This window comes from Solea senegalensis, linkage group LG21 (genome assembly GCF_019176455.1).
Source record: "Solea senegalensis isolate Sse05_10M linkage group LG21, IFAPA_SoseM_1, whole genome shotgun sequence".
Classification (NCBI taxonomy): Eukaryota; Metazoa; Chordata; class Actinopteri; order Pleuronectiformes; family Soleidae; genus Solea; species Solea senegalensis.
This window is the reverse complement of record NC_058040.1, coordinates 7,452,229-7,696,926: the sequence shown is the minus strand read 5'-3', so window position 1 is coordinate 7,696,926 and position 244,698 is coordinate 7,452,229. Positions and strand designations below refer to the sequence as shown.

General features: G+C 41.1%; 11 protein-coding genes across 17 annotated transcripts; 8 read left to right on the top strand and 3 right to left on the bottom strand.

Annotated features, from left to right (window-relative positions):
• The first annotated feature begins 4,878 nt into the window (after nucleotides 1-4,878).
• On the top strand, nucleotides 4,879-50,469 carry itga1 (integrin, alpha 1). Its single transcript, XM_044012660.1, has 30 exons — nucleotides 4,879-5,186; nucleotides 24,969-25,089; nucleotides 26,888-26,997; nucleotides 30,218-30,306; nucleotides 31,553-31,667; nucleotides 32,876-33,003; nucleotides 33,572-33,720; nucleotides 34,752-34,902; nucleotides 35,140-35,314; nucleotides 36,063-36,136; nucleotides 37,365-37,512; nucleotides 38,592-38,737; nucleotides 39,417-39,557; nucleotides 39,656-39,907; nucleotides 40,009-40,139; nucleotides 40,920-41,095; nucleotides 41,219-41,370; nucleotides 43,805-43,915; nucleotides 45,381-45,457; nucleotides 45,712-45,838; nucleotides 45,916-45,993; nucleotides 46,080-46,156; nucleotides 46,238-46,327; nucleotides 46,419-46,521; nucleotides 47,069-47,185; nucleotides 47,346-47,444; nucleotides 47,692-47,799; nucleotides 47,882-47,977; nucleotides 48,079-48,192; nucleotides 48,489-50,469. Exons 1-30 carry the CDS (start codon nucleotides 5,138-5,140, stop codon nucleotides 48,546-48,548), a joined length of 3,564 nt encoding a protein of 1,187 aa, XP_043868595.1. The 5' UTR covers nucleotides 4,879-5,137; the 3' UTR covers nucleotides 48,549-50,469.
• Nucleotides 50,470-51,456: 987 nt separating this feature from the next.
• On the top strand, nucleotides 51,457-60,411 carry kcmf1 (potassium channel modulatory factor 1). Its single transcript, XM_044011760.1, has 7 exons — nucleotides 51,457-51,661; nucleotides 53,326-53,493; nucleotides 53,705-53,844; nucleotides 55,580-55,681; nucleotides 55,789-55,972; nucleotides 57,561-57,855; nucleotides 58,624-60,411. The coding sequence occupies exons 1-7, from the start codon at nucleotides 51,646-51,648 to the stop codon at nucleotides 58,886-58,888; spliced, it is 1,170 nt and encodes a 389-aa protein (XP_043867695.1). The 5' UTR covers nucleotides 51,457-51,645; the 3' UTR covers nucleotides 58,889-60,411.
• A 2,838-nt stretch (nucleotides 60,412-63,249) lies between these two features.
• Nucleotides 63,250-79,020, bottom strand: ntrk2b (neurotrophic tyrosine kinase, receptor, type 2b). Of its 2 annotated transcripts, none has more exons than XM_044011754.1 (18): nucleotides 78,350-79,020; nucleotides 76,873-76,947; nucleotides 76,714-76,785; nucleotides 76,531-76,599; nucleotides 76,275-76,426; nucleotides 75,975-76,111; nucleotides 73,619-73,751; nucleotides 72,836-73,144; nucleotides 72,698-72,718; nucleotides 72,566-72,574; nucleotides 72,445-72,479; nucleotides 72,027-72,126; nucleotides 71,253-71,441; nucleotides 70,618-70,748; nucleotides 70,358-70,530; nucleotides 68,838-69,078; nucleotides 67,523-67,681; nucleotides 63,250-66,569 (listed from the first exon to the last, which is right to left on the bottom strand). In XM_044011754.1, exons 1-18 carry the CDS (start codon nucleotides 78,547-78,549, stop codon nucleotides 66,384-66,386), a joined length of 2,391 nt encoding a protein of 796 aa, XP_043867689.1. In that variant the 5' UTR covers nucleotides 78,550-79,020; the 3' UTR covers nucleotides 63,250-66,383. The 2 variants fall into 2 exon arrangements, with proteins under 2 accessions (XP_043867689.1, XP_043867690.1); XM_044011755.1 differs by having other exon boundaries at nucleotides 72,845-73,144.
• A 2,810-nt stretch (nucleotides 79,021-81,830) lies between these two features.
• Nucleotides 81,831-95,631, top strand: hnrpkl (heterogeneous nuclear ribonucleoprotein K, like). Of its 4 annotated transcripts, none has more exons than XM_044011757.1 (16): nucleotides 81,831-81,988; nucleotides 83,040-83,146; nucleotides 83,783-83,880; nucleotides 83,985-84,041; nucleotides 84,880-84,923; nucleotides 86,215-86,287; nucleotides 86,856-86,969; nucleotides 87,735-87,863; nucleotides 88,054-88,361; nucleotides 88,646-88,699; nucleotides 89,603-89,642; nucleotides 91,060-91,075; nucleotides 92,155-92,187; nucleotides 92,306-92,388; nucleotides 92,476-92,645; nucleotides 93,300-95,631. In XM_044011757.1, the coding sequence occupies exons 2-16, from the start codon at nucleotides 83,086-83,088 to the stop codon at nucleotides 93,328-93,330; spliced, it is 1,311 nt and encodes a 436-aa protein (XP_043867692.1). In that variant the 5' UTR covers nucleotides 81,831-81,988; nucleotides 83,040-83,085; the 3' UTR covers nucleotides 93,331-95,631. The 4 variants fall into 4 exon arrangements, with proteins under 4 accessions (XP_043867692.1, XP_043867691.1, XP_043867694.1 ...); XM_044011756.1 differs by having other exon boundaries at nucleotides 83,037-83,146; XM_044011758.1 differs by having other exon boundaries at nucleotides 81,837-81,988; nucleotides 83,037-83,146; nucleotides 92,306-92,373.
• Nucleotides 95,632-95,801: 170 nt separating this feature from the next.
• LOC122757985 (guanine nucleotide-binding protein G(q) subunit alpha-like) lies at nucleotides 95,802-107,958 on the top strand. The gene is made up of 8 exons (XM_044011761.1): nucleotides 95,802-96,111; nucleotides 96,406-96,568; nucleotides 100,045-100,229; nucleotides 103,719-103,873; nucleotides 104,724-104,852; nucleotides 105,753-105,882; nucleotides 106,291-106,444; nucleotides 106,540-107,958. The coding sequence occupies exons 2-8, from the start codon at nucleotides 96,433-96,435 to the stop codon at nucleotides 106,728-106,730; spliced, it is 1,080 nt and encodes a 359-aa protein (XP_043867696.1). The 5' UTR covers nucleotides 95,802-96,111; nucleotides 96,406-96,432; the 3' UTR covers nucleotides 106,731-107,958.
• A 2,228-nt stretch (nucleotides 107,959-110,186) lies between these two features.
• LOC122757986 (guanine nucleotide-binding protein subunit alpha-14-like) lies at nucleotides 110,187-115,243 on the top strand. Its single transcript, XM_044011762.1, has 7 exons — nucleotides 110,187-110,376; nucleotides 112,459-112,643; nucleotides 113,404-113,558; nucleotides 113,644-113,772; nucleotides 113,861-113,990; nucleotides 114,064-114,217; nucleotides 114,494-115,243. The coding sequence occupies exons 1-7, from the start codon at nucleotides 110,259-110,261 to the stop codon at nucleotides 114,682-114,684; spliced, it is 1,062 nt and encodes a 353-aa protein (XP_043867697.1). The 5' UTR covers nucleotides 110,187-110,258; the 3' UTR covers nucleotides 114,685-115,243.
• A 162-nt stretch (nucleotides 115,244-115,405) lies between these two features.
• Nucleotides 115,406-127,153, top strand: LOC122757987 (protein prune homolog 2-like). The gene is given in 13 exon segments (XM_044011763.1): nucleotides 115,406-115,493; nucleotides 115,903-116,112; nucleotides 118,533-118,599; nucleotides 118,709-118,869; nucleotides 118,872-118,902; nucleotides 120,118-120,288; nucleotides 121,809-121,911; nucleotides 124,375-124,506; nucleotides 124,657-124,743; nucleotides 125,326-125,424; nucleotides 125,512-125,550; nucleotides 125,975-126,058; nucleotides 126,179-127,153. Coding segments are annotated over 11 exon segments (996 nt in total). The 5' UTR covers nucleotides 115,406-115,493; nucleotides 115,903-116,112; nucleotides 118,533-118,544; the 3' UTR covers nucleotides 126,213-127,153.
• Nucleotides 127,154-127,244: 91 nt separating this feature from the next.
• On the bottom strand, nucleotides 127,245-158,516 carry pcsk5a (proprotein convertase subtilisin/kexin type 5a). The gene is made up of 38 exons (XM_044012906.1): nucleotides 158,279-158,516; nucleotides 156,513-156,617; nucleotides 155,274-155,324; nucleotides 155,166-155,225; nucleotides 154,874-155,017; nucleotides 154,494-154,570; nucleotides 154,120-154,208; nucleotides 153,851-154,023; nucleotides 153,547-153,753; nucleotides 153,183-153,283; nucleotides 152,961-153,064; nucleotides 151,953-152,073; nucleotides 151,137-151,325; nucleotides 149,392-149,528; nucleotides 149,128-149,250; nucleotides 146,829-146,931; nucleotides 146,407-146,597; nucleotides 145,760-145,844; nucleotides 145,183-145,286; nucleotides 144,892-145,030; nucleotides 144,549-144,664; nucleotides 144,123-144,225; nucleotides 143,135-143,271; nucleotides 141,949-142,149; nucleotides 141,695-141,763; nucleotides 141,493-141,535; nucleotides 141,150-141,292; nucleotides 140,216-140,416; nucleotides 138,870-138,953; nucleotides 138,192-138,390; nucleotides 136,864-137,078; nucleotides 135,948-136,190; nucleotides 133,635-133,871; nucleotides 132,819-132,996; nucleotides 131,983-132,200; nucleotides 129,705-129,805; nucleotides 129,041-129,242; nucleotides 127,245-128,226 (listed from the first exon to the last, which is right to left on the bottom strand). Exons 1-38 carry the CDS (start codon nucleotides 158,468-158,470, stop codon nucleotides 127,739-127,741), a joined length of 5,673 nt encoding a protein of 1,890 aa, XP_043868841.1. The 5' UTR covers nucleotides 158,471-158,516; the 3' UTR covers nucleotides 127,245-127,738.
• A 9,411-nt stretch (nucleotides 158,517-167,927) lies between these two features.
• Nucleotides 167,928-192,617, bottom strand: LOC122758529 (mucin-2). Of its 3 annotated transcripts, none has more exons than XM_044012761.1 (3): nucleotides 189,211-192,617; nucleotides 186,947-187,021; nucleotides 167,928-168,909 (listed from the first exon to the last, which is right to left on the bottom strand). In XM_044012761.1, the coding sequence occupies exons 1-3, from the start codon at nucleotides 192,156-192,158 to the stop codon at nucleotides 168,717-168,719; spliced, it is 3,216 nt and encodes a 1,071-aa protein (XP_043868696.1). In that variant the 5' UTR covers nucleotides 192,159-192,617; the 3' UTR covers nucleotides 167,928-168,716. The 3 variants fall into 3 exon arrangements, with proteins under 3 accessions (XP_043868696.1, XP_043868697.1, XP_043868698.1); XM_044012762.1 differs by having other exon boundaries at nucleotides 186,947-187,018; XM_044012763.1 differs by lacking the exon at nucleotides 167,928-168,909 and having other exon boundaries at nucleotides 186,953-188,423.
• Nucleotides 192,618-210,376: 17,759 nt separating this feature from the next.
• zgc:73226 (uncharacterized protein LOC402792 homolog) lies at nucleotides 210,377-218,339 on the top strand. The gene is made up of 6 exons (XM_044012769.1): nucleotides 210,377-210,642; nucleotides 213,842-213,992; nucleotides 214,126-214,207; nucleotides 215,933-216,006; nucleotides 216,492-216,638; nucleotides 217,598-218,339. The coding sequence occupies exons 1-6, from the start codon at nucleotides 210,600-210,602 to the stop codon at nucleotides 217,644-217,646; spliced, it is 546 nt and encodes a 181-aa protein (XP_043868704.1). The 5' UTR covers nucleotides 210,377-210,599; the 3' UTR covers nucleotides 217,647-218,339.
• A 6,820-nt stretch (nucleotides 218,340-225,159) lies between these two features.
• thbs4b (thrombospondin 4b) lies at nucleotides 225,160-243,147 on the top strand. The gene is made up of 22 exons (XM_044012764.1): nucleotides 225,160-225,447; nucleotides 229,225-229,422; nucleotides 230,596-230,846; nucleotides 231,463-231,565; nucleotides 231,685-231,767; nucleotides 231,882-231,933; nucleotides 232,029-232,180; nucleotides 233,028-233,165; nucleotides 234,134-234,211; nucleotides 234,303-234,455; nucleotides 234,545-234,649; nucleotides 234,732-234,839; nucleotides 236,317-236,476; nucleotides 237,649-237,767; nucleotides 237,837-237,889; nucleotides 238,481-238,674; nucleotides 239,584-239,762; nucleotides 240,758-240,806; nucleotides 240,912-241,108; nucleotides 241,235-241,407; nucleotides 241,955-242,094; nucleotides 242,463-243,147. The coding sequence occupies exons 1-22, from the start codon at nucleotides 225,375-225,377 to the stop codon at nucleotides 242,519-242,521; spliced, it is 2,817 nt and encodes a 938-aa protein (XP_043868699.1). The 5' UTR covers nucleotides 225,160-225,374; the 3' UTR covers nucleotides 242,522-243,147.
• The last annotated feature ends 1,551 nt before the right edge of the window (nucleotides 243,148-244,698 follow it).

Genomic DNA, 244,698 nt, shown 5'->3' with positions numbered 1-244,698 from the left:
GACCTGTTTACACATCCTTAAAAGCCGAATTCTCTGTTCTGTGATAATATACAGTATGTGCTGCTACAGATGGACCTTAGCACACAACGTAATGTCCATTTGATGTGTTGTTAATTTAATAATATTGAGTCTCTTGTGAGTCCAACACAGTATAAATACATTTCTAGGTACCACATGACCATACATTGCAGTATTGGGGAATACCATACATAGTGTATGTTTACTGTGAGCTGTCACCTACCTTTACACACAACCACTCTCCACTTGTATACATTAGAGATTCCTCAGTTTCTCTCTGTAAATAGATTTCACTGGAGGAGAAAGGTTGTAATTTACTCCCTGGCTTTCATACATGACCTGACTGATTCAGTCTGCACATCTTTATTGTCCGTCATACATTTTCTTCACTTAAAGGGATTTGCTGTCTTTGGGACGTACAGTGTGGCGCCCTGTACGGCAGAAAGCACCATCAGACAAGGTACACTGATTGAACAAAAGTGTCCTTATTCAAAGAAAGCACTTGCAAAATTGAATGAGGGTACCGCTGATTCTTTAGGGACGCTGAGAGTCTTGTATCTTGTACACGCCTAATGGTCTCTTCCTGTCTGCATGTAGTGTATACAGACAGTCATGGGTTGCGGGGGTGGGGGAGAAAAACACATTAGAATAGACTTTCAGAATAAAGGAATATTGTATGTCAGGATGAAAGACAACAGGGCTGAGGAAGGAGAGGAAACCCTGCTGGGTTCAAAAAATGAAAACATGGAGTGGTGTTACTACATTTTTATAACAAGGAGTGGGAGTGGGCCGATGAGGAAAGGGGGGGAGATGGGTGGGGAAGGGTCTGTGTCGTGAGGAAATGCATGGAAACTAATCAGAGTCTTCCTGAGTCTCAGCTGAGAGATATCTGCAGGGCTGAAGACAGGATGGACCCCTGTAAAGTGTCTCGTTCACTGGGAGTTTCTGAGATCCTGTGTCTCATGCACATGTGCGTCTGTGAGCGCATTTGCAGTATGCACATGTTGTTGTAGCGTCACACACTTTGTGTAGAATTCAGGACCGCCGATACAATGAGGTGGGCTCGTAAATGACTCACTGTGTCCTTCAGGTGAAGCAATGATCCTCATGTTTGTACGCCTTTGTTTACATGGAGGTTCGTAATATTTACTCACAGAAATGGAGAAGGATAACAGGGGTTCTGTGACACAGGGACTGAAACGGAGACTGAGGTTGAGATGTGTTCATGACGCGGGCCTCGAAAGTCCAGCGATGATTGTTTGGCATTGTATGTACACGCTCAGAGGGAGGAATTTTAGTTCTGAAGGACACAAGACAAAAAGTAACACTACTGAAAAGGCATTTGTAGGTACAGCGCGCAGGATTGTTTCAGTATCAACAAGAAAATGTTTTAATAACCTGCAGATGAAACTCAACAATCAACTTTTCTATAATGAAACAGCTCTACAATTTTTTTTTAGTCACTCCATACATGCAATGGCAAACATCACATTACTGACAACGTGGTAACAGGTAATATCAATTAAAATCTGATGGATACAGTTGAAAAACAATGATGTAACCAATGGTTACAACAACTCTGTATTCAAATAAAATGATTATTTGCATATGATAAAAGACAGAAAAGGGAAAAAGACTTAATGGACTCCGATCAACCAAAATCGCAACACAGCCTACTGCAATGTCCAATTTTGTTAAAGCCAAATGTGTTTCAAAATGTAATTTTTGATGAATTATTGTCTTGATCTATACACATCTTATTCTACAGACTGAATAGAACATATTTTGTTTCTCACAGTCATCATTTTAAATATATTTGTTTTTCGAATGAAAATGATAATAATGATGTACAGATTACCATTCCCTCTGATATCGCGATTCCTGTCAAAATGATCACAATTAGATATTTATTGAAAATTGTTAAGCCCTGATCATCTGGTGACACTTTAGACACAGCACATATTTTCTTTGGAAAATACACATGAACTGGTAAAAAAACTGTCAGGCAACTATTTCTGGACAACTTAAGTAAAGTATTGTACAATACTACAACTACAATTACAGCCCCACTTGAGCAAAGAGATCATTTATACCTAGATATGTTCTACCTGTCAACCATTTCAAGATGATTACAATAACATATACAACTGTGTGAAAGCTTTACAGATCGGAGGTAGGCTGGCTTTATTACAGGATTATGGACAGGACTGGAAAAAAATTGCCCACAGTATCAGATTACCGTGGACCTCCCGCTTTCAGAAACTGTGTTGAACAGAAAAAGAAATGTTCTAGAATTAGAGGTAACATTGCACTTGTGTAGTGTTCTGAAATCACTGGTATATCTCTGGGCCTCCACCACTCTTCCTATAATAATCCCATGATAATCTCCATGTGAGTTTGCTGAGTTCTCCCCAGCTGTCAATCTTGATTCTGCACCACAATTTGGAGTATTTGAACCTGCACCTTTTGTAACCGTATCAGTCCTCAGGGATGGATTTTTCAGGGACACAAGCAGCCGAACACATGCAACACTCAGCTTTTGTTTCTTTCATCCAAAACAAGTATTTCCCAGTTTGTGCCTTTTATTTTCTTAAAAGGCAAAGTTGCAGATGATGAATTAAGGACATTTTCTTTGAATGTATGAGCTTGTCAAGTCTACAACCCACTGATTAATTCACTGCAGTGTAGTATAGTCACAGTCTTATGAATTGAGTGTCTGTGGTGACATTTTCAGATATTTATCTGCTGCTAATGCAAACCACACATTTTCTACTCCTGCTGCTTGCTTCTTATTGAAAACATTTCACTGGTGAAACACCAGTGGACCTTAATTAGGATTATTTATTGTCAGTGTGTTTAGCAATATGGCTCATTAGAGTCCCTCTGCAAAACAAGTTAATTTCATTTTTGAAATATTGCAGGGGGCAGTGGCACAGCCGTCTTTTCATTATTGATGGCTCATATGTAAAACCTCTTTCAGGAGCCACAGAAGAAACTGTAAATGGTTGGTGACCTCTTTATACAGCAGTGACCATATAACTTTCATCACAATCCCACAGCTGCTAAATGAGTGTGGGACTCTGGCAAATAGCTTCACACTGAGGCATGAAGGCAATTTTATGAACGGCAAAATCAACAATGCTGATGTAGCTGCTTTATATCTGCTGTTCATCATTTCCCTATTTTTAGTCTAATACTGGTTTTTACTCAAACATGCATTTCTCTTAAAGTTGATACAATCCAGCTATAAAGGTCCGGTGCGTAAGAATTAGCTTTCCCATAGTCTGTCAGGAAACTATGGTGGTCTTTACATACCAGAAAGGAACGTCGCTGTTATTTGTTTGTGTAGTAAGCTTCAGTTTCACGATGTGAAATGTGTTTGTTGGCGGCCATAGACTGTATAAATAAACACGTGACGTAGTCCATTACAGTTGTAAAGTGAACTCCGATTATGAGGCCTTGAGACATTGGCATTTGCAACCTGGCTGCTTCTGGACAATGCAAGCTGTCAATCACACTGCTGTCCACTCATATGTGCCGAGCTATCGTCTATTTTCTATCTATCTTCTACCGCTTTGACCTCCACATGAGGGGGCACTGTGCCAGTCTCAGCTGACAGGGCGATAGGCAGGGTCACATCCTGGACAGTTCCCAGTCAATCACAGAGACACATATAGAGACAAACAACCATTCACTCTCATATGTACCGTCAATTTAGAGTGGCCAATTTACCTAATCCCCAAATCTGCAGGTCTCTGGACTGTGGGAGGAAATTGGAGAGCCCAGAGAAAACCCACGGGGAGAACCAGCAAACTCCATGCAGAAAGACCAGGCCTTGTTCAGACTGGGTTGCAAACCCAAGTCTTCTTGCTGCAAGAGAGTGCTAACCACTACAGCAACCGTGTGGCCTCTTAAATGGGAACATCATCTAGGAAACCAGTGATCGAGACGGTTAAATCCACAGGAAAATGTTAATTGAAGTTTGATGCAGACTCATTTTCCCATAGACTTCCATTCAAAAAGAGGGTTTTTTTTGTTTGTTTTATGTAGCTAGTGGAGTCCCTAACCCTACTTTCATACTACTTCCTGAACTTCCTTGAGTGGCTACTTTAACGATGCAGAGACATCAGCATGAAATGATGGTGGCCTCCATCACACAAAAAGTCTTCTTTATTATCCAAGTACAGTCACACAGACATCGGGGCCAGAATGGCTCATACACGGAAAAGGAGACTGGTTATCTCACCAGTCTGCAAATTAAATTATTATTAGACTTATTACAATAATCATTTGTAAAACGTTTTATAATATAACCTATTTAAGTTCAATAGGCGTAAACATTTGCTGCACGATGACGCCCTCGGGGCCTATTCTATGAAAACCTAACGATTTATATTTTATAGTTATTATACACTTGAACACATTTATGGGTCTAATATTGCATTTCTGCCAATATACACTCCTAAATATTACCCACGGGAACTTTAACTTTTCTACAGATTAAAAAAACAACAACGTCAGTGTGATTAAATCATTTTTGAGCAGTAACATTCTGTTTGGGCCCCTTCCTTGTGTTCTCAGTCAGAATGTGAGGGACATGTGTTGATAAATAAAAGGCATGCGTCACTACAGTTTTAATAACAGCTGATGTGAAGGCTCCAGTGTCACAGAGAGAAACTCTATCTGTTCACTGTGCTGCTGTTATTTGACTGGTATTTTCCCATGCACTGGCGCGGACCTTGCCCCCGCAAAACTTTGCTCGTGAGCTCCTTTAACTGAGTGAACTTCGTACAACACTCCCACCCTCCTTCCTCCTCCTCCTCCTCCTCCTGCTTCTCCTCCTTCTCCTCCCTGTTTCTCTCTCACTGTCTGTCCAGCACTGCTCACGCTGCAGACACGACACGCAATGGAACAGAGCTCATCCTCATCGGTGTGAGACTGGGGGGGTGGGGGACTTGTGATTATAAACTGTCGATGCCGCTGCAGCGCATCAAATGCTCTGTGGACTCTTGTTAGTCACTTAGCGATCTGAACTCTGTGAAGGTTTGTGTTTCTCTGAGCACCGGACGTTAAAAAAGGAAAAATAACTGGAGCTGCGGGATTCGATTTGTGCGCCAAGATGCTCGGGATAACCCAGCGTTTCACTTTGACAGCTGTGGCATTTGTTGGTGAGTAATAAGTCATTACATAAAAGGAAAAGTCAACATTTTGTGCCGATTCTCACATGAAGTCGTGAGTGACAGGCGCAGAGCGCGCGCTCTCTGTGCCGCGCTGAGGTCTCCACTCTCCGGCGCGTCTTTGCGCACACGCCGGGCGTCCACCAGCTTCCCTCTCTGCATAATTGCCGACTAAAAGCATGCATTAACTGTGTCACTCACGCTGTGCCTGCGCCACAGTGTGTCCCCGCACATTCACCCTAAGTACTCCTCTAACCCTGATTACCGAGGGAAGCCGCAGAGTGGAGCTCCTTAATTGCGCAGCAGCATGGCACTGCCTCATATAATGAACACATTACAGTCAGTCAAATGATTGTATTGCTGCCTCACTGATTGTTGCCCAAGCAGTGTTTACGCACCAGTGTCAAGGAAAAGTTGCTAAATCGCGTTTTCCTCTGTGCCAACATTTTCTGCAGTGTCGTGCGGTTTCTTATTATTTACCCTGTGCCTGCAGTTTGCAGAGGATCGTGTATGTGTCATGTCCAAATGTGACTCGATCCTGCAGGAACTGGATTTTCCTCACGTCACCAGTGATGTAATTAGATTTCACTCATTGACAATTGGAACTTTGCCTTTGTGTTAGTAACTGATCTGTGTGTTGGAGCAGGGGAATCCCTCTGGTCGTGTTCAGCACCACAGCAGCACTACGGTGCAGTGGATTAACTCCTGCAGGTCAAGTCCAAGTGGTTCAAACGTGATGGAGGGTACAAAGGCAAAGTTGAGTTATAGAGAAGAAGATGATAAAGAAGGCAGAGAGGGAATGTGAAAAGTGTAAACAGTGATCTCTCTTTAACTCTTTAACTATTAACTATTCCTCCGCTTACATGTGATGCTGGCTTGTGATGGTCATTAGAGAATTGAGTTAGGGACGGAGATTAGTGTGTGTATATTTGTAACCACTTTGGGATCTTTTCTGGCAGAAACATTGTCCTTAGCCCCTTTTCCACCACAGGAACCTTTCTCATTTACCCAGGAAAAAAGATTCTTGGCCAGTATTCCCCTAAATTACTTGGGAAAAACTTTCCCTCGACCCCAAACTTTCATTGAAAGAAGTAAACTTTTCAGATTAACAAGAACTTTAGAGGGGCGGGGCTGTGTGAAGTGTGAGAAACACTGATTGACGGAACATGTTGTGCAGCTTTTTAAGCCACCCACCTTTAAACTAGACTATCAGTCATTAAATATGGTGCAAATGTGAAGCACATGCGACAAGTGGACGGACGACGAGGTCCAGCCTCTTTTGAGGAGGAGGTTTAGCTGGACTTTGAGTCGGCGACATGAAACGACCAAGTGTCTTTTTCTGGAACTTTGAGGTGCAGTGGAAATGCCTGGGAATGAATTCTTTTCCTCAGGTAAATAAGTTCCTGGTCATAAAAGTTCCTAAAACCGGACCAAAACTTGGTCCCAATGAGGCAGAACCTAGTTTCTGAGGAACTGGTTACGTTTAGGGCCAAAATATGTACAGTATAGTGGTTAGGTTAAGGTTAGGGTCAGGTTTTAAATAGTTATGGTTTGGTCCAAATGAATGGAAGTCAGTGTAGTGTCTTGAGAAAGGAAAGCTGTGCAGAATTGTGTGTGTGTGTGTGTGTGAAATGTGATCAGCAGAAGCTCAAAACCCAAAATCAAAATTGACTGTTGTGACTGAATGAGGCCGACTTAAAAGAAAAAAACCCCAGATCTGTTATTGCCTCACGTCTGTTCCTCTTGATGCTTAGTCCAGCACTGCTGCCCTCTGCGCTCCTGGACTGTGACCTCGTGGGGGTTACACCGGGTTCTGAAGACCGTACACAGGCAGATCCAGTGTTGCTGCTATCAGATTGACAGTACCTCTGCCTACCTCAGAGGCCCACATGTGGTTATTATAGTGGCAGCATTTAATCTCTGTAAATTCCTAACGGAGATGGGGCTACAGGTGGTTTGAGTTTTGGGCTGCGCAGGAGAGAGGGGCATCTGGCTTCAATCAGTGATGTGTCGGACTGCAGTGACTGAGCTCGCTAAGGATGTGAGCAGCATGAACGCCGATGCTTCAGCCTGAGATTACAAATAATTATTGTTTTCCTTTTTCATTGACTAGATGTGCGTTCTGGAGCCTAAATGCGATCGCACATGATTGAGCAGTTAAACAGAAAGATGACAGAAAGTCAGAAAGTGAGATTAATCAATTGATTGAAATAACAAATTATCCCATCAATCTCAATAAATCACAGATTACGGTATAAAGTTGTGGATTTATTGAAGCTCCAGTTGAAAACTCATTGTACTTCAGTCTACTAAGACATAAAACCCAAACCCCAGTGACAAGAGAATCTGCTTGAGAACTTAGTAGTAATTTAACAACATAGTTAGTTGTGACTGAAGCAAATCATCATTTATATCCGACTCGAGATCCTCTGCCCAATTCCGTCTCCCTTTATTGTACTTTTGGATGAGCTGAAGTCTCTTTTGTGATAAGATAATAAATAAGAGAAATAACCCTGGGACATAACGGTCTAATGATTCATAAAAAAATGTTTCTTGTCATCTGCTTCGTCACGCAGCGAGAATGATACCAAGATAGAAAGAGGGGGTGAAAGGTTGGTTGAACATAGATTCCTCAACATTCCCAGAGGATTTTCTTCTTTGCTGCACTTTCTCACATCTCACATTTGGGAAATTCCTTTTTTTTTTTTTTTTGCAATTTTTGTGATCACACAGAAAGCTGCAGTAGGAGATGAATTCACTGAAAGCTGTGAGGTCAAGAGATAAACAGTAAGTCTTTAGACATTAAGGCTCTGAAGTGACTGAGTGGTGAACTCGGCCTCACCATCGTTAGCAGCATGTCTCCTTCTCCTCTTCCTCCTTCTCCTCCTCTTCTATCTGGATCAGACTGCACACTTTATCACAAGAATTAGCAGAAATGTGACATCATGGTCTGATTATGTATATTTAATCCCATGCTTGTCTCATGCATTATTGCTAAAGTGCTCATTTAGCGCCAGTTTTCTTCCGATTCTGAGAAATGAAGGTGTGAAACAAAGTGGTTTTGTCTTGACTTCTGACCTACAGAGAAAAACCTTTGTCTTGTCTTTCAAAATGAATTGACATGCCGTTGTTCTGGCCTGGCAGCGCAGTGCAAGTCACACTTACCTCATGGTTTACATTCGGCTGTGACTGTGTGGCAGTCTGTGATAAACTGTTGCAGTGACTTCACACTTGATTTAACATCAGTTCACTTTTTTATTTTGGGAATGATGTGGTTGATGTTTCTACGTCTGCGACGTCTCAGTCGGTTACTCTGACCCTTGTGGCGTTTTGTTGTGTTCCTCAAAGCCTCATAGTTGCTTTCAGACGTGCACTGAACTCAAATGATTCTCCCGGAGATTGTGCTGAAGGCGCCGGCCCATCATTCATTCATTCATTCTCCTTGTCCAAACATTGGCAGCATCTGTTCATCTCAAACGTCGATGTTCATACACACTTTCCACTGAAAAGACAAAAAGAAGAAGAAGAGAGACAACAACTACACTTTGACACCACGTCCCACAGTCGATGCTTAAAGTGAATACAGATGTTTTTATATCAACATTTGTCTGATATTTAATGAGGAGCTGTTTTCATCTTCCTAATGTTGTTGACTTCAGTGTGTGACAGTGTGTACCTGGCAGTGTCTGTCGTGAAAGAACTGTGTAGAAAGAGTTGCTAATGTTGCAAAAGTAAAGTCAAATAAAATAAAGATATGTCCACCATTGTGGAGAACGACCTTGCCAACCCTCTTGTGAACTTATAGCATCTGTTCCACTCTTTTACCTCCTGGGCTCAGTTCCAGGCACAGTTATTTTTATTAATTGTAAAAAAATGACACGAGAGTGCTTGATATCGAGGTATTTGCTGAAACGATTGAATGAATAAAACGCTTAAATCCTAACCCATAATAATGGACATCAAACTTTAAGGCAGCTTCATCCTCCACATGCTTGCAGGAGACATGACAGTCGTCCCTTTCATTTGATGGAGTCGCTGCAGCTGTGATACAGCTGCCATGATGAGATACTCTACGTGTGTGTATTGTTTGCAGACTTTGAAAGTCAAACAGGAAATCCACAACTGGCACATGGAGCTGCATTCAAAATCGAAATTGAGTAGCTTGTTTTCATGTTGTCGTTGGGGTGCTGGATTTGTTGATTAGTCGACCAACAGACAACGAAATGGCACTTGTTTAACACGTTTGAATCTCCAGAAAAAAATAAAAGGTGGCTAAAACCAGCACAATGCGACTATACGTAACACATTAAAAGTGGAAAACAGATAAAGTCACCCTATATATACCATTTTTTTTCAAAATAATGGGCTCGGATATTAACCATTAACATTTATAAAGACATAAAGATTTATGAACACCCCCCACCCACAATCAAACACTCAGGGGAAGCAAAAACACATACACACATTTTCTAATCAAAGTGTTTTTTGTCTCACTTGTAGGCTGATGCGCAGTAGCACACGTGTCTTTTTTGCCAGCTTTTATTTTCAAGCGTTCTCTGTGGATACACGTAAAACACACGAGCATATAAGAGAGAGTGTGTGTGTGTGTAAGAGTCAAAGGAAGATTTAGACCGAAGGCTATGGAAAACCACAAATGCCACCCACATGACTTGGTTTCACACTCTGCTGCATCAGCCTCAGATGCAGCAGATGTCTAACCCTCTGCATGTTGCTGCTGTCTGTGCACCATGTGACAGTGATGAAAGTGGCGTTTGCTGCAGAGTGGAAGGGGTTTGAGTTCAGGTGCAGATGGTGTGAATTCTGATCCTGGCACTCGGCACGCGGATGATAGTCGCATCCTTACGTCTTGTTTATTTAGCTTACGGCGAGTTTTCACTGGAGACGATTCATTTTTCAAAGATTTCATTTGGCATTTTGTGCCTTTATTGAGCAGTTTGGTATAACCCATGAACTGGAAGAGATGCAATACAAGAAAAGTTCAAACCAGGGCTTCTGTGGTTGTGTGGTATTGGTATGGTCACAGGATGTCCCCGTCATTACAGACTTATCACCATTACCTACATTTTCACACAGTTAAACAGAATTGTACGAATAACGGAACAGTAGCAGCCGTCTGAAATTAGTGAAGTAAGTTAAAAATAAAAATAAAAATAAAAATAGAAGAGAAGCCCTCAGCCATCTATATGACCTAAAGATCAAGACTTTATTTTGAATCTGTGTTCAACTTCAACAGCTCTAAGTGAACTGTCTTGGGTCTCTCAAGCCTCTTTCACACTAATATTAGAGAGCATATCCAGAATTTATGAACCTCTGTGAATGGGCTAAGTTGCTATTTTCATCTACACCGTTTAATTGGACGACTGTCCTTCTCCCAATGTACAACTTTATGTCTTCAAACTTTAGAAAATTGATTTGTTTGAGTTGGCAGAGCATACAATTGGTCCTTGTCAGTCCAAATTATAAACCAGTCTGGATTTGACCATATCATTTCAACTCCTAACTGCATTTCAGATCAAATCAGATCAGACTCTGATCTGATTTGATACAATTTCAGTTGAACTAAATATCTGTATGTATTTTAAACGTCTGGTTTAGTCAGACTAACACAGTCAATTCGTTATTTGTACTGTAATATAAAAAGTAGCGTGTTTGCCAACAGCTTTAAACCATTATCAAGTCAAAAGTTATTTCTGAAATGTTTAATAAAACAAACTTTCTCCACCCAATATGAATTTAGACAAGAGCAAATGTGTGCATAATCAAACATTTCTGACTATGCTTTACTGCCATTTCTCCAAACACCGATTATTATAAACCAGTCATTCCTTAGCGACATGTTTAAGAAACGAATCACAACTCAGTTTTTTGCACATTATTAAAATCATATACACATTAATCTTAAGTAAAAGGCTGGGGAAAATTAAGGAAATGTATTTGGCATCCTCTCCTGCGACCGATATGTGGTTAGCAACGCTGTCTCTGTGAATCATTGTTACAAGTTAAATTGTAAATAAATCAAATTGACTAACGTCTCTCCTGTGTATTAATGAGTGATTGCTGTGAGTGACACACACACACACACACACACGCTGTAGGGCTGGGTTTCTTACCACACAAGTGAGTCACCAGTGAGTGTGTGTTAGGCAGCAGACGAGGAAGTGAGACAGAAATAAAGGAAATTCAGGGTTGCCAGGGTAATGGTTTGGCCAAACGGTTGCTGCTCAATTTGAAGTCTACTTCCAGGAGTCTTCTGGTTTTAGTGGGAATGTGCACAACTTTCCCTCTCATGTTTCTAAAGCGGCTTCACATTCGCTGTCTGTGTTGATTTTGTGTTTTTTTGCTGGTTGTCAATGTAAACAGTTTTGGATTCTCACTGTGCCGTTTGTCCAAATGTGGGTTTCAATCCACCACTTTTTTTTTTTGTTCATGTTAAATATGCAAAATAAGAAACATAGTTTGGAAATAAAAAAATGTTTTGTGTAGTGGAGTAAAAAGTGACAAACAAGAGCAGTGGATGAAAACAGCATCAGAGGGAAATATCAAATCTGTGTGGAGCAAAAGAAAACAGTTTGTACATGGAACAGATGTAAATGAAATGTTCCATTGTGTTTTCTACAGTGGTTTTTACTGTTTGGGGTTTGACTGGCACATGTTGCGTCATACGTGTATATTATTTTTCTTCTCTGCAATGGTTTCTTTGGCAACCGTGACGAGAATTTCAGCTAATATTTGTTCCACATTTGGTTGGAAAGCAATTTTTTTTTTGCATCAAATAATCAATTATCTATCAATTACGTGGGACCCTAATGACGCTTTTCCACCGTAATGGTCTAGCACTACTTGGTTCGGCATGTTTTTGCACGTTTTGACTCATCGTTTTCCATTACCCCAGTGGTTCAGACATTTGACCTCCACGCATGTACCCCTTACTCTCACCCATTTATAGCAGCTGGAAAAAAAAAGAAATGTGAATAAATAAAATCTCTTAAAGTGAATTATTTCTCACAAAATAGATTTATATACCATCATTTTCAGTGAGCAAAAATGACTACATTTCTAGAACATGTTTAGTTATGAATCCACTGGAAACTGTGATGTACAAACTGACCACAGCTTTAATGAGAAGGGTGTCGCCACAGCGCGGCTGTACGAGACTGTCTTGATGAGCAAAGCAGTTCTTTTTGGTGTTCTGAATCATTAGAATCCGTTCATTAAAAAGAGCAGAACTGATGAACTGGAATACGGCTGAACGGGTTGTGATTCGGCCTCGCGATCGCCACTTTCTGCAGTGCTGTCGCTAAATACACCAGACTCCTCTGTTAAATATTGAGATTCTGGAAATGCCCTTGCTAAATGTTGGCGATTAACGCGCGTTTTCAGGATTTTTAAGTCTTGGATTCCTGTGTCAGACTTCCAGTGATGACACTCTTTGATCAGTGGTGTCGGCGTCACATTTCAGCATCGACTCAGCTCGCTTGGAACCTCGTCCGATCAGGTACTAAAAAAACTACCAGGTACCAGATACTATCGCTAATGGAAAAGCAAAATAAACCGCGTAGAGTTAAGTCGCGATGCATCGTTCTCGAACTTCATAGTGGAAAAGTACCATAAGTTCACGTGAAAGCACACAAGTGTCGATGTGAGGTACGTGCAGGCTAATCCTCAGACCTCATTCAACACCAAACACACACTTCAGAGAGCAACTGAGTCGCCTTTAAAGGTCTACAAAATAAACAAGACACCCGTGAAGGTGCAACATCACATGTCGTGTCAGCTTACACAGGTCTTAACCTCCACACAGGGTCGCGCCACACACAGACACACGCTGGACACATGAAAGCCTTCACGCATGTGTTTCACACTTCATCGCTTGTCACCACGTTTCTTCAGGCTGCTTTCGTTCGAGCGTTTTCAGGAGCGTCCTCTTCAACAGGGGAGTAATGGTTTCCATATTGAGCAAATGTTGTCAGATATGCATTTAAAGGGAAAATTGGCAGACTCACCTATTGGCCTTCATTTGGTCAATACTGATTATACACTTTGATTATAAAAATATAACATTAGGCATGTTTGAACTGCTCCACTGTGACTAAACATTTAACTCAGCTGCAGGTTTTTGTTTGTCTCTTCAGTTCAACCAGTCATGCATAAGAATCTGAACGTACTGAAGCCTCCACAATAGAGATTTGCATCATCTGCAACAATCACACTGGTGTCCACTCATCATGTGCCATACTTTATTGTCTTATTATTTCTCAAACTGGGAACACAATTTACAAATTGACATAATAATCAATTGTTGAGGTACTTTTTGGTCATAGAATAGAATAGACTATAACAATGCAGTTACGAGAGTGGAACTGATGTGCTGTGCAGAGAGTTCATAGCTATTGCTAGTTTTCAACTCTTGACATGACTCTCAACTGCACTATAACACGCTATAACTACATGCTAAATCTACGTAACACACACACACAGTTATTGAATGAGAAATATGAAACATAATCAGTACAATAAAAGATGATGGCACTGTGTTCCAGAGTCGACGGCCCTTAACGGAGAATGCGGATTGTCCAAATGTAGTCTTACGATAAGGTATTTTACCGTTACCAGTCATTTCACTCCTGACCTCTGTCTCTGCAGCTGGTTACAGACAGACAGACAGTCAGTCAGACAGACAGACAGACAGACAAGCAAGGAGTCAGCTGGGAGAGCCCTGGCAGCCATGCTGGCGTGGTGACAGGGAGTTTGTAGAGAATGCGAGGTGGGAGGAGATTGCATTCTCGCCAGTCTGAGCGAAAACAAGGAGAAGAGTGGAAAGTTCAGAGGTGAAAGAAGAAAATGGACCACCACTGATTCTGTTTTACAAACGGGGAAGAAGATTAGTCACAGCTTCTTAATGTGTTTGTTTAAAACAGAAGAGGTTGATAGTGAGTGGGCCACAAAATGAACTATTTTCTGAACTCTCTGATTAAAAAAAGATCAATACTTTTATTTTTTATCTCTCAGTAAAGAGAAAAAAAACAAGCGTCATATTTAAAGGCTGGATATGAATGTGGTATTGATTTTCTTGTCAAACTTTTAGTCAGAAAGTTTTTGTATTTCCCAAACCAATAAACTCTTCACTGAATCTCTGATTAAATGTAGACAACCAGAAAGATCCGATAAACATGTCCATCATAAAGATAAAGACAAGAAATCAACATTGATATTTGATGCACGTGTTTTACCCTGATCTTTAATCTCACACCCTCAAAGCCTTTCCCTGCAGCTCTGCTGGTTATAATGATGCTTTGTCTCCCATTGACTGAACCGGGAGCGCGAGCGTGTGATTGTGGTTAGAACACAGTGTTGCATTGAATCACTTCCTAGTATTGACTTTAATTTGAAAAGCGCCCATTTTTGTTTCGGGTGGAGTCTGTGATAAGGTTAGAGGTTTTTCTTATGAAACAGGATTTAGGCCTGATCTTAACTTTCACTGAGTCAGACAGAAAAAGAAGATGGACAAACTTTGTCAGATGAAAATCATGTGCAGTGTGATTTTGTTCAGGGGGATATTGCAGAGGGTATAAAGGACTTTTTATAAATGGGTTTACGAGCCAGTGGGACTTTATAGCGTCTGCAAGTCAGTATGAACCTTTTAGGATATAGGCCTAACTTCAAACGACGTCTCGTCCATAGATCGTACATAACAATGTGAGGTCGCCTGTAGTCAGGCGCTTATTGGACAACACCAGCTGTCAATCACACTGGTGTCCACTCACACGTGCTGCGGGAGCATAGTTTATAAAAGTGACATTGTGTTTATTTTGAAGAAGACCTGAATCTAGAAAATGTGACCATTATCCACCTCTTTCAAAGACGTCCATTATGAATTGATTTATTTTTGCAACTTCTGTCACACTTCCTGTGGATTCACTTTTCAAACCATATGACAACATTTATTTTTGAATTAAGTCTGACAATACGCTCGCACTCTCTGGGTCTTTCCCGCCTTGCTAAGTGGATCCTGGTTGTACGTGATTGTGTGTAATGTGTTTTTGTTTGTTTTTTCCCCTGTCTGTGAATTGAATGCATCTGCATGTGTGCACCAGGCCCCCGTCCAGCCCTCCACCCCCCCTCTGTTTCTCTCTCTCTCTCCTCGGCCAACAACAGGCCACAGCTATCCATCAAACTGGCATCATACAGGGAACAGTGGAGCTGTGGCGTCTGCCTGGGGGCAACATGTTCACATTAACCTCTTGGACGGGAGGCCAAGATGGACGGCCATGCTAGTCTTGATGCTCTTCCTTCAGACAAAGGGTTCATGGGAAAGAAACGTCGCTGCATTTCTTCAGTTTTTCTTTTACTGTGCTGAAAGTTCAAATAGGTCACAATGTGGTCAGAGAGAAACTGAATATTTAGGGCGCAGTTGATGTAGTTGTTGATGTACTTAAATCCATGCACTGGATTTCAAACGGACATGTTTGAACTCACTGATGGAAGGCAGCATTTTTATTCAGATTATTTTGAAAATTGGGACTGTGCACAATAGTGAACATTACAGCTACTGGCTAATTTTAATCTGTAGTACCTAGATGGTGCATGATCGATGGGATAGTAGAGGATAGTAACTGATACAAACCTATAGTTTCCTGACAAAAAAAGATTGTCTGTAAGTGGCAAAAGCTCTTCTAAATAAATTGTATAGCTATTTTACTTTGTGAGCCTGTTGATAAGTGGCTGAAATCTGCAAGGGAGGGTCTGTTTGTCTCATGTTAGATCTTAGCTACATGTCTGTACTCTATACAGTGACAATTGAAAAAAAACAAAAACAAAACAACTATAACTTTGCAACAAGTGGTTTATTTGGTGTCTTTTATGAGAGAAAAGTTTGATATTAACATTTGGGGAGAGCGCTGAAATGGTCAGAAGCCTTTTCTGTTATCGCATCCTTACAGACTCCATGGTAGAGAGTCTGTTGTTTGACTTTTTGTCTTGGTTGTCTTTCGCCTGTGTACAGTAGCAGTTTATGTATTTCCTGTTTGTCCTGCTCATTTACAGGAGTGAGCTTGTGCGCCCTTGTGTGTGGTGTTTTTCTCTACCGTACTCGAGTTGAGAAAAAGGGGCAGCTGTGACCTTTTCTGAGACACATCTGTGTGTCGGACAGAGAGGGGTGGGATTCACCCCCACTGTGGCCATGTCCACACTAATGTGGATACTTTTGTAAAAATTTACCTAATTGTTTCGCCCCTTTTGAGCGTCAGTTTTCACCTTTCAAACATTTTTGAAAAACGCTGCTGGTGTTCTCGCCACCCCGTATCGCTGTCTGTCAATCAAAGTGTAAGAAAAGCCACCACTAAATCATGAAACTGTTGTAAAACATTCAGGTTCTATAGGTCCAATGAGACAAACCACAAAGTTATTGGCTTTGGCAGCAGATGCAGCTGGATTATAAGTTTGCAACGGCGCAATAAAAAGTTTACTCAAAGGAAAATAAATCTCCACTCCATAATTTACAAGCAGAGAAAAAATGACATTTATTGAGTGTGTACCTGCTGAAGGAAATTATCAGCTCCATCACTTTTACATTTCCAATTCCTTTTTAATTACATTTCTAACAGGCAGTCACTTTTTTATCAGTTGCATATATAAATAAGTCAATCCCGGAAACAGGGTCGTATTCCACAGAGATCATTTGGGGGGTTGCCAAGTCATTTGCGGAATGTTTTTCAAAATGATATTAGGTGTTACAGAAATGGCAGTTTGCATTGTGATCTGGGTCACAGTGGTTTATCGTCTTTAAAAAGCTGAAAGTATTCCAACTATTATTAAAATGATGTATAGAACCTCTAAGATATATTCTCCACTTTAAGTCAAGGCGACATGCAGACTCAGCATATAGTTATCTCACTCATGCTCATGCTTACGTCTCAATCCCATAAATGATGCTTTCATACGTTTACAGAACAGTCTGTAATCCAAACAAAACTCCTAAAAGCATTTCCCTGAAAGGTTTACGAAAATAAATAACGCGGAACGTGTCAGTTTGTGTGCAGAGTAGACAAACATGGCAGTATAATATGTTAATGCATCCACTGGTGAGCTTCAGCTGCGCGTTTGAACCTTCGAGAGAGCCGACCTCGGTCCGACGTCGACGCTGTCTCAATGTCATTAATCTACCGAAATAGACAGTGAGCACTCTGTCCAGTCATTCCTGTAAAACTAATTAAAATTTAAGCCACATAAGTGGAAAGTGCAGATCGATATGTTTTGCTTAGTCTCACTAAAAGCCTCACAGTGTCACTTGGTTATTAAAAAGACACCAAGAATAGCACCATTAATGACACGCTCCACGCTCAACTATAATTAGAGCATTAAGGAATTACTGTTGTTGAGTGCTGTTGTTGCTTTTCCCCGCAAACGGCGCAGTGTGTTATTTAAAATGAGACGTACAGGTATCATTATGTCAGAACTGCTGCCGAGGAGCTTTTTGTGTTGCAATATTAAACAACCATTACTCGTCTTCTTCCACTCACGCTCATCTGCTTTTCTGTATTTCTGTCCAGTTTAAACCTGTGCTTGTCCATCATGTAAGAATTTGGGATTGAGTGACTATAGAGTTAACTCTGTCCCTTTCCTTCATAGCATGTGATTATTATTGCATGTTGCTTATTGATTCTGGAGGAAGGTCATTGTTAGACCCCTGGGTTTGTGTGTGTGTGTGTATTTTTAGTTGCTCCAGAGACATCTGATGTATCCCAGAAGCCCCGCCCTCCTCCTCCTCCTCTGCCTCCACTAATGTTCAAACTGTTGTGATCAGCAGATTTAGCAGACACACCGTGAGCTATGTGACTGTGGGATGGATCTGGTTAGGAGGGTGTCGACCTCCCCTGTATTATAGTGGGCGGGTCGGGGGCTGAGGGGGGGCGCGGAAGCTTTGACAAGCGTCCAGGGGGATGATGTCATGCGTGGGTCTCAGCTTGCATGTTTTCTGTGCCGGGCGAACAGAACAGAACAGAACAGGGCTCCAGAGGACACATCTGGAAGTTCCACCAAGTGCAACCCGACACCGTCACCAGGAGACCCACAATGTTCAGTCAATGGATGAGGGGACGCACGGACAAGCATTGTTGGAAACAGTGGTGCAGGGGATGATAACAAGATGAATGGAGGGAGGAAATAGTAGAGAGACGGGTGATGCTCTTGTGGGACACGAGGGATGGAGATGAATTAATGAACGGGTGGAGAACAGGAAGCAGCGTGAACAGGGCTGAGGGAGTTGATTTCTTTTTTTCCACGCCAGCCGAGTGTCCCTGTAGAGAAGTCTGTGCCTGTCAGCGTGTGTTCACCACTTTAGTTCACGTTTGAATAGCTCAGAAGCTGGTGGATGTGTTATCGGGAAAGTCTGTGGAAATATTACGAACAAATTTGATAATGTGACTTTTTCTAGGTGAAGTCTAATGAAAAATATGAATAATAATAAAATAATCACCTGTACTTCATCTCAAACACCTAAGAAGTCACCTTCTTTCATTCTCAGGCTTTTCTGATCATGTATCTATAAATTTGCATTTCCATTAAGCGGTACAATGCCGTTTAGACACGTTATTGTTTGGAACCATCAACCCTTATCTGACTTGCATTTCCATTGCTGGTTATTTGAGCTGCATGTTGATAGATATTGATAAGCTCTGTAAATAGCTCTACGTCATAAAATGACAATGGTTGACACACAAATTAACTATTTGGCAACACCCAATTGAATTAAGTTCATTTAAGATAAAATAAGCAAGTTGTTGACATGTGACTAGATAACTTATGTTTGAATTAACTTAATTTCACTAAAAAATACACAATGTAGAGTATATTTAAAAAAATTGCACATTTTGGCTTTTTTCTTTCCAATCCTGTTGGAAGGGATAATTCCGTACTGACCAAAACATGGACCAGTGTGTCATACGGACCCCGGTGAGGTTCATGGTTGGGAAATATCTTTAGAAACCAACTTTTGTGTTCCCTTGCAATAGTTTTCCCTCAAAAGTGTTCCTTGGAGCTCTGGCTGGAGGATGAATGCTGGCCTGGGGCACGGGGGCTCAGAGCTTGGGGAGTTATCGAAGGGAGCAAGTGCTAATGCACCGAGGGGCAGGGCTGCCTGAGGCACGGGGGAGAGCTGGGGAACGAACATAGTTCCCAGGCCCAGACACATAGCTCCGTAGGGTCTGGGCCTGACCCTTCAGGTGCTCGACCGCTGGACCTGTTAATAAATGTGTGGCATGGATTCGTCAAACTGAAGTGGATTTTGCCATTATGGACATGCAGTAAATACGGAAAATAAATATCTCTAACATGCTCAAAGGAATCCAGACATGAAGACACAGACATGCATTCATTGCACAGTCACATAGTACATTTGCCAAGAGTAAAGCAGCGGCTCAGCAGACAGCCAAATGAGAAAATTAAGTTTGAGTCAGCAGAGCTAAAAACCTGTCAGACTTTTAGCTCGTGATAGCCATTCGTAGAGTGATTAGGGAGGAAATGAAGCATGAAATAAAAAGATACGCCTGAGAAATGTATGCGGTTACATCAGGGTAATAAGAGATCAGGAGTGAGGAATAAAAACAGATAAAGATAGATGAACAAGGGAGTGGCTCCAGACTTCTCACAACCGTGCCAAAATATGAAGATTCTTTTGCCAGTCAAAAGGTCCAGGTTGCACCCAACGTTTAAACACCAGTCCCTCATCAGAAAAACATGGATGATTCATTAATATTTGACCCCAGCAATTTATCATTAAGATTAGCCAGTTTCTCAGCTGCTGCTGCTGCAGATGTCTTGTTTTGGATTAGCTAGGTGTGTGTTTTTACTGAAGCTGGACAAGGCTTTGAAGTCCACAGGTGTTGACTCGGGGTCACGTCTGTCACAGGTTTGATGTCTCACAGGCCAACAGGTGCCGACAGTGCTGCCGTCTGCCCCGGCTCTATTTGACTCTCGCCACTCACAGTCTGATGTGTTGCAGAGTTGTTAGACGGAGTTGTTTTGGTTTGGATAGCAGAAGGCCGTGTGGTTTTATGGTGGGTTAGCGTGGCTCGACATACTGTCAGGATCAATCAAGACGACATGGAGCTTGGTTAAAGACACCCATTATGGTATGAAAGGTCACGATATCTGATATGATGAGGAATAATAGATTTGTTTTACTGTAAATAATGACACACATGGGTTTTATTGAATTGTACTTGGCAGTGCAACAGTGTTTGGAGGTTGGCAGCATCCATCTGTGTCAAATGATCAGGTGCAGTGTTGAGTGTAGGACTCCTGTGTTTTGCTTTGGCAGCATACACTAACAAGTGCTAAAACATCAGCATTTACAAGCATAAAGCACAAGTGAAACATCTGTTTCTCTCGATGCAAGTGAAAAACATAAGACATTTGACATTTATGCTGTCAAGCTACTGAACTTCCAGGCTTTTTTGAATTGACTTCTTTTTTCGTGGGCAATTCTTTTGTGTCTTCAGTCGTACTCCAAACTGTTCGCAGCATCGCTTTATTAGCACAATGTTGCAGTTGCCTCCGTCAGTCAGTCTTGACATAAAAGCAAATCACTTCCTGCGTGCAGTGCGGGAATGTTGCCGGGCAACACGAGACATCATTCACAACACTGAGAGAAATAGTGTGGAGTCGTGTGGAGCTTCATCATCTGATAATGATTTGGATGCAACAAGCATTTGTTGATATTTAAAAGTGATGCACTGCAGTTTTAACAGATAAGGATGACATTTTCTGGAGTTATAGCTTATAACCCATTCTATTTAAGACTATTTTAGCCTTTTTAGACAGTGGCATATATTGCTTTCTTTAGGTTGTGAAACGAGTTCATGTTAACCTTTAATGAGGCTTTCCTCGGACACAGTGGTCCAATAGTGTTTGTGATTAATTTCTCACTGTGTCCGAATCCTTCAGACAGTGATGGACAGCTTTATTTGCCAATTTCTCACAGGCTTATGTGCCTATTTCCATCAACAAGAGACAAGCCCTCATCCTAGCTTTCCAGCACAGATGTTGACTCAGTTCGTGAAAGTAGCTGATTTTATAATCGACTGGTTTTGATTCAAGCAGGCGCATGAGATGCCGAAATATAACCAAATGAGATGGGCACACACACACACACGGAGGAGGACGCCCCTGTATGACTTCCAGCTCAGGCCAGTGTGACTGTGAACTGCACTTGCGGTCTGTCAGTGATAAATGAAAAGGACTCCGCTGGCCTGAAGCCATTTAAATCAGCTAAATTAGCTGTGTGTGTGTCTGTATTTGTATTTGTTTCCTCTTCAGGACCTTTTCTGGCATAAACACTGACCTTGTCAGGACCAGTAGTCTCCATGGGGCCTAAATCCTCGTCCTAATGAGGCAGAACCTCACTTCTGTGGAAGGGTTTAGTGTAGGGCTAAGATTTGATATGTTAAGGTTAGGGTTAGGCATCAAATGGTTATGGTTAAGGTCAGGCTGGGAGCCTGTGTGTGTGTGTGTGTGTATACCTACAGCTTTTAAGGGGATGTCTGCAGTATAATTGGGTTAATAAGAACAGGATATGGAGCTTGTCTGAGAGGTGGAGGGAGTGTGACAGAGGAAGTAGAGAAATGAATGAGGGAGAAACAGAGGGGATAATATTTCTTGGCTGGGATTCCAGCGTATGACTTTGCTATCTTGCTTTCTCTCTTCTTCTCTCACCCTCTCTTTCTTTTTACTAGAGGGACATTTTAAAAGAGTCATCTGGTTTGAAATCTATTGGACCAACATGTAAACATGACAGGATGATGACTGGCAGCAGTGTGTTATGATAACTCCTCTGGTTTATAAGAAAGTTGTGAGTGGCGTCATAACATGTGTCATTTATGCATCTGAGCGCCTGTGAGCGGAGAACCAGGTTCACATACATACATTTGTTTTCTCTGTCGTTCCTCTGCCCTGTGTGTCCTTTAACATACACAAATGGGTTACATACACACTGTCACACTGTCACTCTGCCGTTGGTTCTGGTAATTATGAGTTTTAAATTTAATATTTTGCAAATTCTATCAAAAGATGCATATATTTAAACAGGGAAATGATTAAAATAATAGTTAAAAAAATAAGACAGACCCTTGTTCCGACCATGTTGCAAACCCGGGTCTTCTTGCTGCAAAGGCAAGAGTGCTAACCACTGCAATAAAAATAATAGCAACAACATATGCACCAATTAATCCTACATCTGTCATATTGCACCTTATTTTAATTGTCAAGGTTTATCATTTAATTTCTATGGTTGAAGGTTGCAGGAACTATTAATAAAAGAAATGGACAAGAAGAAAATATTGATTATGTTATACCGAAACAGATTTCTGCTGAAGGCAGATGATGTATTGCACAGAAATAATGTGGTCATCATCAATGCAAACAAACAAACAAACAAAATGAATTCAAAAGGAAAACTCAAGTTGAACATCATATTAAATATGCAAAGAATAGACCACAACAGTCTCTGCTTCACCTAATATTTTATGAGAAAGCTGAGGCTGATGTCGTTAGTTTTGCGTATGCAGATGAAATACTGAGGTTTCACCAAAGTTATGGCAGCAGGTCATCCAGCTGTGAAAACTCGATGGGGACTTTAGAGGAAAAAACAGAGGATCACTAAATTAAAGCAGCTTTAACCACATTAATGTCTCAGTAATCCTTCTGTTAGTTATAGTTCTATCTTTTATTCTGGATGGACCACATTATAGCTACAAAGCCTCATCATCAAACAAACAAATGGCTGCTTTTTATTTGCAGCTTGATGAGGTCTGTGTCTGCATGGTCTTTGTCGTGAGCCCACAGTTCTCCTACTCCTCTGCTCTCGCTCACACGTCCGGGAATTGAATGAATTATACTGGAGGAATCTGCATGGCACAGTAGATATAAAGAGTGTCATTGTGGTGCGGGCATAATGAGACATGGCTGGATTTATATAGAGGCTCTGTGATATACTCAGCTCAGTGACAGGCGGGCGCAGACTGTGCACAGAGCAGATAAGAAACCATTGTCCTGCAGGTCAGACTGGACTCTGGCCAGTGCTTCACATTAATGTTTGAAATTCCTCGAGTGTCCTCCAGAATGACTCTCTTATGTGTGTGTGTGTGTGTGTGAGGGAGAGAGAGAGAGAGAGAGAGAGAGAGCGATATGGCTCACCCTTATTTTATGATCCATCGCTCTAGGTCTCAAACTTCTTACAATTAGTTATTTCCATATGGTTTTATTTAGTAAATACTTCATTGGGCAACTCATGGCTAAGAGGAAAGGATTTGGGCATGTAACCAGAAGGTCACTGGTTTAATCCCAGGACAGGCCAAGGGCTGGGGTGCCCCTGAGCATGATAGCATGATGAGTTAAATGCAGAAGACAAAGACGACCTCTTCCCAAAAAAAACACCATCAACAAACTAAACAAACCATTTTAAAGGTTTATTAAAAACAAGCACACAACTGTCTGCTGGCAGTCTGGCTGTGAGTGGTCCGAGGAGGTCCACTGCAGCTGGGACAATCAGGCCTTTTATACCGGAACCAGGACCAATCAGCTCCCAGCATCCACGAGACTCTCACACACATGTCATTCACTCAAACATGCACACCTGCAACCTTTCTCACACTCACATACACACAGGGAGAAGAAACGCGACCCTGGGGTCGCAACAGTGACTAATTGGTGCGTGTGCAAAAATGATTAAGTCTATATCAAAACAAACACTTTTATTTTGAAATTCTGTTAACTATTGTTATATTGTGATATTATTATGGCTTGTCATGATATCATTTTAAGCTCATATCTCCCACCCCCACTGAACACTCTCTTTTCCCCATAAAAGTGTGACTTTTTTTCATTTGACTTTCCCCCTACTGACCAGACTAGATGCTCAGTGGCCCCCAGGTCATTTGAGTTTGAGACTCCTGCCCTGTGTAGTAAATTTTACAATATTTATACACTGAAGCCATTTGACCGCTTTGTCTATGTTGTATTCTGTTGCTCTATGATTATGAGTTACTTTTGAGCTGTAGTGCATAACGTTTGACAGATAAACAAATATCAGCTTCTGTGGTGAGTGATTCATTTTTAGCAGGCGAAGTGGAGGAAGCACACGGCGTGAGTAAAGTCACGCGGCTTCATACAGCAGCACTATATAGGGCTGAAAGCACCAATGAGTCTTGTAAATGTGATTGTCTGACATTGAAAATGTTTGCCAACAGCAATCAAGTGTTTCTTGACCAGCTGCCAATCTGCAGCTTTTTCTTTCAGCATGCAGCTCCAATCAAGTTTCCTAGATGCAGTGTATACGCGTAATAGATATGAGACAGATCAAGATAGATATACAACACATACAGTAACTTAACAAAGGGCTATAGAGGACATCAGAAGACAGCATTGCTTTGTCCTCTTCTCTTTCTTTCTAACTGGGTGCGTGTGTCTGAGAGTGAGTGGGATGGGGGAGAGAAAACAAGGTCATAACTTAGACTGTAAGGTTGCAGAGACAAAACTATATTGGTAATTACTCAGAGGTTCCGCACAGGAAGTTTTACTTAGGATTTGATTTATTTTTAATATAAAAAATGTTTGTTTATGCCTATACCTTCCTGTTATTTACATGGCAAATACACACTTTTCTTATTTGAGGACATGGAGCAGCAGAAGAGTAGAATACAAAGATTTAACAATAGTGTTGGTCACTGTGTAACCTTTTCTTCCGCTTCTTCTCCCCAGTGCTGGTTGTGCGCACATGGTCCTTCAACGTGGACCAGAAGAACGGCCTGTCATTCAGCGGTCCACTGGAGGACATGTTTGGCTACACCGTGCAGCAGTTCGAGAACAGCGAGGGAAAATGGTGAGTGTCATTAGCTGGATGTTTTGAGGAAATGAGCGAGTGTGTCCAGAGACGAAACATTCATCATTCTTCTCCACTGCAGCGTTTCCTACTCAAATCACAGCTGCCGGTTTAAACCTTGTATAGCTTCCAGCACATCAGACATTAATGAGGTCGGGTTATTGTAATGGCAGCAACAAAAGGGAAAAAAATGATAGTAATATAAAAGTTTTTAAATGTGTTAAGAATCCCTATATTTCTTCATTCAAGGAGGTGGATAAAAAGCTCATATCCAACTGGTTCATCTACTAAATTGGCTGAAAATACCCTTTATTTTTACATTTAATTTGGATTAAAACTTGGAGATAAACTTAACAGCAGTGTCTTTGATCTGGTGATCAGGTACACATCCCCAACTAGTTTTAAAGCCTTTTATCATATTTTATTGTACAAAAACTTAAATCGGTTTCATTTAACTTCACACCCTAAAGGGGGAAAAATAATTTACCTGTAAAAGTGAGTGAAGGGGAGCATGCCAGATGCTGCTGTAATGAGGATCCTTTATTACTCCAGCTGTTAAACATAAACTGCCCACCAGGGTATTCACAGTCTCCACCTTAAAATACACTGAAACCAAGCATCCATGGCTCCTTGTTAAATCAGTCTTGGGAACTCATTTTTTAAAACCTTGTTAAATGCTGTTACACCGTGTTTAACAGCTCTCTGTGTGTGTGCATCTCTCCTCCAGTTACTTATCCAGTTATTTCTTCGTTTTTGCTTTCGCAACACGGCCGTCTGTACCTGGCGCTGTTCTCCGGGAACGATCGTATCGCGTTAATCGGCTCTCGGCACTGTTCATACTGAAAAACACCCCCAGGTAGCAACATGTTGTTGTTCCAGGTCAAAGAAAAGTGTTTCCCAGTGAGAGGTGTGTGTGCGTAAGAACAGGGCGGGGTGGGGGGGTGGATTGGGTGACGTCAGAGATCACAAGGAGTGAAAGAGAACAGATGAAAAAAACCAAACAAAGAGATAAAACTCTATCTGGGGAAAAATAAATAAATGAAATGGAGCCATCGGAGTGTGCCATAGTGGGAGAAAAAGATAGTTGTGTGGTGATGTAACGGGCCGGCTTTGCGTCTGACAGTTGACCGCGCTGAGAGTGTGTTGTTGCACTCTGTGTCTCCTTTTAGATGTCCAGGGCCCATTAGCGTCGAGGAATGTTAATAAGCCCGAATGTTTAAAGGAGGGCAGATTGCAGACTCTCTTTCGCATCAGTGTACTGACAGAGTGACACGAGGTTATGGAACGAATGAACACAGACAGTCAAGCATTTGTAGGCACAGAAAATGTTGCACAGCTCTACAGCGTACAGACATCACACATCCATCCATCCTCTACCGCTTTATCCTCCACATGAGGGTCGCGGGGGAGGGGGCGACCTGTGCCAATCTCAGCTGACATAGGGCGAAAGAAGCACACTCACACCTAAGGTCAATTACATTATGCAAAATAACATGCAGTAATGGAAACAAATCTTTTTTTTTATAAGGAACTGTTAGAATAATAAGAAAATGACAGCCACAGATGTAATTATGGTCGGTTACAATAAGTGGCAACGCTTTATCGGCCAATCTGAACTGTGGTTCCTGTTTAATTTAACTTAGTGAGAAATCTTGTGTGTGTGTGTGTGTCTAAGTGGTCATACCCACTGCTTCAAACCTGCCAGCTCTTAATTTCTGCAATAATATTTGGGTAGCGCTCGTTGTCATACTTTGCCAAACTGTGACCAACCCCAACTGCTTTTTGTTTATTTTTCCAGGGTTCTGATTGGTTCACCGCTATCTGGCCAACCAGCGAAACGAACCGGAGATGTCTACAAATGTCCTGTGGGGAGGGGGGACAACACGTGTGTCAAACTGGAGCTGCCTAGTAAGAATACTTTAGTTTGTTTACGTGTGTGTGTGTGTGTGTGTGTGTGTGTGTGTAGACATTCTTTACCTGGTTATTACATCAATTATACGGTTATTATTACTGTGTGTTATTACATTTAACACCTATTTTTAGAGTCTTCAAAAGACTCAACTGATGCAAGAGAGAGAAAATGTCTTTTGTTAAGTTCGTGGCACTTTAGAACGACGATCCAAACGCCAAAGTCGCAAAACAACACGTTTGAACATAAAGACGGAGGCAGCTGTGGACCAGCAACTCCTGTGTGCCCGTGATGTAAAAACTGTCAATCAAATCAAACATTATGATTTCGCGATGTCAGAGGGAATGGTTATTATTATATGAAAAGCATGTCTAAAAAAGGTTACTATGTGATATTTGTGCAGATCTGTGAGACATCAGTGCTGACTCTTCCACTCATCCAAAAAACCCGAACTATCCCTTTAATTACTCAGCGTGCTGAATGAGTACACTTGCCTCTTGTACGTGAATTTTAATGCCGATTGGTTGTGTGTGATTGTGCCACTGTGTGTTTAAATCTAGTGTATATTTGACTTTGTCTCCTGGGGAGGAAATGAAACCCATCAGTACAGGAAGACAGTGAATAAACAAGGTTTTAATGTTTTCATCCTTCCAATTATATCTTAATTAAACCGATAAACATAATTTAGCTCCCGGTCAGTGGCCTGGAAATGCTCTACGAATGTTTGTCTGTGCAGTGATGCAGGAAGACTGAGTTAGTGCCTTTATCCGCACACTATCAGCTCAGGGATGTTGTATTTTTTGTTTTTTTTACAAAGCTGTTTACACCTCGCGGTTATCAAGTAACAGAAGTTACAATTCTCATGCTGTTGAGTAAATGATTGGCTTGAAGTGACGATAATGTATAGGAACCTCTGGAGATGTCGCCTCCACACACCAGTGTTTGTTTTATCTTGGAGGAGTTTGTTGGACAAAAGCCTAAATCTCACATTTCGTCTGGAATAACCTCCACTGGGAGTTGGGAGTTGAGACTGTCAGTCGGAGGCAGACGCCTCAGCCAACAACTGGGAGTGGTTTACATGACGACAACAGCGTCACTGCTGCGTTTGGAATGTAAAGTGGAACGACGCATGAGCAGAACTTTTTTTATCCACTCAAATTGATCCAGAACCTCATTTTCTTTGGATGTTTCAAGTGATGTTTCATGAGTGCCCTTGAGGAGCAGGACCCAGTGCAGCAGCAGAGCAGGATGTTGATGTCTCATCGAAGGAACCAACGTATCAGTCAACTGTTCGAGTAATTTGAATCTTTGCACGCTGACAACGCCCCTGTAGCCTGACATTAACCTAAATACATTTCCTCATGTGTTTCTTACTGTTGCAGCACAGGAGAGAGAGAGAGAGAGAGAGAGAGAGAGATGCCAAAGCCATAATGAGCAAACATAACTGTGTGTGTCGTTATTGTGTTGTAGTTTTTAATCACGGTTCCGTTCAACCCATAAAACGGAATGGTGGTTATGCCAGGAAGGCTATCACTGATGAAATCCTGGCAAGGAGTTTACTCCCGAGACCTTCACTAAAACGTCATTGTGTTTGGAAAATGAAAGTGAAACTTAACTGGAAACTGGAAGAGACAATAGACTTAAACTTTTGGCTTAAACATGTAATGGTGATAGAAAAATGACAGTTCCACTTCCCAAACCAATCCCACAGAAATGATTTGAAACCTGAAAAGTTGTTTCTCGGCTGGACCAAAAAAAAAAAGTTGGCTCTTCCTCGTGTCATCATCAGTCGACGTGTCATATCCTGGGTTGTGACAATGAGCGGGAAGTAGAGGAAGTATGGAGGAAAAGTGCCAGTGTTGGTTTATTTTTTACTTCCGCCTGAGTAACGTGGACTAATGTTCTCAAAGTTCTTGAACTGGTGTGAATGTGGGCTGGTTCACCAGAAAGCACCATTTCTCAGAGCCAGAACCAGCATCAGGTCTGTCTTAAATCACTGTGTTATTCTCTTGGGAACTGGGTCTAACTGTAAAAACAAAAAAAAAAAGACTTTATTATTATTTTAATTGAACATTTGTGACTGCGGAATCATGATATTTCTCCTAGCCTGGTAAACAAAAACAACTAAAAGTATAGCAGTTGTCAATTTAGCTCATGAAGTATTGGAAGTTCATGTTACCAGTGTTATCTGTAACCCTGAATTCCATTACATGTGGAATTGCAATAAAGAATCAGATACAGCTGAATTATTATGACAGAAAGCATGTTGTCCCAGTCCTATTTAAAACACTGGTATGTCTGGTATACAAAGTGCCCTTTGACCTGGTCATGCCACACAGAGAGGAAATGTGTGTGAGAGTTGTTCTGATAGTTATCTGCAGTCAAGGTTCAAACAAAGACAACGACTCTATATTCTCCCCTGCAGCCCCACGAAGCTGCTGTCACTTCCTCGTGGATGCGTCATGAGGTGCTAAAATCCTGGTTCATCTCATGTATGATCTGAGATGTGCTTGTATGAACTTGAGGTCAGCAGAATGTCATCAACAGCCCAAATGAATGCTCTCTTTTACATTCATAGTGAGCACGAGATTGGAGGAAAGATGAAGCGAGGAAGCATAAACCTGTGCGTTCACAGAGATGAAGAAAGGGTTACATTTAGTTCATTAAAGGACATCATGCCACACAAGTTACTTCTTCTGCAGGAGAGCACAGACCAAAACCTATAATCCACTGCAGAGGAAAATCAGAAATGTTCTTTTAATCACAAATGTGCCCGCAAAAAAAAAAAATAAAGAGCTGATTCAACGCTTTTAAGTCATGTGGATGTATTTGTGACAACATGTGGAGTCAGATCCAGATCCAAGGCACTCCCCAACTGAAGAAATAGTTTGTAATAGCATGCTAATTTTAGCCACATGTTGCGGTTGCTTAATGATTTGATTCCTCCGTTTGTCTTTCATCACCGCGACGGGGAGTTTTATCCACACAACACTTTGTATTTAATAGTCTATGTGAGATTGTGGGAGGGGCCAGCGAAGTAACAAATTTAAACTATATTTAACCACTTGTCAGTATTCATTACATTCTCTAGAAGTTAAGATGTTTGAGTTTGCCTTCCTGTGAGAAAAGAGAAGGAGAGGAATCCGCCCAGCTGTTCAGTCTATTCCCTGTTTGTCTCACTCTGTTTATTCATCCACTATTTATTTTTTTCTTCCTTAGGAAACACAACAGTTCCCAACTTACACGAAGTGAAGGAGAACATGACCATGGGAACCACACTTGTGACCAATCCCAGTGGAGGATTTCTGGTAAGGCGGACGTTGCACTTCATACTATATGAAAGGACATTCTTCCATACCAAATATACAGCAAGGGCACGACTGAACTCTGCAAGAAACTGGGCTGCAGCTCCCTGTTCACTTGGCCTTTTGACTGTGTAGAGACAGCGGGTTTCAGCCGGAGTGTTTCCCAGCTCTGGGAAATGTAACAGGATACTGTAAATCAAGTGTGTAATGTATTGGTACGCGATTATGAGATTAGCAGGGTGTGCAAATTACAGAAACAATGGACGGCATTTAATGCAATTAACAGTGAGTGTTGTTATAACTCTTCGCTCTGTTTATATTGTAATTCCAGAGCCTTCGGAGTTAATAAAAAAACATCTGAAAAAACTGCGATTTCAACAAGATGTTTAACAAGACTTGTCACAATATAATTAGCAATTACTATAATGTTATTGCCGCGCAATTTATGTGCATTAAGTACCTTTAAGCCTCGTTAAACGGCTCTAGGAATAGAAGTGTGCCTGTTGTTCATTTAGTTCAATTTTGGACTGAAATAGCTCAAGATGGATTGGATTTAAATTATGTAAAGACATGAACACGATCCCCAGAGGGGCGAGTCCCTTCGGAATATTGAAATCTTAAGCAACAACGAAAGCCACATTTTGTGGTTTTTAGTGAAATACTCCAATAACTATTTTTGATTGATTGATTGCAATGGAATTCAGGTCACAAATCCCAGAGGATGAGGACACACTCGTCACACTAACATTTTAGATTAGATGGTAAACATTTTCACAAAGCATGTAGCTTTAGTTGGTGAACTTGTTCGTGTGCAACCAGAACACCATCGACGTCCTTGCCAAAGTAAGGAAAGCACCAGGTTTGTGGAGCATGCAGGAAATGAGGCTGAAAGATTAAATGATATTGTTCAATTTTCCAGTTATTGAAGGTCATTTTAAAGCCTTATTTCCTCGCGGACTGGCCTTTTCTCCTTGCTTCTCCCCTTTGGTTTCGTTCTCTTTAGCAGAGTCAAGTTTGAAGTTTGATCCAGTGTGGTTTTTTTTTAATCGTCTGTGTGTTGTACAGTATCCTCAGCTTGAGTAGTTCTTTCCTCTCGGTTTCTGTCTTCAGCGGCCCTGCAGCCTCTTCTCACCCATGACCTCATACTGGTGGAAACCTAACCAGTCACATCCTGTAAATACTGTCTCATGCAACCAGAGTTTCAGTTTGTGTGTGTGTGTGTGTGTGTGTGTGTGTCCTGTCTCCACAGGCGTGTGGTCCTCAGTATGGCTACATGTGCGGGCAGCAGCAGTACATCTCAGGAGTTTGTGCCAATGTCAGCTCTTCCTTCCAGATCCTCAACTCCGTGGCGCCGGGTGTCCAAGGTACGCAGCCCGACACAAAAATAAGACGCTGCAGAGCCCGCACAGGAAGTGACAGTATCTGCACAAATTCCCTGTCCGGGATAAGCGATAATAATCTACTCTTTGCTGTAGTACCACCCAACCACCAAGTGAAGAGGGAGATTAGAGCATTCTTCTTAATGTAAACTTGTCTCTGTCTCACCCCCAGCCTGTCTTCTATGTCGTATGCCCAAGTTAGGACACAGTTCACTGGGCCTGCACTCTGTTTCCTGCCAAGGGAACAATGTGGACAGTAAACTGTCAATTTCTCTCTCTGATTCTCCTGTTCTTTCACTTTTATTAAGCAAAAAACAAACACACACACACAAAATGTGACCACGCATTGCTGCCAAAACGTGTTGAAATTAAAAGGCCAGAGTCATTGAATTATTGTTTTTTTTGTTTGTTTTTTTGTATCCATAACTAAATGAAAGTGAAAGAACTGAGGTTGCACTTCCTTTTTTTTGCTTTCTTGAGTCAAATGAGATGTCACGGATGCCTGGCATGAAGGTTTGAAATCAAATTTAAAACCACTGATGTCCAGGAGTTAAATAATGAACTGCATGACATGACCTGCACATGGACGTAAACAACGTATTGTTTTTGAGAATGTTACTGTCTCATCATGTTAGCTGATTTTAAACTTATTTAAAACATTTGAAGTGATGGCAATTTGTCTTGTCTGCTCTTCATAGGCCTCTATGAATCACCCTCCACCTAGATTACCTGATTATAGGTTAATCATAGAGTTTATTCATTCATTACTAAATGAATCATCAACTATCGTTAGTAATTAAAACAAGCTCTCTGATTTGCCAGCTTCAGATTCTTTGCTCCATATAACAGAGGAGTCATTAAAGAACTGAATTTTGCTTTGTGGACAAAACAAGACATTTGAGAACATCATCATTTTGAGGTTTTGGGAACACCAATCAGCATTTCTGGGTTTTTTTTTATGTTTCTGACATTTTATGAACCAAACAACAAATTGATTAATCAAGACAACAATCAGCAAATGAATCCTTCAATCTGGACGATGTGCATGTCTTAACTTTACATCATCTATAGCCATGGTTGTCAAACTTCACACCAGTAATTCACAATTAAACCAAACAAAGAAAGAAAGAAATCAAAGACGCGTTTCTAACGTGAAACTTTTATGAACTACAGTTGTTGCTGTTGTCTTCCAGAGTGTGCAAAGGAGCTGGATATCGTGATGGTTCTGGACGGATCGAACAGTATCTACCCCTGGGAGAGCATCATCAAGTTTTTGGATGGCTTCATCAAGAATATTGTGATTGGCCCTAAACTCTCTCAGGTCAGTCACGTGAATGAATTAAACATGAAAGAATGGGCTGGTTATTAAACACTGGACTCTGTTAGAAAACTTATGAATGAAGGAATATATTATTTGCTGCCAGCTCCATTTTTTTATTTCATCTTAGGTTAAATACCCTCGATTGTTCAATGTTCCACATGCTGTTCTTTATAATGCAGACTTAATGACCTCCATTTTAACCTATCTGTTATACCTTGACTGTATTTCTTGTCCACCGTTGCTCTGCAAAGAGGCAGTTAGTTTTTTTTATTAAGGGTTCAGTGATCTGTCCTGCAGCTAGTGTAGTTTTTCCAGAGGGAAACACTGGAAAACTCTTCTGCCTGTGCCATCAAGTGGTTGCAAGTCACATCTTCCATGGCTGCTATAGTCCTCTGCCTGCTGTATAAAGAAAATCATGTCATCAAACAAATCCCACAGACCCAACCACAGCCTCAGCAGACTTTCAGGGAGGGGACGGAGAGAAGACAGGGACACAGAAAGAGAGGAAAAAATACATACTGTAAGTTAGATGAGGGTAAAACTGTACGTGTGTTTCTGTGTGTTTCAGGTGGGTATAGTGTCCTACGGTGAGACCGTGACTCACAACGTCAATCTGAGTCAGTTTACCAACACACCTGATCTGCTGGCGTTTGTCAAAGATCTGCCTCAGCAGACCGGCTTCAAGACCATGACCTTCCTGGGCATTGATACGGCCAGGTACTCAACACTAGCCCCTCCCACTCATTTGGTTTGGCGTTTGGAGGTTGTAACAGATCTTTGTGGCCTTCAGCTCACCTCTGCTTAATGTTAAAGCTGAGGTCATTTTCCACAGTTTTCCCATAAGACCATCAGTGTTGTGGGGAATGCAACGTTATATCATCTGATCTTTTCGGTAGATTTGGGCCACACGTTGGTTAAAACCAATACCAATTAAATTAGATGAGGTTAAATGATCCAAGTATTCCCTCACAGTTTGGAGGTGAGGACTCAATCAGGCAATCAAGAACAATGTTGGATAAAGGCTTAAACAGGCAGTTTAACACATAGTTGCATGTTTTGGGAAAGCTCCAGTGCCTTCAGACTGTGAACACGACCAGGATCTGATCAGACCTTGGACCTTAGGGAATCTTAAATGTATCCACTGCTCAACAAATTACTTTTCAGCTCAATCAGGTCATTTGGTCATTGTAATTTGATGAAATTGCAAGTTAGCCGAGCGAAAATACAATAACAAAATCATCTGACATCATAGGAACCTTTGTGAAAACACATCCTCATCCATTGTAACGCGTAAAAAAAAACCAAATCATTCGGAGCTGTATTCTGTGCGACGCATGTAAGCACATCTATTATTTTAAGGATCAAAAAACAAAGTGCTTCATGGGAAGAAACAGATGGAGTCAGGCATGATAACCAGGTGCTCAGCTCTTTTTCTTAAAAAAAGAAAAAGAGCAGAAATGCTTGGTACGTCGCCATGGTGAAAGCACACATCGACTGCACGCAGGTTCAAAAAAATATTATCAACCAGCAAATAAATCACAAAAAACACACCTGGTGCGCAAAGGCCTTTAAATACTGACACATACTGTTTGATCTCTGCGATTAAAAAGGAGGTGGAGCACCAAGGTGTTGCTCCAAGTATTATGTACATTTCTTGTTTCTATTATTTTCTCCTTGGTGTATATCCAGGAAGTGCTCCTGAAGTCCTTGAACCTTTGATTCAAATGTGAACGTTTTCCACCAATCAGGAAAGAGGCCTTCATGCCAGAGCGAGGCGCGCGACCTGGCGTGAAGAAAGTCATGGTGATTGTCACCGATGGAGAGTCACATGACTTCCATAACCTTCAGACGGTCATCAAAGACTGCGACGACGATGGCATTGAGCGCTTTGGCATCGCTGTGAGTGGCATCAACTGGACTTGTGTGAATTGTTATTCTGAATGGATTGTGTGGTAACCGTAGTGATATAAAGCCATTTTAGTAGCAAATCATCTAAATTTGATGTTCTTCTGAATCCTTGCAACAGATGGAGTGTGGCGCACCCACTATTTCGTCGTACCCTAATGTGCAACGACAATAAAGCCTATTCTACTCTATTCTATTTAACAGCAGCCACTGGTGTCATTGTGTTCCCAGGTTTTGGGAGACTATAATCGGCAGAACAAGAGTGCAGAGCAGATGCAGAAGTTCATCAACGAGATCGAGTCCATCTCCAGTCAGCCACTGAAAGACCACTTCTTCAACGTGTCTGATGAGTGGGCTCTGTTGACCATCGTCGACGCTCTGGGCAGCAAGATCTTTGCCTTGGAAGGTGTGACCTACTTTCGCCCGCCGTACATACACTCAGTTTACGCAGTGTCAAATAACTTGTAAGTGCAGTCCAAAACTTAACAAACCAGACACACACACTCACCAGGACAAAGACACCTGGTCTAGTCTTGTGCAGCTGTCGTCCATCTGCTGCAAGGTTCCACGTGTTGTACATTCGGAGACGGCTCTCTGCAAACCTTGATTGTAACATGTGGGGTTTTTTAGTAACAGTTTCCTTTCTATCATCTCGAGTCAGTCTCCTCTGATCTCTGAAGTCATTTTCTCCCGGAGAGCTGCTGCTCACCAGCTATCATTCTCTCTAAACTCTGGAGATGGTTGTGTGTGAAAATCCCACCAGATCAGCAGTTTCTGAAATACTCAGTCTAGCCCATCTGGCACCAGATCACTCTGATGCTCAGATTCAACTTCAGCACGGCGTCTTGTCCATATCTACCTGTCTAAATGTTTTCAGTTATTGTCAAAAAAAATGTGACATTTGACAGCTTGGTTTGGTCAATATTCTCTCAGGCTCGGGTTCAAACCGCACCCTGCTGTGAATGAGTAAATGGTCAAAGATGCTTTATATATATCATATATAACTAAATGTGTAGGAATATGTTTATTTCCAACAATGTTGCACTGTTTTCATCCTCTCTTTCTTTCCACACTGAAATACTAGTCATTTTCCCTCATAAATATATATATATATGTACATATTTAATTCATTTAATTCACTTTTCCTTCCTCAGCCACAAAGGGAAACTTTACTACCTCGTTTGAGATGGAGATGTCCCAAACTGGGTTCAGTGCACATACATCCAAAGTAAGTCTCATCCAGATTGTTTATGCTTTGGAGCAAGTGTGTCAAACGCAGGATGAATTTGTGAAAATGTTCACATTATGATCAGAATTGAATCATAATGTGAAAATACTATATTATTCCAGTTCCAGATACTTGCGACTAAATGTGTTTTTAGATCCACTGTGATCTGTAAGTTGTAATCCACATGTGCACGTGGGCACAATATTGTTGAAATAGCACTTGTTTTTTCCCAAGAAATTTCAGGTTCATAATATCTTTTGTAAAAAGACACTTAAACTGTCATGTTAAAATGTGATGTCATCTGTGAATTCACTGAAATGAGTGAATCATAATCTGTAGGTCAGGGGGAGGTTTACACGTATGCAGATGTTTAGTTTAGAGGGAACTTCATTTTATGTCCTTGCGTGCGGGTGGATGTGCACTGGCATGGACGTCTGCTCAGCTAATGAAATAATCCAGACACAATTCACCAGGGTTATCTGTGCTGCATCTTCAGCCCTTTAGTGAGTCAGTAGCAGCTCCCACACACACACATCGCGCTCGGTCTGCTGCTGACCTCAGACTGGTGCTGTTGTGTCTGATTGCACGAGTGTGGGAGATGGAAATAAAGAAAGGAAGGCATAACAAATGTAAACACAAAGCAAGGACAGCGCGAGAGAGAGAGAGACAGTGAATCAGACGCTTTGTCACTCCTGTAAAAAACAATATGTTTACTTTTAGGCCTTTTACACGTGTCGTTATTCATTCATTAGGTATTTCCTGTGTCTATTTAAAGGCAAACATGCCGTCTTCCTGCTCCTGACTCATGTTTATCACCTCTCAGGTCAGTGCGTGCGTAGCGTCTGTGTCTGCATTGCCTCACCCAGCTCAACAAACGCAGACAAACTTCATTAAGCGTCAGCGCGTGAAGCCGAGTGTCATCTTTGACTAACGATCCATGTTACGTCCACTGTGACCCCTCCCCTTCCTTTCGATAACGCTAAAAAAAACCAGCCTGATTGACATTTTTATGACTCTGTGCTGATGAAAGTAGTAGTAGGAAATGTGTGCTCGCGTTTTTTTTTTTACTTTTAGTGCAAATGATCACTTCGACTTGAGAATTAACAGAATTTTTTTATTTTTTATTCTATTTTCTTCTCCCATCACAATGAGACAAATCATGTTGCTCACCAAAAATGCTCCAAATGCTTTACTCTCCCTGATAATCACCTTCTGTTGCCTTCTGCAGGACAGCGTGTTACTGGGAGCGGTGGGTGCGTACGATTGGAACGGGAATGTGGTGATGATAAATGCAGGAGAATCCATCAATCCAGGGAAGAACCAGTTTTACGACTCCAAGACTGAGGCTGGATACGAACGGCTGGCTGGATACCTTGGTGAGTTGACCACTAAATTCAATTTCCATAAAGTCAGCTTTTGCAGTTGATGTCACCGTTCTTTCGCCATTAAGATTTGACCCTGACCCTGTTGGTTTATTATTTGAAAAGCCAACAGTTCAGAAGAACGAAAGGAAGAAAAACATATCTAACAGTATAACACTGCACTGCAATCAAATGAGCTTTTTACATGTTTCCATGTACACACACAAAACCAATACATGCAATACACAAACACTATTCAAACTCCTAAAAACACCTAAATCTAGAAAGCAAAATATTTATATTTACATGTAAAATTTTGTCTTTTCATGTTTTCTATTTTAGCTTTTTTCCTACCCACCCGCATTCAAAAATCCTTTACTTAATTTTGGAAGCTTCTCCTCTCTGTCATCCCTTAAATCATCGTCAAATTAAGAAACTAAATGGCAGCTATAAAAGTTACGGTCATTAATGGAGATCCATGATTCAACTTTATTCCAAACAAATGTAAAACAGAGAGCAAGATAAAACAACATCATCCGGGAGATTAACTAACATTTTACAGCTGCTGGATAAATATCATCCGGGAGATTAACTAACATTTTACAGCTGCTGGATAAATATACAGTCTCTCTCTCTCTCTCTCTCTCTCTCTCTCTCTCTCTCTCCCTCTCTCTCTCCCTCTCTCTCTCTCTCTTGCATGGAGGATTGAGATACGCACTGTAATTTGTCCAACACTCTGCAGCAGATGGCTCTCGCTGCGTCTCATAAATAATAAACTTCAGGCTCTCTTCTCTTTGTCTTGCTGCCTTTTATGGCTCGCAGAACAACCACAGCATCTGAATGTCGACTTATTTAATCAACATGTCATCTGCAGCAGCACTGGTAGTTCCAGGCTTACGTACTGTAAACTCAGCTGTTGGCATACGCACGTATCATCGCGTCTAATGGGCTGACTGCCCTTTGCGCACATAGCTCTCATGTGCTTGTCTGCTCTGTGAGTGTCTGTACATTTCCTACCAGCTTCCTGCCACACATTCAAACCACTGCAGTATTTATTGAATTGAATATTTGCTTTTCTTTGCCTTTCCCTGCAGGTTATGATGTTCAGATTGCATCCACCCCAGGCGGAGTGCTGTACGTCGCTGGTGCACCACGGTACAACCACACGGGCCGAGTTGTTATCTATCGTCTGAGTGAGACCAACGACATTGTCGTCACGCAGATTTTAAAGGGAGAGCAAGTGAGTTTTGGTGCCCACGCTGTCATCCTCAATCATACTCGGATATTTGAAGGTGTGGAAGTTGCTAGTATTCACAACCGCACTGAAAAAGACTTGCATTACTGTAATTACACATCAGTTTGTGCTATCGGGGGAAAAAAAAAGTTGAAGTTGCAAGTCAAAGCCAACATGTGGTTATTATGGTCATTTCACTCAGCTGTTGCAGGAAGCCAGTGAATCAGCATCTTTGTTTCCGTTTTTTGCTTTAAATATGTTTTATACTGTATACTATAACGTTTTGTTTTGCCTTCATTTTAAATTGCTAATATACTATTTTTACATGCAGTAAATTGTAAATAACTGCCAGATATTGAAAGTTATCATGGAAAAGTCACAGGACATTTTTTGGCACCTTTATTAAAATAAGCAAAAAAAAATTAAAGCTTAGCCAAAGCTAAAGTATTGGCAAGAATCCCGATACAGGGGTGATGATGTAATGTATTATTAATCTCATGGATTAAATAACTATGCTATAGACCTTAACAATGCCCAGTTTTCTTTATCTTGTGCGAGTCTCTGTTACAAAACAACTATCAAGTGAGTATTTCCACACGGAGGAAACAGTATCATGCTATGAAACAGTGCAGTATTTTGTTGTATCGAACTCTTCTCACACCTTGTGTCTGCCTCCGCTGTGCAGATTGGCTCCTACTTCGGCAGTGTCCTGCAGACTGTCGACGTGGACGGTGACTCCTACACAGATCTCCTCTTGGTCGGCGCTCCAATGTACATGGGCTCAGAGCGGGACGAGCAGGGACAAGTCTATGTTTATAAAGCTGAGGTACTGCGAGACGTGGCTGCGTCGGACGTCTTGGGCATGTTACGCTCAGATCATGAGATTGATTGCCCCTGTGTTTTTCTTGCTTGCTTCATTACCAGGGCGACAACTTTAAGCATGAGTTCACTTTAAAGCCGGTCAACCAGTCCTGCTGCACTGCCCAGTCAGACAGCTGCACTCATAAAAATGAACCATGCGGCGCCCGGTTTGGTACGGCCATTGCAGCAGTGTCAGACCTCAACCTGGACGGATATAACGACGTGGCCGTCGGGGCACCATTTGAGAACGACCACAGAGGAGCCGTCTACATCTATCACGGAGATAAGACGTCCCTGAAGGAAAAGTTTGTGCAGGTGAGACCAGTTCCTGTGCCTCTCCGGATCCTGCGTGGTGATTTTGAACTTTATGTTTAGCTTCTCTCTCTCTCTCTGCTTCTGTGGTGTCTCCTCCTCAGCGGATCCCTGCAGGTGGGGACGGTGAAAAGGTGAAATTCTTCGGTCAGTCCATACATGGAGTCATGGATCTGAATGGAGATGGAATCACCGATGTTACCATCGGAGGCCTGGGCGGGGCTTCTCTGTTCTGGTGAGCCGTGACCCGCCCTCAGATATAAACAGTCGCTCCTTAAACAACACATTCCTCTCCCATCGTAACCGGCAGCAGTGCTCGTATCCTGGAGTCGCCGTCTTGCATGTCTGCTTTGCATTGTCTTATTCGGGGTTTAGACAGCTGCGCGCGTCCCACCGGGCATGTAGGCTGGAGACTAACAACTTCCTAATGATCTCTGTGTTAAAACCCCTGGCGACACAGCTCACTGTTGGAGACCGGCCTACAGACTTTAACCCCCCAAAACTTTTGAAACATCAGCCCACACCATGGTTCAACTTCCCAGGCAGACCCTCTCCCACAGTTTCTACTGGCAGGGGCTCAACGAAGCTGTGTGAAAACTTCATTTCCCAAGTGACCGAGAGTTTAAATAGGATTTGGCAGCAGGCCGCGGTTCCTCTTGGACTGAAGCACAACGGTTGGGCGGAGAGAGAGAGAGAGCAGGGGCCAAGTTTCATGCTCAGTATGCATCCGTGTTCCCTCCTTAAAGAGATTGGAAGGATGCAGCAATCTCTCCCTCTCTCGCTCCTTGACATTCAAGTATACTCATTACACCAAAAGTAAAACTTCTCCTCACGCGTGAAAAGGTCCCCGACTCAAATGACATCTTGAATATGTTGTTAAAAGGTGGAATTGATTATACTTGGATAATAGATGGATAATGTTGTAAAGAAGTGGGAACAAACAATTTAAAAGTTCTTTACTTATGTGCAGCATTTCGTTAAAAGGTTGCTGTGTTTATTCCTGTGTCGGTACCAGGTCCAGAGATGTCGCGGAGCTCCGTGCCAACATGACGTTTGATCCCGTTAAAATAAACCTGCAGAAGTCTCAGTACCACTGTGAACATGGTGGACGCAAATCTGTGTGCGTCAAAGCCGAGGTCTGCTTCGTCTACAGCGTCAAATCGGACAACAAGCACTTGAGCTCTGCTGCAGGTGAGCCATGACATAACATCCTATGAGCTATATTCGTACTGGTGGCGTTGAACGTATTTCTGTTCCTCCTAAATCCTCAAAATCGTTCACTTGTTTTTTTTTTTTATGTGACGTGTTGTGCAGAGATCCGTTACATTCTCACTCTGGATGCCCTGCGTGCCAAAGCCAGGGCGGCATTCATCGCCGTGGACGATAAAAATGATCGCAGGATTACCAGAAGCTTTGCCATCAACGACCGAGAAAGAAAGTGCATCCAGGAGACCTTCATGATGTCGGCAAGTACATCTCAGCCACGTGTCGCTCCACGAAACAGTAGTGAAAGCAGCTCGAAGCTTTGGAGTTTTGTTGCCGTTCATTCATGGAAGTCTTGTAGTTTCACTGGAGATGTGCACGGTGTTTGGAGCCAGAAATGAGGCTGTGAGGAGTCTTGTGTAGAGTCAGGAAGACACTGGTCCTAACATAAAACAGACCCGTTTTGATCAAAGCATACCAAATACAGCCCACTGCTGTACTCTGAGTGATAAATTATCTGCAGGCATGAAGAGGTGGGGCGATGAGAGAATGAGAAAATGCGTTCAAATGAAAGATGGAATGAGAGAGAGTGAGAGAGAGAGAGGAGGAAGAAGAAAGTGAAATGACGTGATGGAGGATGTGACATTGCGACATTGCGGGTCAAAGAGGGATTTCTACAGTCGGTCCAGCAAGCTCATCACAGGCTGTGAAGCCTTTGAGAACAATCTTTAAGTACAAACAAATGTCTGTCAAAGTCTGTCTGTATTTCTCAGCGTAGCAGTGGGTTTTTTTTACGTGTGTCATCTGGTGACATTCCCACGCTGCACACAGGAAGTGATTTTTTTTTTCATGTCAAGACATATCGCTAAGAAAGTTAAGACAGGTTGGCGTTTGACTGAAAACACAAAGAAGAAACCTGTTCATTCAGCACTTTGAAGAGGGGGAAAAAAAACATTTTTCCCTGCTGCTGTAAACACACAAATGCTCCAAAGGTTTTTCAGATGAAGGACACAGCATACAAATATTTACAGGAACATTGTTTCTGTTCACTAAGACCAAAGAAAGGCAGAGTAATAACATCATCAACGAGCAGTTGCAGCTTTATCCTCTCACCTCTGATCCTAAGCAGTCAATGTGACACTTAGAGGCATGCGGAGGAAATTTCTCATTCCACTCCGTTCAATGGATTTTTCTGATTAGCTCCCCTCGGGCGAGAGAAAGAGGAACTAATCAGTAGAAGCAGCTGTTGTTCTGTGTGCTGAGCATGAAGACCTGCTCTGTTCCACTGTGCCACTTTGTGCACTAACACGGTCATGACATAGTCCGGGGTGGAGGTCGCCAGGGGTCAAACAACTTGTGACGGACACAAGCAGCACCGCAACGATCGAAAGCAGATCCAGACAAGATCACGAGTGTCTCATACTCAAGCAGTGAGTCCAGCTTGTTTTAAGTCCACACCGCACAGTGACCAGCAACCCAAACCAGTTAGGAAAATCACAGATTTAAAAATAAACTGTGTGTCAACTGCAACATTCAAAACTTCCATTGCCTGGTCCACGTCAGCTTTTTTAAAGCACGGGCATTGAGTCACTGCTGTCAGTGCACACTATTACAGCATGTAATGTACCAACACATGTAAATAGAGCTAATGAAATTCACTGGGGTCGGTGAAATGGAAGTAGCAAATCAATAGCCTTCATACGGTAAGCAGCACTCTGCAAGCGGTTGATGTACGGTATGGTCACGCGTTGACTTGTAAGCAACAGGCCCAAAGCTGCACTAAAGTCCGCCGCTAAAGTGCAACCTCATGTTTGACTCTCTCCCTCCCTCCCACTCAGGATCCTTTTGGGTTTAATCAAATTTTGGCACCGGCTCAGAAGGATCCATATTTATGACTTACACTGTCCAGCGTACAAGACAGAAATGTGAAGCAGCTTTTTCAAAGCGGTGTTTTCATGTTTGAAAAGTAAGAGGGGCTGTGCACACGCACAGGTTTTTTCACTTGATGGGACCTGCATTTATGGAGCCACGTTAGCAGCATTTCTCCCAGGGATCAAAACACCCAATAGGCAATCCAACACTTTGTTATAGTTTGGAATATCTTAGCAATTGTAGATTCACTTTTTAAGTAAAGACATTTGTGGTGCATAGTGGATGAATCTTTTGATGATCTCTGGCCCAGTTACCGCACCCTCAGCCCTAACTTTGCTTTAATGACTGTATTTCTATCAAATACAATCAAGCAGTGTATAAGTTTGTTATGATGAGTGGATGCATTTGTTGTAGTGTTGAAACTAGGTTTTATTTTAGTGCAACGGCCAGTGATGAAGACATGTTCATATGTTCATATTTAGAAGGCGGCAGCAACATTTCTAACACCTCAGTTGCTCATAACTACGGTATGAATTTTATGTCATTAACCAGACTTGGGGAACACAATTTAAATCTTCGTTGTATAATATTTAGGACGGTTTATTAGCACACAAACCAGCCACATCATGCCGGTATACACGCTCTTATACAGTGGAACTGTAACAAGAGTTGTGTTCCAAGTCTGACGTAGTCTGTGCACACTCCTACTGCAGTTATAGTAGTAGTATCATGTCGGATATTTGAAGTAGTAGATTTGTTTTTATTTCTTCATCCTCCTTCATCTTTTATTTCCCTCTCTCGTTCTCTGTTCTCCTCAACAAACAGGCTCGCCTGGATTTCCGCGACCCGCTCATGGTGTCTCTGGAGTTTGGACTTGCCGATGAAGACGAAGGCCCCGTCCTGGATGAAAGCCTTCCAAGATCCATTAATAAGACCGTAAGACCATGCGCTTCATGCCGCCTATGTGCGCGCCATTAACTGCCAATAACAATAAGCAGAAGGAGTTTTTTTTTTTCCCGTAGCAGACAGGAAGCATTTGAAACGCATCACAAAAGCCTTCTCCGTCCGTCTGTTTTTATAATCCAAGAGTGAAAAGTGTGCTGTTCTTGTCTGGCTCAGGACTCACTGTTGTTACAGAACATTAGCATCTGCAGCAGCTGACTGCCATCCTTCAGGGTTTTCCTCGAGTCTGCGTCAGTGTTTTAACAACAGACTTCCCACACTATCGCATGCATATTTTGTTCCAGCGAGAGGGTTTCCACGTAATTGTTGCAATGAGTGACGTGTCCAGATAAAGAGGACAGATATCACACGAGAGCCTGGCTTGTGCGGAACACACACACACACACACACATGTTCAATAGCCTCGACACATCCTGACGCCCTCAGTGTTAGAACATGTCAAAGTAGCTGTGCATGCAGTGTCGTGGAGTGCAGGACACACACACACAGAGAAAAAGGGGAAGTCATCAAACGGAAGCAGCAGTTTTTCTTTTGATATGGTGCTGCAGCTGATAGTGCTTTGGTTTCTCATCCTTTCTTGGCTGAGTAGACAGTGTTGACGTTAACACCCCCACACACTCAGGCAGCTGGTCAGGCAAAGGAAACCAAGGTCACCTGAAGTCCCCCTTCTCGTCAGGGACACAAACTAATACACAAAACAACAATAGGAGATTCAGAAGCCCAATCTTAGTATAATCCTAGACCAAATGTTGCACATTTTTAAGGTTAATTAAATGCTTTCATTTGTGTCTGATGTTAAATGGACATGTTTTTAATTCTTAAAAACTTCTACTGCTTTTCTTGTTATGAAAAATCCATAATCTATCTAAAACAATAAAGACAGAACTTCAATATCACCATCAATGCTGTATGTTATTATGCTTTAATGAGCTATAAACAGTTCTAGGTGTTATGCTTAGACCCTAAATTACGCAATTACGCTCCTCTCAGTCAATGTTGCCGAGTAATTATTCACAAGGGATTTTTAAGCACATTCTGCAATGAGATATTAAATCTGACAAACTTTACACCTCTAATAAAATCATATCTGTGTCGTATACGGTACATAATACATTTAATTAAAATGTTTAAATGCATGTTTCCTTCCAGTAACTCTTGACAGGAGGTCAGAGGTTCTTTAACTGAAAAGGTTTTTTTCTTCCAACATTTCTTTTTTTTTGTCTGTTCACATCCAATACACCATTTTATACAAGGATTCAAATGAAGCAGTTTACTGTAAATGACATTTGGAAGCCATCCCTCACAAAATAGACAGTCTCCAAGATGACCAGATGACCAGCATCTCTACAAAAAAAACTTAAAACACTTAACAGTTTATTGTGACGTTGATGAATGAGGGTCACTGCTGCTGATAACACGTCTGTCTCTTGTCTCGTAGATTCCCTTAGTGGACTGTGGGAGTGATCAGAGGTGCATCGCCGACCTCTCCCTCAAAGCAGAGCCCAGTGTAAAAAGGTAACTCTAAATTAGCATCATGTCAAATTTAAAAGAATAACAGTTCCTCAGTGAGTACAGAGTATTGTGTTGTGCGCTGTAAATCTGTCGCTCTTATCCACACAGGCAGTGTGACAACACAGTAGTCAGGCTTTAATAGCTTAAAAAAAACAAACTAATGCGTGACTACCCCCTTGTGGAGGGATGTGCGCATCACAACCAAGTGTGCTGGCAGTTTTCTTATTTTTCCCTTTTTTCTTGATTTACTCCTCCAGCATGGTGATCAGAGCAAACATTGACAAGTTCGATGTCAACGTCAACATCGGAAACAGCAAAGACAACGCGTACAACACCAAGATCGTCCTCAGCTTCACATCGAACATCAACTACGTTAAAGTCGAGGTGAGGCGTCGTTGCAAAGTGTCATCTCCATGTCGTTCACGGCTCAGATGAGCTGATGTTTTCTGTTTATCTTTCAGCCGGAGAGAGAATGCACTCTGAATCACACTAAAGTGGAGTGTGCTGTCGGTTACCCGTTCCTGGGCAGCAATGTCGAGGTTTGTTTCAGCATGTATTCATCTTTGCTGCGTGGGAACGCTGTAACACCGTTAATGAAATGCTCCACGTGTTCTGACATCCACAGGAAATGTTCAAAGTGAAATTTGAAGTGAATCCCGCACATGTTCAGGAACTCATTCAGATCAACGTCACAGCCACAAGGTGAGAGAGAGAGAGAGTCGGTCGATTGTGTGTGTCTGTAGAAAAACAATGTCTGATTTGTTTGTTTTGCATCCTCCACAGTGACAGCGAGGAGCTGCCTTCTACGCTGAGTGACAACTCAGTACAAATCTTCATCCCTGTCAAGTATGAAGCTGGGTTCATATTCTCAGTGTGAGTAGTTCCTGAAGAGACCCATTCAGCATTTGTCTGTATAATGAGTTCATGTATATTAATATTATTTATTTTTATTTCATTCATCTAGACGGCCTGTGGATGAGCACATTGTGGTAAAAGAGGGCGAACAGTATTCTAGAGTGTTCAATGACACCAAGATGATCGGAGAGGAGGTCAACATCAGCTACACGGTTAGATAACCTGTGTGATGATTTATTCACATCCATTTAAACCATAGTGCTCACACAACTCCTTATATGGACATCCTGTGTGTGTGTGTGTGTGTGTTCATAGGTCACATCTTCAGGCTTTACAAAGTGTGTCTTTTTCTTCTCTGTGTGTCTTTGTTGTGGTGATAATGTTGCACAAGTCACAAAATAGCACGTTTTTCATTCATTGTTGTTATTTAAAAACTAGCCAAGCGGACTTTGAACTGTGACGTATTTCCACGTTTTTGCTCATGTGTGTTCACATATATTTGGTGAAAATGAAAGAAAAAAAACAAAAAAAAGAATCCAGATGAAATTTACAAGCACATTAGGAGAAGCAAGTGCAAGAGAACTCCCAGTTTGGATTTGTGAGACACTCAATGTTGCAAATAACCTCTGTATAGACGTTTTAGCATAGTAATGGGAAAAAACATCCTAAATGCTCTGTGTTCTAAGGATTGAAGGGGAAATACAGCTGCATGCAAGTATTTCACGATAGGTTCTGTCTCGCTGTCTCACCTCTGTCCAGGTGGAGAGGGCAGGTGATGTCGTGGCTCCACCCCTTGACCTTACGGTGACATACCCTCACCTGTCTCCCCGACAAAACAACTTACTCTACCTCACACATGTCGCCACCAGCCCAGAGGTATAAATATCCTGTATATATACGTATATATGTATGTAAATATATATATATATGTGTGTATATATGTACACACACACATGCAAGTGCGATTAAAGAGACCCACCGTCACGTCGGTTTGTCCTCTCTCTCTCTCTCTCTCTCTCTCTCTCTCTCTCTGCAGGTGAAATGTGATGCAGCGCGCTGGATTAACCCTGAAAAAATTAACCCAAACATTGTAAAGCCTGATCCAAAGAAAGAATCGCTCAGTGTCTTCCTGTTGGTGAGTAACACACAGTCGGCATCATTGACCAGAGGCTGCTTGCATTTCGTAAACCCAGATTACCAGTAAACCCGGGATTATTTCTGTCCATTCAGTCAGTCTGACCTGAGGTTATAGAAAGAATCTGGTCCATCGGGTCTAACCTGTTCCTAGCTCAGCACTGACTCTGTATGAGACACATGATGATGGTGAATGTGGATGTGCATGCTCGTGTCTTACTGTGAGTGCTGCGTGTGTTGTTCTGCAGACCTGTTCCGAGGAGCTTTACTGTGCGTCGTTTACCTGCTCCATCCCCGAGGTAAAGATCAGTCAGGTCAACGTCACGTTCAGAGTGTGGAAACCTACATTTATCAAGGTGGGTCGCGAGTGATGTTGCAGAGTGAAATGGAGTGAGAAGCCCGGAAAGGAAGCATTTAAAAGGAGATTTATTTTTACAGGGTGAGTTTTCCAGTCTGCACATGTTGGTGAATGGTACTCTGGAGATCAAAGACACAAAGCTGTTTCAACTGAACACCAATGACAAGACCAGAACTGTAAGTCATTCTGTGTTTGTGTTGTATGCTATTGTCATTAAATTCTTGTTTGTGTTTGAATGTATGGTCACATTTACTATGTAAATATGTGTCCTACTCAGGTAAAGATCCAGGTATCAAAGGAAACTTTAGGAGGGATTCCTATATGGGTCATCATTATCAGCATCCTGATAGGACTTCTGATCTTAGCGCTCGTCATCTTCGCTCTTTGGAAGGTAAAGTTGCCTGAGCTTGTGAAGGCTTGTCACTTCCTGGATTTCCTTTTTTTTTAATGGTCCAATGTGCAACATTTAGGGTGTTTCATTTGCAGAAACTGAATATACTACCCATATGTTTGTTTGTATAAGTGTATAATCACTTTAGAATAAAATAACTTTGGTTTCGTAGCCTTAAAGCAATCCTCACTTTTTAAACCTTGGGCCTTAAGAATATTGTTAATGGTCTTTTCTTTAGCAGCTTCACCCAGGTTTAAAAATCCAAGCTTGTAACTACGTTTCTCCTCCTCCTCCAGATGGGCTTCTTCAAGAGAAAATCCAGGGACGACTACACAAAGGACGAAGTAATGGACTGAGGTATCCAGACATCTGTGTGAGCAACTGCTCCCAGAGCCATCAGCTTGCACGACAAAGTGAGAGAAGAGGCGTTAAAAAACCCACAGTATCCTCAGTAATGCAACACAGTGACAGCCTGGGAAACACAAGCAGCATCCGCTGTGTCCTGTCCTTCATATGGTTTAATAATGTTTGCAAATACTTCCAAACTCAAGCACTCGGTTACAACTTTGGGGCATTTCAGATGGTCAAAGAAAATCCTCAACCATGCAATACAGTTGCTCAGAGGTATTTGCAAACATTCTTCTTGGTCAGCTTCTTGCTTCAAACCTCCATGCAGAAGGAAGACATCACTTACCGGGCACAATTTGGCAACATGGCAAATATCAAGACTGCAGCTTTACAAAAGACTCAGAGCTAAAACAGCTGTGCTCCAGCTTTAGAGGGAAAAAAAAACTACTCAGGTTTTTCAGTGTGAAGATCCAAAGTGGCCTAAAGTCACCTCACCTCAGTCCATATCACGATAGAGAAGACTTTTATGTGAAGTTTGTATGTGTTGCTGTTGTCTGGGGCACGGACACTCCTGTGTTGAAGCTTATGTGTTTGATGAACACTGTACCTTTTAACGTTTAATAGCATTTTTTTATATGTTGGTTTTAGCGATATCACACGGCACATTCTTGAGCATTGATTTCCAAAGAACACTGACCTGAACAAAAGCGATCACCAAACGAAGCTGGATGCTTTTCTTTGTTATACTTTCGGTCTTTCGGTTAACCAGTTAAAAATTTTGTAATTAGTTGAGAATACATGAAGCTGTGCCTTCAGCATCCAAAACCCTTGATTGTACTGTAAATATGGCTAAGTGCTCCAAAATGTAAACTTAATATGTACATAATTGTGTTTGCTTTAAGTCATGTAATTTAAGATATGTTATCCACACGGCTTCTCGCATCGGCGTGTGACCAGTGGTCAGAACATGATTTTGCTCAGGTGCTACAAGTATCATGGAAGATGGCGTACAAGTATTTTGACGTATAGGAAAAAAGAAAAAAGAAAAAGATCAGACCTACGGTATATTTCACAATTTCAAAGCTGATGCAAATATGTAAATATTGTTCTATTTTGATGAGAAAGTGAAAGAGTAATTATTATGTTCATGGAAATTCACATGAAGATGAGGGTTTGTATCCACTACTTTGGCTTTAGGTCTGTTGAATGACTGTTTCTTGAAGGCAGAGGCTTTATCATTTCTTTTTGTTTTTTTGATGGAAGCATTCTTTTCACCAGCAGGTTTCTATCAAGTGGGATTTGCTGCTAAATTGTTTGCATTGTAGAGAAGCTACAGCAGGACACATAAAAACATTAGTTTGTTGTCATCCCAAAATGCAGTACACCGTACCTTACAAAGTTATGCCTTAAGATCTTGTTTTGTTGTTGTTGTTTCAGAAGTTGCAGATGCAGCAGTTGAAGGAGATTGTATGGTATGTTTGTTGAGACTGAGATTCTGCTGTTTTCTTTACTTTTCCCCCCCTCACTGTCATTCAATAAAGCTGGCAGTGGGGGGGGGCTAGAAAAAAAAGTGCTCACTCTTCACTGTTGACACAAAGCACATGTAATTGTCTGTACAGAATGTGTAACATTTTAAGACTATACATCAGGCTTATGCATGAGGGTGGAGTCCTGAGTCTTTCTTTGTCCACTTGCGTAGACAGAACGTAGTCGGGGGTAACCGTGTCTATTGGCATTATCCTCGGTTATATTAGGAGAAAATACTCAAAGTGAGAGCAAGGCACAAAGTAAGAGTTGCGAGTACCTCCCCGGCCTTCTACACTGCTGTGAAGTCGTCATTTTAATGCACTGGTTTGTCAGACTGATTGCATCCCCATCAGCACAAATGAAATGAATATTATGTACGAAAATAAAGACTTTTTTATGATAGATTTCTTTGGTGATGAGTTCTTTCACTTTGCTTTACAGTCACTGGCCACTTCTTTGGGGTTTACGTGTGTCTTCTGCCGCTGTAACCCATCTACATCAAGTTTTGATGTGTTACTGTTGCCTTTTTATCTCAAATGGGTTTAGCTGTTCTCCTGATTTCTGGCATCCATGAGGCATTTTCGTCCAGAGAACTCAGTATACATATTCTATTTTTCAGACCATTCATTCAGACAAGGAAACAGAGAGATGGTTGTGTGAAAATTCCAGGGGATTGGCACTCAGACCAGCCTGTCTGGCACCAGCAGCCATGCCACGTTCAAAGTCGCTTCACTTCTGGATTAGGTTACCTAATAAAGTGGTTGTATATTAAGTAACACAATGATTTTTATATTATTATTATTATTATTATTATTATTAGAAAGACTGATGATTTTTTTGACAGAAAATTGAAGTATGTAAAACCCTTTTAGCTTGCAGGACCTGGTACATGCAAGTTTTGACTGTGTCACTTTGGTAAATTCAGAATGGAAGCATTTGCACTTGACGATGAAAGCAGTAGTGAATTAAGAATTATAATAAAATGTATTAGATTTATTAATATTTTTATCACAGTTTCATCTTAAAACTAAAATATCACTCACTTACTAAATCATCAACATCAGACATTACAGGACATCCATTGAGTCTACCTTTGCATATTAAAGTGCCAACTTCATTCCTTTTTCTAAAAAAAAATAATAATAAAAAAAGAAATAAGGCAGTAATACAAGATTATGGACCACCACTGCCAACAATCTATTTATGCACCTTAAGTCCTCCTGTGACTGTGTCCAATCGCATTCTCTTCATATTAGAGATTATGTCATTGTACGCGTCCCATTGCGGGGAGAGGGGCATATCCCTGCGAGACAGAAGTGAGGGAATGACAATCGCAGTGGGTTGATTGTACGGTAGAGCTGTACGAGAGCGCCGCCTGCTGTTCACCCGGAGCTATCAGCGACAAGTGACACTCAGGGAGGGGAAGCAGAGCAAACTGCAATCTGCTGGGGGAATCCATCTTGCTCGAAAAAGCAACGAGGGTGTAGCATTCCCCACCTTAGCATCTCAGAAACGGTATCGGTGCCCCTGTTGAGCGCACTGGGGAGCCCGAGGAGGGGCTGTGTCGCTGCCTGTAGGATGTCCCGACATGAGGGTGAGTCGGTAAACGGCTCCACGGCGCCGGGGTTGCAGCTAAATTACCCAGGGCAGCTAGCTACTCAGCTAGCTATGCTAAGTGCTAATTCAAGTCAGGGGGAGGGTGTTGTTGCGCTTTTCCAGTCTTATTTTCACATTTGTTCCGGGACACACATATTCGTCTTCGGCGGCTGTGGTGTATATACGTGCACAGAGTTTTATAATGTGCTGCAAACGATATCACTGTGTCGGCAACATTGACGAGAATAGCAGTTAGCCGTTGCTATGCGCTGCGTTACCTTTCGTTAGCTGGGCTAGCGAGCAGGCTAATGTATGCTACTTTTATGATTCGTTTCTATTGCTTTTGCCGGTTGTCACAGACGTACACTTTAATATTGATAGTGCCATATTTTTCGTGTGGTTCTGTTAATTGTATATTAGTTTGCTCTTGTGGTAATACGTGGCCCAATTGTGCACATTTACTGCTGTTGTTAGTGAATGCACTGTCATCAAGAAGTATACAGTCTGAGGCCTCTCTTCATGTAACAAGCACTAAGTTAGCCAGGTGGCAAGCTATAAGCAAACTACGGTGTGTTAAAATAAACTAACTAACCACAGACCAAATGGCAAATGTGGCTCTTATTTTGGCACCACTGCCAGACAAACCTGTTTTTTTCCATAGTTTCTGTGTTTTTGTAATGTGTTCATAAGCATGGTACATATAGTTCGTTAGACCCAGTGCTGCCAAGATGTGAAACCTTAGTAACTTGCTTGTTTGAAGTAACAACAGACAACTAAGCTACTTGTCGGCCTGTTTGGTTGATTGTCCAAGGAGGCCAGGCTAGTTATTCCTGGTTTCCTCTTGAAAATGTAAGTGTAGGTTGACCTAAGGAAGGCACACAGGTTACACTAGTGTGACCAAGCCTTTAATCAACATGCAGAGCTGATAAAACTACACATTTCCAAACAATGTGTTTATTCATGTCAGGATTTTGTTTGTTAATGTTTCATGTGTCATGAGTTTTTGTATTTTTAAACTGCCTCTGTTCAGGAGATCAGTGTAGCCAGAGGAAAATCCCTTAAAACTAGCTACAGTAATATATTTATCCTTTAAAATAATTGTCAGCGTAGCAGTAGTTGTGTTTAACTGTACTCAAACTTGATAACTTTATTACAGTCCTATCAGTAAAGTTATTTTTATGAGCTATTCACTTTGGCAAAATATAACCTAGCAATAAGATTAGATATGATAATGACTAAATAATAATTGAATAGATGACCCAGCCATGACTGTGCTAGGTACCACATTACCTTGTGTTTGTCTTGAGCAGTTCATTCACTCAGTCAAGCGTTCATATTAAATACAAATTGCAGTGTACTCACTGAAAATGTGTGACCATGCTATAAATGAGTAACAAACACTGCACTGAAAGGATCTTTTGGATGCTGTATGCATCTGTGTCATGGCGCTGAGTTGCTGGTATAGTTCACTGGAATGCCAGAGTTCTTCATTGCTGGCACTTATGGGTTGGTGCCACTCCAAAACACATTCTCATGGTGGTGAGACTGGCCTACAGACAGAAATTACTTTCTTGTGGCGAATCTCATAGTGTGCAGTTATAATAAGGAACTTCATTGTCATGTCCACATATTTGACTTGACTCCTTCTTGTCTCATTTGCAGGTGTGAGCTGTGATGCATGTTTAAAAGGGAACTTTAGAGGAAGACGGTTCAAGTGTTTAATTTGCTACGACTACGACCTGTGCGCATCGTGCTACGAGAGTGGAGCCACAACGACAAGACACACCACAGAGCACCCCATGCAGTGTATATTAACCAGGGTAGACTATGGTAAGGTCCAGGCCGACAGATAATACAGAAACTGGTGTGGCTTACTGATATACACAAACGATTCAACCTGTGTCATTGTCTGCTATATACTTACAAATCATTCAACATGATTAAGTTAATTGATGATTTATTGGGCAGTGTTGTGATACTTCATTAGTATTAATCACATGTGAAAATCAGTCATGGTTGCCGTGTTTCTGTCTTCTTGCAGACTTGTATTATGGAGGAGACACTTTTTCAGTAGAGCAACCACAGTCATTCACATGTCCTTATTGTGGCAAGATGGGCTTCACAGAGACGTCCCTACAGGAGCATGTCACTTCAGAACATGCTGAGACATCCACAGAGGTGGTGAGTATACTGCACTCATGAACGGCTCATTGCATGCATACATGCGCAGATTTTATGTTGGTTTTGGTGCTAAAAACAGCTCCAGCAGCCTAGTTTAATTCTGCAATCCACAGACATAATGTTTATTGAAATCATTAGGTGGATAATGTCTTTCTTTTTTCCCCCTTACCTCTACCCTACTAGATTTCAGTCAGCTGAAACGATGTACCAGAATGCACAGAGGGCTTTTATAGAATACTTTTTAGACAATGTTTTTTAAAAGTGTTGTCCACTGCTGAATAAAATCAGCATAGTGAAGCAAAGGGTGAGGCTGCTGCTGACAGTGCTCACACCTGCCTGGCTGCTAGCAGAATAACTACTAAGGGTCAAATGAGACCCTTGGAGCCTGTAGGTAGAGACAGTTGGATTTGTACTCTGGTTTTCCACAGGTGCTGCACTAAACCAAGATTTTAAAGAGTTTACTCTGTGGAATATGTTTTTAATTTTCTGAGTGTGTCAGCAAATCTATTAGCATTAATATAACAGTCCAACTAACATTTCCCAGCCCACCTTTCAGTATTGCCGGCTTACTAAGGGTGTACATTTTAAAAGAATTTTCACAAGCAAATCACTTCTTTATAAAATAGGAAAGGGAACAATTGCATGTCTTTATTGTTATTGAACAGCTGTACGATGAAATGTAAGTGTAAATCTCAGTGGTTTAAAAGAAATTATAAGTACAGGAAACAATACAGGGGTAGAATTAACAGTTTCAGCTGGGTGCTGTTGGTGTTTTCAAATTTTACTCAAACATGAGTAAGTTCTATGTTTGTTTTGGACTCATCTAGTGCAGTAATCTAGAGTAACCATATACATAGAAATAAAGGTAATGAATATGTCATCCAGTGTAGAGGTTGTCCAATATGAGTATATGGGTATAATAATAATAATAACAGAAAACTAAAAATGCTTAATTTCTGTGTTCTGGTTGTTTATGTCCCAGACTGCCTTGTGTCATTGTGGTTCCACTAGAGTGGCTTTGTTGTGTAACTGGTGTTTGATTCATTGCTGTCTATTGGTGCCAGTGCTGTTCATGTGCCGTGTTGGCTTCATGGGTTTGTGTGTTACAGTGAGGATTTCTCTTGGGTTTTGTGGTGATTGAAGTGTTGTTTGGTTTGGGTCACTTCCTTGATCGGTGTGGTCAGACTTTTGGGCACAGTGTGCCGTGGTTCATGTTTTTTTATGCGTCCATTCAGGCAGACCGACAGTGCTGGCTTGTTTTTGGCTGCTGTAGGATACATGGCCACTGTCACAGGGGGTCAACTGCCATTACTGCTTAGTAGAATTCCAGTATTTTACAAGCTGTGTCCAATGCTTAGAAGTTTGGGTGTGTAAATGAATGGTTCTTGCAAAAAAAAAAGGTCAATAGGTCCTCCCATGCTGCTAAAACACAGCATCCATTAATTGTCCACTTAAAGTGCCTTATAACCAATATAAAAACTCTTTAGCCTTTAGTAAGAGTGGGTTGGGCAGTATCCACTTAATTGGCAGTGTGATGTTTGTACAGTAAATCATAGTGATGAAGGATAGAATCGCCACATGACCGTGACTCCACACTATCGGCGATGGATGATGCCATTGTTCATCAGTTTAATCCTGTCCCCTTTTCATTTCTATGTAATGTATTTTGTTGTGGGGTAATCAGCTCAGTTGGAGATTGTTTATCTCAAATAGAAACCTCTCTCTCTTTCTTCAGATTTGTCCCATATGTGCTGCTTTGCCAGGAGGGGACCCAAACCACGTCACAGACGACTTTACAGCTCACCTCACACTTGAACACAGAGCGCCAAGAGATTTAATATCCTTCCTGGGTCTATTCATACTATAGAGATGTGTTTGTACATATACTTTGTTTATAAGTTGTGTGTCACTTCACTGCATTTATCCTTAACCGTCCCTGTTTACGACGAGTCCAGCAGTGTTCGACATGTACGTAGGATGTTCCACCCTGGACGAGGACTGGGTGGTCCCAGAGCACGACGCACAAATATGCACTTTACTAGTGGCTCCACAGGAGGACTCTCATCATCCTCATCACAGAGCTCAACCTACACCCCCAGTAATAGAGAAGCAATGGACCCAATTGCAGGTGAGAATGAGATGCACTTTCTTCACATAATAATAATACTCTTTACATTGGTGGTTTGGAAACATTTGTCAGAACCAGACGAGAGGGGATGCTAGTAATCATCTGCTGGTAAAGGTAACATCAATTCATAAACCTGCTTTATGCATCCACCTATTTTAAGTAACACAGAAAACAAATGTATTTATGGTGAATGAATATAGAAGTATATAATACAATAAAATAAGAAAGAGCGCAACAGATAAAGGCAAGTGGTCTAGCGCATCCTGAATTTAATGCCAAGGAGAAGATGTGTGTTTTCAGGAGGGACTTAAAGGTTTCAAGAGTCTGGACTGCTCTTACATGATAAGGTCAACTACTCCAAAGACTTGGGGCAACCACCGAGAGGTTCAATCACCTCTGGTTTTACACCTTGTTCTAGGAACGTCCAGGAGCAACTGGTTTGAGGTTGAGACGACGAAGAGTTGGCTGTTCTGTGCCCACATATAAAGATTTACAACAATCCAATCTTGACGTAATAAAAACATGAATAACGCTCTCAAAGTCTTTGTGGGGAGGGAGGGGTTTAACTTTCTATGAGGCTTAGCTGGAAAAATCACAAGAAGAATTTTGGCAGAAGAACGGGCAAACAAAGTTAAAGGGCAGGGATGTTAATGGGTACGTGTTAAAATCTAAAAGGACCCATCAAACTTGTTGTCCATGCGTCCCACAGATGTACCAAATTTTTCCTTGACAGCAATATAATGTGAAGAGTGTCCTCAACATGTGTAGTGTGGCGGTCTCTTGAACAAAGTGGATTAACTGAGGAAGTAAACTTGCTACAGTTGACGCTACACTACACCACTTATACACCTGTGCTCGATCACATCTGTCCAATATTATGACTGACTCAGAAAAGTTTTTTGTTTGTAAGGGTGGGTGAAATTAGATTAGAGCGTGTTGCTCCACAACAACCTCATCTTCTGTAGGCCGTAACAGTGACTCTGTTTTTTTAGGATCGCCCTATTTGTGTTGGGACAGTCGTGAAGATGGTACAACACAAATAGTAACAAGTTTATCTTTGCTATAATCACAAATCTTTGTGTGCTGTATTAAAGTAGTATTAACATACCGTATATTAGGATTATTGATACTAAAAGAACAAATACATACAAACAGAGCTCAGTTTGTAAACACGATGCTGCTGTTTATGTCTCTTATACACGGTAAATAAGTAGTTCCCAGGATGCACACTCGTTTTCTTTTGATAAAATACTCTCAAGAAACGTAAACATGTATTTTGGAATCACATGAATTAAGTTTTTCTCAGGGAAAAGCTACAAAGTACAAAGTGTGTTATTAATCTAGTGTTACATTTCAAAACGTATCTCAAGTTTTATTGCCTTTTTATTCTCTGAAATGAAGTTATAAACTGATCATTGACCTGGGAGGTTCTCATGGAGAAATGTTGTACTTTCATATCCAAACAAATCCCTGTACTCCGCAGTCCTTTAATCCTACTGCACACTATATATCTCCTATTGCCTTTTGAAACCATGACTTATTTAGAAACGGTCAACAGTGAAGCCTGTTTTTGTTGTGCCTCCTGCAGAGTTGTTGTCTCAGCTGTCAGGTGTGCGGCGTGCAGCAGGGGGGCAAATAAACTCATCAGGGCCTTCAGCCTCGCAGCTCCAGCAGCTCCAGATGCAACTGCAGTTGGAGCGGCAGCAGGCTCAGGCGGCGCGGCAGCAAGTGGAGACGGGGCGCCATGCGACGCGACGCGGCAACAACCCGGGCAACACTGGCACCACCATCCCTCCACCCAGCACTGCAACTGCTAACAGTGCCACTGTGGGTGAAAGCAATCCCACGTCCTCGTCCCACAGCTCCCAGTTCCTATTAGCACGGTGAGTGTGACCAGCCACTGGTTTCAGTTCATTGTATCAGTTACAGAAGGAAACATGCATAAAATTCAGGAGAAATACCCTTTTATGGTTAGTTCCTCATGCACATTCAAATACTGAAACTTGATTGTGACTCACTTCTAATTGAATTTACCTATGATGATAATGACTTCTAGCTCATATGTTAGTTGTAAATAACCTTTTAATGCATTTGGTAATTTTGAATAAATATCAAATTGGGGTTATTTTGGCTGAAATTTTGGTTGTGATATGATTTGTGATATCAGAGGTAATGGTACATTTTACATTATTATTCTCATTTTCATTTGAAAAACATATTTTAAATGATTACTGTTTTGTTTTCCTCAGTCTGTATAATATGATTTGACACACATGGCTTTAAGAAAATTTAAGTTCATTGTTTAGCCCTAGGTGATGTCAATATATTATCTATTATCTGTATTATCTGTCTGTTAATCTGTTTATCTGTTTACTATTTGAAGGAACACAGTTGTAGTAAAAATAACACTGTACACTTTAACAATGTACAATTTTCCTTATCTACTGAAAGGGAATGGAGGGATAGGGTCAAATGGCTTAAGGCCTGTTGCCAACTAGTGGCTGGAGGCTTAAAAAACCCAAAAAGAATGTGAGGAAGTATTGCAATATTTTAGTCTATCAGTATTTTTGTATGCCCTGTAATTCCGTGAGATCAGTTTCTGTTGAACTAGAACAGCTTGAATTCAAAATAACCGTGAATCGTTTCCTCAGGTTGAATGAACCTAAGATGTCCGAAGCAGAGCGGCAATTCCTAGAAGGAGAGCGCGCCGACCGCAGCCTGTTTGTCCAGGAGCTGCTTTTGTCGACGCTGATGCGCGAGGAGAGCTCCTCTTCCGACGAGGAGGAGCGCCGAGACTTCGCCGACTTCGGAGCCATGGGCTGTGTGGAGATCATGCCTTTAGATGTGGCACTGGAGAACCTCCAGCTTAGAGAGAGCAGCTTCACAGGGAAGGAGCCTCCGCCGCCTCCTCTTTGATGTCCAAGCATCAAGCAGACTGTGTCCACTGTGCTGCAACTGTCAGTGATGGGCAGCAAACGGCAGCAGCCCCCACAGCCCTCCATCCCTCCCTCTCCCCCTCTCTATCTCTCCCTCCCTCCCTCCCCCTCTTCTCTCCCTCTCTTTTCTGAGTTTGTTTTCGGTGATTGTAATTTCAGGCCTGTCACCATTTTTGTTACATTGTAAACGAGAATAAATGAGAGCAAGTGGGATAAATGTATGAGTGAGCAATTGCAACTGAGTGAGAGAGCGAGAGGAGAGAAATATATAAATATATATATATATAAAAATATATATGAAGTTGATAATCAAACCACCTAACTTTTCTTTTCTTTATCAGGTAAATGTTACAGGCAGCTGTGGCAGACCTTTTGCTTCCTGTGACATGCAAACAGCTCTCCATCTTAAAAAAAAAAAAAAAAGAGAAATACTCCACATTCAAAAGTCAAGAGAGCGTAGGCTCCTCTGATGAAGCTGCTGTGTGTGTTAATGACTATTAATAAATAAAAAGTGCTTGGATGGGTTACCATAACTACTGCATGCAGTTATTTGCAGCGTGCATGACGTTTAATGACCTTGTCATTAAAACCTTTATTTTTAAAGTATCCCAAAGGTTTCAACTGTTTTTAAATGGTTATCACAAAACACGGTTAAGTACTGAGAATTGATAAGTTTGCCAAAACTGATGGCAGAAATTGAATTCAAAACAATGTTGGTTCAGTGGTTTTCTTTGAATGACTTAATATATAATGAAGAGGACATGGGTTTGAATTAGGTTCTGCAGTAGCTTTTGAAGAAATGCTGCAGTGTGTGTGTGTGTGAGAGAGACTGTGTGTGTGTGTGTGTGTCATCTCCAGATTTGCCTTTTCTCTGTGAGGAATGTTTGAACATGTCGACGGCTGATGAGCGACGACCACGTGCATCAGAAGGAACACAGACCGTTGCCTCTAAAATCTTTCTTAGGTGTTAAAATTTAGTAAGGAGACGTTTGGACACGGTTTGCTTTTTAATTTATAGACGAGTACGGATGCGCTGCCCATTCTTCTTCTTCCTTCACACACTTTTCTGATTTTCACTCTGCTTATGTTCAGTGCTCACCCTCAGCCACATGCTTTAGATGCTTTAATCATTTTTCTTTGGTGGGTAACCGGAGCTTTAGACTCTTCCACGTTGTTTTTTTGTTGTTTGTTTTTGGGTTGTTTTTTTTTGTTTAAGGATAAATCGTTCTTTTTTTTCTGCTAGGTTTAGCACTTTCTATTTATTCATGTTTATCTTCTGCCTCTTTTTGAGCCTTGGAATGATTCATGCCACCTTCATGCCTATACTATTACCCTCTTTGTAAAATACAACGAGATGTATATTGAACTTGTGCGTTCACTTTCATAATAATGGCTCCAAGACATGGGCGGACAGTTTTTTTTTGTTTGTTTTTGTTTTGTTTTTTAAGAAAAATGTAAATTTAGATTACAATAAATATAAACTGCACACAGCTTTTGATGAAACTCGAGACATCATCACAGTTTTTGCACAATAAGAGATTGTTGTGGTTCTACAAATGTCTGTCTGGCATGATCACAGTCGCAATATGGTGCCACATTAAGATATTTCTGTCTTCGAGGAACATTTATGTCTCACTAGCATCCAACACTTTATGTTGTTCTTTATAAGCACTAATGTAGTATAATATAACCTCTTGTGTGGACACCCACAGGAGAAAGTATCCATCCATGCCTTTGTAAAGCTTATTATAAACATAAACTGAATTTTTATGACTTTAAAATATGGTTAATTAAAGGCTATGTTCTGAAAATACATTGTACATCATGTTAAAGGTAAATACTAAATTACTTAACAGTTTGCATGGACGAACAAAATGTATTCATGAGTAGATAAGTATTTATCTATTTATAAACAAAAATGGTACATTGTTGTATTGTTGTATGTATCTCTTCCCTCACAGAGCAGCAGATAGTCCAGCACTAACACACGAGTAATGTCAGTCAGTCAGACCTCGGATCAACCCAGCAACTGTCGTCACCTGTGGACAACCAGAACTGCACTACACTAAAAGGTATGTTACACAGAATAGACTTCCCTAACAATTCATTGGTGCAGCATTGTTATTATTATTATTATTATTATTAATAATAATAATAATATTATTATTATTATTATTATTAGAATAGTAGAAAAAAAAGATACTTAAAATTTGCTCAACCTCTCAGGTCAGAGAAATAGTTTTGACCATTGCTCAGTTGTCCTTGTGTGTGTAAGAGCAGCTGTCCTTGTCACGCCCCACAAGTTATTGTTAGAAACAAATGAGGCCCATGTGGGATTCCTCTCATGATACATGTTGGGCTGATGCCCTTTTTTTTAAAGTAGCACACCACCCAGAACAATAGTGAGCTGTCACTCACACCTCACGATCCTGTCAAATGTGATGAATGTGTTCAGATTAAGATGAGAGTGTTGAGTGTCAGATTATTAATTGGGTCAGTATTTGAAGTTGGGGGTGTTACAGATATGTCGAGGTGGAACTAAAGTGTGATAAGAAGTACAAATGCTTAACGAATACTCCAGATGAAAGGTTTATTTTCACAGTTAGAAACCCACTGGACAGTGAAATGGGTTTTACAAATAATTAGTTTGAAACATTACTGATTACCACTGATTACCAATTATCTTGGTTCGATTTTTTTGTTAATTCCCCATATGGAAATTCCTAAGTTTACTAGAAATCTTCCTAGAATTAGAATAGAGCAGTGGGCAGCCACTGAGCAGCAATGGGGGTTGGGTACCTTTGCCCTTTGACCTGGTGGTACTCAAACCAGCAAAACCGTCCAGTTACAAGCCAAGTTCCCTTTCCACTTGGCCATGGGCTGCCCCATTTCAAGACACTTATATACTTTATTGTACAAGAGGGGAAAGCCATAGAGACATGACTATTATAGTTCTGCAAAAAGAACATATTGAGTCTTAAGTTTTATTACCATGACATGAATTGCTGAACGCAGTGTGTGTCTCTGAGGCACAGCTGCCAGTGAGGTGATGGAATACAGACAGAATATAATACTAAATACATTTGCTCGTAATATTTTTTGTAAAAATATTAATGGGATGTTAAGAGGTTTATTTAGCATCATAAATATGTGGTTAGTATGAAGTATGCATCATTTAGCTATATATTTAAAAACAAGCATTTTACTTTGAAATTCTGTGAAATATCATCATGGAATATTGTGTTGTAATTTTAAGATCATAGACACTCATCGGCCCTCAGGTCATTAGAGTTAGACACACGTGATTTCATTTGCCTAATCCCTAAATCTGCATGTTTTTGGACAGTGGGAGGGAATCAGAGAACCCGGAGAAAACCCACGCACACAGGAAGAGCATGCAAACTCCATGCAGGAAAGGCCCTTGTTGCTTCGAGACATGACTGAGGTATTTAAAAAAAAACAAAAAAACCCTAATCTAAGTAACTTTTATGCTGAGCAGGTTCTCGCTGTAATTGAACACCAGACTGGTATCCACCTGATCAACCCGTGTCCCCAAAATAACTAAATCTAAACTCGAGTGAGGGCACGAGATGTATTGTAAGACATACCACCTTTATTAAATGCACAGTATCACAAGGAACATTTCCATTAATTGTGGATAAGCTACTCACATGATGCACAAAGCATTGAATTGATTGATAGAACTGGCTGATTAAAGCAGGATTAAAATCGGCCAGAGGAGCGCACACACAGACACACACTCGTACACACATCCACACTTGCATACAGGCGCGTGTGCAAATGCACACACACACACACACAGCATTTCCTCACACACATAAACACACACTCTCTTTGTATTCACATAGTAAGTAAAATTTTCGTTATCTGCACAAGAATGAAAACTTGTCATATTTTTTTTTCTTTTACCAGATATTTACAAAAAAAGTTCTCAATCCTTCCCAACCTCCCCTATTCTCCACCCACAACCCCGCCCTCCCACCCCCAGATTACATTCAAAAAAAAGGTCCCGACCCTTCTAGATTACATTCAAAATAATATACTAATCATGATGCAAAGTCACAGTTATTCATCTGAAAGAGGATCAAAATAGGCTACAGTCAGTCAAAGGTGGAGTGCTGGGGTTGGACAGGAGGCGACTGCTGACCTCCGTGCCGTCGGCCACACACCTGCTCAGATGCTTGTCAGCTAGGAGGCGTCCTGATGTTGGATCAGAACCAGAGTCTATGCTCCTCCTACAGACAGGCAGTGTCTCACACAGCCTCTGCGTAAGCTCCCCATCACAGTGGAGAGGAAAAAAAGGAGATCATGTTTTTTTTGTTTGTTTCTTTTTCTCCAGAGAAAAAAAAAACCCACATTGCTCAAAGAAAGTCCTCCGCAGATCAAAAAAGTTGCCAAAAAAGGATTGTATTCTCACCGCAATCATGAACGAGCACAAAGAAATTATTACAATGTAGCACAAATAAAATCCTATTTACATAGAGTTTTTGTATTGCCAGTGGCCCATAACACATTGTCTTCAATAGATGTCACACAGTTTTGTTTTCTTTTGACATGATACCTGCTTAAAACAGATTCTACTATTAAACATATCCTACTATTCATATAGACAAATATCAGAACTGTACAGAATGCACAGCAGTTTATATACAGCACACACATGTTGTCGTACAGCACTGTTCCTATGAGAACATGGAAACGGTGTCTGAGTTACTTGCGTCAGTCATGGCTGGATGAAAAAAAAAGCAGCTGAGGTCGAGGAGAGTGGTCAGGTTGTGCGTTTGGGCTCAAGTTACGCTACAAAGTGCACTCCACCAAACATATTATAATGTCTGTACTGCTTTATGCATCTATATGATTGTTATACACTCTTATGTGGTATCGGCTAAGTATCGAACTTCCTCTGAATCGCCCAGTATCGAAGAAATGTTATCATTCAATATCCAGTTTTTGGTAGGATTTCTCAGCAGCGTCAGTGAGCCAATAAGCATGCAGCATGTTGTTTGACCAGGCTCTAACAACACTGTGGCGGGATCAAACTAATGTGTAAAGTCGATTTTTGTTAAAATGATTATGTTATAATGGGAAGATGTATTTTTCAAAGATTAAAGATTAATTTTTCAGGCCACAAACTCTGTTTTAATTCAACATCGCAACACGTTCAACGCCAAGCTTCAACACCCGAACACAGCGAGCTACAGCTGTGGAGGTCTGATGCTGAAAGCCTTGGTGCTTCTCTCAAAAATGTCTCGACCAGTGGAGAAGTGAAATGAGGGACTGCAGTGGAGAGGGAATCAAAATGTTCAGAATGCTCTCACTCTTGGTGGCTATTTAAAGTGTGTAATGTGTTACTGCCCCATATTGTAACCTCTCATCGTGTGATAATTCTCTTTTGCTTTCAGTCTCTGCCTGTTGCTGACTCACAAATGAAAACGGATGGAGGGACAGTTACATGTGAGTATGTTTTTGTATGAAAACACAGTGTAACCTAAGTGCATATGTCTTATTAGTGTATTTAGAAACATCTGGCAAACTGCTTGCTTCAATTTATTTCGACTTTTTAACACTAAAGTTCTCTGGTGCATATATTTTACAATGCTGATAGTGTAATAATCTTTAGAAATCAGTGAAGCTATTTTTTTAGGCTAACATTTTTGGTCACATTTCTTCATTTTTTACCCCTCCAGTAATGGAGGGGTAAACTGTTATCATGAGTGATAACAGTTTAACAAATCGTATACAACATTTGCATAACTTAAATAAACTCCCTCTTCAATCTGCAGTTTGTGACTACGCTTCAGTGCAGTTTTATATTTTAAATAGAAATAATAATAAAGGGCGGATATTGGCCTGATAAATCACCTTTAATACAGGGTTATGGCCGTAGCACAATGATTACTTTTGTAAAATGTTTACCAGATTGTAGTTTAAAAAACAGTTTCTAAATGTTAAAGTCTTCCTGGAAATGTCTGCTGATGTGTTTCACTGCTGCCCAGAGTGAGGATCTTTATCACATACGTACCACCCTGGCCGCTGACTGGGGCTGCTGAGAGAGAGATGGAAGCTCCCGTGGGACACTTCAAGAGCAATCAGACTCTTAATTAACCCTTTTTACGACGGCCTCTTAGACTACTATGTCGAGTAAAGATTAGAAATAAAGATGAATTAAACAGGTCGTGACTCCAACACGTGCACAACCGCACAAACCCGCCTCAGAAACCTCGGACCTCAGTACACGGTGCATCAAATTAGACACGGAACATGAATATGACACTCCTGAAGCCCATCTTCATCGTCACACCTGTCGTCAAACCATAAACACACAATCTCACCAACAAGCACACGCACGACATCAGAAAACCCGCCTCTGAAGAAACACACACACACACACGACCACATCACTTACAGATATGGGCCACCGAACAACAGAGATCTGCTAATGGCATTGCTGGTGAATGAAAAAAAAAATTAATAATAACAATAGTAATAATAATAATAATAATAATAATAATAATAAAAAACAAACAACCTGTGCTCATCTCCAAGATAGGCACAGCTTCACACCATCGAGTCCTCATTCTCTGTGCTTTAGATACAACAAATGAACACTTCATGACGTTCAACACTCCACATCGTAATAAATACTGATGACCTTGTGTAATTCGTGTAATGTATGAAAATGATTACAGCATTATTTAAAAAGAAAAAAAGAAATAAACGCTGTATGCCCTTAGGTTTTACTACCTTAACACTGGTCTTACATTAAAAGATTGTTCAGTGGACTTGAGCAAGATTATATGTAACAGGAATCTTTGAGAACGTTTGCATATTTGTGTGGAATAACACAAATACAGAAATGTTTCAAATTCAAACAAACGGCCGTATGTCATACGATTTCATAGAGTATAAAAGGAAAAAGCTTCAGCTGTAACTTTATGAATAATTGGATCTTCTGGCAGGACACGCTCAATTCACAATTACGTTGTGTCCAAACACGGAGGGACACGTTGGTTTCATTCACAGCATTAATTGTATGGATGTAAACAGAACAGCCAGTGTCTGATTATCGAGTTTCTTTTTGTTTGTTTTTTTTCTCTTCATCTGTGTGTGTGTGTGTGTGTGAACGTGTTAGTGATTTAGATAAAGTGACAGAATCCTTTTCCGCGTTTTGGTTTCCACTTGTGAAACATGCATCGGTAACATCGGCAAATACTGTGGATGGGTGCAGAAAAAAGAAAAAAAAGAAAAGAAAAAGAATTTAAGGCTTTTGTCGATGTAATGAGGACACGGAGAGCATTTACAGGAACATTTACAGCCAGGTACTGTACACACACGCACCCACACAGTCACGCAAGCTTCTTCTCCTCCTCCTCTCCGTCCAACACACAAACACATAGTATGAAGCCCCAGCACGCACACATGCACGCAAAGTACATACAGGAACACCCGGCACATCAGCCCAGTATGTCCAAGTACACGGGTGAGGCCTTGGCGAGGCTCTGGAGCATGCTGTGGATCTCCTTGATGTTCAGCCTCATGTAGGGCTCCCTCTGCCAGCAACCCAGCATCAGATCATAGACCTCTTTCGGGCAGGTGCGGGGTCGCTGCAGCACGCGACCCTGGGTGATGCACTCAATCACCTGCAAGACATAGGGGGGGACAGTATTATCATTTTATTTTATTATTAATGAAAAAAACACAGTGAATGTGAGAGTGAATGGTTGTTTGTCTCTAAGTGTGGCCCTGCAATGGTCTGGCGATCTGTCCAGGGTGTGCTGTCAGCTGAGCGTGGCACGGCTCCCCCCGGCAACCCTCATGTGGAGGATAAAGCGGTAGAAGACGGATGCACTGCACTTGAGTATCAAAAGTAATTTTCTAATGTGAATGTACTTAAGTTTTTGAAGTAAAAAGTAAAAGTATTAAAAAAGCGAGGAGTTAGGGTCGAGCCATGGTAGCTCAGTGGTAGGCGGGAGTTGTCTTTCAACTGGAAGGTTGTGGGTTCAATTCCTGGCTCTGCTAGTCTATATGCGTCCTTGAGCAAGACACTTAACCCCATGTTGCAGGGTTTGAATGGTTCAATGGCAAAACTATAGTTTAAAGGAGCTCATCAAGACTAGAAAAGCTCTATATAAACACAGACCATTGCCAACTCTTCTTCTTCTCCTGATTTTATTTGGTAGTAACGAGTAACAAAGATAGTTACAGGAAATGTCGTGGAGTAAAAGTTCAAGGAAAGAGGGTAAAGCTGATGGCAGCAACAGATAGGTAAGGAATCAAATGAATACAATTACAACAACTGACTTCCTGTTGTTTTTCAAAAGGTGTTCATGCGTCATCTTCATCCCCACACCCCCAACCCTGCCATACCTTCTTGGTAATGGTGTCTCACAGTTTAAGTCACACAGTCACACAGTTTGACCAGATTGAGCCACTATCCATACTTAGAGATACAGATACTTATTGTAAGTCGCTTTGGATAAAAGCGTCTGCTAAATGACATGTAATGTAATCCATCATCATATGAGTCTGTCCTTGTGTTTGAGTGAAGGTGACTGAGCTGGGGGTGAATGTGTGTCTCAGGACAGACTCTGACCTCATTGTTGGAGAGCTGGTACCAGGGCTGTTTGCCGTAGGTGAAGATCTCCCACAGCACCACTCCCAGACTCCACACGTCACTCTCCGTGGTGAACCGCCTGTACATGATGCTCTCCGGGGGCATCCAGCGGATCGGCAGCATCGTGTGACCGCCCACCTGCAGACGGAGAGAACAGTCACTCAGGTCAGAAACCAACACACGAGAGGCAGAGAGGGTTATTTTGTTATTTATTCTGGATATGAACACTATATTGAAATGGTGTGATCCTAAATATTTGAATTGCAACAACATGATAAATAAAACAAACCAAACCAAAAAGTGTTCATTAAATTTCTATAACAGATTCAACAAAAACGTTTTAAAATCTGATTATACATTTGATGGAGGTCATATTTATCACCTCACCTACATGATTTCGCCATCTCCAACTGAGCATCTGTCAGGGTTTATACCAAATAGAGTTATGTAATCATGATATCTCTAATCATAACAACTCTTCTGAACACAGACACGGAATATCTGATGTTTTCTACACAACTTTTCAGTGTGAGGAAGTCTTATTGACAGCCTATACTGTAGACTATTTAGCCTCCCAGCATAATTGTTAACATACATGTTATTGTAATTGTAGCAAACCATAATGCTTAACCTAAAATCTGCTATAGCCAAGTATAAGAGTATAAAAACTGCTAAAACTGACTTTTGTCCTTTTATGTCATTATATTAGTGGCATTTACAACATCATTGTAAAGCATTTCTACGGAACGCTCCTTCTATTCGTCGCTAATCCTCTGTAATGTAATGCCACTGCACTGGTTTTCTCAGCTGATCTAATTTATCACTATGATTTCCTTTGATTTGCAGCAGCACAGCCGATGAGACAGCATTCATGTTCATGCCTCTGCTGATTGATATCAGGAGACGGTGACAGGCCCTTTTCATGTCGATCGTATCTCGCGCAGGCGAATGTGCTCACATTCATTTCCTGACCCACGTTGGGCAGCAGAGGGCACTGTGTAATTCAGACTGGGATCTGAGACACTCGGGAGGAGGAGGAGGAAGCGCTGAAGAATAAATCCATCTGTTTCCCAGCATGACACATTTTTATTCAAACAGCTACTGTATCAACAGCCACTTATAAGAGAGTGTAATTTTCTCTCAGTGGATAATGACACGCACCGCCATGTACCTCCGGTTTTTATATGACGCTGTTTATGTTGTGTATGTTTATGAAATATGAAAGCTTGAACGTACGCGCATGTGCGAGGACAAGAGACCAAGTGTGACGTGAGAAAAAACATAAAATACTCACTCTGTAATAGTCTGAGCTGTAAACATCTCTGGACATGCCAAAGTCTCCGATCTTGACCATCAGGTTTTCCCCCACCAGACAGTTCCTGGTTGCCAAGTCTCTGTGGACAAAGTGCTGGGAGGCCAGGTAAACCATGCCAGCAGCAATCTGTTGTGCAATGTGCAGCATCTGGGACTGGGTCAGCTCCACCAGGATGCTGTGTTGCCCGTCTGCCATTAACACAGCATCAGGACCATGGGACCTACAGGGAGAAACTCTTCATCAGTGTCTCTGTCATCATCACACCACATCCATAGTTACACTCCAAACAAACATTAATTATAATTTAGCCCTGACAGTATTATCCCCCCCCGCTCCTGGAGCCGCCACCTTATCGTGATGGAGGGGTTTGCATGTCCCAATGATCCTAGTAGCCCAGGTGGGTAGGGTTACCCAAGACAGACACGTCCTAGGTGATCGACCACAGAGTCCTTATATATAAATTGCAACCCCTCTAACAGGTTTTATTCTAAATGAAAAAAAAATATATTCAGAGATCATTGTCTTGGACAGAACTGTCTTTATTCTAAGCAAAGCCAATAATACTGATTGTGACTTCATCATCTAACAGTGAAAAATAAATGCAAACCAACATTTACTTTTCTAAAAATATCTTAAAATATCTATTTCAATTTCCAATCATAGCCATATAATGTGGTTGTATTGTATGACCTCTGGTATTTTTAAATATTATTAGTAGTAGTATTCATCCAAGTGGCCAATGGTCACTTCAGACCATTTGAACAGTAACATTTACATACAAATGCACTGTTTTATAAAAAAATGTAATTTTCATTGTCACAATTATCATCGTCAAATAACATAATATAAGTCACAGGTGCGCTTCAAACCCAGAATTTATTGGGGGTGACACGTGTCCAAGGCCGAAGTCCCTCCCTGTCCATAAATAATACATTATAAAACCAAAGCTGCGGGCTGTACAAAAACTCACAGAGGACTGTGATTGGCTCACGGGCCGGACTTTGGACGTGCCTGATTTAATTTAATAATCTAATCTTTCTGCATGGAGTTGGCATGTTCTCCCTGTGTGTGTGTGTGTGTGGGGTTCTTGGTTCTCTGGTTTCCTGCCACAGTCTAAAAACATGCAGATTTGGGGATAGATTTGGAGTAAATTGGACACACTAAATTGACCCTATATGTGAGTGTGAGAGTGAATGGCTGTTTGTCTCTATGTGTCCCTGTGATGGACTGGCAACCTGTTGTGACCCTGCCTTTCGCCCTATGTCAGCTGGGATTGGCACCAACGCCCCCCGTGACCCTCATGTGGAGAATAAAGCGGCAGAAGATGAGTGAGAGTAAGTGAGTCAGTCTGATTACTACACAGTGTGGAGTTAGGTGAAGCCTATATAGGAGACAATGTATTGTGGACGTGGACACTGTGGGCTGAAAGGACTAAGGACTAAACATGATCTGAAATGAAAAGACAAATCTTTCTGCAGTTTTCGGCAGATGCCTCTTACCTGAGAAACTTGTTGAGGTCACCATGCTTCATGTATTCAAACACCATGATGAGTGGGTCACTCTCTACGCACACTCCGTAGAAGGTGACGATGTGTTCGTGCTGCAGGTTGGTGAGGAGCTCGGCCTCCCTGTAGAAGTCCGCTCGGCCGCTCTCGCTGGCCTCTTTCAGAGTCTGCGCACAAGCGAGAAGACACGCGGTGAGGAGCATGATCTACATGCAGCCAGGAGAATTCGCAAGTGCATTGATTATTTTTGGTACCTTGACTGCCACGTGAATCTTCTCCTGGTCTGGCGTCAGGTTGTAGCATTCGGCGAGAAAGACCTTCCCGAAGGCTCCCTCTCCCAGCTCCCGCTTCAGCACGATGTTGTGTCTCTTGATGTGCTGCACGACTTTCAACGCACAAGCAGACAAATCACTCTCAAGGTCACATGTGCATTATTGATTGTTACAGGCAATTAATATATGAGTGAAGACTTTTCAGAATATATCTTTGTTAACCTTCATATAATGTCTTACTGTATCAACCACCTAATTGATGTTTGTATGCTGCTAATGAATAAGTGAATTTCTTTGATTTGAGGTGAAAAGTACAACGAAAGTGGACGTTTCTGAAGAGCAAACCTAAATAAATTATTCAAACGATCAAAAACACTGGCGATAGTGTTTCAATGAATCGAAAACCTAAAAGAAAACACATTTAGGTTCAGTCTGCCGCACTGCGCCTCTTCTAAACAAGCTTGTGTTTCTGAACATTATCTGTATGTTCTCTGTCCTGTTCACGTCAAGGAGGAGTCACTCTGACAATAAATCTGGCGTCCAGCGGTGATCCCTGCATGGATTTATCAGAAAAGGTCCAGGTTACCAGGCATTTGTTGAGCGGGGCGGTAACTCACACGTGTCAGATTTCAGCATGCTGCCGGTGTTACGGAAGTACTGTGGGTTCTCAATGACAGGAATCTTTGTCATCCCAATGATCACTGCGTCTGGACCCATCTCCGAGGACGATGGGGTGTTGTTGCCATTGGAGACGTGATGAAGAGGGCTGGCAGAGTCATCGTCATTACTGATGACTGAGGAGGAGCCTAGGGAGCCAAATAGGAGGAGGAGGAGGAGATGGAGAGGAAACAGAACGAGGAAGGAGGTAAAGGTGCACAGTTGGAGGGAGAAATGGGACAAAAATTGTGTGATTGTTTAATGATAAAAAGATATCAGACAATCACACACGTCATCATTAATCATCATGAGAGCCTGAGCTCTCACACATTCCTGTACTAGTTTTTACACTGACACAGCAGAGGCTGCAGTTCAGCTTTAAATCAATGCTTCAACTTTAATTTAACTCTTTTTTAACTCCATTTTAAAAATGTGCCAGTGTACAATACACTTATTTCCTGTCTAGTAAGGAACTAGATGAGATTAATACTACTTTTAGATCTATCCTAACTGACATAGAGCTACACTGGCTCTATTTGATGGTAACAAAATCAGTTTACGAACACCTTCTTTAAGATTTTATATCAAATTTGTTTCGATATGAACACATTTTGAGGAATAACATTGACTGTAGCTGTGGTAATGAGCTGAGCTTAGCAGAGAGAGAGAGAGAAAAACATAGGAAGACAATATTGGTATGCAAAATTGGATATCATTTTAGCAAATCTGTTCACCTTTAATACCAAACTTGGAGTTTCTTCCATATTTCAGGATGATCACCATCAGGACACAGCCGGTCAAGGCAACTCCTGCGATTCCCACAACCACATACACCTGGAATGAAACAAAAACAACAATAAAACATCTTACCTATGTTTTAGACCAGTGGATCCAAGATTTCGACCAGGGGCCAAGAGCCTATATACTACCAAGTTAGATCTTGGAGATGTTTAATAATTTAGTTTGATTTAATTTATCCATTTCAGACCATGCAAAATGTAATAAATAACTAGAGAAAGCACTCAGACAGCACACATAGATCCACTCTATTGAGAGTCAATACAGAGTGTTATGTGTTGAACATTTATTTTATAGGAGCGGCACCACCATGACACACAACAAAGACGGTAAACGCGGCCGATGATCACTTACAGCGACACTGTCGTCCAACGGAGGGAGTGGAGAAGCTGGAAAAAAAAGAAGAGAGAAAACAGTTGTCAACAAAAGCTCATACGACTGTAACTGCTGACTGGAGTTGAGTCCATGTACTTACTGGTCGTATCTGGGCAGAGGAAAGATACAGTCACAGGCCATAGGAGGAAGAAGAGATTATAAATATTAATTATTCATAATTATTTAAATTTTATTTATTTATTTTTTTAAATAATTGATAAATGTTACTTACAGGTTGGAGGTTCATCTGTTTCTGTTAGACCGAAAAACAAATCTGTATTAGTTGTCACCCTCATAAACACAAACTAGCTTGAAAAATGGACTGAATCATACTCGTAAGTAAATAAACAGCTGTATAATAGAAACAGACCGTTCCAACCTATTTCAGGTGGGTCAATGAATTGGGCAAAGACTTTCTTTTCGTCCCAGCCATACTCATTCTTTGCCACCAGCCTGTACACGCCGTTGTGGATGTGCGTGGGGTTGACCAGCTGCAAGCAGCCGTGGTCCTCGTTCTCAGTGGAGAGGTGGATCTGGGTGTGGATGTAGTCCTGCTCCTGGAGAGTCACGTTCCTGTGATACCACTGCAGCTCGGGCTTAGGGTTCCCCGTCACGCTGAAGGGGATGCACCAGTGGTGGTTCTGCTCCGGCTCCAGCAGCTGCTGGATGGTCGGGGCAACTGACACAGAGGCAACAGTAGAGGAAGAGTAAACACGGGATGATAGGAAATCAACACCAGGAGGAAGCAGGAAAAGAGACATATATGGGATTGAAGAGGAGACGCGGTCAGGGGGCAGCTGAGGAAAGACGGATCACACAACGTTTGAACACTGACAGGAAAACATGAGAGACGGGAATGAGGAGAAATGTCGTACCAAACAAGCAGAGGAGTGAGGCAAGGCACGGCGAGGAAGAGTTATGAACAGGAAACATGGAGAGTCAATAAGATTTGCAGAGAGACAGAAATTATAACAAACTGAGGAGCCTCCTGCTTCTACTGGAAAAACACACACACACACAGAGTCTAATAGATGGCACTTATAAGATTATCTGAGAGGAAATGAGACAGACCGCCATAGAAAATATCATTTTTAAAGATGTATGCCATGATGCTAAATCATTAACAGTTAAGTTATAACAGAAAAGGCCTTACAGAGAATGTTAAGGTGAATGGTGGCCTCCATCTGACCGACCATGTTCTCGGCACTGCATATGATCACCCTGCCGTTGTCGTCGGGAGACAGGCCTGACAAGGTGAGGGTGCTCTCTGTTTCCTTTGGTTCAATCTGTAAGCACAGAGGACATCGTGTGCATCATACAGTGTGTTCTAGTCATGTCAGAAGAATATAAACAAATCTCCACCATATACTGGATTATGACTGAGAGTGAGATTTTGGTTTATATATACTCTTATTTCTGTTTGTTAATGTCTTTCATTCTGTTTTATTCTTATGCAATTTCTTTTTTACTTTATTAATCCCTTAGGGGAATTCTTTCTCTGCATTTAACCCTTTATCCCCTACTAGAATTAGGACGCAGTGAGCAGCCACTGAGCAGCGCCGGGGCACCCGGGGAGCCGTGGGAGTTGGGTACCTTGCTCAGGGACACCCCAGCCCTTTGACCTGGTGGGGACTCGAACTGGCAACCCCTCCGGTTACAAGCTAAGTTCCCTTTTCCACTTTCCAATCGATCACATAGCCCAATTAAACTAAATTAACTCAAATAAAGCACTCAGAGTCTGCTCCTTGTTTCTCACAGATCAAGATGACAATAAAGTTTTCTGATTCTGATTCTGAAGATCTGGATTACAAACAAAATGCACAGTAACATAGACCTTCTGTAGGTAATATTACATGAGTTTATTCATGTATTTTATTGCAAGGTAAACAATTGTTTCAAATGAAAATCCCAAATCTGTATACCAACCAAACCTCATCAGACCAGTGGGGGGAAAAAACAAAACGTGAACTTAAATAGTATGATTAAAATATTACTGTATTTTATAGACAATATTTGTTTGTTAATGAATGAAAATGGTGTTATTTCAACCAGTCAAATACATTTAAACGTCGAGTGTGTAATATTTAGGAGGGTTGATCGGAGGAAACTGAATATGCTCCTACCCATCAGTGTGTTTAGATAAGTGTGTTATCATTTTGAATTGAAAAGGGTTTGGTTTTTATAGCCTTAGAATAATCCTGTTATATCATCATCGTTGTCGTCACCAGTTTGATTTAAAGCGGGGGAAAGACCATCTCTTTTTCAAGGTCACTTTGCAAAACGACATCTAACATAAAGACGTTACGCAGTGAACGGTCAAATTATTAAGAAAAGCCTAACGAAATCGCATACGGTCACGCAGACATTAACCATCAACGAGAGCACATTCATCCACTCATACGTTCACACGCACTCTGCCACGGGGCAGATAAAATGTGTTTGGATGGAGAAAAAGGGGGCGAGCTGTTTTTGTACATATTTATATGTATTTTAAGCAAGGTTCCTGGCCTCAAGTCCAGTCAGGTCTCTAGCGAGGTACACTCTCAGGTCTGGACCAACAGAGTTTCAAGTGCTTAGACAAGAGCCTAAAATTATAATTGCATTTGTTTGAGGTTTTTACAATACTATTTTAATGTCATGACCTTGGAAATTAGACACTCTAAATTGACTGTAGGTGTGAGTGTGAGAGTGGTTGTTTGTCTCCGTGTCCCTGTGATGGACTGGCGATCTGTCCAGGGTGTACCCTGCCTTTCGCCCTATATGCCAGCTGGGATTGGTACCAGCGGGCCCTCCCCCCCTGCGGTCGAAGATGGATGGATGTATATATTCAAGATGACATACAATCAGACAGCACTGGGATTAAAAACAAGATCGCAGGGATGAGACTTAAAGTTGGATTTAAAAACGTCAGTAGTAGTGAGAGACGTCCCGGTGTGGAATTGGGCGACTGTTCCACAGTTTTTTTTTTGGGGGGTAGCAACAGAAGAGGAAACTCTGAGAGACGGGGACTCATATGAGCTCTTCTGAGGAGGAGCTAAGTGACCTAGGAGTTGAATGAGGGGTTACGAGGTCTGGCATATTTTGATGAGCTAAACTGTTTGTCTTCAAAGACCTTTGAAGACAAACAGTAAGGCTTTAAAGTGGATTCTGTAAGGGACTGTTAATCAGTGAAACAGTTTATTTACAGGAATGATTTACACCTAGGAAAGTTTCAAGCATGTCTGACAACAGTCAAGTCCAACCACCAAGATTCAAATGATTTTTTTGTGTGTTTAAGGCTAAGGCCGGTCATATTGTTATTATTATCAATAGACCCCAGTATCATGGTCCATCTCTTGATAAGACTCATCCTCTTTGTCCCTCTGTGGCACTCAGCCTTGAATCTTTTAATTTCTTGTGAAGATGTAAATCTTTAGGGGAAGATTAGAGCCTTCATTTTAAAAACGGGCTGAGTCACTTCCCTTAAAAGAGCTGGACGCTGTAGAAGACACAACTCAGAGTGGGCTCACCTCGTGGTGGGTGGAGAGAATATCGAGGTTCCACAGGATCTCGGGAGGAGGGGAGCCTGTGGCGGTGCACACGGCCTTCACGTTACTCCCCTGCATCTTGGTCACCATCTTTGGCGTGACATCCACGATGGGAACCACTGTGAGACACAAGCAAACGGACGGTCTGTGTCACAAACACTTGAGTGTTTCCTCCTTTACGTCTTTGACCTCTCCTTTCTGATCCCCCGAGAGATGATCACCTCGCGAGACATGCACTATCAGATGCACATCGCTGCTTATTTTAACTCGGTTTCACATTACCACAATCTGGCGGCGTGAGTGTGGCAAAGGGCGTCGTCTCTCCTCTGTCGTCCGTGCATCTCAGCTCCTGACCGTCGCCTTCTTCTTGGAGCCTCAGTTTGATCCACAGGTTCTCACAAATACAATCCAGAGGGTTTCCAAACAGCAGGAGCCTGAAAAAAAGTCAAAGTCATTGTCTGGCTTTGTCTTAGAGAGAGAGAGAGAGAGAGAGCTGTATTGACTGAATATTATAGCCACTACTGCATGTGATACTTACGGCAATGTTGTGTTGAAGTTCTGAAATGTTCTCCAAGACAATATTGATAGATTATTGTGTCTGAGATTTCTAAAAGCAAGAGAGATAATAAAATAAAAATAAATGAATAATTCAAACAAGGCAACTCCTGTGTTCATCAAAACATTCAAGTAATAAAAAAAAGAAAGAAAAGAAGCTTCTTACACATATTGAAGTCTTGTATTATTAAAAAATGCATCTGGTGATATTGACGTCAGTCTCGTCCTCGTCACTGTTCTGTTATAAGTAAAAGTGAAAAGTTATAACTATTGTTTTTACGGAAACGTGCATGTAAAACACTGGAAAACACAGGATGGTACTCACAGGTTTCTGAGGTTTATGTAGTGCCTCAGACTGTTGTCGTTAATGTCAAACAGTCTGTTCTGATTAGCAATGAATCTGTGGAGACAATGCAGAAGAAACAGCAGTCAGATGCACTGATGGTCAGTTAAATCACTGTCTTTAAACAAGCTTAAACAAGCCCACAGAGCAAAGGGGCCAATTTTGTTTATAACTTTCATAAAAACTAGAAGTAAATGTCTGTCTTTTTTATTATATAGTAGACAGCGTCATTTCCTATGTCAACATATATATGAGGATTTGTTTTTTCGAGTTTGTATTGTCATTAATGTCCGTAATATTTATATTATATATATAATATAATATATATAAACATATATAGTGAGTGAGTTATCTAGACTTTTGCTAAAGATGATATATTTCTTTCTGTTTAATAAGACAATATTCAAGACACCTTCATATACTTTTAAAACACAAACACTGTAAATGTATGAAAGCATCTCCAGCAGTCTGAAGGCTCTGTGTTGCTTCAGAAGTTCTGGCCTTATTCCAAAAGTTTCCTATGTCAAATGTCAAATGTGATATTTGCTGGATGCATTATAGTCTAAAACCTGCTCCTTAAAGGATGTCCCTTCAGACAAAGTGAGTAAAGAGTCACACTCTCTTGTGTGTTAAAAATGCAGCATAATCATGTGGACGCACAGTAAACATCCATGACAAGTTGCTGTGCCAACTATAGAGTCTGTCTCCCTCAGTCAACTCACCCACTCTCGCCTCCACAGTGGGCAGAGGCGATGGAGATGTGTGGCTGCTGTGTGTGTGTGTGTGTGTGTGTGTGCAGGGTTGTACCAGGTGTACTCCGGCACATCAGGCCTCCCTCCACACACACACACACACACACACTGACGCAGATAAGGCTATGGGTACAGCCTATCACCGGCTTGATACAAACCGATGTGTAATCTGGCAGCAATTTGGTCATCGTGAAATATCAGCGAGTGTCTTTCACATCACGCCGCCCCAAAAAGCCGAATCAACACCTCAGAGTCTGCGCTGGGCCTGAACAGTGACTCCATGCTCACTACCTCTGGAGTTGTTTTTCTAAAGGAAACACCGACTAATCCAAATGAGCCTGACGCACACTCTCGCCACCATTACGCGCACACACACACACGGACGTCGGTAGTGGCACAAGCAATCCCCGCCACATACACACACATACTTGGCTGCGTGATCTGACAAACCCAAACCTTGCATGTAAATATCATTTTTGTTGGTGTTTGACATTAAGAGCCGCAGACATGTTGACCATGAAGGACAATTAAACCAGTCCTGCTGTTATTCGTACGTTATTATTACTAGTTTGATTGGTAGTAGCTCACGATACTAACAATAATAACAGCCTTCGTGTATTATTGCGAGCCGTCGCAGGTGCTCCTTTTTACGCACTGCATCCTAATAAGTCCATGGGCTGTCTGCACGATCGTGTTCGCACACTTACATCTCGGTGATGTTTTCCATGTCATCTAACGTGAGCATGGGGAAATCCTCGATCCCTGGTTCAGAATCAATACAAACAATCCTTGAGATGCTGCAAGTGCACGATGCGGGGCACGCATCGCTAAATCTCCACAGCCCCGTGAAAAAAACCAAAAACAATCCAAGACGAGCCATGCCATATTCCCCCGCGCTGGAGTCCATCGCAGGTCCAGTGATATCCCACCAAACCTCCCAACACAGAATCTGGTCAAATGTAATTTAGTGGTAAGATGTGTTGTGTGTGTGTGTGTGTGTGTGTGTGTGTGTGTCCCTCCTCTCCTCGTTTGCCGCCGTTTATCTGACCAAGGTAATAATCCTTTCGACGCCGTCGGTGAGGAATGCGCACAGCCCACGGTTTTAATATCAAGATGCCATGGACTGGCCTTCCCGTCTCCGCAGAGCTGCTATCACACTACTGCATATCGATGCCGTGAAGCAAAGGTGTCAAGTGCTCCGTGCTGCTGCTGCTGCTGTCTCACTCTCTGTGTCTCAGCCCCAGACTGTCCGCCTCTGCCTTGTAAAACAAATATGAGGTGTTCCAGATGTTTAGAGATCAATAGTCAAGGCCGCCACTCCAGCGTTTTCTCTTTTTTTTGTTTTTTTTTCTGTGTGTGTGTGTCTCTCTCTCTCTCTCATGAGTGTGGTGGTGGTGATGGAGAGGAGGAGAAGAAGAGAGACGGCACAGTGGAGTAAGGATGCGTGGTGATGCTGCTGCGTGTGTAGGGAGGAAGGAAAGGCTATACCTGCATCCGTCTATCGATTATCGATGAGGACGAGCGCATCTCCCCACATCACTGGGACTGAGAGGGGGGGTTTAAATGGGAGAGAATCTCTATGGCACCTTTGGACATTCATTTATAACATTTGATATGTTTAATGTTTGCTTCATGTGCAACAAAAAACCCATATAAACACCAGCTGCAGCTGCTTGGATGAGGCTGCACATGTGTCCAGCTGTGAGGGTCAAGTGTCCTGTTTGTTGTCGACAACAACAACAACAACAACAACAACAACAATAATGGATGTAAACTCTCCTGTGTTGTAGTTAAACCCTGGAGCCATGCATGTGATGAAAGCACCAGCACTGTTGCACGGTTGTGGCCATTATGGCCTATAGTGTGACGTACGGTTGACGCACAAGACGAGTGCATCTATGAAAAATAATTACCGATATACTATGTCTGCAAGCTTCAAATGGGTCTCACTCCAGTCACCGATCAGAGCATGATAGCCTGTAGGAGCACAGACTCTGTTCAGCCTTTTTATTTTTTTAAATTTCTTTTTTTTGCATTTGACCAAATTGTTTTTACATTTATATATTATTTAACACACACACAAACACACTTTATCTGCCTCACAAACCACTGTGACCCTGTAATAATGTGTAAAATTGACTCAGTGGAACAGAGGGTCACATCAATAATACTAATAATAATACATATAATATGGATATATTATATTATTATGTTACTATATTGTATTTGTTGATATTATGGTGATTTCTTGCTCTGTTCTTGTCCTATAGATGGCCATAATGTGGTATATTTACACATTACTACTCAAAGAAATAAACACATTTCTTTCAGAAAAATCCAGATAAATTAAAAGCAATAAATAAATGTACATTTTAATGATAATCAATAATTGAATGAAAAATCTGTGGATTCCTAAAAAAAAATCCATAATGAGGAGGAGAAATATTAGTGAGGACACATGATCTATGACACAGCCTGGATGGTTAGTGTCGCTATGGTGACTTGCCTTTTACAAATAGCGGGGACAATGTCAAGTGTCGCTATGGTTGCAGATGAAAATATGTACGCAGGCTTCTTTTTTTTATGAGAAACATCAAGAACTGAATTATATCTGTCTCCATGGTAACATCACAGTGGAGGAGAGGGAAAGCAAGCTCTTTATTTTGCAATAGATCCTTGCCTATATCTGAAGGAGCATGACAAAACTACAAGAGAGGGGATGTTTAAAACTGATAAACGTATGGACAAAATTCTGGCTTGTTGCTTTTTATAAAAAAAAAATGGGGCAGCAGTGAGATTGAGGCTCTGGATTAGCAAATGATTTTATGGCTTTATCATTTTTCACCCACATCTACAGGGTCCACAAGTACTTTAAAGATGGGGATAATTTGTGAATTCAAAGCATATGTTGTTCATTAAACTGAATTGTAAATCAGTTCTTAAAATGTATCTCCTGATAATTTCAGCTTGAAGTCTACGTGATGTCTTTTCTGAACTATACTTTGGGGTGGAATGAAAAGCTTATGGCACATTGAGCATTAAGTTCATGCCACATCAACAGATCTTCCTCCTCTCTTGCATTGAGTTGGGTGCCTCATCTGCATCATCGAAACTCTGAAACTGCTCCTCTGTTCCCAGCACTCCAGGAAACCAGTTGGTGGCAGACTTGTCTTGAACCTTGCCTGGAGTGAGGCAGCTGTGACTCAGCCCACCGATCCACCTCCAACCCATACTATCCACTGCCTCTCAGTGAGTTTAGGTTTACTTACTCTGATCAAACAATAACTCTGGTTCAAACAAAACTGTGTTTATTTCAGAGGAAACACTTAAATCACTGGCAGATAAAACAGATACTTGTACAATAATAAGAGTAAATGTATAATATAATCATTTTAAATGACATCTAAGCAGATAATAACAATGTATATTGACATATTGTGCAAGCCCTTTGCACTGTGAACATTACTATTATTGTTATTATTGTTAACCAATAAGTCAGGTAAATTATTACTTATGAATTGATGGGTGGTGCATGATGTGTATTGTTACATACAGTATATGCAGAAAATGTTGTGTATCTCTCAGCGTTGTCATCTCAGCTGTGTGTATATTTTTATCTGTGCACATTAGATCATTTCATTTGAGGACATGACTGGACTTGCACTTCATCAAGAGCCACAGATAAATATGGATTATTTCTTTATTTTTACTCATGTCTCCTGTGACCTTCGAAAATCTTTGAACAAGGTTGTTTTGACTTAGTGGGTTTGCTTTTATGGGCACATACAGAATAGATTAAAAAAAGTGATTTGAACTTACCTGTGAAGAGCAATTTACTTTATAGCAACCTAACCCCACATTATCAGGAGGCACACATTTACCATAATTCCAATATGAGTACAACCTGCAGATAGTCCCTCGTCATCTGCCACAACAGATTAAAACTGTTAATACGTGTAACTGGGGGAACAGCTCAGGAATGCATACAACTTTTTTTTGTTCCTTAATGGCTGTTGGAGGCAGATGAAGGAGTCTGCCGGAGGAGGCGGGGCAGCTGCCTGTGAGCCTTCACCCGGGACAACAACTCCCCAAACACAGGGAGCGTTTGTCAAATTGTTCTGCTTTAGCCTTGCAGTCACGTCAACCCGCTCCGGTGACTTGCACTTGTCTTAGCCCCGCCCGCGTGTGCCGACTTGACAGACAAAAGAAGCGAACCCCTGCGCGAGCGTAGAGCGAATCGAGCTCACCCAAGCAGTGGTTGGTGTCTGCTCTTCATGCTGAAACGTGCACATATTTGAGGGCGAGAAAAACCGTGGTGGAGCGCAGTGACTGCGGCTGAACTGCAGGTCTGTCTTCATCATGTCTCTGTTGTCGAGCACCGTGTCATGTGGCCTGTATTTGCTAGCTACGGTATGATAGACGCAGCTGCCGTCGCTGTCACGAAGAAGCATAGCTGCCTCGTTCGTGTCCATGTTATTGCTCGACAGTCGCAACGTGTACACTGAGGCTGATAGACACGCCTCGCGTGGAGCAGACAGTTGCTAACCAAGCAGAGCTCTTAGCATAGCAGTAGTATATCTTATGTCAACTTAGCAGCCCTAGCTAACCTCGCTGACAAACACGTTTCCTGTAACGTGGAGGGCATTGCGCACTTTGCTTTCTCTACTCTGACCCCTAATTCTTAATTTCGCTGCGCAGTAGCCTACGAGAATACAGGCTTGGATATAACCTGTTAGAGTGCGCAATGAACTTCATTAACGCGTTCAACAGTGCGTGTTATCCGGGCAATCTCATTAAAAGGAGAATGTAGCTGCTCATAGTGGTTAAAATGGGGGCTGCTATTTCCCAGGCTATGCAAGAGAATCCCCGTTAAAGTTGAGCGAGGCCTGAGTGCAGGAGTGATGTTTGCACAGGTACAGATTGTTTTTGCACAAGCACTGAGCTGCATGTGGGTGGTACGATATACGATTTTATCGCGATTAAAAAGGCACTATGTTGATTGAGGACAGTTTCTATCATTAGGATAACTGTATAGGGGGGAAATTGTTAATATTTCAATTAAGTGACTTGAAAATGCTTTCAAGCTCATAGGGATGTGTAATATTGTTGGTCTGATTGGATTTAAAATGTATTATTAGATATAGGGACAACTGTGACATGAAATGTGTGTATGTCATTCTATGTCTGCATGTGCAGGTACCTAAAGTGACCTTATTTTGGTATTTTATCATATAAAAAATGTAGCTTTTCACGTTCACCTGGATCGTATAGGTATTCCTTATTAACTTAATTTGGTTTGTGCTATTCAAAGAGTTGGTACCCAACCCTAATTGTGTGGTGGTAGACAGCAAGTTTAATCACCCCGGTCGATTGTCTTATTGCCCCCTCTTTCAGCAGATCCAGGGAGAGAAGCCTGTTTGCATTGCCCTGCAGGTGCAAGACAATGGATGTGAAAATAGATCAGCAGGACGACGACATCACATTCAGCAGCAGTGACACTAACAGTAAGATCTTACATATCTTCCATTGTGACAAAGAAACAAAAACGGGCATTCATAACTATAATGTAAAACACAGGAATGAGCTCATGCACAACCTGGAAAATTATATTATCCTGTTTGTACCTCCAACTTGAAATGAAGGGTGTAAAAATAAATCGGCTTTTAAGGGAGGGAAAAAGAATTTGAAAAGACCTGGCTTCCTCTTCATAGCACATGGACATGTCAGATGGTTGAGGGATTCTCCTATCCAAGATACTGCTGTTCTGTGGGCCCTGAGCAGATCTGCCAGTGTTTTAATCCAGGAAGAGTACATGGTGCTGGAAATACTCCAGGAAACAGTTGGCTTCTAAATGAAAATCATTCTTAGGATGGAACATTCTGTAGACCTTGCACTCAATGCGTGTTTGTATTTTTTCTGGTTCATTTAACCGTTTAGTGGCTGCAGTTATATACAGTAGCCAACTATGTTACCTTTACCATTTTATAGTCTCGTGCCATAGTTCCATTTTTATATGCAGCCATGCTAGGGTGCCAAATTTGGAAAATGTTCATCTCTGCCCAGGTGGTCTTAAAGGTCTCTTAGGATTTTGGTTGTACACAATGAATTCCTTGTATTGAAAGAATTGTTTTCTCTCTCAGGTAAACGCCCAGCTGAGGACATGGATGAGGAGCAGGCCTTCAAACGCTCACGCAATGCAGATGAGATGGTGGAGCTCCGTGTGCTGCTTCAGAGCAAAGTAAAGGCATTTTACCTGTAAATGGGGACAAATTAGTTATCTGACTATTATCGCTTTTTTTATTGATCAAAGAGATTTTATAAAGAAATTCTCTCTCGGAACAGAATGCTGGTGCTGTTATTGGAAAGGGTGGGAAGAACATAAAAGCCCTGCGCACAGACGTGAGTAACGGATGAAATGCTGCTAACATTTCTTCTGCTGCGGAGAAAATTTCTTTGGCTAATGCCTCTTATGTTGCAGAGTCATGTTGAACATAAGAGGCAGCTGTGTTATAAAAATGCTGTGTGTAGATATTAAATAAAATAATCAAAATTCAAAATCATTCCAACCCCTTATTCATCAGATTTCCACAGATTCAGTTCCAGATTTCTTTCAAGCAGGTTTTTAATAAATTTATAAATAAACAAGTCCTCAGACAGATATGTTGGATTTTGGTTTCCAGTCTTCTTTTGAGTTGCCTGATTTCAGCCTGATTCCACTTCCCTTCCCGGTGCTGCTTTTGACCTTGAAGTGAAATACAGAGTGGTCATTGTCATGGACATGAATCTCGGTAGTGCTCCAGACTGTTTATAAAATTTTTCTATGTCCAGGTCACACCTCCTGTTGTTCTTTACTCACCACAGTTTCAAATCTTTCACTTTCTCTTTTGGGAAAAAGTTTAGCGTGTATTCAATTAAAATGTATTCCTTCTCCCCCTCTTCCCTTCTCCTTTACTTTTTTTTGTTTTTATTTTTGGCCACCTTCCTCTGTTGCCCATGTACTGGATCGACATGCCCCTCCTGCGTTGCCCACCTTGACGCTGGCCCAACCTCCGCCCGCCCCTGAACGCCATGCCCGCCCACCTGACACTCCCGGTTGGCCCCGCCCATAAACCGTGCCCCTCCTTTAACGGGCGCCTTACTTGACATCTTGTGATTGAATGCCCCCGCCCAATGCCAACCTCCTCCACCACAACCACCACCACAACCATCACCACCACCACCACCTCGGCCCATGCAGTACAATGCCAGTGTATCAGTCCCAGACAGCAGTGGCCCAGAGCGGTATGTCCCACCAGTTATTGCCTCACTGCCTGATTAGAACAGTGAAACACATGTCTTTGATAACCTGCCTTCTGTTTCATTTTAACATCTCTATATACATGACAGTATACTCCCCACCCCCAAACACCCCCTCCTCCACTTGTAAGAGACATGTATTGTTCCTTTTGATTTTTCTGTCCATTTTAAGCATCTCCATTGAGTTGGACTCTATGTCATGACACTTGATTGTCCATGCTGAGAATCACTGACAACCCACTACCAAATAATTGGCATTTTATGGTTAGCAGCACAGCTATTGGATGTTTATTTTCCTTGCTGTGACGTTTAATTTTACCATTGAACTTGTGGAAAGCAGACATGTTTTTCTTGCTCTGTCCTCTGTGGCTCACCTGGCCCCCTTTTCTCCTGACCCCCACTCCCCACCTTCTCCTCCTACCCCTACCCCACTTTTTCTCAGCATCACTGTCCATACTCTCTGAGAGAGCACTGACTCATGTCTGGAGGCTCCGTGCCCCCACCTGTCAGTCATTAATGTTGTCTCTTTATTTCATTGTGCTGCATCCCTTCTGTTAAACTTCTCTCAGGCCACATCAGCCCAAAGCTGCCTGCCAAACCTTTCATAACCCCCCACCCCCCACTCCCACCTTGCTCTTGTCCTGTGCCAGAGATTAGTGGGTGATCACTTACATTTCCTTCCCCACGTCAACCCCTCTGCTCTGTTTTCTACTGCCCACCTCGTCTTTTCCTCACCTCAGCCCCAAGCCCTCTCCTCCCCACCTCTCCCTTCTCCCCGAAACCCACCTGGTTACAATGAAGGTGTGCTGGTTGTGCAGTGGTCATGGAATGTTTTTATAAGTTTATATTCCTTTTCTTCAACTTGCTGGTGACGAGATGGTTTTAGATATCTCCCAAATCTGTGTGGCCAGTTTCACATTAATTTGAGCCGTTCTGAAACTGACCTTCCTCAAAAAGACTTCTGTTCAGACCTGGTTGTAACATCTGTCCTGAGTGATCTGATCACTTCATTTTTGACACATGTTATTACAAGTACTGAACAGTGCTGTATTTAAAGTTAATGTTGAATTGAGAGCCTGTCGGCATTGGGGAAATGTTTTACTTGTTGTACAGTATTAACATTTTGATTTATAAATGTTTTGTAAGTCTCTCTTTAACTGTTCACAGGACTGTTTCACATGTATTCTTTTTTTTTATCAGGTTTTGTTTTGTGCTCTACTCTTTATCCCTCTTATGATGTCTTGCTTGCTTTTGGGGCCAAAATGGTTCCTGATAGGATTTTGAGTGTGAATGCCAGCATCGACATTATTGGAGAGATTCTGTTGAAAATCATACCAACTCTAGAGGAGGTGAGCCACGGTGATGAATTGTGACTTTGTATTTTTAAACGTGCAACTTGTTAAAAGAAAAAAGTGCAATATCATAAATGTGCGAAACATGAACCTCACTATGTAATGCAGTCTTACTCATGCCTTTAAGTAACCCTGTGGAGGTTTATCTTTTGGAAGTGGGTTAGTTCACACTGGTGTAAAGGGGGCCATTGTTTGTGTGTCCTCCACAAACAAAAGTACATGCAACCTTATCGGCAGCACAGTTCATGTCATACTTTTTGTCTCATAGTGTTTCCCCTGATTACTATCTTGTGGCAGTAGTGCAGTAAGAAACATAGCAGTGACGACTACACTTTGTAAATATAAATGCGAACAAAACCGAATTTAAGGAAAAAATGTTTTGGCAAATATCTTATTTAGTATTTGTTGGACCTAGGATGAAAGTAGGATAAATGTGTGCTTTGGTCAAAATAAAGTACACAGAAATATCCAATTGTTAACCAGAAACCTGCAATTGTCATCAACACAATGAGAAATACTGCATGTATGTGTTATTTACTCTTGTACTGTGTTGCATTTTCTCCAGTACCAGCATTATAGTGGGATTGATTTTGACTGTGAACTTCGCCTGCTAATCCATCAAAGCTTGGCAGGGGGCATCATTGGGGTGAAAGGTGCCAAGATAAAGGAGCTGAGAGAGGTAAGACAGAGACCAGATGAGCTCAAGCTCCTACACGATGCTCTGCACTGATAGTTAGTTTCTAGACAACTGATTGTGTTTTGTAAAATATATTATTGACTGTTTGTGAACCACAATCAGTCACTGATAAGATGTAATTATGTGGGATACACTGAAAACTATATCTAACAAACAATAGCAGTAATGACTAAGTATTTAAGGTCCCCATGGCATCAAAATCAACTTTAATCACATGTATGTTGCTTTATTTATCACGTACATGCCTAATACCTAGTGTCCTATTGGATTTAAGAGGATGCAATGTCCTCAAATCTTTTTGAGCTGTTTGATGACTCATCTTATCCTTGGGGCAGTGTAATAATTTGCATCCAAGCAAACACTATGATTCTTTTGATCTTGACATACTGCCCAAACTCCATTGTGGGGATGAGCCTGCATTTCTCAGGTCTCTTCCTCCTGAGCAGCTTTGTGGCATTGTGTTTTTGTTCAAAAACATATGGCCTCACCCAACAGCTATCTTCATCAATCTTGACTTTTTCTTGTGTTGTAGCTGTAACATCCATTCAGTTTTATTTAGCTACTCGAAATGCCAATCAACATGATGACAAGACCCACCATAACAGCTTATTTTCAGTGGAAACGCATTCATATGTGGATGTGAGTGGCGCCCCTTGAGTCATATGATAAAGACATGAAGAGAAGTTTGCATTTTTGATGGCTCAAAAACAAAAAAAATATTGTAACATATTCATGTTTCTGTGCCAGAACACCCAGACCACCATCAAGTTATTCCAGGAGTGCTGTCCACACTCCACCGACAGAGTCGTCTTGGTGGGAGGAAAGCCGGAACGTGTCATTGAATGTATCAAAGTTATCCTGGAGCTGGTGTCTGAGGTGAGTTAACATCCCTGAGATCTGCTAAAACCATGAACATTGTTTATGCAGTCATGGGATTTTTCTCAGTGAAGCTTGTATCCGTCACTGAGAAGTGAAAAATGAAGAAGTTTTTTTATTTCCTGCATAACAGAATATGTGATCTTTTAAAGTTCTTTCTCCCTCATGTCATTTCTCTTAATTTTTTTAGGCACCAATCAAAGGTCGCGCTCAGCCGTATGACCCCAACTTCTATGATGAGACGTACGACTATGGAGGGTTTACCATGTTATTTGAGGAGCGAGGCAGACGACCCATTGGTGGGTTCCCCATCCGAGTGCGTGGGGGCTTTGAGCGAATGCCCCCTGTTCGTGGAAACAGACCCTTGCCTCCTTCCAGAAGGGACTATGATGACATAAGCCCTCGCCGCGGTCCTCCGCCACCGCTGAGCAGAGGTGGACGAGGTGGCAGCCGCGCACGTAATCTGCCTCTTCCCCCGCCTCCACCGCCAAGAGGAGGGTGAGGAGGGGCCCACTTACAGGGGTTGCTTTGTCATCTTATTGGTTTTAATTTGATGTACATGGTGTGGTTGGTTTGCTTTGGGGAGTGCTATGAGCAGTTGTTGATGTTGTAGATGTATACCTTAACTAATGATCGTGATCATAAGTAGAAGTTCCTACTGGTCATTGGTCTGATTGCAGTCAAAGCAAATAATGTGTTAATTTTCCTTTGTTTAGAAAGATATGAACCATACTGTAGGTTTTAACAGCCACTACAGTTTCGTTATCTGTCTTTCTTTGCAGGGGTGACAGGTATTCACATGGCAGTTACCACAGCAGCATGGACGACAGACCAAGGTCAGTGTGTTGCTCTGTACTGTCAGTTATTATATGAAGCTGGTTTTAAAATAATCTTCAATGACAAATCAGGGTTGATTAGGTCAGGTAAAGAAACTTTGAGGGGATTACCTATCTATGGCATGAGCTTAAATGGTAAATTCAGTATAGGAATAGGATGGCCAGCCAATCAGGAGAGAGAGTCGGTGCCTGTCCCTCAATTTATTGACTGGTTTGTGAATGTGACACCGCCAGGCCACATCATATCTCTATGAGTAAACAAGTTTACAGTAGCTGTGTGTTATTAAAAACAGCACTCTTAATTGCATTGGAAATGTAGAGCAGGATAAAAGGAATCCAACCATTGTAGAAGATGAGCAACCAAAAGATAAACGTTGTTGAACTAATAACATTCCTTACTAGAGATTGAATAAAAACAGCAGATTACAAAATAATATTTAAAATAAATAACCTGCAATGTTGTATGGCAGGTTAATGTCGGCAATGCTGAGTGTGGGTTATGTGTATATGTCCATGGATTGAGTGTTTTAATATCTTCATGTGTCTATGCATACTCAGTTTATCTCCGAAGGCAGATGAATTGCACTTAGTAAAGTGAGAATTTGGGCTGTGCAAAACTGTTGTGGATTTAATTAGGCAACTACTTTCAAGTGCAAGAACTTGTGAAAGGGAACAAAGGGATAAATACTTAAAAAATAATGTAAATTTAATTTCTCTCAACTCAGAACAACTAAATTCTGCTCAGACTGTCAACCCACTAGCCCTGATTCAGAGTCTGATCACAGTTCATCTGTGGACTGTGCATGTCCTTTCACACTCACTGCTTTCTAAATGCCAATAATCAGTGTGGTGTTAAGTGTCATCTAGAGATTAAGATAAATGACATATTTTTTTGTTTTGTAGTGACAGAAGAAGCAGAGGAGGAGACCGATATGACAGCATGGTGAGTGTTTACAGGTGCCGCTGTAATGCTTAGCTGTGCTGTGTGTGGCTGTACCCTCTTAGTTTTGTAGTAGATGTTTGTGAATTATGTTTCAGAGGACATGGTTAGAATTCCTTCTTCTACGTGAAGTACTAGCACAGAGGCACAGACACTGTGCTGCCTTTTTTTTCATTTTTTTTTCACTGTGTATAGACACTGATCGAGGCCTGATGTTGCCTGGCAACACTTGTCTCCTTGGTTACCGCAGAGCAGCTGAGTACGTAGTCCAGAGATCCACCAGGCTAGCAAATGAACTTGAGCTTAAACCAAAGCAGTTCCTGAACAAGCACTTCCAATCGGAAGATGAAGAATACATTTAGTTAGATAAACACCAAGGGGTGTCATTGATTTCCTGAGATTTAAGGACAAACATGGCGTGTGCATAAATAGAGCAAAAACATCAAAGTAGCTCATTCAGTAATCTTGTGTAAAGCACACACTCATGGTTGCGAATGGTTGCCAAGTTTTGACATGCTTGGTTAACTCAAAACAATTCTCAAAAATGGGATTTTTTAAAAATGATGGTCTATTTATTTAGAATTGCTGGGGCCTTGACCTTGTTCTAATACATTCCAATTACCCTTAATTAGAAGATGACTTTATGGGTTCACACAAATTATTACTGTGCATAAGGATGTCCTAAATCTGAGCAATTACTTTGTTAAAATTAGCTCTGTGAGGAGCCATGTATCAAAAAGGAGTCATATCCCAGATTGTTAAAAGTTCTAAATAACCCTAAATTACTGGCACTAAATAGGTTTAATATTTTGACCCAGTTATGAAGTTGTATTGTCTGCCTTTGGCTGTTTTGGTGTAAAATAGTGCGACTATGGACAGCGTGGTCCAAAAGGCTGAGAAAGTGGTCTCTGTAATCTTCCTTCACAACATTTATCTTTTACATTGAACTTTACATTATCTTCGTCCTCTCATGGCAATCTGAAATCTCCCTCATGCTGTTTTTAATCTCCACGTGGCCCCTAACATTACTTCAGGTTGTTTGAGTGGCATGCAGGCTTCAGATTAAACCCAACAATGCACATTTTAGATAAAGTGGAATGTGATATGTGAAGCATGAACCTCACTGAAAAATGTGCATGAATTGCCTAATGCTGTGGAATTAGTACTGACTCACATTCTTATGGAGCACTTCCAGCACCTCACGAGTGTGTGTGTGTGTGTCTGTCACATAATTCAGGATGTTGTGGATACAAGAATGATTTCTCCTATCTAGTATAAGCCAGGTTGTTTGTAATCTCATAGAATATATAGAGAGTTTGTGGCTTATTATTGTGTGTAGTTATCACAACATATTTTTATTATTGTGATATAACAGTTTTGTATTTTATCTGTTCTCCCCCCCAACAATCTTGAAATGCAGAGTGGAGGCGGATATGGTGAGTGTTATTTATATTAAGCCAACACAGATCTACATTTTATTAAATGAAAAGGAACCCTGTCATGTTTTTTCTTAATTTAGGTATTTTTTTTTCATTGTATTTTTTTGGGCCATCATCCTTTTTTAACTCTGGTCTTATCAAGAGGATGAATTTGGTGAAATGAATTTGGTTAAATCAAACCAAATTGTAGAAGCATGTTAGGGTACAGTACTCATGAGAACGAGTTCAGGAGAATTCTGAAAATGTTTTGTTGGCGTTTTATCCAGATGGAACCAGCTTTTTGGCAGCCCTAAAATGTTATTTTTGAAAATGGGTCCCAGAGTGAAAAAAATCTCACCAAAAAGCCACCCTTGTGTTTTCGTGTATACAGCTGATTCAGAACTTTGGGGAAAACAATGATATCATAGCCCCGCCTCTCTCTTGCTGTTGCGCCTGCATTTTCTTTTGCCGCCTTTATTGTCGCTGTGTTTGGGGTTTGAACACAGAACACAAGTTTTATGCACGGTGTATTTCTGTGGCAGCATTACAGTGCCAAGTATAGGCCTGGCATATATACTACAGATATTAGGATCATTTAGGGGCGGGGTTTCTGTGAGTATGAAGACATTTATTCAAAGGACATCATAAAAAGATTGTATAGGGAATGCTGTGTTTCCATGTGGATAAGGCCTTTAATTACATTATATTTGATTTCTCCTGTACTTGGAGCAATGGGTCACAACAACTGAAATGTCTTTGAATGTTATCCTTATTTTCTACATGTTCTGGACAATTTGTTTTTTATATATATATATTATATGTGTGTGTATGTGTATATGTATATATGTGTGTATATATATATATACATATATATGTATATGTGTATATATGTATATATGTGTATATATATGTATATGTATGTGTGTATATATATATATATATATATATATATATATATATATATATATATATATATATATACATAAAAGCAAGAATTACAATAATAATTTTTTGTTGCCCAATCACTTGTGTTTCTTGTTTACTATCATACTATCTCCTGTCTTTGTCCCACTGGTGCATTTTCATTGTCTTCAAAGACAACAATTCTTCCTGGGAGCGCTTTCAGTCTGGTGAGTGGGGATAGATGGTCACTGTCCCGCTGTCTTGTTTCCTAACCTAACGGGATTGTGAATGATGTCGTTGTAGTTTAAGACCAAATCACCTTACATGTTCTCTCTCACCTCCAAGGGGGTAGAGGGTCATACAGCGATATCGGAGGCCCAGTCATCACAACGCAAGTCACCATACCTAAAGATGTAAGAAGGGCATCTGTGAGCAGGAAAACCCCCCCCACACGACTTTGACAGATTAGAAGGACAAAGGAGACATTTTCACCTCTGGAACCATTTGTTTTGCAGTTGGCTGGCTCCATCATTGGGAAGGGTGGCCAGAGGATCAAGCAGATCCGCCACGAATCTGGGGCATCTATCAAGATTGATGAGCCACTAGAGGGCTCTGAGGACCGCATCATCACCATCACAGGAACACAGGACCAGATCCAGAATGCCCAGTACCTGCTGCAGAACAGGCAAGTGCTTCTCTCACCAACTCATCAACTCCTCCCACTGCAGCAGTGTGCTCTCTGCTGATGGCTTGTTGGGTTACAAGTAAAGTAAATTCAGTAGCTGGTTAACTTGTAACACTACTTTCCAAAAGAAATGTAGTCATACAGCCACTATAATATGAATGCCAATATAAGCTCAGTGAAAACATAAAATAAGTTTACCCTTTCCTATTTTGTGCATGGATTTGATAATGATGGTACAACAAGAGGACACAATATCACTTTTAATTAAAATGCGAGGGTTTCCCATGAAACAAATTAAAATGTCTTCTAATTTGTTTCTAAATTTCTTATTCTTATTTTCTTATAAATTTGGTCGATAAATGTTGAAGGGTTGTTTTATTATGCCAGATTCTCTCAGCACTATATCACTTTGAAGACTTTCACACTGTCACGTTTCTGAGCTCGTCTCAGCAGTCATTGCCTCTTTTGAGGCAGAATTCATTTCTTTGACCTTGACATAGTTTTTTTTTTTTTTACCTACAGTTGTACCCCACATGAAAAATGTCTTACAGTTTGCAGCATCTGATGTTAACAGCTCGTGTCATGTTTTCCTGGGAAAATAAATCTCTGAAATGTATCACAAACCCTTACCGTTTTATTTGTCTGTCATTTCAGTGTGAGGCAGTACTCTGGACGGTTCTTCTAAAGAGAAGGAAGCAAAGAAGAGGAGTGAAGCCATGCTGCCAAACGGTTTGCTCCTTCTATTCAGAGCCTACATTCCTCTGCTTTGGGTAGATGTGCGTGCCTCCTCCCCTCACTATCACACACTACACCACCTGTCTGTTGGTTTGGAATTTTATTAAGAGGAGTTTTGGAAAATCTTAAGCTGTCAAACAGCAAAAAAACAAACAAAAAACATATTCGACAACATATTTTTGTGCTGGTGTAATTATTTTCTGGGACATTTCTTGTGCCATCATTGGAGTAAACTCATAAATGTGATAACTCTGTGTTGTGAGCCGCCCCTGGCCCTTATCGCCCTCATTTTAGTACAGCATGCAGAATGTAATCTTTTTTTCTTAATTTTTTTTTTCTTTTCTTAAGGAACATTGTGTGATTTTTATTTGTTCTTGTTTTATTGTTCCTCAAATGTAGATGCACCCTCTCCCAATAGAGATGCATGGTCTCAAAAAATGGTTAAAGAGCCATTTAAATAAAATATACTTTTTACACAACATCCAACACAATTTTACACTTTAAAATGAAGTGGCTTTTTTGTAAAAAAAAATGGGCTTTAAAGGAGATGTTTGACATTTTAGGAAATATGCTTGTTCACTTATTCTCTTGGGCGACGTTTGCAAAGATAAACCTCAGACTCTGAATTACTATTACAGTGAGACTCTGAATTCATACCCATACTATATGTTTTCTACATAGTCTTGTGTAGTAGTCTAGTAAAATATCGGTTACAATGAGTCCTTCCAGGTTTCATCTCCATGCCCTGACTTGTAGAAGGATTCCATCATAACCCATTTAAAGACCTGATCAGCAACATTTAGCTCGGTATTAAGTGGTATCTTATCTGTGCTTCCATTTTTATTTTTTTTTGTCAACACACAAATCTAAATCTGGGTCATGTTATGAAGTCGTGGATGAGCTGTGCGGCTGCAGCCAACCGTTAATTGCATACAACTGGGTGATAAATGAAAGGAGAAAAATCAATGTCGGGTGTCTTAAGTAAAGTGTTGGTGCGTGACATGCTGCCAGAGCAGCTTCAGTCTCTACACCATTCTTTCCAAAGATATTCCTTCATTTGGTGTTGTGAGAATGAAGATGGAGAGCACTTCCATAGATGTGGAACCACATGTGAAGGTCACAGCAGATGATTCATGTCATGTTCACACTCATCAAAACAGTCAGTGACCCCTGTTGCATTATGGGGAAGTGATTGTCATCCTGTTTCACTAGTCATACTCCAGACTGTACATCTTTGTTTTTGTTTTTAAAAAATCAATTCATGGATCATTGTTTACTTTTTATTTTATTTTATTTTAAATCAATTACCCCAAGTATTGATAAACTATGTGCCTTTTGCCCCTTCATTGGCTTCATTGTTTATGTTTTTAGGAGTTTTTAAGGGAATAATGAATCTGCAGTTGAAAAAAACAACTTTAGTTTAGCACATCTAATCTTCATTCTGGAGACAAATATTGGTTCAAATGCTTTCTGAGTCAGGTACTTTTCTTTAATGTCATTCAACAATGCTTAAAAATAATCTCATACATACACATACAGTATATGAGCTTGGACAAAAGCCCCTCTCAAATAAAACACCTCATGTCCACAGTCTCCCTGTTCAGTCTCAATGAGACCTAGGCCTTGTCAACAGTAGTATCTTTAAAATAATAAAAAAAAGTTAATTCTCTGCCTCAAAATGAATAAACAGCTTTCCCAAAATGTCTAACTTTAGCTTTAAGTTTGGCTTAATGTGCCAATGTGTTATAGTAGAAATAATTGTATTAAGAATGTTTGCTTTTCACCGAAAGTAGCTGTATAAAGTGTGTCCGTGTGTGTGTAGATATAGATATACTGTAACTATCTTCCCACACACACACAGATGATATTTACCCAGACAAAGGTAAAGTCACGAGTGCTTAGAATGGTCCAGACTACTTTCTACTTTCTTGGAAGGATGTGGAGCCAAAGGACAGGTTTGTTTGTCTTTTTTTTCCTGACTGGTTTATTTTCTACCACTCACCTGGCTGGACTCGCTGTAATACAACCTTTATATCGCTCCTGTCAGAGCCTGTTTCTCTTGCATACGTGTTTTTTTTGTTTAATTTGTACGCTTTTTTTTCTTTTTAAATGTGTCCTCCTGGGATACAGTAGAATGTGAGCAGCTCTTTGAGTCCATGAGTGGTGTTTTAGGTCTGGTCTATTATATCTATCTCCGTGTCTGATATCTGTATCTACAGGTGTTTACTAAATAAAAGTCTGTTACGGTTCACGACGCAGATGTGCTCTTTTATTCCACAGTATCAGAGTAATAGTACCTGTGTGTGGTGTACGTGCTGCGGTGGTAAATGCGTTCAGGAGATGGTGGTGTGTCAGCCTGTCACATGCATCCGTAGTTTACTAGTTAAACACCGGATATTAGTTCCCATAATGTAATAGTGAAAGCCCACACGGTTTCCCAGCAGAGCACAGCCCTCTGTCACATGGTCCACACTCACTCACTGGAGCTTTTCACCAGGACACAAGAGGGAGGACAGGAGGACGCACGGCAGGAGCTGCACGCCGAGACGAACATTTTACAGAGAGGATACACTGTCGTACAAGAGGCCGCTTCGTTCTCCTGGGGAAATGCGTTTTTTGGTATCATTTTGTTGCAGCACCATGTAAAACTCCGCCATATTCAACCCAACACCACGACACTAGCAGCAGCAGCAGCACCACCACCACCACGCCCGGAGCTCAGCCACCAGAGGTAAACACTCGCTTCTTCTTGAAGTTGTTGCACAAAAAGTGAAGTTAGAGGAGGACGGCCATGGTAACACAAACAGCCGCTTGGAAAAGCACTTAACTTCCTCAAACTCAACAGTGTATGCGTTGAACCTGGAGGGGGGCAGCGCGCGCACACACACACACACACACACTTACATAGTGGGTGATTGAGGAGGGTTTAATCAAAATGTAGTGACTTCAGCACGCTGACGCCTTTTACTGTGTGGCAGCAACGCTATGTAAGCTAATGTAATGTAATGTGTGTGTGCCTCGGAAGGTGAAGAAGCGTTATTATCCAGGAGGAATGATCCTGAGCTCAGTGGGAGCCTGCTGCCTCAGCCCGGAGGCCAAAGAGGCTCGCAGGATCAACGACGAGATAGAGAGGAGGCTCCGCCGGGACAAGAAGGACGCCCGCCGGGAATTCAAACTCCTGTTGCTCGGTAAGTCTCTTACACTTTTTTAAATCCACGTCGGAGCTTCTGAGTGTGTTCTCTATCTCTACCAAGAAGCAAATGTGCATATCACTTGCATTATATATGACTTATGGGCTTACACATTGTGTTTATTATGGTACAACAGCGGCTCCTGTGGAAATTCAACAACACAGGGGCTGCAACTTTTCGTGATGGAAGAATCCATAAAATGATGACATTTGCTTGCTGTTTGTTTCCCCAGACCTCACCCTCCAATGCTGGTTTTGTCCACAAACCTAATGAGGGTGCGTTTATTGTCGTAAAAAGTTAAATGTGAACGGTTTCTCGACATAAAATGATCCTTTCCCAAACCACCATTTGAGAACCATAGTTTTATGGTGTGTGCACAAGAAAGAAAAACAGTAGTCACACTGTGTACTTAAGTAACAACAGCAGTATCCCACTGTACATTACTCTTTGACGAGGGCAAAACATGTATGCAAAATGTTTATTTTCACATCCAAACTCTGTGTAATCCTTGTAGTGGATTTACACATATTTGGCTTGTAATGTAGAAGTATAAGGTAGGAGAACCCCCCCACCACCACCACCTAAAATGTACCCCAGTGCACACCTTGAGTAAATATATAACAAGTTACTTTGATTCTAGTCAAACAGTTAAAAGATGTAAATATATGTAAATGATTTGACTCATAGGCCTCAGAAAAGGGTGTGTGGTTAAATATCGCTATACATGCAGTACGTCGTCGCTATGTTTACATAATCTCAAGATTTTAATACCATTTTTATGATCTGACCTGGATTGTGTTGAAACTGTCCATGGGGAAAAAACCCCAAAACAGATTTAATGTTGTATGAGTATAAATGAGATAAATACTGTATTACTTATTCACACTGGTTCTTAGTTTGATCTGTTTTAGGTGCAGTTTGAGGGAATATATTAATGTCTTGATGTATAGATGACACAAAAATACCGAAACATAGGTGAACATAGACAACAACAGTGTAAGGATACTCTAATTAATATTAAGTTATAGTCTGTTGTTATTAGGACTTATATATATACAACCCGTCTTCACTTAAAAGTATGAAAACAGTCAGTGTTAGATGTGAATTACTGAATTATGTTGTTATTAAAGTTAATTATGTCTATGGAAAAACAAGAAAGCTACATGCTAATTTATCTCAAAAACTGTAAACTGCAGTACATGTACTTTCACCACTGATTTGTATTTTTATATTTCTGGTGTTTTGCAAAGGGTGCATCAGCAGTGTCTTAAGATTACTGTATGGAAGTCACGGTTGTGGCTACTCAGTTTTGTTTTCTAAATAAATTAATGTATAACTAACCATTCATGTCCAACGGAGAGTTCAAAAATGTGCATCCACAGTGTTGACATAACACTTATTACATATTCATAAGAAATCTTAATAACTCACTAAACTAAGTATCATGCTATGTAATTCTGTCAAGGGAAAACATTTTCATGAATTAGTATACAAATTATAGTATGAGCGTTTATCAGAAAAGCATGCACACACACGCACTACTAATACTACAATTAATTAATAATAACTTATTGTAAAGTGCTATGCTTTTATTTTCACTTCAGTTGAAGTGGCTGTAATGGATGCCCTCAATTCATTTCGTCACCTTCAGGGGGAAATGCTGCAACTTCTCCTTGTTCGGCTTTTTCAAACGTACACAGTCGGTTGTGAAATGACAAAATATTCCAAGTTAAAGGTGCTGAAAACTCTTGAAAATGAACGTTAGACCTTTCAGCCCAAGAACAAGGTACAACCCAGGCTAATGTAATTTCCGCATGAGACATCAAAGTGTCTCAAACACAACACAGACAAAACCTGCTGCTGGTGATGTCATCTTGTATTACTCATTGGTAATACTTTCAAAATATGGTATACGGTTTGCATAGTTTGATGTAACTTATTCATATGACCCATGACCATATAACACTAACCCAAGGATCTCTGTTTTTTCGTTTATGGCCGCTGTGAGAAAATGCACAAATGTATTGTAAACTAATTTTAGCTCAAGGTAACAGGTATGTCTTTTGGATGGTAATTGTTCACAAAAGTAAATATGGTTGAGCCGATTTGATACTCAGTATCGGTATTGGTCGAATGCTGGTCAAAATAACCGATACAATCCAAAGGTCCTGTGCTTTACTATGCACAGACTGTAAAAATGTAAATTAAAAGTCATGTTGTGGGCTTTTTATTTCTTCTTCCTTCTTTATGGAAGAACAATATTTGTGTTAAATGTGTTATTAGCAGCTTCATAGTTTTAAATGTCTAAAATGACCATATATGACCGATATCGGTGTTGGTACATATTCTAGTTTGTGATATTGGTATCGGACACAAAAAAGTGGTATCATTTGAGGAATTACTCCGTCAGTTTCCACGTCTACAGCAGTGGTTCCCAACCTGTTTTCCTTGAAGCCCCCCTTGCTTGTGTCCAGGACAAACCAGGCCCCCCTGACCGAACCCCTGTCCACGGCACGCACACGAAGAATAAAGTAAAAAAGTTCCTACTTGTAGTGTTCAGACTTATAGTGTCTGATTGGGATGCACAAATATAATTTTATTAACCTCCCCCCATGTGATCTCTGGCGCTCTCCTAAGGGGGGGCTTGGACTCCACGTTGGTAGCCGTAGACTCTCTGGTTTTATCCACATGAGGGTCATCACCTACTGTCATTTTAGAATGTCCAATTAACCGCTGCATGTTTTTGGATTGTGGGAGGAAACTGGAGTCCCCAGAGAGAACACACTCACACACGGGGAAAATGTGCAAACTCTCTCAGTCGAACGGGGTCGCAATTCAGGGTACTTTTGCTGCAAGGCAACATTGCTAGCCAGTACTCTGGTACTCAGTACTGCCGCGTGGCCCGACATTTGTTACAATGAGTTATAAGGGTCAGAGTTGTCTTTTTATCGTTTTTATCAAACCAGTCTGGCCTTTCTCCTCTGACCTCCGCAATCAACAAGACATTTTCAGCCAGAGAACTGCCACTCACTGGATGTTTTCTCTTTTTCAGACCTTTCTCTTTAAACCACCAATATGGATGTGAGACAAAAACCCATCAGCTTTTTATGAAATACCTCAGACCAGCCTGTCTGGCACCAACAACCAAAATCAAAATCACTTAAATCATATTTTTTCCCTCATTCTAATGCTTGGTTTGAACCTCAGCAGGTTTATTTTCACCATGCCTACGTGTCTGAATGCACTGAGTTGCTGCCATGTGATGGGCTGAGCAGATATGGCCATGATAAAGCAATTGAAAGGTACAAATGTACCTAATAAAGTGTTGGCTGGCGGGTGTGTAGTTATGAGCTGTTTTATGTCATATGAGGCTGACAACCACTGACAAGTAATGACACACATGCTAACAAATAGCTGATTTTGGTTTGTTAACACCAGCCTTATTATCTGTTGTTGTATTTTGTGATGGTCAGGAACTGGTGAAAGTGGGAAGAGCACATTCATTAAGCAGATGAGGATCATCCATGGACGTGGATACTCTGAGGAGGACAGGAGAAGCTTCACCAGGCTGGTCTTTCAGAACATCTTCACAGCCATGCAGGCCATGATCCAGGCCATGACTGCACTGAAAATCCCCTACAAGTATGAACACAACAAGGTAGACCAGACTGTTGTTTCTTCTTCCTCTTATTAAGCCATGATTACATCATGGTACAGTTCAGTTTGGTACAATACATTATGGTTTGGAACGGTGAAGCCCTCGGTCAGGCTTGCGTTTTGACTGAGAACAGTACCTTTACTTGATAGGCGGGGTGTGCGCTGTGCCTGATGACTGCGTCAGCGAGATATGTAGCGTGACATTGTACCGGTGCAGCGTCAACAAAGAATGACACAACAGACGAACAATTGACCAGGTTGTTTTTTTCTGCTCAGTTTGTAGCTGTTTCAACGACAAGCGTCGTATGAGAATAGACTGCAGGCATTAATGAAACACTGGTCGTAAGGGAGTGACACTTTTATTTCACGCAATCAGCTGAACAGTTCTAGCTCCACCCATACTGTACCATAAGTCTGGTACCCCAAGGCAAAGGTAATGGAAAATGGAACAGTTGGGGTGTACGCAAAAAAATATTAACGTACCGAAGTGAACACACCATTTGCTGCTTCACAGACGGGTTGAGGAAGATGTTTTACCACTTACTCTTCCACAGAGGCAAACGCATGTTTATTCCACTGCTGATAGTCTGCAGTTTGTATTACTGTGAATGCAGGGGGAAGCATTTCTGGTAACTTATAACTGTGTTTAGATTTGCAGTCCCGCTGCCAGATTTTTGCTTTCTGACAGAGCAGGGTGTCGTTTGGAAAGTACACATGATTTTATATGGCAGGCGTGTTGAGACAGGTACTCCTGAGCCAAAAGCCAGTAGAAGACACGAGAGGAAGGGAGACACGGAATTCCCCATCGATCTTTCAGGAATCTGTCCCTGTTATACCAACAACAGGAGCTTGTTAATCATCAAAGTTGCAGACTCATGCTAGTAATGGTGTCAGTTAAGTCTGTGATGCAGCTGATAAGAGTCCACTCACTGCTGGTTTCTGTGACAGCACAAGGAAGGGGAAGGATTATGTGGGCGTTGTGGACCTTTGGCAGCATTAGCGCAGTCTGAGTCAGCATGTGGCTTACAGTTTGTTTTTTTGTCGTCAGTGAGGATGGAGTTGTGTGGAGGAAGCACACAGAGTAACAACATGTCACTTACCATTCAGATATTTGTACTGAAGGGCAGAGCATCGAGAGATCATGGGACAATTCAGGGAGGAGTGTAAACGGGCCTTGCACCGGGATGACGTGACTGAGTGAGCTTTTAAAAATGATGTGAGGTCATTTTTTCATAATGTGAAATGAAATGAGTAAAGATAGAATAGCTCCAGAAATTATAAATAACCATTGACAGCTGTTTCAAAGTACATATTAAATACATATTCATTATAGCACAGAGCAGACAAAAGTAAAAATGTAAAATATTGTTTGCAATTGTGAAAGATTCTTCTTCAAAAACTACAAGGAAATGTGCATGAACACGGATGTGTGTGGCTCACATGTCTGTTCTTTCTCACTCTCATTCACAACCACCAAACTGTACAGTTAAGGGGCAAAACCCCCTTAAATGTCCAGTGTGGAACCTGTATCGCCCCATGTGGATTTCTGAGTATTTACCAAAACAGTCTGTGGGATCTTAGTCCTTGCAGTCTGTTCTCTCCCCCACTCTTACCCACTCACAACCACAGTGAGAGAGAAAAGGGAATTTTATGTATTTATTTAAGGAAAGAGACAAGATACATTTAAATGTAAATATGCCAGGTTGTAGCCTGAGGCTATTTTCTTCCTGTAGTCCCTAGAGGTGTTGTTGTCTCTGATGTGTGTCAGTTAAGTTACTGTTAATTGTTCATTTGAGCTGCATGGTGAAGGAAACAGCAGCAACTGTGACTGGCACATGCAGGTACATAGTCAGGCAGCTGTTCAGGAAGCGCTTGATTGCTGTTGACATCCGCATGAAGCCAAATCAACACATCGCAGCTTCTCATACAGTCACATGCATGTGTTTGTTTACATCTGTTTGAACAGTATCTTATCAAGATATCTTTATATACAGTAACTGAATCCAATGACCCAGTGTTTTCAAAACCTGTATAACCTGATTATTAATCGATTAAACGATTATTAATCGATTACTAAATGAATCGACAGCTATTTTGATGATCGATTCATCAGTTTGAAGCTTTTTTCATGATTAAAACAAGATTTCCAATTGTTTAACTGTCTTAAAATTGAGTATTTTCTTAATTTCCTTGCTTGGGATAACGAAGAAATCATCAAAAGTTAATCATTATGGTTTGTGGACAAAACACATTTCCAGGTTTGATGAAAACCGATCAACATTATTTTAAGGGGTTTTTTTTATGGACCAAAATGATTAATCGATTAATTGAGAAAATAATCGTCAGATGAATCAATTATGAAAATAATTGTTAGCCGCAGCTCTAGGTCAGTTAATATGTTTGTGATTGTTGTGAGCAGAGAACAGAATGAAGGGAAGGTGGATTTAAAAAAAACAAAAGAAGGATAGATGCATTGCTGTCTCCTTATGTCCCATCATGTCTCCAAAGAGAAAAAGAATGAACGCACAGGAGCAGGCTGTAAAAAAATGCAAGAAAATGACAAAGGCATCAAAGAGTTTGGTTGCTCAAATGTTTGTTCATCACAGTCTCACCTGCTCGCTTTGGTTGTATGAGAAACCCTCACAACATCAAACACAGCTCTGCTATCCCCAAAAGAGGTTAAGGGTGTATATTGATTCAAAGTTACTTTAATATAAAAGTCCCAGGCAGCAGGAAAATGAGAAAAACAGACTAGGAGTTTAGCCATAAAGGATCACTCAATCTCTCTATCTTTTTCCAGTTGTTCTCTGGCTGAACTGTTGCTCTGTGTGTCCACAAGTGATGTGAGGGAAATGTCTGTCATCAATCAAATGCAAAAAAGGGAAGTGAAATGGTAGAATGGAGAAAAGTAACACGACAAGACATCGAACCACAAACCAGAATCCAGGATGACCTGGAGCACATGGAAGCTTTTGTTCTTTTTGTCAATTAATGAACATTAAAAGAGAAAAATAGATTCACTGTGCATGAACAGCAAGTGATAGATGAACATTTGGGAACTGTAGGACACAAAGGCAGCATGAATAGACACAGGAGGTCCTCGTGCAGCACATGAGAAAGAAGTTTGGGACCCTAGTCATAAAACCTCTTTCTTTCTGATCATTGTTTTTGTTGGAGAGTGTGTAGTCTCACATCATCCTCAGCTTACGAGTGGTGTAATCATATCTCGAGTAAATATTTTAGCCAGTAAAACTTTAAGATCATGCGCCTAGTAACGTTTTTTTACGCAATGGATCTGTCAAATAGTTTTCAAGTCAGTTTTTTCCCCCGTTCTTCTAGCCACCACAATGTTAATCTTTCTCCTAAGGATTAATAGAAAACCAGTGCAACAGCAGCACCAACATTAGAACATGATGAAATCTGTACTTTTGCTTCACAAAGTGTTGGATTATGTCATTCACTTTCGGTGTGTCATCCTGTTGTGGTTCAGGCCAACGCCAATATTGTCAGCGGGGTTGATGTGGAGAAGGTGACGACGTTGACAAATCCCTTCGTGGACGCCATCAAGAGCCTGTGGAGTGACCCGGGGATTCAGGAATGTTACAATCGGAAGAGGGAATACCAGCTCTCGGACTCGGCCAAATAGTGAGTAGAAACAGATTCTAATAACTCCTCAGACATTGCCCTGCATTTTTCCATTGTTTCATCTGCCAGTCGCCTGTATGATACTCTCAAGGCAGTGTCGGTTCCATAGTTATTCCATTTAAGGCTGTTGACAAATGCAACACACCCTCAAATGAAGAAAGAAGGACATAGGGCTCCACTTTTATGGAAACAATAATAATCGCGATTATTTGGGTCAAAATTGAAATTACGATTATTTCAAAACGATTGCTCGTTGACTCATTTACCTTAAAATAACTATATATATGTATATATCTTAACTCATGCTGCATGTTTAACCCAGGATTCCACTGAATGCCTGTGTTCTATTTTTGCCAGATGACGAGCGATGGGGAGTCAAACACCATTACAACATTAAAAGCCTTATTTTCAGAATAAAAGCCCCCGTTTTGTAATCGTTTGGGGCCATAATCGTAATTGGAACACAAGTTTCGATTAATTGCGCAGCCCTACAAGGACACGCACCTTGAATCTGACAACAAAGTCATCTATACACCCTATAATCTGCTGTATATCTGTATATATTTTTTTATTTTATTTTATTTTTCCACATCTTCTACTACATTGTCTACATCGTCTACTTTTATACGTTTATATTTATATTTATACTTAAGTGTGTTTCTGTCTCCTACAACTGACTCGTAGAACCCGCACAAGATTTCCAATGTGCCTGGACTGTCTGTTTAAGCACAAATGGCAAATAAAAACCTTGAACCTTGAACCTTGAACCTTATCTTGTCGTTGTTCCTCTGTTGGTTCCATTATCTGTGGGTCTTGTCATTAACTTTGCGTTTTCATCCTGTGACACCAGCTATCTAAATGACTTGGTCCGAATTGCTGATGCTGCTTATCTGCCAACCCAGCAGGACATCCTGAGAGTCAGGGTGCCCACAACAGGTATCATAGAATACCCATTTGACCTGGAGAACGTGGTGTTCAGGTGAGTGACTTAAACACATGAACTAATGTATTGCCGTTAAATTATTCACAGTCATTCATGTGCTCCAAATGATGCAAGCTTTTCTTGAGGCTGACAAAAATGAATCTCACTGTTGGTCGGATTCTCATGCAGTTTGTATACACAGCTACGCCTGCCTCCCAGTAAACTGTAAAACATTTAGTGATTTTCCATCAAGCACAGCCATCGGGTCAATATTTCAAGTTGTCCAATATTTTTTGGTTTTTAGCCTGAATTCTTTTGAAAATGTTAGTATGGAAACATACAAAAGTGAGACTCCTGGGAAGTGCTGTGTCACAGTGGCCATAAACAGACTTGAGGAGTCACTTCCCTGTCTGTGGACTCAGACGTGTTTCTTTCTGTGTCCACTGACTAGAGTAAACAGCTTTATTTTGGAACGGAGACACAAGAGACACAAGTCCTAAGACATTTTGTCTTTTTCCGAGCACAGCTGGACCTCATTGAACAGCTAAATAACAAAGGCTCATGGTCTTACTCATTCATAACTTCCATTAACTTTGTCAAATCAGGCAGGCTTTCATAGTGAAATGTCACTTTATGAAACCAGCAAATACTTTGTGGAAGTTAAGTTTCTGTTCCCAGAATTGAAGCGACTTGTCACTAATACAAAAGTTACAGTCTCCTGGTTGTCACAGGAATTAAATAATCTAGTAAGTATAAAATCAGCACTTAGCAGACATAGATTTTTAGAAAAAAAAGGTTGATTTAGATCTGATATTGTAAAAATGTTTTAATGTTAAATGTGTGATTAAGTACAATAATAAGGATTAAACTTGTCATATTGTCATTTTAACTCAGAATTTGAGTTATAAATGAGTTATACACTCAGTTTGTAATGACGACATAAACTCCTGGCTGTAGGATGGTGGATGTGGGGGGCCAGCGTTCAGAGAGGAGGAAGTGGATTCACTGTTTCGAGAAAGTCACATCTATCATGTTCCTTGTGGCACTCAGCGAGTACGATCAGGCTCTCATCGAGTCTGACAACGAGGTAAAAACGCTAATTTCTCACTGTGAACATGGAAAAGGAATGAGCATGAAAGGAATATAGTTTTTTTTAAAGCTAAACCTCTAAACCTAGATTTCTAGAGTCCCCATCTCTCTCCCCCCCTCCTCCCTCTGTGTGTTGGAGTGTGTTTGTGTGTATGTGTGTATGAGTGTGTGCTTGTGTGTCACAATGTAAGGCAATACATTTAGTGCATCTGCAGGGGGAGCTCTTGAGTTGCTCTGGTCAGCTAAGTGCACCTGAAAGTGGGGCTTGTTCACTTGATGAGTTAACAATCAACTGAATTTGCTCACACACGCAATGTTTAGTGCAGTGCTGCTTTCTGACACCACCGCTGGTCCGCTTTTATATTCATGCTCACGCTGTGATGTCTTTGCCGTGTGAATTTCAAAGAATCGGATGGAGGAGAGCATGGCCTTGTTCCAGACGATCATCACCTACAAGTGGTTCAAAGACTCCTCCATCATCTTGTTTCTCAACAAGATTGATTTACTGGAGGAGAAAATCATGCATTCACATTTGGCTGACTACTTCCCCGAATATGACGGTAAGAGGAAACCGTAGTGCTGTGCTAATCTGTCTTTTTGAAATGAAATGAGACTTTTATGAGTTGTTTTTTATCCTCCTGTCTCTTCTTGCCAGGTCCAAAGCAGAATATCAAAGCAGGAAAGGAATTCATCTTGAATATGTTCGTCACTCTCAATCCCAGCGAGAAAAAAATCATATACTCCCACTTCACCTGTGCCACAGACACAGACAACATTCGATTTGTCTTCCGAGCGGTGAAAGACCACATCTTGCATGAAAACCTAGAAGTGTACAACTTGGTTTAAAATGGTGGGGCTCATACAAACTGGCATTGAGGAAGTAAGTAAGTAAGGAAGAAAGGAAGGCTCTGCAGTGACTCAGTTTGCCTCACACTGTTCCTGAACACCATCATCCCAAACAGGAAATCGAGAAGCTGTAGAGCTTGTCGCCAAATGATTGTACTACTGATGTCTTTCAGATTTTCCTGTTTGCATTCTTTTGAAAATGGATGTCTCCAGCCATATTGAAGTGTGTCCTGACTTTTAGTGCCTCCTTAGTGAAGAGTCTGTTCTAGCACATGCTCTGAAATTTATGGAGCTCTTTGTGAACATTGTGGAGCAGTAACGATACAAATCCACAGTGATGGATTTAGAGGGGAAACAAGTATTTCAGTGGCCTCTGACAACTCTAAGGACTAGTAATGCACTTGGTCTCTGCTTCAGGGAATCACCTCACATTATTAACCCACGTTTGGTCATAGACTTTTCTTTTTTTTTCAAGTTACAAATACTCTAAATGCTGTCTGCATTTTGACTTAATGAGTCCAACACTAATGACAATTTATTTTATCAGAGACATTGATTTGCACACTGTTTGTAGCATTGGTTGTAGCATTAGCATCACAGCGTTAGCTGATCTCCAGTATGTGTGAACCTCACTGAGTTGATCATTTCAACAACCTCGAGTCAAGTGTCAGTGTTAAACCACTTTTTGCGAGTGCAGCATTGTTTTTTTTAAAAAAGTATAATTTAACACATTTCAAAGGGACGTTTTCATTCTTCTCTTTTTTTTAGTCTCGTATCAAAGCTACAGAATGAAGTGTTTTGAGTTCAGGGACCATTTGTTGAGGTTTTCAATAGTTTTTCTTTCTTTTGACATTATTTACTAAAAGGGCTTTAGATCTTGTTCCACTGTTTATATGAATGCATAGTGTAAATATTTCATGGTACATCATTTTTTATAGTCCCTCACTCCCCGTTTTTTTTTTTGGAAGTCAGTATTTTGAAATGCTTAGTGCAGGAGAGAGAACTCGTGTTTGGCATTAAACCTTCCTGACATGAATTTACATACATACATTTGGAGAAGGTATGAACGGCATTAACAAAGCATCAAAGTGTATCCACGGCAGGTTTATATGAGCATTCTCTTATTGTTAAAAAAATAATTAGTCAAAATTTGCACATTCTCTCTGTCACTGAGGTATTTTAGTGTGTGTTTTTGTAATCTGGATAAATAAACACATTTTGCTGCTCATTTTGCTTAATACTTTTCTATCCTTTTTTTGATTGCCAGTTTAACGTTTATTGTTTTGGCTGCTCTGGAGGTCTACTCCAGGTGTCGGTCCTCCGTTGTAAGAGGTCTGTATTTTTACTGTTGTACATATATAGTGTGACCGAGCACAATTATTTTGGAGGACAAGCACTGTCCGTTATGTGGCAGCAGTAAATGACATAAGCTGTGTGTTGATTGTTTGAGAGAGATGAGAGGCTGCTGCTTCATACCTGGTCCTTTGTGACCCTGTTCCAATTTAAACAATTCATACTAAAATCTGCCCATATTCAATGTATCCTCTAATCCAGCTGTAATCCATAATAAAATGACAAATACTCATAACATAAATACTTAAAACTTATAACAAAAAAATGTATACTTCACTCTACCTTTGCCTAACCAAAGCCTTTAACCCATCCAAACCTATTCCCATATTAGATCCATTCTTGCCCTTTTAAGGAATTAGTGATAAAGCTGCAATGGTTGACACATCCCCAGGCCCTCTCTGATGACATGTTTAAATCACCCAATAAAGACTTATGTACATACAGACACACACACACACACAGGTTTGGACAGCAAACTAAGCACCTAACCCTTACCTAAACTCAACTGTAAAAACCAGGCCTTAAACCAAAACCAAAACTCTTTTAAGGGGTGACAGAACACGAGGACCAACCAAAATGTCCTCACTCCCTTAGGTTTATATGTTTTTTGGTCCTCACAAAGATACCCATACAAGAACACACACACACACACAGGTTTACACAGATATTCTTTGGACGAAACGAAACAAAGTGTTATCTCTAACCTTAAAACCATGTCTTAACCCTCCAAAAGCCATTTAAAGGAATGACAGAATGTGAGGCCCAAACAAAATGTTCCCACTTTCCCAAAATGTCCTCACTCCCTTAGGTTAAGTTTTATGGTCCTCACAAAGATACCAATTCAAGAACACACACACACACACACACACACAGGTTTGCACAGCTCATGGATCTGCTTCATAAGAACCACGTTTTGGACTCCATGATGACTATAGGTCCTGACAAAATTCATGTTTATTCCAGAAAATGCCCTAAAGATGTAACACACACTGGTTTGCACATCTATTCTCGTGACAACACTGCATTGACTTTCATTCATTTGGACAGCCTAAAGAAAACTGTATTCCTTATCTTAATCATGCCTTAACTTAACCGAAAAACTAATCCCATCACTAACCCTAAAACCAAAATATCCTCATTCCCTTACGATAATAAGTTTTTTGGTCCTCACAAAGATACCCATACAAGAACACACACTCACACATACAGGTTTGCTCAGTTTTACCCTGAACCAGAAATTAGGTCTCATTAGAACTAGGTTTTGATCCCCATGAGGATTATTGTTCCTGCCAAGGTTAATATTTATCAAAAGAAATGTCCTAAAGATGTAACACACACTGGTTTGTGCAACTATTCTTGTGAGGACACTGCATTGATTTTCATTAGTTTAGACTGCTGTATTCTTATCTTAATCATGCCGAAACTTAACCTAAAACTAATCCCATCCCTAAACCTATAACCAAGTCTCAACCCTCAAAAAGCCCTTTCGAGTGGTGACAGAACATGAGGACCAACCAAAATGTCTTCACTTTCCCAGAATGTCCTCACTCTTTAGGTTAATACATTTTTTTTGGTCCTCACAAAGATAACAATACTAACACAGTCATACACACATACACTGGTTTGCACAGCTGTTCTTGTGAAGACACTGCATTGACTTTCATTCATTTGGACAGCCTACGGAAAATTTTACTCCTTATCTTAATCATGCCTTAACTTAACCTAAAACAAATCCTATCTTTAACCCTAAAACCAAGTCTTAACCCACAAAAAGCCTCTTAAAGTTGAAAAAACGTCCTTTAAAGTTGTGTGGAGCTGCTGAAATATCCTTAGACAATGATGGGGTTGAACCAAATGTGTCCTCACAGCCTAAGAAAAGACACACACACAGAGACCAGAGTCTGCATAGGCTCTTTCATAAGAGTCTGGCCATGCAGCGCCGCCTCCTGTGAGTCTGCACAGCAGGAATGTGAAATGCACCTGAACTCGTTCCCGCATGAGGAAGAATGACTGCAGAGAGTCTCCAGCTCACCTGTTCCGGGACAGAAGTTTCCCTGGCAGGACTGAGAAAAACCATTATCCATTTATTTCACTAAACCCCCTCACCCATTCATCTTTGGCGTTGTTTGCTTAACATAAAAAAAAGAAGAAGAAGAAAAAGAAACTTTGTCAATAATGGAGTGCTGTTTGTCTGCCGAGGAAGAGGAGAGACTCAGGATACACAAAGAAATAGAGAGGCAACTGATTCGTGATAAAAGAGATTCACACCGGGAGCTGAAGCTGCTGCTTCTAGGTGAGTGTCAGCACAGACGTTCATTTATAAATGTCACTTTACACAGAGTGAACTTCCACGTGTTCACCCTCTGAGCCTCAATTAACTGACACTTCAAATGTGTCGGTTATAAGTGGACGTGAGATAGATGTCATAAAATGATTCAATTAAATGCCATTTAAAGGAAAATCAAGTTAAAACTTTTTTTTTAATTTAGTGCTCGCAACAGATGTCTTCTTCTCAAAATGATCTGAGCCCTAATAATGTTCTAACACACTTATTTTTTGGTTTCTTATCATATTTTTAAAACAAAAATACGACATTGACATAAATTAGGTAACTATATTGAGTTTAGTGGCTTACATGTTATTTAAGAGCTAAAAATACATTTAGTACATTTGTTAATACAAAATCTTCACAACAAAAAGTTGATTTTGTCCGTTAAACTGTGACTACATACAATATTTGCTTCCTGAAAACATATTTAACAGGAATTTTTCTTTTGTGATATATAATAAAAATATCTTTGGACGCTTTACTTTCATCCTCTGCAAACTCTAAAACTCTTCTTGATCCTTCACGGACAAAGGAACACGTTAAAATAATCAGCAAATAATGAAATATGTCGTAAAATACACAGTGAACAGGTTAGGCATGTGTAATGTTCACATCTTTGAATTTTGTCAGCTGGCACTGAATTCAAATTGTTTTGTTAATAACTGTATTGCAGCTATTACAGTCTAATGATGACACGAAACAATCTTTCAAATTACATTCAGTCATTAACTGACAAGCTCGTGTAGGGGACATGTCAATGAATTTAGGATTCATCAAGTGAGCACCATGAAGATCTGTGGTACATTTCAGCAAACGTGATCAAATCATTGTTGAGACATTTCAATGAAACCAAATCATGTCCTTCTCTGGAGACGTACAGTAAAGCCAAAGTAATAGATATTATCCCACAAAGGGAGCGTCTGTGTGTCTGTGCACACGCTCCACACGGTGACAATGTGTTATGTGAGAATGTGACCTGAAAGTATGGATTCAACATGAGGAGAAGATGAATCTGGCAAATACAAAAAATAAGAGCGTATGGATCAATAGTGTTTCAGCTGCACCGTTTCTTTTAACTCGTCACCTGTAAGCCTCTGCATTCCTTAAATAGTTGTTGAAAGCCCGGTGAGTCAGCGGCTTGATGTCCTTCATAGTGTTTGCCTGAGTCTAATCAAAATAGACGAGTGGCGACCTTTCATTTCACTCGTGGTTCTCACAGCACACAAAGGCTTCTTGTAATCTTGTAAACCAGTGTGAAAGTCTTGTTAGGTCAGACTTTTTCTTTGTTGTTGATTCACTTTAGTCTGAACGTCAGGTATGTCATGAGCGCATACCATAAAAAAAAAAAAGAGAACAAAACAGGTATAGAGCAACATTAATAAATGCGTCATGAAAAGGTATTGCATGGCTGAACAGTGTCAGCTATCAAAACACGCCACTTGTAAACGCTTTACAGTCGGCTCTTCTGGAAACAATACATTACACGTGAGGGACTTTGTTTAAAGGTCAGCTCTACTTTAAACTTCAACTTGAGTTAGCCTGTTTGGAGAACAATATCCTCCACTAAAGGTCAGTCTAATGGTTAACATTTAAGGTGTTTTAGGTGGTTAGCTGACACGCTCTTATCGGGAGTAATTTACAACCAGTGGGCAGGAAAGAGTTCACTGTTCCACTCAAGGACACGCGGCTGTTGACAGACTGCTGACGTGCAGGGGCCAATTTGTAAACCCTCATTTTCAAGAATGCAACACCTTGCAGAAAAAGCAATTGAGATTGCTTACTTTTCTTTATACATTATATATTTTTTTTTAGAAAAATGTAGAAAGAAAATGTATACAATACAAATAAATAAAACCAACACAGTTGCAAAGCATGAGGCGGATCTGTTAAACAATAACTTTTGAGAATATTGTAGAAAGCAGCAGTTACTTTTGTTTTTCATAAGGCTGCACCTGGTAGATGTTGAGTTGATATAGTTTACGTCACAGGTCGGTGTTCTGTTTCTTGCCTTGCTGTAGTTTAATCCTTATTTGTACTTATTTGTAGGGACTGGTGAAAGTGGAAAGAGCACCTTCATCAAACAGATGAGGATCATCCATGGCAGCGGGTACACTGAGGCTGAAAGGAAGAATTTCACACGACTCGTGTTTCAGAACATCATCACTGCCGTCCAGGCCCTGGTCCAGGCCATGGGCAGTCTCGGGATCAACTACATCGACGACAAGAACATTGTGAGAGACTGTATATGCTTTTTTTAAATTACTATAATAATGTGTTTTGGACTATTTCAAAAATGTCACGTGAGACTCTGTGAGTTCTGTGTTAAAGGTTAAGAAAAACAGAGCTGTACCCATGAATTGTTTTAGGTTTATTAGGTTTATTTGACTTGTAAGTCTAGTTTTAGAAAGTTTGATCATATTTTATTGTTCTGATCGTGTTTTATATTTATCATTTGATAATTGTTATTGTGTGTGATGTAGTTTAGCTTGTAGTTAGTAAGTATATGCATGTCATTTTTTAACTTTTGTTTTAGTGTAGTTTCATGTGTTTAATCATGTATATTTTATACTGTTCACGTAAAAGCCCAACTAGTGACAAGAGTTGCAAACTAGCAATAGCTATAAACTCTATGTACAACGCATCAGTTGCATTATTTGTCTTGGAATTCTATTATATTCTGTGAGACAATATCAACAATCTAACAATCAAGATTTTTACCTGATAATGGTGCTTTTTAAAAATTAGTGGTTGTACAGTTTCATGGTGTCACTACAGGAAAAAATGTCATTTTGGCTCATCATCATCTGGGGAAAGTGAAATCATGATTCATTTTGGAATCTGAATAAACGCTCATCTCCAAAGACGACATCTTCTGTAGGTCCTTTGCTGGGCTCATCCTCTTAAAGGTATCGTTTCAGTTCAAAGATGCAAAAAGTTTCACTCAGGAAAAATAAGAGTGTATGTGTGTGTATGTGTGTGTGCGTGTGACAGAGCCACGCGGAGAAGCTGAAAAAATTGGAAGCAACCCAAGTGTCCAGTCTGGAGACGTGGCAGGTGGACGCCATCAGGAGTGTGTGGAACGACCACGGGATTCAAAGGTGCTACGAACGCAGGAGGGAGTTCCAGTTATCAGACTCGGCCAAATAGTAAGACTTTCATATGATTCAAATCACATAAAGCTCATCTTATCTCTGTGATTATGTTGCATATTAAAGACGCTCGTTGTTTCAGTTACCTGAGCGACTTGGACAGAATCTCAGCCACGTTTTACATCCCAACCCTGCAGGACATCTTGAGGGTCAGGGTCCCCACCACAGGGATCATTGAGTATCCCTTTGTACTTTCCAAAGTTACCTTCAGGTTGAGTATTGTACTTTACACACATCAAAAAGAAAATGCGATTGGGATTGTTCATATTTAGCTTTGCTCGATTGCAATGTGTCTCTAGGATGGTGGACGTGGGCGGTCAGCGCTCAGAGAGGAAGAAATGGATCCACTGTTTTGAGAACGTCACCTCCATCGTTTTCCTGGTGGCTCTCAGCGAGTACGACCAAGTCCTTTATGAGAGCGCAAATGAGGTCAGTTCAGTAACTTACCTCCGCAGGTAAGTGTTTTCTTTCCTAACAAATTTGTGTCCCCCGTGTTCTTTAGAATCGACTAAGAGAGAGCGTCGCCCTGTTCAAGACCATCCTCTCGTACTGTTGGTTCCAGGATTCCTCCACCATCCTGTTCCTGAACAAAACAGACCTGCTGCAGGAGAAAATCACACAGTCTCATATGGCAACCTACTTCCCAGCCTACAAAGGTATAAAAGCAAAAAAAAAACGTTGAAGAAGTTTATTTATAAAGCACCTGACACTGATATAAAAGTGTTTTCCAATAAAATAAATACAATTAATATTAAAAGAGAAATAAAAAATACAATGGATAAAAACATAGACACAAAAACACAAACTTAAAGCCATAGAGACTCTAAATTGACTGTCGATGTGTCTCGACAGTCTCCTTCTGTCCTTCTTCCTGGGCTTCACTTAACTATGTTCATTTTAATATACAGTCTCCATCTCTTTTGCCCCCACAGGGCCTCAGGGTGACGCTGAAGCTGTAAAAAAGTTCATCTTGCAAATGTACGTGGAGCAGCACAGTGGGCACCAGAAACCTCTGTACACACACTACACCTGTGCCACGGACACGGAGAACATCCGAGTGGTCTTCAAAGCCGTCAGGGACACGCTGTTCCGAGATAACCTCGAAAAGTTCAATCTGGTGTGAGGGAGGCCGTAAGACAAGTTGAGGATTTGGCCGTTTAGGAGCAAGAAAGAGCCGGTTACAGTCACACGTCGTAACACTTTTATGGACACTTTATCTCGTCTTGTGCTGTTTGACCCTCAGATGGTGCCGACGGGTGAGACGCGTTTATCTCAGTACTGTAAAACTCAGTGTGTGTCTGAGTCCTTTTTTTTTTTCTAAACAACACAGTTCATTACGCAATAAATGTCTCTTTTTTTTTTTAAAGGCACAAAAAACCGGACACCTTCAATGTCAACTCATGCTCTAAACTCTACTAAACTGTTACAGATTCTTTCCTTTGCAAACATTTCTGTTGCACAATCAGCCACTGGTGTCAAACTGACTCGACAGACTCTTATCTTGCAAGAATTCAAACCACCTTGTCTTACAGCTCTGAAAGGAGGAAGCACAGAGAAAATACACTGCCTTAGAATTTATTTATACTAATTATTTCATGTGTGTAACAACCATATAGCCTGTGAAGTTATTCTTTCTTTTTTGACCAGTTAGAGATATTAAACCACATGGACGTGTTTTTAAACAAACTGAATTGTGTGTTCCTCATTATCTTTCTCTGCACTGCACAAGCAACCTACAGAGACGTATAAATAATTCATCTCGTGGCAGTTTTTTCAGACACCTCTTGTCTGCTCTCATGCTACAGGCGTGGCCACACTGATAACAACACGCCATGGTAACAACCTTTGTACCAAACAATGGTCAACAGTGAGCAAAGGTCTGACAGGCTGCTCTCTGCTTTCCTGGTCTAACTCTTGGGACTGTGAGCAGTGGTAAGTGAAAAGAGAAACTCAGGCAGATACTTCTATAAGTGCTATTGATTTTTACCTGCTTTGTGGCCGTATAGTTGGATTGTCTAAGAGTTGAAAAGTTCAGTGGCTAAGGCAGAATATGAAGGACATTATTGATCTTGTCTTAAAGAGAGTGGAAGGGTAAGCATGATATATTTACTTTGGATCAGTCTGTACTTTCTAACCAGCATGCGATACTGAAGCTCTTGTTACTCAAATTGGGTAATGAAATCCCATATAGCTGCATAGTCAGGCTCAAAAAGAAACCTAATGCCAGGCTATTACAGCAGCTCCACACTCCACGTGTGTTTACACGTACACAGTTTATCCAGGAAGATGACACACAAACACACACACACACACACACACACCCTCCTGTATTCCCATTCAGAGGCTCTGCCTGAGGAAGCTGCTGTAGCAGGTGATCGTCCTTATTTGGTCATGGCCCAGATCATGTGACCACAAAATGGTGGAAGCTGTGAGCTGTTTGTAAGCTGAGCATCTCCATCGAGGGGCTGGGAGCAGGAGACAGGCAGGGAACTTGGCCGTGCATCCATGCTCTGAGACGCAGGAGGACACACATTCCTGAGCCCCAGCAGTGGTGAGTCGATGGCTTTCATTTTGTGGAGATGAAGAGAGAGAGAGAGAGAGATATGTTCTCTTTTTTTCCCTTTCACGGCTAGCAGACAGGAAGAGAGAGGCAGAGAGAGAGGGGGAGAGGGAGGGGCTGCTGTCATCAGTAGCACTGTGGTCCTGTGCTGTGGAAGTGGATGTGAGGCAGTAACGTCCTCCATGGAGGATGCTCATAACAGACGATGCTGAGTGTGTTATTCTGCATCGTGTGAGCGCGTGTCAGTGTATGCTGACGATTCTTTGTGCGTTTCTATGAACTGTCAGCATGATAGTCATTCCCACCACACAGAGCTCAGCCACTCAGCATTTTTTCTCTCCCTTGCATCTGAAAATGCAAACACATTTTCCTCGCCCCAGGCTGAGGTGGTTTCTCTTTTTTGTTGTTGTATGTGAATGAGAACCCGTGACTCACTGTGAATTTGCATCTCTGTCCAGTCTGAGCTCAGGACAGTGTGCAGTCATTCTATTTGAATCAGCACTAGGGGAAAAAAAAGCAGCGAGGAGGAGGAGGAGGAGGAGGAGGGATGAGTCGTGATGTAACATCCCCCCACTGCCCTCCCCCTTTCCGGCATCCTCCCCCATCCTTCATTTCAAATGGATGATTACTCAGAGGGGAGGATGAACTTTAACCTCAAAATCTTTTTCATTTCCCTCTTCCCTCCCCCGTGTCTCCCTCTAATACATCACTTCTCTTGTCTTTACTTCCTGTTCTTTGATGACTGTGGACGGATGGATGAGGGCATTCTGTAGTTAAACCTGAGCGATTGATGACAAGTGAAAGTGAAACAATAACAAAACAATCAAGTTCTCATTGTTCCTTTAAAGATAGAAGATAGAATACAGGAAATACTTGAGATAAAACATTTAAAATGATGTCAAAAGTAATGTGAAACATTGAATCGGAGTTTAATTGTGTCCTTTATTGTTATTGAATTGTTGCTTGTCTCTCTCTCTCTCTTGGACAAAGTACATGTATGTAACGGCAACTCCTCTTCATCAAGCTCATCCCTTTGTCTTCGGCAGTGTGTTAATAGGAAGCGAGTGTTGGAGAAGTGCTATATATAGCAGCGCTGTATGAACGTGTGTGTGAATGGATGATCTTATAGATTTAAAGTGTGCAGCTGCACAGAGAATACAAACAGATTATATCAAATGGGAGAACTATCCGGTATCTTTTTATATTTTATATGTTAAGACAGTGATATTACCAAGCGTGGAGCGTATATAGCGACACAGCTATAAATAGGGCAAGAGCGTGAATTAACAGTTCCATATTTTTCACAAAATAAACATAAACAAACAATACAAAAAAAGCAAATATGGACATAACCAAGGAAGTTGGCACTGGCACAGGCACACATTTAACAAACTAACAGTAGAGAGGAGTTTTATGTTTGCCTGTATACAGTATGTCAAAACTCAGTCCCAGAAGAGAATATTTAATTCTCTCCAACTGCATAAACTGCATTAAATCCCTCAACTATACAGACACTGTAGGTGGTTTCCAGTGCAATAATTTCCTCCCATCTGGTTGATGACATCGTCCTCCTTTATTCGGCAAAAACAGACCCAATATTATGTCTTTTATTCCACAAGCTGTAAAGTATTTGCCTGAATAAAGGTCAGATGTAAATGTTAAGTTGCTTTACCCAGAAGGACAAATGAGGTTTCTATCTATGGAAGTAGTGAAGTAAATATATAAAGGTGACATGGAAACACTCACGCTCATGTTCAATGAATCAAAGGTACATGATCTGTGTAAATGTACTATTAACCCTTAATGCAGGTCAAACCATGGTGAATTGAATAATGCACAACTCCTTATATGGACATCCGGGGGGGTGTGTGTTTATAGGTCACATATTCAGGCTTTAAAAAATGCGGGGGTATTATCGTCTTCTTATGTGTTGTTGAGTCAAAGTTATGATTCATTTGATATTGCATTTTTAGTTGTGATATAAATTAGCAATAGTTGTGCAGAAGTCGCACAATAGAGCGTTTTTCTTTTCTTTTGGTTCAGAAAAATGAGCCAAATGAACATTGAACTGTGCACCTTATTTCCAAATTTCACAAATTCAATCCAATTTTACACATTCTTAGTACATTTTGCTCAGGTGTGTTTATATAGTTGATGAAAATGAAAGAAATGTTTCATTAGGTTGTGCTGGAAAAAAAGGATATAAGACACTCTGCGCTGTAAGTTTTTCAGGTTGAATTAGAATTTTGATCTAATGCGTCTACCTCACTCTAAAATCAGACCGCTGCTCTTTGTTCACAAATCACTAAATGTAAATAAAGCCTGAGTGGCGGATTATATAACTGCTTACTCTCCAGGTTTGTTGTTGTATCACAAGAGCCCATTTAATAACTGTAATTATCTCCTCATAGGTCCCTCTGGGGATGGACCTGGCATCAGAGACTGAAATGAACTCTGAAGTGGGTGAAGGCAGACCAGGTGAATGAGTCCACTAATGCTCACAGTCAAACCAACGCCAGCAGTTATTCAAAACAAAGGTTTTTGTTATTTTATAGTGATCAACTTTTAATGTTCTCTCTTTTTCTAGTCCCTCCTTCATCTCTTCCTCTGCAAGGAGGCCCCGCTCAGAGGAAGAAGCTATCTGCCCCACGTATCAGCCTGTCACTGGACCAGAGCGAGGACGACTTAGGCGAAACCCCCGATGATCTGGACATTAACGTCGATGACCTCGACACTCCAGATGAGGGCTCGACTACACTGACCATGAGACAGACTGGGAAGGTGACAGACAACACTGTTACACATAATCAAAGAGTTTTTCTTTGGTCCATACCTCACCAGTAAACAAATCAACGGATGGTCACAAGGGAAAACATAACTGCCCCAGTGGAGGTAGTCAGTGGGAACCTGCCACAACAATCACAGTCCTAAATCATCCTGATTGTGGAGCGGAGCCATAGTGTTTCCAGAATGTTTCACAACTTTAATTTTGCAGCTTTCGTTTTACGTTTAAATCTGCAGTGTCAAGGATCTGTCAGTCAGTCATCATCTAACCGCTTTATCCTCCACCAGAGGGTCGCGGGGGGTGCCGTGCCAATCTCAGCTACATCGGGCGATAGGCGGGGTACACCCTGGACAGTTCGCCAGTCCATCGCAGGGCCACACACAGATAGAGACAAACAACCATTCACTCTCACACTCACTCCTACGGTCAATTTAGAGTGTCCAATTTACCTAATCCCCACATTGCATGTTTTTGGACTGTGGGAGGAAGCCGGAGAACCCGGAGAGAACCCACGCACACACGGGGAGAACATGCAAACTCCATGCAGAAAGGCCCTTGTTCCAACCGGGGCTCGAACCCGGGTCTTCTCGCTGCAAGGCGAGAGTGCTAACCACTACACCACCGTGTGGCCCGTGTCAAGGTTCTGGATAAATATAAATAAAGAAAATAAAGGTCCATTTCATTCCAACCATTTCACACGACGCCGATTAAGCTCATCAGATCCACACAACGCTCTCTCTCTTTCTCTGTGTGTCTCTCAGTGTAGCAATGTTTGGATCTCATCTCTGAAGTGATTTGTTTTTCTGTCAAGACAGAGGCGACTGCAACATTGCAAGATGGCTGCAAACAGGTTTGAGTACAACTGAAATGACAAAAAAGCTCAGGGCTTCTTTTTTTGTTGTTGTTGCTGCTCAAAGCACTTTGTTGGATAAATGCATCTTGTCCCTGCCTGAACCTGCGCTGCTGGTCTATACACACAGATGAGAGTTTTACTTCACAGAACCTGTTTTCAGATGCAGCAAACAAATCAAGTTACACTTTTTCTGTTCACGGGTCACAAAACCAATCATTGAAAGTTGACCACTGTATAACCTAAGTCTAATTTTCATAGAAATCAAAGGTTCGGTTGATTCTTCTCATGATTTCCCTCGTGAATGAAACTAATGTAGGCCTGTAACAAGCTGTATTTGCTCTCTTTTCTGTCATATTAGATCCAGCCAGTAGGACTGCGACAAGTGAACCTTACGACTCAATCGCGACGTACAGCGCGGAGGAAGAGCGCCAGGACGGCAAACTGTGGAGAACAGTCGTCATCGGGGAGCAGGAGCACCGCATCAACATGAAGATCATCGAGCCTTTCATGAGAGTCATCTCTCACGGAGGTGAACAATGAAGCATTCATTGTTACTGTATGTCCATCCCAATGCTGCAGCTGTCCATTTAAAGTCCAAAAACATTCCAATTAATAATTTAAAAAGATCTGTTTTATATACAGATAAAATGAAGAGACACATTATACATATATGATACATAATGCATTATTTCATGAGAACATGACATTTCAATGAATTGATGTCACATACGAGTTGTTTAAAATGTTTAAAGCTAACAGTTGAAGCATTTTTAAGTGTAAGTTTGCAGCAGGCCTTTATATTGTGTAACAGAATATTATAAAAGTCGTAATCTCCAGCGCACTGACTGTACCGTCAACTGAAAATTGAGTTGGCAGAATTATGCTGATCATTTTGGAATTGCCTCATCTTAACCTCGGGCTGGAGCCAACAGAAAAAAAAAACGAGGTGCTGAATTTCACATCACTCAGTTCAGTGGCCATCAGAGTGGAATCGCTCCATAAACTAAACACAGTGGACATTTTTTTTTTGTGCATGTCCACTGCACGTTAGAACAAGAGGATCCAGGTCGAAACCTGGTTAAGTGGCCACTCGACAATGAATTTGATGGAGCGCGTTGATCGCCGACCACAAACACTCACTGCAGGCAAACAGACGGAAAACTGAACACACAAGGGCACGAGGGTTCACTCAACAGTGTGTGTTCGACAATGATTTCTGCCTCTCAACTCGTCTACAAACACTACCGTCATCTAAATGCCAGAGCTACAATTTACAGTTATTTTCTGCATTGATTCATCTTTCTATAACTTCCATGATTAATGAACAAATCCATGAAATGTCAGAAATGAGTGACAAAAATGACGTCTTCCAGTCCCCTCCCCAGCCGCCCCTGCACCGTTTTCCAATGTCGCTTGTAAAATAACTGAAATATTGTGACTTTAATATCATGTAATCATCATCTATAGCTGCTGCATTAAGACTGCTGGGGGACCGCGGTTTCAAAATAAGTCACACCATATTAATTTCACAGGAAGGGGCCCCAGCTTTCTCTCTTTTCCCTCTCAGTGGGGTTGACTAAAACCCAAAGGGCCAATGGTTTGCACCCTGAAAAGACCAAGCCTTAAGTAATCCTCGGTCGCACCATTACTGATGGAAATCAGAGCCCATGATCATAGCGTGTAGTGCATTTTTCCTCCCACTGTGCTCTGCTCTCTGCTGTGGGCTTAAGTGAAACGTAGCTGTCCCACGGAAACAGGAGACGTCAGTCGACATCGCCGGCTCTGTCGCTCAGATAAAAGACCCTCTGTTTGACTGACACCAAATCTGCTGATGAATGGAGCCAGGGAATAAAAAGGAAATTACATTAATCCAAAAAGTAGTGAGAGGAAACGTCAGACAAGCGACACAGATCAACAGATAAATATGACAAAGAAAAGGAAATAAGGCACAAATCAAATTGTGGAAGCCCTCACCTTTGAACTACCAGTGGAGCAATGTCAACGTGACTCTTATATCTTCTTCTTCTTCTCTTTAAATTTTTTATTAAGGCTACTATAGCAGTGGAGTGAATGCCATCATCGTGTTTGCTGCCTGTTTCCTGCCAGACAGTGACAGAGAGGACTACCACGAAATCATGGAGAATCTCTTCCTGTGAGTATTACGCCATGATGACTAACAAACAGCAGGTGTTTACACGTAGTTGAAATGTTAAAGGGTCACCACCTTTATTGCAAAACTGGAACAGGAACGTCTAAACCAAATTCTCAGTTGGTTGTGAAAAGACGTCCATTTGAATGGAAGTAAATAGTAAATAAAATTAGCATATTTCTCATTTGAGTCAGTAAACACACATTTACAGCAAGAAGACCCCGGTCAGAACAAGGGCCTTTCTCCATGGAGTTTGCATGTCCTCTGTCCAAAAGCGTGCGGATTTGGGGATTAGACACTCGAAATAGACCGTAGGTGTGAGTGTGAGAGTGGATGGTTGTTTGGACTGGCGACCTTTTGCCCTATATCAGCTGGGATTGGCACCAGCAACCTTCACATGGAGATTAAAGCAGTAGAAGATGAGTGAGTGAGTAAGTCAGTAAACATTGGTAAACAGAGGTAATAGCAGAAGTGGGGACTTGAGTCATTGCAACTTGGAGTCATGAAAAGATTCCAGATTCATTCTTATACTGTGTTTCATGCATCAAGGTTTCTTCCTGGTTTGGTCATAATTAGGCCAGCGCCCCTCAGTAAAAAGCTGCAGAAATCAAGCGATAATGGAGCTTGTTTGCTGAGACCTCCCGTGCTGAAGTCTTCACTGTCGTGCTGGAGCAGATGGATTTCATGCTTGGACAGTGTGCTGGAGATTCTACAGGCTGAGACACTGAGTATATGCTGGCATAATCCAAGAGTTTTTTTGGAAAGAAATGAAGGGAGGTTAAACCGTAGTGTTTGCTGTTCCGGCTGCCAGATGGCTCGAGGTCTGAGTAACCTTCCAAGGTGTTGAACAGTGTGCGGCTTTGTGTCAGTGGGAGATAATTACAATAGTCATGAAACAGAATGAGAATGGAGAATGAATGATTTTGGATCAAGCGGAGAGGAGAGTCAGACAGAGCCTACAACTCACGGAAGATGGACAGATTATTTAGACGGCCATACCGCAGGATATTGTCTGGACGTTTCCTGCTGATTGGGAAGAAGGAGAGAAAGATGGAACTGGGGCGAGGAGAAAACGGTGAATGAGATAATGGTTTTCTTTTTGAAAAGGTGTAGACGTCTGACTGAGCTGCTGAAATTGATGTAGAGGGGGAAGAAAAAAAAAAGAGATGAAAGCCCACATTTATACCCTGACGTCAGAATAAAGAAATCTTGCAAGGGACGAGACTGGCCTCCCCTGGCCTTATATTTTATACTTTGTTTGATTTTGTTTTTCTCATGTAGTTGATGAAAGCAGTGTAGTGACATTGCTTTGTCTTCTTTTTCTTCTTGATATCGATCCAATAATGGTCAAAATCACTGGATATGAACTTAAAAAGCACATAAATGTTGCTGCTGTAAGGGCAGCTGATCAGCCAAGGGAAGGTTTCTTATTAACAATAAACTACATTTTTTTATTTTGTCTTAATGGGAGCAGAATATTTGTAACACAGTTGGAGCATAATGTTTTTAAAATGGCTGTTAGTTGGTAGTTAGGTGGTAAACACATTGGCACAAACGTGTTGTCAACAGCTTATTGGCTTTAGAGGATGTAAAAATGACTGATACCGGTATCTGCAGTGATATCAGTATTGGTATCAAGCTGTCACACCCAGAGCTGCTGTTTAGGTTAAATATGCAATCTAATGGTTTTGTCAAACATTTAGTGTAGAGCAATTTGTGTCTTAGTAAAACACCAGAATGTGGCGCTCACGTTCATCTTTGCCAGGCAAGTTTACACAGATGCAAGTTTCAGTGGAGAGAGAGAAAAAACTGAAAGAACCAGACTCAGGGTGTACGACCATCTGCCTCGACCGGTTGGGGTAGGAAGAGAGGAGAGAACGGAGGGGGAGGGGAAGTGGTTAAGTGAGGGAGAGGTGTGTGAAAAGAAGAATGGGAAGGAGGAATGAAGATAGAGGAGAGATAGAGACCAGAGAGCATTTCAAGAATGAATAGCATTAATAACAATTATCATCCTCATAATCTCGTCCAGGGTGTGACATCTTGCGCCAATGCCGTGTTGGACTGACCCAAAAAACCTAAATAAAGGTTAAAGAGATTATATATCGTTTAGTGAGATGGGGATTTAGGAAATACAGCACATACAGTTCAGGATAACACAATAGCTCATTAGAAGGTTGGAACGTTATCTATAATTATATTGCGAATACTGTGAATAATAATTGCTGTTCCTCCAAAGAGATTTGAATTGCCGTCGGAATTGACAAAGACGCTCAAGCTCCCCTTTAAGATGAAGTTGTAACTTTTGTAAAAAAAAATAAATAAAATAGTTGTAACTTTCTGTGACGTCATCACGTGGTCAAAATTATAATTTGTGACAGTCTCAGTGTTATTTTGCACATGTCAGCATCCCTGCTCAGCTGAGGAGTAAAGGTGTGTGTGTGTGTGTGTGTGTTTGTGTGTCTTCAGCTACGTGATCAGCACACTGGAGCTGATGGTGGCGGAAGACTACATGATCGTGTACCTGAACGGTGCCACACCTCACAGAAGAATGCCTGGTCTCGGCTGGCTGAAGAAATGCTATCAGATGATTGATAGAAGGTTGGTCCTCATCATACTATGACTTGGTGAGAAATAGCAGCAGTGCATAATCTGTGCCAATCTCAGAGAATATTTGCAGCTCCACAGAATGAAATTAAAAACAAAGGGAACATACCGCACCGAATATGTGACCCATTGTTTTGTTCTCAGGCTCAGGAAGAATTTGAAATCTTTCATTATCGTCCATCCATCATGGTTTATCAGGACCGTTCTCGCCATTACCAAGCCCTTCATCAGGTAAAAACATGCCATGTGATATTTTTTGTGAAATGCCCGTACTGCAACTATTCAGAAACCTGCTTCAGGGATACATTAAAAACTGCAGCGTGACACTTTTAAACATAAACAAATGCCAGATACATTTAAACTCTTGTCAAATGAGGGTGACATCCCCGTTCTGCACACAGGTAAAAAAGACAGACGGACGCCACGAGACGCCCGTTGTTGGGCTAGTAAAGCAAGACAACGAGAAACAGGGTGGACTGAAAATTAAGACGTTGTAAAAAAAACAGTCTTTCTGAAGTTTAACAGGATAAATGCTTCTTACGTCCACCCGTCCGGGCTGCAGCTGTATACACACAAATGCACCCACAGTCAGGTCTGAAAGTATTGCTTGACATGCCCTAGCAGAATAATAAGTTATGCACTGCAGCTTTAACCCAGATAGTCCCTTAACTTTTGATTTAGTGCTATGAAATCTTAAAGATAAAGAAATAAGGTTTGTTCCTCTGATTTCAAGCAACTTCATTTGTACTTTTCCTCTGTGTGTGTGTGTGTGTGTGTGTGTGTGTGTGTGTGTGTGCCTTGCCATTGTACCAGTGCCAAGTTCAGCAGTAAGATAAAGTATGTGAGCAGTTTGGACGAGCTTCAGGAACTCATCCCCATGGAGTACGTCCAGATCCCTGAGTGCATCATTAGGTGAGCCTGAGCCGCCTCCTCCAAGCCGGAGTTGTCTTTTTTTGAACGACTTTATATTCATCTTGTCATTTGAACTCTCACCTCTAGACTCGACAAGGAACTGAAAGAAGCAGCAGAGAACTCAAAGTAAGCGGACGCTGTCCTGTCTTTCATTACCGTTCCTCTGTGGAGTCACTGGCACCTGTCGCAGTTTCATCCTCAGCTGCAGTGCTCACGGGGACTCTTCTGCTGCATGACTTGAATTGGATTTGGCTTATGGTTGCATTTAGGGGAAAAAAAAACAGACAGCAAAAAAAAAAAAAGTTGCTAGAGACACTAAATGCATTGCTTTCATCTCATAAATCATTACATAAAATAAATGAGCCTGTCCTCATTACCCTAATGAATGAATGAACAAAGCTGTGGCATTACACACTAACCTCTTGCTGACTAATTGTGCTCTGAACCATAAACTGCACGTGTCTTCAGAATCACAGCATTCCAAATGCATTACGGCGATAAATCCTCCTCTAACAACCTCTCCTTTTTTTTTTTCTTTCTTTCATTCAAGGGTGAATAGTTTCCTGCAGGGAACGGAGCCAGCAGCAGCAGCAGCAGCAGCAGCAGCGGCATCAGCAGCAGCAGGCAGAGCAGAGTAAGTCCTCTGAGATGTTGAAGTTTGTACATGGAAGAGAAGCGGCTTTGTGTCAGTCGTCTGTCACTCGTACATAAACATACTCGTCTTTAATGTCTGTTTGTTCTTTCATCTTTGCAGCAAAGCGGACGCAGCCGGCGCCAGTAGCTCTTAAACCCAAAAATCCCCAAAGGGTTTTATCACCTCAACTGTTCAGAGGTCACTGTCATATGGCTGAAGCTGGAAAGCAGAAGGTTGTTAAGCTAGAATATGTATGTGTGTGTGTGTGTGTTTTGTGCCTGTGTGTGTGGGTGTGGGTGTGTGTGCGTGTGCGTGCATCTTTGTGTCAGTATTTGGCAGTCACACACACCAAGAATGCTCGGATCTCCTTCAGTAAGCGCTGCTGTAGCATCTACTGTTCCATACACCTTCAATCCATCCCACTATATTGTCAAGCGAGATGCTTGGCAGCCTACAGAGTAGCACTGATGTGCACAGTAGGGTAGGAAATGCAATTTACAGGCAGACGGAGCACTGCACAAAAACCCATTTGTAGAGTCTATAGTGTTGTAGTTCTAGCCGCAAACCAACTCATGTTGTTTGCATCTTCACCTGTTTGCATGGGAGGAATAATGCGATAATATTAATGATAATAGTGAAGCAATAATATCACCCTTTACCGGTTACACCACCTCGAAACCTGTGCATCAGCAACCAACAATAAAAGCACAAGGTGAGGCCAAAACAAAACCCTGTGCCATTAAAGACCAACAACATATTTTATCTTTAGAGTCACACTGAAACTAAGGCGGAGCAAATCAGTTATAAAGAGAGGGTATGTGCAATGTAAGAGCAGGTCCTTTTAGCCATGTTTTCCGTGTGTGTGTGTGTTTGCAGTTGGCTTCTGTGTGATGCATAAACTGAAATTACAGATGAAAAATAAAGATGGGATCTCTCCAAAGCACAATACCGTCATTGTGTGTGTGTATCCACATGTATGTGTGCATTATGTGCATGTTTCCACATAGACAAATGATGTTCTTATGTGAAGGAGTATTGAGGATGTGCAGAGAAATGATGGATCACTCTTAATAAAATGGACTTTAACTCTTAAAAGTGTTTTCATTGTTTTAAATGAGTCTTGAATGAATCTTCCAGCCAAGTTTATTTGTGATGTACGACCATATTCACACAAGAGGTCCAGTCATCGTCTTCACAAGACTTTATTTAAACACCTTCAATCAAACACAGGCAAATATAGAAGGGCTCGGGAGGTGCAATGATAAATCAAATTTGAAATGCTAATCCAACAATACAACGACTTGAAGAAGTGAATAAAGCAATTAATGAAACTGTCAAATCTAGTAAATGCCCATGATAAATTGTATTACACACGGGAGGTAATCATAATCCAAACAAAGTCTCGAAAAATCAACCTTAATTATGTTAGAGGTACTTAAGGATGTTAAATGACATGGAATGCTCTGCAGCTCATTTGATGTTTGTGAGTGATAACAATCATAAAGTATGAGTCATTATAAATAACTTCCCATGTCTCATTTGGTTCAACTCATACTCAGTGAAGGATAAATGGGCCTGTTCCTCCAGGCAGGAAATAAACAGCACAATAAAACAGAGCAATGAATTAAAGTCTAGAAAATAAATGAGAAATATTTCTTCACAGAGTGAACTTCTGCTGCTTCACCGGAACGTGTAGCTCTCATCATCGTACTCCAGCTCGTCCTCATTGTCTTCGAGTTGACCGTACCGGAACTTCCTGTACACGGTGCCATCCTGACCCATGTAGACAATGTCCTCGTCATCGTCGTCGTCATCATCGTCCTCCTTTCTCCGGGAGCGATGTCCACTCATGTCCACTAACTGAGCCTCCTGGAAACGACCACCAGAGGAGCCGGCTCTGCCGCTGTAAGACGCAGAGCTGTAGCCTCCATGTCTGCTGTCGCCACCGCCGCCGCCTCCGTATCCCCCGCTCGAGCCCAGCTTCTCATAGCCACGGGGGGGCATGTCGGGGGGTGCGTGTTTGGAGCGCGAGTGTTTGACGAGGAAGACAACAGCCACCAGTCCCACCACCAGCAGGATGCAGGTGATGACGAAGATGGTCAGGCTGCCTCTGGCCTCCCAGTCCTCATCATCAGTGAACGCCAAGTTGGTTCTGAGGACACACTCGCCTGGAAATATGCAAGAGGGACAAAGTTTAGACGTCACTGCTCGTCCCTTGAAATCAAAGTGTGCTGTAGGCCTTAGACCCTCACATTGAGTGAGGACAAACTCCCCAAAAACCCCTCTGTGACAGACGTGCAGGAGATGTCAGAGAGAAATTCAGCAGATCACAAACAAAACATCACATTTAAAAAGAGAGGAAAAATATAAAATACAGAAATGTGAAATGTAGAAAAGGTGTGTTCCAAAGCGGCAGCAGGAGACACGTCGTCCTCACAGCAGCGTCGCTGTCTCAAATGTCTGCTTTTACTTCCAGCAGCTTGTTTTTAAGCTTGAGATTGTAGAAACTAAAATAAAAATACCTCTTTGATTTATTGCTCTGCTCCTTCCACACGCTCCTCATCTCAGAGAGGGAGGGTGGGTGGAACTAGCAGGCGGTGGCAGAAGTTGTGTACTACAGTAGAGCTATAAGTAATAATCAAAACAAAGCCAAAAGAAAAACTAAAGAAAAACACTGGTTCCATTTTCCCCACTCTAATGTTTTCTTTTTTTTCTGTCGCTGTGAGTATTTTGCACCCTAAAGCGCTGCTGGAAACTATGTTTAACATTTTTCCTGACATTTTGCATGAAGTGAACTCTTGATATTTCTCACTTGACCTCGACAATTTTAATATACAGATCACCTCTGGGTACAAACTAAAGGGTGGTACATGTGATCTGAATGTCAGCGTTGACCTAAGAGTCTTCACCATCAGCTCCAGGAGAAAAAAGAGAGTCCAACTCCTCCAACTGTCTTCCGTCCTCCTGCAGACAAATGCCCACCTCGAGTCTCCGTGCAGTTACAACAGTCCTGCTGCTGCTGCTGCGTCGTGTCCTCCTCGTCGTCCTCATGGCGGCAACAAAGCAGACAGCGTCCTCCCGCTTCTAAAATGGCCTGAGCAGGACACATGGTACAGTCGGTTGCACCGGGCCCACGACACTCCAGACAGGAATAATCACAGTCCTCACAAGCATGAAGTGAACCCTGGTGACAGTCAGGGGAAAGGACAAGTTTCAAGACTTTTTTGTTGTTGTCTGTACTCTGCCTGTCGCTTCAGCTGTAATAAAGTTATATAAAAGAAAGTACAAAATAGAATAAGATAGTATATATTGAAATGAAATCGACACAGGCTCTCTGCTTCCAGAAATATGACTATGAATATGAATGATGAACTGCCTCTCATTTATTTAATTAATACGTCAGACAGTTTCAGTATAGGTTGCCTCGCAGCCACAACCTGGAGATTTATTTTGAAATAATTTCACAGTCATAATTTTCACTCTGCTGTTTGCGATTCCTCCTGGTGGAGTAATAAGTCAGTCTGAATTACATTATATGACACCTGGGGCCAAAACATTAGTAGTAATTATTTTTGGTGCGGCAAGGGCAGGGAAGTTTTTTTTTTTAAATAAAAAGTTAACATTTGTGAAATTAAAATGTTGTCACCTTCACAACGGGATACTGGCCGATATCACACATGGACTCACACGTTCCCTCTGAGAGCAGGTATCCAGTGTAGCACGAGTCACAGGACTGGGAATCTTTTCCTGCACATGCACGATGAGACATGAATCGACAATATTATAGTCAACAATCAGTATTTGCTTTCTGCCATTAACAAATAAAAATGTCACTGAACTTTTGCTGTGTAAAATAACAATGAGCACACAAAGCAAACCAACAATTACTAAAAATAGACACAAAAAAAGATTTTGCATAGGCACTGCACTAGTACTATGACTGTTGTACTAGTGTTATGATGTTTTTGGATGACATACTATACTATGACTTTTTTGTCACATTTTGGACGTCATACTATACTATGATGTTTTTTCATGATTTTGGACGACATACTATACTATGACGTTTTTGACCGATTTTGGACGACATATTATACAATGACTTTTTTGACCAATTTTGAACGACATACTATAGTATGACTTTTTTGTCACATTTTGGACGACATACTATACTATGATGTTTTTTCATGATTTTGGACAACATACTATAGTATGACTTTTTTGTCAGATTTTGGACGACATACTATACTATGACTTTTTTGTCACATTTTGGACGACATACTATAGTGTGACTTTTTTATCACATTTTGGAGGACATACTATAGTATGACGTTTTTGACCGATTTTGGACGACATATTATACAATGACATTTTTGACCAATTTTGAACGACATACTATAGAATGACTTTTTTGTCACATTTTGGACGTCATACTATAGTATGACTTTTTTGTCACATTTTGGATGTCATACTATACTATGATGTTTTTTCATGATTTTGGACGACATACTATACTATGACTTTTTTGACTGAATTTGGACGACATACTTTTTGTCACATTTTGGACGACATACTAACCTATGACATTTTGTCATTTTTGAATGACATACTATACTGAAGCTTTTTCACATTTGGAAGCTGACATACTATAGTATGACTTTTTTTTCACATTTTGGACGACATACTATAGTATGACTTTTTTTTGGCACATTTTAGATGACATACTATAGTATGACTTTTTTTGTCACATTTTGGACGACATACTATACTATGATGTTTTTTCATGATTTTGAAAGACGTACTAGAGTATGGCGTTTTTGATCGATTTTGGACGACATACTATACTATGATGTTTTTTCATGAGTTTGGACGACGTACTATACTATGACTTTTCGACCGATTTTGGACGACATACTATATTATGACTTTTTTGACCGATTTTGGACGACATACTATTCTATGACTTTTTTTGTATTTTTGGACGACACACTTCTCACTTCTACATGATTTTTTTGACCGATTTAGGACGACATACTATACTATGACTTTTTTGTTACATTTTGGACAACACACTATACTATGACTTTTTTGTCACATTTTGGATAATATACTATAGTATGACGTTTTTGACTGATTTTGGACGACATACCAAACTATGACTTTTTTGACCGATTTTGGAAGACATACTATTCTATTACTTTTTTGACCGATTTTGAACGACATACTATAGTATGACTTTTTGGTGATTTTGGACGACATACTATAGTATGACGTTTTTGTCACATTTTGAACGTAATACTAAACTATGCCTTTTTTGTCACATTTTGGACGACATACTATATTATTATGTTTTTTCATGATTTTGGACAACATACTAAAAAGTATGACTTTTTTGACCGATTTTGGACGACATACTATACTATGACTTTTTTGTCACATTTTGGACAACATATTATAGTATGACTTTTTGGGCTGATTTTGGACGACATACTATAGTATGACTTTTTTGGGTGATTCTGGACAACATACTTGTCTTAACTTTGTTTAATGAGGGCCAGATTTGATAATGTGAAGATTTCTGGGAGGCAGTGGCCTCTTTTTTAAAGAGTAAAGGTTACATTTGATTTTTGATTTGATCAATCACAGGTGGTTTTAGAATCCAGGACTCTGGTTTCAAAGCACAACTCCTTACTTGCAAATGAGTTACGCTTGATTGAGGCTGATTTTATGTCTAAGTCCTATAATGAATAATATATTATAAAACTGGAGCTGCGTGCCTTACAAAATAATAAGGGCTGTGGACATGCCTGCTTTACAGATATACAGTGGGCTAAGCTCTCCCCCTCTCTTATATCAGTGTCTCATCACCTACACATGTCCTTGTTTCTGTGTGTGACTGCAGCTGCTGAGCAGGGTGCTTGTACCTGAGCATGTCCTGCAGCTGGCGTGGCAGGGTTCGCAGGATTTGTGCGTCGCGTCGTGGTAGAATCCCTGAGGGCACGAGGGGAGGCAGCGGCCTTCCTTGCGCATGTACACGAGTCCCACGGCACAGCTCAGGCAGCTGTCGTCCCTGCCCCCAACGCACTCACCACAACTCGGGTCACACTTCTCACACATCCCCGAGCCCACGTTTCCATAGTGACTGTCGAGATAGATGGCGAGGAAGTTATGATAGATTATATTCAATTAAATGAGATTAGATTTGAGCTTTTGTTTGTCCTATCTATCCCCACCAGGTCACATATATAGCAATAACATCTCAGCATCACACTATACTACAGGTATACTGTATAATAACACACTCCAAAGCATTATTGAAGAAAGTGAGACACAGGTACTGCATGATAACCTTTAAGGCCCGTCTTCTTTTTCTTGTTCTTTGCTGCATTGCTCCCATGCAGGTCAGAGACTATGAGGGTGGCACATCACAGGATAAAATAGCCTTTTATGTTTTCTCTTGAGTATTTAACTGTGCATCAATTTAACGGCACGTTAATTTAACTATACCAATCACCAGGTCCCAAATAAAATCAAGTCTAATTAGCATTTTACGGGCCACATGAAGGACTATTTAAATCTCTGGCTAAATTAGCTTGTATCTCCAAACTGCCCCCGTCCAGATAGCTGAGGAAAAGCAGCGGTTTATTGTCCACAGTGACATTATGGGACGAGGCTGATCTTTTATTAATGGCCACACTGTGTGGCTGCACTTAATGTGATGGATGAGCTGCACAGCTGGATGGTGAGCAGGTTAAACTACCTCTGCCGGCAGGTCTTCACACACTCTTTGCCCTCTCGAAACAGGTGGACTTTGCAAGTGAGACACTCGTGGCTGTGCTTCCCCACACAGGTGTCACAGGAAGGGTGGCAAGGCTCGCACTTCTGCCCTGTCTCGTCCTCATAGTAGCCTGCTGGGCATTTATCCACACAGGTGGAATCTGCATCAGCAAAAACAAACAGTAATGCAGCTACATGAACAAGTCACAGATACAATGTTTTATAATTCATTGTATATAACAGATGTGTCTTTCTATTGCATTCCCAGGTACATTGCCCTTATTGTGTGTTATTTCATTACTTTAACTATCTATTTCTTTGACTTTTAACTCTGCATTTGTGTGGACAGAAAGAGAGAACTGATTCATTCATATATGATTCATGATATGAGAACAATTATTGTAATTTCCCTTCAGAATTTAATTTCTTCATATTCAAAATTATTACTACTATACTATTACTATATACTATTGGATATTTGTGCACGTCTGTGAGAAACCAAGATTTTTTTTCAGTCTGGAGAATATGAACATGTGTAACGTTAAAGATAATATTTAATCTAAAATGATAATTTGACACACATTTTGGCTTTAAGAAATATTGCAGTAGGCCATATTGTGATTTTTCTTGAATTGACGTGATACGTGGTATGCGATCGTATATTTGAGTCATTATTATCATTACTGTAGGTACATTTGTGTGGCCCTAAGCCAGGAAATATTCTGTTTTGCTATAATGAAAAACAAAAATAGTAAATAGTCAATAAATCTACTTTTTTAAACCATAAAAGTGGACTCACTCAGCAGCAGATGTCTCAGGTTGCAGCTCAGGCACTGGGTTTTACTGGGACCTGAGCACCTGTGGCAGTATTTGTGACATGGGTGGCATTCACCATCCCACTCTGCATACTGTTGGGGAAAGCACTTGTTGGAAGACGGCACACAGTGGCCACGGTCCTCCAGCCTTTGACCCGCTCTGCAGCTGGTGCAGGAGCCAGCGTGGGGCCCGGCGCAGGTCAGGCAAGATTCATCACAGTCTGGAAATACAAATAGGTCAAGTCATGTCCCGTTTATTTAAGAAGCACAGTTAACACAACGGCGGTTGAGCCAAATAAGACAAAGTAACACACACACACACACAAGTTAGGACAACGTATAATCAGAAAGCATCAAGATCAGCATCAGTAAGACTTAAGTTAGATTGAAATTAGTAAGAGACGACCTGGTGGAGACAGAAGCAGCAACAGAGAAATGAGGACAAATAAGAGGTGTTGAGAGAAGTGGCCTAAAAAAAGACACTAATATATGCCATGAATAAATATGATTCTCCTCAATATTTATCTGATTTCTCTTTCTGCAGTATTAGACCTTATCTTGGGTTTTTTTTTACCGTGTGAACAAATGTTCTGCAACTAATTTCCCCGTCAGATGAAATCACCCACTGTCTATTTGGTGGTGCTTCCTCTTCAGTGTCTTGCTGCTGGCAGCTACCAAAAGTAGCACAATAGTGGGCATCGCCTACAACATTTTCACAGGGAGAAACATGCCGTCCTCTGTGTTTTTAAATAACAAAAAGCATCGCACTGTGTATGTGTGTGTGTGTGTGTGTGTGTGTTTTCCTCCAGGGAATCGTCTTTTGGCATCATTGTTATGTTTTCAGGGTTTGACAGCTGCTTGTCTGAGGAGCTTTGCTATTTCAGTCTGAGCCAGAAACACACCCAGTCATTGTTGACGCTATATGAAAGGATGGATATTGGAAAGTAGACATACCGGAATTAAAATGACAAGGTTTTCTGATGTGGAAATAAATGAAAGATTCACAATTTAATGTCCAACCACGTTTAAAATTGAAGTGAAAAACAAACTTTTGTTCATTCCCAGGCCTTCTATGGTGCACAGCTCTCTTTAACCCCTGACCCCACACATTTTCAACCGGACTCAGGACTGAGCTCTGTCTGGGCCATTCTGAAACTTTTATCCATTTTTATGTAAAGCCATTCTTTTGTTGATGTGCACATGTGCTCATGCTGAAAGGTGAAATCCCTCTTTCTTCCTCGAGGTTTTTGAGCTGTTCCTGATTCCTTGCACCTTGGGTGAAGGTAGCAGAAGCCCCACTTCTAGCTAAAGGATAATGGCCATAAGTGGGATGAAGCTGCCACCCTCATGCTTCTCTGTCTTTATATGAAGTTTAGCTGAGCTCAGTTGCCTTTTAATATTCCTGAGAAAAAGCTTCCATCTTGCCTTCCTAACCCAGAACAGTGCAGGAGATCAGTGTCACGTGTAGGCAGCAAACAGCGCTTGTCAGGAATCCTTCCTTTCACGTTGCCTTAGGCTTCTGGCAATCTCCCTAAACTGGTTTTCTCTGTTGACTTTACATGTCTTTTGGGAGGACATGTAAATACTGTGCCATGTTTTCTCCACATGTAAAAAATAAATCATTTGTACCCACTCTTCTTCTGATCGTTACCATTCAACAACAAGATTGTGGTCATATACATCGGCTCTGAGTAGATGGATGAAACCAAAGGAGCCTGCAGTCTGTGAATGACTAATCATTGTACTGCATGCCACAAGGTGTGATATGAATTCAATTAACTCGCTGTATTAACTAGCTTTCGAACGTGAATGTGATTAGTGGTAAGTTTATTTATGAGGGCGTGCACACTTATGTAACCAGGTCATAGTAATGTTTCCCAGCAGCTACTGTGACATAAAATAATAGGAAATATTTATCTAGTATTTCCAGTCACAGTGGCAATCAGTCAAAAACAGTCACCTGGTTTCACTTTTGTCTTCTAACGTTATACTTTTAGGTCTTGCACTTTTTATCTGTAGAGTTTTATAATCTACTGGAATTCAGAACGTATGAAATCGAAAAAACTAATTAATAACTAAAGTAACTAATTGAGAAATGATCAAATTGATCTACAAGCACAGAAGTATATAATTAAAATAAATAAATAAATAAAAAAAATAATAAAAAATAGTGTTTTGATCAGGGGAATCCAGAATTCTCTGCTTGTGTGATCCAGTCAGTAATCAATCCTCCAAACACAATGACACCAAAGGTCTGAAACAAGTCGCAAAACTCGTTCTTGTCTTTTCTATTGTACCTTTGCATTCTCCTGTCACTGAGTCTCTGTAGGTGTGAGAGGAGCAGGCTGGCAGACATGCCCCGTCGTGCAGGGTGTTCTCAGAATCCGCGCAGGCGTCACAGTCATTGCCGCTTGGCCCGTCACACAAGGCACAGTCAGGGTGGCAAGGCAAACACTCTGCCCGCTCTCTGTCCTCGTAGAAGCTCTCAGGACAGTCTGCCACGCACAGGCCCTCGTGGAGGAAGTGATACTCTTCACATTCTGCAAGTATAGTGAATGTAAACACAATTGGAGGTATACTTAAAGTTAACAGAGCCATGTTAGAAACACATGCGCAGGTGACGCAGGTGTATTTTTAGGTGCACCAGCAAATATTTAAAGGCCCAGTGTGTAAGAATAGTGACATCTAATGGTGAGATTACAGATGCAGATTATAAGAAATTGAAGACTACTCTGTTCATCCCTAATCCCTCCTTTTCTCAAGTGTGTCAAGGGAGTGCGGAACAGTGCTACAGCTAGAGCTGGGTGAAATGGACACACACACAAACATCTCATCCCAGTATATTTAGCCTTTCTTTACCTTTGGCAAACATTCCCATGCTACTTAAGTTTGTATTGGATCGCCAGCTGAAGCACTTTTAACAAGTCTATAGATTATCAGTGTGAGACTGTATGTGTGTGTCTGCAAGAGTGACAGGGAGAGCGAGACAACAAATAGTCAGAGATCCAAACAAAAAAAAAACCCTGGATCAACATCAGACTCACTGTAGTTTTTATATTTATAGATTTATAGGCACATTATTCCAGGGTTAATACATAAGAGAGGGCCCCAAGAATATATTTGTTTAACCTTGTAGAACGTCCTTCACTGATGTGGACAGTCTTCTATGAATCAAGTGGAATAGACAGAATAACAGAGACTTGGTTTTAGTACCTGTGCACTGTCCAAGTGGGTCACACTCCTGACAGGCTGAGGGACAACGTTGGCACTCCCCGTCTCGGACAGCGTGGGCTGGAGGACAGTCCAGCACACACTGGTGCATGTGCAGGATGAGGGGTTCTTCACAGCTGAGACAGTGAGTGGCGTTTCTCCCACAGGACACACAGCCCGCTGCACAGCTACGACACACCTGGCCTGCAGGAAAACCCCTGTTGAAAGGCAAACAGGCATCAGCTGAGCACACACGCACAAACAGACGACAGAAAACAACAACACATCCGTGTTCTCGCGACGATTACATGCATAATGTGTTTATTATAGTGATATATACTGAGCATTTGTTACATTGCAACTGAGAAAAATGATACTGTTACGGAATGATTGTGCAAAAATAACATTTAACCAATTATGTGATTAATGCATTGGTTTCATTTTCACACAAATCAAGCTGCAGATTTTTTTGCTACGTGAAAAAAGTGAGCAGGCAGAAATGAATGCGCTTGCCGCTGAGAGGGTAAACAAGAGGACTGACATTTTGCTTGGCGCCGCAGTGCTCTCCGTGACACTCTGCGACAACTAATTATTCATCCAGACAGACAATCGTGTTGTACTCCAGCATTGCTAAAGAGCTGCTTGGTAGTGAGAATAAAATACAAATACAAGCCCTCATGGCCAAAAAGTTCATCTTGGTGCCAACGGGGCTTCAAGGACCTCTTCAACAAGGATGAGATATTAATAAGGATTTATATAAGGATTTCACAGTTAGAACACGGTAGAATATCAAACTGGAGACAGTCAACACGACCTCTGTTGTTAAACTTTACACTCAACACCGTTTGGTCTCACACTTCTGACATGATTGAAATTTGTTTTTGCATATGTTTTGTGGAAATAATACACAACTCCTTATATGGACATGGTGAGTTTTAAGTCACATATTCATCTTCTCGTGTGCTGTTGAGTCAAAGTTATGATTCATTTTATATCAGCATTTTTAGTCGTGATATAAAGTAGCAATAATTGTGCAGAAGTCACAAAATGGACCCTTTTTTCTTTTCTTTTTGTTCATAAAAAATGAGCCAAGTGAACTTTGAACTGTGACGTATTCTCCAAATTTCATAAATTCAATCCGATTTTAAACAGTTTAAGTACTTTTTGCTTACGTGTTTTTATATAGTTGGTGAAAATGAAATGTTGTTTTTATCAGATTGCCTAGGTTGTTCTAAGGGTTAAATCCCCACCTGCAAAGTCTCTGTACGTAAAAAGCATGTAAATATAAGCCAAAAAAAGCACAGAGTGAAGTGAGAGGACTGACTCCTGACCTGTCACACTGCTGGACACACTGCCCGTCCTGCAGGAACAACTGAGCTTTGCGAGAGTTCTGACAGCGGCTGCAGTGCTGAGTGTCCACACACTGCACGCAGCCCGGGGAGCACGCCTCACATGCACCGATCCGCCGATTGGCAAAGAAAGCTGCTGGACACTTGGACACACATGTTTGCTGTGTGGTCAGAAACTGCCCTGCAGAGGAAGAAGGAGGAGGAGGAGGAGGAGGAGGAGGAAGAGAGTCAACACCATCACTGCACAGGAACTGCAAAACCTTTTACAGGGTGATTTAAAGGGATGTACTCAAGAAGTTACGACATAAACACTTGAAATATGTGTTTATAAATGCATTATTATTTGAATATATATAAAAAAACCATAGCAACAAAAAAAAAGGCTAATTAAATCCACATAAACCTTGACTGCATACAATTGACTTTCAAACCGGGATGTGTGGCTATTAGCTTTTGTTTACATGTGGTTGCATCTGGAGGTGAAGTTTAATTTATGTATGATTTGTGTTTATTTAGCTATAACATGTTTCATTTTAGAGATTTTAAAGCTTGTTTGTATGCTGTATGTGTGGTTTGGTTTTTGTAATTACAATTGTGGGTTATTGATTTGTGTAGCTGCTGCAGATTTAAAGGCACAGCTCACACGTGACTTATACAGACCTTTTGCACATTCCGTGCACTGGTTCCTCTCCTCCCCAGAGCAGGACTCACAGGCCGGGTGACAGTCCTCGCACTCTCCATCATCTGAAGGTAGAACACGGTGAATTTTAATCAGTCACTATGGTAATGAAGGGGGCGTCGCCTCACACTACTACACAAAGCGAGCTGTTTCCAGCCTTTCCAGTGCTAAAAACGAGCCGACTGACTCAGCAAACTGACATGAAGAGTGGTATTGATCGTCTCATCTAACGCTGGATCACAAATCATCTTCCACTGCCAGCAATTTTTTTTTTTCTTTTTTAAAAAGGCACAACAACATCTAACATGAGTATTTTTTCAACTGGAATGGCACTCAGTGGAGTGTAATACCTCTGCCAAACAATTCTACACGTCAGTGTAGGTCTTTCATTCGGAAAATAAAAGAGAAAAAAGGGGAATTGCTCTAATGTTCTGTGATTAACTCACATCTCAACACAATGAGTATCACATTTTTACATGAAGAGGAAAGAGTTTTGGTGGGATACATGTTTTTGTAGGTGCACGTGTGTGAGGCGCTGACAAAAAGTCAGTGCTGTCTTCTGTCATCCGTGCTGCTGTTGCTGAGAACCAGTCACAGAAACAGATACTTTCCCTCATTAAAAACAGTGAGGAAAGTGGGGAAAAACAGGGAAAGCAAGCCTCATGTTTCAGGTGAAGGTGGCACGCTGGTAGCACACATGGCAAAGTTTTCAAAAAAAGCTGAACTATGACTTTCATTATCACTATCATTTCCCCCTAACCTCTCCACCGAATGTTTCTGCTAATTGCTTTATTTCTTCTCGCGTAAAAGTATTCTTCCACTTCCACTGACTAAATCTATTATGCTGGTAACACTGACAGCTGATAATTGCCACTCACATAAACTGCCAAAAGCAAACAAATCCAAAGTGTTGTTCCAGGTTTTGTGTGAAGGTTTGAGGCTTTGAAAGTTGAAGAATAACATTTCATTCTGCAAGTTCAATTCCAAACTTCCACTTAACCTATGTACTATTCTCAAAGTTATTTTAGTTCCTAATTACGATGCCCTGCCTCTCACTAATTACCATATGCTGTTTTATGGTCTGTCCAACTTATTCCTCTGGGCAACTAAATGTTCGGCTTGTAGTCAATTATTTCAAAGTCCATATCTGGCCAACATTCCGTCGTTCTGTCTGTCTGTCAACTTTGTTCGGCGCAGGGTTCAGGGACGGCAGCGCACAGACCAATTACCCTCCAAGATTTCTTTTCGGCCCCTGTGAAAGAGCCCAAATCCCCGATTCATTATGGGCAGACAGTTGATTAGTGGAATATGTAAGCATTACTCTCACCGGTGCGAAAGGTCTTAATGGGACAGACCTCATGGTCAGACACACACAATCCGTTTTCCAGTGTCAGTCCATCTTCACAGGACAGACACTCAGAGGCCTCTGGGCCTGCGCACGTCTCACAGTCTGAGTGGCACTCCTCACAGTCGTAGGTGTCTTTGTCGCCGTAGAAACCATCGGGACACTCTGAGACACACTTCCCCTCTGGGAATAAATGGAGACATGACCGAGGTTAACAGTGTTTGTCACCCACTTTGCTGTGCATGTTCACAATTTCAGGCACCGGTTTTACGCATTAGAGTCTATTTATAGATCCTGAGCAATATGAGTGTATGTGATTGAGAAGTATTTTTATCTTATGCTACAGTAATCGATATGTATATTAAGTGAAGTTAGTATAATAATGGCCATTAAATAGATAAATGGCAATCAATTAGATCAATAAAACAATTAAAGGCTGAAATACAATGAAGTGCATTTGCTCAACAACAAATATGAGTTATTAAGTATTAACACCTTTTGTTAATATTATATATTCATAGATTTGGGGTCCCCATATATAAAGTTAGGGAAACACTGATATACTTTATAACAACAGCCAGTTTTTGAAGATTTTTTATTATTCTTTTACTGGATTATTTCCAAAATACACTAAGGGCCACTGTGAAATACTGAGCCAGAGTAGACTGATGCTTTGTGTTTGTGAAGGGAATGTTGATGAGTCTGTCTTATTTAGTCTTTTTAGAGCAACACTCAGAGAAGAGCAACACTCCTGTCTGGAGTATGAAAGCCACCATACTTCCTTGTTGAGCTTGGGAAAGGGAAGGAAGTTAGATGTCAGTAATTATTACACACTGGACCTTCAAGAAACTTTATTTCACCTGAATTCTTGGAAAAAAAATACTTTGAAGTCCTGGTCCAGTCGGGCGGTCATTACCTGATAAGAAGAGGTCGGTCTCACACCAGTAGCACTCGTGTTCGTCACAGCTCACACAGTTGTCATCACACGGGACGCAGGTCATCTCCTCCTCCACGCCGTACGTCTTAGCCGGGCAGTTTCTGTAGCAGCCATCCTGGAAACTGATAACAAAAAAAAAAACAGCACTTATACTTTTGTCTCACTCAAACGCACACACACACACACACACACACACACACACAGAATTTTATTTCACTTCCACAGCAAAACGGGTCTTTTCATTCTAGAACTGCAGGGAAGTGAAAGTGAGAGCGGAGAGAAGCGAGATCACACATGGCGTCAGCGAGGCACACAGCCTTACTTGTAAAAGCCCTCAGTGCAGGACAGACAATGCCTGGGGTTATCTGTTGAGAGCAGACAAAGAAACTCAGCTCTCCATTTAAAGAGGAACTGCCAGGAAAAGCCCTTGAACATGGTTGGCAACATGATGGGGAGAAAGTTCATTCTAAGAACAGAGTTCATTTTGGGAAAGAATGTGCGACGGCTGCTGCACACGGACTTACACAGCACACACTTGCTGCAGCCCTCCTCACACGCCATGCAGTCGTCGTAATCTGGATCCTCCACCTCCCCTGAGACAAAAGGAAAGCATTTAGAGTGCAGAGGAAAGACACAGTGACAGGAACAAGAAGAGAGAGAGTGGAAGGTGGACAGGTGTGAGACAATATTTCCCAAGGTCACCTGTGACTCTGCGTCTCTGCGGAACATAAAAGATACAAGGAAAATGACTTAGAAATAACACAATGACCTTGTTTACCTTCTCCACACTCCAGCTTCACACATGCCCCATCAGAGACGTAGTAGGAGGAGTTACACTTGAGGCAGCGGTTCGGGCTCGTGCAGAGCCGGCAGTGGTCCGAGCAGGACTCGCATCTCCTGTCCTTGGTGTGATAGAAAGTCTCAGGACAGACGTCCAGACACTGACCTTTGTGGAGGTAACGCTCTATCCCAAACTTATCTGCAGGAAAAAGCAGCAAATCGTGGCGTGAGGAAGTGTTTGATCTTTGGTCGAACCTTAGATTGTACCACTCTCCTTATGTTTGTGACGCATGCTTCATTTTTGGCTGTTATTCTTTTGTCTTTAAATGCTTCGTACATATTCTCTGCTGCCTGGTTGTGCGTCTATGCTTTATGAGAAGAGCTTCAGCAGCAGAGCGCGTAGCAAATGAGTGGTCACAATACAATGGGGAAAAAAAAGTAATATTGAATATTTCCTTCCTTTCTCTGGGGTCTGAGGTTTGCACCAAGAATAATGGCAGAGAAGGTAAAGTGGATCACGTCATTAAAAGGTGACTAGAATGAAATGTTCCATCAACTTGAATAGAAATACAGATTTCTATTGACTTAGAGAGTGTTAGAAAAGTACACGAAGTACATGACTCAACAAAACGTAACAATAGTCTTTCATCAATTTCAAGATGATTTCATGCAGAAGGTTACATTATTTTTTATCTTTAAGCTACATAAATGACAATAAAGTCACTCTTTTAAGCTATAAAACTCATGAACAAGAGCTTTGTTATTAGTTTAGTCTATTTTATTAAAAACTAAGTGACTTGAGTAGATACAATATGTGGAATTCTAGGCTGATTATGATTAACCCTTCAACACCGAGCGTATCACTGACGACCACATTAGCCTAGTTTGTGCTACTGGAAAAATTCCAACGGTTTCTGAAAGCTGAGAAGTTGCACGTCAAAGCCAATGTAGATATTACAGTCATTTCACTTGTGCTGTTTTAGGAAGGTGGTGAATCAGTGTCTTTGTCGAGGAGAGAGTGGGAAGAACACCTGTACATAGTTTCCATTTTTTGGCCTGTAGAAATCTATGAACTGTGCCCTTAAAGTAAATTCTATGCTATCATTTTATGCTGTTATTTTTTTTCTGGTCTTTCTCTGTCTCGCTCTCTCTCACACACACACACACAGATTTACTACCCTCACCCATGTCACAGCTGGTGCAGCTGGTCAGCCCTGCATCCACACAGGTGGCACAGGTGTGGTCACACAGGTGACAACGGCTGCCTGACTGGAACTTGCCCTTGGGGCACTCCTCCACGCACACGCCCTCATCCATGACCCTGCAACAAAAGAAATAAGCTCAGTATGAATTCTATCTGTGCATATCAGTTGAACTATAGTGGCATCTCAGCATGTCACTATAACCTAACCCTCGACAGTTATGTTTTATTTATGCATTGTTAATTGTTTTCATTTTTTGTGACGAGTTTATGACTTATTCATACACTCAGCTCTAAGTAGGAAGCTTTTCTATATATTCATTTATTTATTTATTTTTTTAACATAAATAATTGAGGAGAATGTCAGGCTTCTTTAAGAGGCGTGTACATTTTTATTTTTACTATCAACAATCTGTAAATAATTTACCATTGTAACTTCTGTCATATATATGTATATATATATCAACTGTATGTATAAATATTTTTTTGTTTTTGTTTTGTTAAAAACGTAAAAAAAAAAGAGAGTTTCTCAATATGTTCTTAGCCAAGGATAAAAACTAAATATTACAAGGACCCTCCTCATGTATTTCCCTCACTGTAGTTTTAGGTCATCTATAAATTATTTTAGATCAAAACAATTAAAACTCATCTCTGTCCAGAGCATGCAGTTTGCGTTTTTAAATAAAAAGCTTACTAATCACTTTTGGGTCATCATATTCCTTGATCCACTTGGGAAGGGGCGAAATAAAGGGAGGAGTTCTCTGTTGGTCAAAATCTGGAGTCTCACCATTAGATGCCATTATTCTTACACACTGGACCTTTAAGTAGTTTAGCAAGTGAACCTGCCTGAATAAGTGGCTGTGGAGTGTTTATATAGATCAGGATTATTTCAATGGATGAATCTTCAAACTTTGGGTGTTTTTTTTTGTTCCTTTTTCCTTAGAGAAAATGTAGGCTATGATCCAACTCACCATGAAGACACGCAGCTGATGCAGTCCTCGCTCTGTGGCCCTGTGCACTTCAGACATGTTGCATCACACGCATGGCACTTCCCGTCAGTGTCCTGGTACTCTCCTGACACACAAACACTGACTCTGAACAACATGGCTGAGGCACCGAAGTGGTCTTAATGTCAGATGCCACAGCATGGAAGCCACATACACACCATGCTATTTGTTTTTTTCTTTAAATGAACACTACTGATGTACAGTTGAATCACATTATTTACAACATATACACTCACACTACAAACATATAAATACACACAAAAAAGTCTTTGTACTCCTCCTGTACTTTTCCCTTGTATATAATTAGTATTTCCCAGTTTAAAAAGCAAAGATTTAATGTCATAAACATAATTTTTTGTAGGACGAGGATGATTAGGATGGATGACTGACCATCTGTGCACACAGTGTTAACAACACACACTCCTTCCTGCAGGCTGTGACCACTGGAGCAACTGCTGCAGTTCCTGTGGCTCGGCCCCACACAGGTCAGACAGCTGGCATCACACCTGAGGAGAGCAGCAGAGAGAGAGAGTAAAAACATGCTCACACACACACACATACTGACAACAAACAAAAACTACATCTATACAGACACATGACAACAAACAGCAGAATGAAAACAAGTGCACACACACACGCACACACACACACACACAAGCCAACGACCAGAATAAGGCCTGCCATCAGCAGATAAACAAACCACCCACAACTGAATACACACCAGTGAACTCACCTCCTACATATCCTGTGCCCATCAGCTATATCTGGGTTTGGCTCTGTGGCGTAGAAGCTAGCACTGCAGGAGGACACACACCTCCACTCCTCCAGTAAGTAGCCTTCAGCACAATCGCTGCAAGACTCAGCACCTGCACCTGATGCCACATGAGCCAGAAACAAACAAAAAAAAGGTCTCAAATGGAGAAAGGACACACAATTATAGCTGGGGGGAAAAAAAGAGTCATATCCTGTGTATTTTAATGACATGAATAGATGTTTTAATAGAGTTCATAAGCTCAGCTCTCACCTGCACAGGTAGCGCAGGCCTTATGACAGGGCTTGCATGCACCTTCCAGCTTGTCATGGTAGAATCCAGCCGCGCAGCTCTGCTGGCACCGATTACCCTGCAGACTGGAGAGGGCGGGGAGAGTACGTGCCAGCCATGACACACACACACACACACGCACACACACACACACACACAAACACATACAATCATGTGACACCATACTAATGACTCATTGCTTTCAGACTGCAGGCCCAGTTTTCCAACCCACAGCACATCACTACCAGTTCTTGGTGGACTGAGTCAGTGAACACTGTATCCAAGAAACCTCCAATTCAACAATACGGCAAATTTGTTACGGACATTTTGTTCTTTTCCTTTGATGATACGACAAAAATGGAAATCAGGGCAGTGTGTAGAAAGGAAAGAATGACACACACAGTTTTGAATAGGGCTTAAAAAAACAACAGCAGCAACTGTAAGCTATTCTTATTGTTATGATGCTGCAGAGGGAGTGTGTTAAGAGTGAACGGGTATTGGCAGTGGTTGCGAGGGAAGGAGCATCTCATTCAAACTTCCCTCAGAGGGTTGGCTTCACCTTGTGTCTGGGCTGCATTCTGTGCAGATGCTGTAGGAGGAACACTTCAGGCACTTTTCACTGCACTTCCTGCACATGTTTGCATCTGTGGGGAAATTAAAACAGTACACACATCAGCGTGATGAATCAATCTTGTTTACACAGCCCCACACTCCTCTATCCAAACAGCTGAAACCTTTGCCGAAAGGATTCACTCGAGGATAGTCCTTGTGTCATGTTAAACACACAGTGTGTAATTTCTGCCTCTGGTGGTCTATAATTCAAAAACAATAACAAAAGAGCTAGTTTAATGACACTGGAAAGCAGATTGAGATCATGGGAACTGTCGTCTTGTTGCCTCCTTTGGTCCCACCGTGTGTTTGTGTCTCACAGAGAGAACTTAAGCATCAGAACGTGCAGGAAAGGGCAATAAATAGTTGTGATCCATTAGAGACAAATAAACACAATAAATGACAAAACAAAAGACAACACACTAGCTAACAGGTACTGAATAGTTATTTCCTCACTTGCCCCAGGAGTTATAGCAGAGATGGTTAAGCAGAAAAGAAATGGTCCATTTCCTTGAATAGAAACACATAATTTCTACGGATTTAAATGGTGTTGGAAATGCTTTGCTAAAGTAAGTTCACTGCGAAACAAACACCAACCATGGTCAAGGTAGTAGTTATCTCCACAGAGGGCTGTGCAGGTGTTGGCCTCCTCAGTCATGTGGTGGCCAGGTTGACAGGAAGTGCACTGATCGCTGCGGCTGCCAGTGCAGCTCTCGCAAGACGAGTAGCACCTCTTACAGCGCCGGCGGTCACCCCAGAATCCCCTGGGACACTCCGGTACGCATACTCTGTTGGACAGAAATGGACCAAAGCAGACAAAGGACAAAAACAATGAGTGCATAAATAATTGTGAGCAAAGAAAAGTTAGTTAGAATCATAACGGGAAAATATGCTAATTTATGCAAAGTTTTTGCAGTATACTGTAAAAATCCAGATGCTTTTGCATTAACAGCAAAAGGGCACGCGGTATACGCTGCTTTCTGGATCAACGAGCTGTGAGTGTGGACACGCCAACCAACCTTGTGCTGTTCTTGAACTTGAGAAAAAAGTGTGAGCATGTGACACACTGCTGCGGGCCGGGCCCCTCACAACCATCGTCACTGCATTCTGGGTCGCAGGGTCCTGTCAGGACACAATACTCACAAAGTCAATGTGTCATCATGGCAACAACAGAGTGGATATTCAGACTACTCATTCTGATCTATATTCACGTCTAAAGTTCTCTGTCAATGAAAAAAATGACCTGATTAAGACATAGGGTTGTACATTTTGACTCTTAACACAAGTATGTTACATTTAAATGCGTCCTACTCCCTGCGTCCAGGGTTATACCGCCACCTGATGGTGAAGTGGGATACTACAGGACCCTGACGCACGAGTATACCAGGGTCCGCGATATGCGAGGTGTGCTTCGGCTTATTATTCTTTGACAAACAATGTTACATCATTTCTGTTTATAAAGACCAAACAGAAACAGAATAATATTAACAACGACAACAGAAATCACCAGAAGTTACACACTACAGCTTTAAAGCTTTTGTCCGAGAAGGAAAACTGTAGTAGGAGTCAGGAAAAGGTGAGTAGTTTGCAACACTTGAACCCTTGAAGTCATCAAAGCTCTGCCCTAAACCCACAAGAGTACACATTGCATGAGGTGATGAACTGCACAGGTCGGCAAGTCAGGGAGTAAGTGACAGGTGTGTCAGTCAATCATTCTGTTTCCTTTTCACTTTTATGTCCCAGACAACTTTATTTATTGTCGGCTATAAAAACCAGTGACGTGCGGTGAGGTTCATGGCTGGTGTCGCACTGACTCATTCAGAGTCACATTTACAAATGTATGAACCCAAAAAAGCTTATTCACCATTCTGCACGGTGACTCCTGGTTATGTTTCATATCTCATCAGCATTCTTTGCACACACACGGGTAAGGTACATATTTGGATAAGAAAGAATGTTACATTTATAGCAGCAAGAGAGGGAGAGAGAGAGAGAGAGAGAGAGAGGGGGGACATTTAATCTGCACCCTCCAAGAACAGCAGCACCTGTTGGGCTCACATGCGCCCCCTTCAGTGCAATAAGGTACTGCCTGCCTCACCTTGTGCCTTTTCACTGCAGGTTTATGTCCGATCAGCAAGACTAAATATGTCAGACACGTTCATTAAAGATAATAGCCGGACAGTGTATAATAACTGTGTCTGCAAACATTACATGTTGCATGTGTCCCTTGTATTTAGACAGGAAATGTGCAAATTCAGGGATTTTCACTATAAAAATGACAAAGAAAATTTGGAATGATCCAAAAAAATGTATTGCATCAAAAGGTGACTAATTTATTTTACGTTATCATTATTTTATGTTATTATTATTATATTAGAACTACAAGGCATACTTTCTCTGGAATAAGATCTGGGCTGCAAAAGGAGGACTTTTGTAGTGGATTTAATTTAAATTTTAGTATTATGAAAGGTCAAACATGCCCTCTTAATCAACAGCAGACATGTAGTGCTGTTGCTGCAGCGGTTTGCTGTTATTTCGTGCATCATGATTTGCGTGGTCTATCAAACTCTCATGAACTCAAACGCTAGGAGTCAACGCTGGAGTTTCTGCCTTTGCCTCATTGAGCATTCTGCATTTTGTCTTCGGAGCAAACTTTAAATTTGTCCGACCGTGGACTGATGAGCATCCACACTCTTTGCGTTTACTTTATAACCCTTTAGCTTTATGCAAATCAACAATTCTTGATTATCTTCTGAGACCTCTCTCTTGCCGTGTTTTACATCAGCAGAGGCTCCTTGTGAATAACAATATGTTTTCAAGTCAAAGTTGCAGTACCGCACACCTCCAATCAGGTTTCTTTGATTGAGCTGCAGATTTGCTTTTGTCGATGTCATTAGTCATGGGACTCACATATAAATATATATATAATATTTATTTTTTATCAACGCTGTTAATATTTGAATTTCCATGTCATTCTTTTTCCAAATTGAACACATCTTTCAGTCGGTTTCAGTTTAGTGCAGATTGTGTTTCTTCCATTTTACAACTTAGATGGAGATGAAACGATTATATAAACAGTACATTGTTGCATTTGTAACCATTTATCAGGCTGCAACCTCAAATTACTTTTATTGTACATGTAATTACTATTTAATACAGTTGTGTCTATCAATGCATGTGCTTAATAATTTATAGTCTGCATCACTCATAATTAAAATTCAAGAAAGCGTTTTTTTATGAATGCAAATCATTGCCTGACTATAGACATACTGTATATTTGCATTAAAGTGGTCACTGTGTGACACGTCTGTGACTCACCGCTGTATTCTTCAGTGAGGTCACTTTTCGACAGCTTCTCAGCTGATCGGGCTCGCTGACGATGCACAGAGTACGGCTGCTCTGCGGTGCCATAAATCACCAAGGACCACTCCTTTAGCCTCCCTGAGAAAAGGCAGAGAAACACAGAGAGAGAGAGAGAGCGATAAGAGGTCAGTCCCGTGAGGCCTGGACTGTATTTTAGCTGCTGTTCTAGTTGAAATTCAGTGTTTGTTTCACACTGAGGTGTAACAAAGAGGACCAGACCTAGTTCAGCGTTGTCTCTTTGCTGAGAGGGAGTGTCCTTGATTTTCAGAACCCACTTCCCCGCTGACCGCTCCCCCCAGCAATGGGTCGTCATCAGCTCCCAGTTCTGAAATCCCTCTGTGGAGTCGTCGAGGGGCCTGAAGCGGCAACACATTACATATAATCATGACGCTCCAACCATCAATGTTACAACTGCATGTACCACCGCTGCTACATCCAAGACTACTAGTAGCTGATGAAAGAATACAGCAATGGACCACAAGAGCAGTGGGGTGTTTTATTTATTTATTTTTCGAATAAAAAGTCCTGCACTTTTAGCTCATCATGTACAGCACTGCGATCTGGATTGACTGTGCTTAACATGTACGTCACTGTGTGTACATTATACCGTGTTGTGTTTATATGTTAATCGTGTTACATCAGCCTCCCTCGGGACTACAGATGGAAATTAGCAAATGGCCACAATCTGGCACATTTACGTGTGATTTCTTTCACTAATGTGTAGTGCTATTATTTTGAAATAAAATAAAAAATAACATTCTTTATAGCAGATGGATGGTTGTGAATTCCACACTGACATTATGACTGTAAAAATGTCTTGTTTTTTCGATGATATTTGCAGCATTTACTCATCCGGCAGATATAGAGAAACATGGAGCCATGTTCACGCTGACTCTCTCCTCCAAATTAAGAGGGAAATTTCCGACTCTGTCACTGCTTAACACTTCTTTTTTTTCCATCTGTTTGTTGCTAACTGTTATTGTTTGATGTTTCATGCAGAACAGTATCAGGCACAGTGGGTTTTAATAGATTTTTTGCAAAAACAAAAGCCTGTTGTTGCAGGAAATATGGGTAGTGATGGCAGTGAGTTTCAGGTTAAAAGACCAAAACAATGGTAACAATGGTAACAATAACATGATCCTGAGCAATTAAGAGAAATTACACAGTCAAGCTTAATCTCCATCATTTATTTAGGAGCCAGATATTTGCTGTGGTGGTACGGTATGTGGACATTGTCGAGTTGCAGGTTTTGACTCTCCTTCCTCTTTGATAAACCTTTGATTTACCCTCTGATTAAAGCCGGCTTTTGACCACAGCTTTGCTGTGATACAGTTATAATCTGTTGAAAACTGCTTTTTTATTTTTACATTTTCTATAGCCAAGGTGAAGCACCCTCCGCTCTAGTAAAAGTGATGTCTAATGTTTTGTGTGTGCACCATTGCCTTGCATTACCTATCAATGTATATCCTTAGCTTGAACTCAACAGAGGGCAATGACAGCAACTAATAAAGAATTGCCTTTATCATGAATTAAAAAAAGAACTATACTAAGTGGACTACTTGACCATATGCACGTAGCTACTTTGCACCACTGGGCTTCAGATGTACTTTAATTAACTCTCCACATTTTTGTTGCACTTATAACGAATTGTGCTGCACACTTTTGCGTTGTGGGCTTTGCTGAAAGTAAGACACTTCTACATGTAGCAGAAAATTGCCTAAAATCAATTACACTGACACAGATACCAGTTCCGCTGAAACACAATGTGAGCACAGCTCGTGCAATTTTCCAATAGTGTGTGCCAAAATCCACACTTTATCCTCCGTATGCAACAAGGTGCCTAAGTGGAGGATTTTTCACTGTGCAGTGGCTCTAAATGGAAATGACACTCATCGATCACTAAACATAGAAAATGTGTGGCGGGGTAAATATTTGAGTCTGGATGAAGCATTGCTCTTAGTTACCTGTTAGCAAGCAGCTGGGACACAGTGCCCGAAGGTGACGTGAGTGTAATAGAAAGGTCGCCACGGCGACTGTGAGTGATGGTAACACGCACGACAACATGCTCCACATAAACAACACGCTGCTGGGGTTTGGCCGAGCAGCCTGTCGTCCCATAAACAGACGTCAGCACTGAGCCCGGATGAATAGATCTGTCATGAGATGGAGAAAACATACAAAGAGATGAAAACATTGTGAGCAACGGAGATAAAAGGGGGGGCGGGAAAACAAGAGACACAAGGAGAGGTTGAGTAAATGAAATGACACCCCCATTAAAGGGTGTGAGGATAGAATGTGAGCGACAGACAGAAGCATGTGTGTGATAACAGTGGAGGATTGGAGGGAAGCAGCTCTACTCACACACAACGTTCAGAGAACGTTCCCTTAAGGTTCTCCTAAGGTTAATCACAACCAAACCAAGAACTAACTTTGAGAGAATGTTCCCTGAGGGTTAGGTAAGAGCCCAACGTTCGCTAAATGTTGAGGGACCCAAAAACTGAAAGGTTCCCCTGCGGTTGCCCCGTGGTATCCACACAACGTTCCTGTTTGGTTGTTTGTTTATTTTATTTTTCATTATCATTATTACTGTTATTAATATTTAAATTGTTATTTATCTTACTTTTTGCTGAAAAGAATTTTATATCAAGGAGTATTTATTTAGGTTGTGACAAAAACAACCACAGGAGAACCTGGGACCACTTTAGGGAACGTTCCCTCAACTAAAAGGTTAAAATTGTTAGCTGAAGCAGAGATCGCTTGAAGAGCAGCTGGTGAGATACCTGCTCTGTTGGACGGGAGCCTCCTTCACACACTCGTGCTGTGGAGGAACTTGTTTCCATCGCTCGGCCTCCCTCACCATGCTCTCAGCGTCCAGCAGACCAAAGCCATACAAGTGGCTCACTGACCCCCACACACACACATAGACACACATGTGGCAGATTAGCTGGGGCATAAAAGGCACTGTAGCTTTAAAAGACTCCACACACTCCTGAGACTTTGTAGGCGTTTATCACTGTTCTGCTCACAGTATCTCATTAGTTTGGTGCTCACTGTTTTATAGTCTCTCCCTAAAAAATATGCTTATTAAGCTACCTCTGCTCATCGCTTCCATTATACAGTAGGTTTTGAGATGATTGCAACAATTCACGATATAATGCATGAGCAAGAGCAAGATTGTACACAATATAACGTATAGTGTGAAGTATACGTCCCATTTCTGTAAAACCTTTTTTTTTTTTTTGACTGGATAAACCAGACATTCCCAAGTGATACGTGAAAATGAATCACGACACAGTTTATTTCATCTTTGAGCACTTTGGGGTGACTGGTGCCAATCCCAGCTGGCATAGGGCGAACAACACGGTTTATGTTGTATAAAAATATACAGATAAATTAGAGCTGCAGTGTATCGTGCGTTTGTCGCTGTTATTTTGTCTCTGTTTGGTCTTTGTGAACAGAAATGATGTGACATTATTTGTATGCCGTGTCTTTCATCTGAAAACAGGCTCTGTCAAACCAAACCAGAACTGATAGTTCTGATGGTTTCGTGAATGTGTGTCTTTCTCCCATCAAACTACTGAATGATCTGTTTTTTTGAGCAGCAGGATTTACTTTGCATGGCAGCTTCTTTGTGTTTGCAGTCGCACAACAAGCTGTTTGCAGCCGTCTCACTGTACTAGCGCAGAGAGAAACACGTTTGACCCTATTTCAATGTAATGGACATTTGTTTGTATTTGAAAGTTACAGTTTTAAAAAAAACAATTCGGTGAAAGATCTGACTGGAATACCTGTGAATCCAGCGCCATTCATGTGCCAGTCGGGAGCAACGAGATGATAAGCTTTGGATGTTCTCACAATAATGTGCTGCACATCCCTCCAGGTTAGCAGGGGGCTGAGAAAAGGTCAGACAAAAGAAAAAACCACAACATTATACTGTCGTCACTCCACCAATACATATTCCGATTGAAGTGCCTGCACGTATGGATCTTAGGTGTGAATGAGCTGCTTACTTGGCTTCCAAAGTGAGAGCGATGACACCTGCAGCCATGGAGGAGGAAAATGAAGTCCCTTGTGGAGCCCAGCGACAGCTCTGCCGTGGACCAAGCGTTACCTGTCGAGCACACCGCACCACGTCTGTTTGATATTTCATAACGTTTACCTGCTGATACACAGAGCTGGGCTTCTCACGTTTGTCTATTCTCTGTATGAGCAAAGGTGTTTTTAATGCATTATATCAGTTTGGGACTGAGATGCATTTGGGTTCATGGCAGGATACTAAAAGCTTCCCCTGTGCAATATTTACAAAGGTCTTACGTATACTTAATGACTAAATACGAAAGATTTTCCCTCTGATTTGAAGCAGCTTCTCCTCACCATCCCCTCTCCTTCTCCGCCAGTGTAAGCCGTGGCCAGTATGGAGGTGCACTGCTCCAGGTGACCTGGCTGCCGTCCACGCCAAGTGCTGCTGCTGATGGAGATGGTGTAGATGCTGTTGCTGTAGCCGTCACAGGAGCAGTGGTCACCTTTTCGCCCTCCGTTCCCTGAAGCCCAGACAAAAACAGAGCCCCTTCCATGTCGGCCCTGAGATTCATTCAGGGAGCAGAGAGAGGACACAGGTAAGGACACAGATATACACTAACACACACAGCCAACAAGTCTTTCTCTTTTTCTCGCTCACTGATTTAATGCCGTTCTGTAAAGCAATTTGAGACAGAGGCCCGGGTCCCTCTAACGTGACACCATCATCTACTGGACCCCAGCTAGCTAAGTATATATGAATATACTCAGGTTTGAAGCTCAGTGACTGGGCCTCGGTGATGTCCGTCACGTCTCCATCCAGCATACGGACGCCTACAGGTTAACGAGGGCAGAAGAGCAAAGAGGTTTGAAACCAAAACTCTGTCCTCAAAATGTCCTTCAGCATTCAAATGCCATGCATGGACTCACCGCCTATCCGTGCATGGAAAGAGACTCCCACCGTGCACTGAGAGTTATTTGAAGCGGCAACAACTATCCCCGCACACTGAGTCCCATGGCTTCAGAGAGAGGAGGAGAACATCAGAACATGAGGTTAGATGCATATGCATGAGGTGAAGACGAGGCTATTTCCGTTACATCAAACCAGTGAGAAGACAGAATTCAGACTGTGGTATTTGCATATTCATATGTGCAAGTAATTACTGGTGGTGGTGGTGGGGTGTGTGCAATAATTAGAATTGTGACTGGAAAAGGAAACAAGGTAGCAGGTGCAAAGATAATAAAATAAAAGATAAGATAAAATGTATTATCTAGATAATAAAAAAAAAGAGAGAAGTGCTCACTAGTTATCAGCAGTGCGTGAATAATGTGGCGACGGATCTCGGTCTTGTCCGTTCACATCATAGCTGGCAAGAGGATCCTGAATTAGATGGATAGTTAGCAGCGGCACATAACAAGATGCCAACGGCTATCAGTCTCCGTTATATCAGGCAAATCACAAAGAGCATTATTCACCAGTCCATTGCAGAGTTAAGTGGATCAGACGTTTAATGTCTATTCCAATTCCTTTTAGCTGGCCTTTCCAAACCTTTGGCCCAAAAGCTCTGCCTCAGCTGCCTGCAATATCTGTCTCAGCTCTGCCCTCTTAGTCTAAGAGCTCTGCCAAATTACTTATGATTAATGTCTCCTTACCGAGAAGGGCGTCCCATCCCGGGGCACTTACGTAATTTGGCTTCAGCTCTGGATGCTCTCTCTCAATGCCATCGTCTAGGACAGACACCACCACACCCTTCCCTGTGTACCCTCTGTCCCAGGCCGCGGCGATGTTCATGTGAGACAGGCAGCCTTTGGACTCATCACTGCAGTGCTGTGGAGCAAACAGTGGGACATCAGACTAAGCCCATGGAAATAAAAGAATAAATCAGGATCTATTTTAGACTCTGTCTGTCTGGGTTAACGTGTCTGTGATTCAGGCTTATGTTGGGAAAATAAAAGAAAAAAGAAATCTGACTCACTATGTACCACAGGCTGCTCCACACTGGGTCATTGAAGTGCAGAGAGTGGCTGCTGATGGACTGAGCATGGGCAGCAGGAAGACCTTTCGGTTTCATGTCTGCCAAGACAGAGTTCCGCTTTGCTCTTTTCTGCACTACCTGCTGTTGGAGCCATTCCACCTTAAAAAGAAACATACAGCCTATTTAACAGTCAAGATTGTCAGTCACTGAGGTCATGGTTATCAAAGAAGCATTGAATTAAAGGTTACTGAACTTGTAAGTGTTCAAAGCTCTTTCCCCTCTCACCCAAGATGCTTCTCTGCATCTGTATGAAGTATTTAATCTCCACCACGCACAGGTTAAACGTCAAGTGTCGACAACCAAGGCCAGTTGCCGCTGATTCAACCTTTTTCATGGGCATAGAATACTTTATAGTTATGGATCACAGAGAATTTCTGTATTGGAAATACCCAGATGATGACTTCCTTGACTGACCTTTCATTTTTTTTGCCAGCAGCAGAGTTAAAAACCATTGTGATAAATGTAGGCGTAATGGAAATGTGGTACAAAGAGGAAAACTAATTTACTAGAGTAATCATTAAGATCAAATGTTGTTTTTTTTTGTATCTGTAGTGTCAGCCTGTTATGTGTTTTTTATGGAAAGGCTTTATCCAACTATTATGATCCTTACATAATAGTTGGATAAAGCCATAGTTCCACAGATGATTGGCGAGTTAATGCGCACCATCCGCTCAGGGAGAACAATTTTACCTTGGCAAACCCTTTGGTCATTTACCACCGGCTCTGCTGTTCCTTTGCGTTTTGGAAACATCATTTCTTTTGCGATGTAAGGAGGTGAAATATAGCTGATATTTGTTGCTTCCAATTGGTCTGACTATAAAGCTGACTACATTATAAATACACGTTTTATTAGACAGTTTAACAACAGCGCTGCCTCGGTGCACTCTGGGGTTTTAATACTGTATGTGTGCCTATATCTCTACATTTCATTTATAATATGTAAAAATAAATCACGCTGTAACGTTGCTGCTTCGTCAAACCAAGCATCCTGAAACATTTCCAGTGTAGCACACACATTCCTCCTGAAATTCAAGTTCATGTCACTCTCTCTATCTCACACTCTCTCCTGTTTGAACTTTGTCCGATGAGCAATTACCATCTAAATGGAGGTGTGTGATAATGGACATTTTAATCCATCATGTGACAGGACTGTGTGTTTTTGTGTAGGAGGGGCCAACACATGAACATGCATGTGTTCACGTGTCTGTGTCTGGACAAAGGGTGGGGGACATGCAGCTGATTAATAATCCAGCAGAGTCTTCCAATCCTCATATCCCGTTACTATACCTTAGTCTCCCTGGCAACGCTGGCAGTCACCTCTTTGTTGGACACAGTGGACCGATTGGCTGTCTCGCGGTGGCGAAAACTGTAATACGTCTTCAGGTTGCCAATCTGGTGAAACAGACATGAAATCCTCTAAATGAATTTGTGGTTGTGTGAAGGACAGCTGCTCTCCCTGCTCTGTCACTGGGCTAAATGTTGTTTCAATTATTCACCTGCCTTTGGTGTCTTTCACTGAGGTGGCTACCTAACACCTGTGATAGATTTTCAGGCAAAGGCAACCTGAGCCACATGACTTAAGCCACACTGCTGCTTATCTACCATATGTTTGTGTGTCTTAAACAGTTTGTGCTTTTTATTTGTATTTTTTTAATAGACCAATATAAAGTACATTCAATGTACATGCAGTATATACAATGTCCTTCACTCACTTTATGTCCCTTCCAATACCTACCGTATTAGTTTATCAATTGTAGGCTATAGTAAAAACATGCTGGTTCAAAATAAGGGCCTCTGTAAAGCAGACCAGGTGTAACCCTCAATCCAGAATAAACCCGGGGTTAAAGGCCCATGATAGATTATCCCCCGGGTATATTATGGCCTATAGGCCACTTTAACCCCGGAGTATAAATTAGCCTAAGCCAGACTATACCCCTTCTTAGTGGTCATGAAAAACAACAATTCAAGCAATCAGGTGATTATTTTATCTTCAATCTCTGCCAAATTAAAATAATTTCACCTTGGGTTTTACTCACTTTAAAATGTTTTTTGTCTTTTTCAAAGTGGCTCTATGGTTCAAGTCAGCCACAGTGACACACACACACCCAAAGCCTGCAACTTTCATTACGGCACCTCTCCCGAGGGAATACGTGAGCTGAATTTTGTAGGCCTCGGCTCTATTACTTGCTCCATTTTATTTATTTGCTTTATCATTTATTGATTTTTGGTTTTATTTGGTCATTCTGTCGGTGTGAGAGCACTGGGCCCGATTGATTTCTCTTTTTTTATTTCTGCCGCGTACATGAGCGCCAATAAGTGCTCTGAAAAACTTAATTGAAATGGCAGTGATGTTGGTTCTCCAGGCTTTAACAGTTTGGATAATTAATATTATATTGTCGAGGTTGGGGTGATGAAAGGAAGGTTAAGAGATGTGAGGACGAAATGGCATTTCTGGCAGCTTAATAGACTTGTAATGTAGATGAGCAGCTGCTGACTTCTGACATCAAAAGTTCTTCAGGACTCAATTAAAGTAAATCTTCACCATTGGTGGAGAAAACATTCACATAGTTTAACCAAATTTTGCAGTATTTTAGCGATGGTTTCACTTAACCCATACGGTTTGTTTGCTTTATACAATCTTTTAAACAATTTTTATTGTTTTACCACCAAATTATTTAGTGGAAAAGAACAAAATGTAACACATTGTGTAGATATTATGTTTAACACCAAAGAGAAGACAGAGAACTATGACTATACATGCAGCTAACTGACAGAGACGTACATTCAAATGTTATACATAGCACTTAAGTGAGTAAAACATGGTTTACAGTATCTCTCCAGTAGATTATCTGCAGTGGTTATTGTCTTATTTTTGACATTGTCTTCTTGCCTTTGAGTGTCCTGTGTCTCTTATAAATGTGTGTGTAATGAAAAGGGACCACGCATTACAGTGACAGACTGAGAAATTAAGAGCCTTGACAACAATGGGGATCAATAATGCAAATGCTGGCTGTGTCCATGTCTGCTGCTTGTTTGTGTTGCATTACACGTACCTGACCCATATTGATGAATCCATATCTCTCTGCTATGGCGTTCACAGACCCGAGGTCGCCTCTCATCCTTATTGCCCAGTCGTTGGTGAAAATCGTTGCATGACCAAAGTGAAGGAGAAATGCCAAACATAGCGTGAGTGAACGCACCATGTCTGCAGAGGTGAAGAGGCTTCCTGTGTGCAGGTGAGTCATGCGGCGCTCACTCTCTGCTCGTCCTCATGTTTGTCATGGTGCTCCTCTAAAAATGTTTTTTTTTAATTTTTTTTTTTTTTTTTAAATCCTCTGTTGTGGCAGGAGAAGCAGGTGTCGTCAGGTGTTTCCACACAGAAACGGAAGGATCTGTGTCGGCTGAAGTTGTGAAGACGAGACTCTTCTTCACTGGGAACAGGCAGGTGTCCAGTTACTGCTTCAAAATGGGAGCCAGGGATCAGCTGGTGTCCTTTATAAGGCTCCGACCTGTGGGCCGCAAGCCAAAACTACATGTCATTATCAGGAGGTGCAGCCTTAGCTCATATAGTCACTGTACTACACAGACCTACCATAGAAGAAGAGATGGGATACTTATAATACATTATTATCAACAAGAACCTACTAATGTTTGTTTTTATAGGACCACATACTTGTTTAATCCTCTATGCACAAATACATATGTTTATTTAACATTAGAACCAGTGCTGGAAACTAACTTTCTTCAAAAAGTACTGCTCTTAAATACAGTTTGAAGTAAACCACAGTATTTAAAAAGCTGTGGTTACTTTTCAGAAAGGTATTTTACATAAAACACACGATGTGTGACACACAAGGGGAAATTTGTTCTTTTACTACATAATTAAAGTTAGGTAGGGCTGATTCATTAATCATTTGCAAATTTAAATTACATGGTTTTACTTTACTTTAAATTAGATTTTCAATTGGCAAAATTAGTATTTATCTCTATGACACAATGGATATTGAACTTAAAGTTGACTTTAAAACAATTATATCACAATCATGTTTAACAAATCAACTCAACATGACTATTCTAGAAATATATTACATGATGGATTTCAAGTGATTAAATTGCAAAATTATTAATTACATTACATGCCTTTTCTCGCTTCATTTCGACCAACTAACACTTCTTTTTACCTGTGATTCTGTGATAAAGTTCTTTACAGTACTTTTTTAATCAACTCTCACAGAAAGCAGTAGTTGAATTTTTTATGCTGCATTGTTATTTTTTTTCTGGAACAAATAATGTGTGCACACTTGTGTGCATGGAAATTAAAAAAAGAGTCTAAGGATCACTTTATCTTGATTTAATGTCGGAATTTCTTTTCTTTGGTTGTTTGTTTTGTTTAATTGTTTAAATCAGGGAGGAAAACTCTGCACGGAAAGATTTTACATGACTGAGAACAACTTTCTCAGTCATGTAATTGGGTGAACTGACGATGGCAGTGAATGTTCATTTAGTATATTGGCCTTGTGCATGCATAAAGCAGCTTCTTTTTTATTTATTGTGTACCTTTTTTTGGCTGAAAGCCTTTCTTTCTTTCTTTCTTTCTTTCTTTCTTTCTTTCTTTCTTTCTTTCTTTCTTTCTTTCTCTCTTCTTGGCACCACAGTAGCTAGTCAACGTATTGTAAAGCGATGTCCCTACATATAAACATTTACTGCTTTAACTGGGTCAGTCTGGAGTGATCAGGAAAAAAAGCGTATCGTGTTAAATTTTAATGTTCTAATCTCAGATTCTACAACCAGCAGTAGCTTGGATATAAATATATCTGACAGAAAGGTTCTAAATAAAGCTTCATTTACATCGTGGTTAAGAAAGACCGAATTAAACCCATGAGCAAAGTCCGCAAACATATCCAAAGGGTAGTAAACTGCTGGGGGAAAAGTTTGAAAAGTCCTGAGCGTAGGCTAAAAGAGTGACTCAGATGACTATTTGAACTTTGTTTTTGAAATCTAATCAGTGAGTTTGTAAAAAGGACTCATTGGTTTAGTAGCCTTTTAGTGGAGAAATCAATCCTGAGCTGTAAGAGCGAGTGGTACAAACGTAGCCTTCTTAAAAGCAAAGGCAGTCGTACTGTTGAGTTGAGTAAACGAGTGGTGGAACTTTTCTTTCTTTTTTTTTTTACACGACACAGCTATTAGCGCAGAGCAACTTGAGGGGGAAAGTGGCTAATAAGATGAACAAAGTGAAAACTATTGTATGATCTACAAAGCTGGAGGAGCTCCATTCATCTTCTCACATTGTGTCATAACACAGAGGAAGCCGATCTTAACTCAACACCCAGTGCCAGCGTAGCTTATCAAAGCACGTCTCATACGCCGCAGTATCGCGTTACGAGATATGAGGGGAAACGGAGGAGGCTTAGAATACGTGACGCAACATTTCCATTCGATCTTTATTCAGTACTGCAGAGAAATCCTGGCCTGTTTGCATTATACATTATAAATGACTGCATGTAATGTTATTGAAAATAGCATTAATTGATTTCCCAAGAAGGGCTCAGAACATGATGTCCCTGCTTTATGGACCTGGTTAATACAGTAAATTACATACGGTCACTTAACTTTTCCTGCATCTGATGAATCATAAAGATATAAAGATGTAGTGTAAATTTCAGCTATATGAGATGTGAAAATTAAAGAACTATAGGTACATGTTATTCCAGCCCATACATTATGGCATTAGTGGCTGACACTGATCTTCAACTAATGCCACATCAGTAATAACATAAATAATCAGAGATGATTGCTATTATATATGTGGCACTTACAGGGGTTTTTATACTGTATATTGCGCGCACTGTTGGAGGAGCTGCTTCTAATTAAGTGCAGTTTCCGACGTCGGCCTCTTGTCGCTGATTTATTGCTGTGGGAAATAAAAGTCAGCACAACAGCTGATCATGTCTGATAAAGCAGCAGCTGCTCCATTTTGTCAGAGTTATTGCACCGAAACTGCTGAAAAACTGCTTTGGTCTTAACGCTTATACCTGACGTGTTTCCTCAAATGTGAGCAAATTTTGAGAATACTTTATTTCACACTTAACAACACAGGTCCTAATAATAGGCTGTAATTAACCATTAATAAGCCACGTGAGACCTTACAGGATGCTTATGTACATAAAATAAGTTATATTAGTGTTAATAAAAGCGTGATTAAGACTATGATTGCTTTTAAGGCACATCTGAGTCATGTAAGAGCTTAGTACACAACTTATTTACTGGTGCTCCATGGGGAAGAAGCACCCGCTGCAGTGACCGGAGTTGGAGTTTTCCCATGGTCCTTTGCTGCATGTCTACGCCCTTTTATTATGCGCTTATTAAAAGTTAACAATGCTCCATTGCAGCTACACACACACACAATATGTTGTTAGTGTGGTCGTCTGTAAGTGCTGAAAACAAAGGCTACTGTTTAGCACTTAATGTTCTTATAGTGTTTTTATGAACACTAATATAGACTTATTTATATAAGCATCTTATAAGTGGCTTATTAATTGTGAATTACAACTTATTATAAGGACGTTAAAGCTTAACATGAATGGTTCAGTGGATAACAGCTTTTATTAGAAGGATTTATGAACAATGCACTCATCCAGTTTTGTCTTTGCATTAATTCATTGCAAAGCGCTTCAGGAAATCAGAAATCCACTTCAAACAGGGTCCCTCCAAGCTTCACCCTTTGAATCCACCCCCCCGTCTGAATATTTCAGTATTTAAAGTCAAGTTCAATTGTCCATTGTTACCTTTAAATTGTACATTAAAAAGAGCAGGTCATGATGAAATATGTACTCACACTCTTTATCAGCTAATCCTCAACGGGGTAGAAAACAAAACAGCAGAGAAAAAAACAAAACAAAGAAAAAGCACCTCTCGGCAAGGCAGTCACAGGTCTTTGAAGTTATCTAACGTTTCTTCAGAGAAACTGACTTTGATGTTGAGAAAGCTCCTCTCAAACAGTGACACAATCCCCTGAAAATGACTGTCAAGCGTGTTCCCAAGCACACTGACTGCCCTGCAGGCAGCAAAGGCTTGAACTTTTATTTATTCTTAGCTCAATAGGCCTTTCTGTAAACTCACGGTGTTCACTTCAGCACCTTGAATTCTACTGGATGGCATGTCAGGGAAACTTAGTTTGATTCTTTGCCTGACACTTTTTGACCTTGTGAATGGCTGTTTCCTCATTCAGTAACGTCTACATGCACACTTTCAGGGCGCTAAGGCCCGTAGACAGGCGATCGGACAACTTGCTGAGTCAGAGTATACATACGCGTGACTCTGCCTTCGATGGTGGCGCTGTATTTCTCTATAAGCTAGTGTGTATCGAATCAGTTTCCTGTTGACCTTTACGTCACAGAAAAACAAATGGCAACAACGAGATAGACGTCGAGATGGATCGAGCTGTGGTTCAGTATGTTTCGTACCTTAATTAGATTAGAACGATAAAGGCTGTGCTGTGTTGTCCGAGGAAACACTCCTTCTACTTCCGGATCAAAGATTGTGGGGGAAATTTTGGTGCATGCACCAAACGCCAAGTCCGACTCCAGTCTGACTAAGCGTACACATGCAGGAGTAATCGGACTATGAATCGCATTATCCAGGTTTAAGACAAGCCCAAATTTGGTCAGACTGATGTGTTTACATGACATTAAGAAAACCAAATTATTGTCTTATTACTGACTATTATTATTAATTATTGACTATTACATGCATGTTAATAGTCTGACTAAAATCAGACTATTAACATGCATGTAAACAAACCCACTGTTGCACAACCAGGTCATTCTGTAGCTTGGTACTCATACTGTATGGTATGGTTGGATTTGGTGCTTAGCTTAATACTGGAGTCTGGCTTTGGTGCAAGCGTCTGTGGTGGTACAGTATAACTCACAGCACCAGTCAGGGTGTCATTTATTGCTGCAGAATCTGAGATCCCCGGGTGCAGTGGGGACGTCCACAACATGGGTGATTTGGCAGCTGGGGACAGCAAGGGTTGAATATTGTGAGATAATTATCAGGCAAAGGAGGAGAAATAGTCTGTCCTTCCATCACTGCTTGGAGCAGAATTTGAAACGGGATTGATAGAGACTGCTGACAGGAGAGTGGTGGCATCATTACAGCAGGTGATGGAACAAAGGTCTTCCACTGGTGGCATATGTGGAATGGTGGAAAAAAAACAACTTTATTTATAGCACTGTACGATTAGATCTCTAACCTTAATCCTAGCCCTAAATCAAATAAAAGAAACAACAATTAATAAAACAAACTGTTTCATCGAAATAAAACCAGGTAGGTAGACAAAATCAGAAAATGCACTTTGATAAAGCTGTGCCTTTAAACAACACTGAAATGGAGACGCCTTATTTGAAATAGTCTTACCGAAATATACTTTGACCGGGCAGCAGCCTCGGAGACAAAGTCGTGAAGCAGCTCATCATTTTGCAGCTCTCACAGCCACAATAATGGCTGGCTGTTTCACACAGCGGATAAACTGGGAATCTTAAACAGATAAGCGATAAAAGGAACCCAACAGTTGGCAGAGGGAGGCATTTAAAAGACTGAAAGGTAAAAAAGTTTATTGAGAGGTCAAACAAAACCACTACTAGGGATCAAACGGAGCAGATTTCAGGTACACACTCGGAGCTGGCAGTGTGTCAGGCGTAGCTGAGGGTGGCGACAGTTTGATTGTGACAGTAAAAAGCTAAAGGAGTCCTAAATACAGGAATCCCAAAGCTTTTTGATGCCACAATCTTTATCTGTGCCTTGAACATGTTGTCTTTATGTTGCACCTAGACCTACAACTGAAATCTCATTTTGCCTGCGTAGGTAGGAATGTGTTGTTTCAACTGCAAATGAGGAAATTAAATAAAGGCCAGTCTGAGAAATGCATTAGATAAGATAACCAAAACACTGACAAGACTCTCTGAGTGTGTGACTTTGGAACGTTTCAACAACAATAGCAATTATTGGAAATACACATTTCAATTTGAAAGGGAATGTACCAGCATTATGTGTCTTTCACTGGGCAGGCGCCACAGCCACTTTGCAGCATTCTGTTGCAGTAAAAGGGTGACAAGTGCAGATGAACTTTTTTCCCTTGACAAACACTTTTTTCTGCTGGTGTCCTCTGCCTCAGCACATTTGCTGTGTCAAAGAAGAGGCTGAAAAAAAAACTTTTAAACCCACGTCTTCGGTCAGGGGTCGCAAACTCAAATGACCTGGGGGCCAACGAGCATCTCGCCTGGTCATGAGGGGGCCGGTCAGAGTTTGTTAAAAAAAAAACAACAACAGCTGTTCAGTTGGGAGCTGTGGGAGCTTAAAATCACTACACAATATTCATGATAAGCAATAACGATATCCATTAAGTGTTTGTTATGACATGGCACATAGTTCACAATAATAAAAAGAAACAACATTTAACTAAATGTATGATGTAAAAGTAAATGGATTCATAAATGAACTAAATAATATATGGAAAACTGTAAGTAAAACACCAAACAAACTCATTTGCACTACTAGTCAAAGGATTGGACTTGAATGAGGAAGTGTGTCCAATCATTTGACTGGTAGTGTATATAATTCTACGTGAAATGAAATGTAATACATTTATTTTGTGATACATACATTTATATAAATAGCTGTTCTCATTATAACTTGATATAAAGTGCATAATAGTGAGCCTAAAACCCTAACCCTAACTCTTGAGACCTCTTGCTTAGGTGGTTCTGTACAGGACTAGTTCCAAAAGTGAGCTATATGCATTTAGGGCACAAAGGTGGGTGGCTCACATATCCTGAATCATACATATGAGGACTGAAACGCTCATTAAAAACTGATCTCACTTTCTACATCTTGTGTTGATGTCCCTCTAAGCTCCAATTATGTACATTTGGGAAGTTCCTCTGATTTTTTGGGGTTTTTTTTGTCTGAACCTCCTCCAGCATGGATTTGGTCTGGGCCCCTGTTGCACACCATCCCACTCTTTCTTAAAGTCTTCGCTGCGTCTGCCCACTCTGAAGTTTCCTGGAAAGACAGAATGTCCGAAACTAGTTTTCTGTTGACGAATTCAGCACGCTCTTCCTTCCTCGCCGTTGTGTTGAAAGCCGCGGTCTCTTCCAGGTTTTTCAGCGCGTCTTTGTTCCTCTCAGCCTGGTCACAGTGTATCAGTAACAGCAGAGAATTTATTTTCTATTATTTATATATTTATCCATATTTTTAATAGCCCAATCTGCTGCTAGATCACAGCTGACTCAGACGCTTGGCAGGCCGTCTTGACGATGGGTCGCTTTTAATTTATTATTCACTACGCACGTGCACACACGAAAACCAACGGGGTCTCAGTAAAGTGCTGGTGCCTGCCAGCAGAAATGATTCAGCGATGCTTTGGCATCAGGGACACGTATCTCTGGGACTCAACTGGAGGGATAGACACTGTTTTTCCAAAGAGCTTGTGTTGATCATATGACAATGACGTGCATGTGTGCACACATGTGAGAGTATTTTTAATTTAAATCCCTTGGTCAGCATTCAGATCCTTTTTTTTATCTGGCCACTAATGAGATCCCTATCTCAGATCAAAGAAAATACTTATTTTTGAAGTATAATTGCAACTTTGGGGCTTGTTTATCAGCACCAGTACAAAGAAAAGACAGTTTATGTTGCATCATTTATTGTGCTAGCTTTCAAATATTACTTTCTGGACGGTGAAGAGCTTCCGTCTCTCCAGCACCTCTGTGTTCTCGCTCTGACTGAGTGTGAAATGACCTCTTTAGTTGTAATGTGGCAAAGTGAAACATAATATCTCTATAGCAGCCTAAGCCCAATGACTCATGCAGTATTAGCTTTGCTGCTTCCGTTCTCAGCATACGGGGCAGTCGCGCTTGTTTTCAAACACCCATTACACATGCTTGTTGATGCCTCGGGACACGGTTATTATTTTTCTTTCCTCCTTCATTTGTGTGCACCAACTTTGACCCTTGATGTTTCTTTTTTGAAGAGGCCTCAAAAAGAATCCTGCTCCCTCTCCTTCTCTGCACGCCTCTATATTCCTCTGGAGCTCCATAATGAACAGTCTGGACCGGAGCCCATTTACCTGATGTGTCAGTGTGACACACTACTAGGCCAGGTTGCTTTCTGTGTTAAATCTTTCCTCCCCTTTGTGTGCGCCAGCATTCTTTCATGAATAGCACGGCAGCATTGCTGACAGAATTGTTACCTACCTCACCCCAGAATCCTCACACACACACACACACACACACACACTTCCTTTCTCTTTATGGATTCAAAGCCAGTCTTCTCTGGCTCCTTTGTTCCCCACTCCAGGCTGGGCTCAGATCCTCTCTGCTCTCTGTAAGCCCGCTCCGCTCTGTCATCAGGATTACAGGCTGTGCTGTAGCAGATTAATGACTGACAACTCTACACTCCTCTCAGCACTGCACGGCACACGCAGAGCTACAAGGAGGGGAGCGTGCGGCTGGTTGTGCGAGAGGAACAACTGCGGGGGAGATAATGCATTATGTTGTTCGGAGAACAATGTGTTTGCCGTGCGATTGTGTGTGTGTGTGTGCGTGTGTGAAGTGGAGTTGTGTGGTTTTTCAAGGTGGTGAGTGTCGGAGTTCTGCGCGTGTGAGTGTGTTGCTTACTTTGAAGCAGCGGTAAAAAGCAGCAAAGGCTTTTTCAACTTCTACACCTCAGTGCTGCACAGCAGGAACCCACAGTGGAGTCAGTGAACACGGGGCCTGTGTGTGTGTGTGTGTGTCAGCTCATGTGTACATTGGCATGATTGTGTACTCCAGAGAGCCATGCAAGAGGAAAAAAGAGGCAGTTTTAACACCAGGCCTTAAGACTCCCGATTCCATCCAATAATGGTACCCAGCTAAAACAATACAGTTTCCATCTGGCTGTTGTTTGAAGCGGAGTGGAAGCTGGCAGTGCAAATGCAAACAAGCAGGCAAACAAACGGAGTGGGTACAACCTTCTCAAGTTTGGAATAAATTGGGCCACAATCTCATGCCACCTCAGAGCCTCACAGAAGCAGCTTATGTGTGACATGAATTACTAATAAGTCATATTTGGGTCTTCTTGAAGCCATCAAACAGCTGAGGCTTCATTTCCTGAGACTTGCTCTGGAGTGTCCAGGAAAGTGGGCCCCATCTGAGGCTTCTCTTGCTTTGCATTCACTCGTGATCTGATTTTTGTTTCGTAAGAAGCTAACAGTCATTTAGTTTCTACTAATGTCTAATGATGGTGGTCAGTGATGGAACGTGCTTCCATTTTGTGACTTTATACAACATTTGACATTTATATTATATTATGTTATATTATAAAAAGCAAATGATAAACTTGTAAAACACACAACATTGTTTAATATTTGATGCTAATGAGTTTTTAGCAGTTCCAAACTCTGCATAAACGAGCTCCTCGAGCGCCAGTGAACGGCTCATTTTGTAATAATCTAATAATGTTCATTTCCCTGCAGAACACATACTTATCGTTTAAATATTTAAAGAGCACTTTGCTGATAATTCTTGTTCCGCTGTAAAAAATGAAAAAAAATATATATGTTATCTAATGTAAAGAATGTGAGGGTGGGATTCTTTAAATCCTTTCCAATGACACGACGCGCGGTGAATCTAGAATGACGACACACACACACCAGGCAGCTGTGGTAAAATACTTTTATAGAGCAGTTATCCATATTTGAAATAAAGCATCCAAGCAGAACAGCTCTGATATGTACAGAGCTCAGTTCACCCATTTTCATTTTATACTTGCTTTGTATGTAAATGTATCAGTTCAGTTGTTTATGTGTGTGTGTGTGTGTGTGTGTGTGTGCTGTACGTGCGCGTAGACGTGTGTTACAGGATTTCATCAATTACAGTATAATAAAAGTTTTAAATACACTTCATAATAATTCTTTTTAAATGTCTCTGGATATAAAAGCTGGTGTTCTGACCGATTAATGAAGTCCATTAATGGAGATAAACCCTTCATCTCTGTCTTTTCCTCTCTCTCCGACGATAAACATTGTTCATTTAAGTTTTTTTATTTTATAGAAATATGCTCTTCCCTCTCCGCTGTATTGCCTGCTGTACTGTGCACCTTTCCCTGATTCCACCCTCAATATATTCTCTTTATATCCCCTAATTGCTTCCTAACTGTGATTCACATTGTGAACTGAACTCTCGCTTTTATTTGACTTCAGCACTTTTACTACTCTGCACCAGTATCAAACCTCTAAGTGCTGAAGAGGCATTTCTAAGAGTGGTTACAACATGTGCGGCCCAGTCAAACCTTTTCATCAACTCCGACAGTTTTATGTGAATTTAAATTCCGCCGATCACTCCGCAATCAAACCGTCGTAGCCAGATATTCGCTGTTTTCGTTTACAAAGTGTATGCAGTGCATTACAGTTGCCGTTCAAACTCCTTCTCCTGTCCCGTCCTCCATAACTCAGAGGAACCAGAAGCACTTCTTCCTGTTCTTCTTGGTGGCGGCGGCAGGGGGTCGCACAGGCTGGGGTGAGTCTTGTTGGTGGGGTGTGGTGGGCTGGGGAGTTGAGGGTCGCGATGAGGCCTCCGGAGGGTCGCCCACCTTCCATGTGCGTACGACCTGCCCTTCCTGCAGGCGAAAGTCGTGCTCTACACTGGAGAGATCGAAAAAGAAAAGGGAGAAACAACGTGGTTACCGTACGCGTTTCTCAATGACATGGATCTCCTTAGCTGCTCAACGCTCCACTACGTTAACCACATTGACTCTGAACAAGTGTTGTGCTTCCTCAAGACAGCTACAACATCACAAAAATGATGACAGCGAACAGAAGCAGTAATGTTGCAGGTCGTGAACGCTGAGGAGGAAAATACAGGAGATAAATCTCTATAAAAATCATTATAATAGCCACCGAACCATTGCAGAAACATTGACAAATTACAAGAGTCCTTGACAGTGCGAGAGGCAACGGAGAACGAGAGTGAAAATCACCCGAGAAAAGACATAAAGACTCCAGCATGCGTCACTTCCTAGCACACAATAACGATGCTGTTGATAAAGTGAATCAAGAGTAGAAATGCTGAGTACTGCAGAAATTCTGCAGTACCAAGAGGGATCCATGCAGGACCGCAGTCGACACCAAACGGAAAGTCAGCAAGGTGCATCGTCAGTCACATGACAGTAAATAGCTGAGGGGCTTCGCCGCTGAAATGAGATGTGAACTCTGATGCACCCCTGCAGACTCCATATAGGTAAAGGCAAGCAATAATAAACAGTCACATCTGCAAAAAAAAAAAAAAAAAGGGGGAATAAGGACAATATTTGCCTGGTGATTTACTGTCGTCAGCAGTTGGATGTAGGATAATCTCTAAACCTTCTGCAGCAGCTGTTCAAAGCAGCATCAATAACAAGCTAATACTATATAAGAATATAATATATATATGGTCCCTTTTCGCAGGAGAAATACTTTAACTTGCATTACTTTCAGAACAATGTGCTGACAATACAAAGGTGAGATTATGTTAATATTGTGTTGCATTTACAAGTGGAATAGAACATATATGAATCAACTAAATAAACCAATTTTGCATTTTCTTTTCGTGTAAATGTAGTGGTAAATGTATCGCCTGTAGTCGTGTAACATGTTTTCATCTATTACAGTAAATTAAACGCTCCTAAATGTAATTCTCTGTCATGTTGACATCTGGCCCGTCCCATCCATTTTTACAAAACCTCTTCCAGTAACACATAGTTACTAGAAAGTACTCACAGAGCGGAACTATAGTTTCCTATAGTGTCCATATCAAACTATCTCATTTAGAATAGATTTTTTTATGATCTCAGAAAATTCAATCAAAAGCTTTGTTGTTGTTTTTTCTAACTTTGTGAATTGTCTTTTTCCTTCCTGGTGCATCATTAGTCACATGGCAACTTCACAACTTAAGGTAAAGATGATAATGACAATATTCACTTGTTCAATTACCTTTGTCAGCAGCTGCATGTTGGATAAGCTTTTCTCTGCGTGTGAACTGATTCTTTTCTCCCCTTTTTTTTCCCCCTGTTTTATTCATTTTTTCCTGCCATTCTTGCTTATTATGCAGTGGCCTACTTAGCTGGTGTTTCTCATCACAGCACAGATGCTGGAAGTAAAGATATGATATGAGGAGGGAAGTGCTGCAGAGGAAGCAAGGAGGACTGAGCTCAGCAGCAGCAGCAGCAGCAGCAGCAGTGTGTGCAAGAACAACAAGGACTCACATTCATATCCATCTGCCTCATAACTCCCACTCCCTCGGTCACTCAACCACTTCACTCTGGATGCCCACAGGTATTCTAATGTACAAAAAAACAAATGAAACATCAAACTCCAGACAGGAGCACAGTTCAGGCAAAGGGTGCGGACAGAGTAAACAGTAAAAAAAAAAAAATGAGTGGGTACACAGAGCAGTGGAGTGGATTGCTTCTTTCTGCAGTATTTACAGCAGGTAAGAAAAAAAAAACTGCCACTTCAACTAAACCTGTTTGTGGCAGCTGGGACTGCTTCACAGCTTGAAATAAACCTCCAGAGCTGCGCAAAATGAGGCACAGGGCAGTATGAAAGTAATTTGACGGAGTCCGTCTCTGCCGTTCGACTGCCCCAAACATGAGGGGAGTAAAATAAAGTGCTCCATTCCCTGGTTTTCACCATACAGCTCAGTTTCCTATGGAGCTCCCCACTGACTCTTGTCGTGTGTCGGCTGTGTTTTCCGTTTGAGGAAATGTATTGCCCTGGTCTGCAGCTCTGTGTGGTGAAGGCACAGCACTGTAGGGAGCTGTCCACTCTCAACCTTAATTATCTGCACACTGAGCCCACAAACTGTGGCAGGCAAGAAGCTGTGAAGCTAACACGGTTTTTCACGCTGCTCCTCCTCTGTCCTCTGCTCACTTTTTCTTCTTTTTTTTTTTCTTTTCCACGTTTTGGCTATAGACTACATCTATGGGCCAGCATTGGCTATTGGCAATGTGTTTTATAGATGATGCAGACCATCATTTCAGAAGGAGTGTGTCGGAGCTGTGCTGCAATGTAAAGATTTCAAAATTGGAAGATGGAATTGCTATGTTGGTGTTGTACAGTCCTCCTAAAATAAAGTGTTTTTACAATATTTGTACTGCAGTAACTGCTGTGTGTTTAAATCATGGTCTGTACCAACACTAAAAGCAAATCTCTATTTATGTGTTTTGTTTGGCGACCCTTAGAGTCAGGGTGGGATATTATACAGAGCAAACTTTTACTTATATGTTCAATAATTTATCCGTTACGCAGTTGCAGAGGTGAAACGAGTACTGAAATATTCTACTCAAGTAAAAGTACCACCATTTTTGATAAACTTTTACTAGGTAAGTAAAAGTACTGGTCTAAAATGTAAGTTAAAGTAAAAAAAGTAGCTTGGGTTCTTTCTTGTGTCGTGGACACAAATCTCACATGATTTTTTTTTTAATTAAAAGCAAACCTTTACAAATTAAAGTGCTGACAAAATAAAATATGTAAACACACAATATATGTCAACATGGGTAAAAAGTCACAAATGCTTTAACTTTCACTCACTCTGGGACCTTAATTAACGCAAATTCACCTGTCAATCATTCACCTGTCCTCACCATTCATTGCCAGTTTTTTTTCAAAAGAAAATTCAAAAACGACTTTAAAAAGCACAAGTACACAAAAAACAAGTCATTACTTTCCACCTCTGCACACATGACATACAATAAAACACTTCAGAATTGACAGTTTTATCCTAAGATAGCTCTGACACAACATAAAAAACTATAGCGGATGGATTCATTCATTCATCTTATGAAGGCACAAAGAAACAAAGTGTTTTACAAATTTAACATAAATAAGGACAGAGACAAGTATATGCACATTAAACCGTTTACTTATGTGACCACAAGGTGTTGGATATTTCTATCTAACAAAATAAAATACTTTAATGTTTAATACTTATAAAGAGAGAGAAAGTTCTATAATAAAATCACTGGACCTTGGTGTGCAGTAATGTTCTTGCCTGTATACAGAGGTGTGATATGATAACTTATGATAACAACCTCCACTACACAGACTCTAAAGTGGGAGACGTCTTGCATGAAGCAAATGGGACAATATTTGCACAGATCCTACAGTTTTCTATTTTCCGCTGTATGGTATATACGTAGGTGTTGACTGGTTCTTATATTTTTGCCCCAACACAAATCCACTTGCACGATCCATTTAAGTGTGTGTAATCACAAGTTAGTGTGTAATCTCAGAGTTTCAGTTGGAAGATTAAAAGTGACTCCAAAGTCGGCGACATGTCAAGTCAGAAAAGTTCCCTTCTCTTGCTGTTGAAGATGTCAGCGCACTCTCTGTTCCCACTGTGTGACCTTACTTTGCACACGTTATTCCATCCTCAGAGATTTTGCTGTGAATCTCTTTTTTAATCATTCAGTTTGGGACACGTTGACCTCACCTAAGAGCGCCCCCCTGAGTATAACTCTGGAGGGGACTGACTCAGCGATCTGTAGCTGTACCACATGCCTGGAATTTAAGATCATTTACAGCTGCCATGTGAAACCATAAGATGACGTTAAAAATGTGACAAACAATATTTACTTGCACTAGAAAATCCCCAGTATTACAGCAGTTTCACACGACGGTGTGCCGCTGAGCAGGCAAAACAGCTTCTGCTTCACAAATGAGGATATGCAGTCAAATTGGACATGATTTTAAAATAACATAAGTGCAGAGGTGGAGCAGATTGTTGTCTCTTTTTTCTTCCTTCCACCTATAAAACATTCATACCACCATAGGATTGTGATTTCTTCTCCATCTCTCCACCTCTGTGTTTTTGCTGCGAGAGACTTTCAGCAGAAATATAGCAGAGTAAAGGCAATCAAGTCGAAGTATCTTTGCAATTTTCCCCTCCTATACGATGAATATCTTAAAAAGGGGCATCTCATTTCAGCAGGCATTGGAAGAGCAGTCAGTCTCTCTGCAGAGAGCGGTGTTCATCCGTGATGAGGTTTCACACCTTGCATTTGCCAGCACGCTATACAAGAGATGAATGTGCATGTTTGCACACACCTACAGACACTTCCCCATTAAAAGTAACCCCCAGCCCCGCAACATCCACACAAATACACACACACACACACAAAACAACCTCTATTACTACTGTGGAGAACAAGCTGTACCTTTAGGTGTTACACTCTCCACGGACTATTATTCTAAGACCATCCTGCCGGCTGTTCAGCTGTCACAGTGCATCCCGTACTGTCGTCTCGCTTCACAAGTCTGTATTGACATTCGAATTGCACTGATTTTGGGATGTAATGTGTGGCAGTGTGACACTGAGTGTTTTATAATGTAGAAAAAAAAAAGAAATGAACCTCCCAAAAGACACATTTGCACACTCCACACCTCAGTGTTACTTTATATGTATTGGATTTTCACTGCATGTGTCATTTCCATCATTTCTACCGCTATTCTAAGCGCAGGTGTTGCCAGTGATCTAATATTGATCACTACTTGACAATTTAGGGCAGGTGGTATTTAAAGCTGTATTTGGTAACGTTTAAATTCAACCCTTAGAACACAGAGCATTTCGGCTGCTTTTTTAAACGTACAGTATATACAGAGGCTATGAGAATGTGCGATATAGTGTGTCTTATATCCTTTTTTTCAAGCACAACCTAGGCAAATTTTCACCAAATATATAAACACACCTGAGCAAAAAGTACTCCTAATGTTTAAAATTGGATTGAATTTCTGAAATTTGGAAATACAGTTCAAAGGTCACAAAGTTCTGTTGACTCGTTTTTATCTTCTATTTTTGTGACTTCTGTTTAATTATCGCTACTTTACATCACGACTAAAAATGCGATACAAAATGAATGAATTTTTAAAGCCTGAATATGTGACCTATAAACACACACACACACCCAGGATGTCCATATAAGGAGTTGTGTATTATTCCATGGGTGCACCTGTGGTACAGATCCATGCTCAGGTGGCATGGTTAAACAAATGTCTGTTACATTCATCTGAGTTCACACAATGATGATTTTAGATCATCATGTTGCCCAGCGACGTTGTACCCAGGAATGATCATGGAGACCAAACAGCATCATCAACAACAACAACATACATCACCTCCGATTATGCACCGCTGCTTTAGAACCAGCAGTGTGAGAAACAACTCACATCTGTGATAACCTCACAGTGACAGAACCACATGCTGAGTTTAAAGCACATATAATGTTTATAATGTTTACTATTATCACCGCCTTTGTTTAACATATAAGGATCCAGAAATGAGCACTAATGGCACCAGTTTTTAGGTGTTTGGTCGTAAAGCTGGAGTGCATAAACGTTTGATGGTAGATGAAGGTTAAATTAAGGGAATTATTTATATTCAACCCGAGGGCGACATTAATGTATTTCATGACACGCTGCCATAGATTTGGAAGGACAGTTTCCAGATATTTAAAGCTGTAGTCGACATTAACACTAGAAAAGTAGTTGATTGTTTAGCCTCATCCCCAGGATGTTAAATACGAGCGTCTCTGTTCTTAGCCCCTCCCACCAGATTAACACAGACAGACACATGCACCCCTCAACCAATCTGCCAATCTCTGAATTAGAATTAGTCATTTTTGCACACACATGAATTAGTGATGGAGAATTCGTCCTCTGTGTGATGTCACCCCTATGAATCTGTACTCACGTTGTACAGTCTTGCAACCAGACGTTAAGAAGCATTACCTGTAACCTGGATCCTACTACAACACCTGCTGTCAATCATACTGGTGTCCACTCATGTGTGGAACATCATTTACAAATGTGGCATTAAGTGATATTGAAGAAGTCCTGAAACTAGTGACTGACACCAGTAAGTCCTCAGGAAAATCTGAAAAAATAGTGCTAAAGTGAGAAGTAGGCTAATTTTCCCATAGACCTCCATCCAAACAAAGTTCTTTTTGCAACCAGCGTTGTCGCCCCTAGTGGCTAGCCTATTCGATATATATTTTTAATTTCCTTTTTCCTTTTTTCCTTTTGGCCGCAGAGCAGACCAAGATGACTATATCCATTATTTTTTATACACAGTCTATGTATCATCTCTTTGCTTTTTTAGCTTGCTTTGCAGCAGCTGATACCAACGCCGGAATAGCAGCCTTTCCTCTAAAAGGCTGCATAAGCACAGCTGCTTTGTGGAACAACCGAACGGAAGCACCTTCTGTCCTAAGATTGGTCAAAGTCACATCACGGGAAAGGTTTCCCCTATAGGCTGGAAACAGAGCAGGTGCACACGTGTAGTTCTCGCTCACATTACTTAATTTACATTATGCTGAAAGGTGATTTTGGAATTGTTGCTCAAATTGAAGCAGATTGAGCTCACACTTGACAGTCTGTCTACAATCACGTTTCAGGTTCACTCTATTGACGGATGACTGAGGCACTTTTTTTTTCCACTTCCTCTGACAGCTCAAACTGAGTCTGAGTGACAGAGGGTGGTTCCCAGTGTAGCCACAGAGCTGCCAGAGGAAGTTTTATTGTGTGGAGAAAAACACTGAATAATCCTGCGCATCCAGACCCCCAATTCATCAAGCTCACAAACGTCTGGAGGAAATCTCATCACAAACCTGAAGATGTACCGAAGCCTTCTCTAACAAGATAGTGGACTCAGGCTACTGCCAGTTGAAATTGATGTCTGCAACAAGCCCTTGGAGGGTGAAGGTGAGGCAAAGTATTATATCAGTTTGTATCAGTGTGAGGAGACAATGACAATGTAAACAAGACTTGTACCTCAGGGACTCATCAACTTATTATTAATGCTACTCATGGTTTACTGCACATTATCATTCATAATCATGATAGAAAGCTCTAAGCTTTAATGCGCATCATTAGCAGCGAGATCACATGATACCATAATACCATAAGTCAACAATATATCGTCCTGAAACAATGAGTGCTGAAACTAATTTTCAAGGTCAGTACATTTGGTTTCACCACAATGAGCTCAAGATCTTGGCAGCAATTCAGAATAAACAAAGGGACACCTGTTGTGCATGATTTAAACCTTGTGCAGCCCTGATATTACACCCTTTCCCTCTATCTCTATCCTCTGCCTTGCATGTTGTATCATCTGTGGCATAATGAATGCCAAATATTTACATTTATACAGCGATTACCCACATAGATCTTACAAATGTGACCTCATTAGGAACCTTTAGCACTTTCGGGGAAACACTTTCTTCGCAAAAAGCAACAGCGCATCGCATACTCAGTGACAGAAAAAAATGAGACTATCGTCTGTTTGTCTTTTGCTCCATGTGGATGAATAAATAACACACAATGCTCTTTACTGAAGAGACCAGATGGGGAACCTGGACGGTTTAAGACCAGAGAAAATCCTCTGCATCAAATTGTGTTGTAAATTGAGAGCAAGGGAGGTAAAGATTGACGACCGAGGAGGCGGACGTTAGGGAGGAAGAAATAAAGCAGAAAGTAGACGAGAAGCATACGTACAGCCCCATCAGCGTTCCCTCGTAACATCTTAAGACGCGACACTCTATTGTGGTGTAACTCTCGGTGCCTTGTTTGCTCCGTCAAGCGTAGCGTATCATGGGAAGTGCTTGCACAATGTGTGTAAATGAGACAAGGCTCCATACACCATCATACACGCAAGCAGCCAGGAGCAACGCAGGCAGTCATGAGCATCCAGGGTCTGCTCTGTGGGGAAAAAGCTGTTCACTGTGAATTCACACCCATTACTGAATTTACTTTGAGAGTTCACTGTGTGTGCACGCTGCTATCGAATAGCCGCCTCTGTCAGAAGCTGCTTTTAGCAAACAGATTAGCAAATGTAGCACAAAAGAGGCCTCGTTATCCTCGATAAATACGTCAAATATGGCTGAATGAGAATTTTTATTGCCAATTGTGTGCAACGGTAACAAGTTTACATTTTTATATGGTATAAAAATGGATATTGATTGGTTACACAAGTAGCAGTGACAGAGCAACTTTATTATTCTATTCAAGTACTATTACTATTTAGTACTATACTAGTAAAGTTGACTTGACTTGACTCGACTTTATTTTAAGTCGTGTCACGATCTGTTCATTCATTGGCATTAAACAAAGAAGTTCAGTGCGTAACTTCTGTTGCCAAATCACTCCTAGCGTGACTAACTCCCACCCAGCGAGCATCCTTCACTCCGATCGATACATGTTACATACACGCACATCCACTGTTAAAATAGCAATATTGATTACGTGAACTATAAATAAATTGTTGTTGCTTAAAGACGGATGAATCACACAAGAGTGTATTCAGCCTTAGATTTCAAAGTGGTAACTCTTTTACGGTCAGTCTTAAAACCTTTATTTCTTCCTATTCAGTATGTCTGAAGTTCACCTGTATGAGGCAAGGCTCATTGTGGGGGCACTTTTCAAACACAAAGAATGATTCATATAAAAAAAATAAGATACAAGACAAATAAATAGAAAGAGTAAGGTCTTGAACAAATACAAGAAGTAAAAATATGTAAGAACAATTAAACATGTAATTCCATCAAAGTCAGCGCATGAGCACAACTCTATAATATTGAATAAAACTGGCCTCAAATTTCATGTTGGGCCTCCTGTTGTGGGCTAAATTTAGTGCAACATATGATGAGGTGTGCTTACCCAGTTTGTGCTAACAGTCAGGCCAGGATCTTTCCTCAGCACCCGCCCACCACGGATTATTATCCACTGCTTGTTAATGGGTAGACACAAAAGTGCCGGAGTTTGCCCTGCTAGTGGGGAGGTTTCGCGAGTCCTAATTTGTGCATCGACACATTATCCAGGGAAATGAACTGTACAGTAAGTCAGCCAAGGTGAATCACTGTAAAAACGGCGAGAGGTGATGCCCGTCTGCATAAAGTAGCTGTTTGTCTTCTGCACCACTGAGGAATTGAGTGATAGCTGCTGGAGCGGAAGGCTATGACGGATGAGTGGTTATTGAGTAGATCTGAGAGAGCGAGAGAGAGGTGTGTATGGCATTTTGCCATTTGAAAAAAAAACCCACTGAGGATCCATCCATCTTTATCTCTGTCATACTCATTCATAAACACACACTAATGCATTGAAGCTGTCATAGTTCATGGCTTCTTTTGTGCCAGGGTCGTGTTTAGTTTCACCTCTCGAGCGCTTGGTAGTGTGACAACTAAAAACAGTCCCTGGCTAATGAAGATTAAGGGCTAAAATGAGCCGTGGGGAGGACCACTGTGCACAGCAGATTAAGTTTTTTGTTTGTTTGGTTGCTTTTTGGATGACTGAAGAGCTAAAAATATACAGTATAAAAGGCATATTTTTAACAATAACAATGTTTTGTTTGGTCTTGTTTTGCTGCCGCCGCTGCAGAGGCCATATAGATTTTGTGTCTGAATATTTTTTAGTGTAGCTTAGGTGATACATTATAAAAGACGTTAGTTCTGTTGAACAAAAATGCAGCTATAATGCAATTAAATAAGATAAAAGTTTTGTAAACTGTAACTTTTTTTTGTTAAATGCTGTTAATAAGCATTTGAAAATGCTTTATAAGTGTATGTAAAAAAAAAAGGTCGAGTCCTACACTTAATTGTTGAACCTCTGAAACTTTTAAAGCACATTTATTTCATTTGTTCTTATAATATATTTACATTTACAAGTTATTTGACACTTTAAATAAGTATGACCCGGCTCTAAGTGGTGCCATCTTCCTGACAGTATGTGTGTAGTGTCGGCTCATCGAACAGCCTCTGATCCCCCCCGTCACCCGCACCTCTTTGTGTTTGAGTGCCATTTTCATGTTTAAAAAACAAGTGCAACTCCATTTATTCGAAGTAAACTGAAACTGTGCACCATTATCCTCATTTGAACAATAATCACAGCAGCATTTTCATTTTGCCACTGTGGCAGTTGGAAACGATGATAAACACTTGCCTGCAGATAAGAGAGGATGACACGTTGCGCAAACTAAATTATTCCAAGTGCTCTTATTCCTGCTGGAGGAGCCAAAGTGATTTCTTGCAAACTGACAATCCCAAAACAATGCTTGTAACTAATCTATAAACCATTAAAGAATTATTTATTTACCACCCTTGATACCTTAGGAATTATTTCTTACATTAGCATTTAATATCTAATCTATTGATCATGACTGATAATGACATTAGCACAGTGCCAAAACAGGGTGAAGGCTGGGAGTGGGTGCTTTGAGAGTGGAACAGCTTTAGGGATCTAATTTAGCTGTGGGTGTGATTCTAACATGATTAGTATTTATATGACACATCATCCACATTAGGCCGTGCTTCCCAGTTCCACATGCCACTCCTGATCTTCCTCTCCCCGCCCCGTTTCAAAGACATGGCACAACGTTGATGGGCACCATCTGGCTCTCGCTGTTGGCATGACTTCGGCTCTGTCATTATTGCCAAACAGCCTGAACAAGGGTTCTCGCTCTCCCTCCTCTCCCTCTGTTTTCGCACCCAGCCCTATATCTGTCATTGCTTCACACAAACAAACTCGTGAGTGGATGGAGCCGCGGTTACAAGGACATACTCCAGTTTTTGCAGTTTCACGTCTCTGGTGAGCGCTTTGAGATGGATGGGATTTTCAGACGTCTGCACTGCTAACACATCTCATTCCACGGTGCTGTCATTAGAGCAGGGCAAAAACAGAGGATATGAAACAAATGATACTTTTTTACTGCAGGAATGTCAGATGCCTGTTGCTCCACGGCTCAATCCTGGAGTAAAGATGGATTACTGCAGAACTGCCTGCTCTGCCCTTTACACATTTTGCATGCATGCACACACACAGGCACACCTCTTAAGAATGACTTTCGCTCATTCGGACAGCCTAAACACACCATTATCCCGAAAATGAACCTAAGTACATTTCAAATAGACCGGAAGCTCCAATTAACGCTGAGTTTGTGTGTGTGTATCTGCGTTATTACCTCGTTTATGAAACCCTAAAGTTTCAGAACAAACAGTTCAGCCACTGCTGAGAAAATAGTGTTGTATTGTTTTCCTGGGCTCTGCGAAGCGGATCGGCACTTCCTTAATTTGATGTCGTCATCAGAAATCCTCACCACCGTAGCACCTCCTGGTGCGGGCACTAGTCTGGGCACATCCGGTGGCATACATTCAACCACAGAAGAAGAAGAACTACTCTCGTTGTAGCTGCTGAGATGCAGAGCATCCACCGTGCCAGAGGGGGAGCTGTGTATCTAAGAGCTGGCGTATCTATTACGTCACTTCCAGGTACCTGGCCAATCACAGGACAGTAGGAAAGCTCTTGTTGGCTGGCCAATCACAACACAGTCCACGTTCTGGGGGTGTGGTTTTGGTCTGAAACAGCGCGGGTGACGAGAGCGTCAGTGAGGAGATATTTGGTTTTTAACCATGAAAACAAGTTCATATATGTAAGTAGACCTCCATAACTAACATATATGTGTGATACAAGCATTCGATGTCGCCTTTAAGCAGTTTCTCAGGAATAAGATTCTGACTCATTAGGACCAGGTTTTGGGCTCCTTGAGGACTGCTGGTCCAGTATTTATGTCAGGAAAGGTCCCAAAGACAAAAACAAGCGCACACACATGCACACACACGCACACACACACAGGTCTGAAAGCTCTGACAGGGTTGTTAGCGAAAGGTCATAGTCAAGAATCTGACAAGTCTTATTTTTTAAGAAATGAAAACCTCTCTCTCTTGCCCAGTTAAACTGAAAGAACGCCTGGATCTGTTTTTCTTCTCGTGTTGCCTTTCTGATCTCTGTCTCTTTGTTTACTTTTGTCTAAAGAGGCTTATTATATTCTAATCAATTTACGAGCCTATAATATGGACAACCTGGTGATTTAAAAGATCAGTATATGACATGTATTTAGGCCCTAAGATGTGCACAGTTTATTTTCTTTCACAGATTAAGCCACACTAACTTTTTATTATTATTTTCACTACACCAAGGCCATTTTGCACACTACGTTTTTGAGCAAAGACATTCCCTAGATCCCCATTCAATAACAATCTTTCTGTACGGTTGTCCACTGTTTTAGTTTCCCTCCAAACACTGAGGTATAGTAGACAGATGAATGTACAGAGAACACCTGCTATGATCCAACAGCAACATTAAAGTCACTAGAAAACCAAAACAAAGCTGCAGCTCACTATAAACAGCCTAAAGCCTAAAGCCAAAGAGATGAAGGTCAAAGAAGATTCAGAGCATCACCCTTCACCTCCACACCTTTACTGGCACTGATCAGTAGTCCTGAGTGCACAGACACACACACACACACTTGTTCAGCAGTCATAGACATAATGCCTTACCCTAACCTTAAAGGAATACTTAAAGGAATACTTAAGTGACACTTGGTCCGAGGCTTGAAACTGCAACGCTAATTAACCATCACAACTAACTTCCTATGCCTTACTCTTAACCTAGAATTATACCAAGCATATCACCAATTATAATATATACAAATGTCCTCATAAAGATAGATCAAATCAAAATTTGTCTTCACAGCCTACTATACACACACACACACACAGTCACTTTTACTTTACTGCTCTGTATTTTCTGTCTGTCACTTTTGCTTCACTGCATACCCAAATACAGATGCACTTCCCCTATTTTTAGTGAGGGGGTTTTCATTTTTATATTCTATTCAGTCAGGTCTTGTTATTATAATGGCAAAGAATTGTCAATGTTTAATGAACAGCTCGAGGCTGGATACAAGTTCAGAAATATCCCTGTAACTGTGAACACGAGAAGTTCATTTATGATGCGCTCACACATCGCAGTGTTCCAGAGGAGCTCCCCGAAAAGTGCACACAATGCGCACACAAAAAGAATTCATTTGCATACGTGTATGCTGCAGATGTTGTTTCTCCCTGAACAGAAAACCCTGAGATTTTCCATCATTTGGTCACGACAGGGTACATGCTACTGCCTGGGCAATCTTTCCTACTCACCTCCTCTCTCTCCTGCTGCTCCTCTACCCAACCAAGAGCTGCAAGTTTGCACCGCTTCTCCTCATCCCCATTCAGGTGTGAAATGTATTTATATTCAAAGAGTGGAAAAATGGCAACATGGGGAGTGAGAGCGGAGGATGTGACACAAGCAATCTACTGGAAAAGGCAGCCTCTTTGTGATGTCTGTAAAATAGCATATTCCTATGGATAAACCCCCGACAACAAGAAGCTGTCAGTAGCTGTGGGCCCGTGTTGAGACCATTTGGAGAGTCTTTGAATTGGACCGCTATGCCTTTCTGGGACACATGAGAAAGTGAATCAAAGCTGCTGGAAGGAGATGTGAGTCCAAGTTGAGGAGTATAGCACTCTGGAGACGGTAAAGTAGACAGAAGCACATTATAGAGGGCAAGAGAAGTGTGAATGAGGGCTCCATGCACCACAGCCCACAGCTCTTAACACTGCCTTGAGTGACAGCAAAGACAGCATCCATTGTTCTTACGAGATTCCCCACTTTGGAGTATGACTTTGTTTTTAAGGATGCATGTTTTTTACGCACATGTTTAGCTGCGGTTACCACACAAAACACGGAGCACTGCGTCATCGCGGGGACCTAGATCATGAGCCCGGTCTCTTTTGACGGAACTATTACTTTTTAAAATCTTTTAAAGCTGCTGTGATTAAGTTTTTATGTGGATGAATATTTCACTGCACACTGGGCATTTGTAAAAGGAAGAAGAGACGAGAGAGAGAAACAGAGGTTTTAGGGACAGAGAAATGAGTTGGAGATAGTGAGATGCAGAAAGATTCATCCCAGGTTCCTCCTTCAGAGTTTCTTATGCTCCACCACGTCTCTCCCTGATCCATCGCAATCAAAGTACAGCGTGCAAGTATCCTGTCATGTCATGCAATGTTGTGTCAGTGGAGATTGTGCGTCAGGAAGTGCTGATTCATGATGGGTGTGCGTGTGTGTGATGAGAAATGCGAGTCATGAGTTGCTACTGTAGGCGCTGTCACAAAATGTTCATCTCAAGTGCTCCCTGTGGTGGTGTCTATAGTTTCTGTTCCACAAATAAAAGGTGGAATCCTCCAGTCTACCACCACCACCACCACCACCATCACTGATGCTACGAGGCGTTCACTGACAAACAGGATCTTAAAGAATCAGCCCAGACCATAGCTGAGAGAGGCAACAAAACAAGTGAAATGATGCCACTGTATAGATATTAAACAAGCACTAGGGGCATCCCCACAGATAACAGAAACAGGAGAGAGAAAGAGCAAGGATATGCCTCTTCAGCAGCCCTTTTCTCAATTATCTGCTGTTCAGCAAAGGCATTGACAGATTGTGTTTGAAAAAATAGAAATCTCTTTGTGGACTCAGAGTTTTTGCAGAAATCGTACGGTCCAGAGAGTCATTAATCCATCTCAGAGCAGAGGCCCATCGAGCTCCACTAGCAAAAATTGGGATCGAGCAACAGACAGAGCAGCAGCAGAGATAAAGCAGCAGAGTACAGATCTGATTAGGCTCACACACTCCACGGGGATTAAGGACAACAGTTCCTTGTTAGACCTCCCCACTTTGTTTCATAGAGCACATTTTGCCATTGGCAGAAAGAATAATGGGGGGAGAAAAAAAAAAAAAACACAACTCTGCTCTCTAATTAACACAGCCCCACAATCGAGTTCACATATTAATATGCAGTTAATGTGCCACTGGTGCTAAATAAATAACATCACATAGGCCATGCATTATTCTTCCTATAATACTAGAGCTTTACAAAGCAGAACAAATGAAGTGCTTATTTATGAGCCGTGGTCGGGTACAAAATGTTCAAAACGTTAAGGTCTGTAGCCACAAGTGGCTACATTTGCATGCTTTAAGTATAATTAGCATTGTTATATAAGCTTCGCCCTGAAACATGACCTGGGTAACTGGAGTACAACAAACCTCACATTTTCTTTTTTTTATTTAATTTATGTTGTTTTTAGCTTTATCTTTTCATTTTCACTATTTCACCACTATTCCCAATTTCAAATTAAACATGTCTGATTTTCCCCTCGGTGTTTATATGCTACACATTATTCAACTAAATATGAATTGTTATTTCTGCAACTAATGGAGATATTAGAGTGCACAAATATGACCAAAGCTTAAGTTCTCTACAGCAGCTAAATGTTCAACAGATAGTTGTTAACTCCGTCTGTTATCTTCCAAACTGGAACGAGATCCCGGGACACCAAACAAAGGAGAAACTGGTCAATCAAGAGTGCAGTTATTTTCCAGAGCATGAAATGATAAAAACAAGGGGTGCAATGCAGAGCTGCTATCTCTATAACTTTACGTTACAAATATGTATGTGTTCATATCTACTTTACACTCGGAGTCTACGAGTTTTTCTTACATATTTATACAGTATGTATTTGTAACATGGGATTAGTATATTTTAATTGCATGTAATTGCAAGCTGCTTCATATTCTAAGGCGTTCGGATGAGACATCAGAAAAATCATCATGTAGCGGAATGCTAATATGTAAACAGACAGGAGAGTGAAAATAACACGATAATTCTTTAATTGTTAAACTAATTGTTGGGGTTATTTGTAAATAAAAAAACCAACAACATTTAGATACTGAGATTCTTATGACCTTATTTTTGGTCTGTTGTTATTTTACATATTACAATACATTTCTGTATAACTCATTTAGTAAGAACAAACGTCGTTGCATGCAAATCTGCAGTTTTTCGGGGGTTTAATCACTTTCAGGTAGATTGATAGTGTGAACGCTTTCTCTCAGGACTAAGACTTCTTCGAAAAGCCTTTTAATTGATGTAATCTGTTCTGTCAGATTTGATAGCTTTCCCATCACTGACTCCTTTTCAGGCTCCACTTTATCGTTTTCCTCCCCGCAAACACCTTTTTCTCTGTTGCTGCCAAATTCTCCTTTTTAGACTCGGCTTAACTTGAGCCTAAAAGAAAAGAAAATCTCCTCCCCTTTCAAAGTAGAAAAATCCTCTTGTCACACTTGGAAGAAAGCGTGTCAACTTGACCGGCAATTGAGTGATAAGTCCTCATCTGACCATGAAACGGTGTGTATCGGTGCAGTGTAATATCTCCGGCCGGCCAGAACACATGATCATACAGAACAAACCGGAATATTAACTTCTCTTCTGTCACGTTCCGTCTCTCAGTGCAAGTCATCTGTATGTATTTTTCTCTGTTTTCAAGTCGAGAAACTATCACTGCTTCAAGCTGCACTTCCTAAGCAGAAACCCTATTCTAATCTTTCAATATGAAGCCGTATTTAGTTTCTGAATGAATCATTTTGGTTATCTTCCCCCTCCCCTCTCTCTCTCTCTCTCTCTCTTGTTCCATTTCAAAATCTCAGATCTTTTCTCTCAGATCTTTTTCAGAACTTTTTTTCTTTGTGCTTTATCCACAGCTGTCTCTCTTCTTGTCCTCCCCCACTGTCTGACTTCTTTCTGTTTTACCGATTGGGGGGAGTTGTATACACAGGATAAATACATCCCTGAGAATAAGCAGGTTAGAATAATAGTTTGATTCAATCATTTATGGGGATTATAATAATTCAACTTCTCTCATAATACAATGTGCGTGGTAACCAGGTAAACATTGGGGATTTGTTTCTAGCTACAGGAAACACCTTATTAGTGCTGCAAAAAAAAAAAATGAGTGGGTGAGAGTGCGGAATTAAATCACTGAAAGTAATCAGTCTAAGGTGCACACACACACACACACACACACACACACATGCCACATCTCACAGTTCCAGTTCACAATTAAAAAGACTGATGATGAATCTTGCCCTGGTAATTGGGTTAAGCTTCCTCAGATTTATGATATAATTTGACTAATATAACCCCTGTAAGCTGTTTACATGAAAGTTTTAATAATCAGAGTACTGCCTTAATCCTGTCATAATCATATTATATTTCTACGTGTAAGCAATCTGCATGCCACGCCTCTCACTCTCTCTCTCTCCGCTGTCTTCTTTCTCCCCTCGCTCTACCAGATTTACTCCTTCTACTAATATCCCACTTTTCTTTGTAATTTTGACAAATTCATCGAGGGGACAGGAATTTCAATTTCTTCACCCTCCTGTAAAGTGTGAAATCCTGTTTGTTAATTGGCTGATTTAAATTCAAACCTCACAGCGGAATGATTATGCAGCATGTGTGTGTGTGTGTGTGTGTCATCTGTGCATCTGTGTGTAAAACAGAGATTAGGGGAGTAGAAAAATGACAAGAGTAGAGGAGGAGAGGGGGAGCACACGCGGATGCACAACTTGAGTCTGTGTTGCTGTTCACCTCATTAAATTTGAGAGAGTGCATGAGGGAGGGTGTGTGTGTGTGTGTGAGTGAGTGTGATGAGTCTCAATAAATATCTTTTTAACTGTGTTCACTGTGCAAACCTGCAGCAAAGTTTGCGCAGTGCCGTGGCCACGCTCTGTAAGTGCGGCATCTGGCTGTGCTGTCACACAGAGCAGAACACCAATCCTACCAAGCCATGAAAACTGAACTCCCGAAAGTGATGTGATTCACAATGACAGTGTGATGCACATAATTCTGCACCGAGACACGCACTGTGCTCTCACTGCTGCCATGTTAAACGAGCAATAAATATGCAGAAATCCACACAAGCGTGCAGGCACATACCTGTAGATGATGCAGGCACAGTCCCTGCAGGTCCCGCAGTTTTCAATGTCCTGTCCGGTTCTGTATGAATGTCTTCTGTTGAAAAGCACATAAATGACATATCAGGGGTAAAAGAGTGATGTTGTGTGTGAGTGTGTGTGTGTGCCAGCCCACAGAGACACAGTTGGAGTATCTTCTCCCTTGTTGAACCAAACTACTGCCACACAAGTCCCTGCAAACATACCAATCTCCTCTCTGCAATGACCCCCATTATCATTTTTAATGAACTCTACCCCTTCCAACAGGCTGTTACGTAAACCATGAGTCACCATATCACTTCAGGCATAAAATAATGCTTATGAGGTAAAAGTCGTGTCTGCATGCATTAGCCGTATTCCCATCGTGCCTTTCTTGGCACGCAAGTTATGTCACTTCGTGAGACGGAGGTCCATGCAATGCACACGATCAAATGTCGGCGAAGTAAAACAGTTTGGTTTTAACTGTTCTGATTTCAGTCAAGCCTAGATGCATCTCTCTGTGGCTGTTGTTTGCTGCTGTTTTCTTGTATCCACATCATGGACTATTTTGGAGTGATGAGGTGGGAGAAATTACTAAGCAGCTTACGATGTAGGAAGCACATTGATTAAAGACTTGATGAGAACAGAGAAGCTTTACACTAAGAGGCATGGAGCGTCTGAATCCGCCAACATGATGACAGTCATATGCTGATTTCTATCTCTACCTGCCTGCTGGGTATAAACACAAGAGCAACTACTGTACAGTCAGTGCAGCCAGTCTCCCAAAAGTCTCACTGTGGTATGACGTGACATACATGTTTAAGCATACAGAAAGGTGAGGCTTGTGGGACTGACTAGAGACTACATAAAAATAACTATCTCATGTCTTATCTCAGTCCAAACTGTCCATTTGCATCTCCTTTTCCCTCTCATTGTCACCACACTGGATTTAAGATGCTCACAATCCCGGGATTGACTATAAATAGACAAGCTGCAGCAAAGATTATAAAGAGAGTCTAAATCTTACTCAATAAATTAATTGTCTAGGAATGAAACATCCATCTATCTATCTATCTGTCTATCTATCTATCTGTCTATCTATCTATCTACCTGTCTATCTATCTATCTACGCTACCTTTGAACACCACCTTGGACATGTGGTGCAAGGAACAATATTAGTGATCCTGTATATGTTTCCCCATATACGCTCAGCCAAGACTACACTTTTACTTTACAATCAGACTGTTATAATGTGGTTGCTCTGTGTCTACATTGTGTGCAATGAGCCGTCCAAGATGCTAACTTTGGGCCATGATTTTTAAGTGTCAGTCCTTAACGGCTTGGAAAACTTCCCTGCAGTCAATAACAAAACTGCATTGGCACGTTTATTCAGCTACTGATGAGTTTGAAGAGTTGAACAGCAGCTTGGTAGAGATGAGTTCTTCAAATTCTGGAGAGTTGTCACAGTGTCAGTCAACTTTCTGTTGGCAGTAAAACAGTACAAATACAGCTTTTACAGTAAGTTACAAAGAATTCTGCTGAGAGTGTGTGGCTACGCTGCCGACATCAGCATTTCCTCTGTGATGTTCACATTCAGTTTGTTTATGTGGTACTGCTGAAGGATGACGTGAGAAACAAAACTATTCTAACCTATGAAGAGTTAAGCCTGATTTATACATCTTTGCAAGACACTTTTGATAAAATCACTGAACACATCATACAACAGTTTTCAATGTATGCACAGTTTTGTTTTTTAAAGAAAACTATTGGATTTGATGAAGTTACTTGATGTACTTTTACTGAGAGGACAATTGGAGCACAAGAAATAAAAGTGGTCAGTCCATCGTTTGAAACAATCAAAAAAAGCAACAGGAAGATAATGTTTTGGTCCGACAGCTTTACATGAGCTTTACTGTCTATTAAAAGTTGGGCATAAAGAAGTATAAACCAGGCTGGTAATACCTAAACCAGTTTAAGTAGTCCAGGGTTAATAAATGAATAGTGTAACAAGTCAAAAGCAAATCTATTTTAAGCATGCAACAAGTGATGTCCTGGCAAAAGGTTTGATCGAGCTGTGAGTGTTGTTGATTACAATAGATTTGTGGGTTGCAGACAGTGTGGTAGCATTACCTTTTCCTTATGATGTAAACTGTCCCACTGACATGAAATATTGCCTTATCCACCTCTCTCTGTGGGTGCAGACACTGTGCAATCATCACCTTTTCCTTAAAGTATAAACTGTCCTACTAAAATGAGATATTGCCTCACCCATCTCTCTCAGCTTCCTTCTTCTCAAGGTCTTGAATCACATCCAGCAGGACCTTAATGGTGTTCTGGCTGGTCTCCAGGACCCCTTCCAAGCTGTGGAGCTGGTTCTGCAAGCTTCGAATATCATGCAGGGGCCCATTGGGACTCAAGAGCTTTTCTGTCACTCTGGCGGGGTCCAGTTTACACCTGGCCCCAGACACCAACCCTCCCAGAATTTCCTGGACCTGTCTCAGTGTGTCAGCCTGGGTGGAAGTCAAGGGCCCAGCTGTACACTGGTCCCCAGAAGCAGAGCAACCCTTGGCTCCAGAGCAACTCTGTTGGTTTGGAGGAAGAGGGTGCTGACTGTTGGGAGTGTTGGGCCTGGGACTGGCTCCTGAGCAGAGCATTTTATGTAGTGCCCCGAGCTGAGCTTGAGCTGAGCTGAGACAGCTGGGCTTAAAACAGGCCTTGGCAGGAGAGGATGAGGAAGGCTCCTTCTCCCCCCTAATCACAGGAATTGGCGGGGTTTGAGCTCTGTGCTTTAGAGAGCTGGCTGGCTCACAGAGCTTGGGTGAGTCTGTACATTTTACATCTTCCTTTTTCTCCTTCTCACTGTCTTTCTCTTTTTCATTGGCCTTGCTGTCTGCCCTGAGCTTGGGTGTTCGAATTGCAGGACCTTGTGGATCAGTTCCATTTTTACGAGGTGTGTAGGGTGGTGGTGGTGGGGGAGGAGGTGGAAGTCGAATGCCCCTCTTATCCTGAGCATTAAAGGAGGCCTGAGAGGGGGGGGTGTAGGGTGGTGCAGCACGAAATGTGGAAGAGTATAAAGGAACAGCTTTAGTTGGTGTGGCACACACTTGTCCATTTGGAAGATTTGATGTATACGTTTTCACAAGTAGCGGTGGAGAAGTGCAAGACTTTGGGACTTGGGCAGAGTAGGGGGTAATGCCTGGGTTGACAGAGGAGGTATTCTGCAGGACTTGACGTGGTATGTTGCAATGGGATACAGTTTGTACGAAAGTCGCATAAGAAGGTGAAATACAATTTGGCTGAGGAGCATGGGGACCAGCTGGATGTGTGGTAGTATAATATGAAATGGAGGTGCAAGACATGGCAGTCTGAGTTACAAATGTGCACGGAGTTAGATTTGAAGGCGGCGTGGTGTTTGGTGCACTGTGTGAAGCTTGATGAGTTACATTTGGGGCAGTGGTTAGATGTCTGATAGAGTCAAATGTAGTTATATTTGGGGTTTTAGTTGGGGTAGGGGTAGAACAGATTAGAGGAGTGGATGATTCTATGTTTGGGATAGAAGAGGTGCAGTTTTGAGTGGGGCATGGAGGTGTAGGAGTGGAGACAACAGCTGTGCAAGAGGTTGTTGTTGACACAGCATATTGGAGAATAGGGTGTTGGCTTATAATAGGTGGAGAAGTGGAGCAAGGAACAGACAGTGCAATGGGCAGAGGAGAGGTCCTGCACACTGACTTGGCTGGGGAGGAGGGGGGAGGCTTAGAGTGGTGTTCAGGAGTCTGTGTTGGTGCACCTGTAGGCAGGGGAAAAGTAGAGTAAGGCACACTCGTTATTTGGGTTGTATGAGGGTCTTGAGTTGCAGTTGGGGATACAGGGCTCTCAGATTGAATTTGCACTGAGGTGGGTGATACTGTCAGTGGTGGGGAAGCACGGGGGCTGTGAGTGTGTGTCTGGGTGGATGAGGGTTGTTTCTCCGGAGGTGAGTGACAGGGAGTGTCTGTTTGTATTTGAGTGGTGCACTGCTCAACACTGGAAGGGACGGCTGGACAAGTGTTGGTGATTTGAATTGGGGTTGTGCATCGTTTTTCACTCACAGGTGGAGGCTGATGTTGATTCTCTGTTTGACTTTGGGTGGTGCAATACTTTGAAGTTTGAGATGAAGAAGGGCTCTCAGTTTGAACTTGAGAGGTGCAGCGTTTGGTATTTGAAAGCGGTGGAAACAGAGTGGGGGTTTCAGTCTGAGTTGGAGTGGTGCAGTACTGCACCTCCTTTCCAGGATCACTTGTTGTCCTATTTAGCCGCTTTCTCCTCCTTACCAATGAGGGAGTGCTGCTTCCCTGCCGCTTGGACCCATCACGTACAGATACAGAGGAACAGTGACATGACTCCGTGCTGTGAAGGACTGAAGGAGGGCAGCTGTGCCTTGAGTTTTTTACCACACTAACATTTGATTTAATGTCTGTCCTGGAGGCTTTAGACCGTCGTTCCACAACAGTTCTATCTGCAGGACGAGGTGGACCATTCTGGTCCCTGGACCCAGGCAGCTTCACATTGTGTGTAAGGTACTCATCTTGAGAGTCATGCTCATCGTCCCCATCTACTCCAACTGAGTCCCCGAGGCTGTGGCTTCGTGTGTGGGTGGAGGAGAGGGACTGGGGCTTTTTCAGGCATGGGGATGTCTGGATGGCTGTGCTGGTGCTTGTACAGGGCCTGCGTGTCATTGGCAAGGTTAAGGAGTTAGTCTGTGGTGGAGCCCAGCATCGACGAGTTGGACCCGGTGTCAGTGGATGAGGAGGGGCCCTGGCTAAAAAAGCGGCCACCACTTCTATGGTGCTTGCCATGTCCCCACGCACAGCTCCCACCACGGAGGTTTGGCCAGGGAGACCATCGGTCTGTGGGCTGTCCCTGGCCATCCATGGTTGTTTGGATTTGCTGCTGTGTTTACGAAGAGGATGTGGGCTGCCACAGTCTATGGCATGCTTTTGATGGCTATTATTTTCTCCTGTTCCACTGTTGCCACTGCTGCTGCTGCCATCTTCCAGGTCTTTGAAGCGGACCTGGTGGGTACGGTTGCGGCGGCGCTTGAGGCGGCTCTCAATATCTGGTGAGTCTCGATTGAGCAATACTGAGCGCACAGTCATTGTCCCAGGCAACTTGTCTGCCAATGTGCTCTTGCCGTTTGTTTGGCCTGTAAGCAGGTGGTTGGGCTCTTTGCTCACCATTTCTCTTGTAGCTCTCTCGCCCCCAACATCCACAGGCTCTGCAGGTAGTTTGATTGAATGAAAGCCTAGATGTGTTAGTGCATCGACAAGGAAAGTCACCTCTCCTTTTACAACAGTGGGAGATCTGTACAATTGACTGAGAACCAGTTTCAGCAAAGAGCAAACTGGCAATATAACTGTGTCTTTATATGTCTCAGATCCATACACCAAGGACTTCTTTTGCAACTGAGATTGCCCTCAAGAAATAATGGATGACCATATTCACAGTTCAATACTAAACACATGAAATAAAAAAAATGTATAGATTGCTGTGAAGAATGCTACTCAAATAAACTAATGGTTCTTCACTATAACACTTCCATCAAAAATAAATATATGCAGCATCAAATATTCTTTCAAGTGAACATGGGAGTAGTGTCCATACTGCTCCATTTCCTCTGAAGTTGAGCACTTCTGCTTGTTATTACCATTTCTCTTTAACTTTGCAGGGAGGTGAACTCTTGACAAGGCCAGGGAAGTTACCAGCAAATGAGCGTGGAGGAAGGGAATGCAACCTGTCCATCCCATCTGTGTCCATCACGTTGGCTTGACTACTTGGCAGCCCCTCCTTCTCTACCTGCTTTGTCTGTTGGGCCTTCAGGAGATTGGATGGTCAAAGTATGTGATGGACATACGTGCTTCCCCATAATGTCCTGACTCTTATACATTTCCTTTGTTCTCTGTCCGTTCCCTTTGTTTTTATTCCACGTTGCCTCAATTTATTTCTTTTGCAGGTCCTTTCTTAGTGTGTCCGCGTGGCTGAAGACACCATGAGCTCCTGTAGACAGCACAAACACAGAAACATTGGAGTGAATAATCCTGTGTATTATTCCATTTCCATTGAAACACAATGTGCTTGTTTCTTATGACAATGGAGACATAATGTATGCAGCTATTTTAAAAGTGCATGGGGTCAGAACAGAATTGAAAAAGAAGAAGAAATCAGTTTGGGGGAAATTAATGAAAGAGTGTTGGTGGCAAAAGAAAAACATGAGTATAGGGAAAAACACAAAATATATCTTCCAAAACAAGAGAAAAGAGATTGTAATTAAGACCTATTCACACTGGCTGAAGGGGATACTTATGTTTCTTTCTTGCATGTCTATTTGATATTACTCTCTGCAATTCCCGTTTTTGTATAATGTCTATCTTTTGTATGTTTGCATGTGGTTATTATGAGCACTATTATTAAAAGTAGAGGTATTGTAGCAGCAGGAGCAGTAGTGTTAGTATTCAGTAATATTCCTGCTTGTGGGCACAAAGCACTACTTTTATTCCATTCCTCATATTTGCGCGTCTCACTGATTTTCCTTCATTTTCTTTCACAATTTTAAACAGTCCGTGGCCCTGTTATCAGTGCTCGATGATCCGTCGTGGTGACATCCATTCTGATTCATCTGGTCACCGTGTGCCAGTCTGTCCACCATGTTGTAGTTAGTAGTATGTTCTCATCACTCTGATTCTGCAGTCTGTTTTTGACAATCTCTGGCCTTAATATGTATATATATCACATCCATTTCCCGTCTGTGCCACAGGCAGTCAGGCGTGATGCTGTCATTTGCCTTACACGATCTATGGATCTGTGCCTTGTTATCTCCTTGTGATAGCTTCCGACACTGACAGGCCCAGGCTAATTCTGTGTGCGAGTGTGACTTGCCGTTACTCTGTGCCCCCTCCCATCAGTGGGAAGGGTAATTAGTGACTCCTTCACAACTCCCAGGTTATTTAAGGAGAGAAAATACCCGAGGGGCTGCCACTTTTATTTTATTTACGTCCTCTGTGTTCTGTGTCTCTCTCCAGCTCTGAAGAGGATCTGTGTCACAACCGCACCCCCACTATCAGCCCTTTGAAAACACAGTTATTAGGATTAATTATGATTAAAGTCACAGTAGATATTCGGGTGAAAATATACACTATGCAAACTATATGCTGGGTGTATTAGTGGATTTAGAGAGAAACCACAGGATTCCTTCTCATTTTACTTACTTGTCTGTGCAGCGTATACAGATGAGCTGTTTAACCATGATTCATACAGACGACCAAATCACTGCGGGTAATTGTACATACACATTCACTCATGTGAGGAAGACTGAATTCTACACTGCAAAAGCTAGAAAAATAAACCAAAGGAACATCTGCTCAATAATATTAACCTGATTTTAGATCCATTGTCCATTTGACCTTAAAGGTGATTTTATTTCTTGATTTTCCATTAATATACTATTTTACAGCAGTCTTCACTCTTCCTACCAACCTCAGTCTCAATTTTCCTCTGAGTTTCAACCACTCGTTGCAGGATCAACATGACACCATGACATCATGCTGATCAGTCTTTCTTCCATCTTGTCCTGTTTTCTTTTATTCCTCTTTCTCCACTGTCACTACTAGCCACCCAGCAGCCTCTCCCGCCACCTGTTTCTGGAGGTACCACAACAGCGAGAAAATAAATATGAATGTCGTGGCTGACTGGATTGACTGATGAGGTTACACGATTGGTCAGCTGATGGAGTTTCCATGTTGGATGTAAAAGTCGACTAAATCTTGAAGCGAACAGTTGCCAGTGCACCACAGGTGTGAGGTTGTTTGTCAGATGGCTCATGGATCTCTTTGGATCACGTGTTTACTCGAAATTACCCATGTAAGTAAGAGCTAACCGACAGCAAAAAAACAACCAACAACAGTGCGACTCACAGATTAAATCAAGAGACAATTTTTCTACGTAGTAAAACTTCCACTGGCTTTCTACTAAACCCTGTCCCTCTTTGTGTCGCTTGCTCAGGATGCTCTCATACACTAACAATCCTTGACTGCTGATATAACATAAGGATGTTGGCTTTCATCCCTTTGCACATAGTTTTCACTCAATATTTCAATTTGAGCAACTAAAGCAAACCACTTCATTTGTAAATCCCATAAATTCATGGGTTTTACGTTGTCTGGCACAACTAAATTGAAATATGCATCTTTTCATTGTTTGTAATCTCATCTTGGGAGCTGTGTCATGTTTGGTGTGAACACAATATTACACAGGAATAAACTTAAAAGATTTTCTCTGGGCTGAAATCATTTCACATCATATGCAATGATTATTGTCTGACAAAGTCTATGTTATAAAAACTGAATTTTATTGGTGTGGACTGTAGGCTGACACGTCTTCTTAAAGAGCTACATTCAGTCGCTATTTCAAACTTCTGAGACCAAAATGTAAATAGGAGCTTTACAAAGGATTCAGCTGAATTCAAATATTGTACCGTGAGCACTAAGAGCAGTAGGAAGGCAAACAGATTAATGGCTGAAACTAGCTGATGTTGAGCAGAGCACAGAGCAATGATGTCATGAATACTAATTAGTGGATTACATCATGTTACGATAATTGCACATTTTCAATTAGACCTCAGCTTCTTTCCATTAAAAGTTGTTTTCAGTGGCTGTACAAAGTTCTTCAACGATGTCATCCGTGCTGCACAGCTCAGCCAAACCTATACTAAGGTTCTGACCCAGTCATGTTGTCTCACGTCCCCTCCTCCCTCCCAATCTGCAAAATACCCTCAAATCAAAGTTTACGCTGACAGTTTAATGAATCCAGACCCTCTTAATGCTGCATGGGCTCACTCCAGTGGGTGAGGCCAGCCCTTTCGGACATGTGACATTTTCATGTTGGGCTTTATTGGCAGACCAGAGATAAATCACCAGGCAGGAGGAGGAAGGTGTGCAACAGCATAATGTCAGCAAGGGTCATAACTCTTTGCGGTTATTATTTAAGATTTACTGCAGCCTCCTTGCTAACTGCCTATTCTCTGAAAAAGGGTTTACTGTGAACACAGGCTTCTGTCGTCTCTCCCGTGCGGTTTTATGACTCTGTGTGTGTGCGATGATAACGCTAAGGTCACATCTGATCTGCCTGAACTAAGCTATGCTGACTCTGAGAAACATACCTGATGCATTCACAATTCAAGAGGCTCAGGTTCTGGTTGTGCAGATCTAATAATATTCTGAGCCCGAGTATTTCAGGGATGCTGAAAATTGCATCCATGCCAATAACAACCCTTTCGGGTCTCACAGTGCTGAGGAGGTAGAAGGTGCTGTGGATTGTTATGTAAAGGCATGTCAGATCGGATTGTCTCGGCATGCTCAAATTTGTCAGACAGGACCAAGATGAAGAGTTGGCACACAGAGTAAGAGGAGCTAGACATATATGGTTATATTTAGAGATGCAATGAGACACATAGCAAACTAAGAGGAGTAGGAATTGAATAAGTGGGAGGCAGAGGAGGTGATTAGCGACAGACAGGCAGAGGTAGGGGAACAGGGAGCAAAGCAGGAGGGAACAACCCCTGGCAGCAGAGGAAATGTCACGGTTAGGGTTCAGTGAAGTGGTAAATCAGGAGCATCAGTGTGTCAGGGCATTTAAGGGGGAACTGGAGAAGAACTAAGCAAAGCTATATGATCAGTTATTGGTCCTGTGAGCATGAGGGAAGGTAGAAATTGTACCTGTATATTATCAGATAACAGATTAGTCAGATAACAGAAAGAGCATAAGGCGTTGTGGTGTTTGCATTCCTGTTTAAAGAGGTCTCAAATTCAAGATCGCCTACTCGAGAGCTGCCTGAGGATAAATACTACTTAGGCAGGCAATGTCTTAAACAGGAGGTGTGGTTCATTTTATTTGATTCCACGAAATGTACAAGCGCGTTAAAAAAAATCCAGATGTAAGCTAAGCCCATAACAGACTTTAAAGGCACAGCGATTTGTATGTAAACAGGTTCACATGCATATAAGCAACGCTGAAGCAGACATCAAATACAATCTAAAAACAAATTGGTACTCTAAGAGTAAGTATATCTTGGATGTGAAGACCTCCTCTTCTCTAGTCTGGGATCTGGTTTGAGGAGAATAAAAAAAAAAAAAGCAAAACATCAGTGCAGTTATGTGTTACTGATGTAGCTGCCTCTGGCTGATGAAATCTTAAGCTTGATCATGCTCAACAGCAAATGGAATTACAAACAAACACAAATTAAATTATAATTCTTAATTCATTACATATCCAAGGCAACGCGGTGAACACGATGATTGTTATTCCTGTCAGACACTTGTGTCGCGGAGTAGCAGCAAGATGCAAATGCTTGTTTGTTAGTTTATGACTCTGTACTGGCATCCAATTTGGCCAGTTACCGTCAGCCATCACAGCATCGGCCATATTTCACCAGACACTAGCTGCAGCAGAAGTTTTACATAATCAACGTCTACAAACCGAGAGCAAGGAAGTCTGTAGTCATTTTTTCCCCTGTCATCAGAAGAAAGCTATTGCCCGAGATTCAACTTTCACTGCTGAGCAATGAAGCATGAAACATGGCAGTGTAATAAAGTGGCCTTTACACGCCAACTGCTTCCATTAACTGCTACCTGCTTTCAACCTACTATACATGGGCTTGAATATTCAATTATTTCTTTCATTATAAAAAGTCAATCAGTTAATGCAGCTATTTGTGATTACATTAAAAATGCACAAAAAAGGAAAACTGTTTTTATCAGTCACTGCACTGATTAAAAACTGTTTTTCTCTAGTTTGCATCATGTACTGGTGAGAACACAGTACACAATACATACTTTCAAACATGTGGTACAAACCCCAGGTTCCAAAATATGACCATAAAAATATAAAGTGACAATATAAACTAATGAATAAGAAATGGCTTTGAGAGAAGAAATTGTTGTTACCCAGCACCGTCATTGCTACCACCAGCCTCCCAGCCCAGTATCAGCCACCCTGGATCAGAGCTACTGTGTTACACATATGATTTGACCCTAATAAACTCCGTCACCCACAATTGTATTGATCACAATGAATTATTGCTGCAGAACCTCCAATAGATACCAAAATGTTATTTACACAACAGCATATGATGCAAATATTCCAACTCATGCAAAAACAAATGTTAGCTTGCAGAGTCACTGGACAGCTCATTACTAATGAGGACAGTGTGGCTCCTCTACCCGTTGCAGTTTCCTTGAAGGATGGCTGGATTACTTCTCACTTTTAGAGTGTGGGTGCCAGAAGTGATTTGCACCATCTGTCCTCTTTTGACCAAACTGATCAGCCTAGAATGAAATCCCTACACACAGGCCAATGGATTGCGATAATCATACTTTGCCAACTGTGTGAAAAATCAAGGTTGTTTGGGTATCTGTGAAAGCAAGCCAAAGTAAACTGTCTTCTGTCTTGCACTCATTCCACAGCCCAATTGTCTTGTTTCTCTGGCTGGTTAATTCTTTTGTGCCATAGCTTTTGTGCCTGTCTCCTCTCCACTATTCCAGGATTTAGAATTTGGGTGAATTATCAGCAGCAAAACAGACCATGTGGCAGCAGACTGACATGTCTAGTGCACAGGAGCATGCTACATCCAGGTTAGTGATGGGGCTAGATTATCGTGGGCTGCCCATGTCTTAACTAACGTACCAAAAATTAACACAAGACAAAAATCCACTTTTACCCTTTTGTCTTAGTATGTTCATGTATTCATTGTCTACTGCTTTATCTTCCACCGGAGCCAATCCCAGCTGACAAAATTAAATAATAAAAATACAAAAATAAGATATAATTATGATGTAATTTGAGGCTGTGAAAACCATCTGCTGTGAATAAATAATATAACTATAGAGTTGACTGCATTGGGGAATTATTTGACACTGGCATCTGCATTTCCTCCAGTATTGCATAAAATATTTAAAAGACAATAACTGGAAAGTCCATATAAACTAATAAATAATAACAAAACAAATCAAATTGGTACAACACAAAAGTGACTGGAAAAATAAAGTATTTTAGATATCTGATGTTGTATGACCCTCCTGTGGAGGATAAAGCGGTAGAAAATAGATGGATGGATGGTGTTGGCTGATTAACGGTTAAACCAACAGTCTGGGCTGAAAGAACTATGATTCAGGACTTCAAACTGTGGAGGGTGGGTGGCATTTGACCTCTCTGCGTACAGCCTGCTGGAATTTATGAGGAGAAGAAGAAAGGGAATTGGTGAGCTGTGTGGGATAGACCGTCTCTTTTCACACAAAACGATGCAGCCTTATGAATTGAGACACAGCAAACGGCTCCAGATCAGTTGTGATGAAAACGTGACAAGGTTTTGCTTTCTTTTCTGCCCTGTGACATCTTTCAGAGATCACTTGCCACCATGCAGAGCTTAGAAACCAGTAACACTGGTGACTACCTTGTTTTCACAACATTCTGCAGTGCCAGCCATGCTAACTGATGGTTAGTTATCTGCAGGCCCGCTGAGCTAAGCTGGGCTAGGCGAACTGGAAGAGAGAGCTCAGAACTAAAATAAGTTTTGTTAAGACACTTACAGGAGCACAAACTAGTGGATTAGACAAGACTATTTGCACGACAACCAGTGACTAATTTCTTTATATGAACAGAAAGTCCTTTTAAGCAGTTTAGTAAAACTACAAACATGCCATTTTTGTAAAAAGGGTAAAAGCAAAATAACACTCAACAAAAACACCTGGCCAGTAGACAGACGGATCATTGGAGCATGTAAAATCGGAGTGATTCACTTCTCTTAAGTTGTCTTTGGGGGCAATGGTGGTTTAGTGGTAGAATGAGTCATCTTTCAACTGAAAGGTCGGGGGTTGAATTCCCAGCTCTGCTAGTCTACGTGCCAATGTGTCCCTGGGCAAACATCCCTGACGGCTGTGCCAGCAGCGTATGATTAAGTACACAATATGCGCGATAGGAAAGGTTGTGTACATAGATGTGCTATTTGAATGTGTGAGTGTACGGGTGTAAATGCTAAAAAGGCAAAGCTGTCGTGTAAAGCAGCTTTGGACGGCCATCAAGACCAAGCGCTATAAAAATACAGACCATATTTTAAGGAAAGCGAGAACAGTATCGTAGTAAAGACAAAATGAGAGATTTATAAGCAATGAGAGAAAAAAAATAAGAGGCAGCTGGGAAATGGAGACAGCTGACCCCTTAAAAAACATGTTGATAAGATTAGATAAGAGGGAATGATACTGTTGTGTAGTGCGGAGGGAGCCGGAGAACAAGTGGAAATAGTTGTGCGATGAACAGGAATAACAGCACAGCATTTCTTCATGCAGCAAATGTGAGTGTACAACTGTGCACATGTGCACACCGAGTATACGCACGTGTACATGACGGTGTGATTACAGCAGAGTTCATGTGTAACTACTTTCAATTTAGTGAAATAAAAAATTACAAACATAAATACATAGATAGAAGGCAAAACAAGCATAAACAAAACATAACAAGATTGTTAACTTGAGTAAAAGAAAACCACAAAACAAATAAATAAGAAGAGAGAAAAAGAGATACATTAATGGAGAAACATGAGAAATTTGCTTCAATAAACTATTATTTTCAAATGTATTCTTATAATATTAACATCAGACTTACTGAAATAACATCACTTAAAGGAATCTGCGCATGCACACACATACAAACAAACATGTTTGGGCACCATTCATAGTGAGGACCCTCATAGACATAATGCATTCTTGAGCCCCTTAACCCTAACCTTAACCATAACAACTAAGCCTAACCCTAATCCAAACTTAAACCAAATTCTAACCTTAACCCCAAAACCAGGTCTAAACCCCCAAAAAGGCCCTTTAAAGATGTGGGGACCAGACAAAATGTCCCCACTTTCCCAAAATGTCCTCACACTCTATGGTTCATACGTTTATTTTTGGTCCTCACAAAGCGACACATACATGAACAAACACACATAGCGACCCTCGCATTGACTTACATTCATTTGGACAGCCAAACCAAAGCTAAACTTAACTATAACCAGTCAACGCCTAACCCTAATCTTAACCTAACCACAATTCAAATCTTAGCCCTAAACGTAACCAGTTCCTCAGAAATGAGGTTCTGCTTCATTAGGATCCAGTTTTGGTCCCCATAAGGACCACTGGTCCTCACACACACACACACATATACACATACAAATGGAATTCCCTCACTCAGTGCCTCCACCTCCTCCACAAACTTTCAGTGTACATCCCCCACCACGCACACAAACACACACACGCACACACATCCTGCTGATGACAAATATGCAACGAAAGCACACCGCTGAAACCTGCAAAGCTACATCACTGACACATGAATCTATAAGCTCCTCACTCTTAAACGTTGCTAATAAAGCTGCACAGTCTTGTAAAATAACTCCCACACCTGCAGTAAAGCAAATGCCACAGCATCCAAACACTCACACATACACACATCTCTATTGATAAATATCTGCGCACACGCGCACACTTGCAAAGCACATAAACAAAATGATTGCATGCACGTGTGCGTGCACATGAGAGGACATACACTACCTTTCGCGTCTTTGTACAATTCTGCAGAATGTAACAAGAGGCAAAACAAAACATTAAGTCAAAGAGTACAGACGCCGGTGTCCACCGCACGGAAACAAAAACACATACTTGTACGATGCTTTCAAATCTGTCATCGGCTCTGAGCTCCCTCACTTCGCTATCTCTATGCTGATGCTGAGAGGAGACTGATGGGTGAGATTGCTGTACTCTCTTCCATCAGGACACAGAACTGAATTACACATACCACATCTCTCTCTCTCCTGTTCCCCCTCTGTGTTGTCTCTTTCTCCCACAAATGCTCGCTCCTCTTCTTCTTCGCTGTTCCCTCACATCTCCTTCTCCCATTATTCAATCCCACAGACGTTCATGTTTGCTTTTATTCCCACCTCTCTGTCACTGCTGCTCGGTGAGCTTTGCACTGTTTCCTCTCCTCTGTGTGGAGTCCATCTGGTCCTCTCTTGTCTCCCTTCCCTCTCCTCCTCACCTCTTTCTCCTCTTCTCTGTGATTTCTCTCTCTCTCTCTCTCTCTATCTCACCCTCCTCCTCTACCGTGGATTCATGCCTTTCACGTGGGAACCTTTTTATCCATCCCTCAGAGCGCTGTGCCTTCCTACAGTATAAGCCGTCTGAGCGTTTGTGCTGTGAGTGGAAGTGAATGGACAGGAGGGGGAGCAAGAAGACAAGAGTGAGCAAACAGGCAGTTATCCTCTCAGATGCTCCTATCAGTTCTCCCTGCCTTGTTCCTTTTTACTCTCTCCCCTTTCCTCTCCGCGTCTCTCCATCGTGACCTCCCCTCTGTGTCGCCATGCAAGCCCATGTATCCTTGTAAGCAAAGCGAGGGAGGGATGGATGGAGAGCGCGGAGGGGGTGTTGGGGGAAGTGGGGTGTGAGTTTGGGAAGTAGGAGGCAGAGGGAGGAGGAGCTAGTGAGTCGGTCTAATTAAAAAGCAGAGTATGTACAGCTGCAGAGAGCAGAGAGGGAGACAGTGAGGAGGAGAGGGGAGGAGAGAGGGGAGCAAAAGTGATCCAGGGGGCGGAACCAAGGGACGGGAAGAGAAGGAGCAGTCATGTAGGGGGTGGAAATGAGGGTGGTTTGGGGGTGGGGGGGGGTTAGTGGTAGTGAGAGGTGAGAAAAGGGAAGGGACACCAAGGTCAGCTGGAGAGGAATGCAGAAAGGTCACGCATAGAGGGAGAGGGAGGAAGATGGAGATAGGAACAGACAGGTAAAATTATTCTACAGATATCTCCCATATGAACAGAGGGTAGAGCTGGGGAACCGTGACCAGCACCGTAATAGAGACACATGGACAATGGCCCTCTGAAGCAGAGGCGGTTCCACAGTCAGTGAAGGTTAAACCGCTCCAGTGTTTTTTTTTTTGTTTGTTTTTTTCAGCCTCTCTAAATTAACATGAGTAAGTGTTGTGCATGCAAATTAAAGGGCACAGATACATAAATGATAGGGTACATGCCGTATTTGTTCAGGCATGATGACTTAGAATAAATTGATTACAATTTTTTTTTTTTTTGTATTGTAGATCAACCCCGATCATCACAGCACAGGCTGTTGCCACCTGAGGCTGGATGGTAGAAACAACAATAAGGTGGAGATAGAGAGATAAAGTCTACACCGCGATGCCTTCAGGGCTGAGACATCTCATTCCATTTTATCAGCTCCGATCACTTATCTTGTCCTATTGCTGATCTCTCTATCACACTTACATTAAAACCCCAGAAAATCTGGTTCTTACATCTCTCAGATGTTCTACTTATACATGTTTAAACCGCGTTTCTGTGAATCACTATTGGAATAGATTCCAGATATAGTTTCATGGAAAGAGCACAATTACTTACACAGATTTTACAGTAATAGGAGCTGAATAGATGGAATCGGCTGCTACATGAAAACACATGAAATGTATGTAGAAGATATATATAAGCGTGGATTCATACCTTCAAGCATATATTCTACAGAGTTTGTTCTCAGAGGATTTAAGGTGAACATTGTGGTGCATTTAACAGCTTAAGCGCCACTTGTGCCCTTTAATGTAGAGACAGTGAATATTAGATTTTCATTCATCGTAATGTTCCTCTGTAACATAATAAGAGAGAATATTGACCATATGAACTTAAAAATAATGATGTTTTCAAAACTCAGTGAACAGTCTTGACATATAGTAAAATAAATCATGTCTATAGTAAGAACAATATTTTGTATGTTTTTTAAACATATAACATCATGGGTTCTGCACCTGAAGCCAGACTGATGTAGAGTGACATGAGGGCTGAACAGATGTTCAGGGTCATTTGCCACACTGAGAGCATGGATGTAAGACTGGAGCGACTTTGACATCTGTGGAAGTTGAAAGACCAGCGACGCAGGAATCAGTGCATGTTTGTCTCCATTGGAGACCGTCAGCATGGAGAAAGCAGCAGATGGAGCAGCAGAGGATAATGAAAGGAGGACAGACTCTCTCTGATGCTCCTAAGCAGGCAGAGCTGCATTGACTACAGAGAGGACCTTGAGTTTACAGACAACAGAGAGCTTTTGCTGGCAGTGTTTATGGGTGTTGTTTAGTTTATTTTCCATTATATTTTGACAGTGTGTGAAAATCATCACCACTGGAAACCATCCCACTGGTGATTATAGTGGAGTTATGTGCGGGTCAAGGTATCTTGAGAGAGCTGAAAAGTGCTTCTTTTTTAGTTTTAGAGACTTGCGAGTACAGACTCAGTCGCTGTCTGACACAGAAATGAGAACACTAATAGGCCATAATGCACATAATGTATACTGCTGATGTAGAATTAAAAAAAAATGCTCACTGTAATAACCCTTATTACAGTTTACTACATCCAATTCGCAAATACATATTCTGTATTGTGCTAAATATACTGATAACACAATAAAACTGCAGCAGCATCATCATCAATGGTGTTAGTGCTCATGGATTTAGGCTGCGGAGAATACTAACATGACCAATTTTTAAAAAATAGTATAGTCCACATCTGTTCGATAAATGCAATTTCAAACCATTGGCAAATGAGTTTCAACAATGCTGATTAAATCTATCAGGCAGTGATTCGTGCCAACACAGACACAGACAGCAACATTGTGCTAGTAAAGCGAGACAGCTACAAACAAAAAAAGTTCCCACAAAGAGTTCCACAAGGGAATTCTACTGCTCAAAACACCCGATCATTCAGCAGTTTGACAGGATAATTATTTTTCTGATTCTTGGGCTGCAGGTGTACACACAAATACTACCCTCGACTCTACTCATTTTTTTTTTGCTTTTCCATGAGGGATAGTGCCTGGTGCTTTTTTTTTAGTACTCTGCTCTGTCAAGGCTCCAAGGTTGCAAAAATGTGACATCGACAGACTGCCGGCCACAGATTGGTCAGAGAGCGTTGTCACTGGAAGAGTCATGAGCGCGACATCCGAACAATCTGTAGATCAGTTACAAAGAAGACATGCATTCATCTGCAACATTAAGCAACGCAATGTCCCAAATCTCAATATTCAACAGAGGAGTGTATTTAGCGACAGCAACCGCTTTTGCCATATTTTGTGTCAGTCACTCCAGTCTCCAGTCATGCAGTAAATCCTAACTGTTGAGGACGTACGATAGTAACGGAAAACAAAGTGCCTGATACAGCAGAACCAGGTAAACAGGTAAGAGTCGCTTCTCTACATGTTTGTTGGACAGGACGTTTAATACCAATGGCGTGGCAAAGTCAGAAGAGAATTGTATCACTTCATAGGGTCTTTAAGGTTAAACTTTAATGAGAACAATACTTTATTTAATGACCTAATACTTGCATAACTGATGTAGTTGATTTGCCTCAGCTGCATTTGCACAGTAACCATTAACAAATGTTCAGGTAAAATGGCTGCCACGACAAAACTAGGCTAAACTAACCAACAAAAGTAGCCTACAATAATCAAACCTGCTAAACACCATTATTATAATGAGCATGTCTTTGTCCCCCTCTCTCTGGTCCTGGCTTCATGTTGCCTTTTTGAGTCTGTCGCCATCCTCTCTGTGTAAGCCCAACTGTAACTGTCAAAGTTATTCAAAGGCTCATTGCACGTAACCAATCAGATCATGTCTGCCAACACAGTGACCGGTGAAACACCACAAGTTTCACCGGCTCTCATTAATCAGCCTCCATGTCTGAGCGGCTCGTGAATCTTAAGCAGATTCTTTAATGTACACGCAGACCGAGTAATCAATCATAGCCTGAAACAAGGTTGTAAGGTAGCGGACGTGTCTAATGGTGAGTTCTAACCACGGTCATTACCTGAAAAGGTTTTTGTTATTTTTGCTATCTCGCTTTCAAGCATGATGGATGAGCAAGGTGGGCAGCCATTTGCTGGACCTGAGTACAGCTAGCATCTCCCTCTTTGATCTGAGCCGGACCCAGGACATTGTCAAAGATTCTAAGTTTCATTTGATGGATGAGGGAACTTCCCTGCTTTGTTTCTCGACCGAACAGTGACTTTCTGTGCCCGTCCTCTTGTATAGAAACAAGGCTGGGGGTCAGAAGGAGACATGCTGCCTGGCAACATAATAAATTGGTAATAGGATCAACTGTTAAAAGTAGAGCGGTTTCTGGCTGCTGCTCATACCTCAAGACTTTAAGAATACCTTACATCAACCCCTTATGCTCCATCATCCTGTCTACTTAACCTAAGAAAAACACAGCTGTGTCTTTACCGTGGACTGTATTGTACTGTAAATTTAGATGTCTGTAAATAAACCTGCCTTAGGTCATACATTATGGCAGCTCTATCCACCAGGTGGTGATGTTGTTCTTGAAGTGTTCCATTAAAATGCCCTTCCAAAACAAGATATATCCATCCATCCATCTTCTTCCGCTTCATCCTCCACATGAGGGTCGCGGGGTGTGTTGTGCTAATCTCAGCTGACATAGGGCGATGGGCGGTGTCACACCCTGGACAGGTCACCAGTCCATCACAGGGACACATCGACACAACCATCCACTCTCACACTCACACCTACGGTCAATTTAAAGTGTCCAATTTGCCTAATTATATCTGTTTTCCTTGCATGTTTTTTTTTGCTCATTTTAGGTTCAAGAATAACATTCCATAATGTGTTTATTTGTGTACATCGCCATCCACGGCACTGGATTCGCACACGAGCAAAAGTGTGAGCATCCTCCAGTGTGCTGTTTGTGTTTGCTCCGGGGTGCATGAATGAAACGCAGCAGCACACTGATGGCACTGATGCCAAGCATCTTAAGGGAATTACAGGAATAAGTGAATCATCAGCCACAGCCGCAGAGTTCATTTGGTACAGATGCAAACAGAAACATGTGAGGCACATTCTTGACCTAATTTCATTTAAAGCTGTTTAAATAAAGCACAGAGGTCTCACATGTTCTCCAGGTATACCCTGCTGCTAAGGTGATACCGGAGTAACCATGAAGAATCCTGATCTGCTCTGGTCTGTTATATTTGATGTTTTCGAAGCACATCAAAAGCTGTTCTGCAGCCTATATATATATATATATATATATATATATACATATGTTTATATAGATATATATATATATTTGCAGCTTTACAGCTAAAAAATGTAGTTATTTTTGATATGAGTATGGCAATTACTCCCATCTAATCCTACACTGACAACAATGCGGAGCTATAATGTTACTGCAGTAAACACGACTGCTCATGCACTCATATCACACATTAAAACAGAAACTACACTAAATATTCTGGCTTCAGAACTAGAGATGGAACGAAACACTTTTTTCAGTCTGATACCGAAACCATTATCACAAACTAGATGGTGATAGTTGTCATTTTAGACCATTTATGAACTATGAAGCTGTTAACGACACACTTGTGCTGAGTCATTTCAGAGACATAATTCTCCAGCTGGGAAACAAATATTGTTCTCCCAAAAAGCCCAAACATGACTCAGCTAAAATGCTGTTGCTGATTCTTATTTACATTTTTACAGTCTGTGCAAAGTGACGCATGAGGTATCAGATTTTTGGATTGTATCGGATTTTACATTTTTATCTGATTATCCGAATCCAGTGATTTTGACCAGTATTGGACCGATACTGATTCCCATCCCTATTGAGAAAAGGCCACCTCTGAACTAGAAATGTTAAATCTTGCAAACGTTGTATAATTTGGTTAAAGCTGCTGTCCATAATTAAGCCGATCAACTCCATATGACTCTTTCTGTTTTTCTCAGAGTAGTTGGTGAGCATTTTTAAGACGCTCACACACTGCAAAACACGACAAAACATACTTTATACTTATGGAGGCAAGACGGGAGTGCGAATGCTAAAGCGAGACAACTGCAAATGATTGGAATACGGATGAAAATACCAAAAAGCACCCATTAGAAGTGACTGACTGCAGAAGACAGCCTGTGTGTGTGAGTGTGTGTGTGTGTGTGTGCATGCGTGCGTGCGTTTGTGTCACAGAGCTGCCTGCAGCATGAAAGTGAGTGAGTGTGTGAGGAAGCGTCTCTGTCACTCACTGCAGAAGCCACACTCTGCTCAGTTCAGGTCTGTATTTATTTCAAGCAGCTTGTGTTTGATCTTTAGATCATAAACGCCAAGAAAACTACTCGAGAAATATGTTTAGTGTCTCTCTGTCTGCTCTCTCCTCACTGAGGTGGAGAGGGGTGGTGGTGGTGGAGTTCTTTTTTTTTTTGGTAATGACTTTTTTTTTTTTTTTTTTAAATGCAGCATATAGAATTTACGGTGCCTGACTTAAATCATTCCTTATCCATCTTGTAAGAGGGTCTGTTCAAGGTTGTTACAAACCAAAATTATGTACATTTAGCCTAATTGTAATATAAATCCTTGCGTGACAAAGAACTGAACTGAAAGTTCAGATACATCAGGTAGCCTGTATTTGCGTCATGTCCCGGTACCTCGCATGATTTATTGCCCATAATTTAGTAAAATAATGGCTGCACTGTCAGTAGAATAGCCTTCAGTGCAAGTTTATTATACTCTAGCTACAGATGAGCTCAGAAATAACATGCATCATAATGCGGCACGGGTGTGAGGTGACCTTCATCCGCTCGAGTTTCTGATGACACAAACGTAGTTTTCTGAAGAAAACAATATCAGTATTTATGATCCAGGCATTAGATTTAAAGTACTTACTTGTGTTTGCCGTCTGGATTAGATGAGGTGACAGTGGCACTGATGTGTACTGATCTTTTCATCTAACATGATCGAGATAAAATCACCACACGCCTTCCACGGCTAAAAGCCCAGCGGACGACTTCAGCAATTAAGCAAACAGAAAATGGGTAAATCCATGTATTATTATTCATATCTACTATTAGTTTAATGCAAATGAAGAATAAAGCAGAGTAATCTTTTCTGAAGTGACTGCTTGTATAAATGTCTGACATTGGAAGGTCAACGTGTATACAGTACATCGTTTGAAAAGCAAAGAAAGTCTCGATCTCCTTCCACAGAGCGAGACAATATTTGATTTTAAAGAGGTCACAAAGCTTAACAGGCTGAGGGAAAAAAATCTAATTGGCCGATTACAGTGAAATTCAATAAACGTTGGAGGCTGCAGAGTGTAAGACTTAATGACTTCATTCACAGAATTTCTGGTAAATTGCTGCATTGTATAATTGGCCATTTCATCAAGTGAAATTGCAAATGTGCACACATTAAAAATAAATAATTTTCAATAAGTGTTGTACATCCAGCAGCTCTTTAGTCTCTGCCTTGGGACAAGGAGTAAAATGTGACCATTACCCTCATATTTGTGATATACAAGTAAAAGTGTCCCATGATGAGCGGTTGTTTGCACCATATGAAGTTGAACGATGTCAAATATAATCTGATTTATTCAGAGGTTCGCTTAAGAAGGAGTAGTAACAATAGCAGTAGTAGTAGTAATTGTATTATTACTTCATCCGTATACACACAGTACACACTAGTGTGTAATAGTGTTTCACTATAGGACTGAGGTGCAACATATTGTGCTATTGAGGGAAATAATGTTTGTGGAGCTGGTTTCTGTCTGTCTTCCTCGTCCAACAGGACGCTTGATTTTTGAATTTGAATTTTGAATTATTTTACGACAAGAACAAAAGCCTAGTGCTTGCTCGTTATGTGTGAACTGTTGGGTTTCTCTGCTCTCTGCATGTATAAGGTTTCTGCCTTATTATGTACGCTGCCTTGAGATAATAATGTTGTGACTTGGTGCTATACAAATACAGTTGAATTGAATTGAAAAGACAAAGAAAAGAATGGCTCATTTTAAAAAACAGTATACTCATCATAAATGTGTCATATTTGACATTTGCACTTCCTTTGGATTTGTATGGCAAATGTTTGCTTGTAAATTTAATCTGGATTACGTTTCTGCTTGTGTTCTAACTGGGTAAATGTGCAACTGTGGAGTGTTTTGTATTTGCTGCTGCCTATCTTGGCGAGGACTCCCTTGAAAACGAGGTTCTACATCGTGACGGGATTTTCCTGGTTAAATAAAAAATAAGTAAATAAAATGTCAGTGAGATGAGAGGAGAAACCATGTTGTGTACTTTGGTGTCTGGCACAGTGTTGGAACATTATTAATAGAATAGAATAGAAAAGAATAGAATAGAATAGAATAGAATATGGGTCACCATTATTCAGTCAGAATTCCAATGAAATATTTTTTCAGGACAGACACACACTGACCCTCGCCACTGTTGCCTCATGCACCTTGTTTGTCAACGTGGCTTTTCAGCTCTCTCACTCTCTCTCTCTCTCTCTCGTTTTGTTTACCTCTTTCCTCCTCACACGTGGGAACAGCAGGGCGGGGATGATGGAGAAGGGAGGCGGATTATAGCGCAGCGTCAGTGCCCGGTGCCCCGTTCAGACCATAAAACAACAAACACAAGAGAAACAAAAGGCGCGTTCATTGCACCTGTGTGTGTGTCAGTGTGTCTGCGAGTGTCTGTGTGTGCGTCCTGCACGCTCCGCGTCAGCATCTCTCCGTGCTCTGCCTCAGTCCAGCCCACGGCCACTCAGCATGTCTGTGTCCGGCTCACAGACGCCAGAGGACGGACTCTATGGTGAGTGATGACGGTAGGATTGTGGACGAGCTCGTTGTTTTTTATCTTAGCCACGTCGTGAAATATTATTCACTCAAACACAGATGTTAATGTGTTATTGGTAGAGGTGACAGAATGACTCATATCACTTTTTTACCGATATGTGACTATTTATTGATACTGATATCAGTTCGATACAGCTGTTTTATAAGCTGTTAACAACACATATGTTCTGCTGATAAAGGAAAAATAATCAGTCTTTGACTTTAAAATGCTAGAGCTGCTTTTTATGCCTTTTACTGTCAAGTAGGGATATTTTAGGCTTTTTGGAACATATTTATCAATATATGACCCAGTGAATTTGACCCATATCAGGCCAATGCATGTATTGTATTGGCTCATCATTGAAATTTAGCTGATTGTCTATTTATTATGCCATTTTTCTTTTTGCCAATGTGTATCTGATAAAATACTACAATATTGTGCTGAAAAATGTTATTGACTGGAATATATATCTGGCAGAAAGTGGTCCAACACATTATTTGGTCTACTTCTAATCCTAATTTTATGTGTGATTATGATGACCCAAAACATTAACTCTAATAGTCTAGTCAGTGCAGACATGAGTGTCAGCAGCACAGGCTCACAGCACGTGTGACAGGATGTTACAGAGGGAAGGAGGAAGTTTTTGTTGTTGTTTTTGTTGTTGTTGTTGTTGTTGTTGTTGTTGCCATGGACACTGTCATTGTGTAAACGGATTCCTTGACCCACCTGTTTGCACCTCTGTAAGCCAATTAAGCAGCAGAGATTTCCTGACCAAAAACACAAAACCTACTCCCTTTTCAGACTTGTGTGTGGTCTCTACACTCATAACAAACATTAATCTGTTGTTCTTCCGTTCATTGATGTCTTCTAACATCATCCAGCTCTTGTTCATCTCACATAAAGCCGATAAGGCAGTGGCACAGACCAATGTGTCCAGGATTGAACCATAGAAGCTGATTTAGTGCTGCAGATAGATAAGTCAGGCAACAACAAGGCAGTTGTTATGTCATCTCTCCCCTCTGTAGAAACCCAACTCGGGCAATGGCACAGTTTCCCCTGCTAAGGCCCCGCCTGCCCCCTCTCTCTCTCTGTGTCTACTCATGTTTTTATCTCTCCTTTAAATGTTGGTGCAATTCACATCGTGTCATAAAAAAGGTTCATGTGAATACTGCGCAGATCACACGAGAAGGAAGGGATAGTGCGGCGGGCAGATGAGGTGTTGAGGTTTTGTGAATGCTGCTGGTGACGACAGGATTGCAGACAGCAGCGTGACAAGAGAGAAACAAGGGGAGGGGAAAGGCAGAGGGTGAATGGCTAATCTCTAACTGAAATAACGTCTTATGTAAGCGAGCGCGCGTTCAGCCTGAGTTAGCCCTGCTCTGTTGTTTGGCTGCCTGTGGGAACGCCACACACACACACACACACACACACAGACCAGCATACATGTGTGCTTGTGTGAATCTCCTCCTGCTCATGCTCCCAGTGAACCTTCATTCATGTGTCCACTCATTCATGTGTACACTTGGGTGTGTCTCAGAAGTCATTGATAAAAGAGAAACTGTTGAAAGGCACAGTGTGAAGCAGAAAGTGAAAACTATGTTTGTTTATATTGGCTCTAAAATAAAAATCGTTTTGCCTCCAAAGCCTTAGAATAAGCCTTTTATCTGTATTTTAGGCGAGGACTCTGCTCACGATCTTGCACCAACTTTTTCACCAGACAGGAAAGGGCGGGCGGAGGAGTCCTCCATTTGTTAAAGTCTGCAGTCTCACCATTAGACTATTAATGCGTGTACTGTATAAAAGCATTGTTCAGCTATTCAACATTGACCAGGTCCAGTGGAGTGCACAGGGGGGGTGACAAAAAAAACCAATGCGCACTAAAGGGCCCTCTTGAGTCACAAGACACACGCTAAAGTACCCTCTAGAGTGGTCAAAACATGAGGAAGTGCCCGACTGGCTTCCATTCATATGCGACCTCTAAAGATAGATAGATTTAAAAATGTATTGTTTCCAAAGGAGTGCCTCTCTAGTGGAGAGAAGTGATGCAGTGCCCTTTAAGATGCCCTTGCAACTTTGTCTCCTATGGGTGTCCTTCCAATCAAAAAGGGTGTCATTATGAAGGTCCTTACTGTTCCTAAGTGACAGAGTCCTAAATGATATTCAGCGCTACATAGAAAAATGCCCGTCTCTGTGATATAAATTGATTAAACAAAAATGTGTGGAGGTCCTTATAGAGAAATTCAGTCCACAGGACCCAGGTCACACTTTATATACATAAGATAAGATATGATAATACTTTGTTGTCTGTTTACACATAAAATTGTCTTGCATACACCATTCTGACAATTGCGGGCAGTGGATAGACATAACACAAGGTCAGAGACAAAGATTCTGCTATAAGTTTATATATTAAAATTCAAAACATAAATATAACATGTAAGTCCAGTAAGTGCCCTTTTAATTTTCACCCCTGCCTTTTCAAAATGTCTGTGCACGCCACTGAGCAGGTCCACTGTCTCAGCAGGACACTCCTAGTGGTGCTGCTTTACTAACGACTCAACATATGTCATCGCAGAACACACCTGTCCACTCACTGTCCACAAAAAAAGCAGCCACATCCCAGAATGTGACTGAAGTGCTCTCACAAAAAAACACGATTAAGAATAGAATTGTTCATAACTAAATCTGCACTAGACAAATCTTATCAGACAAAAGCAACAAATACACAAACATTACAAGAAAAACAAACAAGAGATCATTCAGAAAAATCTGAGTGCATCTTTGTTCACATTCAAAAGATTTCAAAAAATCTTCCATTGTTATGACCGACACAACCAGATGAAACACTTCACACGCAAAACAAAACTTAATGAAAGTGAATTACAAAAATGTCTGGATTCATTAGATGACACATTTCAGCTGATGTTCTCTTAGTTAGAGCTCTCATCACTTAGCATCCTGTCATCATACTATGATTCAGTGAGCAGAGATTACAACAAAATATATGTCATGCCCAGTAAAAGCGATTCAGTGTAAACACTCTATAGATTTGTTTACATTGCTCTGCACATCTAGTCTGTGGCTCATTACAGTCTAATGCATGTGTATGAAACCCTGCCGGGCTCTGCTTCCTCGCTCGCTGCCCGAGCATCATTATCGTTTCCTTCCTCATCAGGCTCCTGGGTTGAGCTGGAGGAGCTGATTGCAGCTGTGAGCCGCAGGGAGAGTCTGACAGGGCAGCAGGACAACATCTCCTCTGCCCTGCAGGGGGAGCTGGAGAGGATCCTTCTGGAGGCGCAGCTTGAGAGCGAGAGGAATAAAGACAGGTTTGTTTGGATTTTGAGGGTCTATGGTCAGTGGATTTATAATAATAAAATAGCAATGGAGGCTAATTCAGTTGGAGTCTGTCTCGTTCTTGATTTAAAATCCACATTTTATCTGCCTGTTTGTTGGCCATAGTCCTCCACAGGTGGTGACTCCACGGTCCACTGATTCTCCAAGATCCAACAGTGACCAGGACAGTGACTGTGTCACCATACAGGTATTTAATTTCTGGATTGTGTTAAATGTTATTATTAATAACCCTTAGGGACTGTTGTGTGCTTTTCATTCCTCATGTTTGATCATCTGGATGTGAATTCTGGCAAGATTGTGTGTTTTTATTTGATCTTGTTATTTCCAGCTCAGCTCCTACAGTAAGGCTAAAATACACTATGTCAAACAAGTGTTTCACTCACAATGCATGCATTTTATTATATCTGGGTGTCAATTTGGACTTTTGCCTCGGAACTGACCATTTTAAGCCATATTCGGCGTATGGGGAAATATTTCCACTAGATGGCACTGTCACAAGTGTTGCTGCTAACCACTGACATATCCCCAGTATCCAGTATCATTCAAAACAAAGCAATCTAATTTGCATATAGTATATTGAAAATAATTCATATTTTCTGTTTTTTCAATGTAAAAACATGGATGCATTATAACAAATTTGGCATTTAAAGGGTTAAAATCTTTAAAAATGAATTAGTATTTGATATAAATAATAAGCTCAGATGTAGGTGAAAAAGTAAATCTGCTCAATGAAAGTAGAATATACAATAATAATGTATAACATTCATTTTTTTTATAGTTTGCTTCTAAAAAGGATATTTTTTGTGCTTAGTGGTACGAGTGTCAGCCTGTTGTTATCTACTGACTTCCTGCTTTAAAACCAGCCACTCATTACATTTATTTTAAGCACAGATTGAAAATCAACTTGCATGAGACCATGACTTGCTTGCGATAGGTAAACTACAGTGTCCTGAAGCATTTATTTGACATCCTATAGTGAATGATTTATTCATTAGAATTTTAAGTCGTTACTGGTGAGAGCTTAATGTCCTCGCAACCTTCCAGACTGGCTGTTTTTGATTTACTTGAGGGGGAATTATTTAATATATGTAAACACTGACCTTCAGCAACTAATTCAAAACATTGTAGAGTGCAGTACGGCTGCCAAAAGTTTCCAAAACAAGCACTCATAAAATGACAGTGAGTCTACTCTGAGCAGCAGCAACAGAAACGTAACGGACTTTAACCCTTAGTGCTTAAGAGGCATGAATCTGTGCCGCAGGTGAACCCATGGTAAATTGCCATGGGAATAATACACAACTCCCTATATGGACATCCTGAGGTCGTGTGTGTTTATAGGTCACATATTCAGGCTTTAAAAAAATGCGGGTGGTTTTTCGTCGTGTTGTTGTGTCCAAATTATGATTAATTTTATATTGCATTTTTAGTCATGATATAAAGTAGCAATAATTGAGCAGAAGTCACAAAATAGACAACACAATAGTGAACTTTGAACTGTGACGTACTTGCAAATTCAGCAAATTCAATCATTTTGAGTACTTTTTGCTCAGGTTTGTTTATATAGTTGGTGAAAATGAAAGTATTGCCGAGGTTGTGCTGGAAAAAAACAGGATATAAGACACTCTATATTGCACCTTCTTATAGTCTCTGTATATACTGTACGTTTTTAACATAGTAGTGTTCTAAGGGTTAAAAACATTCTATATGTTAAATATCAACTGCATCACTGATATCAGTGAAGCCAGTATTTCAGACTGATGCCATATCATGGTCAGTAATATTCTCCTTTTCTTGCTAAAACTGTATGTTCAAAAACTCATGCTGTAAGTGAATATCATTATCCTCAGGTTTACTGTATTGTTTCCCACTGTTGCTCATCATCTGATTGTTTATCTGTGTTGTCATGTTGCAGGAGGAGGCGGAGCGGCGGGTGGACACAGACTGGGTGTGGGATTGGTCCAGTAGACCTGAAAACATGCCACCAAAGTAAGACCAGCTTAACCCTTAATTTATGCGTTGCCCAGGTGAAAAAAAACAAAAAAAAGAAGTTTAATATCGTTACGGGGTGTGTAGCCAGAGAAAATTAGCTTTGCTTATCATAAAAATGGAAAAACAAAGGAATGGAAGTTGATTAGACTGGACCACACTGTGTTTTATCTCATTTGCCTCAAGGTTGTAAAATGAGTTTGTTACTGTTGCGAAACCACACAAAATATTAAAAGCTGTGATTTCACTGACAGCATGTTCTAATGTTAAACATGAGTTATTCTCATTTTTATTTTCTTTCTCATGCTCGTTTAATCAGTTTGACGTGTGGCAGAGTTCTTAACAGTCTGCGGCTTTACAGAACTCTGCTCCATCTCTCAGTCTGCTCTCTAGTGTTTTCATTATCTCTGTATTTTTCCTCCCCGCTCCCTAAACCTCTTATTATTGCCTCTGCATCATCGTCGCTCCTCTCTCTTCCTCTGCAGAGAGTTTGTGTTTCAGCGGCCGAAGCAGCAGAGCTCCCTCAGTGTGAGGAAGACAGAGGTGATGAAGAGAAGAATCTTCTCCTCCGATGTTCTCCTCGTCCTTGTTCCCTCAATGCTGGTTTCACACCTGCTCACACTTGGCATTGGGTGAGGCATGGACTCTACTCACTACTTTTGTGTACAAATGTTATGTTAATGAAATCATTATCTTAAGCAAATTAGACATTTCTGTCAATCAGCACAGAAGCATGTTAACGTGATAATTGGAGCATGTTTATTACTACACATTTGTGTTTGTTTTTTTTAATTGAAACTCAGCTCAGTAATGTGTCTCCCTGCTCCTCTCATAGGCTTGAGTAATAAGATATGAGTTACATATCTTATTTTTCTGGAATCAGGCAGTTTCACAAACACAAACCCGCCTTGGATTTGGAAGAGAAATTTAACAAAATGGTTTGCTTTTCTATGTGTCTTGTCATCTTTTACATAGTGGGTGTCTGTGTAGGAAATCTAGACGTCCAGATGAGGAATATGGAGCACTTTACAGTTTGATTGGGGCTTCACAAATAAAGAAATACTTCACATTGTCTTTAGCGTCAGGACTTTAAAAAGATTGTGCAAGAAACTGAGTCTGTTTGGAAGAAAGAATCACACGCACTTAGAGAAAATGATCTCTTTGTGGACTGGAGGAGGATATGGTTGGTAGTGAACGACTGCAGGCTATCGCTGGTTACATCTGTAACTATTTAATTCTCTGAAAATTAGGATTTTATTCTCAAAAGATAAAAAAAAAAAAAAAGAAGAAAAATCTCTTCAGTTTAGCCCTAATAAAAAATCCTTTTTTGGTTCAAATAATTGTTTTTCAATGTAATACCATGAGAGGTCACTAGGAGGCTGAGTGGTGACACCATGACCAGCTCTTTGTGAGGCAGTAGGCCAGTTACATTACAGCATATAAACACCTTTAACCCGCACATTTCACTTTGGTTATTGGTTTGCAAAGCTGAAAATGACAACATCCACCACAATTATGGTCACTTTGGTACAGTTGATGTTGGTTGGAGAGGTTTAGTTCAAGGTACTACTTTGTCTTTTCTCTTTTTTAGGATATACATAGGAAAAAGACTGGCTGCTTCCACGACCAGCACGCTGTGACACTGGCTGTACAATCGGCGCCTACTTGCAAACAGTCTGGCCGAGTCCACCCTCTCTACCGCTCTAATTTGCCTCCTTCCTCCGTCATCAAGTGGCAATATAGGATCCTGCCTGTCTGTACCTCTGTCTCTGTTCCTCTGTGCGTCTGCCAGCCCAGCAGTGCTCTGCCAGTTAGCCTCTCTGTCAGTCTGTGCATGTCATAGAGCCCAAGGAGTGGACGACCAGTGAGTCAGTGTGAGGTCACGTTTCCCCTCACAAAAACAAGTAACGCTGACCTCAACCAGCTAAAGCGACGGAAGAGAGAAGATACAAGCGGAGAGAGGGAGAGTTTCACCCAACTAACTAGAACAATAAATCCCTTTGATAGGAAGAGATGAAACCAGTTTAGCCGGGCGCTGTGTGCAATGTGTACAGGCGAAATGAGAAAGGTAATATGTGGCAGTCTTTCATCCAACCTGTGAAAGAGCAAAGTGTCTGTAATCTGTCAAAACTAATGACCCTCTGTGAGACTGAGCTGCTGTAAGTGGTTCTTGGAGGATTTCTGCCATGATGGTTTATCTATCGTAGAGAGTTTTAGTTGGCCGAGGGAATGTCGCGGTGGCTCTGGTCGTGCTTTGTGTCCCACAAACCAATTCAATATTTGACCTCTGACAAAGACAATCCTGAACCCATTAAACTTCACTCCTCAAAACATTATTGTCCCTCTTGGGTCTTTTATTCTTCTCTTCCACTCTCACCTTTACAGCTTTTGTCGTACACATGTTCATCGCGTTTAATAAAAGCCAGCACAGCACAAAGATTTGCTGAAGTAAGCTTGGCGCGAGTAATTTATACTGAATGTGTTCTATATATTTGGAGTTTCAGGCTTTAGTTGTCTGGTTATTATTTGTGGGGGAATCCTCGAAACAAACGGGGAAGATTCTTAATCCCCACAATGTCGCACAACAACCTCAAGATCTGTTTAAGATATATTTCCCTTTTCAAGAGGAAGTAAATAACTGCAAATCACTCTCTGCGATCCTCTCCTCTTTGGTCTTTGGTTTATATTTCACTGGAGCGTTTTTACTCCGTCTCCAACAGAGATGATTTGCCCTCTTGTCGAACTGAACTGAAATATTCTCACATCACAGCAGGCTGTCTGTGTCCATCTGTCCTTGTCATTCTTCACCTCACATAAGTCTTCCTTTTTTTTTTTTCTTTCGTCAAACAAACTGCTGCTTTGGCCAATCAAGGGTTTGACATTTTATTGCTTTGCCATAAACCAGGCACCTTAACATCTCATGAAAGTAACCGGCCTTGATTTTAAACGTAGGGCCTGAGACATAAAGGCTGATGTTTTGTTGTGCCGCCGTGGACGGAATGGTGTCCATTTGTTGTCTGTCCTGCCTGAGCCCAACAGGTTTATTAGCCATTAGAGAAGTGTTTGATGTGTGAGATCCTGCTGAGCTTGTTAAATTATTTGTAGACGCCGAGCTGACGTTGCAACAACAAGCCTGCCGAGGCAAAGCACAAATCACCTGGTTTCCATTCGCAGACATCCACATGTAACACACCCGTTATGCAAACACATACAGGCTTTGGCTTGAACGTGTCATTTTTAGTTTCTATTGGACTGTCTCTGTGTTATTGTTTTATTATTTTGGACAGTAACGCAACAACATTTAGAAAAGAACGCAAAGATGACGGATTAAATCATTACTGAAACATCTTTGACCTACTGTAACTACACAGCTGTGTCCACTTTGTCTGTTTGGTGAGAGATTTTGACTTTTTGCACTTATTTTGGCTCGATTATAAGTTTGTCCACAAAAACTTTGATGGAAAAAGACTAAAATCAAACAAAAGGCAAAGTTGGAAAACAAAAACCTTGATAAAATATGAAAGATTAAAGTGTTTACATGTAATTGCAGCTCTGGTCTATAATACACATCTCATTAACCACATGTCAATCACTTTTTTTTATCTATTTATTTATGTATTTACTTTTATTACAACCTCTTAAATTCTTACTGCTACCAGATACTAGCAGTTACTTAGGTGAGTACAATATTACCATGATAGTAATGGACTGTTATTTTCTACCTCCAAGAACATTTATTTCCCAGCTTGGGGCAAACAGGCAGTCACAGGTGGGAGAGTTATAAATCACCACGCTTACACACACTTTTATCTCCTGCTGCTGTGAACTTCCTCATAGCAGCGGACTGTGTGAACGTTTGCCGACCCTGCATTATATCCTCCCTGAAACAATGTTCTAATGTTGCAGTGAACGGTGTGAAATGCCACATGCGAGGATTTTTCCACAGACCTTTCAGATGAACGTGGAAACCGAGTGATGAGCGTAACTCAGGGCGCTCGCTCGTTACCAAAGAAAATACAAATCCTGTCATCAAGCCTTGTCCCTTTGTTACTGTCGAAAGTGGTGGAGACTGAGGCAGAGACAGAATGTGCGAGAAATGTGTTCATTTCCTGGAGTGAACTTTGGAGATCGCACATCTGTCTCTCTGGGAAATGCATTATCTCCCTGCTCCTATAGTGCTAGACAGGATATAAAGAGTAGAGTTTCAAAGGGTTTGAACGTAACAAAGGAATTCACTGGAGCTGGCATGATGTCAGTGCCACAGCATACAAACAAGGTCACCGTCTCAAGTAACTTCACTTCACCACATGTGGCCCACTTCCCCTCATGAACGAGGAATAGTAGGTTATAATTTCACATAACCAAATGACGCACTCTCGCCGAAAAATCAGTCGCATAATTGTGTGCGGCTCACCCAGCCAAGCACGCGCGAAGGTGGGGATCTTTTCTGTTTGCTCCCTATGAGCTTTATGCATAATAAAGAGATTGCTCGTTAATATTTTACATTTGCTTCAATAAATACGGAATTAATCTTTCTCCTCTGATGCGATTTTGACATTCACTGAGTAGAATCAACGCCGTGCCAGAAACTTTCTGAGGCAGAGATGTGTGCATTTTTCATATTCTGTCACTCTTCAGAAAACAGGAGCAATTTCAACAATGAGGTCTCATATCTGACAAGTATGGAGGTGAGGCGGAGTGAAAACAAGTCCCGCTCGTGTGTGTGTGTGTGTGTGTGTGTGGACAAGAATGTTGAGGGTTTTCTCCTTGTCATGTACCCAAACACATGCATGTGTTTCCGCGGTGCCAGATTACACACCGGGAAAAGGCTTGAATTGCTTCCATGTGCCTTCTTCTCTCCTCCTCCCCTCCTCTCCTCCTCTCCTCCGTCGGCTCTCTATAGTCAGTCTTGCTCGCTGTTAGAGCAGCACAGATCTGGACAGAATGACACAGCTCTCATAGTCACACTGTGTGCTGTTTCCCACTGTATGTTGGACCTTTCAAGCCCAGACGTGCTTGCTCTCAATGTGCCAGAAGTATGAAGGATTAATGGCAGCACCTGGAATAAGACTCAGTGGAGCACAATGCAGCACTGTTCAAACTCTAGTCACCACCGCGTGGGTGTGTTTTTTTTTTGCCCTCGCGTTATGAGGCAATCGTTCGATTCATGTTTTTGCCACCGAGAATCCTTCAAGAACAAATTGTACACATGACAAAGAAAGGATGTTGTAGTCGCAGTTTAGATGAGTGGAGACCACCAAAAAAAAAAACATGTTGTTTAGTTGGTCATGTTTGTGAGTTAAACTTTTAAACAGGCTTATATTTGCCAGTAGAGTTGCGGGACGTTTTTTAGATTAACGAGATAAAATAAGCGCAGTGGTTAAAATGCAGTTGCATTGGAGGCAGATTTATTCCCAACAAGATCATTTGCTCTCTCATCATCCTCCTCTTCCTCACATATACTTCAGTGCATGAGATAAGGTGACTGTAATGATTATTATTACATCTATTACATACTGTATTATTCAAATTTTGCTTGTTATTTGTTTCATTTTCTACGCACTCAGCTCCACTCCGATCACACACCCCGGTAAGAACACTATTTCTGATTTTCCTTCAAGTACCAACAGAGGAAGCTCCCGTACCACTGGTGGTACACGTACCATAGTTTGAGAACCACGGCGAAATCTGGCATGATGACGGCACTAGACTTGAAGTTATTAGTTCATTCTTAGGGGATTAGTAAACCCACAGTCGGCACATTTTTTAATGATTTTAAAAACTGATTGAACACTATAATAGTGATAGAGTAACAACACATGCATTTACACTGATCCCCTATAAGCCTCTGTTACTCTCTTATTGGCCACCAGGATGGGGATTTTGTGGAGAAACGATGACTACACAAACTACACAAAAGGACGGCATTATCCTCCTTAACAATGAAGAGAAGCGCGTGCATGCAGTAGCTACCACCAACTCTGCTGCGTCCTTTATGACAGCGACAGAACAGGAATTGCCGCAGAAATTAAAGTTTTAATACAGTGAAGGGCAGCCAAATTGAGCGTTATCTATAGTTAACAAGAACAAAAACTAGTGCTTTAAGGATTATCCATCCTCTGCAGATCATTTTAAAGGCATTCCCTGCCAGTAATTGTTTAGACTTTTGGACCTCACCGCCTCCTAAGACAACCTGCTAAAGCGGCTGGAGAAAAAAATACAAGGAATGAGTTCAAAGGTCAGAAAATGTGAAAGGTTACAGTGAGGGTGTTAGTGTGAAAAACAGAAAGTGATGATTTACACCTCGCTGTCTGCACTATGACATGAGTAGGTGTGAGTGTGAAATGTATTAAGATGGAGTGAGCTGGTGTGAGTGAGTTGCAGGAGCAGCTGTGTTGCAGGGGCCCTTTTTTTTTCAGTCGCCTTGAATAATACTGAGAAATTTAAGTGAGACTCAGCCCACATTGCTGTTGTTTTTTTTTTTTTCAATCTCCCATCACAGTAAAGCTATTCTGAGAATATGCTCTTACGCATTTATCATCAGTCTTTTAGGGTAATAGCTGTGTTTTTCCAAGAGGGGCATTCAGGTTTGTGTTACCTTGTCCACAACGGAGGCAGTTTTGATTGATTTCACAGAGAGATATGGAAGTAATTCAGTCAAGTAAATTGGAGTGAAGAAATATAGCCAAGGCTTTACCTGTTTCCTGTAATTTCCCACTGGATGGATTTTCAGAAAAATCCTTCTTTTTATACACAACCAAGACAGTTACACATTCACTCTGCTAAAAATGAAACCTGAACCTGGTTTGATCTCAAGGCATCATTTTAAATACATAAGATGTTTTCTATTTTAACACAAATTGAATTTTCTGATTCAATTTAGATCTATAATATTTCATGTATGATTTGTTTTCATGCTCTCCACGCCGCCGTCGCTCCACAGCTTTATCCACCATGACATACCCGTTTTGGTATTTGAGTTTGCCGTCTAAATATGCGGCAGGATGTGTATTCATTTATTAGGCGTCTGTCTGGGGTTCAGAGTAACAGTCTGTCTAATAGCAAAAAAATTCAGGCAGTTTATTATTGGTTTTGGAGTCGGGTCTCTCCACCATATTTTGAAAGATGCTGCAGATTTAATGAGGTGTTGGATCACAATCCTCTCTGACTTGCTGACTGGCTGCTGTTATGTAACCTCCATCAGGTAAGATGGTGCAGCACTTGAAAGACATTGCATCCCACAGTGTAATGAGCGCTCGAGGATGCGGCGGCGCATATTTTTTTAAAAAAAGTCTCTGTTCATTCCTTAAACATGAGGGAACTGATGGAGATCATTTTATGACTGAATGGCTTGTGAAGAGCAGCCTTATGTGGTTATTTTCTTGAATATAGTCAGTAACTGTATTTACTTACAGTCATTATTTCCCATTACGCCAGAAAAAAAATCACATGCATGAGGAAAAATGAGAGATTTGTGTAAATGTAGACGCTAACATGGTTTAGAAGGGTCAGAAAAGGTTGATTGATTGACTGACACAGTCAATAAAGTCCTTAAATAAACCACACACACATCGTGCCACTGTGCTCAATAAATGATCTTACAGTAATCCACTGTGATTATGATGAATATTAAATACCACTTTTTAGTTGAAGAAAAAGGATTCACAATAAAAAGCCAACGTGCTTTGTCGCTGGGGGTGGATTTAATCAGAACAAGTATAAATAAATAACATCTTTTTCCATTTTTTTTTTTTCTTCCTTTGGTTACAATAAAATAGTTTTTCACTCTTAAGGGACTGCAGGCTTCCTTTTATGTTTATTTAATCTTTCTTGTTTTTGGCCAGTGTCTTATTTTCATTCTGAGCTCACAGATTTTAAAGAGCACTATGATTCCCGGCACAAACTGTCTTTCTGTGCAGCGCCAGCCACGTTTTCAGGTACATTGGCAAGATACTACAGTCGTTGTTATTCTGGTCACGGCAGTGATGTCTGATGATGTCATCTTCCAGCTAAATGTATGAAGACATACAAGATTAATAGGGTCTCAGGATTCGGTCATATCAGTATGGTGAATAAAAATAGTCTGGAGATGGTGTCAGACACTTCTGTGGTTTGGTTTTTATCTCAGAGCCAGCTGCTGCGTTCACTGTCTGACTTCATCGACCGCACCGTGATGTGACTCAGCCCAGGTTCTCCAGTGGGCTGATGTGGTCTTCTGCCACAGCTGCCGACCATGCACAGAAGGTCTTTGGGGATCGCTGCGATCCAGAACCCTAACCGCCTGTAAAAACTGATTCCGAAAACCAATCAGATGGCAGATAAAACTGTTGGAGTCCATATCAGTTCACAACAAATGGAAGGAGCTGGTGTGCAGACTAACCACATGGAACCACCTGTGGTAGCTGTGTGGAAACTATGACTCATTTGTTGCTTTTTTGGCCCATTTGCTTCTTTTTTTTTTACCTTTTTTTTCTTAAAGTTTACTCATCTATATCGATTGTGTACTGTTTTCTGCTCAGTGGATACTCATCCACAGGAAAAAGGCTCAATTGGCTTAGAAAAAAAGGATGCAACAGGTCATGAAAAAGAGTTAAACAAACATCATTAAGACCTGAACAACCTCATGTATGGCAAATGTGCAAGTCTCATGGAGCCAGACATGCTGACGACCTGGAGGCCGTCCGAGACAGCAGCCCGTGTGAAGCTTTGCTGGCTGGTAAAGGCAGCTTGTTAAGGCGCAGGCTCATTTCCTGACTTTGCTGGAGGAAGGATGTAAGGGCATATGGGAAAGGTGTCACTTCTGATGCCTGGAAGGAAAGTGCACACATCTCCAAGTGTCTCAGACAGTGTGAAAAAGTCTTGTAGCTGGAGGTGAGCAAGACACTTTCAGAAATTCACCCCTGGCAAAGAATTTAAGAGTCTAAAAATGATTCCTGTTTGGGTGGAAACATGATTTTTGAAGCCCAAAATGAGAGTCCACACTGGATTAGGAGTCGCTCATGTACACTACATTTGTGTTGAAGCCTGTGGGAATTGGCAGCAGTCAGTAGCCAATGCAACAGAGTTTCTCCTGGTCACTCCTTCCCTGCATGGGGCCATCTGAGGAAGGTTTTAAAAGCAGGTTCTGGCCCTGATGCTCCTCCCTCAGTAAGACTCCTACAATCCTCTCTACACATTCACACTCTAATTCAGACACATTCACAAACCTGAACATGACAGTCGAGCCCTGACTCCTGATTCAAAAAAGACGCAAAGACACAAACGCACCACTCACAGCAGACGCAGACATACGGGAAACTGCCACTGTGTCAACTGCAGAGAAGTCACTGGAAAGAAACTGCTGATCTGGGAGCAGTTGAAGGGACAAAATGTGGACAGCCATAATTCTGGCCTTGCAGCTGTTCTTAAAACTGTGCTTACATGTGGATGGCCAGGCTTTAGGTAAGTGTTGTTTGAGATGCTTTCATTTCATTTCATTTTTTCAATTATCAATTATTTAAATGTAATGATTAAGTTTTGACTGTTGATATCTGATGGCAATGCCAGCAGAGGGGGGAAAAAAGAGAAAACAATGCTTTTTTTTAATATTCTTCTGGTTTTACACAAACACACACACACACACAGGAAATATGTCTGATTTCATTTGAATCCTGTCTCTGATGCAATACTCCATTTTCATTGTCTGTCAAAAAAAAAAGATTTAATAGCAGCACCACTGTCTATTTTACCACAGTACGTATGAGTCCAATGCATAATGGATAAAACAGACTCTGTGAAAGAGAATACGATATGCAGACCAGAAAAACACAAAGTACAAGCCGTGACGAGTGATAGTCACTGAGGTCCAAATAAAATGCTATAATGTTCCTGAGAGCCAAAAATGTTTGTTTGTGAGAGGGAGTGCAGGGAAAATAAGAAACAAAAGTAGTAAGTGGATTCTGGAATTCTACCATCATTCCACTGAAAGAGAAGTCACGCTGCTTTTCACATGTATCCAACTGAATCTGCCCAAATACTCCAGCTCAGGAGGTTCGGCTTTCTGGTTTGTATTAATTCAATTCAAGGTCCAAGCTTGGTCGCACATGGGAATAATCAGAGATGATCTGGGTGCAATATTAAACTTCAAGTCACACACATACACGGTCTGTCTCACTCTCTCCTTTTCTCCCTTTTCTCTCTCTCACTCTCTGACTCACAATCACACATATATTTGTTCAAGGTCACACACAAACTGGAGCTGACTTGTAGAAATATTATATGTGTTCACAGTTTATCAGCTGCTTTCTTACCCCCATCGTTGATTGATGACATGCCTTTCATGCACCAATTAATCCCTACAATCTTTTGGCAATAGCTACCTGATGTTTCATATAAAGCCAGCCAAGATTAATGATGTTCATCATCCATCATTTTGTCTGCAAATGACTTGGTCTCCGCATGACTGGTGTTTAAAATGAGCGCGATTTTAAGACTTTAAAGCAACTAGGATTTATATTTTCATGGTAACAACATGACAAAGCGATCACTCGATGACTCCAGAGAGAATTATCACCTCAATCCACAGCTCTCTTGGGCTTTCTATTGAGTTTTATCTCATTGTTAAGCTGCACTCTCGCAGCTCCCATGCTGTTGTTGATCAGCTGCAGCAGGCAGCTGCTGTTTCCACTGGGGCAAGAAAAAAAAACACAGTGTGCATGACCTGCTCAGCACTAAATGGTTAACATGCTGTATCTGGTGAGCATAGTGGAGCAATTAGCCGCTATAAAGCCAGACATTTCCTCTCAATTACTGACGACAACAAAAAAGTTCTTATCGTGAGAACCCCAAAAAGCAGAACTCTAATAAAATGCAACGGAGAGCACAAAATCATTGGAATGAAACAGTATGACATGAAATGAAATAAAATGGGTTCCGCTTCCCATTGGCTTGGTTTCTTTAAGGCTATTTTGAAAACATGACCTCACTGATGATGTCATCCCTGCATTGCCAGTAATGGTTGACATAATATCTCAAACCGGAATCTACAATAAATCCAAGCTTTCCACACACTAACCCTCAACTGTGAAGCGTTTGCTAAGTAATAGGATGAAAATGCCAACCATTTGCACACTTTAGAGACATTTATAACCGTAACAGATTTATATTCCGGTGTTAAGGAGAGGGCAAGACTGGATTACTTTATGGCTTCCAGCAGAGTTAGTTTTATGAAGCTTGAAATCGGAGGTTAATCAGGGGGTGAAATGAGGCCCTCACTCGAGATCTGTAGTGTAGGACAGCCATGACCACAAAGCCCTCTGTCTAGAAGACTTTAAACTGCTAATGTGACAACAAAAACTAATGATGGTCTTTTAAAATACATGTCAGCATGTTAGTCTGACTGAAAATTGTATTTATCGAAATCAGACTAACATACCCAAAATAGTGTAATCAGGAGCCAAATAGAGCCGGAGAGAGGGAAATCTGGGCTTCTCTGCTCAAGCTGCTGCCCCCGTGACCCGACCTCAGATAAGCGGTACAAAATGGATGGATAGACACAAAATGGCACTCAACATGTTAACAATGAACCAACCCCCAGCTAAAGTAAACCGGGAATCATCTAATACTAACATATTTCCACAGAGAATAACGTGGACACACTTCATTCAATAAATCTCTAACCCACTATAGGGCTTGTATATTGGGACAAGGACTGCAGGTGTAGTTGAGCTACAGTGTGCATGGAAACATATTGACTGAATTTACAGTGGTGGGTAGTAACATGAGGGGCAAGGACACATCAATATAGTGACTGGAGGAAACACTAACCTTCTCATTAGTGGACACTTTGCTGTGTCTCCTGAGTGAATGTCGCAGTAAACGCTTAGTTTACAAGTAATTGAGTCGAGGTGTCGAGTGCACATGTAGCCCGTGCTGTTCCCTCCATGCCATCCATGCCAAATACATGGAAAGTACATACAGAGGTCAACAACTGTGATTGGTCTGGTCAGCTTCATGTTTGTGTCTCTCCGAGACATAGCCGGACAAAGAGACAAAGCCCATGCATGCTTATTTGGCCTCAATCAGGTCATCAAGTAAGCGTAGTATACTATTTATTTGCTCCTCCTCCTCCTCCACGATCTGCTCAGTTTTCATCACGCTGTTTAAACTTGTCATGTGACGTCTGGAATGATTGCAGCGCGGTACGGATTGGCTTCACCAGCTCACACAAACAGACGCTCACACAGGCTACAGCGCGGGAGGGAACCAGGCTTAACCCTCAAACTGTGAAAAGTGCAATGTGTTCCATTTGTTCTTGTGTCGTTTTCCTCGCTTTTGGATTCAAGTCAGCAAGATGGAGGCATAAGTCGCCGTTAGTTAAAAAACGAATCCATCTCTTTCTGCTTTCCTCACAAGGTGGTAGCTGTCGTGAATAAAAGATAAAAGGTTCAGCTCAGCTTCAGTTTTTGGTGAAAGTGACCGTGTCAGCTGTTATTTTCACTGGCATTTTATTACACTTAAAAATATCTAAATATGTCATGCTAAAACTTGCTGAAAGAATAGAGATGAAAGAAAAAACAAGAGATCTCATCTGAGCATGCTGCTTTGCAACGTTGGCTGACGAAAGCCAATATGTGGGAGCATTTGGGAGCAATTCCGTTCCCTTGTGACAAGAGGACCTTGCAAACTGCTTTTAGGCTACTTGTGTATGCATGCTGTGTGCAGATGGGGGACCAGATATTCTCTGCACATCCTCTCACGGTCTGCCCATCTCCAGAGTTTCTATATTAAAAGGAAGTCTTCAAACATAAGCTTAACTGTAGAGGGTCTCTTTGGTATTTTACTCCAGCTGAGTAGCCAGTGGTAGGAATGTCTCTATTCCACCCGTACCCCCAGAACAATGAGAGCTCATACATATTGTTTCCACTCAAACAGGGCCAGGCTTACAACAAAAAGCAGAAATACCATTCTTTAGAGAGAGGAAAAAAAGAAGTCTGAGAAGAAAGTTTACATTTAGAAATCCACCTCATTGTGATTTTCTAGGACGGACTCTTCCTGCCAAGTTTGTTCTGACTGACTGCCACAGCAACAAGCACTAGATCAACATCATCCCCTTGTTGACTCAGGATGTGTTTACTTTACGCTGGATTGCTGTGCAGCTACAGGTTGTAAATATTCATATCTCATCATCCATTACTCCCATGCTTGATAGCTTGTCTTCTTTCCCGTCCCTCTCAACAGTCTATGATCTGCTCACCTCACCTGACTGCCTGCCAGACCTGCTGCAGGGGGGTCTGGTTGAGCAAGGGGTGAATGAGGCCTTCATACTGGCCTCCTTCAAGATGCAGCCCAAGTCTGGAACCACTGTGTTTGGCCTGTTCAACCCGAGGGACAACAGCAAGTACTTTGAGTTCACCGTGATGGGGAAGCTCAACAGAGGTGAGAGAGACTGAGAGAACACATTTAAAACATGCACTGATCTCTAAAATCGTGAGGTCATTGACCATTGAACCTATTTTTCTGCTCATACTTCTCCTTTGTGATCACGCATAATAGAACATATTGTATCATGGAAACTCAAAAGGTGTTTATCTATTAAAAACATGGTGGTCCGAATCTCCTCCATAGAGAAGATCCACCATTTGGTGTAAATATAAAGGTCTCATTGTGGGGTAATGAAAACAACAATTCATACAGACATGTGCTTGTGATTATTTTTATTCCATTTCTGGAAAATGGAAACAATTTTGCTTCGATCTGGACACTGGACCTTTAAAAACTATTTCTGTAATTAGCACCATCACTTACAGTAATCTCACAAATAAAAATAATGGCGCTTTTCCACTACACAGTTGCAGCACGACTCGGCCCGGGATGGCTTGACGCTACTTGTTTTTTTGGGGGGGGGTTTTCCATTAGTGATAGTATCTGGTACTTTTTTTAGTATCTGCTCTGGCGATGTTCCAAACGAGCTGAGGCGATACTAAAATGTGACTGCCGGCCACTGGAAGAGTCATGAATTCGAGATCTGACGAGACAAGACTCAAACGGAACAATGCCAAATTGTAGATCAGTTAAAAAGACTGAAATCCTGGAAAACATGCGTTAATTCAGCAAGGAAATGTCTAAAATCTCAAGATTTAACAGTGGAGTGTGGTGTATTTAGCAACTTTGCTGCCAAAAGCTGGCAATCGTGAGCCGCGTCACAACCTCTTCTGTCATATTTCAGTTCAGTGACTGTGTCAGACAGCGTCTGCTCTCTGGTCATGGCAGTTTCATGCAGCCGTGCTGTGATGACTCCGCCCACGTTGAGGAGGAACTATAGTAAATAGTAGAAGTCGAGCTGAGCCGAGTCATTCTGGAACTTTTTTATCTGAACTATTCAATTTTAAATAAATTGACATTCAACCTTGTGGTTGCTTATAAGTTAAAATACCTAAGATGGTTTAAAAAATTACAATTAATAATTGGTATGTTAGCATTGTCGTAAATGAACACAGTGACTAAGTGCTTAACCTTAATTTAAATGTATTACAATCTTTCTTCTTCTTCTTCTTCTTGTCTGTTCTTTGCTCTCACTGCCTCCACATTCTCTGCTCTGTCTCCTCATAGCCGTGTTGCGCTATCTACGCACTGACAAGAGGATGAGCTCGGTAACCTTCAACAACCTGGTGCTGGCAGACGGTCAAAAACACAGGCTGTTGTTCCACCTGAGAGGGCTGCAGCAGCAGGGGCCAGGAGGGGTGGAGCTGCATCTGGACTGCAGGCTGGTGGAGACCGTCAGGGATCTACCTGCTGCCTTCCAGGGTTTGCCCCCAGGCTATGGTATGGTGGAACTAAAGACCATGCAAGCCAGAGACCAGGTGAGCCATCACACTGTGACACATTTCAAGGAGGTTAAACTAAGCAACAAAAGTTCATCTGCTGCCTTTAAAACACAAGTCATCATTTCTACTAGCAGTTTGAAGTTGGGTATTTTTAAACCTGTAGTTCATAGTAATATTCTATTCTAAATTAGTTCACACAATGCTGATTAGAGCAGAGTTTTGTTTTTGATGAGGCTGGCAGTGACAAAAGTTACACACTGGAGCTTTAAGTCAAGTTTATTTTTACTTACTATTAATTGCAAGCATGTGACTTGCCTTAAAAATATAAAAATATAATATTATTTGACCAAGGCCAATGTTAATCTTTGATTCCTCTGTTCCTGAGTTCTCTGCTTGCTTTTTAATGGGTGAGGATGATAATCATCACTGTTAGCAGCCATTCATTCCTTTTCCCTTTTTACTTCATGTCTTACAGACATGATTTTGAAAACCTAATAGCTTGTTTTTTAATGTCCAAATATTTTCTCGAGAAGTGGAGATTCACATTGCTCAATGGGGGAATGATTTTTGCAATATTTGCAGACAATATTGAGTTAGTGTGCAGATCTGGAGATGTCTTAGTTGTTCATATTGACTTATTCTATTCCAACAGGAGAGCTTAGACGAGCTGAAGCTGGTGGTTGGAGACACCTTTGAGAACGTTGCTTCATTACAAGACTGTCATTTCCAACAGAGAGACTCTGTTCAAACTCTGGGTAAGATTCCCTCTGTGAAAGTAAACAACCACAGTGCGGGTGGAAAAAAAAAATTGTAAATGACACGAGAGGCAGCTCCTCTGCTTCAGTCAAACAAATTAACAGTCCCTTTCTCTTAGGCGTCAACACGAAGCAGCTGTCAAATCAAATGCTGGAGTTAACGAAGGTGATAAATGAGCTGAAAGATGTCCTCATTCAGCAGGTGAATACCTCTAACAGTCCCACTGAGGCCACTCAGTCCCTGCTCCATCACCCCTGACCTCCTTGACAGCTCGCCTGATGGCATATAAACATGTTTATGTTTGAACTTTTGTAGGTGAAGGAGACCTCATTTCTCAGAAACACCATCTCAGAGTGTCAGGCCTGCGGTAAGATCGTCTCCATTAAGACCCGAGTCTCTCACCAGTAAATTATGATGCTTATGCCTTTTTTTTTTAATAATTTTCTTATGTTGGGTTTAAAGGCTTAGGTGGAACTGAGGTGGTGAAGCCAAGGTGTGTCCCAGGCGTCTGCTTCCGTGACGATATGTGTTTGGAGACAGCAGATGGTGTTGAGTGCAGACCCTGTCCTGATGGTTACACCGGGGACGGTTTCAACTGTGATGATGTAGACGAGGTAACGCTCAGTGTGTGTTTCCTAATCCAACTGGAAAAATCTGTTTCAACCCCCATGAGGGAAGTTTCTGCCCGAGGCTGTTGCTTTTTTGGACGACATTTTCACACGTAAAAATGTTGTCAGGGGAACCAGAAAACTGGGCCTTCAACTGCGTTTATTTTAAATGAAAATATTTTTTTAGACTTCTTATAAAATCAGAAAGGTGACGAGACCTGAGATGGGAGAGAGGGTGAAATAAGATTCATCACATGGATTTCACCCGGGAATGCTGTGCTCGCATGATATGCGTCGACATGCTGCCCCCATTTTAAACGGTCTTGCTGTGGGCATCACAACGAGCCTCAGAATGATGGTCCGGTGAGGTTTTCCCTCCACATGGATGTCTAGAACTTCAAATGACTCAAATAGATTCAGAACTGAGCCTGTCCAGGTCTCAGGGGGACTGTGATGCAGTTCACAAACAAAGACAAAGAACATGACAGTGGGATGATGGCACACAGGATCCAACCACACTGTACAGACTTGACGTCTGGGGTTTGGGGATCTATGCTGCAGGTAAAGGTAAAAGTTTGGTGGTAATGTTGTAAAAGGTTAAAGGAATTACTGCAGATTAGCGGCCTCGCAGAGAGAGAAGTACAAGTGTGTGCATGTGTTTGCTTGAGTGTGTCCTTTCACGTTTGCTCTGACCTATTTAGGTAAGGAATGGACCCCTTAGCATTTTCTTTTTCTTTTTTTTTTTTTGCATGAGCAAAAGTGTCATCAAACGCTGAAAGCCTTGGGGTAGCAGCCCTGGGGCAACCGCGTTCATTTTGCAGCTTCAACAGTGCTCATATCCTCCATCCCACAGTGCCAGTTTAACCCCTGCTTTCCCGGAGTGAAGTGTGTGAACACTGCCCCGGGCTACCGCTGTGAGGCCTGTCCGCTGGGCTACACCGGTCTGCCAATAGAGGGTGTGGGAGTCTTGTTTGCTCAGACCAACAAACAGGTAAAAGAAGGGTTCAAATATGAGGGGAAAATGATGCATACAAACTACAGCATATTTCAAAGATACCATGAAATATCATTGTGTAAGCGAACGTAATTGCAATGTGGATTCAATGATGCTCAAATTAGGAAGTATTTGTATAACTTAAATTAAATTTACTTATGTTCAGCTATCAGTGCACCAAGATAAAAACGACCTAGATTGTGGGAGTTGTAAACCAGGTTTATACCAGGGCAAATATGCACTTTTTGTTTAATATATTACTTAGTAAGAGGGGGCAAATGTGGAAATTCACAAAAGCTTTTTCCTTTCAGCTGCTTAATGTGAAAGCAGTCTTCAAATGTTGAACACTGCACCTAAATTATTCTGTCTAACAAAGATCAAACATTCAAATGAAGGGTAAATTAGTAAACATATTTTAAAACATAGTGTAGATAGAGCAAGGCCTGACAGTGTGTAATAGTCAGCTGTAAAAATAAATAATTCATGACTAAATATCTGCAGATATTAAATGCCTTATATTTGGTGCCGCATGTGTCGGCATCAATGTTACCAAAAAATGATGCCTTGTTAGAAGAAAGTACACGACCATCAAACCAGAGCTAATGAAAAAATGTGAAAGAAACCTCATGAAAATGTAAAAGTGGATTATAAAATAAAATGATCCCTTAATAACTCCGTTTAAAGTAACTGCAAAGTAGACATGGGGGCTGTAATATGAAGCCTAATTAATTATTATGGACCAGGTAGTTGAAAAGTACAATGTCAATTAGGTTTTGCTACCTCTTAAATGCAACTTTATAACACCCCATATGTACAAAGTACTTTAGTGTAGCCAAATACAAAAGAGCCCCATCAGGGGTGCATTTAATTATTCCAACCCTGACATATGGAGACAATAAAGGAGGTAAACTGTCATGAATACAAACCTTTACACAGTTATATTGTACTCATATTCCACAATTCAGGTCTGCGACGACATTGACGAATGCAAACGACCCAACAATGGAGGCTGCACTGCAAACTCAATCTGCCACAACTCCATGGTAAGAGTTCTGCGAGACTCAGACATAACATTCATTTCTTTTGTGTGACTTTTTCCTAACTCTGACATGGCTTGTCCTGACTCCCGCACAGGGCTCCTATCACTGTGGCACCTGTAAGACAGGTTTCACAGGAGATCAGGTGAAAGGCTGTAAGCCGGAGATGAGCTGTGGCAACAGCCTGACCAACCCCTGTGATGCCAATGCCCAGTGTCATATGGAAAGAGATGGGTCAATCTCATGTCAGGTATAGGGCTTTCATACACTTACACACCTCAATAAGCTGCATACTCTATAAAACCATACACTGGATGTCTGTTTCATTTGTCTTGTCAGTGTGGAATTGGCTGGGCAGGTAACGGGTACCTGTGTGGGAAGGATACTGACATTGATGGATACCCAGATGACAAACTCAAATGCAAGGAAGCAAGCTGCAAAAAGGTAAAGTACTGTTGTCAGCCAGTTTTTGTTTTTTTTCATGATAGATGGGCCTTCCTCTTCATTTTTTATACTCTCCTCACAGGACAATTGCATTTACGTTCCTAACTCTGGTCAAGAGGATGCTGACAGGGACAGCTATGGAGATGCCTGTGATGATGATGCAGATGGTGATGGTATTCCAAATGAACAGGTCAGTGGCGATGTTTGAACAAATATACGTCAGCAGATTGGAGCTGTATGCTTCCATGGGAGTGGCATCAATATGCTCCCTATTTCTCTACTTCATTTATAAAGCACTTTTCAAAACAACATTCCAAAGAGCTTTAAGTGCCCGTCCACACAGAAAGGGGGTGAACACGTATACTTTTTTTGTCGGAGAGGCTTTCCATCCACACAGAGACACGAATACACTACTTGAGGAAAACAATGACGTCATGCTCCCCAGCTCTCTCTTGCACTTTCTTTCTTTGTCAGTAACTAAAGTCAGTCTGAAAAGACACTAGATATCACTAGAACACGCCCTGTCTTTACAGATTTCACACACATGAATCGTAAAAAAATAAAGAGAGGAGAAAACAAAACCTATTTTTACTTGAATAAACAAAACAGATCAGTGATTTTTCCTCACACAGACTTGAAGTAGATGTTTATGCTGTAAAATAGTCAACTGTCATATCTGTTTTTAGCTTGGATGTACCTAAAGGCACATGCTTTACACATGCTCAACTCATTCTGTCCCTACCTCACTCTCTATCACTTTCTCGTCCCCCATTTTTCCTTTCACCCCAACCGGCCGAGGCAGATGGCCGCACATGTATGAGTCTAGTTCTGTCAGAGAATTGTTTTCCTCTCCACTGATGCCTAGAGTGCTTGCTCAGTGTGTGAACTGTTGGGTTTCTCTGCTCTCTATCATGTTGTCAAGGTTTTTGCCTGATTACATACAGTGCCTTGGGATAATGTATGTTGGGATTCGGCGCGATACAAATAAAACTGAATTCACTTCAATTAAATTAATTTAAATTAAAAAAAAATCTATCTATTAGACAAGCAAAAGACAATACAGGTAAGTAAATAAACAAATCCACATACAAGTCTAACAATTCTGACATCCTTGATTAAGGTTAAAGGGCAAGTTGAACTGTTACTGTTCAACAGTCTAATAGCTTCTTGTTCAAACTCAAAATTATTCCTGTTTGCTTTGTATCTACATACATATATATATATGTATATATGTGTATGTATATATATATAGACAGACAGACAGACAGAAGACTTTATACATATATATAAAGTATATATATATATATATATATATATATGAGAGAGAGAGAGAGAGAGAGAGAGAGATGTACATATAGGCAGTTTAAAGTTCATTTCAGATGATAACAGCTGAAACTCTTCATAAAAACATGACTGGGATCGTCAACAATCATTATGCCTCGATCAGATTAAAGATGCATGAGAGATGTTTGGCCAATCATTTTAGAGCAAAGATTAACAAAACCCTGCAGCCAATTCTTGTCCTTTTGACAGAGTTATTGAAACCAAATGAATCAGTATACTTTCAAAAAAAAAGAAAGAAGAGGAAAACAATTGTATATTCTATGGTCATTGGGTTAGGGTTAGGGTCATTTCATTAATGAAGTGTGTGTCTCTGTCTGTCTCAGGACAACTGCTGGTTAAAGCCCAACTTGGACCAGAGGAATAGTGATAAGGACAGTCACGGCGACGCCTGTGACAACTGTCGTATTGTGGACAACCCTGACCAGAGGGACACTGACAGCGACGGCAAAGGGGACGCCTGTGATGATGATATGGATGGAGATGGTACGGCAAAGAAATTTACATGACTAATACTGATACTGCTCTTGTTATATAAGCAGCATCGCAGGAGGCACTCACTGTTACAACTTATTACTCAGGTCTCTCCATGCATAGAGATTTTGGATGTTTTGCATGTGTCTTTAAAAACTATGTTGTATGCATTAATCACTGTCTAGTAGTGTGGGTGCTTTTATATGTCAGCTGTCAGACATGAGAAGCAGCAAAAAAGAAAAAAAAAAAGTAAAATCCAATCGCAGTCCAGCCTCACAGCGAACATGAGCTTTGATCAGTCACCAGCATGATTACACCTCACAAAATCCTCACAGGGGAGAAGATAGTTTTTCCTCCACCCCATCCCCACTGCTTGACCTTTAATGCTCCTCCCTGCCATGAACAAAAATCCCCCCCCCACACACACACAAGCTGCTGTTCACCTCCATAGGAAATGCAACAGTGCAACCTAGTGGTGAAACTAAAAACAACATTGTGGACACATAATATCTAAAATTGTCCATATTGGTCACTGATCAAATTTAAATACACTCATGGACAGGTCAGTGTGGATTTATCAAGTACTTGACTAGGAATTCACTTCATTCAGAATACTCTTTTATATTTTATATTCATTTCATTTTATTTATTAATTGTTAACATTTGATGCACTCTACCAGATTATGACTGAGATCATAGCTACTTCACTTCTGCAGTCCATTGGCGGGTGAAATCAACACAAAAACAACAAAAAAACTATGGTACACAACAAATAAGCCACATCACCTGTGATTCACCTGTGTTTTCATCATCCATAAAATGCCAACACCCTGAAAAAATACCACAATGTCTTCAACTTCAGTTAAATATCAAATAGGTAAAAAAAACAAAAACCAATGTGAAGCTGAATTTAGAAAAAATGGCTTGAATTGGGCTTTTGATTATTAAAGAATTATTAATAGTCTCTTGAGCCACCTATTGTTTATTTAAAATGTTGCTGCACTAAACACAACAGAGAGAATCCAATTCTAGAATAACAAACAGTTTGTATTCTGCTGCAGTAAATAATCTGCACTTTAATGTAATTGTATACATGACAGTAATCTTAATTTACGGCTGCAAACGAGGAACAGAAGTGGCCTGACTGCTAAATGACAATAACTGTGCTGTGACTGGTGATGCAGGCCTGAAAAACTTCCTGGACAACTGCCAGCGTGTCAAGAACAGAGACCAGCTGGACCGAGATGGAGACGGAGTGGGAGACGCATGCGACAGCTGCCCTGACATCCCCAACCCTAACCAGGTCAGTCAGAGCCAGATGGATGGATGGATGGTCTATGTTATCTAAGTTAACTCTGTGCTCTTGTTTCAGTCTGATATAGATAACGACCTGGTCGGAGACTCCTGCGACACAAACCAGGACAGGTAAAAATACTGTCATTATGATTTTAGACGTATTTTAAAATAATTGTATCATCATGAACAGAAAGAGCCAAATGTTGCCAGTTTGTCAGAATGTATTGGAAGTTCGGTTTATCAGTTTAATCTGCAATCCAGGGTTTTGAAAAGACATTTATCCTCTTTTGAGAGTCTCTCTTAATTTTTGCCCAGCATTTTATTTTATTTTATTTTAATTTTATTTTATTACAGCACTATCTCAGTGAAGACTGAGTAGGGACATCTTTATTTTCTGCTTGGTTTGATTTGATTTATTTTATTATTAGCAGGATCAGCCAAATGTGGCTGTTAACCCTTAGGCTTATTTTCCATCTTTTTATGTGTTGTTGAGTCAAAATTAGGATTTATTCTATGTCGCATTTTTAGTAGTGATATTAAAGTAGCAATAATTGTGCAGAAGTCACAAAATAGAGACTTTTTCAGTCCATTTTGGTTAAGGGATAAAATAAAATCACAGTTATTGATATTATCAAATTGCTACAGTCACAATCTCCACTACATTACTGCTAGTACTACAACCTTTATTTACATCATTTAATTATGTCTCTTCCCCTGCAGTGATGGTGACGGTCACCAGGATACCAAGGACAATTGCCCGTTCGTGATCAATAGCTCCCAGCTGGATACAGACAAAGACGGGCTGGGTGACGAGTGTGATGATGACGACGACAACGATGGAATCCCTGACATTATTCTACCTGGGCCGGACAACTGTCGGCTGGTGCCAAACCCCGACCAGATTGACGACAACGGTGAGTCTCAGCACGATCACACACACACGTCAGAAAGGAAAGTCATTAATACTCGAGATAATATTGCAATAATTCCATGTTATTCTCAGAGTAACAACCAAGTTATGGCTTGGTCTAAAACTCAAATGACCTGGGGGCCACGGAGTGTCTAGTCTGGTCAGCAAGGGGCCGAAAAAAAAGGCCCAACTTTTGGGGAAAAAAATAACAATATTTGTGGTAGCATTTCACAGAATGCTTTATTTTGTCTTTCAATTTATTTTATTCACCTTTTACATGTTTTTTTACGTCTTTATCTACTCTGTATTTTATTTATTACTCTGTACAGCACTTTGGTCCACTGTGGTTGTTTTAAAGTGCTTTTAATCTATTAATTAAAAAAAGAAGAAGAAGTAAATGAAGAAATGACTCATGAAATACCTCGACATGAAAGAGTTTAAGAACCAAAATTGTTAAATACCATATTATAATGTCAAAATCCATCCTCCCTCATGTCCCACACACGTCCGATAGTTGTTCCATGCTATCACATTGTCATGTGAAATCACTGTGCTGTGATTTGTGAGTGACCACACGATCACAGCAGGACAGAGACCAGAACAAGTTTCAGTACAAGTCTACGAAAATGGAACAAACGGAACACACAGTGAAACCTTCTGTCAAACACACAGCTTTAACCTCAGAGATATAGTGTCTGAACTTCAGAGGAATATTTGGGGTGTTTTAGAGGCACTGCAGTCAATTTAAGTTCATTTAAGTTCAGTCTACTTTTTTTGGTGAAGGCCGTCTAAAATAGATTGATACTGACAATGTGAGAAAAGGGATGTTCTTGTAGCTTGATCATAAAACAATGACGTTTCATCTCTTTTGCTTTTTGAGTGACAGTTCTAATAATCCCGTCTTGTCTCATAGACGATGGTGTTGGAGATGTGTGCGAGTCGGACTTTGACCAGGACAAAGTGATTGACAGGATTGACAACTGTCCCGAGAATGCTGAGGTCACCCTGACTGACTTCAGAGCCTATCAGACGGTGGTGCTGGACCCCGAGGGTGACGCGCAAATCGACCCCAACTGGGTTGTTTTAAACCAGGTGAGATGTTGGTGAAACCGAGTAGAAGTCAGTAAGAATATCATCTGTAAGAGTCAGAACCTGCATCTAGGACAGGGGTCTGCAACCTGAGGCTCTAGAGTTAAGAGTAATAGAGGGATGTTTGTTTTATTGAAATATTTTCTTTCAAAGTGGACACGTCTTATTTAGAGATCAAGGACATAGGATGTGTCACAGTCTGTCTATGAAGTCATGAAAGAAGGGCATATTTGTCCTTTTTCTGTGCATCTTTGCATCCATATACTACACACACACAAATACAGCTTTTCTCAAAGATCTACAAAGTTCTGTGGTTTATTTTTCTTTTTGTAGTCATAAATACAACAAACTACAGTTATTTTAAAGATCTCATATCTACATACTGTATATAGATATAGATTCTCATATCTACATATATATGTCTATATTCTCATATCTACATATATATACATATATGTATATATATACATATATATACATATATATGTATATATATATACATATATATATATATATATATATATATATATATATATATATATATATATATATATATATATATATATATACACATATAGGGTTCTTTGGATTCCAGAGGTTGCAGATCCCTGATCTAGGAACTTATGTGACAACACCAACTGACAATAACACTGGCGTCCACTCATATGTATTATGCATTATCATCTATTTTCCTTAAATGGGAACATCATTTACACAGTTGACGTCATCTTCAGATGAAGAGGACCCGAAACGAGCGATTGAGACCATTTACTCCTCAGGAAAATGTTTACTGATATTATAAATCAAGTGAGACAAAGGCTCATTTTACCATTGACTCTCATTCAAATGGTCGCCCCCTGGTGGCTATTCATTATATTCCATGTCAGCCATTAAACTGTAAGCCTACATCCAATTGTCTCTATGTATATATAGATTTGTAATAGATTTCAACAAATAAAGGCATTCATGTGCAAGCTTTCTCCATCTTACGCACTCAGGGAATGGAAATTGTTCAGACCATGAACAGTGATCCAGGACTTGCTGTTGGTAATATGTCTTTCTGTTCTCTCTTCAGTCAAATATCAGTCATTCAATAATCACATATCTCAGCCTGAAGACACACACCATGCTAATGACACCGTCTCTCATCAGGTTACACTGCTTTCAGTGGAGTGGACTTCGAGGGGACGTTTCACGTGAACACAGTGACTGACGACGACTATGCCGGCTTCATCTTTGGCTACCAGGATTCATCCTCCTTCTATGTGGTGATGTGGAAGCAGACTGAACAGACTTACTGGCAGGCGACACCTTTCAGAGCTGTGGCTGAGCCCGGCATCCAGCTTAAGGTGAACGCACACGCCACAGATGTCACAAAAGCCCAGCTGCAGATTCAAACTTGTTCATATTTGTATTAATACTTCCCTAATTTCTCCTGCCTGTGCCGCCTCCCCACACCTCTGTCTGTTCACCAGGCTGTGAAATCCACATCAGGCCCCGGCGAGCACTTAAGAAATGCACTGTGGCACACGGGAGACACCAATGACCAGGTGCGTCTGCTGTGGAAGGACCCGAGAAATGTCGGCTGGAAAGACAAGGTGTCCTACCGCTGGTACCTGCAACACCGCCCACAGGTCGGATATATCAGGTAAGACAAAAACACTCTCATATCTGTCTGTGTTTAATTAAACTACAACAGTGGATTAACTTCATTTAGCACAAGTCTAGAAATAGAAGAACATGGCTCTGTTCAAAGATGTCATTGACAGTAATGACACAAAGACTGAGGACACATGTCTCATATATCCTCCACCCAAGGAGGTTGTGTCTTGTAGTAGCAATAATTGTGCAGAAGTCACAAAATAGACGATAAAAACAAGTCAAGTCAACTTTGTGAACTTCGAACGGTGACGTATTTCCAAATTTCACAAATTCAATCCGAGCTTTTTGCTCAGGTGTGTTTATACAGTTGGTGAAAATGAAAAAAAAGAATATGAGATGCTCTATATTGCACATTCTTATGGCCTCTGTATCCTGTACTGTACGTTTTAACATAGAAAAGCAGCCAAAAGGCTCTGTGTTCTAAGGGTTAACCTCATTCTTTATGCTAAGATTAACAGTTCACATTTGTCACACATGGAGAGTTATTTGAATTTTGAATAATAAGTATAATGCCCCCTTGTCCCCCTATTTAGAGCACGGTTTTACGAGGGAACTGAGCTGGTTGCAGACTCTGGAGTGACGATTGACACGACCATGCGAGGAGGACGACTGGGCGTGTTCTGTTTCTCTCAGGAGAACATCATCTGGTCCAATTTGAAATACCGCTGCAATGGTAAGGACTCGCTTCATCAAAAACATTGAGCCATTTACGTTTTTTTGTCACTCAAAAAACAAAGCACACATGTTATCTTGCTGATCTCAAGCCATGAACGTCCACTCTTTGGTGATGCTTTCATACTTCATGTAGCACCGTCATGCTCAAGCTTTTGGCCAAATAGAAATATTACACTACACATTATAGCATGTGTCATATGACAGCATGTTTATATGGTACACTATGGTCAATAATGCAGAACATACACATGAACATACACAGGCATGGCTCAGTGTGTCTCACATAAACAAGACTGCAGCTGTTTGCCCTCACCTGCTTTGAGATAGCGAGCGTGTCTCATGAAAACTGACTTCTCATTTTCACAGACACCATCCCTGAGGATTTCCAGGAGTTCACCACTCAGCACGGCACTGACACACACTAAAGGCAAGAGAAAAATATGACACCAGCTCTCCAAAGAATGCTTGTTTGTGTGTGTGCGTGTGTGTGTGTGTGTGTGTGTGTGTGTGTGTGTCTGATGTGTAAGTTTCTGTGCATATGACCACAATCTTTGTACTGTATGTGTTTATTATCGTGTCTGTTTCCTTCTTCCATATTTTGACTGCCTGTTCCATTGTCTCTTGAAGACTACGGCTAAGCTTTTAATGCTAAATAATGTAAGTTATTATTAATCTTACTAACGTTTTCATCTAGTTTAGCAAAAGAGGTCCCAAGATTAAGTAGACAGGTTTGAAATAAAGGAAGCCTTATCATAAAAAAATACTTTTCTACTCAAAGGTTACTTCAGAGCAGATTCATACAAGTGCTTCTTATATACAGATCATACTGGTTGTATTGTGTTTCACTAGTACGTGATTGACACGTGCTGTGGAAAGGATGAACAACATAGGTTTGTTTGTAACTCAGATTCCGCGTGGTGTCTCGTCTTTCTAACGATTAACTTAAAGCTCAGTGTATCCTCGTTTTCTCCCGATCATTTTGTCCTCAATGTCTTGATCATTTTGTTTCTGTAGAGTCATGAACCTGATCAAAATAAAGGGCTGTTTAATATTTGGAATTTCATGTGATATAATCAGGATTTAAATGTACCTGTTTTTATATATTTTACATTTGCATAACCCGCTGTTTAATACAGAGGTTTCAAACTTGTGGCCTGGGGGCCAAATTTGGCCCTCCGTTTGGTATCATTTGGCCCGCCACTTAATGACAAGTTATAATGAAGTATTTTTGGATGTCTTTTTAAATTTACAGATCCATTGTGCAACATAAATGTGAACTTTTTATCGATCCTTTCCAAAATAAACGCTTTTATTTTGAAATACTGTTAAATATTGAAAGAAATTATTATTATTGCAATATTATGATGGAATATTGTGGTATAATATAATATAACAGATGTTTTCCACTTTCATGGCCCCCTCCTGACCTGACTGGACATTCAGTGGCCCCAGGGTCATTTGAGTTTGAGACCCCGGCTCTAATATAAGAAATGGTTTGCACGCATGCATGCGAGAGAAGAATAATTCATACATATGCATGAACATTAACATTCATAACAATCCTCAAAGTCCTTGTGAAATTGGGACACCAGCCCAAGAAACAAATGCCGCTATTTTGCTAAAGCCAGAAATCCTCTCCCCCACTGGAGCATTATTTTTTCTTTGATTAACCGCTGAGAGAAAAGAAGAAGAGAAGGAGCTTTGGACTTTGCTCCAGGCAGGGGTTCTACAAAAAGAGAATAACATAGGGAAGCGAAGCCTGCGTCATACAGAGTCCTACAAATAAAGTCTGTACATGGTTCCACTAACTTGGCTCTGGTCGATAAGATGAGTGATGTGTCCTCAGCTCAGAGGTGAGAAAAACTTTCATCAAATTAGAGTTACATGATTCTGACTGTGAGGTCTTGTTTTTTTGGTGAGACAAAAAAAATCTAAATTAAATGTTTGCACAATATCTGCCCACTTGACATTAGGTCTACCTGTGTTTAAGTTGAAAATATTAAATAATTATTAAATACAACGCATACGGAAGAGGATCAGGGCCAAATGTAAAAAACAATAAATGACTTCTAAGAATAAAGTCAGAATTATTTATTATGATGACTTTATTCTCTAAATTCTGGCTTTTTCATTATTATGGAGGAAATCTCATACTAACACCATCGTATTTCTACTGCAATTTCAAGCTTAGTAATAGTGTGATAATAAGCAGATAATATTACGGTAATTTCCAGAGAGATATCCAAGTAATAGCTTAGTAATGAGAGTTATCATGGGTGTAAGACCTTCACATTAAAATGTGTGGGAATCAGAATTGGAAATGATCATATTATAATGTTGAAATTCATCCCACCTTATGTCTCTCACACTTTATTTTTAAATCTCATTATCAAGCTAGCACTAAGTGATTACATATCACTTCCCAGTTATTACATTATATTACTTAAAAACACACTATGTCCATGTTGTCACAGTAATGTATAGTGTTACTAATGAAAGTAAGGCTGGGATATATCAAAATATGATTTGTATAAATGCATGAGCATGTTCTCCAACATCACGTAAAAACAAACAATGGTACAACATTGGTGACAACAGAATC

Bases quoted from the DNA above. Each gene is read 5' to 3' on its own strand.
- itga1 (XM_044012660.1), top strand. From the start codon at position 5,138: ATGCTCGGGATAACCCAGCGTTTCACTTTGACAGCTGTGGCATTTGTT. The intron at 26,998-30,217 runs GTAAGAATACTT...TTTCTTCCTTAG, and splicing joins TGTCAAACTGGAGCTGCCTA to GAAACACAACAGTTCCCAAC. The intron at 41,371-43,804 runs GCAAGTACATCT...CTCAACAAACAG, and splicing joins AGGAGACCTTCATGATGTCG to GCTCGCCTGGATTTCCGCGA.
- kcmf1 (XM_044011760.1), top strand. The intron at 53,845-55,579 runs GTGAGTATACTG...CTCTTTCTTCAG, and splicing joins CTGAGACATCCACAGAGGTG to ATTTGTCCCATATGTGCTGC. The intron at 57,856-58,623 runs GTGAGTGTGACC...TCGTTTCCTCAG, and splicing joins TCCCAGTTCCTATTAGCACG to GTTGAATGAACCTAAGATGT.
- ntrk2b (XM_044011754.1), bottom strand. From the start codon at position 78,549: ATGGACTCCAGCGCGGGGGAATATGGCATGGCTCGTCTTGGATTGTTT. The intron at 76,112-76,274 runs GTAATGTGAAAC...TGTGTCTCACAG, and splicing joins ACTCACGCCGCCAGATTGTG to TGGTTCCCATCGTGGATGTC. The intron at 69,079-70,357 runs GTAAGAGGCATC...TTCTCCCTGTAG, and splicing joins GACCTCAACAAGTTTCTCAG to GTCCCATGGTCCTGATGCTG.
- hnrpkl (XM_044011757.1), top strand. From the start codon at position 83,086: ATGGATGTGAAAATAGATCAGCAGGACGACGACATCACATTCAGCAGC. The intron at 83,881-83,984 runs GTAAAGGCATTT...CTCTCGGAACAG, and splicing joins GTGTGCTGCTTCAGAGCAAA to AATGCTGGTGCTGTTATTGG. The intron at 88,700-89,602 runs GTCAGTGTGTTG...TTTGTTTTGTAG, and splicing joins AGCATGGACGACAGACCAAG to TGACAGAAGAAGCAGAGGAG.
- LOC122757985 (XM_044011761.1), top strand. From the start codon at position 96,433: ATGATCCTGAGCTCAGTGGGAGCCTGCTGCCTCAGCCCGGAGGCCAAA. The intron at 100,230-103,718 runs GTAGACCAGACT...GTTGTGGTTCAG, and splicing joins ACAAGTATGAACACAACAAG to GCCAACGCCAATATTGTCAG. The intron at 104,853-105,752 runs GTGAGTGACTTA...TCCTGGCTGTAG, and splicing joins CTGGAGAACGTGGTGTTCAG to GATGGTGGATGTGGGGGGCC.
- LOC122757986 (XM_044011762.1), top strand. From the start codon at position 110,259: ATGGAGTGCTGTTTGTCTGCCGAGGAAGAGGAGAGACTCAGGATACAC. The intron at 112,644-113,403 runs GTGAGAGACTGT...TGCGTGTGACAG, and splicing joins ACATCGACGACAAGAACATT to AGCCACGCGGAGAAGCTGAA. The intron at 113,773-113,860 runs GTTGAGTATTGT...ATGTGTCTCTAG, and splicing joins CTTTCCAAAGTTACCTTCAG to GATGGTGGACGTGGGCGGTC.
- pcsk5a (XM_044012906.1), bottom strand. From the start codon at position 158,470: ATGACTCACCTGCACACAGGAAGCCTCTTCACCTCTGCAGACATGGTG. The intron at 152,074-152,960 runs GTATTCCAGTCA...TGTGGGGGTCAG, and splicing joins GAATGGCGCTGGATTCACAG to TGAGCCACTTGTATGGCTTT. The intron at 143,272-144,122 runs GTGAGTTGGATC...CTTTTGTTGCAG, and splicing joins ATCAGCTGCGTGTCTTCATG to GGTCATGGATGAGGGCGTGT.
- LOC122758529 (XM_044012761.1), bottom strand. From the start codon at position 192,158: ATGGTGAGCAAAGAGCCCAACCACCTGCTTACAGGCCAAACAAACGGC. The intron at 187,022-189,210 runs GTGAGGCAATAT...GCTTTTCAACAG, and splicing joins AAGGAAGCTGAGAGAGATGG to AAGACATTCATACAGAACCG. The intron at 168,910-186,946 runs GTATGTGCCTGC...CGATCTCTCCAG, and splicing joins TGTGCCTGCATCATCTACAG to TGTAGAGCACGACTTTCGCC.
- zgc:73226 (XM_044012769.1), top strand. From the start codon at position 210,600: ATGTCTGTGTCCGGCTCACAGACGCCAGAGGACGGACTCTATG. The intron at 213,993-214,125 runs GTTTGTTTGGAT...TGTTGGCCATAG, and splicing joins AGCGAGAGGAATAAAGACAG to TCCTCCACAGGTGGTGACTC. The intron at 216,007-216,491 runs GTAAGACCAGCT...CTTCCTCTGCAG, and splicing joins CCTGAAAACATGCCACCAAA to AGAGTTTGTGTTTCAGCGGC.
- thbs4b (XM_044012764.1), top strand. From the start codon at position 225,375: ATGTGGACAGCCATAATTCTGGCCTTGCAGCTGTTCTTAAAACTGTGC. The intron at 231,934-232,028 runs GTAAGATCGTCT...TTGGGTTTAAAG, and splicing joins CTCAGAGTGTCAGGCCTGCG to GCTTAGGTGGAACTGAGGTG. The intron at 233,166-234,133 runs GTAAAAGAAGGG...TCCACAATTCAG, and splicing joins TTGCTCAGACCAACAAACAG to GTCTGCGACGACATTGACGA.